At 55.6% G+C, this 283,694-nt stretch overlaps 1 protein-coding gene and 3 long non-coding RNA genes across 6 annotated transcripts; 2 read left to right on the top strand and 2 right to left on the bottom strand.

Moving 5' to 3' along the window:
• Window positions 1-5,294: 5,294 nt before the first annotated feature.
• Window positions 5,295-16,612, top strand: LOC149126663 (uncharacterized). The gene is made up of 3 exons (XR_016233446.1): window positions 5,295-5,404; window positions 9,438-9,623; window positions 16,499-16,612. It is a non-coding gene; the product is annotated as an uncharacterized LOC149126663 (long non-coding RNA).
• A 63,185-nt stretch (window positions 16,613-79,797) lies between these two features.
• On the top strand, window positions 79,798-80,846 carry LOC103349756 (uncharacterized). The gene is made up of 2 exons (XR_517894.5): window positions 79,798-80,107; window positions 80,214-80,846. It is a non-coding gene; the product is annotated as an uncharacterized LOC103349756 (long non-coding RNA).
• Window positions 80,847-91,348: 10,502 nt separating this feature from the next.
• On the bottom strand, window positions 91,349-254,634 carry LRFN2 (leucine rich repeat and fibronectin type III domain containing 2). Of its 3 annotated transcripts, none has more exons than XM_017345105.4 (3): window positions 253,513-254,587; window positions 119,789-121,213; window positions 91,349-92,713 (listed from the first exon to the last, which is right to left on the bottom strand). In XM_017345105.4, the coding sequence occupies exons 2-3, from the start codon at window positions 121,186-121,188 to the stop codon at window positions 91,735-91,737; spliced, it is 2,379 nt and encodes a 792-aa protein (XP_017200594.3). In that variant the 5' UTR covers window positions 121,189-121,213; window positions 253,513-254,587; the 3' UTR covers window positions 91,349-91,734. The 3 variants fall into 3 exon arrangements, with proteins under 3 accessions (XP_017200594.3, XP_089189362.1, XP_089189363.1); XM_089333236.1 differs by lacking the exon at window positions 253,513-254,587 and adding an exon at window positions 145,423-145,732; XM_089333237.1 differs by having other exon boundaries at window positions 92,515-92,713; window positions 119,803-121,213; window positions 253,513-254,634.
• On the bottom strand, window positions 184,238-186,940 carry LOC149126662 (uncharacterized). The gene is made up of 3 exons (XR_016233445.1): window positions 185,696-186,940; window positions 184,792-184,911; window positions 184,238-184,462 (listed from the first exon to the last, which is right to left on the bottom strand). It is a non-coding gene; the product is annotated as an uncharacterized LOC149126662 (long non-coding RNA).
• Window positions 254,635-283,694: the final 29,060 nt, after the last annotated feature.

The following is a 283,694-nucleotide window of genomic DNA, read 5'->3' as shown; positions in this document are numbered from 1 at the left end:
TTTCTGAGCCCAAGCTCCTGCTGAGTGCATCCCAGAAGGCCGTAGTTATGGTTCAGTTAGTTGCATCGCTGCCATCTGGCTGGGAGACCCAGACTGAAATCCAGCCTCCTGGCTTCAACCTGGTTTAGCTCGGACTGTGGCAGGCATTTGAGTAGTGAGCCAGCAGATGGAAGATCTCTCTTGTCTGTCCGTCTGTCTGTGCCTTTCAAACTAATTAATTAATCATTTTGCAAAAGATGCTGACTCAGGCAAGAGCCAGAGAGTTCGAGCCCCGATGTGGTCTCGGCCTGTGTGCAGGAAGGCACAGGGCAGACCCCGTGTCCTGCCCGCCCAGCTCCGCCATTCCACCTGAGGGCCCCGAACTCCTTTCCTAAAGGGCTCCACGGTGGATAGTTTCCATTTTACAGGCCCCAGGATTTCTGTCACGGCAACTCAACTCTGCTGTGGTAGCGGGAAAGCAGCTGCAGATGATACACAGAACACGAGCAAGCTGCGTTCCCATAAAGCTGCACACAGAAACACCTGCTGTGGCCCGAGGGCTGGGGTCCGCTGGCCCCCACGCTGGCACTGCCGGGGGGAAGGAGTTTCCAGGCGCCGAGTGGACGTTCCCTGGTGGCTTTTCCGGTGCACCCTGCCCTCCCAGGAGCACCCGGACTTTTCACGAGTCCCTGTTGCTTCCCCAGTGCCTGCCATGTGGCTTGGGGGTGCTGGACCCTTGGGTGGAGTCTGTGGAGACTGAGAGGGTCAGCGTATCTAATGGCCTGGACCGTTGTGCTTTGCTGGGGGAGAAAAGTGAGGGGAGTGCAGAATCCCAGCCGGGTCAATGAGTTGGGAGATATTTGCTGGGAGACACAGCTACTTCTTCTGTTGGAACATCTCAGAGAGAAGCTGTATGCCTTAAACAGTGCCATATTGGTGGTGGAGCATGGGCGTGGCCAGAAGAGATGACTGACCTGAGAGTACAGCCAGTACCGAGGGACTCACCGAGAAATGGGACCAGGCCGTGATGATTATGGGAACACCTGGATCCAACCATACCTGAAGCCAGGATTACTCTGGACTTTTCACTGATGGAGCCAACAAACTATCATGTCATTTAAGAACAAACTAAGTGGTCCATCCTTTATAATAAACAGGTTCCTAACTGATTTAGGAACTCAGAAAAAAGGGACACCCCCCACCACCCAGAGAAATCAATCTGCTATGGTAGAATTCCAGGTATGTGAATGGGGATGGCGAAGAAGCCTCAGGAGGATGGCTGAGGACGGGTGGTTCCTCTTGAAGCTTGGAATATGCCTCTCTGGCCTAAGGATTATTTTGAGCTGAAGCACTTGAGTAAAGGCAGACATAGGCTGAGTTCTCTGGCCCCCCCACCCCGCTCTGTACCTGGATTAGGGCCGAGGCTCCCCTCCCTCCCCAGCCAGCACGCACTTCCTGTACTTACCACTTCCTCACCAGAGACCAGTGGCACCAGGGGACCGTCTACACACAGGCCGTACCAACCAGTTCTCATCTTCTGATAGTAGCTCGCATATTTGTTTTCACACAACTCATCACCCTGAGAAACATGAAGTTCTTTTCCTTTGTCTGCAAGATCACTGCTCATGCTGACGCTGCCCGAGCCCGGGTTCCAGCCTCCGCTTGGAGGCCCTCGTGTCCTGTGTGTGCGCTCAATGCACATGTGAACAAACTCCTGCTTACTCTTCTCTGGCTTGTCTGCTTTTTGTCAGCCTCAGTTTTGGACCCCAGCCAATGCAATGAAGGCAGCGGTGGAAGATTTCATTTTTCCCCTGCAACCTGGTCCCCCAGCCCCACCCCAGAGCTCTTAACAGTGGAGCCGGGGTTACAAAGGCAGAGTTCCCACCAGCTGGCAAAAGCCCCCTTCCCTCGGCAGTGCCCCTCGCCTGGCACCTCTCCCACACCCAACATGAAAGGAGGGGGCCCGAATGATCCCCTGATCTGATCACGGCGAGGCAAGGGTTAAACAAGTCTTTGCCTATCTCTGCCTTGCCCAGGACCAGGGTCTCCTCACTTTTGTCCTCAGACCCCAACTCACAGGCCCAGCTCCCCCACGCCTTTGCTCAGCCTTGCCTCCTGAAGCATCAGGCGGGTTGTCCCGGAGGCACCAGGCAGCCACGGCAGCCCTGCCAGGAGCACAGATGTCCCCATGGAACGGGACCGGGCCGGGCAGCCAGTTAGGGCCCCTGTGATCTGGCTGAGTGCGATGGATCCCTCGTGGTTCTGAATTACAGGTACAGAGTCAGACACGTGACCGTGGGCACCTTCCCTTTGTGGGAGGGCGCTGTGGGGTGATGGAAACCTGAGAACCCAATCAAAGAGAGCCCAGCTCATCCCTGCAGTGGGCAGGGCGGGGGGAGGGTACTAGGGGAGTCACAGGGAGCTTCCCAGCCTGGTGCTGCCAGCCAGCCGCTCCCTGGCGGGTCTTCAGATTCCCCAGCACGGGCTGCACGTGGTGAAGGTGCTGGAGGTCAAGGCAAGGCCTGGGCTCTGGTGCTAGCTCCGCCCTGATGGACCAGCCCCGCCTGCACCAGGCACTTTATCTGGTTAATGCGAATTGTTTGGAATTAGTGCCTCTCAACGCCAGGGTGCTCCCCAACACAGGGGGGTCTGCACACTGCGGGAGCCACAGCTTGCCCAGGGAAGTGCATTTGCCAGGAAGCCTCCTCCCCTCCCCCTCCCCCTCCCCTCCCCCTCCCCCTCCCCTCCCCCTCCTGTAAAAGCAGTGTGCATCAGCCCTGAAGGAGGTGTGGCTGAGGGACAACTGGCTTATGGGGCTCAGGGGTGACGATGCCCATAGGAAGCAGCCTCGCCATGAAGGGGTCTGTCCCCAGTGGATCACCACTGCCCCCACCCAGGTCAGCCCCGAGCTCACTGAGAAGGCTCACGTGTGTAATCAGCAATGGACTTGCAGCTCTCCCTCCACAGCCACGCCTCCATGCCTGCTCCTCCCCGGGGCGAGACAAATTCTTACCTCCCTCTGCCTGGGGAGAAGAGTGAGTTCAGGCGACTGATCCCTCGGGTTGAAACCCACCCCTCTTCGCAACCCTCTCCTGTTCTTCCTCCCCAACCCCTCCAACCACATCCCCTTTGTAGAATCTCAGGCTATGGCAGTGTACAACCTACACTGCAGTCTGTGAGTAGCCCTCCCTGGAGTTGTGCAGTGCACGACCTGTGTAGCTATGCATAGTTGCTCAGAGACTCAGGGACATTGAATGTCTGGGACGTAGTCCCTCAGCTTAAAGCATGGCGTGGCTTGTGCAGCCTGGGTTTGCTCAACTATAAAAGGGGATGAAAGAGTCCTCACCCCTCACCCTCCACCCTCCACCCTCCACCCTCCAACACAATCAGGATTAAAGAAGGCAATCTATGTCCAGGGCCTGACTTGGTCCCCAGCACAGCTGCACCTACCACCTGAGAAACCTCCCTCCTCGGGCACCTTCTGGGCCAGGGGGTGCTGCGCATACTACGCCTCTCCCCCCGCAAGCCGTTGAAAGGTAAGCACTGTTACTGGAAGACAGAGAAGCGTGGGCACAGCTAAGCCCCGACAAGAGCGGTGAGGGCAGCCCAGCTGGCAGCCCAGGGCCGTCTCTGCTCCTGTGTGCAGTCAGAGGTCTGGGAGCCCCCAGGCTGACCAGCTCCAGGCTGACCCCACTTACCCTGCATGGTGAGACACCCTGCCCTCCATGTCTACCCCCAGGGTATTCCGGAAGGCCCTGGAATGTGAGTGGGACCCTGTGCGTGGCCTCTCCGGAGCCCCCTAGCACACATTAGCTGCTCAATAACAATGTTGCCGGGTTCAGGTCAGACAAGTGTTTCTCCAGAGCCCTCTCTGTCTCCCTCCTCCGCCAGCACACCCTCCCTTCCACCTGCAAGTTTGCCTCTTAGCTCCTGGGAGGTGCTGACGAAGCTACAGAGGCCGAGGCTGGGCTTCTTGGTGAGGGTTTGGCACACCAGTTAAGAAGCCAATATTGAAGCGCCTGGGCTTGAGGCCGGTCCTGGCTCAGGGCTCCAGTGCTCCTGCTCACGTCACTCTGGGAGGCAGCAGGGACAGCTCAAGTGGCTGCGTCCCTGCCTGCCCTGGGGGAGACCCCCAGGTGGAGTTCTGGGCTCTTCTGGCCTGGCCCCACCCCAGCTGTTGGAGGCATTTGGAGGTGAGCCAGCACCAGCAAGTGGGAGATCTCTCTCTCTCTCTCTCTCTCTCTCTCTCTCTCTCTCCCTATTTCAAATAAAGTGGAAATAGATAAATAACCTGTACTAATTATTCAGGTCACATGCAATTGCAAGTATCGTCAATTCCTTACTGCAACACCTGGAGCCCAGGGGGAAAAAAATGGAATGACTGAGTAGAAAAATTGAAGCGTGTATGTATGTGTGCATGGGTGTGTGCATGTGTGTGTGTGTGTGTCGGGGAGGATGGAAGCAATACTACATGGACTATGACACTTTGGGCACCCCATAAGAAAGGACAGTGAAAGGGGGACCCCTTGAGCCACGGCACTGCCAGGCACAGGAGTGGGAGCCCAGGCACCCCCTTCCCCACCACGGCCTCAAGAGGGTGGCTGGGTCCGCCCCGAATGAAACCTGTGTCTGGAGGGTGGCAGAGGGAGCGGTGCATTTTCTCGGTGACCTATAGGCCCAACAGTCTGCTCTCATCTCCTTGGTATTCCTAGAGGGGGACTCTTGCCTGGTGAGGAGGAGGAGTGGGGAGCTGGTGGGGCAGAAAGCCAGGCTCCACGAGTGCCTTGGAGAAAAGGAGACACCAGCTGGAGGGAGTGAATTAATAGAGGAAACGTGGGTGGCCGGCAACATGGCTCACTTGGTTAATCCTCCACCTGTAGCTCTGGCATCCCATATGGGTGCCAGGTTCTAGTCCCGGTTGCTCCTCTTCCAGTCCAGCTCTCTGCTGTGGCCCGGGAAGGCAGTGGAGAATGGCCCAAGTGCTTGGGCGCCTGCACCCACATAGGAGACCAGGAGGAAGCACCTGGCTTAAGATCAGCATAGCACCGGCCGTAGCGGCCATTTCGGGGGTGAACCAACAGAAGGAAGACCTTTCTTTCTCTTTCACTCTCTCCTGTCTATAACTCTACCTGTCAACTTAAAAAAAAAAAAAAAATAGAGGAAGCGCAGCCTGCTGGCCCGGCCTCATTTTCAGAGGTCCAGGTTCGGGGAAGTTTTCTCAACATCTCCACTCTTCTCAGGGGAGCACCTAGAGGCCAGGTGCGGAGGACTGGGGCCGTGTGCACCTGGGGAGGCCGTGTGAACCTGGGGAGGCAGTGGCGCAGTGCACTTGAATTACCTGCTCCCTGTCTTTTCTCAATGTTACTCACTTTCCAGGGGAGATCCTGGCTGGCTCTCAGACCCCTTTTCCTGGAGAGGCCCAGAGGTAAGTTGAGGTTGGTGCGGCCTTTTGGAACTTAGGCACCAGTCCCTAGGAGGCTCCTGGATATTTGCAAGGTTTCTCAACCGCAGGGTCTTAGTCCACCCAAACGAGGATGGACTGGGTCCAAAGAAAGGTAAGTGCGCCGCTCGCCCGTTCCCCAGCCTCCCGATCCCGGAGACAATCAGACGCAGCGGGGAGTCAAGTCAAGCAAGCAAGAACTCCGTTTATTGGCACATGGCAAAGCCTTTTAAAGCACAAGACCACATGATTACTGGGGCAGGGCTTAAGGACCAACCAATTACTTAAAAGGTCATTTTACAGGGCGACTTTTTACAGGACCAGCCATATGTCTGTACACTCGTCATCAGTTGTCGTCACCTCCTTGATGCTGCGCAGCCAATCAGCTTTGGTGGTAAATGACTTTGGGCACCATCTTTGAATTGCCACATGTGCCTAATTTCCCTTCAGCCACCATCTTTGAATTGCCTCCTGTGCCTAATTTCCCCACACTCAACCTTTCCCCAGTCTGAGAATCACCTATACGATTGTATCTTAAATTGTTATGTATTTGAAAGGCAGAGTGAGCTACGGACTGAGCCTGCTCTCCTCGCCTAGTGCACTCCCCAAATGCCCACAACAGCCAAAGCTGCGCCAGGCTGAAGGCAGGAGCCAGGATCTCAATGCAGGTCTCACACATGAGTGGCAGGAACCCAGCGCCTGGAGGCATCAGCTGCTGACGCCCAGGGTGTGCATTAGCAGGAAGCTGGGGTTGGGAGTGGAGCTGGGAACCCAAAACAGGCACTCCAGTATGGTTTGTGGGCATCCCAAGCATCTTAACTGCTACACCAAATGCCTGCTCCTATCATCGGTAAACAGCACCATCTCCGGGCCAGTTGTTCTCTTGCTTAATGGAGAACTAACCCCTTGGAAGGCTAAAAGAAAGTTGGCCCTGTTCCTAGGGGTTCTGGCTCAGTGGGTCTAGCCTGGGCCTGAGTGGGTCTAGCCTGGGCCTGAGAATTTGCATTTACAGCAAAGCCTCCACATCTCTAACTGCTGCTCCCAACTTCAACCTCGACCCCGGTCCTGGCCATTGGCTGGCACTGGGGGAATGAACCAACAGATGGGACTTCTCTCTCTCTCTCTCTCTCTCTCTCTCTCTCTCTCTCTCTCTCTCTCTCCCTGGGCCTCCCAAAAAATAGACCTAATTAGTTAATCAGTTCCCCAGGTGCTGCTAAGCTAATCCCAGTCTGACAGCCACAGCTGTACATAACCCCCTATTTTACAAGGGAGTAGACCGAGGCCTGAGAGGCGAGCTTGCTAGTAGAGGCCTCACTGTTAATAGCCGCAGAATTGAAGCTCAAGTTGCTCTGAGAATCTCAAAGCCAGCCTGGCGGGTTAGCCAACACCTCTGAACCCTGGAGCCCCCTTTTCCTATTCAGGGGCCTCGGGGTACCATGCCCAGGACGGGCTGCCCTCCCTTGCGTGGTGGCAGCTGTGCACACACAGCCTTCTGCCTGCCCTCTCCTCGCCAGGGGGGGGGTCACACCCTGACATGTGCACATCCCTCTGCAAAGCCCCTGAGGTCCCCTGTGGGCAGGTACACCCTCCTCTGGACTCTCACTGACCCGGTCCGTTTGTCCACTTCCATGTTTGCTGCTGTGACAAGGACACTTATCAAAGTGTTCAAGGACGCCAAGGGTGTTGGCGAGGCTTGGTGACTCACCTCTGCTGCACTGGACTTGGGTAGCAGGTGGGGGGAAGATATTGCTACAGGTGGAACCCATGGATGCATTACAGAAGCAGGTGGTGGAGAGCCACATGGCCTGAGTCCTGGATAAAGCAGATACAGCCAGAGACATTTTCCAGAAGGAAGAACATAAAGGGTTTTTTTTAATTTGTTAAAGATTTATTTATTCATTTGAAATTCAGGAGAGAGAGATCTTCCATCTGCTGGTTCACTCCCCAGATGGTTACAACAGCCAGGGCTGGGCCATGTTGAAGCCAGGAGATTCATCTGAGTTTCCCACGTAGGTGCAGGGACCCAAACACTTGGACCATCCTGTGCTGCTTTCCCCAGGCCGTTAGCAGGGAGCTGGAAAGGAAGTGGAGCAGCTGGGACAGGAATTGGTGTCCATATGGGATGCTGGCGTCACAGGTAGTGACTTTACCAGCAATGCCACAATGCTAGCCTGAGCATAAAGTTCTTAAGGCGTTTTGCTCTCTGCTGTGAAATGCAATTCCCACTTCTTTCTCCCCCCTCCAGAGAACCTTTAGCAAAGCAGCCTATCATTTCTGGAAGCTTTGAGAGTTGGGATTCTCCGATTCCCGCTGTGACTGCTGGTCCGTATCCAGGTGGAACCAAGTGGTGTGTTTTCGCTGGGGCCCTGGGACCTTGCTGGGTCACAGAGTTAGGCATCTATCACTGCCTAACAAGTTGCCTTAAAACTTGGTGGCTTGACACAGCAGTACGTATTCTCTCCTGTGGGTTCTGGACTGGGCTTTTGGACTCAGCTTAGCTGAGTGGCTTTAGCTCAGGTCTCCCATGAGGATGCAGCCAAGATGTCGCTCAAGGCTACGGTCAGCTGGAGGCTTGCCCAGGGCTCAAGACATGGACACGGCAGGTGAACTGGACGTTGGCAGTTGGTGGGATGCTACAGTCCTCCCGGCACCACATCTGCTTCTTCCAAGGTAGCTTGAGCATCCGTCCCTACAACGTGCTGGCTGTCTTGCACTGTGGACAAAGACGGGGCCTCTGGAGGGGGGCCCTGTGCCCATGCTCTCCTCTCTGTCCTCCACACCAGTGTGCAGGCTGCAGTAGGAGCCTGGCATGCTGTATGGATAGCCCATCTTACCTGACACCACTCAGGAGCTGAGAGGGCACAGGAGATACAGCGGCCACCTTGGACCCTGGTTCAAAGCCGCCGCCTGCATCACATTTGGGCACCATTCAATTCCCAGCTGATCCACTTCCAATCCAGCTCCCTGCTAATATGCTTGGGAGAACAGTGGAAGATGGCCTGAGTACTCGGTCCCCTGCCACACATGTGGGAGACCAGAAGAAGCGCCTGGCTCCTGGTTTCAGTCTGGCCCAGCCCTAGCTATTGAAGCCATTTGATGAAAGCAGATGGAAACTTCCTTTCTCTGTGTCTCTCCCTCTCCCTCTCTCTCTCTCTTTTAAAGATTTTATTTGAGAGTTAGAATTACAGACAGTGAGAGGTAGAGACAGAGAGAGAGGTCTTCCTTCCATTGGTTCACTTCCCAAATGGCCACAACAGCCGGAGCTGCACCGATCTGAAGCCAGGAGCCAGGAGCTTCTTCTGGTCTCCACATGGGTGCAGGGGTCCAAGGACTTGGGCCATCTTCTACTGCTTTCCCAGGCCACAGCAGAGAGCTGGACAGGAAGAGGCACAGCCAGCACTAGAACTGGTGCCCATATGGGATGCTGGCGCCGCAGGCAGAGGATTAACCTACTACACCATGGCACCGGCCCCATGTGTCCCTTTCCCTCCTCCTCCCTCCCCCCCCATGTCTGTCTGTCTGTCTCTCTCTCTCTCTCTAACTTTGCCTTTCAAATAAATAAAATAAATGTTTAAAAAATAAGTCACATGGGCTGGCACCACGGCTCACTAGGCTAATCCTCCGCCTAGCGGCGCCGGCACACCGGGTTCTAGTCCCGGTCGGGGCGCCGGATTCTGTCCCGGTTGCCCCTCTTCCAGGCCAGCTCTCTGCTGTGGCCAGGGAGTGCAGTGGAGGATGGCCCAAGTGCTTGGGCCCTGACCCCATGGGAGACCAGGAGAAGCACCTGGCTCCTGGCTTCGGATCAGCGCAGTGCACCGGCCGCGGCGGCCATTGGAGGGTGAACCAATGGCAAAGGAAGACCTTTCTCTCTGTCTCTCTCACTGTCCACTCTGCCGGTCAAAAAAAAAAAAAAAGGTCACATGGAATGATTGACCCACATGCCTGTCTAGGTTTGTGTGAGTGGCTCTCTGATGCTCACGCCAGGAAGACCTAAGAACAATGCATTTCTGTGACCCAGGGCTGCACGTCATCTGCAAACGCTTCTGGGAACTGGCCTGAAAGTCACTACTGAGGCTCCCATCGGAAACGAGGAAGGCATTGCAGTTGAGCCCGGCAGCAGCCAGCCCCGCAGGAGGAAATCTGTCTCCCGCCTCTGTGGGCTGCTTCCTGATCACCATCAACACCACCGCCAGCGGAAAACGGGGTTCGTTGTCGGTTTACCTTTTCTTTAACATAGCAAACATCCATTTTTTTGAGGCTTAATTGGATCTATTCTTGAACATGACAAAAAGTGGAAAATGAAAGGGGCATACTAAGGGAGAAAGCATTCCACGTGAATCATTGAAGATCACATCCATAATTAATGGCATTTGGCATGCAGCCCCTGGAAGTCTAATCACGGAGGGGAAGGTGCTAATTAGAGCGGTTTGGTGCAAATCGGCTTGCGCAGGTGTGGGAAAGCAGCCTCTGTTTCCTTTAGCACCTGTGGCGGCGGCAGCAGCAACAGTGGTGGTAGCAGCGTGGGAATCTCTTGGGCTAGGTCAGGGCTTGCGCCAATAATGGGGCTCAGTTCTGAATCAGCTCAAGGTGCAAAAGGAGTTTCTCCTCCTTCAGAAGATATGGGCGTGTACGCGTGTGTTTGATCCTGGGACACAGCAGGCTGGAGCTCGGGTAGCACTGTAGGTGAGTTCTCCCCTGCTGTGGAAGCAGAAGAGAACAGAACAGGGCCAGAGCTTGGAGGAGGAGGAGAGTTGCAGAGGAGCCAGCCACCTCCAGCACCTGCCCCAGCACGCGGTGGGATGGGCAAGATGACCAGAGCCGGGTGCACCTAGGAAAGCTAAGTCAACATTCAGTTGTCCAGGCCCCTGTGCCGCCCTCCTCCACCCTGCCCTCTCTCCCTAGGGGTTGAAGCCATGCACTCAACCCAGGGCTCCCTTGATGTCTCACTTACGGTCGAAATTAGCACATGGGGAGCCCCAGAAGGAGAGAGAGCGGAGCTTAATTTCTTTTCCAGCTTCCTTTGTGAGGACTCGCCGTGGGCTGCCCCCTCCCTAGAGCTAAGACTCCAGTCCCTGTTGGGCGACTCTCCGGGAGTCTTAGTGGCCTGGGCCCTCCCAGCCTGGGCTAGCCTACTCTGCCTTGGGGCTCCCCAGCCTGCCAGCCCCTTTATTTTTTTTTAATATTTTATTTTATTTTAGACAGGCAGAGTGGACAGTGAGAGAGAGACAGAGAGAAAGGTCTTCCTTTGTCGTTAGTTCACCCTCCAATGGCCGCTTTGGCCGGTGCTCCACGCTGATCCGAAGCCAGGAGCCAGGTGCTCCTCCTGGTCTCCCATGGGGTGCAGGGCCCAAGGACTTGGGCCATCCTCCACCTCACTCCCTGGCCACAGCAGAGAGCTGGCCTGGAAGAGGGGCAACCGGGACAGAATCCGGCGCCCCGACCGGGACTAGAACCCGGTGTGCCGGCGCCGCTAGGTGGAGGATTAGCCTAGTGAGCCGTGGCGCCGACCAATGCCAGCCCCTTTAATAAACTGTCTTCCAGTGGGCCCAGTCTGAGGCTCACGTCTCTTAACAGCTCTGTCAGGACCCCGATGGAGACAGCCAAACACAAGACTGACTTTCTATTTCACCGGGGCTCTCTCCCTTAAAAGCCAACATCTTGGCAAATAGTCTCTAGTTCCAAAGGGAGATCTTTATAATAACATGCACGCCTTATTTCCCTACCATCTTAAACATGTAACTACACATGGTATAAAAGCTGCTCTCCATAACCCGTCCTGAGCGTTGAGACCATGGCTGGAGACCGTGGGAGCTGTTGGAGACTGAAGTACATCCCCTTGAAATTCACCTGGGGAAACCCTCGCTTCCAGTGTGGCTATGTTCGCAGAGGGGATATTGAGGGAGGTCATCAAGGCCCAGTGTGGTCACAAGAGCAGGGCCCCAGCCTGAGACCACTCATGTCCTTAGAAGAGCAGGAAGAGAAGCTGGAACTATGCATGTGTGTGTGCCCGCACACGCGTGTGCTCATGCATCCCTGCACCCAGGAAAGGCCATGTGCAGAGGCAGCCAGAGATTCTACCCGCAAAGAGCACCCTCTACAGAAACCAACCTTGCCGGCACTTTGTTCTTTTAATATTTCTGTATTTAGTTGAAAGCCAGAGCTGGGTCATGCCCCAGATGGCCTCAATAGCCAGAGTTGTGCCTGGCTAAAGCCAGAAGCCAGGTCTCCCATGTGGGTGGCAGGGGTCCAAGCACTTGGGCCATCTTCCAGTGCTTTTCCCAGGCCATTAGCAGGGAGCTGGATCAGAAGTGGAGCAGCCAGGACAGGAACCGCTGCCCAGATGGGATGCCGGTATGGTAGGCAGCAGTTCTATCTGCTCTGCCACAGCACTGGCCCTGTTGCTGGCACCTTGATCATGAACTTTCAGCCTTCGCAGCAGTGGGAAAACAGATGTATCTTGTTTAAGCCACCCAGCCTGTGGCAGTTGATGTCAGCCCAAGCAGACTCAAGTGGGGGCTCAAACGTATACAGCTGGTTGCCCCAGCCCCCAAATATGCTCCCCACCCCAGTTTGAGTGCCTTTGTCTTAGCTCCCTGTTCAGTCCTTATCTTTTCCTGCCAACAGGGTTGCTGTCTTTAGCAGAGCCAAATCTTGCTGACTTATACCTTACTGGTTGCTTACTGGTCCTAAATGACACATGAAATCCAAAAAGTCTAGTTTATTAGAATTGTGTACAAAGCAAGAGTGAAAAGGTTTTGAGCAAGTGTCTTGCACTGCTGACCCTCAACCGGTGCACAGAGCTTTGCTTTTTTCCTTTTTTTTTTTTTTTTAAAGATTTCATTTATTGGGGCCGGTGCTGTGGTACAGTGAGTTAATGCCCTGGCCTGAAGTGCCAGCATCCCATATGGGCACCAGTTTGAGCCCCAGCTGCCCCACTTCTGATCCAGCTCTCTGCTGTGGCCTGGGAAAGCAGTAGAAGATGGCCCAAGTCCTTGGGCCCCTGACTCCATGCAGGAGACCTAGAAGAAGCTCCTGGCTCCCAGCTCTGGATCAGCACAGCTCTGGCCATTGCAGCCAATTGGGGAGTGAACCAGCAGATGGAAGACTTTCTCTCTCTCTCTCTCTCTCTCTCTCTCCCTCTCCCTCTCCCTCTCCCTCTCCCTCTCCTCTCTCTATGTAACTCTGAATTTCAAATAAATAAATATTTTTAAAAAAATTTTATTTATTTATTTAAAATGTAGAGTTACAGACAGACAGTGAGCGATAGATCTCCCATCTGCTGGTTCATTCCCTAAATGGCCACAATGGCCAGAGCTGGGCCAATCCAAAGACAGGAGTTTCTTTTGGGTCTCCCACAGGGGTGCAGGGACCCAAGCACTTGGACCATCTTCCACTGCTTTCCCAGGCCATAGCAGAGAGCTGGATCTGAAGAGGAGCAGCTGGGACACGAGCAGATGCCCATATGGGATGCTGGCGCCATAGGTGGAGGGGTTCTCAAGTTGTCAGCGGGGTGGCTGGGTCCAGGTTCTTGTCCCAACACAGGAAGGAATTCCAGGGTGAGATGTAGGGGAAGGTCCACAGAGAGGCAGGATTTATTTGCACTGGAAATGGGAAAGTGCACTCTCCAGAAGGCATGTGAGCAAGCTCAAGAGACAGCTGCACGGAGCAAGGTTCTGGCCATCTCTATATGAGCTGGAGGCATAGGGGTGGTATCTGGGGTGGGACTCAATATTCACAAGGGGTGGTGTCGCTCCCCCTCTTCACGGAGGAACGACACAGGACCCTGCGCTGTTCTTTTGTCTGCTCGGCCCTCCCCGGGTTTGCTGCTGGTTCTTCCCGGGTTGGCTACCGACCCTTCCACCTCCGTGGAAGGGCGGTTCCCCCTAGCCACATTCCCCACTTCCGCGGGGGAGCGGCACACCGCCGGCCGGCTCTCTCGGGGGCTGCTCAGGTGTTCCTTCAGATAGATGTTCCTGGTGCATGTTGTCTCTCTCCTCCTTTATAGTCCTCTTCCACCAATCCCAACTCTGCTACCCACACGCCGAGTACGCTGCTCTACTCCAATCAGGAGCAGCTCCTGCAGCTTGTCAAGTTGGTGAGAGGCAGCTGGGTAGAAGCTGTTTCCTCCTCTCCCAGTGCCATATTGTGGGAGAGCAGATGCATAGAATAAGTCTTAATTTGAGTAACAGTCTAGTCCGAGTTGCTCCCCACAGGGTGGGGCTTGGGGACTTGAATACCACTGGTTTCCTTGCCCATTGTGGGATCAGGTGTATGATGGGAATAGGCATGTCAGCCGTGGTAAATTTATCATAATGACTTGATGCTGAGCTACAGGTCAGCACGGGGATCGCAGCCAGCAGTCCCATGGTTATTTTTGGCTGGTGCCAACACTTTGGAAGCATGGCGGGAGTGGCCTGAGTGGGGCTGCCGCATGGGTGGGGCTGGCAGCCTTGGCTCCTCCTTGCCCACATCAAAGTCCTGGAAGATCAGGCCTCCTTACTTTGTATGCCAGGGGCCTTCTGGCTTGAGATGATTGGAAATGTGGCTCCGAGGTCCCATGTGTTGTGGGCCCTGGTAAGAAGAAGGACTGGGTTCGGTGGGCTCTCAGGGACTTGATTAGCCACCAAGCCCTCATGCACCATCCTTTGTCCTGGCCAGGGTAGCACAGTGGACAGATGCCAGTTTTATCAGGTGCCACTGAGTAACTGTGCACAGGACTCCTCCAGCAACCTCCTTGCCTTTTCATGCTCATTGTCAAGGACAGCTAATCGATGGCCGCTCCTCACCAACCCACAGATATCGACTCGAGGCTCGGGAAGACTTTATAAGGAGTCATCCGGGGGATTCTTCCAGCTCAAATTGAATTGTGGGTCATTAAATCTCTTTAGTAAAAGACTTCGCCTCATATCATATGCCAGAGCTCCTGCTGCATTTTTAACCAGCACTGAGCACATTCTGCCTTGCTGGAGCCATCTCTGCACCCTTTTCCCCCAGGCAGATCTGGTTAATTGTTATGGATTTTCCAGCAGGTAAAAGCACTCAGAGTTTGGAAAGTGAAGGCTTTGTTTTCTTTACAAAAGAACACCCATTCTGGCAGTGCCTGGAGACCAGAGGAAGGAATGGCAGGAAGGAGGAAGGGAGAGAGTCAGAGGCAGAGGAGCCAACAGGGGTGCCTGCCATCCAGGGCATCTCAGAGGAATCTGGATGGTGATCAGAGACCACACGTGTGCAGCCACACAAGTCTCTACACACACAAGCAGGCACACACACCAGCCAACCCTCAGAAACACACGTGCTCATGTGTACTCACACACATGAACACACCACCATGTGCACACACAAGCACAAATGCACCCATACACACATGCTCATGCGCACACACAAAGACACAGCCACACTCATACATGTGCACTCTCACACAAACACACACGTTCACTCTTAGTGACCCCTAGAGTGTGTTTCAGGCAGAGCATGAGAGGTGGGCATTTGGCTCAGTGCTGAAGCTGCCCCTTGGCCGCACACCCATACGTGAGTGCCCTCTTTTAGATCCCAGCTGGGCTCCAGCCACCAGCTCCCTGCTAATCTGCCTCATGGGAGGCAGTGGGCCATGGCTCAAGTATTTGTACCACCCACACGTGAGACCTGGATTGAGTTCTCGGCTCCCAGCTTTGACCTGGCCAAACTCTAGCTCTTCCCAAACTCTTGCAGGCATTTGGGAAGTGAACCAGCAGATGGAAGACCCCTCTCTATCTGTCTCTGCATTTGCTCAGGGAACAGCCAAGGCCCAGGGGGACGGCGTACCTTATCCAGGGTCACTGAGCAGGTTAGCGGCAGGCTGGGACAAGACTCTTGGTCTGGTTCTTTGAATTTTGATTTCTGTTGCACTGCCACCATTAAGGAGAGCCAGGTCCCAGCCCTGACCTCAGCAAGACTGATTGCTTTTATTAACAACTTGCATTCATGTAGCACTTTACTCTTTGCACAGAACAGAGGCCTATTAGAAATTGTGGTCGAAACAGAGGCGGCCTTGGGCCTCTTGTTGGCACCTGCACTCAGGGGAGAGACTAGAAGCCAGGAGAGGCCATCTGTGATATGAAGTGTCACCCCCAGTCTGGCCTCCCTGCCAGACGTGTGCCTTTAGGAGGCAGGGTCCCGGGACCTCTGCATAGCAAGAGGCACTGACGTAAGGAAGGAAGTGGTGCACAGAGGGGCAGCAGCCAGGCCAGGCTGGGAACTGGAAACCAGAAGTACAGACAGCAGCAGCACGTGGAGTCATGCCTGAGCTCAGGGAATATGGCCCCGCTCTGCCCGGGGTGTGGAGGCAGGAAGCACCTGAGCCCAGGGGGTGCCACCTGTTGAGTGACACTGAACTAATCTGCAGAGTAGCTGTGAGGCGGGGCCTGTTGCCACACAGAGAAAACAGGCAGAGAAATCTCAAGTCACCGTCTGAGATGCAAGTGGCTGGAATGGGACTGGCATTGCCATGGCTAACACTGAGACCTCATGTCCAGTCTTTCACAAGCCTGGGTTAGACCGCCGTGTGCAAGCAGCTCGCTTAGGAGGTGATCCCAGGACACAGGACGGGCAGTGTGGAAGTGGGACAGGAAAGAGAAGGAACCAATCCAGTGTGCGCTAAGGAGCAGGTTCAGGGCGGGGAGAGGAGCCAGCCCAGAACATACACCCTGGATGTACGTGCCCCTGGGGGTGAAGGAGCTGCGCTGTTTATACACCCACTCCCTCCGCGGGTTGAGGACTGCTCTTGGCCCAGCCCTTCCAGCCTGCTATGAACAGGCAGCGGAGGCGTTAGAGGCCAAGGAAAGACTCTCCCCCTCCCCCCCGACAAAGCAGGTGCAGCAGACATTTGAAAGCGGCTGGCAGGCACCCGGGGAAACATGGTTAGGGCACTGATTGACCACCCATCCCAGATGAGAGATGAGCACTGGGATCCGTACTTCCAGCTCAGAAATATCAAGAGCAGACCCACAGAGGTGGCGGCTAGACACCTACAGTATCTGGCACGGCCCAGGTGATGCACCGCCTTCCTCCCCAACCCCCCAGCTCACAGACCAACCCCCGCAGCTTCATTCTAGGCACTTTCCACATCCTGACACCCTCTGGCAGGCCTGAACATGAGTGATGCAAGTTCAAGGATGAGACAGCCCTCGCCTGCCTCAGTGGCCCCGACAGACACCTGTGAGTAGAGACACATCCCTACCTTCTCCCTCTTCCCCCGTGACTAGCAGACTTGAGGACAAGGAGCCACCACAAGCACTCTGCCAACAGGTGCTTGCTCCGGGGACTGGGCCCTCCTGGGCTGGGGTGGCATCCCCACCCAAGGAACGCAGAGATGGTGGCCATGGACATGTGTATCCTTGTTTGCTTGAGATTCGTGTCCCTGGGCCATGCTGTTGGCTAAGTATTGGGAAATGAAAGTGGAACATGGAGCTTCCAAGCCCAGCTTCCTGCTAGGGCACGCCCAGGAAGCAGCAGACGGTGACCAAGCAGCTGGGTCACTGGCCCCCAGTTAAGTTCCCAGCTACCAGATTCAGCCCTAGCACCGGCCACTGTGGTCATTCTGGGAATGAATCAGTGGGTAGCAGCTCTATGTCTCTCTCCTTATGTCTCTGCAATCTCAGAAAAAAAATAAAATAAAAAAAAATCGGTAGAAAGCAAAAGGGGCAGAAAGATGGGGAGGCAGGGGTGAGGAGGGAAGAGGCAGGTGAATGCAGAGTGGGGTGGTGTCCTCAGGGCACAACTCCCAGTCCCACATGTGTCTGGTTTCCGGGGTGATGGGAAGGCGGGGTCTTTGGCTTGGACTCAGGGGCTACCGTGCGGCGCTGATCTGCTACAGAGCCTGTGGCTCTGTGAACACTCCCTGTTCCTGCACCCAGCCGGGGCGGCCTCTCCTGCCCCACCTCTGTGTTCTCCCAGGGAAAAGGGCTGTGGCTGTGGATCTCTAACTGTTCATGAACCTGACCTGCAGAGGAATTGCATTTCCACCCTATAAAGGTCATTGCCCTCCTCTGGGCTGCTCTGTCAGCTGCAAAGGGAGCAGGGGGACCAGGCGAATCCTCAGGCCACCCGCCCTGGCCCCCCGAGAAGCCTTGCTGGCTTTGCACGCCTCTGCTGCACTCGGAAATGGCACCGAACATCTCTGTTTGTCCCCTGGAAAGAAGCAGTGCTTCCCTCCTGGTAGTTAGGGTTACTTTGCCTACAGCACGATGTTCCTTGTCATCACCAAAGGGTGAGCTCGCAGTGAGCGAAATGCAGCCTGCTCACATCCTGCGCACGGGTGGGAGGAGCAGGTTCTGAGTCAGCCCTGGCAGGTTCTAGGCAGAGACCAGGAGAACAGACCACAGGAGCTCCTCAGGGAGCCCCAGGTCCGAGGGAGGAGACCCGCCCCATCCTCAGCAAGCTGCGGTCTGAGAAGAGCGCCGCCCCCGGGCCTCTGCACGCCCCTGTGTGGTTTCCGCCCACAGCAGCGCACAGTGTGATGGAGGAGCACCTACTCGGATGCAGGGACACTGTGGGGGTGGCACCCCTAAAGGCGTCTAGGTATGCACGGCCACCCCAGACTTCCAGACACAACCATGGGAGCACAGAAGGCTGGGCCCCACGACTGCCAACTGGGAACCAGGATTTGAACCCAGGTTTGCAGAACTCGGGCCAAGAGTGCCTTGGGCAGTTCCTGTTCCATGAAGGGGAGTGGAACAGAGCGGGCGAGCCCCCTTCCCACCCCCGCACCATCCTGCCCTGTACGCAGGGTCTGTGACTGACGCTGGCCCTTGGTGGCAGTGTGCTTGGGAAGTGGTCCCAGACTGCAGAGGGGCTGCTGCAATTGGCTGACGGAGCTACCCAGGACGACTTGCAGCTCCTCCACCTGCCACAGCCTCCTGTGCCTCTTGGCCTTTGCACAAGCTGTGCCCTCCGCCTGCCATGTTCTCCCCTCTCCCCAGCTGCCCCTCTTCTGTCTTGCTGGATCTTTTCTCCCGGGTTTCTCCCTGGAAACCTCCCCTATGGGTGAGTGATGGCTAGCTCCCCTGCCCCTCCCCCCCCACTCTCACTCATTCTCATGTAATGGGCTCAGCACATGCGTGCCTAGCAACCTCCATGCTGCCTCCCTGCACCTGACTTAGCTTGGAACCTGAGGGCTCGCTCTTTCTTTCTGGCTTGCTGCACTTGGTTATTAGTGCTTTTCTCCTGGCTGTTCTCCCTCCCCCCACGACTGTACCTATGACATGGGACTGGCGCACCTGCACGTGACCCAGGCAAACGTGGGCCCTGCCCTGGGGGAGTCTGCAGTCAGGACCCACTCGCTGACATGGAGAGGCATGAACAGGGCCTGGCGGTGTGCAGGAGGGACCCCAGGAATCATGTGGTCCCCATTGCACAAAGTGGGAGACTGAGTCCTAGAGAGGGCAGGCGGGCTGTCTGGGACCACCCAGTGATCTAAACTGCGGTGCCCTGCGTGCCCCCCAAAGCAATGTCTGAGGCAGGGTCGTGGAAGTGGGTGGTGTATTTTGGGAGGGGACAGGATGGAAACAAGCCTTCGCATGTGGGCTGCACCACGCGGGCCACTGCTGCGGCCACTCAGGCTCTGTCACTCCAGGGGCTGTGAGAGCTTTGGAGGTGTCCTCCCAAGGTGGGGGGAGGGGACGAGTAGCTGTCCCCATGCTGTTGGGTTGTTGCCTTCCTCGTTCTTTGGGGGTTGAGCCTGCATCTGCAGGGCTGGACAGGTTCCTGTGGGCAGCCTGTGCCGAGGTGGTGCAGCCAGTGGGAGGTGCCAGCAAAGGACCCCACGTGCAGCCGCCGACATCGATGCAACGGCTGCGAGCGGACACTGGGCTGGGGAGCAATGATTCGAGGCACGGGAGACGCAGGTGCAGGACTGAGCTGTGGAAAGGCAGAAACCCACGGGCGTGTGGATGTGTTCGGTAGCCACCGTCAGAACCCGCTCCACTGCCCCCAGAGAGAGGCCGATTTTTCTTCCATCATAAGATACGTACTCTGTCTGCTTGAGGCACTTGGAAGCCTGGGAGCCCAGAAGTCCCTACCCTCTGCACCTTTGGCCCAGCCGCCACCCATCCAGAGCTTTGGTTAAGTTCAAGCTCTCGGCAAACTCCAGGCCGGGCTGGGTGGGGATGGGTGCTCATCTCCCCAGCCCCTCTGCATGGCTAGAAAATCTTAAGGTCACCGTCTCAGTTTGGCTCCTTGAAAATCCAGGCCTGAATCAAAGATGCCAGGGAAGGTGCCCGTGGGGTTGCTGGGAAAATGAGACAGGGAACAGCAGGAAGTTTATGGGTGAGAGGATCAGCTGTGGACAACTGAGGCTGAGTCCCAGCAGGGCCTTCGGCGACCAGGTGTCGATCCACCAGCCGAGCGCGGCCCCCGGGGGCTGTTAATTCCCCAGCGTTCTGGCTGCCACCAGGGCAGGCAAAGCCACACAGGCTGCAGAGCAGGACGCAGCTGCCAGAGCGGGGCCTCAGGCCCAGAAATGCAGGTGCTGCCAGCTGAGAGATCCTCTGGAGGTGGCTGAAGTGTCCCACCCAGGGGCATGCAGGAGGGGCAGTGGCAGGAGCCGCTCCAGGCCCATGGACGTCCCTGCTGGAGGAGTGACTTCCGCTCTGCACAGCCATCACCCTCCGCAGGGTGTTGGCATCCCGGCCCCACCCACTCGACGCCCTCTACACTGCTGGGCTGCTGTGTCAGCCAAAGGGGCCTCCCTTCCCCCAGCTCACCTGGCCCTGATCCAGTCCAGCCCCTTTATTGCCTGGCTGAAGGTCAAGGACTTGTGCAGCCACAGACAGCCAGAGCAGACAGCTGGGCCACGCTGGACCTCAGCTTTCCTGGGTCACTACACTTGCTTGTTCCAAAGCAAGACCGGAGCCGTCTGGCACTCGCTCTGTCATTCATTTCTGAAACGTGTCCAAATGTCCCTGTGAGCTCCAGGCCATGGCGTCCCCTCACTAGCGTCTAACCTGGTCCCAGCCTAACCCTGCACCTTCCTGTGCCACGGGCTGCGGGAACAGCTGTGCCCTGTTGCTGCTGGGCTCTGAGTCAGGGCAGGGCTCCCAGCTCAAGCTGGCCTGGTGCAAGCTGTCACTTTCCCCGGTGTCCCTCCCTAAAGCCCACCAAGGCCCGGCAGCCATAGTGATAGGAACAAGGTCCTAAGTCCTGCACAGAAAGCTCCCGGAGACGCAGCCCCGCAGCCCTCTTGCCGCACCCATCTGCGGCCGGTTCCTCTCCAGTCTCCAGGACCCTGGCTTTTCTGTGATTGGCGGCCGGCTCAAGCCTGGCACAGACTCCTGGCACTGGGCACTGTGTCAGAGCTGTGCCAGCTTTGGAAATGAGGGAGCATCCTTGGCCACCACCCGGGGCGGTGGGTGGGGGGCTGGTTACCTGACCCACCTCCAGCCAGAACCCACCTGGCTCCCTGTGTTCTCCGCTAGAAGTGGGGACCAGATGGAGAGTTCAGGGGGCTGACCTACCCAGACAGCCAAGTTGGCAGAGGGCACCGAAGGGGGGGCCTGCAGGGGTCAAGGCTGGGGCATGGCAGGGACAGGTGACCCAAGCACAGGAAGTGGGCGGTGAGCGAAGGGAAAGCCCCGGGCCAGGAGAGGAGAGGGGAGTGGGAGAGTAGCGGCCGGAAGGAGGGAGGAAGGGAGTGTTGCCAGCATTCCCTGAGCCCTTAGCATATGCCAGGCATACAGGTGCCACGGGGCTTGTGCTTTACAGCGTGGCGATGCCCGATAGGGCGGCCGCGTGCAGCACATGACATTCAGGTGACTCACAGTTAGAGCCTCGGGCCCTCAGTCCCACAGCCACGTTTCAGGTCATACATAGCTAAGGCTCCTGCACTGGGTGGCGCAGGCATGGAACCCATCACCCCAGAGAGTGCTCGGAAGGGGCTGAAGAGGGAAGGTGGCTGTGACAAAGCAGCCGCTGATACTTCCTCACTGCTTGCCTCCGTACGACAGGCTTTAAAAAGTGTGTTGGAAATGGAACTGGAAAGCAAGTTTATTTTCATGCAAAAAAATATATATATGAGGGAATGGCACTGTGGTGTCATGGGTAAAGCTGCTACCTGCAGTGCCGGCATCCCATGTGGGTGCTGGTTCAAGTCCCGGCTGCTTCATTTCTGATCCAGCTCTCTGCTATGGCCTGGGAGGGCAGTGGAAGATGGCCCAAGTGCTTGGGCCCCTGCACCCACCTGGGAGACCCAGAGGGAACTTCTGGCTGCTGGCTTCATCCTGGGCTATCTTTGACTATTGCGGCCATTTGGGGAGTGAGCCAGTAGATGGAAGACCTCACTCTTTCTCTCTTTCTCTCTGCCTTTCCAATAAGTAAAATAAATCAAAGTTTTAGAAAACCAGGCAGCAGGCTGGATTTGGTCACAGGGCCATCATTTTCTAACCCCTGCTTCACAACACTCTCACTTCACAGGTGCATAATGTAAGGCACAGAGACCCCACGTGTGTTGTTGGGGTCACGTTTGCCTGGGTGTTGTGACTTGGACCCCGGGAGCTAAGTTGCAGAGCCTGTGCCCTCCACCTGTCTACACTTCAGTGAACCTTGTAGTTTCAGGTCGTGATAGCTGCTATGGAGAAGCTGAGTGTGGGCTAGGGTAGCAATCCAGGGAGAGTCTTCTAGCATAGGTGCACCTGGGAGACCTACTGAGGAGACACCTCTGGCTGCAGACAGGAGTGACGAGAAGGGTCCAGCTGTGGGATACCCGGGGAAGAGTGTCCACAGAGGGGACAGTTAGTGCCACGTGTGGTAGCAAGAGCACAGGCCAGTAGACCTGGAGTGCAGGTTGGGGCAGAGAGCTGGGCATGGCACGGGTGGGTACTGTTGTGGTGCAGGGGTAGCCACTGGGGTACTACTGCAGGAGAATGCCCTACATAAACCCCCCGAGGTGCTTCAGAGAGAAGCAGGAGCCCCGTTAGGATGTTACTGCAGCCCCTTACCCGAGCAATGTGTCTTGGAGCAGAGGAGGACTGGGGAGTCAGCACCAGGACTGATCTGGTGTCTGCTTTGAATTGGAGCTGACCCAAGTTCTTGTTTACGTGGAGGTGAGTGCTAAGGGGCGGAGGGAAACACTAGCTTGGGGACTTGGTTTTAGTCACTTTTTGGTTACTACGATGAAATACCTGAGACCAGTTACTTCTGAGGGAAAGCCAAGTCAGCCTCCTTGGCCCACAGTTTTTGGAGAGTCCACGTGGAAAGGGTATGGCACAGGCTTTGGCTTTGGCCAGGGACACACAGTGGATAACAGAGCATTTGCAGAGAAAGGGCAAGCGGCGAGCCAGAAAGGGGAGAGAGTCTGGGCCAAACCTCTGTGACAGGCTTCCCATTGGTGCACCCCAATGTCCCATGGACCTCCCATCAGGCCCCAAAGATTGCACCACCTCCCATTAGAACCACTGCGGGGAGCCAGCCTTTAACACATACGCCAATGGGGGACCCATATCCCAGCTCACGTCCAACCAGAGCAGGGCTTGCGAAGCCGATGGCAGACAGCGCCATGGAGAGACAAAGGACATGGAGGAGAGACAAAGGACATGGAGAGAACAGGCCTGAGCTGGGAAAATCGAGATTTCTGCTTCAGCTCATGCTAAGCTGGAGGTGCCCTCAGACCCCAGGTGCTTCTACTTTGGGGTCTGGGGCCCAGTGGAAAAGAAAGGCCTGGAGAGACAAGTTTGGGAGGCAGAAGTGTGCAGATGGTGGTAACAGGGCTAGGGTCTTAGAACTGCCCTCCCGCCCCCAGCACAGGGGAGAGAGAGCCAAGGTGGAGGCCACCACAAAGGAGATTGGAAAGGGACAGGCACAGGTGCAGGGGGAGCGCCACAGTAAGCACTGTGCGGTATGAGCAGTAGGTGGGAGAGAGAGGGGGTAGCTGGCTCAGCCCCCTGCAGGCTTGCGGGGGTGGGGGGAGGAGTGTGCCACAGCACCCCCTTGTGGCCTGGTAGCCCTTGCTAGTGTCCAGTCCACGCAGGCTTGAGACCTGATATCTGTGTGGCAGGGCTGCCCTCTGGGTTTCCCGTGGGCAGGAAATGGCCTGAAGCATCTTATAGGGGATCTGTAGCCGTGGACTGTGACTGGGGCTTGGAGGAGCGGTCCCTGCCCTGTGGGAGAAAGGGAGCTGTGAGAACCCCAGGTATGCTCCTCGGGGGCTCTCCAGGGCTGCACGTTCATGGTGGACAGCAGCTTGAGGGTCTAATAAGGCTCACCTGCCAGGACGCTGGGACCTGGGCCCCCACACGCTGGGAAGACTGCCCCAACCGCTGTCACATGGAGCTGAGCTCCACTGCCCCAGGAGGACCTTGGCTAGAGAATAGCATGGAAGGAAAGGCGTGGATGCACCCACATTGGCTGAACACGTGCGTTAGGAATGTCCTGGACACCACACAGCCCTGAGTCAGGGCTGCAGTGTGTTACCGCTGGAGGCTGGGGGCGGGGGGGGGGGTGTACTGAGCATGGTAAAGCTATTATTTTATTTGAGAGACAGACAGGGTTCCCAACCCGATGAGCTCCCGACATTGCTGCAGTAACCCTGGCTGGGGCCAAGGCTGGGAGCGGTGGACGCAATCCGTTCCCCGTGGGAGGCAGGATCCCTGTCACTGAGCCACCACACTGCCTCCCAGGGTAGGCGTCTACAGGGAGCTGGAATAGGAAGCCGAGCCGCGAGCTGGACCCAGGCATTCCGACACCGGTGTCTTGACCAGCATCTTGACCTCTGTATCCGACATCTAACAACCGCCCAGCATTCGTGTTTTACTGCAAATCCTGACGCAGTGCTTGGGTTTGTTATATGTTTCAGATTTTCATCTGAAGATAATATATATGAATTTTTATAAAAGAGTGCACTAAAATAGGGTTGTTAGGTAGAACCAGTCCCATCCTAGATAGGAACAGTTACCAGTCCCTGCCAGGAGAGAAGTGGTTTACTGAGCTGACTAGGTGGCAGGTGTGTGGGCAGCACACACCTCCCTCCAGATTCTGGGGTCACGCCTGCCACCCACAGAAGAGGGCAGGGCGGAACCCCACTGTCACTGTCAGCCCCGCATTTCCAGGCCAGCAAGATCCAAGAGCAATGGGAAGTGGATTTTCTCCTCCCTGGGGACACAGCTCTGTCTGCCCTCCCTGGGACAGGTAGGAGGGCACCTGCAGCATCTGCTCGCTTGCTACTGGGTAGCAAAACGCCAAGAGAACTGGTGGTCTTGCGGCTCAGCCTTGCTGTAGGGGAGGGGTCCGGCTGGGCCCTGTCTGGGGAAGACCCCAGACAAGGGGGTCTCGGGTGTTCTTGCCACAGGGCTTGTCCTGCAGCCCCTGTCCAGGGCCTGATGGGGGCGCCTCTCCCCTGATCCCTTGGCTCATGGCTGCTCTCTCCTCATATTGGAATGAATCAACAGGTGCCACAGTGTAGCAGGAACCCCAGGCAGAGAGGCTGCAAGTCCAGGATTGGCCTGGAGCTGCTCTCCTGGTGGCCGTGCCCACGCCAGCTCAGGGACCCCTGGCTCCTGCTCTGGGGCCATGTCCACCCCTCCCCCACCTGGCTTCCTGGGAGTTCCTCAGGGCTCTCCCTCTCCTCTTCCCACCCCTAAGCCTCTGGGGGTAGGGGAGGGTAGAGAGCCAAGGACCCCCGTCACACACTCAGGTCTTTAACCCAGTTCCACAGGACTCCTGTGGCTGTGGCCAGCCAGAGGTAGGCCGATCCGTGGTCTGGGGAGAGGGTCCGAGTTTAGGATTCAGTTTCCTGGATTCAGCCCCTGGCCCGGGGTTAGAGTTACTACTCCACCCTGTGGCCGTCTTTGGAACTGCACTCTGGGAGAGTAGGTCCTGAGAGGTGTTTTAGCCCAGAGGATGAAGATGGGCCAGAGATGAATATGTTGTTGAGGACGGTGGCCAGGGGCCTGTGAGTTTGCAATCACTCGTCCCATTCACCTCCTCACATCACCTCCTTAAAAGGGCTTCTCTGGACCGAACTGTTTGAAACCCTACTCATCACTGCCTGCCCCTTAACCACACTGGGGTTTCTTTGGTTGTACTTTTCATTTAAAGATTAACCTGTGGTTCTGCTGATAGTGTCTGCTCCACACAGGCTGGGGCTTTGTTTTGCTCATTGGTGTATTCTCAGTGCTCCTCCCCAGATCACAGAAGCCTCCGAGTCTTGCTGGACCCGACTCGAGCCATTTGATGCCCAGAACCTCTTAAGCTTCACAGCCCACTGCCAGGCGGCCGCACCCTCGCATGAGCCCTGCTTTTCAGGCGAGAAATATCCTGGGAGAGAGTAAGCAATCTTACGACACCTCAGTGTCTTCCAGAGAGTGCCCTAAGGATGCTGAGGGGTGAAGCAGAACCAAGAAAAGTGTCCAGGAAACCAAGAGGACCCCGGGTTAACCCTGTAAGCCCCTGTGCACCTCGGAGCCCTGCAGTGGCCGGCAGAACATATCTGAGAAGCACCGCCCCCCAACCATCGCGGGAGGCGGCTTCAGGCAACCCCTCCAGGCTGCAAGATCCGCTCAGTGGCCCTGCCGGGAACCCTCAACAGGTGGGAGCCCCGGGGGTCTCTGCTGCGTCTCCTTCCATCCTCACAGTGGCTCAGCTAAGGAGGAATCCCCATCTTCCTGTTTCCCAGGAGGACCCTGGGGCTCAGAGAACTCCATTCCTTGGCTGGAGACCGTGAGCCATTCTCTGAAGCTAGAGGGAGTGGGAGGCGGCGACCCAGGAAGCTGGGAGGCGGGAGGCAGGCGCAGGGGAGAGGACCCGCACTGCTGGGCCCCGCGCTGACAAGCCAGCGGCTGTCTCCGCAACCCCCCGCCCCCCGCAACCCTGTGCTCTCCAGCGCGTGTTTTTCCTGAGGTTTTAATTAAACGCTGCGTGTGGCGGCTCAGGGCGGGGGAAACTCTCTTCGCGGGTCTAAGCAGCTGCGGGATGCCTCGCTAGTTTTACTGCTCCGACAACACTGCCGAGATTTTCCAGAGTTTGAACTTGGCTGTGGCCTTGGGGCATTGGAGCACCCGTGGGCAGGCCAGGGCTGAGAGACTATTGGCTCTGCGGGCGGGGACACAGTCTCTGCATGCATTGCCAGGGACGGCCACCCAGGGAGGGGCAGGTCCCTGTGGACAGCATGAGCAAGGCCTGGCGCAGGAGGCTGTGTGCTCCAGTCCCACCACTGGCGAGTGATCTTCCTCCTGAGACCTCCCTCCCACCCCCACTATTCCGCTCCCTGGTTCCCTGTTTGGTTCCTGCTCTTTTGTATGAAACAACTGATCGCTGCCGTGAGCTGGCCCTCACTGAGCCCTTTTACCTACACTAATTTGCAGAATCCTCAGGATAGTCATATAAGTCCTATTGTTAGCCCATTTCCTGGATGGGAAAACTGAGGCAAGCAGTGGTGTGATGTCTTGACTGATATTATGAATTACTAGCTGGTAAAGCCTGGTCATAAGGCAGTCATTCTGATTCTAGAATCTCTGTTCTTTTGTTTTTAAAGATTTATTTTATTTAAGTATTTGAAAGGCAGAGTGACACAGAGAGAGAGATCTTGCAACTGCTGGTTCACTACACAAATGCCTGCAACAGCCAGAGTGGGGCCAGGCTGAAGCGGGGAGCCAGCGACTCCATGTGGATCTCCCACGTGGGTGGCAGAGGCCCGAGAGCTTGGGTCACCCTCTGCCGCCTCGCAGGTGCATCAGTAGATCTGAAGCAGAGGCAGGGCCCGATCGCCAGCGCTCCGACAGGGGACGAGTGTGCCCACGGGGCTGCTTAACCAGCTGTGACACAGCACCTGCCCCCAGAGTTGCACTGCTGTCTGCTAACACCCTGACGCCCAGGCCCAGCCTTGCGCCTTCCCAGCCGCCTCTCGAGGACTGGGGCTTTGCCACCGAGTCCCAGCCCAGTGGGATGGACCGGCCAGTGCTTCTCCATCCACCCGTCTCGCTGCAGATAACTGGGCGCTGTTGGCTGGAGCCCGGCTGCCACTCAGCTTCCCCGAGGTACTTGCGGCCGTGGGCCGGTTCCGAGCCATCGTCCGGTTCACAAACGCTTGCTTTGGCAGTGTCTGTGTCGGCTGCACTGGGCCGTCAGGAAGTTCCTGAAAATAAGAACCTGTGGATTTCAAAAAATGTGCATTCAGAGAAACCCAGCTTTCTCCACTTCTCAGGAAGAAGCCTCGTGCTTCCTGATGCTTTCGAGTGTTGCTGCATTTAGGCTTTGCGCGTGTGGAAGTTACACTGATTTCTTCTGTGCTGGCTGCTGTCCAGAGCTGTGCCACGCCTTCAGTCCCCTTTGACTCCTACACCACAGGAGACCTACTCCTCTTTCCTGGGTGTGGGCTCAACTGGGTTGGAGACGCTCCGCCGTGGGTGGGACTCTTCTTCCTGTGTCCAGGGGGCGTTCCAGGAAGAGGTTGGCGTCTGAGTCGGTAGATGGAGTGATGACCACCGTCACCAACGTGGGCAGTGGTAGAGGGGATAAGAAAGTAGAGGACAGGGCCGGCGCTGTGGCGTAGCTGGTAAAGCTACCGCCTGCAGTGCCATCATCCCATATGGGCGCCGGTTCAAGTCCCAGCTGCTCTATTTCTGATCCATCTCTCTGCTATGGCCTGGGAAAGCAGTAGAAGATGGCCCAAGTCCCTGGGCCCCTGCACCCATGTGGAAGACCTGGAAGAAGCTCCTCCTGGCTCCTGGCTTTGGATCAGTGTAGCTCCAGTCATTATGGCTATCTGGGGAGTGAACCAGCAGATGGAAGACCTCTCTCTCTCTTTCTCTTTGCCTCTGCCTCTCTGAAACTCTGCCTTTCAAATAAATAAATCTTTTTAAAAAAGAAAGCAGAGGAGAAGGCAATCTCTCTGTCTCTCTCCCTTTCAAATAAATGAAAAGAAAGGAAGAAAGGAAGGAAGGGAGGGAGGGAGGGAGGGAGGGAGGGAGGGAGGAAGGAAGGAAGGAAGGAAGGATGGATCTGGGACAGGTGTCTGAGTGAGTGGATACCAGGATAGGTGTCTGAGTCTGTGGCTAGGATGGCCCCGGGACGCCCATACCCCACATCAGAGTGCCTGGTTTGAGTCCTGGTCAGCTTCGGATTCCAGCTTCCTGCTAATGTGCAAACTGGGAAGCTCAAGTATTTGGGTCCCCCCCGCCAAGGGATTTCCAGGCCACTGGCTTTGGCCTGGCCCAGCCTGGCTGTTGTAGGCATCTGGGGAGTGAACCAGCAGCTGGACGATCTCTCTCTCTCTCTCTCTCTCTCTCTCTCTCTTTCTCTTTCTCTCTCCTCTCCCCCTCTCTGAGCTGGGACATCATCTTCCCCTGCCCTTGGACACTGGAGCTCCTCGATCTTGGGCCTTTGGCCCTTACAGCAGAGGCTGCACCTCCCCATCCCAGGTCTTCTGCCTCACCCGGATGCACTGAGTCCCCTCGGCTGCTCTCGTGGTCCTGCAGTGTGCAGGCTTCACCTGGGCCCTGTGATCACGGGAGTGGGTTCCCACACTGGACCTCTACAGGTCCACACACACACAGCCTGGGGGACTGCCGATAACACTGCCACCTTTGAAGACCTGATCCTTAGCTTTGCTTCTCATAACTCTTGTGCATTCTGGCTGGTTTCCTTCTGGATCTGGTGTTTTTAGGCTGTGAGCTCACGTTCTTTACTGTGTCACCCATGGGAGTGCTTTGAGATCTGTGTCTAAAGTATGCTTCTCAGAGAAGTTGAGGGTAGGGGCAGCGCTGTGGTGTAGCAGGTAAAGCCACCACGTGCCGTGCTGGTATCCCCTGTGGGCACTGGTTCAAGTCGTGGCTGCTCCTCTTCAGCCTGGGAAAAGCAGTAAATGATGGCCCAAGTGCTTGGGCCCCTGCACCTGCATGGGAGACCCGGAAGAAGCTCCTGGCTCCCGGCATCAGCCTGGCCCAGCCTCAGCCATTGCAGCCATGTGGAGGGTGAACCAGTGGGTGGAAGATTTCTCCCCGATCCCCTTTCTCTCTGTATTCAAATACATAAAAATAATTCTAAATAAAAAGAGTTTTGTGTTTGCTTCTGCAAGGCTCCCGCTGACACCGCTAGTGCAGTCACTGAACCATTTCAGGTGGGTTTACTGGAGTAGAGCGAATCGTGTGTAGGGCGGGTATGTAGTCAGCAGCTGGGACAACTGCAGCCCACAACAGAGTGAGCTCAGTACCCGGCTCTGGCTCCGGCTCCGGCTTCCTGCTAACACAGATCCTGAGAGGCAGTGGTGATGGCTTAAGCACTTGGTCCCTGCTTCCCACGTGGAGGGTCTGGATTGAATTACTGGCTCCCGGCTTCAGACTGGCCAAGCCCTGGGGAGTAAGCCAGAAGACAGGAGCTCTCTCTGACTGTTAGCGTGGGTCCTCAGATGTTCCACTGAGGTTAAGGCTCTTCCCTGGAGCCATGCGGATGGACTCGACTCTCCCTAGTCATGTCAGCATTCTCTCCACCTGGTTGGCCTGCACCTGCAGCAGGGGTATTTGCTCTCAGCTACCTACCAAGCCAGCCCCAAATGCAGAAGCTGGGAGTCCTACACATTTGGGGGGTGGGGCAGAGAAGGAGGCGGGACTCCCCTAGGCGGTTCTTCTGGTCTCCAGAGGCTCGGCTCTGCTCCAGGGGTCAGCCGTCCTGCAAGCTGGCCTCTTCACGGCCTCACAGCAAGGGCGCAGGTTCAAGTGGAGTGTCAGTTAGGTCTTACCCACAAATATCTCACGAGCAAGCCCAGGGTCAAGAGACAAAGCACATCCTCCCCTCCCGCCGCCAGTGAGCGCACACAAGGCTCCATGGCAATGGACACGCACACAGGGAGAGGGGAAGGACTCTGTGGCTGGTGTTCAGACAGCCCTCTCCCAGCGGGCAGGTCCCACAGCTGATTTGGGGGCCACCAGGTGTCCCTCAGGGACAGAGCAGGAACGAACAGAACCCTCCTCCTCCTGTGCCCCGTCCTGTCTGGTGTGAAACTCTCTCTCTCCCCACCCACCTACCCCTGGGCAACCGCGCTGGGCATGTCTTTTAAGAGCTTTCAGAGACCACCTAGGCAGGCAGCAGCCAAGCAGGGCTGATCCCCCTGCAGCCACAAGTCCACGCCATCCACGGGCTGCTGGAGACAAACCGTGGCTGGAGTTGGATCACCTACAGAGCGAATGGAGTGAATGTGTTCTCTTCCCTGTGTTAAACTGAGGACCAGCAGAGAATCTATCAACCTCAACACTGTGCCAAAGAAAGGGGCATACATCCCAGAGCGATGATGAGCCTTCCAGCTCCCCGAAGCCCACACAGAGCTGGGAGCTGCCTCCGTGGTCCCCGGCCTCAGCTGCAGCAGCAGGGAGCATCCTTTGGGAAATTTGGGTGCAAGGGCTGGGTAGATGCAGCCCAGGAGAGGGGAGGGGAAGACCTAGCATGGCTTGGATCGGAACTCAGGACACAGGCCACTTGTCACTCACCTGTGACCTTCATGTCAGAGATCCAGGGCTGGGGACTCTGAACTCCCCTCCACCTGGAACCCTTCCAGAGAGGCAAGAGCCCCTCTCTTCTGGGCTCATAATCCTCGGGAAAGGTTGCACGTGGCCAGGCCTGCGCTGTGCAAGGCATCCTAGGCTGGAGCCGGAGCTGGGTTCGGGGACAGGAATGCGACGCTGGCACAAGCAGCCCCTGCAGAGCAGCACAGCTCACAGGAACGTTTCCAAAGATGGGGAATGCACCACATGCATCTACCGTGGAGGGCCAGCTCTGATGGCAGCGGCTCTCCCCTGGTGCCACGCCAGATTGGGGGCCCTGAGCACTCTCATAGATGTCAGGACACCCTTTCCCCAGAGAGAGGCTGGGCTGAGAGTAGGGAGGCATGGCGGACGGAACTCTGAGTGTCTTGAGTGTTCCTGGGACTTGACAGGTGCTCAGCAAGCACTGTCTTGCCCACTGTCCATGTGAGGGACACAGCCTTAGCCCCATTTCATAGATAAAGAAAACAGACTCAGAGGTGGGGCACGTGGGAAACCCAAGGTCACTAGTGGTGCAACAGACCCTAGAAACATGTCTCTCTGACTTTCTCCCATCCCCCATCCCCACCAAAAAACTGACCACTCTGCAAACCCTCTCCCTCCCAAGTACTCACCAGGCCCGGCCCTGCCCAGCTTCCGAGACCAGAGGAGGTCAGTGCACTCAGGACCCTGCGAAACCCCCGCTAAGCCCCTGCTGCCACTGCTGGGTGTTTACTCTGGAGAAACGAGGGCAGTGCCCACCTAGACGCAGGCTTACGAGGCTTCACAACTACTGGACTTGCAGCAAGCCAAGCTCCTGCATACTGCATGGGTGGGTAACTGGTGGCACAGTCACCCAGACTAAACTGCACACTGCCAGCGCGGCTACATCTCACCAGGCACCTTACCCGCTATTCCATCTTTGCACCAGGCCCAGAGACGCACAGCTCAGGGGAAGGAGAGTGACTCTGGGTGGCTGGAATCGGGACACTGGCTGCTGACCGGGAGGGGCGAGGCTCAAACCCTCCATCCCAACCAGAGAGGTAGTCACACAGGTGTGTGCAAGAGTAAGAATTCCCCCAGCTGGACAATCAAGGTGTGTAAGCTTTCTTCTCTGTACATCATACCTCCACCAGAAAGCACTCATTCACAAATTCACCTAAGAGAAGTTCAAAACCCTTCCCACCCATGCTGTTCTGTAAGGAATCCTTTAATTAATGCAAAGGAGAACCTGAGGACGCCCCACCTAGGCTCGAGGCAGGGTTGCCTACTCATCTCCCAGTGGGCCCCCATACAGGTGCAGGATTGAGACCCCACTTAGGAGACACTCGGGGGCCTCCCCTCCCCCATCCTGCCTCCTAAATTCCAACCAAGTCAACCCCCGGGCTCCAGAGTGGCCTCTGCCACTGTTGTCCGGCCTTGACCCTCAAGGTGAGATGTGCCCAGGGGTGGCTGCTCTCAGCTCCTACGCCAGGGAGCTCCGTGTGGCCAGACAGGACCGGGGCTCCCAGGACTGAGCTGAGAAGTGGGCACTCAGCAGAGCGCCCCAGTGGAAACATTTCACAGAAGGTGATGGAACCAGACACAGGCCCATGCCTACAGCAGCCAGGGCACCGAGGGAACGTGGCTGGAGCTGGGCCTTGCCTCACACATCGCTGGTTCCTTAGCGATGCACTGGATTACCTCGGGACCACCCATCTCGGCTTCCTTGCCAGGCAAGTGGGCCCAGAGCAACCACAGAATTATCTTGCAGGAGAACCTTTAAAGAAGGTTGCCCCTCTTCCAGGCCAGCTCTCTGCCATGGCCAGGGTGTGCAGTGGAGGATGGCTCAAGTGCTTGGGCCCTGCACCCCATGGGAGACCAGGAGAAGCACCTGGCTCCTGCCATCGGATCAGCGTGGTGCGCCGGCTGCGGCGGCCATTGGAGGGTGAACCAACGGCAAAGGAAGACCTTTCTCTCTGTCTCTCTCTCTCACTGTCCACTCTACCTGTTAAAAAAGAAGAAGAAGAAGAAGAAGAAGAAGAAGAAGAAGAAGAAGAAGAAGAAGAAGAAGAAGAAGAAGAAGACGACGACGACTTGGCAGAAGGATTGGTGTAGTGCACATGTTGCCTTGAGGTGGACTAGACAAAGGAACCTTCCCTCAACATGTCCTATTGCGATCTATTCGCTCATTATCCTAATAAGCTAGTTTTCCTAGAACAAGACACAGCATGGCCATCTGACATAAAATGGTCGTGTGAAGCTTGCAGGCCTATAAGGTCTCTGATATGACTGACAACCCAGAGGGTTATGCAGTACACAACCTGAACAACCATACACATGGTGCCCTTTAGAGGATACGAGGCACTTTGCAAACATGTGGTTTGTCTGATTGTTCTGGCCAGGAGCCTCAGGTTAGCAGGGCGTCATTCCCGCTGTGGACTGAATTGTGACCCCACCCTGCCCTGCCAGAAGCCCTGTGTTCCCCCTGGACACCCCCCCCCCCCGCCCTGTGGGATGGCACTGCAGAGGGGGCCTTGGAGAAGGAGGCTCAGACATGAGGTCCCTGGTGATGGGATGGCTGGGCTCACAGGGAGAGCAAGAAGCAAGGGAGGGGGGGTTCTCTGTGTGCTGTGTGAGGTCACAGCAACAAGACTGACTGCAAGGCGGAACCAGAGCACTCCCCAGCCCCCAGGAGCTGCCTGATTCAGACTGCCCAGTCCCTAGCCTCTTGTGATGGCTGCCCGTGCTGACGAAGACACTTATCATCTTCTGTCCTAGTCATTTTCCCTGAAGAAATGTACCAGTAATTACTGAAATTGCTCGCTCGCTCGCTGGCTTGCTCTCAGGGACATTGAAATTCTAGGGTCTCCCAAACCCAAAACCCCAGAGAATGAAGCGCTGATGCTGAGCCTGGGAATGGCATCGCGGCAGTGGGGACAGACGTGGTGCAGGAAGGGGGGCCCCTTGCTCACCGCACCATGCCTCTGCCACCCCGCAGACAGGGGCCCTGCATCCTACAGAACACAGCATCCCCAGAGCAGGAGGGCTCCATCCTGGCAGCCCCACTCCGGCTGTAAAATTAGCCGTGCCTGTGTCTCAGGAGCCAGCTGGTGGGTGGGAGGCGTGGAGAGCGGGCCCTGACCCCTCCAGGGGCGCCGGCTCAGAGACAGCACGGAAAGCTGCCTCCCCCCACGTTGTGTGCCAGCACTGTTGGGGGCGGAGAGGCATTCTGGGGATGAACTGCATCTCGCTAGGACCTAGAGGTGGCCGTCTTTGCGGGGTGCTGGGTCCCCGAGTAGTCCACTCTCCCAAGCCACATGGGTTCCTCGCTCACCTTGTCCACTGTGTGGGCACTGGGCAAAGACGCACGCAGCCACTGTGGGAGCCCAACTCAGGGACAAACCTGTGCCAAGGGCTGTGGGGAGCCCTGTGGGTGGGGCGGGCTCAGCTGCAGCTCATCTCAGTGATTGACTGGCGTCCCGACCACTCAGCTTCCAATCCAGCTCCCTGCATTAACACACCTGGGAGGCAGTGGATGATGGCCCCAGCATGTGGGCCCCCACCACCCACGTGGGAGACCCAGATGGAGTTGCCGGATCCTGGCTTTGGCCTGGTGCAGCCCCAGCTGTTGCAGGCATTTGGGGTGGGTGAATCAGTGGATAGAAGCTCTCTCTCTGTCCCTCCCCCTCTCTCTGTAACTCTGCCTTTCAAATACATCACCTTTAAGAGACATGCTGTAGAAGAAACAGGGACACTAGGATTGCTGCAGGGACCCCTCTGGGTGGTGCTCAGGGAGAAGCCCCGGAGGCCACACGAGCCAAGTCATACAGGATGGCCCCCTGGGGACAACCGGGAGAAGTTCAGGGCCCCTGGCCCCACCTCCCCTCCTGCTGGGGCCCTTTGGGACCATGCTGGTTTAATGGAGGATGGCGTGAAGTGACCTGGACACATGAGAGCCAGGAATGGGAGACCTCTGAAAGCAGCAGCTGTTCCTGCCTGTGGGTGTTGAGAAAGGCTGGAGTGGGGGTGGGGCAGCACTGGATCCTGGGTGGGGCAGGTACAGAAGGCAAGAGGCCCAAGGGTCCCAGCCAGGATCTGGGGGTCTCTGGCTCTGGAACAAGGCATTTGTGTTCTTGTTTCTCTGCTAAAAACGCCTACCCCAAAATACACACACACACACACACACACACACACACACGTGATGAACCCAGGCACATGCACACACAACACACGTTCTTCCCAAGGAGCAGCCTCCTGCTCCCTCCCACACCGCATCCAACAGAGCTGGGCAGAGGGGCCCTGCCTTCCCAAGTTGATCTCGCAGCCACACCCAAGCTGGACTTCAGTGCCAACCCCGGGGCGGACGTGCCCGGGCTCCTGCCTGAGTTGCACAGGAAATGGGCTCATCCATTCTGGCCGGCGCATGTGTCCTTGGGTGAGCAGTTTGCAGGGATGCAGTCCTTAAGCACGGGCAGGGGTTGAGGCACATCTCCTAGGGAAAGGCCAGACTCTTGGGGTCGTGGCGAAACTGAAGCTCAAGCTCACTGTCTCATGAGCAGTGGCACCGGCCTTCGCTCACCCCTGGGCAGGCTCACTCTGTGACCTAAGGCCTTGACCTCCAGTGGGGTGGCACCACCCACAAGATGAAGCTCAAGCAGAGACAGAATCTCATTCACCGCCACCTGACCCACTTTGCTCTAAAGGGGATTGGAGGGGAGTGCTGATCCAGTCCACCACAGCTCGGACTGCCTTGAAATGTCACCTTCAAGGAAATTCGTGCTAGAAACACAACACAGAAACGCTGGCTCCAAGTCTTGGGCTCACCAAAACCCAAAAGAAATAGCCATTCAAGCAGACAAGAGCCTTGGTTGCGGGGGGAGGGGGAGAGGCTCGGTTCTTCTTGCTTTCTTCCCATCACGGGCAGGCCTGCGGCAGCAGGTGTCAAAAGGGAAAGGAAACATACGGCGCGGGTGGCTGACGGTACAAAAGGTGCCATTCATTAACTGCCTTTGCTTTGTGCATTGGGAAAAGAGCTCTGGGATTTGCTTTTTGTGGAGGAACCCCTGGGCCCTGCTCTTAGAAACCCTGGCTCCTTAGCAGTGCAGCGTGGCACTTCTGAACGGAGGCTGCTTTGGGCATCTGTAAGGAGCCCAGCCCCACCCAGCATCACCGAGTCGGCCCTGGGCCCGGCTGGGGAGGCCAGGGGTCTGGCTTCAAGAATTTTGGAAAACCTACCACAGGAGACAGGACTGGGGGCCAGGCACTAGGAAAGCCCCCTGATTCTCCTCTGAGACCCTTGGATTGCCATAATTTTCTGGTCCTCTCCTTCTTCCTGGGCCCCCAGTCCTGGCCAGGTTGATGTGGGATTGAATCACCTGTTCGGAAGCAGAGCCCAGTTCCCCAGGGGCCTGCTTGTTCACCCTGCATGAGGCTGGAGGGTTTATTTATGGCTCCTGATTTTATTTATTTCCCCGCCTCAGAGCTGTTCTGCTGCCTGCACTGCTGGGGCGGCCGGCTGGGCACTGGGCGGGGATGAATGGGCCGAGCGAGGCAGCCGCCGGGGCTGAGGAGCTGGGCGCCTTCCTGGGGGTGATGGATGTGACCCTGCAAGGCCCTGCTGCACCGGAACACATCCCCTGCAGGCATCCCGACATGGGGCTCAGCCACAGAGGGGCCCGCACAGGCCCAGCCTGCAGGAGCCTCCTGGGGATTCTAACTGGGAGGACTTGCCTCCCCTCACTGCCCCAGGACCAGCCTAGAAGGCAGCAGCTAAACCTCATCCCAGTGTGTGCCCAGCCCTCTGGCACTGCCAAGGACCCACTGGGAGGAGCCAGCCCTCAGGAGGGTGAACGTGCGTGTTCGAGACCACAAGGAAGGATCAAGGAAGAACCATGATTCTTCACATTCTCCATGTCAATCAGCACCCACTCCCTGCCCAGGAGCCCCCGCCCTGCAGCAGGTCCATCGGTCAGGGTCTCAACAGCAAAACAGAATCAAGGATGCGAAGGAGGGAAGGCAAGGCACTGGCCTGGTTATACAGGTGTGGGAGGAGTCTAGAGGGGGGGCAAGACTTAGAAATTGGCAAGCCCAGGAAGCCACTGTCAGCTCTAAGGCTGGGGGAGGGGGTGGGTGGAGAGGGAGGAAGAGAGAGAGGGTAGGGCGTTTGCATCGTGTGGAGGCTGGGGCACTGTCAGAGAAGCTGGCCCTGGTCGGGAAGGGGGCAGACCCTACTGCTGCTTCTCTCACCTGCAACCCCCCACCCCCGCAGGAGTCAGGATGGACTGACTCGAAGTGTGCGGTGGGCAGCCTGCAGGGATTGGCACCCCACAGCCCGCAGACGCAGAGCAAGGGAAGGGTGAATGCGTAGCAGAATAAGCACTCCACGTCTACCACCCTCATCCTCTCCCGGAGCAGCAGGCAAAGTTCCGTCTCCCAGCCGCCCCTGTGGTTCCCTGGGGACCATGCGACCCCTTCCGGCCAATGGGATGTGAGCAGACCAACAGGGGTCTTTCCTGGGCCAAGGCTCTCACAGGGAGGGGTACTCCAAGTCCTCCTTTCCCCACCACAGTGGCCTGGAAGCCTGGTGATACAGCACACAAGACAGGGATCCCAAGAGAGAGAAAGTGAGAGAAAGAGAGGAGGGCTGCCCGGGGGAGACACGCAGCCTGCACTGGAATCGTCTGTGCAAGAGAGAAAACTATTGCGTTGAGCTATGAAGATTTGGAAGTTAATTATTTTCAGGCACAGCAAAGCCTGAATTACTGAAACAGTTGCCGTCTGCCATAATGATTTCTCCCAGAGAGCCAGCAAGAGTCCCTCTTATATTCTCCTATGGGTCCCTGGGCAGCCCTCGTCCCATTTCAATTTTCCTAAGACTGAGGTCTTCATGGATCCCAGGGACTGCTCTTTGCATGGCGGCCGGCATGAAGCGCAGCGGACATTCAGCGCGTGATCAAGCAAAGAAACTGTCGCTCCCCCTCTTCGTGGAGGAACGACACAGGACCCTGCCTAGGCTTCATATCCGAGTCACGGCACCATTATGTCGCTCCCCCTCTTCGTGGAGGAGCAACACAGGACCCTGCGCTGTTCTTTTGTCTGCTCGGCCCTCCCCGGGTTTGCTGCTGGTTCTTCCCGGGTTGGCTACTATCCCTTCCACCTCCGTGGAAGGGCAGTTCCCCCTGGCCGCATTCCCCACTTCCGCAGGGGAGCGGCACACCGCCGGCCGGCTCTCTCGGGGGCTGCACGGGTTCCCTTAGATGTTCCCCATAGATGTTCCTGGTGCATGCCGTCTCTCTCCTCCTTTATAGTCCTCCTCCGCCAATCCCAACTCGGCTGAGTACGCTGCTCTCCAATCAGGAGCAAGTCCTACAGTTAATTGGTTGAACTGGAGGCAGCTGTGCGGAAGCTGTTTACTTCTCTCCCAGCGCCATATTGTGGGAGAGCAGATGCATAGAATAAGTCCTAATTCGAGTAACTTAGTCTAGTCCGGATTGCTCCCCACAGATCCCCCTTTCTTTTTATTTTTGGCGTTGATACGCGCCTGTCTTCGGTGTCCCGCGGCACACACTAGAGTTGCCACAGGCTCTTACAAGTCCTATCCATCAGGCAAACCGAATCCGGGTCCTCTCTTCGCCATGTTGTGAGGAGGTTTTTAGGCGCTGATGCGTGCCTGTGTTCGGTGCCCTGCAGCGCATACTCTGCTCTGCTAGAACTGCCTGCAGGTGTTTACAAAACCTATCAGGCAAACCGAATCCAAGCCTTCTCATTGCCGTATTGTGGGGGAGACTTATTAGTGTTGGTTCGTGCCTATCTTCGGTGACCTGCAGCTCATACTCTGGTCGAGCTTTGCTGGCGCTTACCGCCTTAAATCAGGCAGACCGAATCCAAGCCTCCTAATTGTTGCATTGTGGGGAAGCTTTACTGATGTTAATTCGTGCTTGTCTTCGATGACCTGCGGCTAGCCGCCCAGGTGCTCATCGCCTCACTAATCGGGCAGACCGAATCCAAGCCTTCTAATTGGCATGTTGAGGGGAGGCCTTATTTTTCTCTATTTCTCTATCTCCGGGCATTCCTACCTCTCCCATTTCACTTCTATCTTCCAGCATTCCCATTTCTCTTTTACTTCACTTCCAAACTTCTGTTTCTCTTATCCCTGCGGCTTTCCGGCACCTCGCCCGGCCGGCGGGTTCCCGGCTCTGCGCCGCTTCAGCCCGCGCGCCTCTCTCATCTGCGCAGCTTCCCGGCTTTGCGCGGCTCGGGTTCGCGCGCTCCGCGGTCTCCACGCTTAACCCTTTCGCGTCTGAACCACGGCCTACGCCAGCGTTCCCTATCTATTCACGCCCCGTGCTCTCTCTGCACGCGGCGGCTTCCGCGAGTAACACAGCGTAGCTTGCGTCTCCGCCACTAGGATTCAATCTAAGTTCCCCGGGCTAGCCTGGCGAATTCAACCCAGCGTACGTCTCCGCCCCACGGTTTGGCTTCCCGTCCTTTGCTCCCCGGGCTAATCAGACGGATCCCAACCTGGCTTGCGTCTCAGCTTCTAGTTTCAACTTTTCGCCCCCTATTCCCGGGCTAACTTGAGAATCCCAAAGTGGCTTTCGTTTCCGCCTCGGCCTGCCCCCCGCGGCTTCAATTTCCCTAACATTTTTCTCTACCTGGTATGTTTCCCCAAGCTTTCTTCCAACAATACTCCTCCCTCATTTCTCCTGGCCTCTCCCCACAGTCTGCATCCGAGTCTGTTTGTTCTAGCTTTCACTTTCGCTTTCGACCTTAGAGATTTCTCCCAGCTTCCCCCCGTAGTCCGTATCCGAGTCTATGCCTAGGCTTTTGATAGCTTCTTCCGGCACCTTTTTCGTCCGGCTTTTCCCTAGGCTGTTTGCTAGTCTCTCTCTCCGGTATTTTCCCAATTCTTCCCGTTTCTTCCCTCCTAAGTTTGCTATCCGTTCTAGGTTTCCTATCCGAGCTAGGTTTCCTATCCGAGTCACGGCACCATTATGTCGCTCCCCCTCTTCGTGGAGGAACGACACAGGACCCTGCCTAGGCTTCATATCCGAGTCACGGCACCATTATGTCGCTCCCCCTCTTCGTGGAGGAGCAACACAGGACCCTGCGCTGTTCTTTTGTCTGCTCGGCCCTCCCCGGGTTTGCTGCTGGTTCTTCCCGGGTTGGCTACTATCCCTTCCACCTCCGTGGAAGGGCAGTTCCCCCTGGCCGCATTCCCCACTTCCGCAGGGGAGCGGCACACCGCCGGCCGGCTCTCTCGGGGGCTGCACGGGTTCCCTTAGATGTTCCCCATAGATGTTCCTGGTGCATGCCGTCTCTCTCCTCCTTTATAGTCCTCCTCCGCCAATCCCAACTCGGCTGAGTACGCTGCTCTCCAATCAGGAGCAAGTCCTACAGTTAATTGGTTGAACTGGAGGCAGCTGTGCGGAAGCTGTTTACTTCTCTCCCAGCGCCATATTGTGGGAGAGCAGATGCATAGAATAAGTCCTAATTCGAGTAACTTAGTCTAGTCCGGATTGCTCCCCACAAGAAACAAAACACGGAGACCGGTTAAGCACATCTTAGAACCAGACCCTGGCTGACGCTGGGGACCTGGAAGGAAAACTCGCTGGGAGCATGAAGCAGGAGACATTGACAGACCCGAAAAATTCAGGGTGGGGAAAACACCAGGCAAGACACTCATGAAGTTCAACAGGAGCCTCATCCATGCAGGGGGAGGGGAGGACACCCAGGGGCCTAACAAGGTCCTGAGTGGACGGCCAGCCTGCTCCAGGCTGGGATGGGGCCTGGAGAGGAGGAAGCAGCAGGTGCAAGGCAGGGTGTGATCAGCCCACTGCACTTGGCCTTCTCCAGGCGTCTAATTTTAGCTGTCACATTTAAGAAGGATTTGGAGGTTCTGGACAGGAGCCAGAGCCATTGGAGCAATGATGGAAAGTTGAAAAAAATAGAACCTGTAGGAAAAGCCTGGGGGAGTTAGGAGTCCACTGTGGGGGAGCGAGGCAGGGGGCCACTAACAGCAGCTCCCTGGTCCCGGGGAGGGGACATCAGCAGCATGAAAGGTTGAAGCTAGCAGCCAGGAAGTGAGGCTTGGCTGAAGAGTGATAGAGGGGAGGTGGCTGATCTGGCCTTCACAGCCCCTCCTCTTAGCGCCTCGGTGGGTCCCCTCCCCCATCCCACAAAGGGTCAGGTCCAAGGGAGCCTGGGGAATATGAAGCCCTGGAGGGGCCTACAGTGCAGAGGCACCCGAGAGCTTCGCTGGCGTCACTGGCCAGCAAGAAGAGAGGCCTGACCGGGGTCTGGCACTCAGAGACAACAGGAGAAAACTGGTCCCTGGCCCCTAGCTGTAGGGCCTCTTGGCTCTCAGCTCTCTGTCAAAGTCCCCAGCACGGCTGCCACACCTCCACGTGGCTGCTGCTGCTCGCCACTAGAGGGCACCCTCTGGGCTTCCTCCAGCTTTGCCTGTGCTTCCAAGCCAAGCCCCACACTCCCAGGGAGACGCAGGGGAGAAGACCACGCCCGGCTGATCTAGGGAAAACGGCCAGTACAACCCCTCACCTGCTCGTTCCTGGGACCGCCCATCCACCTTACTGCGGTGCTGATTCCCACCTGGCCCTCCCCGCTTCCTCCCACAGAGATGTGGCCGCCGCCTCTGCACCTGGCCGCTAGAGGGCACCAGGCCCTCACCGCCACCCCGGTGGGTGGCTCTCCAGCCCTCTCCCTCTTTGTAGACCAGGAAACCACGAGGACATTTAAGGGCTTCTTGCCAAAAGGTATACCAGAAAAAAAGGCAGCTTCAAAATGCGTGCTCAGCACCGTGCCAGGCGCTGGAGATGGACAGGCGAGTAAAACTCGGATCTGCTCACTTCACACTCTCTGAGGGGAGGTGGACAACCGCTGTGCAGGTGCGCGGAGGAGTCCAGGGATGCTGGAGGGTGCAGCGGGCGGAGCGCCCAGCGGATGGAGCGCCCAGCGGATGGAGCGCCCAGCGGATGGAGCGCCCAGCGGCGGCTCCTGCCCTCGGCTGCGGTGGGGGACGCAGGGTGGGTTTCTGGGGGGTTCCTTCCAGGTGAGTAGGAAGTGGCCGTGTGATGGAGGCGGGAACAGTGTGAGCAGGAGCTCAGAGACCTGCACGTTGGCAGTGTGGCGTGCAGGGTAACCAGGGCTGGGTCTCCACCCGGCAAAGGGCTGCTCCTGTCTTCTGTGGACTGGAGGAGTGTCCGCTGGGGGAGCATTCCGTGTTACCCTCGGCAGCCAGGTAGGGCCCCCAGATCCCTCCCCCCCTCACACTGCCCTCCTTCTCCTCTCTGGGGTAGGGTCACTCAGTCCTCATGGTGCTGTCTGGGTGCTGGCCTCCTGGGTCCTGGGAAACCATTCCCCTTTCACGGATGAGGAACCAGGGGATCAGCGAGCTCTAGGGACTTGCCCATGGTTGCCTCGCTTAGCGAGCAGCCTCTCGTCCAGGCCCGGCCACATCCCGTGTTCTCTGCTGGCCAGGAGGGGCCAGGCCGAAAGCTCTCTCTCCCCAGGCTGGGCACCACATGGTTTTAAAGCAGATTTTTTTGAAATGGAGCTTTTTCTTATTATGCTATTAGTGCCTGCTCATTATTTTTTTAAGTAAAAAAATCTAGAAATTCCCAGTATTGAGTCCTGCTCATCCTCCCTCTCCCCCCAAAATAACTGCTACTAACAATTAATGTCTATTTCTCCACTTGCCCTTGAGTTTGTGACTATATGAAGGTTCTTCATAAAGTTTGCAGAAAATAGAATTAAACATTCAGTTTACTCTGATGCAAAAAGTTTTGAGATCAATGCAAAGTTTCTTCATAACAGTAATTGTCACTCCCCCTCTTCACGGGGGAACGACACAGGACCCTGCGCTGTTCTTTTGTCTGCTCAGCCCTTCCCGGGTTTGCTGCTGGTCCTTCCCGGGTTGGCTGCCGATCCTTCCACCTCCGTGGAAGGGCGGTTCCCCCTGCCACTTTCCCCACTTCCGCGGGGGAGCAGAACACCGCCGGCCGGCTCTCTCGGGGGCTGCTCAGATGTTATCCGGATGTTCCCCTTAGATGTTCCTGGTGCATGTTGTCTCTCTCCTCCTTTATAGTCCTCTTCCACCATCCCAACTCTGCTACCCACACGCCAAGTACACTGCTCTCCTCCAATCAGGAGCAGGATCAGCTCCTGGAGGTCATCACTCAAGCTGGCGAGAGGCAGCTGCGTAAAAGTTGTTTACTCCTCTCCCAGCGCCATATTGTGGGAGAGCAGATGCATAGAATAAGTCTTAATTCCAGTAACTTAGTCTAGTCCGAGTTGCTCCCCACAAGTAATTTCCCATGCACTTAAAGTATTTTAAAATTTACTTTCATTTTATTTGAAAAACAGACAGATGGAGAGAAAACTCTTCCATCCACTGATTCATTCTCCAAATGCCTGCAACAGCCAGGGATGGCCCAGGCTGACGCCAGGAGCCAGGAGCTCCATCTGGGTCTCCCACATGAGTGACATCACCTACTGCTCCCCGGGGTGCACAATGTCAGGAAGCTGGGTTGGAAGCAGAGTACGCGGGATTCGAACCAGGCACTCCAGTAGGGGATGCCTGCATCCCCAGGCGGTGAGTTAACCGCTGCACCAGGTGCCTGCCACTCCCCCGGGCTTTTTCAAGTACCCACATGGGCCAGTACATCTTAGGAAATAGAACCGAGCTTCTGCTCCGTCCACTGTGCACTGCTTTGCAGAGGCCTCTCTGCTGGGCCACGAGCCAGGTTTCTCTGATCCTGCTTACCGCTGAGGAAGACAGGTTCAGGACAGCGAGGCCGCCCCAGGCTACCCGGCCCACAGGGGACAGACTCACCAGGCTGGCAGGCCTGGGGCAGTCAGCAGGGAGCCACGGCCACCCACTCACCCTTTCTCCCAGCGGCCTCCTCCCAGGCAGAACTGCTCGGAATTTTTAGGAATAGATTTCAGTGTCATTTCTAATAGATCAAGAAGACCATGGCCAGACTCCTAGGAGCCTGAGCCTCCTGCATGGCTCTCCGTAAGCTGAGAAGGTCCTGCCTGTTAAAAACCAAGGCTGGTCCCTCTTGGCCGGAGGCTTTGGATAGTGTGGGTGTTGGGAGGAGGCAAGGCCAGAGTGGAGCCGCACAGACCTGCTGACCCAGCAACCTCCGGAAATAGCCAAACATCCGCCTTGGGTGAGGCAGGTGCCATCACATTCAGCCCAAGCATCCTTTCACCTCCTGCTTCTTGACAGGGGGTCCCGGGGCCAGCAGCATCAGCGCACCCTGGGAGCGAGCTGGTTAGACCTGCAGGGTTCCTGCCCGAGGTTGCCACCCACTGAATGGGAATCTGCCTGTGAACAGGGAGGAATCTCCAGGCTTGGGCAATACCCGGGAGCCTGTGACACCAGCCCCTGGGGGTCTGAAACCTCCTGAGAGCTGGCGATTGCAGGCACTTTGCATGTGCCAGGCCAGCATGCACATGTCACCCTTGCGCCTGCTCCTTGTTCCTCATGAGGACATCCAAGGTGGGATGCTATTGCCATGCTGGGCTCACACACAAGAACTGAGGAGCCTGAAAAGTTACCCAGCCTTGCTTGGGTGCTCATGCCAAGCCGCGGCAGGCTGGGACGAGGATGGAGCCCTCCCCGCTCACTGCAGCAACCGCCCTGCAAGAAGACACAGCTGCCTGGCACGGTGCTGTTCCCGCATGGTCTCCGAGTGCCACTTCCGAGGGGGGGACTTGCCCATACATCTCGCTTTTCTCCCCCACTGCCTTCTCCAGTGCTGAAGAGTGATGGCCTCGGAGAAGCCTTGCTTCTGCAGGGAGGCTGAGCCCAGAAAGCAACAGCGACACTTTGCATTTGCCAAACCCTCTGTCATCTGTTCTATCCCTTTACCCTCCCCAGAGCCACGTGAGATGAGGCAGGTGTTGGTCCCCGCCAGGCGACAGGCCAAGGAGCCCAGCGACGCTGGGGGACTTAGCCAAGGTCACACAGAGCTGAGCCGAGCAGCTGGGCCCTTTCCTTCCCCTCTGGGCTGCCTCCTTTTCTAGAAGACTCCATGGCTGTCTCCACACTCTGAACACAGCCCACATCTTCTCCTGGGGCTTCCGCGGCTGTATGGGGAAGGCAGGCTCCTGGCGGGGCCTCCGACTCTCTCCTCGGCTGCCTCCTGCCTAAGCAATTATAAATCACAGCGTTTTCCCTTCATTCAGACCTGATGTTTAATTCATCGCTATTCTGGCTGCCTTAATACAGGGCATTTATTCAGAAGAATAGCTTTGTTTTGCCTCCCAAGCTTTATTCTCCTGTTGGAATCCCGGTCCCATGGCAGAGGGGGCTTGCTATCAGCCGGCTTCCTGGCCCCTGCCCTCCCACTCCACTCTCTGGGGGTGGCGCAGCTCTGTTCTTGGCACAGCTCCTGCTCCAGATGGGAAGGGCCCAAGTTTTCTGTTTTTGGTCTATGCACCTGACGTTGTCCACCAGTGCCTTCTTCAGGGTCCTGGGTCTGGACTAACGAGCTGCCTGGCTTCATGTCCCCTGGCCCCCACACCTCACAGCTGCAAAACGTAGCACCCCTACAGGCTGGGACCTGCCTCAGGCCCCACAGCCCAGGATGCAGGAGGTTGGCAGGGTCTGGGCAGCCAGCGCAGCTGTTGTCTTCACACTTAGCGTCCTTGCCTTATGCCACTTGTGGGGAGCAACTCGGACTAGACTAAGTTACTGGAATTAAGACTTATTCTATGCATCTGCTCTCCCACAATATGGCGCTGAGAAGGGAGAAACAGCTTCTACGCAGCTGCCTCCAGTTCAACCAATAAACTGTAGGACCTGCTCCTGATTGGAGGAGAGCAGCATACTCGGCGTGTGGGTAGCAGAGTTGGGATTGGTGGAAGAGGACTATAAAGGAGGAGAGAGACAACATGCACCAGGAACATCTAAGGGGAACATCCGGATAACATCTGTGCAGCCCCCGAGAGAGCCGGCCGGCAGTGTGCCGCTCCCCCGCGGAAGTGGGGAAAGTGGCAGGGGGAACCGCCCTTCCACGGAGGTGGAAGGGACGGTAGCCAACCCGGGGAAGAACCAGCAGCAAACCCGGGGAGGGCCGAGCAGACAAAAGAACAGCGCAGGGTCCTGTGTCATTCCTCCACGAAGAGGGGGAGCGACACCACTGACGACATCTGCAGCTCACCCCATCTAGACAGGTCCAGCACCCTGGACTCTGACCCCTGAATGCTGAGCCCAGACCCCAGCTTCAGGCACTTGACCTCCTGGAGGATCTATTCCATTGTTCTGGATCTCAGCGTATTTCAAGTCCAGAGAAAATGCTCAGTGTGCACCAAGTATCCATTCTCCCTCATTGATAGCAACAGGAGGCTTAGCCCTGCACAGGGCTTGGGACACAGCAGACACACACACACACACACACACAGACACACACAACTGCACTCTCATGCTCCCTTGTAACTATGCCTGTGACTAGGCTGCGGCCACTGGGAAGTGTTGCGGGTGACGTCTGCGTGCCTTTCTGAAAGGAAGAAGCTAGAACTTTCTTAGTCTCTCTTATCCTGCTAGCTGGAATGTGCGTGCAAAGACTGGAGCTTGGGCCATTTGAGACCAGGAGGTAGAAGGCACATGCAGAGGCGAAGGCGGTATAAGAGAGACAGGGTTCAGGTCCCTGGCACTGAGGGGTCCCCCTTCTGTGTGGCTGGCTCCTGAGTTTCTTCTACAATAAGCTTCTCTCTTGTGTAGCCACTGTTACTTTGTGTCTTTTGGATCAAGGTAGCCAAGCTGACGCCTAACCCAATGAGACACAGTCACTTATCTCTTTCTTGATCATTTTTGCCTGCTAAGGCCACTGCCTGAATCAGTTTCTCATACACACTTGTGGATGCGGCGCCTGATGGGGTGAGGCGGGGGAGACGCGCACCGGAAGGAGAAGGGAGCCTGGAACCCAGAACCAGGAGCGTGCAGATAAAATTCTGTCTGCTCACTCTGCAGGCAAGACCGTTGAGTTTCAGAGCGCGTCACGGAGCTAGTAACACATAGCAAACCCAGGTGTGACCCCTGATTCTTCTGACTCACTCCGTGACACCACTGCTCCTTCTGGGAGCTTGGGAGCGCATCAGAAAACGTGGCGTGCTCTCTCCAATCCTCGAGAGGCCGGACCTCGCTCTGTGGGTGAGCACTGGCCGTCCTCCTCCTGCTGTAAGGAGCTTCCCTTCTCCTGCCGGCCACACAAAGCAAAGGCAGGGGAAGACGTAAGGCCTCGGTGGGGTGGGGTGCCTGGTGGGAGGCGGCTGCTCTGCCGGCCTGTGGCTGCAGGGTAGTGCACACCTGGGTTTGCACACCCGGGCTCCAGGCCGGGACATGGAGGGTCACTCAGCACAGCCTCTGAGCCAGGCTGCTCTAATTCGAATCCTGGCTCTACCTCGGGCTGATGGAGACCTTGGAACATGTGCTCGCTGGTGCCTGCTGGCCACGGCTTCCTCACCTATGGAATTAGCCCGACTTCCTGGGTGGCTGTACAGATCAAATTCGGAAGCACACAGGGTGTCAGCTAATACTATTTTCCATGACGCAGATCAGAGTCCCTTGCGAGGGGGACACTGGCTTGGCTGATAATTGGTTATTTTGCTCATTTCCCAAATTCTCCTATGAGCGTGAGTTCCCAGGGAGGCAGGGAGCAACTGTCTTGTCAGTCTTTGTTCCCTAGGACTGAGAATGGTGCTTGCCCCGTGGGATATGCCCCAACACACGTGCGGAAAAGTCTGGGGAGAACGGACTTTCTCTCTTACTCTTTAGAGGACGATCTCCTCTCTTCTCTCCCCTCCCTCCTCCGCTCCTCCTCTCCCCTCCATGAACTCTCTCTTGCTCTTCCCTTGCTCTTCCCAGCCATTTCTCCAGCTCTGCTCCCCTCCCCCCTGCACCCTTGGCCCTGGCTGCCCAGCCTCTGCCCCACACTCATTCCAGGCCCTTTTCCTCCCAGGAAGCCACCCTCGACTCCATCTTGAGGTGCCTCGAGCCGCAGGGCTGGCTGCCTGCCCTCTCCCTGCCTCCTGGGTTTCACATGAGGCTGCACCCCGAGTGCCGGTGATGGTCTCGCAGTCCCGCAGCCAGTTGTCACACAGCTAGCTAGGACTGGCTCCCGGGGTTCCTCAGCTCTGCCCAGTGTTCTTCTGTCGGCCCTGAGGCAGGATGGCAGAAACATGGGAGCAGACCGTGGGGTGCTTGTTGAATGGACAAACGACTGATGCAGGAATGAATGGGTCAGCTTGGGAGGGGAGACGGGCTCGAACAACACCCCTTCTTTTCCTGGAGCCCCCTTGACCTGCTGTGCCCCTGGCATGCCCTGGTGCCCCCAGAAGAGGTCCACTCCACACCATGCGCATCAGCGCTGTTGGCCATGTCTGTGACCGCTGCCCCGCATGCACCTGGGGAGCCAGGGCTCCCCCTCCCTCCTCTCACCCCTGCATGTGGGAAGGCCACTGTCCTTGTTCTCTGAGCAGTGTTCTTTAGAGACAGAAGCCACCTCCTGGGAGCTGTGCCGTGCAGGCCCCGGCCTTTGAGGCTCTCTGTCAGCTCAGAGCTGCATGCTCTCCCCCAAACAAAGCAACTCCTGTTGCGGCCCTGGAGCTGGTCGCTGGCTCTGCCTGCTTTTTATAGGAAAGGTGGTGCCTGCTCCCGGCCTCCTCTCATCTCAAGCAAAGGGGCAGCTGTCTTGCCCTGACCCATCCGCCACCGCCCCGGCCCCCCCGAAGCCGAGGCTGGGGCTCCCCGTGCAGGCCCCAGGCCCCTCTCTGGCTATCCCTGCTCCCCGCCTCTCCCCATGCGTCCCCTGAATGCTACCTGGTGCTGCAGTTCCTTGTTGGACTTGTCTTAATTCCCTCCCCTGCAATTGGAGCCTGAATAATGAGTTATTTCACAGGAAGATTGATCTGGGTATTAGAGCATCGTTTAGTTTGCCATTACAACAGCCAATGTTGGTTACACGCTCAGCAGTGAGGGGGAAATGGGCCGGGCGGCTGGAACTCGCTAAGCACGGGGCCGGCGGGTGGGAGGGCAGTGTCCTGGCTGAGGGAGTGGAGGTGGCAGGAGGGCGGGCGGAGGGTGCCTGGCCGCCCAGAGACTGACTGCTGCATGTGGGCGCTGGGACACTGGAGCGCCGGCTCTGAAAGTTCGTTTTCTTTGCCTGTTTCGTGGAAACTCTGCATCACCTGCTAGCAGCCATTAGTAGCGTTGCCAGGCAACAACCTGTAACCTGCACAGGTCAACACGAGCCCATGGACACCAAGGGGAAGCCAAGGTGATGCCCCCCTGTCACGGGGCACAGCTCATCATCTTTGAGCGAAAGCTGTCATTTTTGGCTCCAGCCACTCTGGCCATCTTCCTCCCCACCCCTCCTCCTCCTGCCCCTCTGAGGGCTTCAACTGTCCCAAGAATCTATGAGCACAGAGCCTGGCCTGGAAGAGAAGTAACCAGGTGACCCCGGGGAGGATTTGCTGCAGGCATTCGGATGCCAGCAACAAAAGAAGTTGAACAGGCTTTAGCTACATTACCAAAGCCATTAAAGTTAAAAACCACTAAACAACCACAGCTTGCTTCCCATCATCTGCCCCACAGGCATCCAAAACAAAACCAACAAGAATAACACGGCTCGGAGGCCTATTAATACCTTGCGCTTGCCCAGATCTGTAACAGCAGAGCCCTGGGCATTGAAAACACCAGCCAGCGGCACTGCAGGGCTGCGCAGGGCCCCTCCCCGGAACCTCTCCATCCAAGGCTAATTCTCAGGGTCTGCTCTCTGGAGATGTCCAGGCACAGCCATGACACAGGACAGTGGGGGCATGGCCACCTTTGACATGGGGCAGGGCGCAGGCATGGTTCAGAGTGGAAGAGCCTGGGGCAGGCAGACCCAGAGGGGAGCACTGAGTGGCAGGTGGGATATGAGGACAAAGTGGGAGGAGCCCCCTGTGTGTGTTAGCAAAGGCACTGAGTGAGTCTCAGGGCCAGAAGCAGCCAACAGCCTTATTATCGTCTGCAAACAGCCCTGGTCCCGCAGCCACACAGGGAGGCTATGCAAACAGCACCGGTGTGGACAGCAACTTCCTGCTCTCCACACAGCAGCTGAGTGCACACACAGAGCAGTGCGGCCATCAGGGACGCAGTGAGCAGACGGCCGCGGGATTCACGTCCCAGGATTAAAGCCACAGACTAGAAGACCATCTGGCAGTGCACACAGAGGGAGAATGGGTCAGTTTCCTATGCTATGATGTGGCCGGCAGTGGCACCTACCAAGAAAACGTGCAGTACTGACACCTCTCTGGGTAGCTCTCGCTGCCCTCACACCAGCGGACAGGACAGTGGCCGAGCGAGCTCCCCATGCCGCCCCATAGCACAGCACGGCCAGACTGCTCATCAAGAGGCCCTGTGCATCTAGCTGGGGCGAGCCTGGCCCGTGCATTATTTAGAGGGAAACCCAGCTCCTTGGCGAAGGCCAAAGCCAGCGGCCATCTATTCGTGTGGCACTGTTCAGCCTTGGGGTTTACAGTCCGTTTGGACATCCATTATTTATGGCCCTGTGTGGCTGTGAACAAGCTGAGACTCAATTAAGATAATGTTCCCTGCACAGAAGCGGTGGTTAATGCTGAGATGTTACTCCAGTCCCCTCCTTCCTGGCGCAGAGCTGGGGGACAGTATTGAGAGACCAAGAAGTGGGGTCAGACAGAGACACTTGGAGATGGACAGAGAGGCGCAAGCTGTGACTTGAGAACTGGAGAGAGAAAAGAGGAAGACAGGTCTACCCTGAGCACAGAGACGCTCTTCCCACACAGCCTCTCCCACTGTGGGGAGCCCTGGGACCCTGCTCCTGACTCCCTGGGACTCTGAGTTGGCTCTTCCAGGTTCCACTGCTGCCCTCGCATCTTGCATTGTTCCCTGGGGCATGAGAGAGACTGGCTCCTTCCACTGAGGACCCCAGACCATGCCCGTGAGGGGAACGAGGGCCCAGAAGCCACCTGCTCTTCAACTCCAAGTTCAGGGACCAGCGGACAGGAGAGGGAGGTAGGCGGTGTGTCCCGGCAGGGGCTCTCGGGAAAGACCCATTCAGGGAGGAGGTGGAGGCAAGGTCTGGTGGTGGAAGCCATGAGGAAAGCAGGTGGCAGAGAAACAGCCGAGAGGGGAGAAGAGAGAACGCAAGGAGGGAGACGAAAGGCTGAAGACCTTGAGACGGGAGAAGTGTGGGGAGGTGGGAGAGGAAGTAGGAGCCAGAAAAGGGAGGCAGTGGGGGAGAGCCAAGGGCAGAGAAGCAAGAGGGCTTAAGAGCGGAGGGAGTCGGCGCCGGCATTCGTGGTGCCCGTGCAGCAGTGGTGCCCTCCCCCCACCGCAGCCCTTACTGAGTTGAGCACTGCCAGGACAATGGCCACCAAATTTCCAGATGGCCCCAGGCCCTGCGTCCTGGACTCCTGCATGATGCAGTCCATCAGCGCCCACTGCCCTCCCTGCCAGGGGTGGGGGAGCAAGCCTGGGAGGGCAGCCAGCACACTTGGGAATGTACCGTGGTCTATCTCTCGGCTGTCTTTCGTGTCCAGCCCAGCAGCCGCCCAGCTTGCTGGGCTGAGCCCTGCTGAGTCCTTCCTCTGATGGCATTTCGTGCTCCAGCCCTCCTCCTGTGCCAGCTTCTCTTCCTTCCAGGGCACACACAGCCCCGCTGGCCTTACCATTTTCATCGTCAAGCTTATCACCATTACCTCTCAGTAGCTTATAAGCTCCTTGAGGACAAGAGGCACAGCTGGTTCAGTTCTGTGTGTACACACACACACACACACACACACACCCTGACCACTGGCAAAGACCCTGGGCGCACTCCAGCAGAGTGCTGTACCCATCAGGCTGTTTGCAAAGCTGCTCTGGCTAGCTCAAGCAGACAATGAAGCCAGGTTCAGACTCTGAGAGCAGCTGCGCCACCAGGAATGTTGGTCAGACCAGCCCTCGGCCCTCTTCCCACAGGGGAACCACTGCTGCCGGGTTGGTCCACACATCACAGCTTGCACCTGTTGATGGAGTTCCGGGCCCAGTGATTCCACCTCTGCTGCTGCCACAGCCAGTTAGTTACCTCTGCCCCCACTCTTAACAGGACACACACCTGCATGCATGGGGCATGCTCTTGTGTGCCTGTTTCAGGCCAAAGCCTCCTACAGCTGGGTTCCATTCACAGAGCCCATGTCCATGTCTCTGCCCCAGCTACAACATGTGCTGGGGAAGAGATACAGGTCTCTCATTCCAGAGTGGGCTCTTCGCCAACAGTGAAAGGTGTTCAAGAGCAGTGGGCTGCCAGGATGCCTGCTGGACATCCCCGAGGGCCATGAGGGCCACCTGCCTGCAGTCAAGTGCAGGAAGCGACCAGGAGCAGCACCACCATGCTCTCACCCACAAAGCCAGTCCCTGTGTGTATGTGTGTGTGTGTCGGGGGGAGGGGGCATGAAATGACTGTCGCAGACTTGCTTCTCGCACTCAGAACAGGACTGCACTAGGCAGGTGGTGTGGATCAGTGGGAGGTGCTCCCTACAACCAGATAGGCAGGGGTATGCAATGAGGACGAGCCCTTAGGGAAGCCGGTAGGAGATGCCCTTAGCATCCTTCCCTGTGCTGCCCACCGTCTGCCAGGGAGCTGTCCAGGCCTGCTGGAGAACAGGGGGTGGGGCCAGCAGGGCTGCCCCTTCTCAAATGTGACCCATGACTCCCCAGGGACCCAATGGGAGGAAACGGAATCCAGATCTCGAGCCCTGGGTGGTCTGGCTGTGCACGTGTTACTGACTTTCTCCGAGGCCACGTCTGCTCCTCTGGCTCCCTGGGTCCCGCCCCACCTCCCCCCACCCCGCCAAGCCAGGGAGCAAGGCCATAAAGCCCAGGACCCTCCCTGCCAAACTCTCCAAGGGTAGGAGGTGCTCCTACTGGGACCTCAAGCCCCTGATCGGGACTGGGGGTTAGGGATCACCAAGCAGTCGGTCATCCCACCCTGGCATCCTATGAGTGATGTCCCCCTGCCCCCGCGGTAGCCCAAGGCCCGCTCACCACACATCACCAGGTAGCCACCCGCTGTGAAGTACTCTTGATTTCCTTTTCTCTTGGTGCTTTCAGCTGAAGGGCTGTGAGAGCAGCAGGCAGGTGCACGGGCCTAATCGGGCCTGATGCATCTCTAACGAGACAGGGAGCGTGCGTGTGGATTTGTCGCCCGACAGGTACCGATGTCGGAGGCGCTCATCCATGAGACAGAATCACTCTGGGGGATTGAGAGGCTTGGATGGCATCCGTCAGACAGACTGGGGACGCAGGCCGCCAGCACAGCCCCTCTGCCAGACAGGGCCAGCAGGCCCGGCACCTCATAAACCCTATTAGGAGAGCACAGCTGAAGGTTTCGAAGGCACCTGCTTTCTGACACTTTGCAAACACACTGCCTGCTCCCTGATGGCTAACAAATCATTCCCAGGCAGTGAGGGTGACGGGATGAGCAAAGTCTCAGAACCAGAGCACCCAGCTCCATCGTCCACCAGCTGAGAGTCCCTGGGCAAGCCAGGGGCCGATCCCAGGGACCTCATTGTGCCCATGGGCTGTTGTCCACGGACAGTGGGATGCTCTACAAGGCTTTTCCAGCTCATACACTCCAAGAGCTCCTGGCTCCTAACTATCAGGCAAGGCTGTGACTAAGAAGGCCAGCAGGGTCCTGCACTGCTAGCTGTGTGGCGCTGGACAGACTTCCTGGCTTCACTGAGTCCTAAGTTCATGCCAGAGTAAATTGGGGATGGTGACAGTCCCCAGAGCCTGGGGCACGGGGAGCCCCCAGGAATGGGTGGTGGCTGCTTTTGGTGGTGGTGGTGGTAGTGTGGGCATATTCCAGTACCTGACTCTCCTATCAGCCAGGGAACAGGTCCAGGGCCAGGTTTGTATCCAGTCTGGATCCTAGCAAGGAATGAGGCCACCACCATTGCTGTGCAGTGGCTCTGCAGACCAGCCAGGCATCCCCACCCCAGCCTCTTCCCCAATGGGAGATCCTGGCCAAGAGAGGGCTCCTCTCCCAGCTCAGTCTTCCACCTGCTTTCTTGGCACATGGTGCTAAACTCTCGGGATCTCTGAAGTGATCAGTGTTGTCTTGTATGTTAATGAGTTGACCGGTGGCTGGCAGATCCTGGATCATGTCAGGATGGAGACTGGGTGTTAGGGGGGGCCCACCTGTGATCACAGGAATGGAACTCTCAGCCTCAGCCCCCTCCTTCAGTAATGGGATGGGGTAGAAGACTGACCTCATTGCTAGGGGCCAGGGATGCTATCCACCAGGCCTGCGTCCTCCACTCCCAGCCCAACCCCCACCCTATGCCTCTCCAAGGGAGGCTAAGCACCACGGACAGCACCACTGGGGCAGCCTGGGAGACCTGCTGCCTCCAAGCCCAGGATGCCAGCTGAGGCCAATCCTCCCTCTATTTAGGCAGAGTTAGTTGGGGGCTTAAATGTCAATGGATGAGATCAGAGCAGCATGACAGTTGCCAGCTTACTCTGAAAGGAGGATTTAAAACATTTTTTAAAATAAAAAATGCACTCAGCACTCATCCAGCCAGGCCAGAAGAGAGCAAAGCCCTCTATCACCCCTCACTTGCTATGCCCTGGTCTGACGATGGTCGGGGAGGGAGCAGGGAGGGGAGGAGGGTTGGAGGCTACGGTGTGATGGCAGGTGCTGCTGAGGGGACTCCAGACTCTCGAGGTGCAGGGCTCCAGACTAGGCGGCTAGGTTCAGGCACTACCCAGCTTGGGGCAAGTGGCAGACTTCTCAACCTCCCTGAGCCGCCACGTCTTCACCTGTGCACCAGGCTGATGGGGGCTCCTCCTAGGAGGGGAGCAACACTCAGCATCAGAGGCTGTGCCAGTCACAGGCAGTCCGGAGCCAGAAGTGCACATGGCTCATGCCCAGCTCCTCTGCCAGGCTCATTTCTGTATCTGACAGTCACTTATATTTTTGTTTTTCCGTAGATCTGACCAGGAGTTGCCTCCCCTGCCCCTGCCTGCCCTCAGGTGAGCCTGAGCCTCTGGTTCCCCTGGGGTCCTCCTCCTTCCAGGGGAGACTGCTCCAGGGGCCGCAGAGCTAGGACGGTTCCCCCAGGAAATGCCCTTGACCGTCTGCATTTTCCCAGCCAGGCTCAGGGAGGAGACCTTCATCTGCCCACCTGCGAATGGACTAGAACTGTCTCCACAGGCAAGCCCAGCTGGGCCGCGGGCTCTGGGTGAGTTGTGGCCTGCGTCTGCCTTCCATTCCCTTCCATCATCGGCAGGAGAGCAGCCCTGAGCTCCCACATGAGGGCAGCCTAGGGTTCCTTTGAAAGAACCTCCTGGAGTTTCTGCCCTGCCCTTCACCAGCGTCCACACGGGGGCACAGAGGTCCAGCTCAGGGTCCATCCCTGGAAGCCCCAAGAGCCCATGACCCTGGCTCTCCAAACACCTGCTGCTGACAATTCTTCTCCACCACATCCTTGTCTCGTACGCCAGGCTCAGCGTCTTCCTTGGTTACTAATTGAGGCCCAGTCCTGCCCCCACCCTGTTTGGCCCAGGAACCGCCTGTCCCAGCTGCACCCCCTGCATCAACCAGAAATTGTTCCTGTAGAAAACAGAAGCACCTGCGATGCTGCAAATAGAAAGGGACTTAATAAGGGACGTGAGGGCCTGGTGACGTGGCATAGCAGGTTAAGCTGCCGCCTGTGACACAGCATCCCATAGTTGTGCTGGTTCGAGTCCCAGCTGCTATGCTTCTGATCCAGCCCCCTGCTAATGACCTCAGAAAGGTGGCCCAAGTGCCTGAGACCCTGCCACACATAGGAGTCCCAGGCTCTTGGCTTCAGCCTGGCCCAGCCCTGACTATTGTGTCCATTTGCGGACTAAACCAGCACATGGAAGATTCTCCTCTCTCTGTAATGCTCCTTTTCAAATAAATAAATAAATAAGTCTTTTAATAAAATAATGAAGGAAGTAAGGTCTTAAAAAGTGATCACAGGGCCTAGAAAAAGGGTGCGCTTTTAGCTTTTGGCTTGAGTCATTGCCAACAGCTGTGATCCTGAGTCAGACGGTCCTGGCCCAGCCACTCTGCACCCACACAGCAGGAGTCAAGACCACAGATGCGCCAGTGGCACAGATCTTCGTGCCAGCAGAGCCGCTCAGCGCAGAGGGTACGGCCTCTGTCTTTCTGCCACCTCCACATCTCACAGGGACACTCCATGGGCAGAACCCAAACTGTAGCCAGGGCCCAGCTCAGAGTCCCACCCTGGAAGCCCAGGGGACCCAGTCCCCACAGCAAGGGACTCTGGGAAAGGTGTTTCTATCTTTCTAGCCCGTGTGGCAGAGGCAAAGGATGCCAAGTGCTGGCAGACAACACCCAGCACCCCTGGAGCTCATTCAGGCCCCCTGGGCCTGCAGCCCCAGCCTGGGCTGGGCCCAACCCAGGCCTACAGGCACTGCCCAGCCTCCTGTCTCTGCCTTCAGCCAGACTGAGCCCCAAGAACGAGGTCCTCTGAACCCCCAGATAGCTCCTTTCCCCTGCTAGCCTTCCTGGGGCTCCTTTGAGATGGATCCCTAGAGGTCGCGGGCCTGGGACTCAGAAAGCTCAGGAAACCTGGGTGTAAGCTATAAACACGTCGCACACCCTGCCCTGAGCCTCATTCTCAGAGTACATTCACTCCTAGGGCTCGCCCAATCATGAGGTCCTGAAATTTCTAAATATTTTTATTAATAAGCAGAGTGGGTATGGACACATGCATACATACATGTGCACACACATGAACACACATGCACATACCCAAACATGCGCACAAACACATGCACATACATGTCACATACACACACATGCATGGACACATACATGCACACAGCACAAACACACACGCAGACTCCCTTCAGGGCCCTAGGGAGCCTGTACAGCATTGCTGGGTCAACCTGGAGTTGTTAAAAATGGATTCTGGGAGAGGATGGGCCTGGAACTTTCCCCTCCCCTGGACTTGCAGCTCGAGGGCCTTTGGGGCCCGACTGGGCTAAGAAAACCTGCAGAGGGCAGGCTGGGAGAGGACAGAGCAGGTGGGGTGTGGTGGGAGGAGAAGGGGGTGACATGCTAAGACTCCCTGGGAGAGAAGGCCACTGCCCGCGCTCAGCTGGACCTCAGGGTTCTGGCCCAGCCCCTCTGCTGCCCACTCCTTAGCTCCCCTCTCAGCTAGACCCCTCCCACAGCAGTCGATGCCACAGCCACACCAGTGACCTTGAGGCTGCACATCCAGCTTAATCCATATCAGCGTCAGAGCGAAGGCCTTGCTGTCACCGCGGGATATTTATAACCTGCTGCCAGGCCCCACTACCTGGCGGCTGCCTGGAATCTAGGCCAGAGGAGCCACAGCAGAGGCGGGCCCTCCCCCTGCCCAGCCCAGCCCAGCCACCGGCAGCTCTCAATGGCCTGTGGGCCCCTGCTCCAGCTGCGTGTGTCCTCCCCACAGCAATCAAGTCCCACCTGAGCTCCCAGGGCGTGTGGGAACAGTGCCAGGGCCTTCACCGATCACCCTCTCCCCCTCCACGCCGTGTGGGACATGGGATGCTCAGACCAGGCGCTGGCTCCACTGCCCTCTCTCTGACCTTGTGTGACCTCTTTCCAGGCCGTGTGGGACATGGGATGCTCAGACCAGGCGCTGGCCCCACTGCCCTCTCTCTGACCTTGTGTGACCTCTGCATCTCAGTCTCCTGGGTAGACATGGTTGCCCACGATCGGACCTCTCTGGGTCTTAGTTTCTTCCTCTGCCAAAGGAGGAGGAACCCTAGGGCCTAACTAGACTCTTGGAGTTCTTGTGACGATTAGCTGGGTTAATACATCAAGTTCTAAAGATGGTGCGCGTTCAATTAGTCCTGATCCTGAGCGTCTGATCCCTGCCTCCACACTTGAGCTGACTCAGTTTTTCTCCCCCCCAGCTCAGATGCTCCACTGCTCTCAAGCCCTTCCTCCTCCATGCAGCCCTCCCTGACCACTCTGGTGAGCTTTGCACTGCCTCCCTTTCCCGGGTTCCCTTAGGCTCCAGACTTGGAAGGCAAATGTTCTGCGGAACCTGCTCCCCCTTCCTGCCCCCTTCCTGCTCCCCCTTCCTGCCCCATGCTGGAGCTCAAAGGTTTTCTGGATGAAAGCTGCCCTGGCTGAGTGTCTACCCCCTGCTTTGGCACGGTCTGGACTCCTGGGCTGCGGTGCTGTGTCATGTGGCCAGCTGACACACACACACACATTTCTGCCCCATAACGCAGGTCCTAGCGGTTTCCCCAGAAATGGTAGCACCTTCCCACCAAGGGCAACCAAAATGCCTCTTCCCTAAGCCCAGCCATTTTCTGGATTTTCTTGGCTCAAGACAGGACTAGGCCAGAGGGCCTCCTGCCCGCCCTGCAGGAGGTGGGGCTCACCCTGAAGGCCAGGCACAGCTGTGTCCTGGGGTGCACCCAGAGCATCCCCGCCCCTAAGAAAGGGCAAAGAACAGGTGATCCAGGTGAAGCCCAGCAGCCTGACTCCTGAGTACCATCGGCTTCCCTGTGCTGAAGGCCCGACAGACAGCAGACCCCGGGGCTGCTAACACCGAGCCCATCCCCCGCCACACTCAGTCCCCACCCTCTACCCCCACTCCCCAGAGGGCTTTGCCAACACTGCAGCCGCTCCCCTGGCCTCCTCCCCACAGGCCCCCTCGCCCCACCCCCAGGCTGCTACCACCATGGACAGTGCTCCCCTGGCTCCTGGCTGTGCCCTGCATGGGACCCCATCGCTCATCCTGAGGGAGCCCCTTTTCCCTGGCAGCAGGAGCAGGGAAGGAGGGGGCTCGGCGGGGGCCGGGGAGAGAGGGGGCTGTTCCCTTCCTAGCCTCCAAGGGCAGCCAGGCAGAAAGGACCCACTCTCTCCTCTGTCCCAGAGGAGCCCGAGGCCGCACCCTCCTCCCTCCCTGAAAAGGACCCTCACACCAGCCTTGATGATCCCGAAAGTGAACCCCTCTTGGCTCACTTTTCAAACCATCCCAGGGAGTCCACTCGTCTTACGGAGGGAACCCGGGCCTGGAGAGAAAAGTCTTAAAACCCAGCCGGCCGGGGCGCTGGTTTGCGATCCTCCACCCACAGGCAGAGCTGAGTGTGGGCATTTTCCCCACTGCACAGCAGGTGTTTACGTGGTGGGGCTATCGGGGCGCTCTCCAGACTCTCCCTTTGTGACCCTTCTGTACGACTCGGGAGGGGCCAGGTTAACTCGAGGGGGCACCAGAGGCTGCCTGCAGACTTCCACCAGCTGGGCACCTACCCACACTGCCACAGGGTTGACTGTTCCCGGTTCATTACCGCACTCCCCCTCTGCTGGTGCAGGGCCCGCTTTGCTGGGCGGTGCTTACGAAGTGAAGTCCCTGACTCCCCACTGACTGTTGGAGGGACACAAAAGCCAGCCCTTATCCTCAGCCAGGACCCCACTGCCCTGCAAGCTCCAGAGACCCCGTGGGCAGGGCCCAGGCTGGATCCTCCTCCTGCTGCAGCCTGCCCCTCCCTCCTTCCCCCTGTGCCTTCTGCCAGCCCCTCCTCATCCCAGCCCCTGCCGGAAGCCCTGGCTCAGACCCTGCTCCCAGGAAGCTCAAGGCTGGGACACAGGGCTTCAGAGCTCAAATCTGGTGCTCCTTAGATGGTGCCGGGCCATCCTGTGGGTGTCTGTTGTGAGAACCTGGCTTCCTGCCAGGATCTCCTCTCGGCTCCCTGCCTCCCAGGGGAGAAGCCCAACATGAGGGCTGTCGCCGCCGAGCACTGGCACCTCCCACGCCATGCCTCCCACCCCAGGCCGTGGCAGCCGACACGGTGACTCACGTTCCTTCCGCAACCCTCAGTGGGCCTCCGGATCACTAGCAAGCGCCCTGGCTTGTTCAGCAGTGCAGATGGCAATTAACTGCATGATCTGAAAATATCCCAACCCTGATTATTGCAGGGACCAGGCCAGAGACCATTCATAAATGACAGAGAGTCTGCAGAGGCCACTCGCCGGCCCCTGTGCCAGCGTGAGGGAGGATGGGGAGGGAGGAGAAGCTGCCCAGGGCAGAGTTCTGAGGTGTGCACTGGTGCCGGCCAGAGGCTGCTGATTTCCTGGGGGAGGTCAAGCCACCCTCCTGTTAGGGCTGTCACTGCATACTTCAAATAAGCAGAAAGCAAGCGAGGGTGGTCCCTGCACGTTCTCCAATGAGTGCTTCCTTGTGAAGGAATTCCTGGGGATCCCCACTCCTTCCCTTCCACGACCTCACATGGGCCTCCTCCTCCCTGCCTCAACCCAAGCCTCGGGCAGAATTTCCTCTGTGGTGGCCCCTGGGGACAATGACCATGGGCAGCAGCAGCCGTCAGATGCCAGGAAGACCGGGCACCACGCTCAGGTAGAGATTGGGGCCACTTGGGGTCTTCCCTTAGCTTCAACACTGTCTTCTTGGCAGTGCATCCCAGCAAAGCCTGCGGACAAAGGGAAAAGATGCACTCGGGAAGCCTTTGCTGGGCCAAAGGGAATGCAAATGCGTTCTCTCGCTCTCTCTCTCTCTCTTGCTCTCTCTCTTGCTCTCTCTATCTCTCTCTTGCTCTCTCTCTCTCTCTCTCGCTCTCTCTCTCTCGCTCTCTTTCTCTCTCTCTCTTGCTCTCTCTCTCTCTCTTGCTCTCTCTATCTCTCTCTCTCTCACACACACACACACACGCACACACAGGATCCCGCTTTGAATGCCTGAACATGAACACTGATATTTACGGGGGAGAGAGATTTGCTTCACAAAAGGATTTGCAACAGGGCTTCTTTAAACAGCAATAAACCAAAGTGCATTGAAAATAGAATTTGATTTACAGAAATGTGATTTTCCCGTGAATCCTCAGAAGCCACACACTGCAGAGCTATGTGGGTGTCTGGAAAGATGCAGAACTTGTCAGAGGGAAGTCCTGCCCGGCTACACACCAAGGGGCTCTGGTCACAGGGTGGGCCTCTGGCTAGTGAAGACCACAGATGCCCTCTCCCTCTCCATCCCCATGGCTGCTGCAAACCCAGGGCTCCTGGTCCTCAAAGAGGCCCCCAGCTCCAATGCCCTACACTGGACAAGGCAGAGCAGGCTGATTCTGGAACCCAACGTGCCCAATATCAGCATTAATGAGCCGCAATTGATTACAATGTGCCCAGTGATGCCTATGATTAATATACTGGAGATGGTTAGCACTTCCCTGCTGCAGAACCGTGCGTAATGCATTTAATCACTGGGACTTCTCAGTTTGTAAACAGCCAATTCCCTGAGCTAGACCTTTCTGCAGGACCTTCTTACAAATGGAGGAACTGCAGTGGCCAAGCAAAACCCCACAGCCCTCGCTCATGAGGAGAGAGAGGGGCAGCTTCCCCCGACCTGGGAGGCTGAAGGAACTTGAGCTGCCCACTCTCCCTGGCCCACGGCCCTTGAGCCCACTCTGCTAACCCCCAAAGCCCACAGCTGGAGTTGGCTCCCTCCAGCCCGCTCCACCCTGAGAAACAACCAGGAGTCTCCACGGCCACCTGGTGGGACTCAGAGCTCGTCCCCTCCTGCAGGTGCGCGGCTCCAGGTACCAGGGGCTGTGCCAACTGTCAGGGCCACTGCACATGGGGTGAACCCGGCCGCTGCTTCCTGGCTGGGTAGCATGCTTCTCAAGACCCAGGCCTCAGGGAAGAGGTGCAAAAACCCAGAGAAGCCCTCAGCAAGGCCTCTAAGAACTCAGGCGCCCAGGCCTGCATGCTGTCATTTCTCCCTTGGGAAATACATCCGGCACCCTGTGAGTTAGCGAAGGGGAGCCCCTCATGGGCATTATCATCTCCCTCTCATCCCTTCTGAGGTTCCTGCCCTCTGAGGTTCCTGCCCCAGGAGTTAGGATTCATGCCCTTGGGAAAATGAGGCAACCCTCTGGGTTTTCTGCCAATTTCACTGGGACTGGCAGTCACTTTCCTGGGCTGTGGCCTTGGACACGTTGGGCCTCAGCTTGCTCACCAGAAACACGGGTGTCCGCTGTGGGCTACGTGGGGGTTCCCTGGCATACAGCCCACCTGCAGTGCCCAGCGGGAGCTGTGTACAGAGATACCAGCTTCTCCCAAGCCCTTGCTACACTGCTGATCACAGGCTCCCTGGGGGACTGAGACAAAGGAAAGGAAATAGTTGGATGATTCTCCCAAGCTCTGAGTTCGGGGAGCCCCCTTTTCCACTGCCCAAGCCTCTTCTCCATCCCCGTCTATGCCACAGCCACTCACTTCTGGATTTCATGCTTGTGAGAATTCCACCCACAGGACACACAACTTGGAATCCTGGGTTTCCCCAGTCCACTTGCTGGTGCTTGTGGTCAGAGGCTTTGGACAGTTATAGCCCACATTCTGTCCATGGGTCCAGTTTGTGTCTTTCTTTCTGTGCATCTGGAACCACCATTTGCCAAAATCCTTAGTCCCTCTCCTCCCTCTCAGAGGAGGGAGCCCAACCCTGGCTCCTTGTCCTCTACTCCCGCAACAGGAACCAGCCACACATAGTTACTTATTCATGCATCTAACAAATATTTCTCTCTCTCTCTCTCTTTTTAAAAAGATTTGTTTATTTGAAAGGCAGAATATTGGAGAGAGAGGGAATGGTCTTCTATCTTCTGATTCATTCTCCAAATGGCCGCAACAGCCAGAACTGGGCCAGGCCAAAACCAGGAGTCAGGCGCTCCCCCCCGATCTTCCACATGGAGACCCCAGCAGTTGAGCCATCATCCACTGCCTTCCCAGGTACCTCCGCAGGGAGCTGGATTGGAAGCGGATTATGATATGGAATGGCAGCATTCCAAGTAACAGCTTAGCCGGCTGTACCACAACGCCAGCCTCAGTGAACATTTCTTGAGCACTGGCCCTGTGCTAGGCACCTTCTAGACACTGAGTGCAGAAATTAAAAATAAAATAAAATACAAAAGACAAAGGCACAGTCAGGGCAGTCAGAATCTAGACAAACAAAGACTGACTATTAGGAGACTGTGCTATCGAGAAAGCTAAAAGTAAAAAGTAGGAGTGAGTTTTTAGGGGGTGGACAAGCTGAACCTCTCTGACCAGGTAATGGCATCTGAAGAAAAATTTGGAGAAAGGCGCATTCTCCAATGGAGAAGAAGAGGGAGTTGCTGAGGTCATCTGGGGGTGGGGGAGAGGGCACGCCTGGCAGGGCTGAGGGACAGCAGCGAGGGCAGGGCAAGGAGGAAGGGACTTGAGCATGGAGGTGGAGGTGGCAGAGGTAGGGCACGTCACATGTGAGCTTGGAGGCCGCTGTTAGGGCCTGGGCTATCACTCCGTGAGATGGAGCAGCAGCGTGTGGCTCCATCTGACTCACAGCCCGGCTGCACCAATCCTTTTGCCATTGAAAACAGACTTGGACAGGGGAAGCAGAGAAGCCATCTAGAAGGCTACTGAAATAAGCTGGGAGAGAGAAAGCTGTGCAAGGGCCAGGGTATGCAGTGGAGGATGCTGGGAAGGGCTGGGCTCGCGATGTAAGCTAAGGGCAGAGAGGATGGACTTGTTGACAGAGTTTGGTTGGTGGGGGAAGATGGACGGTCAACTTGGCACCGCCAGAGGCCATCTGGCGGTCCCTCCACTGCCCTAGGAGTCTCCTCCACAGCGCCCCTGCCATCCAGACAGCCAGCCACTCGACAGATACTTCCTGGGAGAGAGAGTAGAACTCACCGCCTCCCCCAGCGGCCCCACCCAGTCCTTCTACGTGGGTTCCTATGCTCCCGAAGTCCATGTCCCTGTGTCTTTCCCTCACTGTCCCCACAGCAACACAGGGCTGGTCCCTGCCAGCTCTCCCTGGGACAGTCCTCCAGACTCCCACCAGAGATAGGTCTCTGAGGTTCTGCCTGGGCCTGGCCTCTCCACATGTCCTATGTCTGCCCTTGTGGCTGGCAGTGCCTCTGGACATGGAGACCCCAGGAGGACATGGCCCTGGGGGTTCTTGCAGAAGCACCAGCGACTGACTGCCCTCTGAGCTCCTTCCACGACAGCACTCAGAGCCGGCGGTGCATGATCCCTCTCAGCTCACAAAGCCAAAGGTGCTCACCTCCGTCCTGTTCCCAGGGTGGGACTGCTTGTGCTTCCCTACCGCGGGAAATGCATCTTTCCTAGATGCTCATCCCCTCACCTCTCCAGCTCTCTGCATCCACACCCATTCTGTAAATGGAACAGTGCGCTCCTGTCTCAAAGCTCCTCTGTGGTTAGGCTACATCCCGTCCCTTCTTGCATATTCAAGACATTGCTGTCCCTGAAAAGTAGGAGGAAACATGGAATAGAGCTAATATTTTAAAAATATAGGGGCTGGCAATGTGGCATAGTGGATTGGGCCACCACCTGCAGTGCCAGCATACCATGTGGGCACAGTTCAAGACCTGGCTGTTCTACTTCTGATCCAGCTCTCTGCTGTGGCCTGGGAAAGTAGTAGAAGATGTCCAAGTCCTTGGGCACCTGCACCCACATGGGAGACACGGAAGAAGCTCCTGGCTCCTGGCTTCAGATCGGCACAGCTCCAGCTGTTGTGGCCAGTTGGGGAGTGAACCAACAGATGGAGGACCTCTCTCTCTTTCTCTCTCTCTCTCCCTCTCCTTCTTGCTCTGTGTAATTCTTTCAAATAAATTAATAAATCTTTAAAATATATATATATAACTCAAAAACCCTTTATAGAAATCATAAAAAACCTGAATTTAAATTTATATGAGAGCTAATGTGCCTGGGAAAATTGAGAATAACCAACTCTGAGACACAGCCTATAAAACTATCAGACTTTGAAGACAAAGAAATAGTACTTGAGGCCTCCAGACACAACACCATACTACCTACAAAAATATGGGAATTATATTGGCGTCAGGCTATTCAAGAATCCCGCAAAGCAAGGCAAGAGCAGAGCATTGTCTTCAATAATCAAAGGGAAGGACTTCAGATACAGCAAAGCCATCATTCAATCATCACACCTACAGACACGCCAATGACATACTCCAGGAGTCATAGAGCTCTGTCCATCCAAATGCTTCTCAGATAATTTGCTAGAGAATTACGAATTCTATCCAACCAAGGGATGGCTGGAGGGAGACCTGGTCACAAGAATGATGGTGAACATGGGATGTAAAAATTGAGTGTAGAGCTGAGATTTCAGCAGGCATCAGAGGAAAGCGTGGAAAATGATTTGTAAAAATCCTATGTTCCAGCAAGCTAGAAAGAATGTGACTTAAAATCTGAGGAGAAAGACAAAATGGGGAAAGGAGCATGGGGTTGCAAAGAAACAGGCAGGCACCAGATTAGACCATTGAGAATAAATAATCTGTATGGAACAAGGATAGGTAAGAAAAAAGATAAATAAGGTTATTTCAGAAGGTATCAATGCAAGAAAAATTACTACAGCAAAACATCCACTTTTGTAAGTTTCAAGGGAAAATATTTTTTAAAAGAACAAAGGCAATTCATAAAGAGAAGAAACACACCAAGAGTGATACATAGAATAATTATAAGATACACTGGCAAAAGTAGTTGACAAGTAAACAAAAAAATAAGCTTACGTTGCTTAGTGAAAGAAATGGAATTTTAAAAAATACCTTATAAAAGCAATATACTCTGTTTCATTCCACATACAGGAAAAAATTGTAAAACAAGGTGATTAAAATACTTTTTCTGAAGAAGAGAATGGGAAAATAAAAAGGGTACAAAAAGTTATGCCAACTAAATAGGAACAATTCTAAAGCAAAAATAAGCAATTCCGATATTAATGCAAAATTCAGAACAAAAAGTATGAAATAAGACAAAATTATAAATGCAAAAAGTTTCAATCTACAATGTAACTATATTAGTATGAATACCCCTGCAAAGGACTACACAACTGTTTAAATATAAAATAGAAATTATAGCAGTGTAAGGAGAAACAGAAAAAAATGATAAGAAAGTTTTTCACACATTTCTCTTAGGATGAGAGAGGTCACATGAGCAAAAAATAAGTATGGAAAGAGAAAGTTTAGCCAAGTCAGAGTGATCAAGTAGATGTCTTAAATACGTAGCGAATGCTGTGTTCTTTACTAATGAGTCTGCCTTCTTCTCAGGCACACATGAAACATTCATGAAATTCATTACATCACACACAAAATAAGCAAATTCCATGAGGGGGTTATTAAAGAGGCATCATCTGATCTCAATGCAGTAAACGCAGAAATAAAAAGAAACAATTGTAAAGGTGCTTCTGAAGCTGGAGGAAAAGAGACTGACTCTACTCTCCCGTCTAAAACAATGAAAACATTGGGAAAAAAACGAAAACATTTGTTTTTTCAAGATACTGGAGACTAAGTCCTGAAGGACGGCGAATCTGAAGAAGCGTGGAACAAAGGAGAGAAGTTCCACAATTCCCCCAGCTTGGTGGCTTGAGAAAATGTCCTGGCCTCGCTGCAGCAAAGGGGAACAGGCAGAGCCCAGCGGACTGTGTCATTTGAGAAACAGAGTCTAAGGAGGTCAAAATGGCTAGTTTGTGGACAGAGTGCTGGCGGTAGAGCTATAGAGGGTCTCCCTCCAGGATTCACCACAGTACTGACCTGTACTAAAGGTGGAGAACTACCCACACCCACAAAAACAATAGAGGAAACACTCCCAGGGGCACTGCAGGGCCAAGATCCCCCTTCCAACCGGCTGAACTGAAAAATCTCGTAATTCACGTAGAAAGCACTCAGAAAGTCCTGGACCGAATGCTGCTGTCCTTCCATCGAACAAACCTTAAAAGCAAGACTCGAAAGGATTAACTGTTTCCAAATCACTGCATTCCAGAACAAAGAGCAAGGTATTTATAGGAAAGATATAAATATCCAATACCCATTAAGTTAAAATTCGTAGTGTCTGGCATCCAATGAAAACATTACCAGACATTCAAAGAAGCAGGAAAATAGGACCCATAATGAGGAGAAAATTCAGTCAATTAAAACCAACCATAACTGGACACAGTGCTATAATTAGCAGACAAGGATATCAACATGGATATAATTGTAACACATATGTTCAAAAGAGACACAGATGATGCATGAAAGAGCCAAACTCAACCTCCAGAGATGGAAACTATGATGTTTGACATGAAAACACATTGGACAGGATTAACAGCAGATTAGAAGCTAGAGAAGAAATAATTGGTGAATTTAAAGACAGTGATTGAATCAATCTAAAATGAAATGCAGAAGATTTTATTGTCTAAAATATTCTTTTTAAAAAGATTGAAAGAGTGCCAGTGATCTGGAGGGCAACTTCATGCTGCCTATGATAACTGGAATCCTCAAAGGAGAGAGGAGAAAGCGAGAGTCAGAAAAAACTTAGACAGTGGCCTAAAATATTACAAATTTGATGAAAACTATTGATCCACAGGCCCAAGAAGCTCACAAAATTCCAAGCACAAGATACACAAAGGAAATTAGGAAATTACATTAAGCAAAACTCTAATGAAATTACTCAAAACCAGTAATAAAGAGTTAAAAGCAACAAAGAGAAAGACAATTTATGTAAAAAGAAACAAAGATAAGGATGATAGCAGATTTTGTTTTCAAAACAATGCAAGCAAGAGGACAATAGAATATCTTTGAAGTACTAAAGAAGTTAAATGTTAACCAAGACTTCAAAAATGAAGGCAAATAAAGAATTCATCAGACACACAAAAGCTGAAAGACTTCACACCTCCACAGAAGCACACTACAACATATGTTGAAAGAAGTCCTTCAGACACAGGAGAAAGCAATACCAGCTTGAAACACAAGGCTACAGGAAAGAGTGGGTGTTTAGCCAAGCAATTAAAATGACTGGGTTTGATTCCTGGCTCCATCTCCTGACTCCAGCTTCCTGCTAACGCAGACCCTAGGAGCAAGTGGTGATGGCTCAGGTAACTGCATTCCTGCCACCTGTATGGAAGACCTGGCTTGTACTCAGGGCTCCTGCCTTCAGCCCTGGCCCTACCCCAGCAGTTGTGGGCATCTGGGGAGTGAACCATCAAATGGGCACTCTTTTTTTTTTTTTGACAGGCAGAGTAGACAGTGAGAGAGAGACAGAGACAGAGAGAAAGGTCTTCCTTTGCCGATGGTTCACCCTCCAATGGCTGCTGCGGCCGGCGCACCACGCTGATCCGATGGCAGGAGCTAGGGACTTATCCTGGTCTCCCATGGGGTGCAAGGCCCAAGTACTTGGGCCATCCTCCACTGCACTCCCAGGCCACAGCAGAGAGCTGGACTGGAAGAGGGGCAACCGGGACAGAATCCGGTGCCCCAACCGGGACCAGAACCCGGTGTGCCAGCGCCTCAAGGCAGAGGATTAGCCTAGTGAGCCGTGGCACCAGCCCAAATGGGCACTCTTTATCTGTCTCTCTCCCTTTGCCTTTACACTGCACAACCAAGTGAAAAGCACAGAAAAGGTAACCATATGGATAAATATATTCAAACATGTTTCTTATTATCTGAATTTTTTTAAAAATTACATTTATAATAAAAATTGATAATGTTCTTGATTACTTATAATACCTAATACAAAGTGAATGCTTTTTTTTTTTTTTTTTTTTTTTTTTTTTTGGACAGGCAGAGTGGACAGTGAGAGAGAGAGACAGAGAGAAAGGTCTTCCTTTGCCGTTGGTTCACCCTCCAATGGCTGCCGCGGCCAGCGTGCTGCGGCCGGCGCACCACGCTGATCCAATGGCAGCAGCCAGGTGCTTCTCCTGGTCTCCCATGGGGTGCAGGGCCCAAGCACTTGGGCCATCCTCCACTGTACTCCCTGGCCACAGCAGAGAGCTGGCCTGGAAGAGGGGCAACTGGGACAGAATCCGGCGCCCCGACGGGGACTAGAACCTGGTGTGCCGGCACCGCAAGGCGGAGGATTAGCCTAGTGAGCCATGACGCTGGCCAGTGAATGCCTCTTAAATTGTTGTATTGTATTGTTGAGGAACAAGAATAAAAACACTTCGGTGCATGTTTGGTAGGGATACGACCACCACAAGCCTAACTACATTTTCCACCCATGGCTGTTTGAATATGTGGATACAGAACCCACGGACATGGAAGACCGAATGTAATTTCCAACTTCCTTTGTTTTCTCTTTTTAGATCCATTGCTAATTAGTTTTAAAAACGTGGATCTTTCTGTTATTGATTTCTACTTTAATTTCTTTGTGTTTAAAAAACATTATTCTATGATGTGAATTCCTGGAAATGTTTTGGGGCTCATTTTAGGGCTCAGAAAATCTTGGTTTCACTTGGGATGAATGCATATTCAGTTGTTGCATGCAGTATTCAATAAATGACAATTAGTTGGAGTTGGCTGATTGTGTTGTTTAAATCTGCTGTATCATCACCGATTTTCTGTCTATTTGTTTTTGAGAGAGGAGAGATGGATGCGGAAACTTTCAAGTATAATTATAGATTTGCTGATCTAGTTTTGGCTTCATGTGTTTTGAAACTCTGCTATAGGTACATGGACAGTGAGGATTTATGTCCTCTTAAGTGATTACTTGTCATTGTTCATTTGAAATGTATTATGAAATTATGTGTGGTGGAATTAGAAGGCCATGCCAAGATGGCCACTGGCAAGCAGCATCAGTTACTCAGGAATGGCTTTGAAACCTACCTGGCAACAGAGCCTGCCTGGCAACAGACTGTGATTGGATGGCTTTGGAAACTGCCTGGCAACAGGCTGTGATTGGTAGGGGCATAAACCGCCCCTTGACCAGATTGGCTGGTCTTGACTATATAAGCTGTTGTGCTAACTGAAATAAATGAGTCTGCAGGCTGCTTGCCTCAACCCCGCTTTCACCAGACTCCCGGGGTCTGTGTGGTGACTCCGTGCCTCTTGCCCCCACCACGCTCCTCCTCTCAGAAATGAATCCACTGCAACATTGTTAAGAAATCAACTGCAACAACTATGCCTTTCAAATAAATTAATAAATCTGACATATATATATAAACATATGTATTCTAACTGTATATAATCTATCATTTATTTGAATACTGTTTCATAAAAGGATAAATCCATAAAAAACTGGGGCCGGCACTAAGGCATAGCAGGTAAAGCCACCGTCTGCAGTGCCGGCATCCCATATGGATGCTGGTTTGAGACCCAGGGACTCCACTTCCTATCCAGCTCTCTGCTATGGCCTGGGAAAGCAGTAGAAGATGGATCAAGTCCTTGGGCCCCTGCACCTGCGTGGGAGACGTGGAAGAAGCTCCTGGCTCCTGGCTTTGGATCGGTGCAGCTCCAGCCGTTGCGGCCATTTGGGGAGTGAACCAACATAAGGTAGACCTTTCTCTCTGTCTCTCCCTCTCACTGTTTGTAACTCTACCTTTCAAATAAATAAATAAAATCTTAAAAAAAAAAAACTGTAACTACTATGTGATCAGCAATCCCACTTCTGACCTTAATTGAAATTAGGATCCGTTCATTGCAGTGCCATTCACAACAGCCAAGATGTGGAAGCAGCTTACATGTCCATTGACAGGTGGGTGGATAGAGACATGTAGAAGATGCATACAATAGAATACTTAGCCTTAAAGAAGAAGGACATTTTGCAATATGTGACAATATAGACCAACCTTGGGGAGATTATGATGAATGAAATCAGCCAGTCACAGAATGACAAATACTGCACAATTCCATTCGTATGAAATAATATAAAATAGGCAAAATCATGGTGGAAATGGAAGACCTCTCTCTCTGGACAGCAAAGAGCTGGATTGGAAGTGGAGTAGCCAGGACTAGAACTGGCACCCATTTGGGATGCCAGCGCCACAGGCGGAGGATTAACCTACTGTGCCACGGTGCCGGCCCAGTTCTAGTTTTAAAATATGAATGCTCACAGCAGTTTACCAGTAATGGGGAAAAAATGAAACAGCCTAAATATCCTTCAAGAGGTTAGTGGATAAGCAACTATGGTATACTCACATGGTGTCACTTACTCAGCAATAAAGAAGCACGAATTATTGATGTATATACTACAACATGGAGAAATCTTTTTTTCTTATTTTTATTATTATTTTAATTTTACATGTACAGTGTGATAAGTTGATGCATGTACTTAATTCATGATGATCAAATCAGGTTAGTCAGCATTTCCATCTCAAACATTTTAAACTTTTTTATTTATTTATTTGAAAGGCAGAGTTACAGAGAGTCAGAGGCAGAGAGAGAGAGAGAGAAAGTCTTCCATCTGTTGGTTCACGCCCCATAATGGCCACATCGGTAGGAGCTAGGCTGATCCAAAGCCAGGAACCAGGAGCTTCTTCTGGGTCTCCCATGCGGGTGCAGGGGCCCAAGGATTTGGACATCTTCTACTGCTTTCCCAGGCCATAGCAGAGAGCTGGATCAGAAGAGGAGCAGCTGGGACTTGAACTGTAGCCATATGGGATGCCAGCACTGCAGGCAGTGTCTACCTGCTACGCCACAGCTCCGGCCCCTCAAGGTATTTTATAATTTCCTTTTTGATTTCATCTCTGACTCGATGGCTATTCAAGAATATGATATTTAATTTCTACTTATTTGTGAATTTTCCAGTTTTCCTTCTGCTATTATTGATTTCTAGTTTCATTTTATTCTTATTAGAAAAGTTACTACATATGACTTAAACCTTTTTAAAAATTTAAACACTTTTTGTTACCTAACACATAATGTGTCTTGGAGAAAGATATAGTTTATTGTATGTCAACTACATTTCAATATAGCTGTTAAGAAAAGATTTGCACATCAAAAGTACTTTGAAGATGCCCTTCCAACTGGAATTTTAAAACAACCTATTATCCAGCAACTCTTGAGTGACAATTAAAATACAAAGAGAAATTTGAAAATTATGGAAAAAAAGGATAATCAAACCACTAACTATTCCATCTATAAGATATATTTAAAGCAGTGATCAGAGAATAATTCCTGGCCATCAACATGTATCTCTAAACACCAAATAATGAAAATAATTATTTAAAAAATTGCTTCTCAAAAAGTAAAAGAAAGCAAAAAAATCTAAATACACATATAGTTGAATATATACGAATTGCTAAGGAAGAAATATCCACTGATGTAGAAGGGAAGTTTAAAAAAAAACTGAAAGATTACTTTCCACGCATCTTTACAAATAAATTGAGTGAAAGGAATCAGGGCCTGATGGAATTTTACTAATTATAAATTTGTACATGATTTAGCATTTGGAATCATGTTAATATTTTACACATTCTAAGAATAAAATTGAATTGACCTGAGGGAGAGCATATTTACATCATCTGTAAGTATCTTATTACTTACTAATCACAAAAGAAAAATTATTTTGCAATAGAGACATCTAGCTTAAAATCTCTCAGTAAAATGATCAAAGTCGTCATCATCAATTAAAAGGCCAGGCAATGACACAGCCTCCATTATGTTTCATTGATACAGACAAAGATCACTTAAGTAGTGCTTCTGCCAAGAGCGCACGGGCTGACTCGAACCCACAGGAGACCCCAGGCCAGCTCACATTGTGCAGGAGACTAAAGCTAACCGGTCTGTGGTCTATAAACTGCCAGTGCTATGTAACGCAGAGAAAGAGAGCGGTCGGTGTTCCAGATTCAAAACAGGGCAGATGAATGCTGAGATGTTGCTGAATCGAAACCTGGGCTGCAGGACGGAGCTGCTGTGAAGGCCATTACCGGAGTGCTAGAGGAGTCAGAGCAGACGTTGCTGACGGGAGAGTGCAGTGCGTACCGGGTCTCGTCCCAGACTGACAACTGTCCTGTACTTATGTGAGAAAATGCCTTTGTTCTTAGTAAATAACTATGAAGGAGTGAGCAGGCATAATGCAACTTGCTGTCAAATGAGAGAGACAGAGAGAGAGAGAGAGAGAGATTGATAGATAAAATATGAAGCAAAATTTTAGCCATGAGTAGATCCGAGCAACCATATGTTGAAATTCATATATTTCTGCATCTTTTTTATAATTTGGAAACTATGACAAAACAAATGCTTAAAAAGTTATAATTGCACCGGCGCCGAGGCTCACTAGGCTAATCCTCCGCCTTGCGGTGCCAGCACACCGGGTTCTAGTCCCGGTCGGGGCACCGGATTCTGTCCTGGTTGCCCCTCTTCCAGGCCAGCTCTCTGCTGTGGCCAGGGAGTGCAGTGGAGGATGGCCCAAGTGCTTGGTTCCTGCACCCCATGGGAGACCAGGAGAAGCACCTGGCTCCTGCCTTCGGATCAGTGTGGTGCGCCAGCAGCAGCGCTCCTGCTGTGGCGGCCATTGGAGGGTGAACCAACGGCAACGGAAGACCTTTCTCTCTGTCTCTCTCTCTCACTGTCCACTCTGCCTGTCAAAAAATAAAAAAATAAAGTTATAATTGCACCACTCCCATAACAATCCTGATGCCCAACGTGCATCCCACTCTATTTACTCGGTAGGACCTCTTCAACCCCAGTTATTTATCGGCTGCTTTTATTGTGTCGAGGTGCTCAGGAACAGGAATTCTGGCTGCGTTGTACGAGGTGATCCCGAACGACTAGAACTGTACCTAGAAGCTCGTGGATGGAAGAGAGACCCCTGTGTGAACGGAGCAGTGTTACCGCTGGGGAGAGCAGACTCTAGAGCGAGATTGCCTGTGTGTGGGGTCTTGCTCTTCTGTGCCCCCACACGACGCTTGGGCAAGCTACTCAACTTCTCCAGAACTCGGCTTCCAAAGGACGTGGGGAGGGTGATGTCAGCAGAAGTGGTAAAGTAGGACACCGCCAAAGCCTGTTCTTTCACACACACACACACAGAATAAACTGGCAAATGCTGTGAGAATTGACCTTTTCAGAATTCTGGAATCTAATCAAAAGCTTACAGCAAGCAGAATATTTAATCAAGGGAAAAAAGGCAAATTTTGATAGTACAACTTTGTGACTTTTTTTTTTTTTTTTTTTTTTTTTTACTTATCCTGGCACCATCCCCCATCTCAGCAGGCTGCAGACTGAGCAGGAGCAGAAGAGACCTTATTCTCAACCAGCTGTGGGTTTTGTCTTGACCTTTCTGAGGAAGCCTTCAAGAGCTGTCTCAAACGGTGGCACTAATACACAGCCAGCAACACGCTCAGGGTCAAGATGCCTACCTGCAGAGAATTTGTTGAAAGTGTTTGAAGGCAAGCAGTTAGCTCTTGCAGCCCAAGCAAACAGATCCCATTCAGGGAAAACAACAGACTAACCTAAAAGCAGGGAAGAAGTGTGCAGCAATGAGGTGCGTTAGAAAAAAAAAAAAAAACCCTTTGAAAAGTCCCACACGCTCCTGGCAATCACCAAGACCGTGCACCTGACCAGGGTGAGCATGTGCTTGTGAAATATATGGGAAAGACCTAAGTTCTTACTTCTGGCTGGGCTTGAGGCTCTACACAGCGGGAGATGGAGATAAGGCACAGCCGAGAGCTGAAGGCATGCCCTAATACACATACACACACACATATGCGCATACATACACACATGCACACACACACATGCACACACAGTACATCTGCAACAACTGGGACTTTTTCCCTCTTGAGTCTGAATGTTTAAGGAAGTTTCTTGTTCCCTCACTAGCTGATCACTGTTCTAATGGAACAAAGGCTTCAGTAACCATACCTGACAAAATGCATCAACTCTACAACATTGGTTCAGAAAAAGCAGTAAAGCACACCACCAAACAACCAATGCAACCAGCAGCAACAGCATATCCTGGAAGTGAGTGGGTGGTGGGTGGGTGTGTGCATCTAATTTCCAGAGCTGCCACATTATAACATTCAAAATGTTCAAGATTCAACAAAATACTACGAGGCATGCAAATGAACATGAAAATACGGCCCGTGAATAGGGAAAAGGAAGTTGAGACAAACTATCCTTAAGGAAGTTCAGGCATTGGGGCTTTAAAGCAACAATTTTACCTATGTTCCAAGAAATAGTTTAAAACCTCCCAAATTTTGTGAAAGACACAAATCTACACATCCAAGAAGCTCAATGAACTCCAAATAGGATAAGTTCAAACAGATCCACAGCAAAGCTTATTTTGTCAAGCGGTTGAAAGACAAAGACAAAAAGAGACCCTCAAAATCCAATTAAGAGCTGGTTTTTCACTAGAAACCATGGAGGCAAAAAGGAAATGAACTGATATAGTCAAAGTGCTGAAAGAAACAAACAAACAAAAAAAACCCTGTCAATCAAGGATGATCTATCTGGAAAAATTATCCTTGAAACAGGAGAAATTAAGATATTTCCAGATAAACAGAATTTCAAGAGAGTGTGTGGCTGGTAGATTTGGAAGAAGACCTTGAAGTTGAAATGCTAGGAGACGATACGGCAACAGAAATCCACATGAAAAACATAACTAACACTAGTAAAGGGAAATACAAAAGTCCGTATTACTATATTTCTGGTTTGTGACTCCTCTTTTTTTTTCCTATATGATTTCAAAGGAAACTACACCTCAAGCAAGCAGAAGAAAGAAAATAATAAAGATTAGAGAAGAGGAAAATGAAAGAGTATAGAAAAATAATTGGGATGGCCAGCGCCATGGCTCACTAGGCTAATCCTCCACCTGTGGCACCAGTACTCCAGGTTCTAGTACCGGTTAGGGCGCTGGTTTTGTCCCGGTTGCTCCTCTTCCAGTCCCACTCTGCTGTGGCCTGGGAAGGCAGTAGAGGATGGCCCAAGTGCTTAGGCCCTGCACCCGCATGGGAGACTAGGAGGAAACTCCTGGCTTTGGATCCGTGCAGTGCGCCGGCTGTAGTGGCCATTTGGCGGGTGAACCAACAGAAGGAAGACCTTTCTCTCTGTCTCTCTCTCTCTCACTGTCTAACTCTGCCTGTCAAAAAAAAAAAAAAAAAGAAGAAGAAAGAAAGAAAAAAGAAAAATAATTGGGATAATGAGCAAATCCAAAATTTTGCTATTTGAAAAGAGTGACAAAATTTAAAAAATTTTTTAAATGATCAAGAAAATGAAGAGAATTCAGATGAGCTTAAATTACTAAAATCGGTAATGAAAGAGGGGACTATTACTATTGACCTTACAGAAATAAAAGGATTTTTAAGGGAATATTGTGATCCACTGTGAAGCCGTGCAGTGGGCTTAGGGGTCCATGGGCCTCTCAGACATAGGTAGAGTATCTTCCACAAATAGGCCACCACCTGTGGCTGGAAATCTTGTCTCCAGACCTGCAGGCATCGACTCCAGCATCATGTGCTGCATGTGTGACCAGTGGTTTTAAATCACAACTTCAATTTAGCTACAATCTTCTACCCAGAGCTAGCAGAGGAGGGAGCTGAGCCCCTAAGGAGAATCTGGCTGTCTCCATGAGCCCCAAGCTGATCAACATACCATATGTGAAACACCCTCCCGCCCTGTCCAAGGGGCACCCCCAACAGAATGACCCAATGAACAGACAGGAATGCCTTAAAAACCCTGGGCACGCAAAACCCTGGGCACACGCCTGCTCTCCTCTTGGTCCAGACGCCATTCTGTCACTTGCCAATCAAATAAAAGTTTCTGCTTTGCTAATTGTTTCCCGGCTTTTTGTTTCTATACTAAGCTGAGAGAAAGAACCCACAAAGCTTGCTGGGGCAAGCTTTTCACAATCGGTAACTCATTGTATGCTAACACAATAGATAAATGAAATGGACAAATTCCTAGACTAGAAACTACAGAAACTGACTTATGAAAAAATAAAAGCGTAATAAAAATAAAAGATCAGTGAATTAAAGTATAACGCCCAGAAATAACTCACACACCTATGAGTAACTGAGTTTCTGTAAAGGTTTTAAGACCATTTTGTGGGGAAATAATAGTATTTTCATTAAATGGTGCAGTAGCAACTGGTTATCCACATGCAAGAGAATTAAACTGGTCCCCTTATTCAAATCATATACAGACTATTTTTAAATGCTAAAAGACCAACTATAAATGCAAAAAGCTAACTTTAAAAGAAGGTATAAATCATCATGACCTTGGATTTGGAAATGGACTCTTAGATACCACATGAAAAGCACAAATAGGAGAAAATTTTTTAAAAAGATACATTGGACTTCATCCAAATTAAAAATTTTGTACATCAGAGGACACTATCAAGAAAGTGGGAAAACAACCAACAAACTGGGAAAAAATATATTTAAAGATTTATTTATTTATTTGAAAATCAGAATTACACAGAGAAAAGGAAAGGCAGAGAGAGATAGAGGTCTTCCACCTCTGGTTCACTCCCCAGATGGCCGCAACGGCCAGAGCTGCGCTGATCTGAAGCCAGGAGCTTCTTCCAGGTCTCCTCCGCGGGTGCAGGGGACCAAGGACTTGATCCATCTTCTACTGCTTTCCCAGGCCACAGCAGAGAGCTGGATCAGAAGTGGAGCAGCAGGGACTTGAACTGGCGCCCATATGGGATGCCAGCACGGCAGGCAGCGGCTTTACCCACAACACCACAGCACCAGTCCCAGGAAAAAAAAAATTTGCAAATCATATATCCTGTAAGGAACTTGCTATGGACTGAACATTTTTCTCCCAAAATTCATGTGTTGAAATCCTCCCCCTGTGGTAACAGTGGGAGGCAGGGCCTTGGTGAGCTGATTTACAGGGGCCCTCATAAATGGGATTAGCACCTCTATAAAGAGGCTTGAGACAACTTCAAGAGCTCCCCTTGTTGCCTCATCACGGGGAGACGCAGTGAGAAGATGGCCTTCTATGAAGCAGGCCCTGACCAGACACCAAAGCCGCTGGCACCTCCCTGATCCTGGGCTTCCCAGCCTGGAGAATCATAAGTAGTCCATTTCCACTACTTATCGGCCTCCCCATGCCACGGGGTGATAGCAGCTCACACATACTAAGGTGGGTGTAATATCTACAATATATAAAGAGCTGTCAAGATTCAACAACACAAAGAGAACTGATTTAAGCAGGCAAAGGGATAGGACAGACATTTCTCCAAAGATACAGCAAGATATGGCACGGTGGGTGAAGCCACCATTTGTGATGCTGACATCCCATATCAGAGAGCCAGTCCAAGTCCAGGCTGCCCTGCTTTCAGTCCGACTTCCTGCCAATGCACCTGGGAAAGAGGCAGAAGATGGCTCAACTACTTGAGTCCCTGGCCACCCAAACTGGAGACCAGCATGGAGTTTCTAGCTACTGGCTTTGGCTGGCCAAGTCCTGGTTGTTGCCACCATTTAGGAAGTGAACCATTAGATGGAAGATCTCTTTCTCTTCTGTCTCTCTCTCTCTTTCTCAAATAAGTAAATAAATAAATATTTTTAAAAAGATGTGACCAATAAAGACATTAAAAAGCCTCAAAATCTTCCATGAGTAGGGAAGTACAAATCAAAATCACGAGGCCACTTTATAACTTCTAAGATAGCTATAAATTAAAAAAAGAAAAGAATAAGGCTTGACAAGGATGTGGAAAGATCGGAACCCTTACACAATCCTGGCAGGAATGTAAAATGGTACAGCTGCTGCAGAAAGCATTTTGGCAGTTCATCAAAAATTTAGACATAGAGGGGGCGGCTTTGTGGTGCAGCCGGCTAAGCCCCCACCTCTGATGGCAGCATCCCATATGGGCACTGCTTCAAGTCCCCACTGCTTCATTTCAATCCAGGTCGCTACGAACACACCTGGAAAAGCAGCTGAACATGGCCTAAGTACTTGGGCCCCTGATTCCATGCAGAGGACTCAGATGAGGCTCCTGGCTCCTGTTTTTGGCCAGACCCAGCCCTGGCCATTGCTGTCGTTTGGAGAATGGACCAGTGGATGGAAGATCTCTCTCTCTCTCTCTCTCTCTCTCTCTCTCTCTCTCTCTTTCTCTCTCTCTCTCTCTCTGTGTGTGTGTGTGTGTGTAAACTCTGCCTTTCAAATAAACAAATCTTTTTTTAAAAAATAAGTATGGGGATTACCATATGAACCAGCAATTTCAATCCTAGATACATATCCATGAAAATTGAAAACATGTCCAAATAAAACCATGGTACACAAGGTCCATAGGATTATTCCTAACCGACAAAAAGTGGAAGCAAGCCAAATGTCCAGTAAGTGATAAATGCACAGATAGTACACGTCACACCCATGCAGCGGAATATTTTGTCTTGAAAATAAAGTACTGTTAGATGCACCCACATAGAGGAACTTTGCAAACCTGGTAAGTCAGAGAAGACAGCCACAAAAGGTTCCCCACTGCGTGAGTCCATGTACAGGAACTGTCCACAACAGGCACATGCCTCGAAACAGAAAGTGGACTAGTAGTTGCCTCAGGTGGAGGGGATGGCCCAATGAGGAGTAGCTGACTGCTTAATGTTTATAGGATTTTGGAATTAGAACTAATGACTACACAATAGGAGTGTGAAAAATGTCACTACATTGTACACTTTCAAAGTAAATTTCATGTTATGTGAGTTTCAGCCAATCGAAAATTTTCATTTATGTGAAAGGTGAGAAAACACACACACACAGAGAGAGAAGGGAGGAGAGGGGGAGGGGAGGAGGAGGGGAGAGGAGAGCAGGGGAGGGGAGGGGAGGGGAGGGGAGGGGAGAGGAGAGGAGAGGAGAGGAGAGGAGAGGAGAGGAGAGGAGAGGAGAGGAGAGGAGAGGAGAGGAGAGGAGAGGAGAGGAGAGGAGAGGAGAGATCTTCCATAGGCTGGTCCACGCCCCGGAGCTGCTCCCAGGCCCCCACCAGTTTCCGCAATGGGCAGCTGTTCCCCGACAAGCCCTCGGGGAGAATTTTCCTGCCAGGTTCCTGCCCAAGGAGGCTGGCCTAGGACCAATCAGAGGCTGTGGAACTTTCTAGAAGCCCGGGGTGCCGCCCCTCCCAGCCGAGCCTCTGGCTGGAGGAGGCCCGTGGTGCTGGGCGTGGCTAACGGTCGGAGGCTTGGCCGTTGGCGGTTATTTTCAGTCTGGCAGCGCTGGCTGGCGAGAGGCGAGCTCAGTGACTTCCCCGCTGCTGGGCGGGGAATGTTGGCGCTGCTCCAAGGATGCAAGAAGACCCCTAACGCCCGCGATGGGGGCGGCCACTTACCGCACGCGGGCTCCTGAAGATGCGCCCCCGTCTATCTATCGATGGTCGCCACTGCCCCGCTGTCCGGGTTGGGGGCCGCACTCCTGCTCGGTGCGCTGCGGTGACCTCGCTGGTTTCTGGCTTGTGGAAGCTGAAGTCAGTTTTGGAGTGCAAGGCCCGGCGCCCCGGCCTCAGGGCCCCGCCGTGTGAGTGTGTGGGCGCTGACCCAGTGGCCGGTTCTCGGAGGCCGAGGAGGGGCAGTCACCCTGGGCGGCTGGGCAGGGTCTGATTGATGCGTTCTCCCTTTCACAGGCACTGGCCCGCGGTGCGCAGGCCGGCTGTGGTGGAAGCCCGGGAGCGCAGGCCTGGAACTGGAAGCGGCCCCCGGCGGCGGCGGGAAGAGGACCTACCTATTCTAGCGGGACCTTAGCAGGGCTGAGCGTTAGCTATCTGGAAAAGGATCTGCTTGTAGGACTGGCTCTTGGGCGCCTGCACGCACGCCCCGCCTCTTGTTCCCACCTCAGAATAGCCCGTGCTCCACTGTGGGCGACAGCGAAGTCCAGGTTTCCATGTCGTGGTTCCCTTGGAGGCCAAGGTTGCCGGCCCGCGCATAATAAAGAGGGCTGGCTGTGGACCCGGTGGGAGCTCTCGGAGCAGAGCGGAGCAGCCAGGAGAGCGAGCCGAGCCCTCCCTTCATCGCTCTTCTTCCCCTTTGCGTCCCAGGGCGCACCCAAAGGCCCTCCCACTTACCATCAACATGGAAACTCAGCCCCTTCCCTCAGGGGTAGACCCCTCTTTTGTGCATTATCTTATTCCTCCTAACTTCCCTTGTCTGGAGCAGGGGCTCAGAGAGCCTGGCCAGTCACCCAGGCCTCAGTGAAGCCCCCTCACAACTCAGTATGAAGTGGAAAAGCTTAATAAAGGCCCCGAGTCGCCTTGACTGCATGAATGTGAGGTCGGCGTCCTGATTCAGAACTGAAGACTTGGATCCTGTGTGTGTGTGTGTGTATGTGTGTGTGTGCTTGCGCACGCGCGCGTGCTTGTCCCAACACATGTGCACACAGGCACGTTCAAGGGCACTGGCTGGGCAATGAGGGGGTGCAATAGAAGGGGCATTGTGGCCCTCCCACCGTGTTGAGTAGGGACCTGACCACACTGGGGCTAGTGGACACGTGGGGGAGCCTTCCCTGAGCATTTACCTTGTGATAGAGTGAGATCTAAAGGGACGCGTCCACCCACCAGCTCGCCGGGTCATGCAGACGGTTGTGGGAGCCCATGAACAGTGATTCCTCTCTGGGGCCCTGGGGTGCGATTACTATTTTTAAATGACTGTTCTAGGCCTCCAGTGAGAGTCAAGGGAGAGCAAAGGATCCATCCCTTGTGGGAGGGAGGCGCTGTCTTCAGTGTGCGGACAGAGTTGCTGCTGCCCCAACACTGGCCCGTGCTGTGCGCTTGGAAGGAGGTAGGCGATGTTCCTAAGGCCATTGGCTGGTAACGAAAGCATCTAAACAGACACCCACTGTGCCTCAGAGTTGCCCAGGGCCCCTACCCCCTTTTATTTCCTTTCCTCCATGACCTGGGGCCCACAGCTGACCTGGTGCATGAACTCAAGAATCGCTGAGATTCCTTGGCAGGGGCCCTGGCTGGCCACCGTGGAAGAATCTGGGGTGTCTTCTGTCGTGGCTCTGGGGTCTTTTAAGGAACGAGAATGGTGGAGTCTGCACAACCTGGGAGTCAGAAGCCCTGAGCTCTTTGGAGCGTCTGCCTTCTCTTCCTTGGACAACTGAATGATTTAGAACTTCAGAGCCGTTTGTAACCACCTGGCAGGGATATTGATGAACAGAGGCGGGCTTATTTGGGGACTTCTGATCTTTTCCGGCCCCCAGACTCTGGGCCTAATATGCATATAATGATCATTAATGTCTTGTAATTTATCACAGTGTTATCATCGATCCGTTACATTAATCATTGTGAGCTGGTGACTTCTCAAATCCTAGGCTTATTTGTATAACTCTACAGAGCCCTGTAATTTACAACACAGAAATCTTCGCAGGTGAATACCACGGCCCTGTTACATTTGGAGATACTGAGGCCAGGACACAGCTTCCCTTGGAGGGGGTGGGTTCAGTGCAGTCCCCTGGGTGGGGCGGGTTCATCTGTTCTCTGCAGCTGTGTCTGCTCAGGGCGGGCCATCCTACCCTTCCCCCCACCCAACCCCCACACTTTAGAAGCAAAATATCTACAATGCCCCTGGAATTAATGCATTGATTGTCCTTGCAGATTTTAAGGACCTTACAGGGAGCCTTTTCTTACAGAATGCAGCAGGATAGACACAGAGAAGTCACTAGATATTTGCTCAGTGTGTTTCTCCATGGCCGTCTTAATATTGGGCTCGTTCTTTGAACTTCACTACTCACATGATTTGCTTCCAGAAAAGTTGCTAAAATGCTCATGTCCTTTTGCTGTTCCTTAGGCGACACAGGAGCAGCTCTGGTTACTGAGTGAATATCCAGCCCTTCCCTTACCAGTGTGTGGCCTTCAGTAGGCTGTTTAAGCTCTGTGCCTCAGGCTTCTTAGCTGTAACATGGGGGACCTAACCACCATGTCACAGAGTTGGGAGAGGCTCATGAGGAACAGAGACAAACAGGAGAGACAGATCACAGCGTTCAGCAGCTCATGTAAATCCTTCTCTTCTGTTGGGGGAGGTGTTTGTGTTGAGAGCTTTCCCATTCGAGTGGCCGCAGGATGAAACGGGGATGAGTCCTGGGTCCTGTGTGGGCGGCTCCCCCTTCCCTGGCTGTTTCAAGGCCACTCCAGATTCCATGGCAAAGTCTGACAGCCTCCAGCCTCCTGGCAACAGCTTGGACTCCGTATGACGGGCACAGTCTGGAAGGCCTGGGGCTGTCACCCCTCCCTGTGCTCCACCCAGCCAGTCTCAAGCCACCCCCACATGAAGACTTAGACAAGTGGATCTGGTGAGTGGGCCTGGGCCCTGGAACCTCCAGTGTTCATGGAGAAGCAAACTCTTTCTTCTCCATGAGGCCTGGAGACACAGTAGTAGGCACAGCCTGGATTTCCCAGCGGGTCTCTGGTTCTCCAGGAATAGATCAGGAGTCTTTGCCTCCTCATGGGGAGAAGCTAGTGTCTTGAAGCACACAGAACAAACACTGGAATCTCAAGTGACCCCAAGTCCTAGACGGGCCCTACGTGTCTCCTGCCTTCTTAGGTAGAGGGCCCATGAGAATATTCCAGCTGCACCCACTCCCGCACTCTGCTCCTTTCCCCTTCCTCTAAATGCAGATGGCAGGGGAGCTGGGCCCACACCCTGCAGCTGGACACCTGTGTCCTCCCAGGGAGCATCTCCTGATTCTGTCCCCTCCTCCCCCCCTACTGCCTTCACCTGCCCCCTCACCCTTTCTTCCTGCTTAGCCCACAGTGGATGCTATGATGTGTCTCACCCCTGTCCAGCTAGAGAAAGTGGCCCTGGACAGCTGAGAGGGCCTCAGGTCCATGCAGGATTCTGGCAAGATTGCCAAGTGAAAAGTCCCAAGAAATGTTCTTGCCTCTGCTTCCCTATAGGTCGAGGCTGCTTGCACGATTCCTCAGAAGGTGGAATCAAACCAGGAGGCTTAGAACGGGCTGAAGACCAAGGAGGAGCTGAGCTCCTCTGCTTCGTCGCTGTTGAGGTCTCCGTACCTCCTCGGAGAGCTTCGGGTTGTCCCCCAGTCTTCTCCAACTGCCCTCAGTATGGAAGCCGGGCCTTCCATGTGTGTCAGTCACCCCATCCCAGCATCATGTCCTGTCGTACCCCAGCTCTCCTTAAAGCAAGCTGGGAAGTGTCAGCTCTACCAGGCAGACTTCAGCCAACCCCCTCTGACCTTGAGGTCGGATGAAATCACTTCTCCAGTGTTCTTGGGATTGGTATGATGTTTGCAAAGTAAAGAACAAATTGGGAACCAATTTTAATCTTCCCACAAGAAGCCCATGACTAGCGCTTGAGCTGGAGGGGCTTTGGGTATTAAGTGGAGGCTGAAGGGGTTGGTCAGTGGCCTCCCAGGTGTCAAGTCGTATCACCCCGTGGCAGATGCTCGACTCCTATCTCGAGTGAGGAACCTCTGGCCTACTTTCAACTCTGAACAGAAGCAGGCTCTTACTGGGTGACTTCTCATCCCAGAAGGGGAAAACTGCTAACCCAAAGGATGGAGGAACACCAGTAGGAGGTTTTAGGTGGCAGTGTTTGTGTCATTCCAGGGCCCTGGTGAGTAGATTTTGGGGGTTATGCTGGTTCCTGAGAATACAGATAAAGGCTGAGTAAGATGTGTGGGTGGGGGAAGGCAGAATGGCCATCTTCTACCCAGGAGTGAGGTCTGGAATTTTCTAGATCCTTCTAGATGCTACTGAGATCATGGCTGAAAAGAGGGCAATCTTGCCAGAATCCTGCATAGACCTGAGGCCCTCTCAGCTGTCCAGGGCCACTTTCTCTAGCTGGACAGGGGTCAGACACAATAGCATCCACTGTGAGCTAAGCAGGAAGAAGGGGTGAGGGGGCGGGTGAGGGTAGTAGTGGGGGATGCGGGGGCAGGGTCAGGAGACGCTCCCTGGGAGCACACAGGTGTCCAGTGGCAGGGTGAGGGCCCAGCTCACTTGCTGTCTGCATTTAGAGGAAGGAGCTGCAGAGGCTACACGCCCTCACTCTGTCCTGCCTCTCTCAGTGTCACAGACACTGTGCTTTTTCATCAGGCCTTGGTGTGTCTGGTGAACAGAGGGCCACTCCCTGCCCCAGGAGAATTCTGAAATTCATCTTGCATGATTTTTCTTGTGAGAAGATTAATAAGCATTTTCATAGATACTGAAATTATTAGACATAATAATGAGGTTCTCACAGCCATCAGAGGAGGCTGGAGTGGATGGCCTCTGACAGCATTTGTCTGCCCTGAGATTCTGTGAGCCTGACATACCTAATACCTTCATTAATATGCTACATTTATGATAATGTTTTCAGTGATGCATATCATTAATAATAATGACTGTTACACTCTGCCTTTTCCAATCCGATCTGTAAGCTACATAACCACAGATGTACTTACTCAAGTCCATACTTACCATTGACACTTTACCAAAAAGGACACAGAGGCCAAGAAACAAGCCCTCAGCTAGCTCCGCCCACTAAACAGCATCCACCACCACAACCGTGTCTGCCTTGGGTTACGAGGACTTCCAGTTCTCTGCACCCGCCTCTCCTCCGGGCCTGCTTTGCTCCCTCCACCCCTTCCCTGTCCCCTTCAAAAACTCCTGGGATAGCTACAGTTACTCCTTCAGCCCCTGTTTGTCTGCTACAGGCATCCAGTCTGGAATGGGTCCCTGTTTCACTCAAAGCCAATAACTTCCTGAAGCCAGGCTTAATTGCCTCCTTTGAGTCAAGATGGCAGAACTTAAAAATCTAGCAAATTCCTCCAGGACAGGGATGCTCTCTTGGGCTGTGTGGCCCTATCCAATCTGTCCACCTCTTGGAGAGTCGCTTCCCCAGAGCTGGAGGTTACCTGGAGATGAGTGAGAGCAGACACATCTGTGTATAACCAGGGATCTAGACGCCAACTGCTGTCCTCCCTCTCAGGGAAACTGAAGCCCTCAAGGGATGCACAGTGCCCTCCACTTTTATTTCTCTCTGGACCAGGCGCTGTGCCGGGCAGGCTGAGTGAGTGCAGGCCAAGTTCTCCCCATCTCTTTTTTATGCTGGGCTCTGCTGCAAGTTAAAGTTCACATGCCAAGATTCACATAAAACCCAGATAGTTCTGCCTTTTGAATCTCCCCGGCAAATCTGCAGGTAACTGCAGGTCAAATGCATTGTTCACCCAGCTCTGCAATCGAATGCATTGTTCATCCCTTCACTAGCTGCATGACCTTGGGCAAGCTGTTCAACCCTTCTCCACCTTGGCTTCCCCAATGGGGGCGATGACAATAATAACAACCCTGACTTCATTGTGGTGTTCTGATGATAAAGTGAGAAAATCCATACACGACTCTCAGAAGAATGAAACCCTAAATAAATGTCAGCTATGATGATCCATTGCATGAGCAGTCCAATAGCCACCTGAAAAATGCCAGCCTCACAACTCACTAATGCGGGGATGAGAAATTCCCGTCATTTGTCTGCACAGGGAAGACATCCAGCCATCTTTGGTAGACAGGCAGAACCTTGTCCTCAAGACAGCACCACAGGACTGATGGATGTAACCAGAGACAAATCCCTTCTTGATCGTCTCTCTTCTCAAGTGGAGAGCATCACACTTGCTTGTTGCTGTGTGTGCTGACTCTCATGGGGAACCAGGTGAAGGGTTCTGAAGTTTTGCTTTCATGAGAAGGTGGAAAGAGTGGCAGGCAGGCCAGCCAACAGAGGAAACCATGGTTTGGGGAACAGGGGACATCTTGGACATAGCCCAGGGCAGTAAAGGGAAAGAAATCACCCTTACATTACAATGTACGTAAATGTTAGGGTCACTGCTGGGTGTTCCCAGGGAGTACCGATGAACACCTGCTACAGAGGACGTGCAGTAGAAGGGATGCGTTCATCACCAACTGGCCAGTGGACGGCCTGGACGGAGGCACCCAGGCTCTGGGGGGCTGGGCAGTGAGCTGCTGGCGGTGTGGGCCAGATGGGCTTGGGGAATCCATGGAGATGGGGGAAATCCCAGCCCCGCCCCCTCATGGAGAGGGAAGCATGCCGCTGCGTCTCAGAACGGACTCCGTCGGAGATCTCCTTTACCCCTCACCCTGCAGAGTGAGATGGTAGAGAAAAAGGCTGGCTCTGTATTGCCAAGCGCGCCCGCAGCTATTGGCTAAAGGGACCAGGACATGCACTGTCCCAACAAGAACAGCAAAGAACCTTCAGTCTGGGCTTGCGTGTCTAGAATTGATGAGCAGAAGGAAGATGAGCACGCTGACCTGTCAGAAGGCCCTGAATGGCTAAGATGGGGCCCCCAGTATGGCTTTTTGGGTAAGCACCAGCTCCTCTCTCTGGTCTGGAGGAAGCCTGTGGACTTCCCTCTACTAAAAGCTCCAAGGAAGGGGCACCTGCTGGCCTTATGGTAATCACTGACTGGCTGGCTGTGAGATGGCAGAAGCTGACAAACTAGAATCTTTGCCATCAAGGCTGAAAGCACAAATAGGTGTTGTTAAACAGGGTGTTCCTGTTAGATGTTGGGAGAACAAGCCAGTTGGGGCTGATTTTATTATGCAAAAGTAGACCCCTCGGGTATTCACCTGTGAGAAGCCATCGTGTCACAACCCGCGTCCCTCACCACCAAGCACGTCACATGCGATGGCTGGGCTTGGGAACTGAGGTGCGATATTCCAAAGTGCGCGCTCAGGTTCCGCCCACTGCCTGCAAGCAGGCTTCCCTGTGAATCAGTGTGTCTCTTTTCTCTGACGCGCTTCGCGGAAATCCCCAAAGCGGCAAGAACAGAGGACGCTCCACCCAGACGGCTGCAGCCCTCAGACCTTCGCTGCTGACACGGAGGTCGGGGGACAGGAAAGCGCACGGGCTGTGCTTAGGAGAAATCAATGCCTGCGGCTTTTCAGGAGAAAGGGGAAATGGGACAGTGACCTCCCTCTTACTTGCCTGAAAATTATCTCCCTTAAAAAAAAAAAAAAAAAAGAGTGTGTGCCTAACGTCTTTTCGGTTTTCAACACTGTAATGATGGAAAAACAGTAGCTGTTTCCTTAGAGGGGAACCCAACAGATGTGTCATTATCAAGACTATGGGGAAAGAGGTAGACATTTGCCAAAAACTTAATAATCAAGCAGGCTCCCGAAAACCCATGGGAAATGGAACTGAAATTGTTTTGGTCAAAAAAAAAAATTTGGAATCCGTGCGTAGTTTTGTCATAATATGCATTTCTGATAAATTCTTTTGAAGACCCCTCGTATTGTGTCAGCCATCTCTTCTGCCAAAGATCAGAGAGCTGAGTGCTGCCCTCTCTCAGGACCTGGAGCGGGGGGTGGTGGGCAGGGACTAGGAAAAGGCGAGGAGCAGGGCTGGGTCGTAGCAACACGCGTCTGTGAGGCCTCTTACCTAAGAGGAAGAAGTCGGGGCTCGTAAATGGCACTGAGCAGGGAAGGAGCTCAGTAAACAAGGGCCCTCCTGGCGGTCACAAGAGGGGAGAGGGACAGCAGAGCACAGGCTGGGCAAGGCCATCTGAATCCTGAAGGGGTCTTCGTGGCCAGGACAGAGAAGGGCCAGAAAGGCCCGGGTGAGATTGGAAGGGGCCACAGAATTGGGGGGGCTCCTACCTGCACTCAGCACTCGGGGGATTCTACCAGGCCTTGAGGTCAGAGCAAGGGTTTCCAAACTGTAAGTCTGAGAAGTTCACTCAGTGCAAAATACAATCTATTGCAAACTGAAGAAGGCAGCAAGGAGAAGGGGACAGTGTGATGGCAGGGAGTAGGCGCTGGCTGTGCAGCCAGACCGGCTGTGTGACTGTGGGCAAGTTACTGAAGCCTCTGCGCCTCGGTCTTTTCATCTGTCCAGGCGGCATCATAATAACATCCACCTTGAAAGTCTGGGGTGAGGATTCAGAGGGGAACGCACGTGCAGCACCAGACACAGGGCCTGGAGGCCGCAGGCCCCTGCGAGGGCTGGCTCCTCTCCCCTTCCAAACACCGCGCCTTGACATCAGTCACTGGCCATGCCAGAGCCCTGCTGCCCACTGCCGTGGCCAGCACCTGCCACACACACATGGCTCTTAAGCCCTTTCAAGCTGGCCAGGTTGCATTGGTGTGGCCCTAAGTGTGGCATGTGCACCAGGTTTCCAAACCTTGGTACAGGGAAAAAAAAAAAGATCATAAAATGTCTTACTACTGATTTTATAAGGATTACATGTTGGACCAATGTTTGGGATATGTTGGGTTAAGTGTTATTAAAATGAATTTCACCTGTTTCCTAGTGAGTGCTTTCATGTGACTACCTGAGCACTGAAAAGGGCGGTGCGGCTCATCTTCTCTTCCATCCCACCGGCAGCGCTGGTCTGGGCATCAGCAAGACTTGGGAAGCTGTGTTCCAGAAGCTCATTTATTTCTATGCCTTGGTTTGGGGTTTGTTCTCTCGCTGTTGCCCAGTAAAAGACACTTTTGAAAAAAAACTGCCTCCTGCACATAACCAACATGGATGGAAGATAGGCATACGCCCCTAGTGGCCAGGTGCAGTGGTAGCCACAGCCCAGGAGACAGCAGGTTCCGGCTGGTATACCAGAGACCAGAGAGGTCACTTGGGACAGTGTGGGCAGCTGGCCTCTCCCCTTCTCAGTCCAGAGTTTCCCTCCAGCCTCCTGCCCCTCTCTGTACCTTGAATGGATGTCCCCACCCACTCCTGTTTCAGACTCCCCAGCTTATTCATGAACTTGGCAGGGGCAGGCTCCCACCTGGCAGAAACAAACACAGGTGCAACAGAAAATACCGCTTCCAAGTCATCTTCAGAAAGCCCCAGTTTCCAGGGAAATGAAGCAGATATTCACAGACTTGGTACAGTGGTCTCCCTCCCAAGAAGCGTTGGTGGTGGTGGGTTTTGAAACCGTACGTTGTACTGTAGTTTCTTCTTCTTGGCAAAGGAGAAGATCGGCACCGATCATCTGACCACAGGGATGCTACTTCCCAAAACTCCAAGTCAGGAACATGACAAATACCAGGGCAGGGACCTATAGTGTCACAGCAAGAGCTCAGAGCCGCTGATGAGAACAGGGAGTCGACCCCAGCCCCTTCCTCTGTGTGTTGGAACCCAAAGGGGAAAAGGAATGTGGTGTTGGAGACCTTGTCCACAACAGCTGCATCCTGAAAGGTGACGGGAGAAACGCAGAGTGAAAAAGAGGGGGCGCGGGGAGGGGCCGGGGGAGGCCTCCTTCCAAGTGGCCTGGTTCTGGGGGAGCCGCTCCGACTCGGGAAGGAATGTGCTCCAGCCCTGGCACTGGCCTGGCAAATCGATTTGCTTCTCAGGAGAGGCTGACCTGGTGTGTTAATGACCTTGGCGGGAGCAGACAATGACCGGGGAAGACAGAGAGTAACAAGGAAGAATGACGTGGAGAGAGTGGCAGGAAGGTGAGATGGGAAAAGGGGTCAAGAGGAAAGGGAGGAGAGCGAGGATGGGCTCAGGCCTGGCGCGGGAGGCTGCAGGGCGGGGCTGGAAGGCAGTCCTGAGCCTACAGACAGTCCCCGAGCTCCGCCCTCCCCCCCTCCCCGTGCTGGGGTTGGGGGGTGCAGCTCACCTCCAGGCCTGAGCCCATCAGGACTTTCAGGCCCAGAATGATCTCACCAACATGCTGGGTGGGCTGTGTGGCTGGCCAGTGGGAGAAGGAAGGAGAGGAATGAGAGAGAGAGAGAGAGAGAGAGAGAGGGCATAGCAGTTTAAAGAGGAGCCTTGGGAAAGGGAAGAATGAGGTGGGGACAGAGGGAAAGGAGGGGGAGGCAGTGAGTCAGCAAGGAGGGGAGACCTAGATGTGAACAGAGGCCGGGGGGCACAGGTGCGGGGGCCAGTGCTGACATTTGTCCGAGGTCACTTCTCCCTGGCCATCTGGGAGTGCGGAGCTAGCCTCCCAGCAGATAGGAGTCCACGCGAGCCTCTCATTCCCCACCTGTCATTTCTGTGGGTGACCCCTCCCTCCTCCGGGAACCCAGAGGAGGCACCTGCCATGTGCCACGCTGAGCCGCCTCCTTCAGAAACAAACACGGGGCTGACTCGGGGCACACAACGGCATTAAGCCAGGGCCACGGGTACCACACCGCATCCTGGGAGGCGGGTCCGACCCTCCTGCTGATTAACATCAGGGACTTGGGCAAGTCCCTCTGCTCTGGGGGAGGAGGAGAGAGCATTAAGGGCAGGATGACCACAGACACCTCTGCTATTCTGAAAAGCCCGGGCTTTCTTGCAGCACTTCTAGAATTTTCCCTCTGAGAGCCTGTGCACACAATCCCTGCATCTGGCCACTTAGGAAACGGGGGTCCAAAGCCAGCTAGGTTCTTCAGCGGATTAGTCAGTGGCTCTGGAGCCCTGTCCCAAAGGGCCCTCCTTAAGAGAAGCCCCCTGACCTCATGCACGCTCCTGGGGGCTTCCTGCTCTGGCTGCACAGGAAGGAGACAAAAACTCCCAAGTGGGTCCAGAGACTCCCATCTGCCCTGCAGCCCACAGCCCTTCTCCTTGTCACCCTGCAATGTTGGAAGTGGCCCTTTGTGTGTAAGCCGCTGTGATGGCTCTGGGGTGTCATGTTTGCAAAGCTCTGGTGACAGTCAGGCCTCGGGGTTGCCCAGGCCTCCCAGTGCGGGGTGGGAGGGTGGCTGGGACCCATGAGGGCTCTGGAAAGTGGCCTCCAGTCTCCCCCCAAGCAAGTGTGGAAGCAGGGTCCTTCCCGTCTTGTGTCCTCTGGCGACGCCTGCCCACCCCCGAGGCTGCTGGGAACACATAGCAAATGAAGAGAAGGAGTCTGGGAAATGGAAAACATAAATTCAGAAATTAAAAAAAAAAAAAAACCACACTGGGACCCACAGCAATCCGAAGCCACTTGCTGGCACGCTACATCTGTGATGAGAAAGGCGGAGTCTCGCCTTTCCAGCCACTCGGCGCTCAGCGTCCACGCGAGTCCGCATTCCCTGAGCACCCCGGCTGGCTCGGGGACGGGCCTGGGGCAGTGAGGCGGGACGTGGTGGTTGGGGAGGGAGGGACGAGAGGCCCTGGATGTAAACATCACCATGGAAACCCCACAAAGACTTGCCAGTAAGGATTCTTCCCCTTTCTTCTCCCACCCTGTAGGGGCTGTGACGGGGAGGGAGCACCCCCCCACGCACCCCTGGTCTACACTGTGCTCTCCATCACCCACTCGGAGCTGCCAAAAGTGCCCCGGGCCCCCAGGAGGTCACTCTCCTCAAAGGGCAGCAGCATGCCATTGACGGAGAGGCTGCGCTTGGTCCAGATGTTCGAGACCCTCCGAGGGGGACTGTAGCCACCGGGGGCGCCCCCTCCCGCAGCCACGGCGGCAGCTGCAAAGTCCCCCATGTCAAAGGAGTGGCTGCGCTTGGTCTTGCCCTCCAGGGGCAGAGGCAGCAGGCTCCTGGCGCGGGCTGCCGGTGGCCCCAGCAGTGGCTCTCGGTCTGAGTGGTGGCCCCTGGCCGGTGTCCCAGACCCTCTCCCGGCTGGAGTCCTAGAGTCAAGCAGCTCCTCCTTTCTCTGACTCTTGAGGTCCAGGGAGGCAAAAGCTCCCATCAGCCGATCAATGTTGGGCTTGGGGCGGGTGGCAGGAGGAGGGAGCCTCCAGGGGCCCCGGCCCAGCCCCGCCGCCTCCCCGCTGCCCAGGGAGCTGGAGGAAGAAGAGTCCGTGCCTCGAACCAGGCTGGCGGTGAAGTCGGCGAGCTCATTCCGCACCACCACCTTGGGCGGCCCCTGGAGCAGCTGCGCAGCAGGTGCACCGGACAGAGGTGGCGGCTGCGACCCATTGGTCTGTGAGTATGTGTTGCTCACGGCGGCAGCAGCCATCTTGCCGGGGACATCCTGGTTGCAGACCTTGTAGCGCACCATGAGGATGACGATGAAGACGAGCAGTGTGGCCACAATGATGCCCCCGATGACCAGGATCATGGTGCCTCCCAGGATCTGGCTGTGCATAGACTGGCACTGTGTGTAGTCGGCCTTGGTGAAGAACTGGGCGCATCCCACGATGTTGGTGGCTGTGAGCGTTGTGGCCGTGTCGTCCCACATGGCCAGCACGCACAAGTCATAGCCAGTCCCCGACACCAGGTTGTTGACCAAGAAGGCCTTGTTGGAGGCTGGGATCATCCTGGGGTGGGGCCAGGGGTACACAGAGGGTGAGCAGTGGTAGGGAGAGGAGAGGGGCAGGCAACGAGGATGGAACACAGGGAACAGTGAGGAGGAGAGAGATGAACCATTCCGACCCAGGTAAGGGAACAAGCAGGCAGGTGGAGGTAACAAGGGAGCCACGTGGACAGACGGGTGCCAGATGGAGGTAGGGGGAGTGGCGGGGGGGGGGACCCAGAGACAAAAAGGTGGCAGGTGTGATGAGCAGGGCAGGAGAGGGGGCACAGTGGATAGAGAGACAGGGGAGGCGTTTAGAGGAAGGGGGCAAGAGGGGGAGGAGGGGGAGACTCATGCAGAGTTGGGAGAGGACACACAGGGAGGGGAGGGGGGAGGGACAGAGGCAGAGAGATTAAGGAGTGAAGAGCAGCGACCCCTGCCCCTCCCCTCAGCAGCTGCAACTCTTCCCTGGGTCTGTGGGAAGCCGGTGGTGAGTGCCAGGCAGCCCCAGCCCCTTAGCCCACCCCAGTGCCCCAAGGTGCATCAGGACCACCTGTGACACGGAGCCCGCTCCCAGGGCCGGGCACTGTGCCAGGCACAAGGCCCAGCCCCGAGCATTCAACACCACCTCCTCTCCAAAGAGGGCTCCCCCTTGGCGCAGGGGGGTCCAAGCAGACAGGACCTGGAGGCAGGGGAGAAGGGACGAACCCTCTGCCACAGGCATGGCAGTCAGGAAGAGGTGGGCCGGCCCCTTCACCTTAGCTCTGTCTCCCCACACTGGGGCCCATCCATGGCAGCCGGGGGTTCCTGTTCGGACAGAAGCCCCATCGCCACCGTCCTTACCATGCCTTCTGCCGTCTGGTCGCTCTCAAAGACACATGTGCAGAAACACGGCCCCGGGGCCTGGAGCCCCTCCCTCCGCTCGCTTCCCCTGCTCCCATCAGCTCCCATCAACCCCTCAAACCTGAGCCAGACAATGTAATTAAGACCTCAAATAGGAAATCCGAAGCCTGAAGCCTGGAGACTTCCGTCTGGGAGGACCCTAGAGTGCAGGATGAGACCTGACAGACAGATATCGACAGCCATCACAACGGAGCCCGGGAGGCCACCCGCTGTGCTGCGGGGGAGGCCAGACCGGAGCAGACCCTGCCCCCATGCTCCCTGCCCCGCTGCCCCTAGCACCCGCTGGCAGCAGGCCAGGCCACAAGGAGGACCCAGAAAGGACCCCGCAGGCAGGACCTCCCCGTTTGTTGGCGGCCTCCCCAGCCACGTTTGCCACGGGCTTCGTGGAAGTCCTCGGCGCTCCCGGCTCACAGAGGAGAAACGGCTGTGGCTCAGAGATGCCAACTTGTCTGAAGTCACACAGCTGGGACTGCTAGGACCAGGCAGCAGGGACTTAACACTAGTTTCTGGGTCCACAGTCTGGGCCTGGTACTCCCTGCGTGACAGGTATGGGGGTAGTTTTCCTCAGTTCACTGATGGGTCTGCCTTGGCCCATCCTGTGGCACAGCACCACAGCTTGTGCTCCTCTGTGCGTGGGCCACCGGCTGGACAGGGCCCCAGGAGCCCTGTATGGCTGGATCTTCAGGGACACACGTGTTCTCCAAAGCCTGGCTCCTGCCCCCTCAGGGCTAAGAAGGAACTGGAGAGGCAGAAGCCCAGCACGCCGAGAGCAGTGACTGTCGCAAGAGCAAACCCCAAAAGGCCACCATGTGCCGCTCAACCCACTCAGTCCCCAGCAATTCCCTGAGGTCCGGCATTTTGCAAGTGAGACAAAGAGGAACCAGCAGAGTGGCCTCAGTCTGCAGGGGGCGCTGCAGCCCCTTCCCCGGGCGTGGACAGAGAAGAGCACAGGCAGCCATGGTGTGAGGCACCCTGGGGCTCCACAGTCTTGTACTTCGCCCTCTCAACGACCCCATGACATGGGGAATGGACCCTGAGCCCTGTCAACTCAGTGGTTAGCCACCTTCTCCTGGGAAGCAGACCCCACTGCTAACAAAGAAAGAAGAAGAGCAGTTACAGGGCTGGCGCTGCGGAGTAGCGGGTAAAGCTGCAACCTGCGACACCAACAACCCATACAGGCACCGGTTCATGTCCTATCAGCCCCACTTCTAATCCAGCTCCCTGCTGATGCACCTGAGAAAGCAGTGGGAGATGGCCCAAGTGCTTGGGCCCCTGCACCTATGTGGGAGACCTGGATGAAGCTCCTGGCTTCAGCCTGCTCCATCCCTGGTTGTTGCAGCCATCTGGGGATTGAACCAGCAGATGGAAGATTTCTCTCTCACTCTCACTCACCCTCTCTCTCTCTGTAACTCTACCTTTAGATAAATAATTTTTTTAAAAAAAGTGCAGTTAACCTGAGGCTTTACCCTGTGCTGGGCACCATCCTGAGATCCTTAGAGGGATCAATTCTCATTTAATCCTCTGTAATTAGGATTATTACCTTCTCCACTTTACAGTTAGGAAACTAAGGTACAGAAAGGTCAAGCCACCTTCCCAAGGATGCCCAGCTAGTAGGTGACAGAGATGGGACCCAAACCCAGAAAGGTGGCTCCAGGGCCATGCTGCTTCTCAGACGCGCCTCATCTTCCTGCCTTCCCTGGGCCACTTTGTGGGGATCCTGCTTCCCTCCCTCTTGCCTCCTGGGTTGAAAAAAGTCATAATGTGATGGAGCTGCATGTGGGCTGTGCTGCTAACAGGGACGTCCTAGGATCAGGAAGAAGAGGGGGAAGGCAGCTCCTGGGTCCCCCGTCCCAGGGCTGTGAGTGTGTGCATGCATGTGTGTGTGCATGCGTGCATGTGTGTGCATGTGTGTGTGTGTGTTGGGGCAGCAGGCACTGGGGAGACTTGAGGGCAGGCAGAGCCCACCGCCCCCAAGCAGCCCCTGACACTCAGAGCAGAGCACTGACCTTGTGCCAGGAGGCTCACAGGCAATATCTCATTCAACCTCCCGACAAGCCCCCAAGCAAGTTCCTATTCCTGTTTACGGAGGGAGGAAGAGAAACCGACTGCGTGTCCCCTGGCGGGATGACAGGGCTGAGAGCAGATTGGATTCATTGGGATCCAGAGCCCTCACTGGCTCATCAAAAGCAAGACCACAGGAAAGCAAGATCGCCACTCAAGCTGCTGGGCTGGAGCCCCAGCTGCACCCCCAATTCCAGCTTCCTGCTGATGTGCACGCACCCTGGGAGGCAGGAGCAGATGGCTCAAGTACTTGGGTCCCTGCCACCCACATGGGTGGCCCAGAAGAAGCTCCTGGCTCCTGGCTTTGGTCTGGTCCTACCCTGGTTATCATGGACATTTGAAGAGTGAACCAGGGGATTACAGATCTCTCTCCCCACCCTACTTTCTCTCTCTTGCTCACACTCTTCTTTTCCAAAAAATAAAATAAAAAATAAAAGACAGCCCTTTAAATATTTTTTATAAAAAAGCAAGACCACACCCACCTCCGAGCGGCCAACAGACAAACTGCATTAAACTCACGTGCAAAGAGCACTATGCAAACACCAGCGACTGAAATGGAACTCCAGTCCCATCGGTGTGCCCCTGTGCACACACCACCCATCAATCCCCCAGGCTGGATCCTGGGAGCCCGCCCTGGCCCTTCGCTCCTGCCCACAGCCCAGTTCTCCCGCTGGGAGCTTCTGCCTCCCCAACCCCTCCCTGCCCTCAGCTCCACTCATGGGCTTTTGCGGGCACCTGCCCATTGCTGACCCTGATGGAAGTAGCAGCCTCCAAACAGGCTCTCTGTCTCTGCCTATGCTTCCCTACAAGTCCGTTCTCAGCAGCGCCCCCTGCCGTGTTCCACTAACACACAGCCCCACCCAAGCCCCTTGTGCACTGGACAGCCTTCAAGGGCTGGCCATAATCTCTCCTGAGCTGGGCTCCCAAACCAGGCTGCCCACCCTGTTCTTGTGCTCCCAGTTCCTCTCCCTTGAACTTTTCTCACATTTTTAAACCTTGCTCTCATAGGAGAATTCTTGGAATCAGTGTGGTCCTCCAGGGGCAGAAGATGTGTTCACAACAATAAAGATGGTATTTATCAGGCTGGCACTGTGGTGTAGTGGGAAAAGCCTCCACCTGCAATGCCGGCATCCCATTTGGGCACCAGTTCGAGTCCTGGCTACTCCACTTCCCATCCAGCTCTGCTATGGCCTGGGAAAGCAGTAGAAGATGTCCCAAGTACTTGGGCCCTGCACCCACGTGGGAGACCCAAAAGAAGCTCCTGGCTCCTGCCCTCAGATCAGCTCAGCTCCAGCCATTGTGGCCATCTGGGGAGTGAACCAGCAGATGGAAGACCTCTCTCTCTCTCTGCCTCTCCTTCTCTTCTGAGTAACTCTTTCAAATAAATAAATCTTTTTTAAAAAAGACGGTATTTATTAATGGACAAATCGAAAAGAGATGGATAGGGTATGGGAGACCTCGAGAGGATATGCAGTAACCCAGGGCTGGAAGCTGCTAAGCTGTCCCCACCCTCTTGACTCAGGAAGGGGAGAGCATCACCTAGGTCACTCTGACTCAAGGTGGCCTCCGATGGATGCTGGCACATGGACTGTTTGTTTGCCCCTTCTCCCAGATCCACGGAACAAAAATTCAGAGTACATATTAAAGTGTGGTAGCTACTTGACATTGGTTGTCATTTCCAAGTACACAGTGATTTTCTTCTGATAATTTATTTCTATTCTATTCTTTTAAAAAATGATTTATTTATGTGAAAGGCAGAGAAAGACAGAGAGATCTTCCACACACTGATTCACTCCCCAAATGACTGCAATTGTCAGGGTGGGGCTATGCCAAAGCCAGGAACCCGAGGCTCCATCCAGATCTCCCCTGTGAGTGCAGGGGCCCAGATACTTGGACCATCTCCCACTGTCTTCCCAGGTGCATTAGCAGGGAGCTGGGTGGGAAGCAGAGGCTGGGACAAAAAATCTTGAACCAGCATTCTAGTATAGGATGCTGGCACTGCAGGCAGTGACTTAACTCACTGCGCCTCGTGTTCCTTCTGTTACATTCTTACAAAAGCATCCCTTTGCAACAGACTAGGGGAAAAAAAGAAGTTGCTCCTCCACCATGTATAGCTTGAGAAGCACCTGTCAAGAGCAGCATTTCCCGGCCTCGGCTCTGTGGACTCATGCGCCTGGCTAAGTCGCGGACGTGAGGGACATTGCAGGGTGTTTAGCAGCATCCTGGCTCTCCCCCTCAATTCCAGAACATACCCAGACACTGCTGAATGTCCACTGGGGACAAAACCCGCCCCCCTCGAGAGCCACTGTGGAGAAGCAGAAGCTGCTAGGGGCAACCTCACAGGGTCGGCACCAGGCAAATATCACCGTCTTCCTTGCCCCGAGCTTCTGCGGCTACTTTCCATGGCTGAACCCAACCACAAGCCCAAGTTCACAGGTGCACACAGGTCCTGGGCAGAGGGCAGGGTGGAGGAGGGGAGACTGCATCAGAAGGGTCAAAAGAAGGCGACCAGCAGTCACAGCCCTCTGTGAAAAACATTCCCCAAAGCCCGAGACATTGCTTTCCATGATATAAACCAGCGACATCTCTGTTAGCAGAAAACACGAATTGCTATTTTAAGTGAAGTTGCTCCAACGCGTTAAATTTAATTAAACGCACACGCTCCAAAACACATTGTGAAACTGCAACCCCGAGTCCCTACCCAGGAAAAACCAGCACAAGCATCCTTTTGCGTGCTTGCTGCTTCTGCGTGCTTCTCCTTGCTCCCTTTGTTAATATTCATTAGGCATTTTTCTCCTTCATTTCAACAAATCTGCTGCGGAGAGCAGAGAGGGGGACGAAGTCGTAGGAGCATCCCTGTCATCTCACGGTTGCTTCCAGACTGCTTTCCACTTGTCACCCGCCCTGTTCTGCGGGGCTGGAAACCACACTTCCCAGGCTCCCGTGCCTGTCCGCAGGCTCCCTGCCTCGGGCCACCAGGTACAGATGGCCAGTGGAAGCATCGGGAGCCGGGAATGTGGGAAGAGGGCAGAAGCCAGATCCCGTATTTCTTCCTCCTTCCTTCTCCAAGTTTCTCCTTGTCAACCTGCAAGTCTCTTCCGATTCCAGTTCCCAGTGTTCTAGCCCCGGCCACACATCTCTGGCCACGCCCTGCCCGGCGTCCTTCCAACCCCAGCGGGCACAGGTGACTGGTGGCAGTTCCCTACTGTTGCTAATCCCCACGATGCCCTCTGGTTGACCCGACAGCAGCTCCAGCCTCCACAGAACCCAATCCTTCCCTCTGACTCAAGCCCTGAGTGACACAAGGAGCTAACCTCTGCACTGATGAGAGTATGCTCTCTCTGAACTCGTCATGCTTGCTTTGCACCGGGGCAAAGACGATTCTGCCTTCACATCAGGACTGAGCAGGGCTCCAGCTTCAGGATGTGCTTAGCTCGCTCCCTGCACCACCCATGGCCCCCCACTGAGCCCACGGCACATAGGGGTTCCTCTTGCCCACATCATGGCTGCCTGAGATGGGTGCATCCCTCGCTCCGCCTGCACAGCCTCCCTAGTCTCCTCTGTCAGACTGTGTCCGCCTCTCCCTGGAGAACAGGGCTGTGCTACCCCCATCTACACAGTGCACTTTCCAGGCCTGGGATCTGGCCTAGGGTCAATGCTGAGTAGCCATTAGGGGCCTTCAAAAAGTTCATGGAAAAGTGGAATCCAACAGTAAATTTATTTGCGTGCAAAAAAAATGTTTTGAAGTCCACGCGTGATTTTTTTCACACTACGCCTTTCCCGTGAAGATTCCTCCCAGCACCCCAATGGTTGAGAAGGGAGAGTAAAAGTGCTCTGTGAAACGTGGAGGCCCCCCAAATGTGAGGGGTTTTTACTGAAACGCATCGCTGGGTGCCGGTGGCCTGGGGCCCTGGCTGGTCCCTAGCCCTCTCCACGGAGATGTGCGCCGTCTTCCTGAGCTACCGAAGCCCCGCCCTGGATGTGCATGTAGCTGCGTATATATGGGGAGAGTGAGGGAACGGGTGCGTGTGCAAGATGTGTGGGGTATGCCTCGGTGTTCAACAGGTGTCATCGGGGAGCTGAATGGGGCTATTTGTGAGTATGTGTGTGTGTGCGACAGAGTGTGTTCAACATGCAGCTTGCTCCTGCCTAACGCAAGCAGTGTGCCACTCGCTCAGGATGCCGGGCCTCGGGGAGCAGGTGTGGGCTTTGCTTTCTCAGGGAGCCTGTGGCAAAGTCCACAGACTGACCAGCACCTCCTCGCACCTTGTCCCCAGCCTCTGGGCCAGGCCCCTTCCCCAGCCCCCTGGCGGGTGGGCGTGTCCACACAGTAACACCTGGCAAATGGAGGAGGAAGAAGTATCTCCCCTACTCTCCCAGCTGGACCCTGACTGGTGACCTGGCCTTGACCAAGCGATGACAGCAGGGCTGAGGGGGCGGGCACAGGTGCCCAGCTGACACGTGATACACTACCCGGGACCACTGGCAGAGTGAAACACAGTCCTGTCGTGTTGGAGCCTGGACGTTCCTGGGCCACTGTGTCTACATGCTTGTGTTCCTGCTCAAGGTGGAGGAGACCAGGGCTGGTGTGACACTAGCAATAAAACCCTCGCCCTCCTGGAGTCAACAGAACCCCCTCTTTGGGGCTTGGCTTTGTGGCGTAGCAGCTAAAGCTGCTGCCTGCAGCACCGGGCATCCCATATCCAGACCATGAGTTTGAGTCCCGGCTGCTCTACATCCCACCCAGCTCCCTGCAAATGCGCCTGGGAAAGCAGTAGAAGATGGCCCAAGTGCTTGGGCCCCTGTCCCGACGTGGGAGACCTGGAAGAAGCTCCTGGCTCCTGGCTTTGGCCTGGCCCAGTACTGGCCATTGTGGCCATGTAGGGATGAACCAGCATATGGAAGACCTCTCTCTCTCTAACTCTTTCAAAATGAATAAAGATTAAAATAAAAGAACTCCTCACCTTGATTTCACAGTACCTGCAGGTGCTGCGCTCACCTCATATCCATCAGATGCACACGGGTGCCTGCTGAGACCCGGTGCTAACCTGGAGACGCCACACCAAGCCCACCCGCCTGGCTTCCCAGCCCTGCACCCTCATTACCAGCTCTCCAGAGAAGCCCCACCCGTGCCCCTCTCCCACTGGCCAGGGGATCGCAGACTCTATGGAATGCCCTCATTACGCCTAACAGGGGCCTGCCTTCCCGCCCTGCCTCACCCTGCAGGTCCTGAAGGGGCTTGTGGCTGCTTCTCTGCACTCTGCAGGGGTGCAGGGGAGCCACAGCCGGTTCTATCGCATGTGCGGTTTAGGGAGCACTGGCGACCTTCCAGGTCTCTGACTGCACACTCACTCCACTGAGATCATAATCACCCCCCATATCACAGATGGAGGAACCGAGGCTCGGGCAGGTAGGCACCTGGCTGAGCTGGCATCGCTGGGAAGTGTCTGAGTGCTGACAGCAGGGCCGGCCAGGCCACGAAGCACAGTGTCCCCACCCCGGGTGACCTCGTGCTGAGCAGAATCGTGTTGGATCAGGAAGCAAGTCTTAGAGTCACACCCGCTGTTTGACAGCAATTGAAAAAGAAACAAAAGGAATGCATCACTTTTACACGGGCAGGTAATATTCCCCAAGCACTTACTGTGTACACAGTTCTGTCCTGAGTGCTGGACAGGGTGAGCTAACGCAACCCTTGGAGCAACCTCATGAAGGAGGAGCTGGTATGACTCCCATTGTACAGATGGGGAGACTGAGGCTAGACGGTAAGTGCCCTGCCCAAGGACTCACTGAGAAGAGGTTTGATTTGAACACGGTACCTTCACCTCTCCTCAGTGAAAGCTCGCGATAACCCTGGGCAGCACACTGAATACCTGTGCTCCTGCTCCCATGTTGGGGGCAATGGTTAATGGAGGCCACCAGCCAACCAGGGACAAAGGCAGTTTCCTTAGCCAGGAACGCATACTCTGGGAGGTCTGAAGGAAGTGTTGACAGCACGTGGACATCATAATTTCTAGGCAAAAGGAGCTGCCAGTGCAAAGGCCCTGAGGCAGGAACAGTGAGCAGGCAAAGTATGGCTGGAACAGAGCTAGAGAGGAGTAGGTTCTGAATGCCCTGCAGATACGCTCACTGTTGCATTTGCTGGGAGCCAGTGTTGAGAAGGATTCTGAGGCTGTGCCCTGAGTCTGGAAGGACCAGGGCTCGTGTTTGCCGTCTCTGGTCCGGAGGCCAGTGTAGTGAGGATCATCAGAATCATAAGCTGCAGACTCCTCTGGCATCGGCATCCGGGGCCAAACGTGGGCCTTTCCTAAACACGTGGCCCCGAGAGGCACCAGGGCAGGGGCGTGGCTGCTCTTCAGGACGGGGTCAACATGGCACTGCCGTGACCCAGCGGGGGCTGCAAGGATCAGAGGCCTCTTAAAGGCCCGGGCGGTGCCTCCCCTCCCCGCTGTCTGCACAGGGCTGACCCTTGTTTAGCTCCAGGCCCTGCTTCCCATCTGCAAGCTGCCCCCTACGCCTCAGTTGCCTAAGTCTCATCAAGAAAAGCCTCTCGGGCTGGTGCCGCGGCTCACTAGGCTAATCCTCCACCTGCAGCGCCGGCACACCAGGTTCTAGTCCCGGTCGGGGCGCCGGATTCTGTCCTGGTTGCCCCTCTTCCAGGCCAGCTCTCTGCTGTGGCCCAGGAGTGCAGTGGAGGATGGCCCAAGTCCTTGGGCCCTACACCCACATGGGAGACCAGGAGAAGCACCTGGCTTTGGATCAGTGCAGCGCTGGCTGTAGTGGCCATTTGGGGGGTGAACCAATGGAAGATCTTTCTGTCTCTCTTTCTCACTGTCTATAACTCTACCTGTCAAATAAAAAAAAGAAAAGAAAAGAAAAGCCCCCGATCAACCAATGACAAGGCCCCCAGGAACACCACCGACCATTAGATAAGGAAGTTGCAGCTGCACAGTGCAGTGGTTATAGCCGGACGTGGGTTCAAATCCCGGCTCTGCCACTCACCAGCCACGGGACCTACGCTTGGGCCATGTCTTAACCTCCTGATGCCTTACTCTGCCAGAGCCCTGCTCACTCTGTCACATGGAGCATTCAGGCTCTCGGCCCGCCTGGGTCGCTCCAGCAGCCAACACGTGGTCCACGGAGGGTCTGGCTCAGTGCCTGGCAGCAGCTGTCACTCGACCCACATAAACACAAAGCAAACGTGTCTCCGATGCTAGGAATCCAGGCCTTGCGTGTACTGGGAGCTGGAGGAGGGCTCAGGCAGGGAGAGGCCTGAGCTCCACACTCACGGCAGGATGCACCCCCACCCCACCTGACTCGTTCTGCAAAGCTTTGGCTGAGCCACCGGAGATTCATGAAAATGATGCCCAAGTGAGCCGAGCCCCATGGACAGCCTCAGTGCTCGTCCCCCCGAGGAAGGGGCTTAACTGGGCTGGGGACCCTACTTCTGCTCCCTGATGGGAGGCATGAGAGATCTGACGGCATGGCAGACTTTTTATTTATTTATTTATTTGAGAGACAGAGTTACAGACAATGAGAGAGGTCTTCCATCTGCTGATGCACTCTCTAGCTGGCTGCAACGGCCAGAGCTAGGCCGATCCAAAGCCAGGAGCCAGGAGCTTCTTCCGGGTCTCCCACGTGGGTGCAGGGGCCCGAGGACTTGGGCCATCTTCCACTGCCTTCCCAGGCCATTAGTAGAGAGCTGGATCAGAAGAGGAGCAGCCTGGACTCGAACCGGTGCCCATATGGGATGCCGGCACTGCAGGCGGAGTCTGTGAGTGTCTCTGTGACAGGTGAGCATTTGAGACAACATCCCGACAGGGGCCTCCAGGGCCCTGGCCCGGCTCCGTGCCCTCTGCCCCATCTCCTGCCCTCTGCCCATCGCTCCCGCACTCTGGCTGCTCCACTGTGCTGAGCTCCCCGTTACCCCGCAGAGGCACCGCAGCCTTGGAGCTTTGCCCTGCGCGTCCCCTCCACTGGGCGTGTCCTTCCTGCACACCTCTGCTCAGCTCAGCTCCTTTGAGCTTCTCCTCTCACATATGCTTCTTCTCCTGCTTCTCAGGGAGGCCTGGCTGGGCCACGCTACAAACACCACCATCCGACCTGCTGCACTGCCCCCATGAGCCCCAGGACTCTGCTTGCACCTGTGTCGCCCAAATCCCCAGGGTGGCAGCCATCATCTCGTGGTGCCTTTGCTCCAGGTTTGTCATTTGTAGCAGGGTGGTGTTCCGAGAAGCATCCACTTCGCAGCATGGCTGGGGAGATGGCAGGAGCCCCTACGAGCAGCGAGCTCAGTGCTTGGCACATGGTCCCGTGGGCGTGCGCTAGTGCTCCACATCCCACTGCAGCGTGCACGGGTTGGGCGCACCACCCACAGCAAGGATCCAGCACACGGTGGGCATTGCAGCAGGGGATAAAGGAGCTAAATAAACCTGACTCGCCCCTGCCCAGCAATCCTCAGGAAGGAAAGCCCCCCAGCGTGCCCCATCCGGGAAGCCACACTTGGGGGCCCTCTTGGATTAAAGAGTCTCTTTTACTTTAACCAAGGGAGGAAGCAAGCCAGCCCCTGTCCCTGCCAGGTCCCAGCCCTGTGAGTGGTTCATGGATTGGCCAACATGCACATCTCCCAGCGGAGCCCAGAGCAGCTCAGACACTGCGGGACCCGGAGCCCTGGCCCAGGACGGGAGCCCCGATTCTTCTCCCAGCTCTGCAACCCCCACCAGGCCAGGGGCAGGGCCGGTCCCAGTCTCTCGCTGGGTTGGGATTAGACGGTGTCTGTGTCGTGGGTAGTTTCCAGACTCGTCCGTGGGATGCTCACAGAGCACCTTCTCTGCATCAGGCACTGGGGGTGCAGTGGTGACCACCAGGGGCACGAGGCCCTGCCCCCCACAGGTGACATACTGGGCGGGGCAGGGGTAGGCAGTAAACCTAACTGGTAATGTATTTATATGTCAGAAAGTGAACGCGCTATGAAAAGAAGAAAAAGCTAAGGCAGGTGAGGAGAGGAGGATGCGGTGGGTGAAGGGAGGGGACAGCCTCCCTGGGAAGGCAGCATCTGAGGGGCGGGAGACCCTACACCACAGGAACCCATGAGCCTTACTGGTTCTTGGTGCTGCCATAGCAGGGATCTTTGCAAAATTCGTGGATCGTTCCTATCACGCAAAAAACCGCACCTGGATTTCAAAAATGTTTTGGTATCGAAATAAACATACCTTTTAATTACACCTCCCTGGGAGCTTCTGGAAGCCCCCTTGCATTGCAGGGTGAGCACCCGGCCTCTGCTGCTCCTGCTGGGCACACAGCACTGCCCAGCTGCCCCTGGGGGCAGGGCCGGGGGCCACCACTCCCAAGGGTGCTGAATGATCCAGCACCACCTTTGTTCACACGTGGCTCCCACAGAGGAAAGGCGACCTTCTCGCCCTCACTGTGTTGAAGGCACAAGGTCAGCAGCTCAGCTGGGATCTAGGCACTGCCCCCTCCGCCAGGCAGTCCCGGGTCCATCAGAGATCCACGGAGCTGTCCTCCAGCCTGTGGCTCCAGGGGCTGATGGCACAGACCAGGCCATAAATCTGCCTGCCTCCCCTAAGCCCACCCTGTCATTAGGGTTGACCTTGGCCTGGGTTTCACATCCACCCGGGAGGAGACAGTGACAGGGAGGCAGAGGTGTCAGGGTTCAGCCATGACCATGGCCATCATGTGAAGGAGCGGGAGACCTGCCCCAGCTTGCCTGCCTGGGGTGGGGGGGTCAGGGTCGGGAGACTCTCCAGCCCCTTCAGTGAACAAAGCCTCCTGCTGCCTTCAAAGAAGCCACGGCTTTGTTAGGCACTGGGCACCAGCACTGCCCGGAAGTTCTTCCACTTGTCTAACTCACAGCCTTCCTGAAGCGTCTACCTGTTTCCCCCTTAGGTGCTGGTCCTGTTTCCGCCTGGAGGCTCTGAGTGAGCTGGGCTCGCTGTTCTGGAGTTGAAGGGTTGGGAGACTGGAAGGAGATGGTGGAGAAGGGAACAGTGTCCCCGGTCTCTGTTTAAAACCATTCCCTGTGACCCCTCAACACCTGTCCCACTCCTCTCCGCCTGAACTCACGGGGGAAGAGGAGAGGCCAGGAGCTTCAGCTGGGGGTTTGAATCCTGCCTGGCTTGCCCAAGCCTGGCGGGGAGGCCTCGTGCAGCTGGCTCATCCTCTCTGACTACAAAGCGGGCTGACCAGGGTCCCTGCCTCCCTGTGCTGCCGGCCGGGAGGGAGCACACGGCAGGCAGGAGGGAGCACACAGGGCAGGCAGGGAGCACACGGCCTGCCCCCGTGCTGCCGGCCGGGCATGGTCAGGGCCTCATTTGCAGACCCTGGAGCCAGCCTGCCAGGGTTCCAGTCCCCGCTCTGAGACCTCAGGCGAGCTTCATCACCAGTTGGTGCCTCGGTTTTCTCATCTGAAATCCAGATGCACAGTGCCTTGTGTCGGGATGTTGGAGGAACTACACGAGCAAGTACACAGAAGCCACGGACTGTGGTCCCTGGTATGTGCTCCTGTCTCTGGCTGTCCCCCCTGCCCCACCGTGATTGCGGGGGAGCCACCTGCCTGTCCTGGGCACTCTGACCTCATTCCTACCTCCCGTCCGTGATAGTAATCCCAGTCCTTCCAACCAGGCACGGGCAATGGCTACCACATAGAAACAGAAGATGATACAAGTAAACCGTTTTGCTGTTTCGTTGCCAAGAGAGCCAGCACGAAGACATGGTCACCCAGCTGCCACACTGCCCCCAGCCACTCTGTCTCGGGGAGCAGGTGAGACAAACTCCATGACTGGAGGGGACCGCCCTTCCTAGGGGCCCCCTGTCTATGTGGGACTTGGTGCAGTGGACCGAGGCTGCCTCCAGGCTGGGGGGTGCCCCTAGCCAGGGAGAGCTGTTGCAGTCCGCTGTGCTCTGGCCAGCCCACATCCAGTGTACCATCCACTGTTGGACCACACACGTGCACAGGGACACCACACACCTGCTCACCTGAGGCCCCGTCGTGCTCCACAGACAAATGGAGCAGCCTTTACCTGCACTGCCTCCTGTGCTCCTCACTCAGTGAGTTCCAATTTGACCTTCTGAGTCACCTCCTCCAGGAAGCTTCCCTGACCTCTCTGGGCTAGGTAGTTCCCCCACGACTTGATCTCACCCAGACCTGACATTAAATAACTCCTCTCAGATGACTAAAGGGGAAGACCAAGAACGGAGGAAGGTGGAGGATGGTGCATATGGAAAACTAGCATTGGGGGAGCCATGGGGATTCTCTGCAGGAGCTGAATGGAGCCACCGTGGAAGGCTTTGTTTGCTTTGATGAAGACGAAGATGGAATCCCAGGGTAGGAGGTGGATGGAGAGGGGTGAAGGACCCAGCAGGGGAGGGCATGTCTGAGAAGTGGCCAGGAACAACCAGGACCCCTGTCTCCCGCCCTGCCTGGGTACGCTCTGCACCGCACCTGCACCTGGGCGGTGGGAACAGGGGCAATGAGTGGGGCGAGTGGCAAGGGCCACAAGGGTTCATGGAGAAAGGAGAGGGCCGCCTGCGTGGCCTTGAATCATGCCTTTCTCACGTCGGGTTTTGTTTGTTTGTTTTTCAGTCTATGCAAGAACTCAGGCTTGTTTTAAAGAAGGACGAAGCTGTCCCAAGATCATTGTGAAGAAGAAGCAGCCGACAGGTCGCGAGGAGCGCAGCTGTCCCTTTCCTCTCCCTGAACTGGCTCCAGCCCTTGGGAAGATGCCCACACAGGGCAAAGGGGCTTCGAGGAGGCCTTGCGGTCCTTGGGGACCCCGCCCTCTTCTTGCTGCCCGGGCTTCCACTGTGCCCTCCACGAAGGTCAGTATCCCTGTTGGCTGGGCCCAGAGGAAACCATTTCTGCATCTCCATCATAGATCCAGAGAGATGCATCTCTAAGGGTGGACTCTCCGGCTTTCTGATCTGTGAAGGAAGTGTCTGGGGATAGGGTCCCATCCCTAAGCCCGTTCTAAACACAGTGGCCAAGAGCAGGGCTCGAGTCTGAACCTGGGTGCCGGGGGAGGCAGCCCACCTCCCCGCTTCAGCAGCAAGACTCAAGTTTCCCTCCATCACCTGCCCTCGAGGGGACAGGCCCGCTGAGGACCAGCAAGCTGCCCTGGGCATTTTTAGAGCCTCCCTGTTCCACTCAGACCTCCCTGGAGAGAGAAATCCAAGCTGGGGGGAGGAGCGCCAAGCCGTCTTGGGAAGCAGCCCCTGGCGCTGGCTCTCTGCGGCGGCATTCTGATGGGCGGTAAAAATATCCCTCTGGTGTGCAGAGCCAGCTGCCACCACCACCACCACCAGCCTAGCTTCCAAGAGCCCATGGCCAGGCCTGGTGCCATGGCAGAAGCCCCGCCTGGCCACCCAGGCCTCAGGACAAAGAGCTCGGGTAGCCCAGCCCCAGCCCCTGCACCGCCAGCACAAGCTGTGGCTGCAGCCTTCGTCACCACAGCCGGGCACCAGCAAAAATGCACACTCAGGCGCCACGGGAGGAGGTGAGCGGCGGCCAGTAGTCCTGTGGCATGTGCCACATGAGCTCACTGAACCGAACCCAAACGTAAATGCTCATGGCCGGGGGTGGGGGTGGAGGGGAAGGATGGGGGCTGGGTACGGCCGGAGGAGCTGGGGCAGGGACCTGGTGGGGTGCTCTGCCCTGCGCACAAAGACCAGAAGCTTCTCTCTGCACAAGGCTGGGAGCTGGGCGCCAGCGAGATGCCTGGGCCAGGCAGACTCCGGCTCGACAGTTCTCCCAGAAGCCTGCATGGTGCTGCTTTGCTCCCTGTAGGCGTAGCTTCTGCTCAGTCACGCCTCCAGGCCCGGACCCCCTCCACCTGGGGTGTGGCTGCATCATGTGCTTTGGCCATGGGCTACAGCAGAGAGGACAGCCAGGGGCCTCGACATTTGCCCCTGCAGCTGGGCCCGCCTCTTGAGCTTCTGCCATCACCGTGAGAAGCGCCGGCCCGGGCTCCAGAAAGAGACGCACGGGGAAGATCCAAAGCTGACCCAGAGCTCGGGCCCCGCACAGCCCAGGCCAACTCCAGCCCCCTGCATGCCCATGACCAAGGGGATCAGAGCCACCCATTGCGGGGTCTGCAGCTGACTCAGATCCCAGGGCTCCTCCCACCCCTCAGCCAGGCCTGATGCTTCTGTCTCCGCCCCTTTCTTCATCAGTCCACCTATACAGTCTCGTTCTAGAGTCCCAGCCCCAAAGAAACAGCCGCCAGCCCCCCAGAGTGCACCCACCCCAGCCCAGGTAGCTCACAGGAAAGCTCGGGCAGACACATTTTGCTGAGACACATTCATGGTTTAACCTGATCTGGGGCTCATTACCAAGCTGACGAGCCCCTTAACTTAAGACCACTGCTCATTGCCCGGTTAAAAGGCTCTGGGTCAGCCAGAGCTCTCCGGTGTTGCATTTCCTGCCCAAATCTTCTCTACAGAGCAAGGCCTGTCACCCCACCTCGGTCAGTTCTTCCACCCCGGGTGTCAGCCGCACAGCTACAGCCCAAGCCCGGAGCCCACGTCTGGAGCCCCCTGCACCCCGCCAGCTATAGCGGCTCCCTTACACATGGCTAGTGAGCCCAGTCACCCTTACTGCACATCTCCAAGGCTGTGCCTTCACCCAGGGCTGGCATGGCTCATTTTGTAGTTCTGAGCGACTCTTCCGGCTCCCCCCACCTCTGAGACTCTGAAGATGATGGGCATTAATTTGACTGCTCGTCCCAAGCCTGCCTGCTGCCCACGGGGTGTCCACTCCTGCGAGGCACGCACAAGCCAGACCATCAGCCTAATTGGCAGCAACTGAGACATTCCCCTCTGCTGCTCTCTGCACTCCATGTCTCCGGAGCAGAGGAGAGAGCAGGCGCAGGGGACAGAACAGCTGCCATGCTCAGTGGCTCTCCCCGGCTGGCTCCCAGTTCTGGGACCATGTGGGCGGCTGCCTTCGCCCGTGCCACTCTGCCTTCTGTCCCCTTGGCTGACTTGTTCAGAGATGGGGGCCTCAGCCCCGAGTGTGGCCCCGGGGACATGCAGGGAGCCATCCACAGAAGCCAGTGGGGGCTGGGGAGGATTTCTGGGTGGGCAGCTCTTTCAAAAGGAAGAAACATCCGGAAGGCGGGTGCCCGTCGTGGCTTGGGCCACCCGGATGCAGACTCTGGGATGACCACTGCAGCGGCAGGTATTTAAGTGGGAGGTGGGCCCGGGAGGCGGGAAGGATGTCCATGTGGGGTATTCGGCTAAGCAGGCGACCACCATGGGCACCTGGAGCGCCATCCTACTGCCTCTCTGGGAGAGAGCACAGGTCGTGCCTCTTGGTCCTCCTCCTCCTTCCCCAAGGGTGAGGGAGCTGGGATATGAATCCCCCTGGCCACCCAGCTACAGGCTGACGGCTTCTCCTGGGGATGCCAACACCCCCTGAACTGGGCCATGCCTGACAAAGCCCCCAGGTGGAGAGCGCCAGACAGTGCAGGAGCACTGAGCAAATGACCTGCTCGGCCCCCAGAGTCCACTGAACTCCCGTCCCTGCACAGGACCACCCCCTTCTGGGATGCTCGTCCATGACAGAGACAAGCCCCAAATCTGGACAAGCTGGGCCAGCCGCTCCTCTGCTCCGCCTCCATGCCCATCATTGCCTGCTAGATCCACACTTGCCTCACAGAGGAGAGGCCTGAGGCTCACGCGCGGGAAGAGAGGGGCAGCCCCATTCCCGTGTTCCTGGTTGCAATCACTCAGCTGTGGGTTATCAAAGGGGCTTCAGCGATTATGTCTCACAACACGCTGTGTTCCCCAGGTGTTTTCCTGGATGGCTGCTCTTGAGAGATACGGCCCAATGGCAGGGAATTTTATTCCCATGTTAAAAATCCATCAGAGGGCCAGCGCTGTGGTTTAGCGGGTAAAGCCGCAGCCTGCAGTGCTGGCATCCCATATGGGCACTGGTTCGAGTCCCGACTGCTCCACTTCCGATTCAGCTATCTGCTATGGCCTGGGAAAGCAGTAGAAGATGGCCCAAGTCCCAGGGCCCCTGCACCCACGTGGGAGACCCGGAAGAAGCTCCTGGCTCCTGGCTTCAGATCAGCGCAGCTCCGACCATTGCAGCCATCTGGGGAGTGAACCAGAGGATAGAAGACCTCTCTCTCTCTCTGTCTCTGCCTCTCTGTAACTCTGCCTTCCAAATAAATAAATAAATATTTAAAATTTAAAAAAAATCCAGCAGAGGCTCAGGTGAGGTGAGAAGGGTATGGCTGAACTGGGATAGGAACCCGAGGCTCCTGGCTTCCTCCCTCGCTGGAGGTTTAGAGACACAGGGCTCAGCTGTGGATGCACAGAAGCTCCGCCTACCCGTGCCAGCCCAGCACTGGCGTTCAGGCCCAGCCCAGGCTGACCCCGATGCTCTCGGGGGAGGAGGCAACTCCTCCAGGGATTCCGAAGCATGTCCAGGGCTGGTGGGAAAACGGGGCCTGAGCCCCACACTGTCCCCACCGCCACCCTGCCCAGGACCTGGTCCTGTGAGCACACCTGGGAAGGCTGCTGGCCAGAGGGGCATTTGCTGGTGTTCCGATGGTCACCCTGACACCAACACCATCCCCCAAGCTCCAGACACTCCTCCCTACCCCCCCCCACTCGGGAAACCCTCCTCCATGTTTCCTCCTGGTATGAAATAAAGATTTCTGTCCCCACCTCCGAGCCAACCAAACATATGCTGTAGAAAATTAACAGAGGGTGGGGTTGGGTGCAATGGCTACATCCCATATCCGGGTCTTCGGGTTGCAACCTCAACTCTGCTCTCCATGCCAGCTTCCAGCTTACGTGCAGCCTGGGAGGCGGCGGATGATGGCGCAACAACTCAGGTCTCTGCCACCCGAGTGGGACACCTGGCGTGCAGTCCTGGCTCCAGACTTTGGCCTGGCCCAGCCCCGGCCTTTGAAAGCATCTGGAGAGTGAGCAGTGGATGGAAGAGCTCTCTCCCTCCCTCCCTCCCTCCCTCCGTCTCTCTCTCTCTCTTTCTCTCTCTCTCTCTCTCTCTCTCTCTGTCTCTCTCTCTCTCTGTCTCTCTGTCTCTCTGTCTTTCAAGTAAAGAAGTAACTTGAAGATGGCAACAGACAGCTGGTTCTCTGGTTTTCTTACTGGAGGGAAGGGACCAGCCACAGTCTGCAGCCCCTTTCCCCCTGCTAAGTATTTCGCGCTTCAGACAAGCCTGCAGCCGGAGCGCTGGGAGAGCGCTCAGAGTCTCAGAGTGACGGGGAGAAATGAGTCTCCTGGGAAAAGGAGCCCCGAAGGGCTCTGCATCTGCCTGGGAGCCCCTTTCCCGAGCAGGGCGAGGAGACACAGACAGGATCTCTGACACTCTTGGAAGGCACCCGAGAAATGTGCAGGCCTGCCGTGGGCTTTGAAATTCCACCCTTACACATTCACTCCTTTGGGTCTTCCAGAGTTGCAGGCAGTCCCTAAATACCGCGGTCCCTTAAAACCTCAGCAGACTGATCTCCGGGTTTATTGCTCTCCTGGTTTTAAAAACACGGAGACGGGGGAGGCAGGCTGGGGAGCAGGGAGAAGAGGAGACCAGAAGCCTGCCAGGCGCAGGGCTGCCTGGTCTCTTAACACACTCCCACTGCCTGTACGGGTACTCTTTCATGTACACCATCTCAGGCAGCCCTGCGACACCCGGAAGGGAACTTCTGATCCCATTCCACAGAGGACAAAACAGACTGAAAGCACGGACATGGTTGCCCGTGGCCCCAGGACTAGTCAACTATTGAGTAGGGGAACAAACAAGAGGCTGTGAAAGTGCTAGCGGCCTCCCCACCTTTATAACACTGGGGGAGCATTGCACCTAGCTTTAAAAAAACTACATTTCCCAGACTCCCTTGGGTCACTGAACTACAATGGGAAGTAGTTGGGTGGGGCCTCTCCCACACACTTTGCCCTCTTTGCATGTCTCCTGTCCAGCTTCTTGACAAAGGAAACATGATAGCCAGAGTTCCAGAAGCTATTTTGTACCATGAGGTGACCTTAAAGACACATGGGCTGAGGCTAGCAGGGCAGAAAGCTAGAAGCGGCTGGGCTCCTAGTGACCCTGCTGCCCAGAAAACCAGACCGGAACACTTTCTCCAAGAGTTTCTTTTACTTAATAAGGGGCACACAGCTGGTACGAGTTTAGGTCACGTTAGGCTGGGGTTTCTGCTCATCCATTTTTCTCTCTGATGCCACCAGTAATTTTGTCACTTCACAATGGCTCATCGGGCATGATATGGCACCCAGAAATCCTCCTCTCGCCCGTGTTTTCTGCTTGCTGTCCCACGTGGCTGCTTCTGGGCGGAGTCAGGGTTCTCCCTGCACCCGTGGTACGGTACGGTACGCACGCCTTTGCTCCAACCCTTCTAGGACTTTTTAGGAATGGAGGGCACTAGATGTCAGCAACTAGAGCTGACCGAGAAAACCCCACGGACGCCCAGAGTGTGTCCCCGTTCCTCCCAGAAAGAGACACTCCTGTGCGTGTGCCCACCCCAGGCCTCCAGCCTTAAGGAGAAGTGTTTGGGGACATTAGTGTGATAGGCCCCACAGCACACGGCACATGGGGGAGACTACACTGCTCAGTCTCTGCTTCACACAACTCCGTTCACTTGAGTCTTGGTTTTACCATCTATGAAATGGGCATGATAATATTTGTCCTGACTGTCCCCATTCACAGATGTCAGGTTTCAAGACTTGAACGAAGGCCGGCACCATGGCTCACTTGGCTAATCTTCCGCCTGCAGTGTTGGCACCCCGGGTTCTACTCCCTGTTGGGGCACTGGATACTAGTCCCGTTTGCGCCTCTTCCAGTCCAGCTCTCTGCTGTGGCCCAGGAGGGCAGAGGAGGATGGCCCAAGTCCTTGGGCCCTGCACCTGAATGGGACCAGGAGGAAGCACCTGGCTCCTGGCTTTGGATTGGCACAGCACGCCAGCCGTAGTAGCCATTAGGGGAGTGAACCAATGGAAGGAAGACTTTTCTTTCTGTCTCTCTCTGTCTATAACTCTCTCTCTGTCTTTCTCTCATTGTCTAACTGCCTGGCAAAAAAAATAAATAAATAAAATAAAAAGACTTGAACCAAGTGACAGAAATGCAGAACAATATAAAAATCCAGGGCTGGCTGATTTTGATTTGGGCTCCGGCCAAGGAGCTGCCTTTCCTTCTAACTTCCTCTCTGCTAAGGGGGCTCCGGCTGTCTGGGTAAATGGGCACGTCAAGGAACCTTCCCTTGGCACAGAGGGCAGGGCTTGCCCCTCCCCCTTGAGGGAATACCGGCCTCTGCCGACTCCCCGCCAATCCCCAGAACCTGGGGCACCGAGCTGAGCCGCAGATTTCTGTCGGCTGCTGGTGCAGGGTGCTGTGTAGCTGTCCCTTCCTGGGGAGGGGGATGAGCTCCACAGCGGTGCTGACTGGTAAGAGCCTGATGGGGTGGAACCCGGCTGAATTTGCCCCCTGGTCCTTTCCCCTTGGCAGGCAGAGCCGCAGTGAAAGGTGTTCCCCTCGCCCCCAGTCTGCAGACTGGGCAGGGTGGTCCCCTCTCCCCAGGGTGCACGGGGTTGGGGGAGGCATGTCTGACACCCACAGCAGCCTAGGGCATGGGAAGGGGGCCTGTCAGGGCCCCCCTCCTTGCAGTTCCCCGTGTTCCTTGCATGGAGGCGACAGCAGCTGCATCAGCACCATGCAGGCAAGGCCACATCCCGACCAATTTGGCCCTGTGCGCGGGAAGCATACTGGCTGTTCCCCTGGCGCTCCCAGGGACCTTTGCTGTGTCTCACCCGTGACAGATGTTCTGACGACTCTCAGAGACAAGTGTTTACGATGTCACTTAGGCCGATAATGACATGTGGGGCACTTAACTTTCCATGTCGTGGCAGGGAAGAGGCCAGGCTGAGATGGGTTGCTGCTCTCTCCAGAGGGACAGGGCAGGCCAGCCCTTTTCTCTAATTCGCTCCCTATTAGCACTGTCCCCTTGCTGAAAGGCCTCGGCTTTGCGAGATGCACCTGTCGCATGGGAAGCAGGCCAGGCCCTACTTGTGGACTCCTGAGCCCAGGGTGACCCTGCAAGGCTGAGCTGTGCATGCGGGTGTCTCAGGAGGCCAGCCAGAACCTTGAGATAATGAGGGAGCTTATTATCCCAGCAAAGAGCAAGATGCCATTCCACAGCCAAATGCAAATCCTGTCTGAGCGTCCACGCCTTGGGGTCACCGCCGCCGCCACTCTGCCTTCCTGCCATGCAGACAAGAACCCGAGGTTTTCCTCCGCTGCTCCCCAGGTCTGCAGTGCACCTTGGGGTAGGGCCCTGGCGACTTGTCACTGACCTGTGTCCTGGGCTGATTGGACTCTGAGTTTCTACCAAAGTTCCCATCTCTGCCCTCACATGCCTATGGGACAGGGCACTCTAACCCTGGGAGGTGGAGGACATGGTGGACCCAACAGGCCAAAACAAGTGGATCTAGACCAGTGGAAGCCACACTGTCTTGATCATTGGATTATGAGAATCTTAAATGGATTAGACCATGAAGACTGTGATCCCTTAAGTTAAAATCTTTCCACCTTTGCCTGCCAGTCAGGCCGCCTGTCCAGTGTCCCTGGAGAGGACTTAACCAGAGGCCTGGGTTCAAATCACGATCCTGCCTCTTTCTGGCTGGGTGATCTTGGGAGTGTTTTTGTAGAGCTCCCTTGGTCTTTCATACTTCTCAGGCTGTCCAGGAGGGTTCAGTGAGGGACTGCCCACAAGGCTCAGGACCAAACACACAGGAAGCTTGCAAGGATGTGAAGGAGGGGGTTCTGTTACCGTGCGTGACCCAGAGACCCGCACTCACCGTCTCCTCCAACACTCGGACAGCTGTTAGAGAGAAGACTGGATGGTGCATCTGCTCTGCCTCTCCCATTTCCCACCCCGCCCCCGCAGTCAGGCGAGCGATCCCCCTTGCACCGTGTCACTCTCACAGGGATGACTCCTCCCGCTAATAATGATATGTGTTTCTGGAGTGCTTCTGTGAGTTCGTACCATCTGCTGGGTCACTTCTCATTGTTGTGGGCACCCTGGGAGGAAGTCCTCTTTGCTACCTGCATCTGTGTATCCCAACATTTCTGATGCTTCTGTTTCATATCTACTATAAAGTCTTTATAACCTAGTGTCTCCAGGTTCTCAATCCCAAAATGCAAGCGACTCGCATTCCCTCCCAAGTGACTGCAGGAGCACAGCCCTAAGCCCACCCCTGCCCCTCCTGCTGGGTTTTTATTAATTTTTTTTAAGTGCACACAGTCTCTGGGGCCTTCATTTAGGAAGCTCCCCTTTAATGGTGTTTCTATTAGTTTATTTTATCTATTTTGGAAGGCAGACACAGAGAGAGAGAGAGAGAGAGTAAGATCGTCCATCCTCTAGTTCACTCCCCAAATGCCTGCCACAGCCAGCAGCTCAGAACTTCATCCGGGTCTCACCCATGGGTGGCAGGGTCCTCCCACCAGGATGCACATAAGAAAGCTAGAATCGGGAGCAGAGCTGGGAACACAGGCATTGCAGCATGGGATGTGGATGTCCCGAGGGGCCTCCTAACTACTGTGCCAAGGGCATGCCCCACCCCAGCATTTCTGGGACCCCATGGAGCAGGGCCAGTCTGTTGCCCACCTCTTCTCTGGCCTGTTGGATGCTGCGTGTGCCCTCCCCTTGTACCCAAGCAAGACTCTGTGCTGGTAGTTCCTCACCTTTACACTTTTTATCAAAGCCAAGACCACATGATAAATTCAAAAGTGAAGAAACATACTGATTTTCAAAAGGTCAACCTCACCAGTTATCAAAGAAATGCAAATTAAAACAAGTTCCATTTTTCACCTCTAGAATTGGCAAAGATAAAAGTTATTATACATTCAATATTGGGGAAGTCGTGGCCAAAATGAGTACTGTCACCTTCCCCTGGTGAGAGGGTAGATAAATATTTCTAGGGAATGTGTAAAGATTATAATGCATTTGTTAAACTAATAATTCATGTCCTCGGAAAATATGTTTAGGGAATCAGTGAAGCTGCACAAATGTATTTCTGCACAAAAATATCCATCACTGTTTTAATATTGAAAAATGGACAACAATCTGAATGTCCAACAGTAGAATACCGGTAAAATAAATTACAGAACTCAAATGTATTTTAACAGCAGGGGAACTGAGCAAGCTATAACGCTGAGAGCGAGGGATGAAGGTGCAATAGAGTACCCGAGATTGATCATAAATATCATGTGGTGTTGATAGAAAACTGACAGGCACTTCTTTCCGAGTCTCTCTGGTTAGCTTCAGAGGGCAGGAATACAGGTCTTTTCCATGTCCCTCTTTATAATCTTTCTCTACTTTCTAAAGTTTCTACAAAGATTACCACTCAGATAATTGGAAAACCACAGCTCTAAGTTGCACCGTACCCCTCTGGCATGTCTCTCTGAATGCTGTATGCGCGCACACCCGCGGCACGTCTCTCTGTATGCTGTATGTGCACACGCCCGCGGCACGTCTCTCCGAATGCTGTATGCGCACACGCCCACGGCACGTCTCTCCGTATGCTGTATGTGCGCACGCCCGCAGCACGTCTCCCTGTATGCTGTATGTGCACACGCCCGCGGCACGCCTCTCCGTATGCTGTATGCGCACACGCCCGCGGCACGTCTCCCTGTATGCTGTATGTGCACACGCCCGCGGCACGCCTCTCCGTATGCTGTATGTGTGCACGCCCGCAGCACGTCTCTCTGTATGCTGTATGCGCACATGCCCGCGGCACGTCTCTCTGTATGCTGTATGCGTGCACGCCCGCGGCATGTCTCCGTATGCTGTATGTGCGCACGCCCGCGGCACGTCTCTCTGTATGCTGTAAGTGTGCACGCCCGCGGCATGTCTCTCTGTTTGCTGTATGTGCACACGCCCGCGGCACGTCTCTCTGTATGCTGTATGTGCACACGCCCGCGGCACGTCTCTTTGTATGCTGTATGCGTGCACGCCCGCGGCATGTCTCTCTGTATGCTGTAAGTGCGCACGCCCGTGGCACGTCTCTCTGTTTGCTGTATGTGCGCACGCCCTCAGCACATCTCTCTGTATGCTGTATGTGCGCACGCCCGCGGCACGTCTCCCTGTATGCTGTATATGCACATGCCCGCGGCACGTCTCTCCATATGCTGTATGCGCACACACCTGCGGCACGTCTCCCTGTATGCTGTATGTGCGCACGCCCGCGGCACGTCTCCCTGTATGCTGTATGTGCGCACGCCCGCGGCACGTCTCCCTGTATGTTGTATGTGCGCACGCCCACGGCACGTCTCTCTGTATGCTGTATGTGCACACGCCCGCGGCACGTCTCTCTGTATGCTGTATGTGCACACGCCCGTGGCACGTCTCTCTGTATGCTGTATGTGCGCATGCCCGTGGCACGTCTCTCTGTTTGCTGTATGTGCACACGCCCGCGGCACGTCTCTCTGTATGCTGTATGTGCACACGCCCGTGGCACGTCTCTCTGTATGCTGTATGTGCGCATGCCCGTGGCACGTCTCTCTGTTTGCTGTATGTGCACACGCCCGCGGCACGTCTCTCTGTATGCTGTATGTGCACACGCCCGTGGCACGTCTCTCTGTATGCTGTATGTGCACATGCCCGCGGCACGCCTCTCTGTATGCTGTATGTGCACACGCCCGTGTGCTGCGGTTACATTCTCACACTGCCTTCTCTCCACCCTGAGACACGCATCCGCCCTCTGGACAAGCCGAGCAGGTGCACACTAGAGGCTCCCTAGCTCCACTAGGGCATCCATGGCGCCCCCCACTCAGTCCCAGGTCTCTGTTCCTCCCCCCATGTACTCTCTGCCCAGAGACCCACCCGCTAAGGAAGACCGGGCTGGAGGAAAGCCCAATGGTGGACCAGGGGTTTATGACCTCTCTTGCACCGTGAGCCCTTCGGCTGTCTGGTGAGGCCCACGGGCCCCGTCCTCAGCACGGTCATTTCAAGTGCATGAAGCCAAACGTTGCAGCTTCAAAGGACACCTCACAGTCCCTGAGAGGAAGACCACAGGCCAGGTCCCTCACGTTCCACAGGAACCGAGGCTGGCGCGGACAGGTGGGCGTCTGCAGGCAGCAGTCCCAGCCGTGGGGCCTCTGTCGCCACCCTGCGACTTCTTCCCTCCCTCTGAACGGCTTAAGCAAGTCTCCTGCAGCTTCCTCACAACCTCCCTCCCTCTCCCCCACCCCGGCCCAGGAAATGCCCCCTTGACCCTCACAGCGGTGACATGATTGTCACCCACCAGTGGCAAGGAGACCAAGGCCGGGGATCAGCACAGGTGGCCAGGATGACGCCCTCCCCACTCACAGGAGCTGCCCTGACCCCTTCCGAGCGCACTGGGAAAGCGAAGCTCCTCCCCTCACCTCCCCGGGGCCGCTGGAGGACAGACCCAGGGTGAATCCAACACAGAGGAAAACGGGACTTAAGGGACCCAAGAAACCACGAATGCAGCACGTCCGTGGGGGCCTTTGATCCAGCTGGGCCTGAAGCAAGCTCCTGACTTCTCAATTACATGAGCCAACACTGGCTCCTCCCTTTTTCTTTTCCTGCCTGTCTTTTAAAACCCAGTTTGATATAACTCCCTGTAACCAGATGTCCACGCTAAGGCTGGCGGATTACCCCCATTTGCCCAAATGAGGCAGCTGAGGCAGGAGAATTAAATGACTAGCCAATGGCAGAGCCATGATAGGAAACTCACTCTCCTTGACCTCCCTGTGACTGCATAGGAGCGCAGGGGAAGGCCAAGGGCGCTCGCCTTTGGAGAAGTCAGATCCCTTGGCCAAGAGATCTAACTGTTCTTGCATAGCCCCCAGCTGGGCTCCAGACAGGAAGTTCAGAGGCTCACAGCCCAGGGGCCACCTACCCCAGCCACCCACGGGGAGAGCGGCCCTCCCACGTACACACCCTGCCGCCGCCCCCCCCCCTCGAAATGGTAGGTGATGTCTTTCTATGCCTCCTTACCTGGCACCACGGGCACCGTTTGCCCCGGGACCCCTACAGGCTCCACTGGGAGGAGGGACACGGATGGGGCAGCTCGGACAGCCCCGGGCCCTCCCCCTGCCGCCCCCGCCGCAGCCCCCGCTCACCTGTAGATCAGTACCTCGTCGTCCGAGCAGTTGTACTGCAGCTGGTACATCTTCACCCGCGGTGCCGACTTGCTGACCGACCACTTGACCAGGGCCGAGGTGGTGGTCACGTCAGACACGAGCACAGCTCGTTCAGGGGGGCTTTTGGGAGGCTCCCCGCCCCCGCTGCCTCCGCCTCCCCGGCCCGTCTTGCTGGAGCCGGTGATGTCCGAAAGGCGGGACTTAGGGGGTGCGGAGCGGCTGGTGCTGTTGCTGAGGTGCGGTAGCTGGACCACCGAGACCTCCACCGTGGCGGTGGCCTCCCCGGCGGCGTTGGCCGCGATGCAGGTGAAGGCGCCGCTGTCCTGAGACGTGGTGATGAGGATGTCCAGCGTGCCGTTGTCATACACGGCGGTCCTGGACGAGTTCCCCACCAGGCGGTCATCGGGGGCCACCCAGTGGATGAGGGGGCTGGGGTCCCCGATGGCCTTGCACTTGAGCGTGGCCGCCTGGCCCTCCAGAACCAGCAGCTTGTGCGTGTGCTGGGTGACGAGGGGCGGCTCGCACACGAACTCCTCCTCCCGCACGTGCCAGAAGTAGCGCCCCTTGAGGCCCCCCGGTGAGCCGCAGGTCTCCAGGTCGTCCTCACGCTCCAGTCTCCGCAGCCAGAGAAGCTCGCAGTTGCAATGCAGCGGGTTCCCACCGAAGCTAAAGGACAGGGGCGGGGCGAAGGGCGTGGCGGTCAGGGCGGAGGCCTGGGAGCGGGCGAAGATGGCGTCCGGGGGCAGCTTGTGCAGCCTGTTGGAGGTGAGATCCAGGCGAGCCAGTTTCTGCAGGTCGGCGAAGGTGCCCTCGGCGATGTGGTCCAGCAGGTTGTGGTCCAGGCTGAGCTGGTGGAGGTTGAGCATGCGCCGCACGGAGCCCCAGGGCAGGCCATGCAGGTTGTTGTAGGACAGGTCCAGGTCCTCCAGCGTGAGCAGGAAGTCCTCGAAGGCGTCGTCGGCGATGGCGCCCAGCTGGTTGTTGTTGACGATGAGGTGCTGCAGGTTGACGAGCCCGCGCAGCGTGTCCTCGCCGAGGCCCGGCAGCCGGTTGCTGTCGAGGTGCAGGGAGCGCAGGCTCTCGAGGTCCAGGAAGGAGAAGGGCTGGATGTGGCTGATGGTGTTCCTGGACAGGGTCAGGTCCACCAGCCCGGTCATGTTGGCGAAGTCCTGGCGGCCGATGTGGATGATGAAGTTGCCGCCCAGGCGCAGCTCCACCGTCCGCCGGTCGATGTCGGGGGGCACGAAGAGGAGCCCCTTAGAGGGGCACAGGGTCCCCAGTGACTCAGACAGGTTCTGGCAGACGCAATACTTGGGGCAGGCGTCGACCACGGCAAACGCCATGCCAAACGCCAGCAGGCCACCAAGCAGGGTCTCCATGGTCTGGTCACTCAGGCCACGGCGCCTGCAAGGCAGGGACACAAGGCAGGGGTCAGAAGGCAACCCGCCCCCCCCACCCAGTTCCTTCCCTCCATCCCTCCAGCCCTGCCCCTGCCCAGGGGAGCAGCCCACGCTCCTCCCTCACGCCAGTCCCTCGGATGCAGCTCCTCTTTTCCTTCCTTCCTGAGTTCTTAGCAGCTAATATACGATTTCATTTACTCGCTTATTACCTTTATCGATCGTTTCCCACCTCCCTTGCTACCATACGAGCCTGGAGAGCAGACACTTGTCTGATCTAGTAAGTGCTCTCTTCCAAGCACACGGCACGATGCCAAGCACACAGTAGGTGCTCAATACATGTGTGCTGGATAGAGGAGGGGATGGGTGAGAGCCTGCAGGTGGGACATCCCGTACTCACTGGGTTTGGGAAGTCTGGGATGGCTATCTTTTGAAGTGGATGTTCCCTTCTTATACGGTGTAGACTCAGCTGTGAATGAAGCTGAAGCGGCACTCCTTGAGCACAGGAGGCGAGGGTGGGCGTGGCGGAGCAGTGGGTTAAGCTGCAGTGTGGGACACCCACAGCGCATGTCAGGACACGGGTTCAAGTCCCAGCTTTGTTGCTTCTGACCCTGCTCCCTGCTAGTGTACTGGGAAGCAGCAAATGATGGCCCAAGTACTTGAGTTTCTGTCACCCATGTGGAAGACCCAGATGGAGTTCCTGGCTCCTGGCTTTAGCCTGGCCCAGCTCTGGGCTGAGGTCTTCATGTGGGGATAAACCAGTGGATAGAAGACACCTCTCTCTCTCTCTCTCTCTCCCTCTCTCCCTTTCTCGGAGAACAGGAATGTGTGCCAGACAAGGCTCATCCCTGAGAGATGCCAGGAAGGCTAAGTGGAAATGGCTTTGGATAAGTTCTACACCAAGGACAATCCACCTAGTTCATAAACGTTTGAGAGTTTGAGGAAGTGAAGAAGCCGGTGAACAGGAAGTCGGGAACAGAGCTTCTGAGCTCTTCAGAGGTGCAGGGTGCTCTCTGTACACCCCTACATGTGCCACCCCTGTCAGGCCTCAGGAGCACCTGTGTATAGAGATCAGGGCTGGCCCAGGGCTTCACAACTCAAAAGTCACCTTCGCATCAAAGCCTTCCCCGAAACCCCTCTCCAACCACCCCCTACTCTGCAGCCCCCACCCCCTCCTCCACTTCCTATTTTCTCTCCAGAGCTCACCCTTCTCCACCTAACTTGCTATTTTATCTTCTTGTCTTATCATTTGTCTTCTGCTCTGACAACACAACATGAGAAGCAGGACTGGCTTTCACTCCCCACCATGTGCCCATGAATGGCTAGCGTTGGAAGGAACAGGAATTTGGCAGAAGGTTGACACCAACTCTGAGTTTTCTCCGGTCCACGCTGTGCTAAGCGTGACTTATTCACCTGGTGCTATGCACCACCCATTGAGCTGGACTCAGGAGCAGTGAGCACGCTGGCCGTGGAGCCTCATGCAGACCACACTTCTCAGACCACATCCTAGCGCCATCCAGGGTCCTGCCCAGAGGGCTTCTGAGGCTGATCAGCAGGGGCAGTGCTGGGTACCCCATCGCCACCGCAGGGAACATGCCAGACTAGAGCTTGGCATCACTCACATTTTCCCCTAACCATAGAGTGCCCATTTTTTGTTATTAAGATACAGGAAGTAGAGTTCCAACAGTCCCAGTCTGAAGGACACAGACACACACAAAACAATTTACAGGCTGTGGTGAATTTAAAAACCCATTCCAATCACATACTCCATTCTGCAGACTTGAATTGCATGATTGCATCCCTTTAAGGGTAAATCCCCTACCTGAGACCCTGCGAGGGCCTGGGACTTATCCTACATTTCACCTGGAGTGACTGTGGTCTGGTAGAAATATCCTGTGAGCCGTAACCGTCATCAAATATTCACGTGGCCATATTAAAAAGGAATAATAAAAAGGAGATGGTGGAGTTGGGAGGGAGCTTGCTGCCCGAGTCTAGGAGAAGATAGTTTTTAAAAAAGTGGAAAGAGTACAGTCTCAGGGAAGAGTTAGGGAGAAAACAGAGGAAACGCTACACAAATTGGAGGAACACAGTGGACCTAGGTGGAGGGCAAGGATGTGTACAACTTAGGACCCCAGCAGCCGGGAGCCTCACACCAGCTTGGAGAGGGAGGTGAGACCAGACTGCAGCAGCCCAAGCCACTGGCAGAAAAGCAGCAGAAAGAACCTAGAGGGGATCCAGCTTGGAGCCCAGCAGGGGATAGTAAACCTGCCAAACTAGAGGAGAAAAAACAAAGGGGAGAGGAAGGTTTCTTGTCTCCAATCATCCTGCAAAGGCGCCCTGTAACAAGCTGACAGATAGCAGGCACCGTTTTGGACATACGTAACAGCTGTGCCAGCCTGTGTCTGCACCCAGCAACAAGCCAAGCAGAGACTCCTGACTCTGGTAGGGAGAACAGACGGGGCTGGGAGCTCAGGACTGCAGGAGGCTGGTGTGCTGGGACTGTGAAAACACTGAGGCTGCATGGGACGACTCAGGGTGTGGCTGGGACACTGGGCAGTCACTGTGGGAGCCTCCATGCACTCAGGACTGCGGGGGGCTTGTGTGCTGGGACTGTGAAAACACTGAGGCTGCATGGGACGACTCAGGGTGTGGCTGGGACACTGGGCAGTCACTGTGGGAGCCTCCATGCACTCAGGGCTCCTGGTTACCTGGTGAGGGACTTTGCGGGGGAATCTGAGCTTACATTGAGGACTTCACAGAACCTTTGTGTAGTCCTTGTAGCAGAGCGGATGGATAATATACTCACTAGGGCTAGTGCCCAGGCACTGGACTCCCTCGAGGAGAGAAAATCAGCTGAGTCTATGCCATCAAACAAGAAAATACCTACACTTTGGTTAAAACAACAACAACAAAAAAAGAATTACTACGCCAAGCCTGGGTGTGTCACCTCAGATACACCTTCCACCCTGCAACACTGAGCAGAGCTCCATGGCCACACCCACCACACAGCTCTAGTTATTCTCTGAAAGCAGACATTCCACTAATTCACTCATAATTCAAAGATAAAAACCGCCACAGCGAAAAAACATAGAAACCAATGAGTATCCCCACAAATGCCAAATAACAAATGCACCAATTCAAGAAACAACAATTAGGAAGATAACATGACATCCCCAAAAGAACACAACACTTCAATACTAGATTGTGAAGATAATGAGATTGAAGAATTGGCAGAAATGGCATTCAAAGAAATGATCATAGGATTACTTAGAAGTAACCAGAAGCAACTGCACGAACTAATGAAATCCATATATGAAATGATAGAAAATTTGTCAGGAATTGAGATCTTAAAGAGAAAGCAAAATGAAATCTTAGAAATTAAGAATTCAATAGAACAAATGAAAAATGCAGTGGAAAACCTTACCAAAAGAATCGGTAAAGAAAGAATATCTGACTTAGAAGACAAAACACAGGAAATTATAGTCAGACCAAACACAAGAAGAAGAAATTAGAAAACCAAAAAAACACTGTTGCGAATCTACAGGATGCTATCAAACAACCCAGCATGCAGGTTCTAAGAGTACCTGTAGGTGTGGAAAAAGAGAAAGGATTAAGAAGACCTTTTTAGTGAAATAATAAGAGAAAATTCCCCCAATTTGGAGAAAGAAATGGGCATCCAAGTATGGGAAACACATAGACCTCCTAATAGACATGACCAGAAAAGATTTTCACCATGACACATTATAATGAAATGCTCCGCAGTAAAACATAAAGAAAATATTCTAAAGTATGTGCAAGAGAAACGCCAGATTACTTTCAGAGGATCTCCAATTAAACTCACAGTGGCCTTCTCATCAGAAACCCTACAGGCTAGGAGAGAATGGCGAGACATATTCCCGGTATTAAGAAAAAAAAACTGACCAGCGCCGCAGCTCACTTGGCTAATCCTCTACCTGCGGTGCTGGCACCCCGGGTTCTAGTCCCTGTTGGGGCACCGGATTCTGTCCTGGTTGCCCTTCTTCCAGGCCAGCTCTCTGTTGTGGCCCAGGAGTGCAGTGGAGGATGGCCCAAGTGCTTGGGCCCTGCACCCACATGGGAGACCAGGAGAAGCACCTGGCTCCTGGCTTCGCATTAGCGTGGTGCACCAGCCGCAGTGCGCCGCCGACTGCAGCAGCCATTGGAGGTTGAACCAACGGCAAAGGAAGACCTTTCTCTCTCTCTCTCTCTCTCTCTCTCTCTCTCTCTCCCTGTCCACTCTGCCTGTCAAAAAAAAAAAATCAGCAAAACGAAGAGCTGTTTTTTTGAAAAAATGAACAAAATTGACACACCATGGGCCCAACTAACCAAAAAAAGGAGACAGAAGACCCAAATCAATAAAATTAGAGATAAAAAAGAAAATGTAACAACAGACATACTAAAAATAAATAAGAATCCTATCAATCAAAATAAAATCAATCAAAATAAAAAAGAATCATCATAAATTACTACAAAGAACTGTATGCCAACAAACTTGGAAACCTAGAAGAAATGGATAGATTCCTGGACACATACAATCTACCTAAATTGAGCCATGAAGACATAGAAAACCTAAACAGACCAACAACCAAGACGGATATTGAATCAGTAATAAAGGCCTTCCCAATAAAGAAAATCCCAGGACCAGGTGGCTTCACTGTTGAATTCTACCAGATGTTTAAAGAAGAACTTACTCCAATTCTTATCAAGCTTTTCTAAACAATTGAAAGAGGGAATCCTCCCAAATTCTTTCTATGAAGCCAGCATCACCTTTATTCCTAAACTCCGAAAAGATGCAACAAATAGAACTACAAACCAATTTCTCTGATGAACATAGATGCAAAAATCCTCAACAAAATCCTGGCCAATCGAATCCAACAACACATCAGGAAGATCATTCATCCAGACCAAGTGGGATTTATCCCTTGTATGCATAGATGGTTCAACATTCACAAATCAATTAATGTGATACATCACATTAACAAACTGCAGAACAAAAACCATATAATTATCTCAATAGATGCGGAGAAAGGATTTAATAAAATAATGAAACTCTAAGCAAATTGGGTATAGAAGGAACATTCTTGAACACAATCAAGGCAATCTATGACAAACAAATGGCAGGCATCCTATTGAATGGGGAAAAGTTGGAAGCATTTCTGAGACCCAATATAAGACATGGATGCCCACTCTCACCATTGCTATTCAATACAGTCCTGGAAATTTTAGCCAGAGCCATTAGGCAAGAAAAAGAAATCAAGGGGATTCAAATTGGGAAGAGGAAGTCAAACCATCCCTATATACAGATGACATGATTCTATATATAGACAATCTAAAAGACTCCACCAAGAGACTATTGGAACTCCTAGAAGAGCTCAGTAAAGCAGCAGGATATAAAATCAACACACACACACACACACACACAGAACAACCTTTGTATACTTAGCCAATGCCATGACTGAGAAAGAACTAAAATCAATCCCATTCACAATAGCTGCAAAAAAAAAAAAATCAAATACCTTGGAATAAATTTAATCAAGGACGTCAGATACCCTTATGATGAGAATTACAAAACATAAAAAGAAAGAAATAGAAGAAGATACAAAAAAATAAAAAAAAAAAAACTTCCATGTTCATGGGGTGGAGGAATCAATATCATCAAAATGTCCATTCTTCTGAAAGCAACTTATAGATTCAATGAGATACCAATCAAAATAACAAAGACATCCTTCTTAGATATAGAAAAAATAATTCTGAAATTCAGATGGAGGTACAGGATACCTCGAATAGCTAAAGCTATCTTATACAACAAAAACAAAGCCAGGGGCCAGTACTGTGATGTAGCAGGAAAAGCTGCCACCTGCAGTGCCGGCATCCCATATGAGCGCAGGTTTTAGTCCTGACTGCTCCATTTCCAATACTGCTCTGTGCTATGGCCTAGGAAAGCAGTAGACGATTTCCCAAGTCCTTGGGCCCCTGAACCCACGTGGGAGACCTGGAAGAAGCTCCTGGCTCCTGGTTTCGGATCGGCGCAGCTCCAGCCATTGCGGCCAATTGGGGGGGATAAACTAGCAGATGGAAGACCTCTCTCTCTCTCTCTCTCTCTCTCTGTCTCTCCTTCTATTTCTGTGTAACTCTGTCTTTCAAATAAATAAATCTTAAAAAAAAAAAGTTAGAGGCAGCACAATACCAGATTTCCAGACACACTACAGGGCAGTTATAATCAAAACATCCTGGTACTCATACAATAACAGATGGGTAGACCAATGGGACAGAATAGAAATGCCAGAAATCAATCTAAGCATCTACAACCAACTTATATTTGACCAAGGAGCTAAAACCAATCCCTGGAGCAAGAACAATCTCTTCAACAAATGGTGCTAGGAAAACAGGACTTCCACATGCAAAAGTATGCAGTAGGACCCCTACCTTACATCTTACACTAAAATCCTTTCAAAATGGATTGAGGACCTAAATCTATGACCTGATACCATCAAATTACTAGAAAACATTTGGGAAACCCTGCAAGACATTGACACAGGCAGAGAGTTCTTAGAAAATACCCCAGAGGCACAGGCAATCAAAGTCAAAACTCACAAATGGGATTACATCAAATTGAGAAGCTTCTGCACTGCAAAAGAAACAGGAAAGTGAAGAGGAAACTGACAGAATGGGAGAAATTATTTGCAAGCATCACAACTGATAAAAGATTAATAACCAAAATATATAAAGTGATCAAGAAACTCCACAACAACAAAGCAAACAATCCAGTTACAAAACGTGCAAAGGAACAGACATTTTTCAAAAGAGGAAATCCAAATGACCAACAGACACATGAAAAAATGTTCAGGATCACTAGCCATCAGGGAAATGCTAATCAAAACCACAATGAGGTTCTACCTCACCCCAGTTAGAATGGCTTTCATACAGAAATCAACAAATAACAAATGCTGGTGAGGATGTGGGCAAAAAGAAACACTAATCCACTGTTGGTAGGAATGTAAACTGGTAAAACCACTATGGAAGGGAGTTGGAGATACTTCAGAAATCTGAATATAGCCCTAACTTATGACCCAGCCATCTCACTAATAAGAATTTACCCAGGGAAATTAAATCAGCAAATAAAAGAATTATCTGCACCCCATGTTTATTGCAGCTCAATTCACAATGGAATGGCTAATACATGGAATCAACCTAAATGCCTATCCACCGAAGATTGGATAAAGAAATTATGGGATATGTACTCTATGGAATACTACACAGTGGTAAAAATAATAAATGAAATGTGATCATTTGCAACAAAATGATGAATCTGGAAAACATCATACTTAGTGAAATAAGACAGTCACAAAGGGACAAATACCATATGCTCTCCCTGATCTGTGATAATTAACAGAGCACATAAAAGGAAATCTGTAGAAGTGAAATTGACACTTCGAGAAACAATGACTTGAACAGCGCTTGTGTTGACTGTCAAGGAACTGTTTTTGTTTTTTTTTTTTCTTAATGGAGAATGGGACTGAGAGTGGGGGAGGAAGGAGGAGGAGTGGGAGTGCAGGTGGGAGGGTGGGTATGGTGGAAGAATCACTATATTCCTAAAGTTATAGTTATGAAATTTGTACTCATTAAATAAAAGGTTTCTTTGGGGGAAAAAAGACATAGGTGAAATAATTTTGATTATCTATTTTATTTAACTACTACATACAAAATATGGTTTCAATGTCATCAATTCAATTATTAACAAGATGTTTAGCATTCTTTTATTGGTAAAGAGTCTTCAAGATTTGGTGTGTGTTTTACACTCAGAGCACATTTCCAATGCTCAATAGCCCATGTAGCTTTTGGCTACCATACTGGACAGTACTACAAACTATAGCTCACAGCCCAGACCTAACCTGCTGTCTGTTTTTGTCAATAAAGTTTTATTAGAACATGGACAGGTTTCTTTACCTATTACCTACAGTTTCTTCCCTGCTACAGTGGCAGAGGTGAGTCACTCCAGTAGGTAACATGTGGCCAGAAAAGCCCAAAGTATTTACCGTTTGTCCTTTATGGAATATTCTAGAGGGATTTTTTTTCCTTTTTCTCCTTTACCTTTTTTATTGTGGGCACCCAAATGGTGCCTGGGACCAAATGCCCAGGTCCGCACAGCTCTGCTTCAGGCTCCCCACGGCACCTGCTCACCCTGCCTCTGCCTCTTCTCCGGAAGCTGCCTGAGCTGCACCAGGCGCAGCAGATACACCCATCCCCCGGGGCTTGCGCTACGGAAGCTCTCCACCTTTCCTTCAAGTGGGTCCTGGCCTTTTGGGTCCCTGCTTAGCTGGGGCCAGAGCAAGCGTGGATCTTCTCCATCCCTTCCCAGCCCTCTTGGGCTCGCTAGCCCTACCTCCCCGTGTCTCCTGGTGGCTGCATGGCAGAGAGGGCAACACTTTCTTAGACATGGCTTCCACTTCCGTGGAAGTGAGAGGCACCCTTGGCACCCACTGAGGGCATAGGGCAGCCACACTCACGGATGTCCCTTGAGGCTGCGTGTGTGGCTGAGGCCATGGTACAGTAAGTTAAGCTGCTACTTGCATTGCTGGCATCCTCTAGCCCATTGCCAGCTGGCCTCCTGCCTACTCTGTGACCAATCCAGCTCCTGCTAACGCTCCTGGGAAGGCAGTGCATGATGGTCTAAGTGCTTGGGCCCTGCCATCCACATGGGAATCCTGGATGGAGTTCTGCACACCTGGCTTTGGACTGGCCCAGCCCCAACTGTTGCAGCCATTTGGGGAGTGAACCAGCAGATGGAAGATATCTCTCTCTCTCTCTCTCTCTCTCTCTCTCTGTCTCTCTCTCTCTCTGTTGCTCTGATTTTCAAATAAATAAATAATTTTTATAAATAAAATTAAAAAAGAAATGTTTTGAAGGCTGTGGGAGGAGGGCGGGGGGTTAGTGTCCCAGCACACTGTGAGAAAGGCCGTCTTCCGCTGTGCCCTGGCCCAGGAAGCACTGCAGTGCTCCAAGGCTGAGGTGCATTGCCCAGTGTGCATGAGAAATGAAGGTATCTGTCAGGTGCACCTGGGGCCAAGGCCAAGGCTATTCATGACCTAATCTCATCCATTTGCCCTTCCTGATCCCACCCTGAGTCTCGGGAGGCTGGCCATGTGGACCATGTTGACAATACACAGAGGGTCACCTCTGGCATCCCCCAGGCCTCCCTGCAGAGAGGGGCAGCCTGAATCTTGGAGATGCCACAGCCTCACTGGCGGGCGCAGGGTCTGTGGTTTCCCATCACTCTGTCCTTATCAATTATGCTAAACAAACCACATTGGAAAAAAAAAGTTTGTTGAGGATTAACAAATGTCTAATGAATTCAAATCTGTGACATAATAGCACTGGGTAAATATATTTTAAGTGATCAGCATGGAAGCTTGCTGACTGAGAAGTGACTATTGAATCTTAATTAAAATTGTATTCTGAGAGCTGTCACTTCATATATGATGCTAACAGCCAAACCAAAGGCTGCTTAGCCTCCAGGTTGGGAGGGGATGGGCGCAGGACCACCCAGGGTATTTAGTGCATATCCGGGATATGGCTCACTCTTTCCGGCAGGATTTGGATAAAGGTGGGGAGGAGGGAGCCAGGACCTAGGTCCCTGGCAGCATCCCCAAGTGATGCAGGCAGTGGAGGGTTACACAGAGCTGGTGATTAGGAGGACAGGGCTGGGGCCAGGAGTGGAAAGGAAGTGAAAGCGGGTGGGAGAGGACGCAGGATTATTTGTGGGCAAAGCTGAGCGCTGCGCAGGGATCAAAGAGAGGCTGTGAAATGCATGCTGGTATCAAACGTCAGAATCAGGCTGCAGAGCAGGGAGCCATCTGCAGAGCCCGCTGCTCTGCTTGGAATGTCTATGAGCCAGCGCTGGGGAGAGGGCTCTCAGGGAGAGGAGACAGAGGCAGAAACCAGAGCTGGGGACAGGGTGGGGGAGGGGTGGGGTAACCACTGCCGCCCCTCCCCCCAAGGCCACACCCCTGGGAGCTGAACCTGGGAGGGCCAGGAGCAGAGTCTCCTCCTGCACTTGGTGGAATCCAGACTTGACAACTCCACCAGGTGGCTGTGTCTCTAAGACACAAGACGCCCTTGTGCAGTTGCAAAGAGGCATCCCCCCGAGGCCAGCTTTGTGGTGCAGCAGGTACTGCTGAGGCTTGAAACACCCACATCCCAGAGGAGTGCTGGTTCAAGTCCTGGCTGACCCACTCCCTGCCAATGCGCCTGGGAAAGTTGTGGAAGATGGCCTAAGTACTTGGGTCCCTGCTACCCTTGTCAGAGACTCAGATGGGGTTCCAGGCTCATGGTTTTGGCCTGGCTCAGCCCTGGCTGTTGTGGTCATTTGGGTAGTGAATCAGCAGATGGAAGATCTCTCTCTCTCTCTGCCCCTGCCCCCATCATTCTGCCTTTCAAACAAATAAATCTTTAAGAGAAAGAAAGAGGTGTCCCCACCAGTATTTCCAGCACCCTTTAACTAAGAAACCTTGTGCAGTGAGCAACCTGCCCCACCATACCTTGTCACCCAGAGTACTGCCATCCCCATTTTAACCCTTAGGAAGCAAGGTTCGAAATGATTTGGGCCCCAACTTCCCTTCTGCCCTGGGAAGACCCACAAGTTAAATCGAGGATTGTCTGGCTCCTGTCCCTGCTCAGAGTAGAGGAGGCACCTCCCGAAGCTTCCATGCACCGGCTGTACAGTGAAACCGGGCTACTAGCACTAGAGGGCGGCTTAGTCACTGGTGACAGCCCAGCTGCTCCGCTACATAGGAGCATTTGTGCTTCCTGCTTAGGGATGGGCCTGGAAGGAACGCTGATGTGTTCAGAAGCAGAGGCCTAATTGGCTCCGAAAGACGGCCTGTCAGGCCCTGATGGTGGTGAGTCACACACGCACGCACGCACGCACGCACAGCGACAGATGCACACTGGCAACAAACACAGAGTTGTGGAACTAGGCTGCCGGTTTGTAATCCGAGCTTCCAGATGGGATTTTATGTTCAAAGCAGAAGAAAAGCGAGAGATGAGGATAGGGAGTGGGAAAATAACGGACAAGGAGGCAGGCAAGAAAAGGACCTGGAGACCCCCCCAGACCGTCTGCCCTCCAGCCCCAGGCCCCCCGCCCCTCTCGGCTGCCTCTGGGTCCTGGTCAGAGGCATCTCGAGCTGTTCCCAAGTGCAGGCAACACTTAGCAGATGGCTGGCACGATATATGTGATATCTTGCCACCCTGATTTCCATTTAAAAGACACCCTGGCAACCAGCAGAGGAGCCGCCCGCCCCTCCAGCCTGTAAATCAAGCAAGATGCCTGTCGCCAGCTTCAGGAGGAAGGAAGAGGCTCCTCCGGGGTGCTGGGGCCGGGGAAGTGTGAATTAATGAGAGTGGGAGGAGCAGGCTCTGCCACCTCGCCTTCTTGCCCAACTGCCTCGCCCCATAAATCACAGCGCACAAGACAAGCCCTGTAGGCACCCCCTCGGGGAGGAAGAGCAGGCCCTGGGCATGCTGGGGCCCCTTCTAGGGGGAGCCCATGTAGGGACCCTTCTAGAGCCCCGAGAAGGGGGCAATGCAAGCTCTGTGAGTGAGCGCTGAGGAAGGAAGGAGGCTGAGCTCCCAGGGAGCTCCCAGTCCGACAGGGGAGGCATACCCTTTGACCCCAGGGGGCCTCCTATTTTGACGTGGAAGCCCCAGCTTCCCACACAAAAAGAAGAGAGAGAGAGGGACCTGTAAGAGCGAGAGAGAGAGCCCCTGCCCCTGCAGTCCCAGCTTGGTGGCTGCAGGACACCCAGACAAGACCCTGGGGCAGGAGCCACACCCAGAACCCCCAGACTGCCTTCATAAACCAGGAGAAAGAGCAGTCTCGGGTATCCCAGACAGCGAGCGGTGGGGGATGGACAGCCCTAAAGCAGCAGAAGGGCAGCAGGAGCCCTTTCAGGCTCTGTTTAAACTTCTCCCGTGCGAGATAAGCAGTTGTTATCGTAAGTGAGTTATTAAGCTCAAAACTGCTTCCTCTCTGTCCTCAATGACAGCACTATACCTCCGTGTTAGTCCGCGATAGCTTTTATTGTGTTGGAGGTAATGATGTGTTTGCCTGTCTTCACCTGGGAACCCCTTCTTGGCAGGGACTGTGTATTGTTCAGCTCTGAATCCACAGTAGCAAACCCAGAACCTGGCACCGAGTAGTCACCGGGGATACGTTTGATAAGCAAATGAATGAGTGAATGGATGAATGAATGAGTTGGGGCGACTCGCATGGAACAGGCATTTCCCCTGGCACCTCTGGCACTCTGACTCACTGCCCGAAGCCTGCCTGCTCCTCCGGGGAAAAGAGGGCCCCCAGGGAGTGATCCTCAATCAGCGTTAGGGAGACGATGGAGGATCAGTACCTCAGCTCCCTCCTGCCTGGGGCAGCTCCACTCTGAGACATGCTCCCGTGGACGTCTCCCAGAGGACCAGAGTAGGGCTGAGCCTCAGCTGCCCACATCTATTCCCTGCTCCTCACCACACTGGCCCCCCTCCCTTCCCTGCCTCGTCTCCCCACTTCGCCTCCTGTTTCTTGCTATCACGACCCAAATAAACCACTTCCGCTCAAACCCTTGTTCCCAACGATCGCTCCACTTCTGGGGAATCCAGCCCCGGGCAGACTTCTTAATTATAACTGTCATTTTATAAGCGATCGACTGTGCCTGAGCTACTGGGGAATGCAAGATGCAGGGAAACAGAAACTGATATGAAAACCACGCATGCTCTCGTCCATGGCGAGCCCAAATTGGCAGCCCCGGCTGGCACAGCAGCGATCGGTAGCAATAGTTTAATAGAAAAATTCCTACCGGGGGTAGGCCCGGCCCAAGCCGTGGGCTGGGGAGGCTGTGTCTACCGTCTGGAGACACACACGAGCCAATGTGTGAATGAGGGTGGGGTGGAGGGCGGCCCAGGCATGGGGGCGGGGAGAGTTCAGCCTGTGGACAGGGGACACCGCCTGTGGCTCAGGGAGGGGGTGACCTATGAACGCGGGCCACTGAGAGGGAAGCAGGTCGTGCAGGCCCCCACGTGCGGGAGGAAGCGTGCTGGCTCAGCTCTGATGGAAGCCAAGGCCGTCATGCTGCCGTGCTCAGCCCCCTGGTTGCCTGTGGTCTGCCCCGTGTCCGGGATGCACAGCCCTTGGGCAGGCAGCTGTGGGCATCCATCCAGGCCTTGGAGCTCCCCTGCTGGTGCCCAGCAGCCCCGGGGAGCCCTCCACCGTGCTTGGATGCGGCCAGGACTCAGCCTCTTGAACCACCCGTCGCTATTTCAGGCATCTCCATCTCACACGAGGCTTTGCTCTGGGCCCTGGTTGGCCATTTCCTCCTCACCTGGGAGGGTGCAGTGGACAATACTGATCCTCTGGGACACCCTGGGGCCTCTCTAGGCCTCTCTCCAATGCCCAGCCCATGCAGTCTCCACCCACCTCTAAACAAAGATACCCCGGCTCGCTGACACCTGCGCCCCTGGCCCCCGGCACCCTCTGGATCTCCCCAGGACCAGGGGCCCTGCTCTCTCCAGGCCTGGGCTGAAGCAGGGAGCAGGGAGCAGTGGGGTGGATAATTCAAAGAAGCAGAGCATCCAAAACTCACTTCCATTTGGCAATGTCACGCCCACTCCACGATTTACTCTCTTCCTTATGTTTGGTTCAGGCTAAGATTGACATTCACTTTCTTTTTTTCAAGCCACCTAGGCTAGAGGCCACCCATAGGCTAACAGCGTTCAAGTTCACTTTGGCTGCACGAGAGAATCATACGGGATGGTGTCAGACAGGACAGCAGATGCGCGCCTCGGTAGGCGGGAGCTGTATCTACCTCAGCAGCCTGGGGATGGGGCTGTGTCTCCTCCCTCAGATTAGGGCTCCCTAAGGATGATGTTGTGCCCCCCCAGACTGGGGCTCCCTGAGGACAGGGGTGTGCCTCCCCCCTCAGACTGGGGCTCCCTGAGGACGGGACTGTGTCTCCCTCCTCAGAATGGGGCTCCTTGAGGACAGGGCTGTGTCTCCCTTCTCAGACTGAGGCTCCCTGGGGAATGGGGGTTATGCCTCCCCCCTTAGACTGGGACTCCCTGGGGGCAGGGCTGTGTCTTTACACTCTGAGCATTAGCCCAAATGTCCACCTTCTAGGCCCGATTCTGATTCTAGCAATGTCTTCCTGTTCACCTTGCAGCCCTCTCTTCTCCCTGCATGGGGCTTTGAAAAGGGCCAGGGTCTCCCTGCTCACATCCCCCTGTGAGGGCAGAGCTGGGCCTCAGCGGGGCCAGGCCAGTAAAGGGGCAAGATGGGGTCTGCAGAGGATGCCCAGGGCCCTGGAGGGAGAAAGGGAGAAAGGGCTGCCTCCACCTGCCGTGCACCTGCTCCAAATCCGTCCCCAAAAAGCAGACGCAGCTTGGCCACTGGAGCCCTCCAGCCAGGAGACCTTGGCTGGCTCCCTCCCTGCCCGCTCACCTCTTGTGATGCTTCCCCTGGCTGCCAAAACCCAGGCAGAAGCCAGAGGCCAGGACCCCCTGCGGCTCTCTCTGCCCCACAGCCCACCCAGGCACACAGGTGGGCCATGACAGGTGGAGGAGTTATTTGGAGGAACACGTGGCAAACAACCAGGGTCAGAGTCAGGGAAAGAGAGAGGACAAGCGGGCCCTGCTCTCTGGCCAACTGTCCCCTTGACTTGCTGGCTAAGGAAGCCCTGGGGAGCACAAGGGGAAGAAGAAGCGGTGGGAGGAGGAGCAGGAGGAAGAGGGGAAGTGGGAGATGAACGCTTTGGAGACAATCAGCCCCGCAGACTCCGGGGCAGTAAATATGAATTCAATTTGGTGTCGCCGTTTACGGAGCCAGCCCTCCGGAGCGCTGACAGGCCGATCAGATAAAAGCCGCCTTTGCCACCAGGACGGCACATTTAAATTTTTATTGCAAACACCAGGCTCCATTACCCTGGGATGCGCTCTCTGCATCCCTAAACACTGCCTGTCTGCACGTGGCCGTGGCCATGGCTGTGGCCGTGGGGGGGCGCCCTGCCTCCCTGCCCCACTCTGCCACAGCAGGAGCAGCCCTGAGAGCTGGGTCCCTGAGCCATCCGTTGGCCTCTCCTCCCTCTTGTACCTCAGTTTCCCCCCACCTGCACAGTTGGGCTGACTGGGGGTGGCCATCAGGTTCAGCCCACTTCCAGCCCTGGTTTCATGAGATATGAGCAAGGAGCAATGGAGCCTCAGACCAGCTCAGCCCCGTCACCCTCCCCTTTCTTCCTGCCCAGCCTCAAGCCTGCACATGGCTGCTTCTGCCCTTTTTTTCAATGTGCCGCCTCTCTGTGTCCCTCTGCTTCTGTCGGCTTTTTTTTCTCCTGCCTGGAGGCTACATCTGGAGTCAAATCTGGGGCACTGCATCCAGCCGCCCCCCCTGCACCCCTCCCCTACAGACACGGGAGCCGCCGTGCCTAGCACCAATGGTGCCACCCTCCCGCCCTCCGGCTCCTATCAACTGCTTCTCCACAGGTGTGCAGGACATGGGGAAGGCGGGCTGAGATGGCCACCTCCCCCTCTTCTCTGGATAACTGGGAAACTGTGCATGTTGGCTCAGCTGCAGCCCAGGGGAGGGGACAGCGTGCACGGTATGGCTGGCACTTCCCACGTGCCCCTGCATTTAAAGCATCCAGTTACACCCTGTGGTCGGCCCACGTGACAGGTGGAGAAACTGAGGCCCGGGAAGTTTACAAAACTCGCTCCATGACCCAGGCCCTACCCCATCGTGGATGATATTATCAGGGTTGCAGGGAAAGAAGGTGATGGAATGGTACAGAAACTCTGCAGAAGTTCCCCCAGCCACGGCAAAGAAACACTTGTTGGAAAAGGTGGCACTGCTGGTGGCCTTGGATGGCAGACCTCAGCCTGGCCCCTGGCTGTGTGACCTTGGGCAAGCTGCTGGAGCTCTCAGAACCTTGTCTTCCCTGTCGGTGAAGTTGCCAGCTTTGATCGGTGAGAGCTTTGATCGGGTCAGCCACTCCCAACACACTAGCAGGACCCTGCACACCGCGCAAGCGCACAACGGCATCGCCCGCTGCCATCCTCATCCTGTGCGTGTTTTCTAAGTCCCCACTGGCTCTTCTCGGAGAGCAGCTTGGGTAACCAGCGGCGTTCGGATTGTCACTCCAGTGAAAAAGCTAACGTGAGAAACGTAGCCACAGAACTCAGCACCCAGGGGCCCTTGGCCGCTGGTGCAGGGTTGGGAGGGAGACAATGCAAGCTGTGACTGGGGGTGCTAACCGAGTCCTCCCCGCACCCGGACGCTCTGGATCCCAGGGCTAGCTGGGGCGTAGTGTGTGTAGAATGCCTCTGGGCCCAGGAGCAAGGCAGCCACGAGGGGACTTGGATTTTTTTTTTAAATGAAGGAGACTTCCAAGGTAAAAGCGCCTCAGGCCCTTGAAACTCTTGTTGCAGGTAGTTCAGGGGCACTCTGTCTCTGCGGGCTTCTTGGTAACTCCCCCTCCAGCCGGTACCTAACCCCAGGGGCCCTGCCCTCAGGGCTGCTGTGTGCTGTGAGTCACCCAGGTTACCCGTGCCGGTTATGGTTATGCTGAGTCATGAGCGCTGGTTGTGCTGAGTCATGAGGGGCTGTGAATACCGATGGCGCACCTGCTGTGCTGGGTGCCACCCTGAGGCTGAGTGAGCACTTCCTGGGTGGATTCTAGGGGACTGCCATCGATGAAAGGGGATGCAGAGAGGGGTTGCACAGGGGTAGGGGTGAGGGGGAAGATGTGCAATTCTCTTCTTGTCTTCTTTCCAAGGGAACAAGAGGTCTGCAGGGCAGGGGGCAGACCACAGAATCTGCCCTGTGTCTCCTTTATAAAAGGACTCTCAGAGAATGGGGGCTGTGTCCCCCTGGGGGACTGGGGCTCCCTACATGCCCTGTACTCCCTCACCAAGAAAAAAGTTATCGAAGATAGTGCATTGCTACAGCCTTCATGCAAGGCAAAACAACAAAACAAAACAAAACAACTTTCTCATTAACCTCAGGCAAAGCATGTCCTCACCTCCTGCCTCAGCTTCTCTTATATAAAAAAAGATTTATTTATTTGTGTGTGTGTGTGTGTTTATTTATTTGAAAGTCAGAGCTAGAGAGAGAGAGAGAAAATCTTCCATCCTCTCATTCATTCCTCGGTGACTCCAATGACCAAGGCTGGGTTGACCACAACCAGGAGCCAGAAGCTTCATCCTGGTCTCCAGCATGGGTGTAGGGGCCCAAGCACTTGGGCCATCTTTTGCTGCTTTCCCAGGAGCATTAGCAGGGAGCTGGATCTGAAGAGGAGCAGCCAGGAGGTGAACTGGCACCCCCATGGGATGCCAGAGTCACTGGCAGTGGCTTTACCCACTCTGTCACAGCATCGGCTCCTAGACACTATCTTTAAAGTTGCCATGACATTATGCCCTTAGCCAGGGCCTGGGTCTCTCTCCATTTCTGTCTGTCAATTTGGTTGCCTTTGGCATCCCCATAGACAGAGCTGTCACCATCCGGTGACACCTTCTTCTGCTTAAACTACCTGGGGATCTGAGATTAGAATCTTTCAAGTTTGTCCCCAAACCTTCATTTTTTTTCCATGAACATCTCAAGGTTCAGGAAGTCTCGCTCTTCCCCACTTCAAATGCCAGTGACTCAGCAGCGGCAGCCTCCTTGTCATCTACCCTGAGCCCTTCATGAGTGTCAGTCACAGGATACACGTTCTATGTGGAATGCGGCTCATTTACCGTCTGCCCTAGGAAGTGGCGCTGGTACTTATCCCCACCCGACACGTGAAGGAAGGGAGGCCCAGAGGGGCCTTTGGGTGGCTTTCCCAGGTGGCCCAGGGGCCTCTGGTCCCTCTGGGCTGTCACAGAGCCCTGTAGGCGACATCAGGGTCCCCCGGGACTCCCCTACATTCTCCTCCACTGGAAATAGCCCACAAAATGGGCACAAGGCTCTAGCCCAGCAGGAAGCACTCTGTTCCCACATACTGATGATACCTGAGAACTGATGGACGGAGAATGGGGAGTGGGCCCCTGAGTTTCCAGGTGGGTGGTGTCAAAGGCCACCATGCGTGCTCCCAGCCTTACAGAACACGCCACCAGGGATCAGAAGGTCAGTGCCACTGAGCAGAGCGGGGCGCAGTCAGTCCACAGGCCCCTAACGGGGAGCAAGCGCCACTCTGGCCTGCACTCCGCCTCCCCCCCCCCCCGATGTTGGCCTGAGGATTGGGGTGGGCGGTGCCTGCTGATTTGGAGAAGAGTTGATACCTTCCCTCTTCCAAGCAACCAGAGAAGAAGATCAAGGCTCAGGTGGGGCTGCGAGCTTCGTGCGCTCCCCGGCAGAGCCCACAGCATAGGGTGAAGATTCAGGGCTCTGAGAAGCAGCAGGGCGGAGAAAGCTTGAAGCCCTGAGAGCCCCACCCCTGCTGGGTCTGACCACAGCCTGGTTCCCTGGGTTGCTTCCAGTGCACAACTGGCGACCGCAGGATCCTGGAATCTCTTCCAGCCCTTTCGGATCCTTACCTTACTGCGGTTATTTGATTGCAAAGATCACCTAGGCAGATGGCTGAAACACGAGGGGTTGATTGCGTTCAGTGAGAACACACCGCGTCGCTGGAGAATTCTGACGCACTGCTCTCTGACTTGGGCACTCTGCACGGCTGGACAGAGTCTCCTCATTTCTCCCACTCCTCTCCCCCTTTGACGTACAGCAGAGCTAAGGAAGCCAACGCCTCTGGCTTGAGCTCTCTGTGGAGCCGAGGAGACTGGCTGGAGGCTGTGCAGACCCAGGCAAGAGGAGAGGGGCTCTTTGGCAAAGATGGGAGCCAAGGCCACTTCCTGCTGGAGCTGGGCAGGGCAGAGGGGCAAGTCAGGATGGAGGGCTGGAGGCAAAGGAAGTAGCCAGCAATTCCTTCATGCCAGGGCTGTGTGCTTCCCCCAGGGGGTGACTGCGCAGAGCCCCTGCTCATCCCCTGATACCCATTCCCCCTTCTCCCGCAGTAAGAATCCCCCAGTGGCCTCGGCCGGAAGTCCATCCCATATAAACAACATTGGCCGGTGGCTCCTGCCCCTAGCTCTGGTCAGGTGACTAAGGTCTGTCCAGGGGTCCCACGTAATCACGCAGGACGGTGCCCTCACTCGAGGCATCCTTAAAGGAAAGGTACAGCCTTCATGGTCCTCCCCACTTCCTACCGACTGAACTGTTGATGGCTGGGTAGGATTCAGCAGTCATCTTAGACCATGAGGTGGGGTGGCTGGGCACTGAGGATATGCAACAATGAGACAGAGGGGACCTGAGTACCACCCTAGGATAGCCCTGGACCCACTGAAGTTTTCCTTATTACAACTTTTTTTTTAAGTAATTTAAGACTCCTTAGGAGTTGGAAATAGTACGGAGCTTGCGTATAGCATTTAACCTACTTTCCTACGATAACATCTTACATAACCATCGCACAACTGACATTGGCACAATGTCCTTTACTTAAATATAGACCTCCCTCTCTGTATGTGTTGCATGAAGAGAAATAAAATCCTATCTCATTTAGGCTCCTGTGCATTGTTTTGGTTTGCGCTATTTTTATCACTCACAATGAAACATATTTCTAACCGACATAATTTCTAAAAAAGCCCAAGGGGACATCCCGGCTCCATCCCCGAGAAGCGTGCACAGCAGGCAGAAAGAGCTACAGCAGACCCACGAGCCAAGGAGACCTTCGGGCAGCGTGGAAAAGTCCTTCAGCACAGTGGGAGGTGTGGACTCTGCCGTCATCCCTCCCTCCGACGGAGCTGACAGGAGAACCGCCCCCTCCTGCCCCCTTACCCTCACTGTGACCCCAGCATCTCTAGCTCAGGCTCACCTTTCTCCTGCTGGAACCACCTGCATGCCCACACCTTGCCCCCCGAGAGCCCCGCATCTCCCTGCTAATTCCCGGAGACCTGAGATGCTTATTAGTCTTGGCGGCTCTCGGCCCATCTTGGAGAGAATAGTGAAGGCGGGTGACATTTGTTGGTATTTTCAACTTGGGCAAAAACAAACAAATTGCACTGGAGCGAAATGTCAAAGGCCCCTGAGCATATTACCAAGGAGGGAGTCGGGGGGAGAGGCACCCTTTCTCGGGGACGGCCTTCTCTGCGTCCCTGAAGTGGGTGCGCACGGGGACTGTGGCCATGCTGCACGCCTTCGAGGAAGGTCAAGTGCAGGATGTTTGCCGCCCCCAGCTTCGTCTCCTTGTGGGGAGACTGGGTGTCGGAGGGGACCTCAGCAAGTTCATGGGAGAATGCAATTAAATGATACCATTATTTTAGCTCAAAATCCATGCCTGCTTTTTTTAATAATATGCATTTCCTATGAAGTGTTTGAAGTCCATTTATATGCATGGTTTCAAAAATATTTTGCACTAAAATAAACTTATCTTTTAATTCCATTTTCCATAAACTTTTGGAAGTCCCCTCAGGTGTGGGCAGCCTAGGTGAAACCAGTCACGCACTCCCCACCCATTTGTCCAGAGAACATTGACTGTGTACTACAAGCTACATGCAAAGGATTCTGTAATCTTAAGGGAAACCTATGGTGAAACACACGTGGCTGGTCCCCTGGGATGGCTCTCCTTTAGAAAGGGCGCGAAGGGTACCAGGAGAGATTGTATGAAGGAAAGGAACCTCATCACTAAGGATGCGCAGTTCTGGGAATGTGCAGCGGAGGGCGGAGGAGAAGGCAAGAATCCTAGAGGCTTCGCCCTAGGGCCTGCGGGTAGCAGCGTTCAGACTTGCACAGGTATGAGCCATCTCAAAGACAGCTGACATGCACGCTACTGCTAGCTCCTCCCACATGGAAGAGCTGTGCCCTAAGGGCGCTAGGCATGGGTGACATCCTCTAGCGACAAGTTCTGGTTGGTTTGTGTGACTCCTTAGCTCACGTCGGGCTACCTGGGGCCCCTGAACTTACGGATCAGGCATTCTTCCAGGAAGAGTTCCCAGAACCTTTATCAGAGTCTCTGTGGTGGGAAGTGATTGCTCCCAAAGTTCAACTGCTCTCCCAGAGGCTGGCCAGCACAGTCTCAGTGGATCTTGTGCCATTACTTATCTGACACAATCCAGTCCCTGAAGCGGGGTTAGTTCCAGGCGGGGTCCTTCCCATGCATGCTCTAACCCCCTAAACCTTGGTTGCTTGCACAATATGAGGAGAAGCTAAGTCAGCCCCAGCTCAAAGGGCTGGGGCAGGAGGTAACAAAACGGGGAAGGAGAAGGCGAGCTCTTCCCCTGGGGGAAGCACCTGCTTAGTCCTGGGCCTGCAGGGGTTGGATTCTCAGCCCTTGCACTTACTGAGCATCTCTATGGAGTGGCCATGCACCTGTGTTGGGGCAAGCAGCCATTTCATCAGCAGGATTCAGAGATGCCGTGTTGGTCCTGGTCTCCCGACAATTAGGAGTGGGAGCCGGAGGGCCACACTGCATTCCTGTGTGAGCTTTACTGCATTACAGATAAGGCATGCTCTCGTTCACTCCCTAGTCACGCACGTCATCCATCCTGTGAGACCAGGGAAGGCAAGGAGCCCCTTGTAAAGTATCCCAAAGGGATGCAAGAGGGGTGCCTGGCTGCAGTGAGGTGATGGGAGGTGATGGGAGGGCACAGCCTGGCTCCCATCCACATTAGGAATGGAAGGCACTCTGCAGGCTTCTGGGGCACAGCCTGGCAGATCCCCTGCATCTTGTCACTCCCCAGGGAAACTCCCCCAGCTAAAACAACATCCATGGTCACCATGGAGACCACTGCTAGCTCCCCTCCTGCGCAAGAGAAGCAAAGGCAGAGACCAAGGGCCAGGGGCATCAGTCGAGGACTCTCGGAGGAGTTCCTAAGTGTCCAATCATCTCCCCAGTGAAAGTCACCCAAGAATGAAGGCCAAGGCCAGACCAGAATTGCTGTGTGACGTGACAACACACAGCCAAGGCTCTCTGGGATGCCCCAACCAATATCCGTGGTGCCAGCTGGCCTCAAGGCTGGTCATGACCAAGCAACCCCCAAAATCAACTGCACCCTCGGTTTGCTCCTTTGACACTGTTGACATTCTAAGGGGGGACAATGGCCCAGAACGGACCACCTCAGCTGGCAAAATCACGATAGGCAATATTGTCACTGGTCAGGGTGACAGTCCCACCACTTGCACTGGTGTGTCCTGAGCTTGGTGGTGTTCCTATCCCAGGGCCTCCTGATGTGTAGGAGAGAGAAATGCATTCCAGTCTGTGAGGTGTGAGTGACACTGCCTAAGCTCGCCACTAGGCTGCAAGGCAGAACTGAGGATGGGAGACCCACCTGATTCATCCAGGAAGTCCAGAAAAATCTTGCTGATGGTCCTGTTGCTCTGAGAAGAGCTGCACAGACCACGGATGGGAGAGACATGATTGACAACGTGGGGAGGAGGTGGTTACCATGAAGCTAATACTTGAGCATTATTGAATTATCTTGTCCCTAACACATCCTTAGCATGTGGGGTGGGGTGGTGTGGGAAACAGAGAGGATAAAGGAAGTAGCCGTGGGCTTACTTGTGCCAGGTGCGAAGGCTCTCTTGACCGATGGAGGACAGGGGCCCCCGGCGGGCCACACCGAGAGAGCAGGTGCAGGTGACTCTGCCTCTTTGGGAAGGTTCCAGAGAAGGGTCTTGACCACCACTGCAGGAAGAGACCCCAGCCCTCTCCAGGCAGCAACAAAAGTAAGTCCTACAAGGAATGGTCACCCTGCAAGTGTCGTTGGTCTTGTCAACAGGGAAAGAAGAGGAAGAGGAGAGTTGGAGAGTGATGAGGCTGCAATGGAGTAGGAGGGAGAGGGGAGCTCACTGTGGCTTTGCTAGGGGATGGGTACCACCTCCGAGGTCTCCTGGGGCTCTCTAAGACCTGAGCGTCCCTCGACCCAGTGTCACCCCCACACACACACCTACCACTGTCACCACCCTCAGCTGTGCGACTCCCATTGCAGCTCTGCAAACAGTGGCAGCGCCATCTTCATTCCCGCCCTCCACCCTCACACACACATATGTGTATGTGCGTGCACACACTCTGAGTTGGCTGTAAGTATCCACACATTTCTTTCCTCTCAGTTAAAAAGTCACGCTGCCTTCACCAAAGGCGTTTTCCCAGAGGGAAGCGTGGCCCGGATGGGTGGCGTGCAGCGTGTGGAGCGCGACCCCATCACCCACCCGACTCTCATTTGCTGGGTGCACATTCCGTGCCCAGGCTCAGGAAGGCACTGAGACCGCCCACCCTATCCTCTTCAGCAAACCAATTTCAAGGTTCTCTCAGATGTGCCGAAGCTCAAAGCAAAATGTTCCCATAAATGTCCAGCCCCTGTCCATCATGTCCTCAGATTCAGAGCACCTACCGGCCTCTCCCCGGCTCTTATTGCCTCTGCTTAACCCTTCAGTCCCTGTATGGCTTGTGCTGCTGGACTGTCTCTCTTCCCCACAACATCCTGCTAGGAGCTCCTCCAGGTAGGGGCCCCTGCCACCCTGGGACACGCCAGAGCAGGGGGACAGACTGACACATGCTGTAATGCATTGCAAACTCCCACGTCTAAGCTGCTCAACCTGATGCATAATGAAGGAGATTCACAGGAAAAAAAGCATTTACTTTTTTTTTTTTACTAAAAGTTTGGTAAAGAATTGCTTGATAATAGCCAGTGCTGGTGAGACTGCAGACAAACACACACACACAACTGGACGCTGTCAGGGTTGAGGGAAGAGGGCCGATTCGGACAGACTTGCTGGGAGACAATTTGGGAATGAGGACCTATAGAATGGTCAAGAATGTGCATAGCGATCCCAATGCCGCCCTCTCTGAGAGACAGCAAGTCCATGTTCAGGAATAGGTTCTACACCAGCACTGAACTCTCACACAAACACGGAGACACGGGGACTCCATTACAGCACGATTCATACTAGCCAAGGATTTTCTGGGAGGGCTTCAACAAGTTCATGGAAAATGCATTTCATGAAAAAAACTCCGCATTATATTTCGACATTCTTTAGCACCGAAATGAGCTTTTCTTTTATTTCCGTTTTCCATAAACGTTTTGGAGTCCCTTCATATAAGGAGATCACCTTGGTGTAGGGCTCCCGGGCATCCCTCTCCCAAACACATCCCAATCTCTAGGCCTCCCCTGCCTCCCAGCCCATCAGCCACTCACCCAGCCTCAGCGGAACACTGCGTACATGGAGAGGCGTCTCATATCGGGGGTGGGAGTGAGCCCTCACACCCCAGGGCACGGGCTCCTACCCCTGGAAGTGCAGGGCACTAAACTCCCTGGGGGACAATGGCCAATGGAAACAGGAAGCTGGAGGAGAGTGTCAGCCAGTCGACTTCCACCAGCTCTCTCCCCAAGGCGGGGACCCGCACTCTGCCTGTCAGGATAGGGTTTGCTTGGCAGAACAGGTGCATCTCCTAAGGGATCAGCTCCGCCTCCTCATTGAGAAGCAGAAGCCAGCACAGCAGCCCTTCTCCTTGCATCCCTTCCCACTGCCCTGGGTCACGCCTCCCAGGTGAGAGTCAGCGCTAAACCCCGCCCCCAGGCTCTGCTGCAGGGACCTCAGGCTGAGCCCACCACTCAGGCAATTACTTCTAGTGTCAGGGATGGTTAGAGTTGCTTGTCAGTTTGCCTGGGTTAAGCATACCTCTGGGTGAGCTGGTGAGGGTGCGTTCTGATGAGATCAGCCTTAGGGCCGATGCCCTCAGTACAGAACCTGACCCTCCCCAATGCCGGTGGGCGCCGGTCAGTCCTTTAAGGGGCTGAATAGGAAAAAGGGCGAAAGGCAGAGGAAAGAGCTGTGTGTGTGCGTGTGTGCGTGTGTGTGTGTGTTTGCCTGCCTGCCTGCTTGAGCTGGGACTTCATCTCCTCTTTCCTGCCCCAGGGCTGGGATTTACATCACTAGCTTCCCTGGGTCTCTGTCTTTGGACCCAGACTGAACCACAGCGCTGGCCTTCCCAGGTCTCCAGCTGGCAGATGGCAGATTGAGGGACTGCTCATCAGCCACCATAACTACATGAGCCAACTCCCCATAATGAACCCGTCTCTGTGTGTGTGTGTGTGTGTGTGTGTGTGTGTAATCTTTGTATCTCTAAGCTCTCTCCTGATACATCTATCTCCCAAATTGAGAGTAGCAGAGGACGCGTCCACCCTGATCTGAGAGAAGAGTTAAGATCCAGAGCTCTGGAGGACAGGTCTCTCGGAGGCCACGGCAGACAGAATGGCAAGGGCCCCCCAGCCCAGCCCCAGCTTCCCATCCTGTGTATCATCCCCTCGCCCTGAGGTTAAGGGGGTGAGGCTTGCAAATCTGATGGGAAGGCGCTGCTGGGATCACAAAGCGCGACCTAGCCATAGCGGGAGGGAATTGGCGGGTGCTGTTACTGACCAGTGACCCCGGGCTCATCAGGAGGGAGAGTGTCCTGACGGGCCTGGCCCAATCAGATGAGCTCTTGGAGAGGGCTCAGCGCTCCTGAAATCACAGAGATTCCAGGCATGAGGGAGGTTTCGCCTGCTGCACCTGAATCTACAAACCCCCCCGAACACACACTGTTGAGGGGGCGGGGCCGCTGGTGACAATGAGCCAGGGAAAGGGGACCTCAGTCCTACAGCACCCCCCACCCCACCCCCCCCCGCCACCGGGAACCGAATCCTGCCGGCAATCCGACCGACAGAGCTGCAGGGCTGCAGCTTCCTTAGCTGAGCCTCCAAACCCGGAAGCCTGGATTCCAGCCACGTGAGCCGAGACGGCGGGGTAGTAAATCTGCAGGCTGGAAGCGACTAAGTTTGTGGTCATTTGTTAGAAGCAGTAAAAAGCAAACCCAGCTGTCCAGAAGCATGAATTCATTACGGGCTAAAACGGGGAGACAGCCAGCAGCTCAGAAAGCCACCGAACTCCGAGACCGGGAGAAACTAGACCCGGGGCTCTCTGTGAGATTTGCTTCCTAAGCCTGGCTCTGTGGCTGCTCTGGGCACTCACCACTGCTGATGTCTTTGTGTCCAGACTCCCACGTACGGTCAAGACCACAGAATAGCAATGAATACGGTCGTGACATGAGTACAATGGTAATGCACTGGTCAGTCCCTTACAGTTAACAAAACCGCCCTATTTGTTGACTTGCTGGATTCGCCCAGAGAGCCTCGAGGGAGTATTTAGTATGTTTATCTCTACTTTGCAAGTAAGGACCATGAAGACAGGTCATTGGGAGCTCTCCATGGCCACACTGTTACTAAAGGCTATGAAGACCCGGACCTCAGCCTCACGGTCCCCTCCAAGGGGGACGGCAATGAAAAGGAGCTGTGCCTTCCGGTCAAGACCACCAGCACAGGCATCAAAGGCAACCAACTCACACTTAGTTATGGTCATTGTGGCACCTGGGGGAATCGGCATTGCCCCAGCCACCTGTCCACGCTTCTCTCCAACCAGCAACAGGTCCCCCAATAGCAATTCAGCTCCTTGCTCAGTGAGGGGTTAGCTCAGCCACCACCCAGTCTCCTCCAGTCATCTCCACTGCACTGCCTCCCTCCACCTGTCCCTCTTCATCCTCCCTTCCCCCATCAGAACACACCTGTTCTCTCCACTCTCAGCTCACCACCGTAGGGAGCATGGATGGGACGGCGGTGCTACACCCATCTCCAAACAAAGAGAGAGCTGTGCATTATCTCAGTTTCGGTCTGATGGAGGGATCCTAATTATGCGGATTTGGGGATGTAAAATACCGGTAAGCTGCCTGTTCTGGAAAAAACACCAGCATCCCACAAGGCGGGTTCAGTCCTTTTGTCCCCCAAAATAACTACCTTACCAGTCCCGCGGGTTGATAGTGCTGTGTTCCTGTCTCATCTGATTCTACGTCAGCTCCAGGAGGCGTTATTATGATCTCTACTCCACAAAGAACACAGAGAGGTTAAGTCACTTTCTCAGGGCCATTCAGTAACAACTGGCAGAGAAGGGATTGAGACCCTGGACGCTACAGTCAGGAGCCAACGTTTATAACCACTGGGCAACTCTGTCCCCGCTCGTGAGAGAGACAAGGGGGCGCCAGGAGGCTGAGTCCAAGGGAAGGGTCCAGGCCAGGGAAGATGGACATGAAGAGGGGGTGGTCGCAAGCCTTGCAGCCCCTGCAGGTGCGCGTGGGCGGAGTCTCCGCCGGGGCTCCTTTGCCAAGCCTCCCACCAACAGCAGGCCTGAGCTTTGAGCTGCTCAGCCGAGACACTGGGACGATTCTGTCAATTAAGTCAAACATCTGCTCAATGTAGCGAAAAATCAGTCACCAGGGGTCTGGCCACAGACTCCGGACTCCTTTCCAGACAGCACACACTCCCCCCAGGCCCCTGGTGAGGGAGGAGAAGCTTCCGGAATTCCCGGGCCCTAATTTGCATGCTGCCCTCTGATTGGCTGGGGAGACTCACACCTTAGCCTGTCCTAAGGATGGGGGGGGGGCAGGGGAGGGCAAGTCGTGTGGGCTGTGCAGTGTGCACGGTTGCATCAGAATGCGAGTCCCCATCGGCCATGATCATCGGAAAAGCGCATTCCCAAGCTGGGTAGTGAATTCCATGCAGCCTGCTGTACAAATGGAAATTACCATAATAAATGCCGATTATCCCAATTACCTCTAATTGTCTGGCTTCTGGAGCAAGAGCATTACCATAGGCGAGGCTGGTAACAGAGAGGGTGTCTTCAGCAGCATATTCTATCCAGGGGGCTGGATGACAGGTAAGCAGGTGAGCTGGCCCAGGGTGCCCACCGCCCCAGGCCCCTGGGATGGATCACTGTGGAACGACGAGGGGGCTTCACGCCTTCCCAGCCGCTGAGACACTGACATCTTCATGCAATGGTCATTAAATGTGATTTTTCAAATGGGCCATGTGCTGGAGAGATAAGAGAGTATGTGTGTGGGTGTGTGGGGGGGGGAGACAGGCTCATTCTCCCTGCCTGCCTCCGCCCTCTGGCCAGCTGGGTTTGTGGGAGAGCTGAGGCAGAGAGGCAGAGGAGAGACGGTTGAAGGAAACATTATTTTCCATTATTGGAATGTAACATTGGATTCGTCCCCTTATTTAATTAACAAGCCAAGCATTCAGGAAGCAAACAGTATCAACCAAGCCCCTGGAAACACAGAAACTTAGAGCGGAGCAGTGCTGCTGAACATGATATGCCATGGAACAGGCCATTGCATTCTCTCCCATAGCAATAATCCACGGAGTTTTTAGCGTGCATCGGGCACTAAGAATACAGGTTACAGCAGTGAAGAAAGCTTTAAAAACAACCCCTGCCTACACGACAGCCGCTATCCTAGTCTGGCGACACTGAGAATAAAGAGAGAAGCACACAGCGTGCGAAGGGGCCAAGTGCCGAAGAGAGAAATGAGAGTGCAGAGGGGTTGGCAAGTGCCAGACCTGACGCGGAATGTCAGCATTGTTCGCATGACATGACAAGACCCTCCATCTGGGGCAAGGGGGGCATTGTGGTGCTGCGGGTTGAGCGTCGCCTGTGATGCCAGCATTCCATATGAGCACGAGTTCTTGTCCCTGCCACCTTGCTGCTGTCCCAGTTCCCTGCTAATGCGCCTGGGAAAGCAGCGGAAGATGGCCGAAGTGTGTGGGTCCCTGCACCCATGTGGGAGAGCTGGAGGGAGCTCTAGGCTCGTGGTTTCAGCCTGGCCCGGCCCTGGCCATTGCAGCCATTTGGGGAGTGAACCAGTGGACGGAAGATCTCTCCTCTCTCTCCTCTCTCTCTCTCCCTCTCCCTCTCTCACTGTAACTCTGCCTTTCAAATAAATGAGCACATCTGAAAACAAAGTCTTCATCTGTAATAGCAGTGAAAGATTATGCTCCCCTCAGAAAAAGTACCCACTCTCTTAGTCGCTACCTGAATGAACTGGAGAAACTTGATCCAAGGCCAAAACATGTGGTCATCCGCTCCTTACAAACGCGTTAGGGAGGTCCTGTTGGCAGTTACGCAGGCTCGTTTTTTATTAGCTTAGGGAAAATCTCAAGTCTTATTGGGACCTCTTAATTCTGTTACAGTATTGATTAAAGCTGAACAAATGCAAAGTGTGCAATTTGCACATACCCTTGTGAAATTAAAAACTTTCCATTTACCGAGAGCAGTAATTACTCTCAGGAACCCAGGGCACCTCGGTGAAATCCGAGAAATGCTCTCCTTTGCCAACGAAGAGGAAAAGAGCACCCAATCCCTGGGCCTGGGGACGGCCGCTCTGTGCTGGGGTTTCCAGACCTGGCTACGTCTGAAGGCAGGAGCAGGGGCAGCCCCGGGAGGGAGGCAGGGGAGCAAGTGCGCAACCAAGGAAGCTGGGAGACTTCCCGGCAGGTTCCCCTGCAGGATTTCAGGCACCCGCTCCTGGCTTGCGCTAGGATGCTCCCCCAGAGGCACACGGACGTTCCGGGGGAGCCCCAATGGTCTGCTCAGTAGCTGATTTCCAGACTCCCTCCCCTAAGCGCAGCCACTGTCGACCCTTTGCTCAGCCCCCTGACCCGCCGGCATTCCAGGTGTGCAGCTGGCATCCCGTCCTGGCCAAGATGTCCTGGCTCCTTGTGGGGCCACGGTGAGCATGACCACCACAAGGATGGCTCACAAGAGACAGTGCTTTGCAGGCTGCCCAGCGCTTCCATGCCCGCTGGCTCCCAGAACCCTCACACCTGTCCTGAATTCCCATCTGCAGATGAGGGGACCAAAGCTCAGAGGAGGGGCAAGGTAACAAGGAGCGGAGGCAGATTGGCCTGGCTGCAAGGCACATGTCCACCACGGCATCACCACGACCATTCGTCTCAGGTCCTTATGGCCCTGTGACTAAGTTCTGGCCAATGAGCTGTAAGTGGCAAAGGTACGGAACGACTTCCAGGAAGTGCCTCAGAGGAGAAGTGCCCTCCCCTCTTCTTCCACCTGACTAGAAGGTGGATGTGATGGATGGAGCTTCAGTGGCCATCTTGAACTGTGAGTCGAGTTTGGGAATGGAGGATGTACCAATTAGGGCAATAAATAGAACCACCTGGGGTTGGAAATACTCAAAGCCTAAGTGACATCATAGCATTTTCTCTACAAGCAGAGCTGGCATCAGAGAACCGACAGAGGCCTCTCGGCCTCGGCACCGAGCATCCTAATTTGGAGGTAGGTTCTTCCTCTCTCCCCTGCACCACTGCACAGCAGCTCCCGATACTGCAGCCCCCTCCCCACCGCTACTGCACATCCATTTCCACACTGTGGACGGAACCTAGGCTACCAACCTTACTAATCCCGCTCTGCCCCTTCTCGGCTCTCACTCCCAGTGGCTTCCCATTGGCTGTAAGATGGTGACTGACCTTCCTCCCACAGGCGCCCATATCGCACCAGCACAGCTCTGTAGCTCCACCCTCCCCCACCCCGGCAGTGTTTAAAGTGGGGCTCCTTGCTACACACTGTGCCTGCTGCCTGCACCTCCTCATTTCTGACCCCCGTGTCTCTGCTCACACCACCCCTCCACCAGGAGGTTCTTTTTTTTATTTAAAGATTTTTATTTATTTATTTATTTGAGAGTTAGAGTTACAGACAGTGAGAAGGAGAGACAGAGAGAAAGGTCTTCCTTCCGTTGGTTCACTCCCCAAATGGTTGCAACAGCCGGAGCTGCGCCGATCCAAAGCCAGGAGCCAGGTGCTTCTCCTGGTCTCCCATGCGGGTACAGGGCCCAAGCACTTGGGCCATCCTCCACTGCCTTCCCGGGCCACAGCAGAGAGCTGGACTGGAAGAGGAGCAACCGGGACTAGAACCAGGCGCCCATATGGGGTACCGGCGCTGCAGGTGGAGGATTAACCAAGTGAGCCACGGCGCCGCCCCCACCCCGGGGAGGTTCTTCTCTGCAGCATGCCCCATGCCCGCTCTAGACTGTGCGCCTAGGGCTCCCAGCTCCGGCGTCCACTGCTGCACCTGCCACACAGCGGTCTAACGATCCCAGATCCCTATCCAGCAGCCTGTGGAATCCTCCAGGGCAAGGGCGGGCAGTGCCCTTGTCATCACTCTCTCACCAGGACCTGGAGAGACCCCGGCCTAACCACTCATTCCAGCAGAGATGAGTTGGCCGCAGCGGACCCCGTGGGCGCCCTGCCCGTGCCCCCTCAGTCCCCTCCTGCTCTGCCCACAGGCTTCCTTTGGCCACAGGAGCTCCGTGGGTTGGGGCAGGCAGGCAGGTTGGACATGCTGAGGATCGACCCACACCAAGTCCACCCTGGATGAGAGCCAGTGAAAAAAAAAACCCAGCTCTCTCGCGCTTTGGGGGGACAACTCCAAGGTGCGCTCAGTACAATTTCCTGAGTGGGCAGAATAACGGCCCCTCAAAGATGGCCACTCCTGATGCCCAGAGCCTACCGGGATGTTGGGTTACACAGCAGGGGGCATTAGAGGTGGGAGTAACGAAGGGTGCCAGGGAGCTGCCCTGGAGCTGGGTCCTGTGCTGGGTGGACCCTGCCTGCGGACAAGGCGGGAAGGAGAGGAGGCCAGGGTGAGGCAGTGTGGGAACCCGATCCGCGTAGCTGGCTTGGGCGATGAAGCCCTAAGCCGAGGGCTGTGGCAGCCGAGAGCAGCTGGAAAGGGAGAGAGCCTCCAGGAGGAAGTGCAGCTCTGCCCGGACCATGATTTCAGCGGAGAAACTCATCCTGGACTCCTGACTTAGAGTAAATAAATTCGTTTTTTTCTTTTTTCTTTGAAGCCACTGAGGTTGTGCTAATTTGCTACAGAAGTACTAGGGAAGTGACACCCTCCTGGGAGCCTCCAGGGGGACGGAGGCCTCGCTGTTCCAATCAGGGATTTCCTCCGCCCTTCCTGCTCCCCCTCTCCCCCCTTTCTCTACTCACGCATCCAGAGATCAGCCCCAAACAAGCCACTCACGTCCAGATCCCTGGCCACGCTTACTCCCCGGGGACCTGACTGAAAGCGCTCACGGGATGGAGAGTGAGGGAGGTGTTAGGCCGCAAGGACCTGGGCTCGCTGCCCCGTAGAGGGTCTGAGCCACACAGGGACCCTGAGGTCTCCAGTTCCCGGTAAGCAAATTCACGGGAATTTAGAGACCTGAGGGCTACCCACCAGTCACCAAGGGTGAGGGCGGGAAAGCCTGGTAGCCCAGGGGCTGAGAGGGACCAGGGAGGACGGGGGTCAGACAGAGCGGCCGTGACCTCCACCCAGCCCCGCCCCCGCTGTCCCCAGCAGGTGCACCCCGGGGGCCAGGAGGCCATCATCTGGAGAACGCTTCGGGAGGGACAGCGGCGTGGAGGACAGGGCGGCGGTGGTGAGGCCAGGCTCCTCCTGGGCTGGGGGCTGCGGGGGGCAGTCAGAGGATGCCAGGGAAGGGAAAGTACAGCAAGAGGAGAGCGGGTGCTGCCTCTCTCTTCAGCCGCCAAGCGCTCCCCGTGGGGCTGGGAGAGTGGGGCGTTCTCCGCCCAGAAGCCAGGCGCTTGCTTTCAGATCTGAGGCTTCCAGCACTCTGGACCCTGAGCCCAGATCACCAGAGCAGCCACAGCAGCAGAAGGCTGGGCAAAGTCTTCCCAGCGCCCCCTAGCGGGCGGGCCCGTCCTCTGCATCTGCCCCTTGCAGGGACAAGCTTCAACCCTGTCTTAAAGAAGCCCCTAAGGACACCCACCTGAAAGTCGTTCACCATCTATGCAGCCTGAGCCCGGTGTAAGCAGGTGTCTCCACCAGGAGGTGATATGGGCAGAGAGCGCCCCGCCTCAGACTCCCCCAGGGAGCAGGCAACCGGCAGAACTGTTGAGATGCCCTCCTCCCATATCGGAGCACCTGGGTTCAAATCTTGCCCCTGCTCCTGATTCCAGTTTCCTGTTGATGCAGACCAAGCACACGGGAGACTTGGATGGACTTAAAGGGCTGCTGGCTTTGGCCTGGTTCGGCCCTGGCTGCCTCAGGCATTTGGCATATTTCTATTTCCCTCTCTCTCGAGTAATAAAATGAAAAATAAATAGCTTATAAGAGAAAGAGTCTACCAGGATAGTTCCTCCTAGAGGACAAAGCCACAGGTGTCGGGCTGGAGGCGGCACGAGAGTCACAGGTAGAATAAATGCCCTCTGACCTCTCTGCTTCCCCACCCCCACACGTGCCACTGCCTCTTCCTGCCCGTGTTCCCAGCTGGAAAATGAAGACAGCGTGTTTCCCAAGTTGCCATAGGGCCACAGATGGCCAAAGTCCTAAGTTGAAGCCATCATCCCCAGTGCCTCAGAATGCAATGGTTATTTGGAGATGGGGCCTTTAAAGAAATCGTTAGGGGGCCAGCACTATGCCTTAGTAGGTTCATCCTCTGCCTGCAGTGCCCGCATCCCATATGGGCGCCGGTTCATGTCCCAGCTGCTCCTCTTCCGATCCAGCTCTCTGCTATGGCCTGGGAAAGCAGTAGAAGATGGCCCAAGTCCTTGGGCCCCTGCACCCGTGTGGGAGACCTGGAAGAAGCTCCTGGCTCCTAGCTTCAGATAGGCGCAGCTCTGGCCATTGCGGCCAATTGAAGAGTGAACCAGTGGATGGAAGACCCCTCTCTGTCTCTCTCCTTCTCTCTGTAACTCTTCCTCTCAAATAAATAAATAAAATCTTTTAGAAAATTATTTTTAAAAAGTATCAAATCTCAAAACAATGAAGAAGAAGAAATCATTAGGGCAAAAAAAAGTCATATGGGTGAGGACACTTGGTGTCCTTAGAGAACAGGTGGACGCTGAGAGAAGAGCGTGAAGAGACAGGGGAAGCCAGCCGCAAGCCAAGGAGAGCCCCCTGGATCCAGGCTTGGAGCCCCTCGAACAGGGAAGAAGCTTCTACTGTTTCAGCCGCCATGCTTGCTTTGGCGGCCCTAGCAAACTGCTCTGCTTTGGGACGTCAAACGAGAAGGCGGGGATGACAGTGAGGATATGTGTGTGTCTGAGTGAGGTCCTCTCTCCTTCCCTTTGTCCCCGTTCCTAGGGCCCTGAGCAGAAGAGCTTTGTCCAGCCCAGCCTGGGGCAGGCACGATTCAGCCTGCAGCTCCTCCTGAGACCTGGATTACAGGACAGGACCCCAGGCCTGGGCCATGGCCCCTGCAGCCAGGCCTCCGGCACGTCTTGCTGCTTGGACAAGAAGACTCCCTGTCTGGGCACCCGGTCAGTGACGCTGGCAAATTCTAGAGCGCTAATGTGGCAGAGGTGGCCCAGGAAGACACCCCCAGGCTGGATGATAAGCAGAGAAAACCGAGATGTCCCAGGAAGGTCAGGCGCTGACCAAGGACATCCCTTGCGCAGACACAGCGCTGAGTCTGACGGGAGAAAAAGCACGCTGGCCTCATGCATTTTCCCGTCTTTAGGGGATGCTTGGGCCAGGGAGGGAAGCAGCGGCTGACTTCAGCAAGATCCATCTCACCAAGGACATGTGGGCCGTAGGCAGCCACGGCGGGACAGGAGAGGCAGGTATGACTTCTGGTGTCTCCCACGAGGATGGGAGGGACCTGGCCCCTGTGGCTGGCAGCCCCAGCTTAAAGGGCCAGTCGGCCTGTGAGGCGGGGCTGTCAAAATCTGACAGCAGATCCTGAGACCCCCACCCCCAGACCCTGGTCTCGGGGAACTCCCCGTGCGAGGGGGAGAGAACGCCTTCCAGAGCATCTGTCACAGCAGTCTGTCGTCATGCGCCCTCTGCGAGACGCCCACGGCCAGAGGACAGCGGGCGGGAGCAGAAGCAGGCGGCCCGGGAGAGAGCCCTTGTTGTGTGGACCCCGTGCCCCAGGGACCCAGGCCCCAGCCACGTGTGTGCAGAAGACAGAGGCGATCCGGTTGTGGTTACAACCTTGAATGCTTTCCCAGCAGCCCCTGCGGCCCCCTCCCTCGGGGTCTGCTCCCCGCCGGCGCCCTGCCTGCGCTCCAGCCCCGGTGCTACGGCTTGTGCGTGATTCCCTCCCCCGCGCTGGACGTGTGTCTCCAGGTCAGAACAACTGGTCGATTCCATCAGCTCAGGGCCACAGCAGGCAGGCTTTGGTGAAAACCAGGGATCTGGAGCCAGAGCCTTGCCCCCCGAGAACAAACCACAGCTGACCTGAACTTCCGTGCCTGCTGCTGTTGGGGGCTGCTGCCCACAGCGGCAACGCCACGGGGGGAACCGGCAGATGAGAGGGGCAGGGGCAGAGAGCCTAGTGAGGGTGTTCAGGGGGCGTCCGGAACAGGGGCAGCACACCCACGCCGCCTGCGCCTGGCCTGGCCCTGGTGGGCTACACGCCACTCAGATGCAGGCGGCTGGAGTCGCAGGAGGGGACTGGCATTGTGGCACAGGTTAAACTGCCGTTGCAACCTCAGCATCCCATGTCAAAGCACCAGTTCGGGTCCCGGCTGCTTCACTTCCAGCCGGCTGCCTGCTAATGCACCCGGGGAACGCAGCAGAAGAGGGCCAAGTGCCGCCCAGGTGGGCAACACGGATGGAGTCCCCAGCTCCCAGCTCTGGCCTGGTGCAGCCCCAGCTGTGTGGCCATCTGGGGAGTGAACCAGCAGATGGAAGATTCTCTCTCTCTCTCTCTCTCTCCTCTCTCTCTCTTTCTCTCTCTCTCTCTGACTCTTTCAAATAAACATATAAATGTAAAAAAAAAAAAAAGACAAAAGCTCACCCAGGGATCTAAGGGCAGCCCTGGCATATTAACAGCGCTGCGTTGCCCCTCCCCTCTCTCCTGCTGTGGCTGCTGCTCCCACCCCCCAGGCACCTGGGCAGCACGTCATTCCCCAAGCCTCATTTCCTTGGGCTCTAAAGTTTCCCTGGCTGGGACTCGCCTCTCCCGCCTTGCCTTTCACACCCTCCATTCACGGCAGGCTGCTTCCGCCTGCAGCTCCTTCACGCACCTGTTTCTCTGGCTGTTGCGGAAATGGGTCGCCCTGGGTGAGACACTGGGGCAGAAGCCCTCCCCGTGCTGCCAGAGGACGTCCACGCACTGCCCCTGCCACTCCAGCTCACGTCCTGTCTGCTCAGGCCACCTGCCTCTGGGTCCCCTCTTTGCCACCTTCTTTCTCCCCAGGCAAGGTGACCCTGTGTGCCCCTGCCAAGCTCCAGAGCCCACTCTCCTGCTGCAGGGGCGGCCAGGAGTGATGTTACAAACTGACACGCGGTCCCCAGCCGCCCTGCCTGGAAGGCGTTGCAGGTAGCGTGATGCTGCCGCTCAGCTTAAATGCCGCGTCCCCAGGAAGCTCCTGAACAGGAGCCAGTGCGCGTCACCCAGGAAGCGCCTCTGCTGCCAGCTCAGGGAAACCTGCGCTTCCACTCCACCCCGCCCTCTGGGAGTTGCCCGGGAAAGTGACACAGCTCCCCTGTCCTGTCTGTTCTCTTCCGGCTGATCTGTACAGAACACCGGGCCTGGCTCCCAGGATGTCCCCTCTCAACCCAGAAGCAGGCGATTGTATGGTCGCCCCCACTTACCAAGGAGGAAACGAGGTGCAGAACAGCCAGATCCTCTGCCCTGTGCCAAGACCTGCCTTGCCCCACGGCTACTGCACACGGCCACTCACACACACTCACACTCGCACACACGCACACGCACACTCACACACCCATACACGCACTCGCACATACTCACACACATACTCACACACACACTCACACATGCACACACACATTCACACACTCACACACGTGCACACTCACACGCACACTCGCACATTCACACACACGCACCCGCTCCTTGCTCTCCAGGAGCAAGCACCCAGATGTCCCCGCTCTCCACGGCAAATGCAGGCTGGTTTTGGCAGCGCAGCTCAGGACGTGGGCTTCCAGGCAGCCACAGGAGCAAAGAGCTAGGATGGGCAAAACCATGAGCCCGAGCCTTCTGTGGTCTCCCGGGGCTGCCGGCCACCCTGAGACAGCAGACACTTCTCTCCCAGAGCCCTGGAGGCCACGAGCACGAGCTCCACACGCCTGTATGGCCATGCATCCCCTGAGCGCCTCACTCAGTGGCCCTCGTCTGGGCCAGCGGGTGGCTCCCACCTTCCCCCTCCGCACGGCCAGCTTCTCTGGGCCTCTCCGCCTTCTCTCTTTCTGTCTCCTCCATCATCATTGAGTTCAGGGCTCACTTTTACCCAGGGTGACCTCATTCCAGTCTGAGGTTGTGGGCGGGCCCATCATCTGGAGTCAGCGTTCAACCACCACACAGCCTCAGACCCGTCTTCTGGTCCAGGACCCCTTGTGGCTCCCTTGTGGCTCTGCAGGCTTCGAAGCACTGTCCCAAGGCTGCACAGCCCCCAGGGCCTGCAGGCACAGCCCAGCTGCACGCACTCTCATGAGCTTCGTGAGTGCACAGCCGCCTCGTGCACACAGGCCTGGACGAGGAGCCGCCTGCGGGCCACAGGGTCCCCAGAGGGACCCACCCTCTGCAAGCAGACAGCTGCGGGCCGGTGCTGGCTGGGAGACTCCGCCTCTGATGGACTTGAGCACCACAGGGGCCGCTGCTGCAGCCCTCCTCCTGGAGATGGCAGCCGGGGGCCCCAGAGCATCATGGGAAACAGAGACAAGGATGTGGGCGCAGGGACGCTGGAGGGGAAGTGGAAGAAAAAGGACTCGGAGCCACCGACCAGGCCTGCACCACACACTGGCTGCTGTATGAGGCCGAGCCCTGTGTGCGGGGAGGTGCAGGGCGGGTGAGGGTCACACGCTCAGAGCTCCTGTAGGCAGGCGTCAGCCCTGGAAACCACGTTCCACGCCTGACCCCCTCCCCAGGTACTGAAATCAGCTCTCTCCTCGCCCTTGCTCTTAAAGCAGCCTGGCGTGACGGCTCGCACCTGCAAGCCCATCCATCCATCGCATTGCACGGTTCCAGAGGGCAGCACGCTTGGTGAATCCACACTGACAGTGAGATGGCCGTGAGATGGCTCTGCTACCCCCAGGTCACAGAAGGGCCGACTGAGCCTCCGAGAGAAGTGATCTGCCCAAGGACACACAGCCGATCGCAGGGAGGACCTGGAGGAGCGACCGGGGATTTGGACTCTGAGCCAAGGGTTCTGTCCTGGGCCCTGAGCACTTGCCTCCCTGACAGCAGGGCCCAGAGCAGGCCTGGGGAGGGTGGACCCCAGCCCCAGCAGGCCCAGGGGGAGGCGGGGTCAGCAGCAGCATGTTCTCTCCAGCTGTGCTGCGCTGGACCCCAGGGGACATGTCAGGCCTGATGCAATGGCCTAGATGCACACTTCCCCCAGTCTGCCTTAGGACAATCTCCTTCCTCTCCCAGGGGTCCTCGGTGGCCCACAGCCCCGCCCCGGCCACGCATCAGGTGGACCAGAAGTTTTACAAAATCCCACCAATAGTTTGGGTGGGGTTCCTGGAATGGGATTCCCCTCGGAACTGGGGGCAAAGTTGAGGATGCTGGGTGGGTTTTCTGGTCACAGAGTGTCTCTGCTTCAGCCCATCTCATGAGAAAGGGTGGCCTGGGCAGAGACTTGGCCAGGAGGCCTCTCAAGGGACACAGTGGCCCAATGCCTTCAACAATGGCATCTCCAGGTCTGTGTTTCTACAAGAAAGCTGCAGCCCAGAGAGGTTAGGCGTCTAAGCCAAGGTCACACAGTCAGAGGACAGCCAAGATGAGTTCTTTCTTTTCTTTTTTTAAAGATCTATGTATTTATTTGAACGGCAGAGTTACAGAGAGAGAGAGATCAGACATAGAGAGGTCTTCCATCCACTAGTTCAATCCCCAAGTGACCTCTACTGCCAGGACTGGGCCAGACTGAAGCCAGGAGCTGGGAATTTCTTCTGGGTCTCCCACACGGGAGCAGGGGCCCAAGCACTCGGGCCACCTTCCACTGCTTTCCCAGTTGCATCGGCAGGGAGCTGGATTGGAAGCAGAGCAGCCGGGACATGAACGGGCACCCGCATGGCACATGTTCTTCCAGCTCTGTCAGCCTTCCCTGGGGGAGCTGTACACATGGGCGGCAGACAGCTCCATCTCCCGCAGTTACAAGTGTGCAGCCTCCCCTGGCAGCCGCTCGGGGCACAGGCTGTGCTGCCCTCCCAGAGAGGGCCCAGCTGGAGCCATGCACCCAGCACCCCTGCTCCTCCCGAGCCATCTGCTCTAGGTGCTCCCCTTGCAAAGCTCTTCCGTGGCCCCTCTTCAGAGACCTGGCGAAAGAAGGGTTTCATTTTTCAGCCGGTGCCACAAGATATCACATAGACACAGCAAAGCACCCATGGGGTAAACCTGTTGGTGGCGCCTCCCTCTTTATGGGTTAATTACAGGCTGGGTCCCTCATGCAAAGTGGCATCATCGGGCCAGGAAGCCATGGGGACAAGCTGGTACCAGGGGGCATCTTGCCCTGTCTGCCACTGTGCCAGTACCCACCCTGCCCACCAACCTCATCCTCCTGGAGGGAAAGCAGGCTGTCCCCTGCACACACCCCCTTCCCCTGTCTCCGACCCCGGAGCTGGGGTCTGAGCCCTTATTCTGCACTGTTATCTGGTCCTATGAGATAAACGCTAGTACTGGCCCATTTCACAGACAGAAAGCAATACTACTTTGTAGCTGCCACCCTTATCACCTCCATTGGCTTGATCTTGACCCTGCCACAGGTTCTATGCCCGTGGCGCATGCCGATGCGTTTCCTCCTCACGCAGGTACGGCGAGCAGCCTTATTCTACATCTGGGGGAAACTGAGCAACAGAGAGGGTGAGTCACTTGTTATGGTCACACAGGTACAAAGCAGCAGTGAGGACAGAAGCCATTTATCTGCAGGCTGATAACAACTGAGGAGTCGAGGTGAACAGTGTAGACACAGTCCCAGTCCCTTATAGCACAGGTGTGTTGGGCTGCTGGGCCTGCCATGGCTGCCCTGGCATTCTGAACTCAGTCTGCTTCTTGACTGACCACGCCCTGGAGCCCCTGTCACAGGTGCATGTGTGTGTGTGCGTGTGCACCTGCACAAATACACACCGTGTGTGAGAGGCCACATTCTGAACTTTGGTATTGAGGTGTCGGATTTGGAAGAAGCCACTGTTCCAGCTGTCCTGCTGGTCACACAGTAGGTCCCCACAAACACCCGAGACGTGTTAGCCTGAATCCGTGCCAGCCCCTGCCCTGGAAACACGGAAATGCTATAGTCCAATGGGTCAATACAGACAGCTAGTCAATGGAAAGAAGGCTCTGAAGTCCAAGTGCGGATTGAGAAGCAGCCCCTGCTTCCGACTCTCAGGCATGCAGACAGGTCCTCCCTGGAGGACTGGGTCCAGTTTGCTTTGCATTGGCTTATCTTTCTGCCCAAGATGGAAAACGCACCTGAGAAACAGGCCCAGTGAGTCTGGGGCGCATCCAGTCCCCCGAGACAACCCTGGAAAACAGACCTGAGAGGGGTGGCCCCCGGCCCTGCCTCCCCAGGGACTCAGTGAGTATGCTGGAGGTTCCCTGGACAGGGCCCGAGTCTGGGAGGCTCCAAGGCCCGGGGGCAGGAGACACCCCACCCTCCCAGTCTCCACTCCATAGCCCTAAAGCTGGGGACTGCAGCAACCCTGTATGCGTGGCACAGACATGAGCTCGTTTACCCCCTCCAACAACAACCCACGGCCCCCCTTCTCACCGGGGAAACTGAGGCACAGAGCTGCTCTCCAGCTTGCCCAGGCGGCTGGGTGCAGTGCTGGGGTTGTGGAGCCCGGCAGGTGGCTGGAGTCTGCACCCCTGGCCTGAGAGACAAGTGCCCCTGCAGAGAAGGGGACACGTTCAGGCGGGCCTGGGGAGATGGGCCAAGGAGCTTCTTCCTGGCCTCCAGGTGGCCCACCTGTGGCGAGGCATTCCCTGCAGGTCATGTGGCAGGGCCTGCGCAGCCCCTGCCCTGGATGGCAAGGCCCTGGCCTCACGAGGCCAGTTTCTGAAGCCGGGTGTGGAAGGCCACGTGTGGATGGACAGGTATCCTCAGGGAACGCTCAGGCCCGGAGGTGCAGACCACACCTGCGTTCAGGGCACCTGGCTGTCCAGCCTTGGCCGTCGCGCCCCAAGATCCTCGCTCCTCCTCCAGCCAAAGGGTGCAAGGACAGTCAATAAAAATCCCCAAACTGTCCTTCCTCTTTTCAAAGATGTTGCTCTCTGGGTTGTCATGACAACTCCTTCCCACCAGTGGCCCCCGCAGCCTCCCCCTGCCACACCCTCCTCTTGCCCACCCCGGCCCCCGCCCTGCCTTCTCGGCTGCACCCCAGGCCCAGCCTCCCGTTCTGCCTGACCAGGCTGGCTCAGATGCCACCATGCGGGTGGGGGGAGGGATGGTGCAGGCCAAGGCGGACAGGGACCTCAGAGGACCCCGGAGTGCAGGCCGCTGAGTGACAGTAATGAGCTCCCGAGTGGCACAGGCCTGCCAGGGACGCCCAGACACGACCAGGCCACCTCAGAGGCTGTGCCCGCCCCACCCCCTGCCAGCTCCCTGTCCCTGCTGTTCGTTGGAGTTCTCTCTTCTTCCACCAAAGCCCAAGGGGGCACCAGCGTGGCTGAGAAGAAAGAACCTGATGCGGGCCACTTGCCACCGCCTGACCCTGGGTCCTCAGCTTTCCCCACCACAAAATGGGTAGCATAGCTCTGCCTTAAAGGTCGCCGTGGGGCATAAACAGGAGAACCCTAAGCCGCAGGTGCAGCTGCAGCGGAGACGCCACCGCCACGCCCCTCCCCCCTCTCTGCATCCCCTGCTGTCCGTCCTCTCTCTCCCCAGGCCCACTAGGCTCCAAGCCCTTCCCAAGTCTCCTACCTGCCCCTTCCTGCCTGGACTCCAGGGCTCATGTCTCGGACATGGCACGGCCTCTGTCACGGAGCTCTTGACCTCTGATGGGAAGCTCTCTACAGAGCATGCTAGAACAAGGGGTGTGGACACCCGCCGCTTACCAAGCGCTTCCGGTGCACCCAACTCTGTTGGAGGAGTTTGTCAGAAATGGGTTCGCTCACTGGTACACCGCCCCCTCCATGCAGGCCCCATGATTGCCATCCCCGTGAGATCTTACCTCTGTAACACGGGGAGGAAGGGAGCACCTGGCAGCTCGGCCGCCCTCCCCGGTGCCCTCCTCAGAGACAGACCCTGCTAGTGGATGCCAGATGCCCCGAGGAGTGGCACTGAAGCCCTGACAGAGTCCTCCGCTCCAAGTTCAAGGTCAGCCCCAAGGGCTTCCAGCCACCCTCCTCCTGTATCCTCTCGGCTGCCTCAGGATTCAAACCAGTCCCCAAGGGAAGAGCCGGGGGCTCCCTGCCGCCTGTGAGAGGGCTGGCTTGCCCCTTCCCACCTCGGCCCAACGCCCACCACCTCCGCTCTGCAAAGGAAACCATTTCTTTCCTGGTGCAAGGCTTTGCGCTAGGGCAGCCTTGATGGAGACAGAGTGTGCTGCAGGCCCTGGGCTGGCCCGGAGTCCCAGGGCCTTCTGCCCGGTTACTGCTCCTCTTGGTTTTTCTCCTGGGCCTGCTGATTGGCTACTCTGCTGCTCCCTGGGGCGCTGGCCCCCACCTTCTGGAAGCTGCTCTCCAAGGCTTGGCTGGTGCCTACCCGGCACACGTTTCCCTGGGAGACCCCGGCTCAGGAGGTCCGGGTGGACCTGTGCCGCCGGGACTCCGTCCACACCTGCAGTAGTGAGGGCCTGGCTGGCCCAGGACCACGTCCAAAGGGCATATGTGGATGGGGCGAGGGTCCACACACACTCCTGCGCTCCCACTCCCCAGCCAGGAGCACATTCATGCCTAGAGCCATGACACGCACCAGTGGGCCCTCCCTCGGGGGAGCACAGCCCGAGGGGAGCGGTCTGCCCACACACACTGACAAGTACGTCCAGGCGAGTAATACCGGGGCAGGCTCTGCCGGCCACACTCACGCCTCAGCCCGCTCTGACAGAAGCCGGCAGAGGCCCAGGAGAGGTGAGAGAGCTGAGGCAGGACCAGGGGAGGACAGGGTAGCACTGGCTCCTACAGAAGCCCCCAGAAGAGGATCGGAGGGTCACATGCACCACCACGCGTTCCCTCTCTTGCATGGAAAGAAAGGCCATCAGGGGCCTCTCTGTCCACAGCAGGGGCACTTCTCAGCCGAGTCACGTCCGTCAAGGGTCTGCACCACCAGGCCAAGAGTCCACGTGCCCCCAGGCGCAGCCCGGTGGACCAGATGTCCTCACAAGGGCACCCCTGCTTCAGGAAAGCCTGCGAGCTCCCTGCCCCCTCCCAGGCATCAGAGAGAGGGAAAAGCCCCTTCCCTCCCACGGTCCGTGGGCTTGACTTTGATTGCACGTGAAGATTAATTTTTTCCCAGGGACGGGGGCCAGCCTGGAAGCCATAATCCCTGCAGCAGTCCCACAGTGTTTATGAGGGCGAGAGGACACTTAATGCTGCAGTTAAAACGCTAAGCTGAGTAATCAGTTCATTAGGAATTGACTCAATATGTGTGCTGCCTGCAGCTGGGCCCTCTCCCCTGGACAGAGATAAATCAGCAGACAATGCAGCCAGCGACAAGATAAACTCCGGCCTGGACAGAAGGCCTGGACAGGCCCTGACACATCACACTGCTTGCTGGCCCCGTGCCCCCAAGGCCCTGGGCAAGGCCAGGCTGCTGGCCAGAGCCGGGCAGAACTCTCCATGCAGATGATGCCTAAGACCTTGACGGAGCTCCTGGCTGAATCTTGGGGAGCTGTAGGCCAAGGCCAAGGTTATTTGGTTACCACGGGCCGACCAGCTGAGGTTTCAGGAGGCATGTTTTTGTATCTAGGAGGGGGAACACAAAGCCACTGGGAAGGGATAGAAGAGAGGGATAGAAGAGAGTCAGCCCATGAGGCTGGGCAGCTCTGGGAGCCGGCACAGAGCACCCACATCCGGGCTACCCCTGCCTCCTGCAGCCCAGCCTGGTGCCCTGGGAGGGTGAGCAGGACCCAGGAGGAGCACAAGCCCCCAGGCGAGACCCGGGGAGTTCACTCTCCCATTGTGCAAGAAGGGTGGGAGGCCTCTGTGAGAGAGGGCAGGGCCCTTGAGTCCTGGAGCACGGGGACTCTGTGGGGACTTCCGCCAAGCATGGGCACAGTCCCTGGACTAGGAACAGGCAGCAAGCTGGAGGACTTGCTGGGCAGAGAGGGGCCAGCGGAGGTGCCTTGTGGTGAGGATGTGAGCGTTGTGCCGCAAGTCTCCGTACATCCTCTGGAAGGGAGGACAGCTGGAGCTGGGCAAACGGCACTGGATTTTCTGGGGAACGAAATGTCAAGCCAATGGGCTCCGTTCCCGATTCCCACAAGGGTGTGTGCGAGTGGGCGGGACAGTGGCAGATGCGGCTGGGCGTGGGCAAGTGCAAGATCGTGTATTTAAAGACACGGCGCGCGCTGCAGGACGTCCTCCTGAGATGATGCATGCCACGGCGGATTTATTTTAGGCAGAGCCGGGAGAGAGGAGGAACTGACATTTACGGGGTGGCTGCTAGGCGCCAGGTGTTCCCTGGGCTGCTGCGGTGAACTTTCTGGATGCCCGGGGAGGCAGTGGGGCTCTGGGGGCACAGCACGCTGAGAAGGACTGGGACCAGGGCACTAATGCCCTCTGTGTTCTTTCTGGTCTGCTCCCTGGGGACAGGAACCCGACGGCCCAGCCACATCAGGGATGCACGGGAAACAGCACACAGAGACATCAACGAGTTCACGGGAAAGGCTTATTACGGCAAAACCGTGCATCGCACCAAAATCAGCGAAACTTCCCGTTTTTCTGAGGGGCCCTTGTCGACGCCACGGGCTCCCGGCTCCCCTTCCCCTCTGATCTGTCCTGCTGGGGCAGTGTCCTGGGCACTTCCACTGGCTTCCCCAGCAAATGGCCCCAGGCCCCTCTTGGCCCTTGCTCTGCCTTCTCTACTCTGTTTCATGGCAGAGGGGCAGGGGAAGTGAGACGGGACAGAAACCAGAGCCAATGCAAGGTACGCTATGGAGCAAGTTATCAGACTGGGCACCCAGAGCTCGCCCTCCCCCCCGGGGAGGGGATTGGGGAGCCAGTGCAGAAGACCCAGGGGAGGAGCCAGGCAGCTCTCTGGCTGCAACACTGCCCTATGCTGATGAGCCCCAAGTCCACATCCTCAGCCCTGGCCATGCCCTCAGCTCTGGACCCACAGCAGGGACCCTCCGTGGCATGGCCGCCGGCAGGGCCAACAGGTACCCCAGGCCTCCCAGGGCCGTGAACAACCTCTCGTCCGTTCCACCCGCACCCTCCACACGTCCTTGGGTGCCTGCAGAATGAATGTGTCCCGAGAAAGTCCACGGGCCGGGAGAGGGTGCGTGACCTCTCACTCTTGGAGAGATGCCTGAGGGAAGGATGATTGGAAGCCCAAGGGACCGTGAAATGGACAAGGAGAAGCCGGTGGGTTTCATCAGCAAACCCCAGGGGGGTAGGACTCGGTAACTGTCGGGACTGGGGTCACCCTCGCACCCCTGTAGAGAACAAACCAAAGCAAGGCCCCAGGCCCATGGTGCACAGCCCCAGGGGAGCCCACACGCAGCCCCCCCCCTCCCCACTCTCTCCTCTCTACCACAGGGCCTGCCCCTGCGGGTGTCCCACACCCCGCCACCTCCTGGCGCCCCTGGGCCAGGGCAGTGGGAAGAAGCGGCCAGGTCCACCAGTCCCGTCTGGCTGGTACACAGATCAGCAGGCCCCAGCCCCCCAGACCCCAGCAGCAGCCCCCGCCAGCACTTCCCAGGCTAGAGGTCGAGCAGGAAAGGGAAGGGTTCCGGTGGTTGGGAAGGCGAAGGCAAACGAAGAAAAGCCATAAAGCCACTGGACTGGAAAATGAGAAAGTAGAACAAATAGGCTCTGGGGAGGGAAATCGGTCTTCCCCGCTCTTTGAACAGGAATAAACAGGCGAGCGCCCTCCGGGCAGGAGGGGCTGCACCGGCAAGAGGCAGCTGCATGCTCAAGGGGCTGCCAGGAGGGGGCGCCATGGAGCACTTTGCTTCTGCCACTCCACGGGCCGCCTGCCTGCCTCCTCCGGTCCACGCTCTGTCTCTGTCCCCTCTTCCCTGCTCTTTCTTGATGCCAGAGCCCCTCTGTGAAGCTGTGCTCTGCCCCCCCCAAAACAAACCCACCTCTCCTCTCAGCCTCACCTCCTATGGGGAGCCCTCCTGGATCTCTGTCTTCTCAGACGCCCACTGGGTGCCAGCTGTGCAAGAGATCAAGTCTGCACCTGTCTCATCCACCCTGGGGAGCTCCCTCCCACTCTGTCTGGAGAAGGAACCCAGGCTTCTGTAGCCCAGAGTGTAATCGGTCTTACTCTGCAAAGTCAATGTCTCCTCCTCCAGGAAGCCCTCCATGAACCCTCAGAATGACAGAATGCCTCCTCCCTGTACCCCTCGTGGATTAGGGGTAATTCCAGCCCTCATCAGGAAGCAAACAGTCTCCGCATCCTCTGTGCCCCTTAGGGCAGGTGCACTTCTGTACTGGTGGGGTTAGGGGAAGCCTAGGATCAGGGATCATTCCAGGGGAGGAGGCGGTGCTAGGAGCAAACTCAAGGAGGGGAAGGTCCCAGGCCTGCTGGCTGAGGGCTGAACCGATTATGTCCGGTTTGTTTTGATCCCAAAATGTGGAAGTAAAGATTTCCCACAGCACTCAGCACACAGCCCAGTGTCAAACTCATTGCTTCTACAGCCATCAGTCAAGGCTAGAGCCCCACACGTGCACACACACGTGTTCACTGTAGGCTCACAGCGCTTCCGAGCCAGGCAGGCAGGCCCCCGGGCCACACCTCCATCTTGCAGTCCTGCTGTCCCTTTGTCCACTCCACTGTACTGAAAACCAAGGACAAGTGCACTCCAGGAAACCCAGCACCCAGCAACAAAACAAACAGAGGGCCGGTGCCGCGGCTCACTAGGCTAATCCTCCGCCTGCGGCACGGGCACACTGGGTTCTAGTCCCGGTCGGGGCGCCAGATTCTGTCCCGGTTGCCCCTCTTCCAGGCCAGCTCTCTGCTGTGGCCCTGGAAGGCAGTGGAGGATGGTCCAAGTCCTTGGGCCCTGCACCCCATGGGAGACCAGGATAAGTACCTGGCTCCTGCCTTCGGATAGGCGCGGTGTGCCGGCTGCAGCGCGCCGGCCGCGGCGGCCATTGGAGGGTGAACCAATGGCAAAGGAAGACTTTTCTCTCTGTCTCTGTCTCTCACTGTCCACTCTGCCTGTCAAAAAAAAAAAAAAAAAAAAAAAAAAAAAAAAAAAAAAAAACCAAACCAGAAGTGCTCATGCCTCATGCCCTGAAGCTCCAAACCATCCTCACGCTTTAGGGCTGGAAGGGAACTGCAGCGATGGGGAAACTGAGGCCCCAGGCCGGGGGCGGGGCCTGGCGGAGGCTCTGCTCAGCCTCCCAGAGCTGGGCCAGGTGGCAGGAGGCAGTCCCCGGAGGAGGAGGGCCAGGGCAGCCCAGTCCAGGGAGCAGGCTGGCGGACAGAACAGGTGAGGGCTGCCACATTGGGGGCAGGGGTATGTGTGTCGGCAGGGGGAGCTCTAGGGCGCCCTCTGAGCCAGGAAACACTCTGCCCCCACCTTCCCGGCCTCCTGTCCCTGCAAAACGCCTCCCTCCTTAAGCCACGGCGCCTCCCTCCCGTCTGTGTGTCTGCCTCCATTCACTGCCACTGTGGGACTCACCCACATCTGGCCCTCTGCACCTAGATCCCGGGTGGCCCCCACCACACCTCCTCACATCCACTTCCCCATCACCTTTCCCACCTCCTCGCCCCTGCTCCACCTGCCCCTGCACCTGCCAACAGTTTCTGGCCCGGAGAACGAGCCTCATGCCACCCTCTCCGTCCAGGAGTGTGTGTGCAGCAGGGAGCTGGCAGGAGCCTGGGCCCCTGGGAGAAGAGGGGCTGGACACCTGCTGCTTCCCACCGGCCTGGAAGAGAAGTGAGGCCCCGGAGGAAGCAAACCCCTCATTGCGGGGGTCCCTGGAAGCTGAGGAGGAAATGGGCCCAATTAATCCACATTTGCTTCTCCGGGTTGGAGTACAAGCGGGGAGATGGGAGAATTAACCTTTTCAAAAATGTAATTTCACAAAATCGTCTCTCTTGGAACAGACTCTCTCGTTATTACTATTATTTATGGCGCCGTCCGTGCCTCGGGCCACCAACGGCGTGGAGTGTTGGGGGAGGAGCGGGCGGGCGGCTCTCATGTGGGGAAGCGGGGCTAGCGCTCAACACCCTCATCTCAGGGTCACCCCAGGCACCCCCACAGGACACCAGTGCCTGCAAGCCAACCTCTAGGTTGTCACGTGGCAGGTCACTGGCCCTCTTCAGCTCCCCCTGCCCCCCAACCCCATCTAGCACTCACCATGGCTGGCACAGGCCACAGCATGCAAAGCCGGCCCTCACATCCAGCCTGGGGCTGCTCACCATGCCTGACCCTGCCGGATCTGGAAGATCCGAGGGGCGCTCCTGCCCCTGGGCGCATCGGGCTGCCTCTGCTCCTGGCCCACCCCAGCCTGGTTCCTGCCTCATTTCCCAGCTTGCCCGGCTTCTGGCCAGCTGCCTTCTCTTGGAGTCTTGAGTGAGGCCTCACATCTCCAGTGCTTTAGGCCTGGGATCTTCCCCCATGAAATGGGGGTGGCCGGTGTGCACGCGTGCGGGAGCAAGCTCAATGTGGCTGCAGCCTGGTGCACAGGGAGGGGGCGTGCGGAGGTCGGGGCGGTAGGCCTGGCAGGCCTTGGGAGAACTTTGGCTTTTCTTTGGCATGCACCTGGGAGCCACCGCAGGCGGTGGAGCAAAGGAGGGGCATGATGCACCTTACTTGTTTCCAAGATCCAAGATGGGTGCTCGCCTCTTCTCTGGGGTCTTGTCTGCTCGGGCTGCGCCACCCTCCTGCAATCCCTCCTCCCGCTGGTACCCCTCTCTGCACTCATTTAATAAGGTTCACCTGGCACCTGCCCATCCCAGATGTGTGTAGTGGGGGCGGGAGGAAGGACCCTGACCCCAGGAAGGGTGGCAGGTATGCCTCGAGTCTCCTGGGCCGGTTCCGCTGTGTACTGTCTCACTGTGTGACCTTGGGCAAGCAGGGCATGCTCTCTGGGTCTCCGTTTCCCTCTCTGGAGGCTCCAGGCTCTGTCCCCGGGGTCTGAGGTCCTGCCCCCTCAAGATACTGATGCTTGCTCAAGGCAGGAAGAGGAGGGTTTAGGGCTGTGGCAACAGGCGGGCAGGGTGTCCCACAAGGAGAGGCACCCTCCCCTGAACCCCCAGGGTGGTGAGGAGCAGGCAGGGAGCTGAGGTTCCCTCCTCCCTTTCCTGTTCAGCTCCCCTGCACCCCCTCCCTGGCACTGAGCAGGAAGCACATTGAACCTGCCAGGTTAAATCAGATCAGCCTGTGCAACAATTTAACAAAAGATGGATCTGCGTATGTGTGTGGTTTTTAAATAGAGGTTCCTTGGAGCCGGGTGTTTCACTCAGAATGAAAAACAATTGATTATCTTTAGAGCCACTTACCAAGGCTTATCGGCCTCCGTGCGCGCCACCTGTTTCTGGGGCTCCGCACGGAGCCGTCCTCCTGCCTGCAGTGGCCCTGTCCTCAGGGGAGGGGGAGCTCATGCACTGGGTGGGGAGGGGGTGGTGTCCCAGGGAGCACAGGGCGGGGCAGGGCCAGGGTCAGCCCCTGAGTGGTCAGAGCAGGCCTGGTGAAGGCACTGGGGGGAGGAACAGGGCCGGGGCATCCCTCTCAGCACCAGGGCTCGCAGGGCCCCCGTGCCCGGGACGTGTCCGCTCGAGCGCCGTGCAGCAGGTGGGCGTTTCTATCCTGAGACAGAAACAGCAAGTGAGGAGACAAGATGCAGGTTAAAGCCATGCAGAGGATTGAGGGGCAAGGGGTTCACTCACAGCACAGCCCTGGAGGGCCTCTCAGGGGAGGCGCCCTGCAAACAGTGGGGCACTGGCGCCTCCTGGGGGAAGGACATTCCCAGCACGGTCCTCCTCCATGTGCTGGGCCCCGAGCCGAGGCCGGGTGTCAGGGATGGACACCCCTGCCCCATCAGCCCATCCTCACCTCCTGCCTCAGTTTCCCTGCATGACTGTGGCACTCCAGTTCCTTGCCAGGCACCCCTGTACCTGGAGCCCTACCTGGAACCCAGACTTCAGTTGGGGGAGCCAACGACACCTGTTGAGTGTCATCAGCCCCTTACTCAGGGCCGAGGACCCACACTCCACACAGGCCAGGTGGCTGGCTCAGGGTCCTGCAGGCGTCCCCTGCTGGCTGCTCTCTGCCTCCACACCCAGCATCACTGGGCTTCACCTGCTGGACTGGACACACCCCACCCCCCAGAGTCCTGCCCAACCGCCCAGCCCACACAAACCTTCTGCACCTGTGGAAGCCCCACAGCTGTCTCCGCACCCCACTCCTGGCCACCATCTCTCCGAAGCTGACTTCTGCCCCCTGCCTTGCGCTGGCTTCCTCTTGTCAGCAAGAATGATGATGTCCTTTGGCTGGGAGCTGGCCTCACCCCTTAGAAACCAGGCGAGGACCCCAGGGGAAGTTTGTCTCTGTCCCCATCTCCTACCTCCGCCCTGATCTGGCCAGGGGCAAAGACAGCACCAGGCAGAGGGAAGCCCAGCTTCCCAAGGCTGCTGGGGCAGAGCAAGTGTCCTGCTAATGCTGCCGTCCGTCCTGGGCCGCCAACGCAAAGCAAACACTGGAAGGGAAGCAGCTTGCAGTAGTTACACACACTGGGTCCACTGGCAGACGGGACCCCTGGGCCCCAGACCTGGCTCAGCTCCCTCGGGGGACCTTGGAGAGACGCAGCTCTTGTTCCTCAGGGCTGAAATGAGGGACATGGGAACCGAGCAGGGATTTCTAATGGCGTGCCATGGTGGGTGGGTTCCAGGGAGCCCTCACACAGGCCCCTGAGGGTGGAGGGGAGGGCATCTGGCTCGGGCCCCTCTACGCCGTTTCCAGGTCTGGCTTCACCTCCGCTACGTGTTTAAGTTGCCTCCCGAAGCCTCCTTTGCATCAGAGTTGAGAGTCTTGCACACACATGTGAGGCCACTTTCCTAGATGACGTTGAAACTCCAGGAATGACAGATTAGTCGCTAAGTGATGACCTCAGCTCGCTCTCGCTCTCTCTCTCTCTCTCTCTCGTTCTCTTTCTCCTCCACACACAGCCATCCCTGCCACCATTCTGACAATGTTGCATCCTTGCTGACCCTCACCGCCCCGCCCCGCTCCGGCCAGCACCCCTGCCCAGCTGTCCCTCCCTGCTTCTTCACCTCCCCCTGCCCATGGCCACGCCTCGGGCCCCCACCAGCACCAGGGATGGCAGCAGCTTTGGAACCTATTTCCAGCTCCCCCCGTGTCCCACAGCCACCCTGCCGTACTCCACGCTCCTATACCAACAGTTCTCCTCCAAGAGCAGACTCCAAGTGCCTTCATCTTGTTCCCTGCTGGTGGAACCAGGCTCCCGTTTTCCTCCATTCCTCCCCCCAGATCACAGGGATCAGCCCCAAGCATCCTATTGCAAGCACTCTTGATGCCCTTGGCCCCTCCCCCTCTGCAGAGTTGCCTGACAACAAGCCCCAGCCCCGCTTATACCCAGCCGTCCTCTTACCTGGCACCTGCACCCGCCAGCTCTCTGCTGTCCATGACCCTCCATCACACCCGTTTCAGCACAGGCACCCTCCCGGGGAATGTTTCTTTAACTTTTTTAGTAAATTCGCTTTCCAAACTTCTCTGCCATTCCTCACAATTCATCATTCTCTCTGCCCCGGATGACAGCAATGAAATGGGAGAGCTGTGTCTTGCTGCAGTCCTACTGCGCCGTCCATGTGCCTCTATCTTCCTGGGACCACGTGTGGCCAGCACCGTCTCCGGCCTCATCTCAAAGCTGCTCCCCGCACCACGGTTGCCTCATTCTTCGCAGCATCCAGAGACCCACAGATGCCGCTGCTCCATGTCTTTTGGGAGAAGACCCCGCCTTGAGCCCATGCTGCCTTCCAGCCCCCTGTTACCCTGCCAGTCCACTCGGAGAAGAAGGCTGGCTTGTGCGTGCAGTCCCCGCTGCTTCTCCCCACCCCCGACTCCAGCTTTCACGCCTTCCTCCATGTGGAAAAGGCCTTGATCCAGGTCACCACTGACCTCCCAGCGTCTTCTCAACATGAGAGCCAAGGCCCCATTTCCCACGTCCCTGGTTCCCTCTTGGCACGCGACACAGGTGGCCCAGTCTCCTTCCGGAAACACCTGCTGCTCTCAGGGTACCTCACTGACCCCCAGCAGCCGGGGGTGGGTGGCTCCTTAGCAGCCTCCTCCTCTCCTGTGTCCACACGCCCTGTCTCGGATGCTCACGCGCAGTGGGACCGCGTCCAGCATCTACTCTCTGATTCAGACTCTTCCCATGTCACCCCCATAGATCCTGCCCCCCAATTCCATCAGTCTTGCACATGCCACTCCCAACTTGCCACCTCCACTTGAGAATCCAGGGGCCAGAAAGCAACTTCCGTGCTCTCACTCTAAGCTTTGCCCGCTTCGGCGCCATGCCTGCCCCATCAATGCCTGCCCTCCCACCATCCAGGTGCTCAGACGAACGGCAGAGGCCTCCTCAGTGCCCCTGTCTCTCTCACACTAAATACCCCACCCGTCACTAAGCCTCACTGCTCCATCTCCAGAATGCATCCCCAGTCCATTCCCGTCTGAGCCCTCTGCTGTCTCCATCGCCACCACTGCCGCCAGTCACCATCATCCCTCACCTGGACCGGGACATGGTCTCCTCCCGGCCCTCTGCAGAGCAGCCGGCAGGATCTACCCAGCATGCACTTGGGCGGGTCACACAACCGCTCCAGACCTCCCTGTGTGTGGCTCTCACTGTGCTGACCATGACAGCACAGACGTGTGGCAGCCCACGGGGCCCTGCAGGATTCAGCTCCCGCCTGCTCTCCCCAACCCCGCCCAGCCCTGCCCTTGCTCATGCCTGTCTTGGGTTCTGCACATACCACTCAAGCCTCCCCTCCCCTCCTTTCCTCTCCCCTCCTCTCCTCTCCCCTCCCCTCCCCTCCCCTCCCCTCCCCTCCCCTCTCTAAGTTCACTTCCAGTGTCACCTCCCTGGACATGCGTCCCCGCCACCTGCCGCCATACTAACAGATTCTGTCTTCTTTATCAGTACTTAGAAGCGTCGTGCTGATGGGCACATGTGTCCTTCTCTGCTTCCTCCTGGTGGAAGATACAACCCTTGAGGGCAAGGAGCTGTGAGGTTCTTCTCATTCCAGCATCTCAGGAGTGTCTGGCACATAGTAGGCGCTTGCTAAAGAGGTCTACAACGGCATCTCCCCCGTTCCTTGCCGACTGGCCTTGAAAAGCCGGTTCATCACTCTGCACCTTCCCAATCTCGAACGCGGGGTCCCAGCCCCTGGCCTGAGTCCAGGGCCTGGTGTGAGGTCACGGGCTGTACCACAGCGGCAGTCTGGGAAGCACCATGCAAAGGCGCTGGCCTCCAGCCTGCCGGTGCAGAGCGGCCAGGAATCTGAGCGCACCCAAGGGACACGCTTCTGCTGCTGTTCCCACCTGCTTGTCTCGCTCATGGCTGTCTGCCTGCCATTTCCACCTTGGCCTCTGCCCCTGGCCCAGTCTCAGAGGTCCCCTTGGTAGCTCCTCCCCTGTCCTGCACTCCCATGTCCCCAGCAGGCCATTCTCCAGTTCTCGCCCACCGAGGACCCCAGCCACCCTCTCTCCTGGCATGTCCTCCAGGACACATGGGCCTAACTTGTCACCCTCACCAACCCCTGCTCATCCAGACTCTTCCTTCTGTCCTGCTCAGCCCTCAGTTCCAGCCCTCGGGGCTTCCCCTGGGCCCCGCCTCTGCCCAGCACCCGCCCCACGCCTCTGTTCACCTGCAGGAGTCACCACACATTCTGTTTTCTCAGAGTCACCATGACCCATCAGCGTCCAGGACGTCTCGAGGGCTACACAGACTGCATGGTGACAACAGCTGTGGGGAGCAGCAGAGGATGCACCCCCAACAGGACAGGGCTGGGCAGAGAAGACGAAGCGGAGGGCCTGCCGGTGCCTCGGTTTCCCCGCCCGCCTAGAGGAGGCGGCGCGGTGCAGACGCCCTCGCTTTTCCATAACACCACCTCCCTACACGTTTCGTGTCTTCTCCGGGATTGATGCTTGGCCTTTGCAGAGAGGGCCGTGGGCTCCCCCAGGAAGCAGGGATGATCACAAAACACAAGACCGGGACATCAACAGCTGGCACACTGGGGATTCTCAGAAGGCTGGAGAAATGTCACCTCCCCAGTCTCGGGCCACACAGCCATTTATCATCCTTGCTGCTGGGGAGCCATCCTGAGACACAGATGACCTTGAGGAAGGAGAGAATCATTGATGAGGAGGTGCTCACTGGGGGCTCGAGGGGGCCCAGTGGAGACCTGGGGGAGCCAGGCCAAGGGGACAAGGGGATAAGGTCTAGTCTGTCCTGAAGGGCATGTGGCCCTGATGACCTTGGGCCCATGCACCTGTGTCCACACCAAAGGCTCTGTCCCCCATCGGGGCGCCTGGGAGAGACTTAGCAGGGTGAAAATGCCATTGAAAGAGTAAGTAGGAGATGAGGAATAGCTGGGAGGCCGTGTCACAGTTAGGGACATAAATAACAAGTCCCTGTGCCGAAAACTCCTGTCTTCTGCCGTCAAGTCCTTCCTCACAATGGAAGCCAAGCTGGATTCATGACTGAAGGGATCTATAATTAAGTCCCACATTCACATACGCCAGGGCCATCGGCAGAGAGGCCAGAGCCCACTGCAAAAGAACCTGATGTATTTATGAAGGTATTTCTAGATAGTTCTCTGATGTTTCTGCTTCTGGTCATCTGCCCTACGGCTGACTGCACACACGTCTTTTCCCACACCTTAACAAACAAGCAGGTGTGCCTGCTCCCCCAAGGCACACACCAGCTGGTGCACCACGTATACACTCTCACTCACACGCAGCCTGCTGGGCAGCACCCACACCGGTCTGTAGCTGTACACAATCACCACATTAAGAGATTGGGTGGCACGGTGAACAAGGACAAGCCACATCACGGCCCTCGCGTGCCATGCACCAAGAGGCACAGGCTCTTGCCTCTGACCCCCCTGCACACAGACTTGGTGCACTTGTGCCGGGGCTCCACAGGAGAACCCTAAACAAATGCTCCAGGGACTGCAGGCCTGTACCAGGCCCCCACTGCATGCCAGGAAGCATACTGGGTACTGGAGACACAGAAGTAAGCAGGACCCACATGGTGCCCAGCCTCCCATCACACTCACAGATAGAGCCCGGCAACTCCACACACACACACACCATGCACACACATTGTGCACACCCGCACACGATCTTAAATACACACCCAAGTCAAGGCACGTGTATGAGGTCCCTAGGAAGCAGCTCACTTAAAATGAGCAAGGAGGCCCTTCCAAGTTCAGAGTCAGACCTGTAAACTCTACCCTCTACCTGGCGGTGCACACCTCTCCTTTCAACATCAGGTCACCTGCGCCCCTCCCTCTCACGCCTCTCCAAGCTTCCCTGGAATAATTAAAGTGCCAGGGGCTGCCGGAAGCCTTGAGCCCCCTCCCCAGCTGCTGGGAGCCCCCCAGGCTCCCCGCTGTCAGGACAGGAGTGAGCAGGCAGGGGTTTTGCTGAGACATTGCATTACAACAGAGCCTGCTCCAGCCAGACATTTTTTTTTTTTTGCTTCTGCTTTTGCTTTTAAAGAATCAGAAATAACTTGGCTGTAAAAATGTGCTTTGGGTGGAAATCTGACTCCCAGGGTCAGAGCCCAGGAGAAGATTTCTGCTACAGAGTTTCAGGGAAAATAGCAGGCGCTCAGCAATTTTTATTTTCCAAAGGATGGAGAGAAAAGTACAATCGGAGTGGATTGAGGGCTTCGCCGGCTCCTCGTCAGGTCACAGTGTGTGCATGGCTTCTCTTTTGTCCCCTGTTGGACGGCGCACAGGGGGGTTGTTGGGATGCCTAGCTTGCCAGGAGGCTGGTGCCCCTCCAACCCTGGGAAGTCAGGGGGTCCCCTGGCCCAGGACTGGACCCCAGCTCTGCCTCATACTGGCTTAAATCCCTCCCTGTGCCACAGTTTTCTCATCTGGAAAATGGGCCCAACAGTAGCACCTGCTTCACAGGGCTATTGTGGGGTTTAAGGAAGTCTGCCTTTTAGGTATTGCACTCAGAAGAGGCCCCGGTTAGCTGTCAGGAAGCGTTGGCCATCATCAGCATCTAAACCTTACCTACAGCAGGGCTCTCTGAGCCGTGGTCTCCAGCTCCCTGTGCATGGGATGAGTTCTGGTAGCCCCTGAGGGTCCCCTTAGCTGTCCCTGTTGCAGAGGGTCCTGGTCCCTCAGTGCAACCCATCATCAGCCTCATGTTCAGGTAAGTGGCCCTGCCCTCTGAATAGTGCATCTATCTCAGCAGAAAGCCAGGGGACAAGGATGTGGCTGTGAGCGATGCGCAGAGCTGCGGTGAGGATTCAGCAGGACAAGAGCGGTGCTGGGAGAGCAGGAGAGACGGTGTGCATGAATCCAGCAGGTAATCCAGGGGCCTGGGAGGCGGTGCTGACCTGCTGCTCTGATGGACTGCCTGCGCACAGTGGGGGCGGGGTTGGGGGACTGCCTACCATGACCCTCTGCTTCTGGCAGGTGCACTGGCTGGGGGGTGGGGCATTCACCATCTCAGACAGCACTAGAAGAAGACCATGACTGTCGGAGAGAGTCCGCGTTCTGTTGTGGGCAGGCACAGTTTGGGCTACTTTGGGGATGTCCCAGAGGGGATGCTGAGCAGACAGGTGCATGAACAGCTGGGGAGCTCCACAGGGAAGCCTCAGCAGGAGCTACGCCCTTGCAGATAAATCCCCGCGTGGGTAGAAAGTGAGGACAAACATGGCTGAGCCTGGGCTCTGTGGGGGCCTCACCCGGGGCAGCTGTGGGACGTGGCTGATGTGGACAGGGCACATCACTGGGGGTAGGGACAGAGGAGCAGGAAGGAGGAAATAGGCAGCCGGAGCCACTGCTGCTGGGGGCTCAGGTAAGGGGACCCCACAGTGCCCCTTGGGATCAAAGACCATGGGGGTGGGGCACCGGGGGCCCTAGGAGAAGCTGTATTGGAAAGGTGGGCGAAAACCAATCCAAAGGGAGCCCAGGAGGGGAGGGGCGGGGCCGGTTCTAGAAGGCCTGTACAAGGGTGGGAAAAAGCAAGAAGGTCACAGCAGGTGGGGGGGTGTGGGGTTAAGGGAGCTGAGTTCCAAGGTGAATGCGCTTAGAGCTGCGGTCCTGGCTTCCCTCTGAAACCACTGGGTGCACACAGCATGAGAGACCTGCAGAGAGCCACCCGCCAAGGCTGGCTGTTGCATCGGACCATGAGAGAGCACCCAGGCCTGGAGATTGGTGCTGGGCCCTGGGTTTAGCCTCTCAGCAGCTGGCAGCTTTGGGAAAGTTCCTGAACTTCTCTGAGTTCCGGTTACTTCACTTTCAGCTGCAATCCTCACAGGGCTATTGTAGATGCCACAGGGGATACAATACACAGCCGGGGCTCCATCCCGTGTCTCCAGCCACAGCCAAGACACCACAGCACGAAGAGGGTGGAGACTTAGTGCAGCTGTGCTATTTAGAAGGGTCCTGGTGGGAGGTCTTGAGGCCCCCTGGGCACGTGCTTTTAGAAGACAGGTCCCTTGTAACCTCTCCCATGAGAGGGTTGCTACAAAACCCTGCATAGGGCCCAGCCACTCTCAATGCTCCCCGGCTGGTCACGTGACCTTCTCCTGTACCTGCTCTGTCACTGCCATCAATGCCCTCCCCATCAGAGGTCAAAACAATGAGGCCACCCAACCTTGGACTTCAACCCCGAAAACTATGGGTTGCGCAAAACTTTTCTCTCAATTAAGTTAGTTTGGGGTATTTCATTGCAGTCACAAAATGTTGACTCACATCAGATGCCATACAGAGGGGCTGAACTTGGAGCCTAACCAGAAAGCCCTTGCTTTCGCCAAGAGTAAGAAACAGGTATGGAGGAATCATGACCGGCCTCACTCTCCAGCCTTGCACAGTTGTCACAGCTTTTTGGTAGCTACAGCGCCTCTGTTGCACACACACACACACATGTGTGAATCTCAATGACCAAAGGCACACCAGAGCATTTTCGGTTCCCCACTGGCTGGGTCTGAAACACCAGCCTCCCTCCAGGAGGCAGAAGCCCCTGTCCCTGCAAACGGCCCTCCCTCCCTGGGTGGGGGAACCCTCCCGTGTTGTTACAAGGACTCACACTGAACCACCGCCAGGGTGTGCGATGTGATGATAGCACAGGGCAGGTGCAGGAGACGGGCCTGGGGTCTCTGCTTACCTAAAGCTAAAGCTTCAGAAAGATGGCCTGAGTGGCTTGGGCAAAGCCGCCAGCCGGCTCTGTCTGCCTTGAGCCTGCCTGGCAGGTCTCTGCCGGTTCAGGTGGGCTGGCCTCTGTGTTTATGACCTGTCAGGGGGGCTTCCTGGGGTTCTGCGGAGGCGGGGGTGCTGGGGCAGTCAGTGAGATCCCTAACAGGAGAAAATAACCTCACAATGAACCTAATCGCCACTTTCCACAAGGAATTTTACTGCACCTGCTCCTTTGCTTCTTAATCATCCTCTAAATATGCATTTTCACGTTATACCCTGGTGGCACCTCGAGAATCCCTGGGATCTGCTGGGGCCGTAATCCGTGGTTTCGGAAGTCGTTAAGTATGTAATTTCGCTCCATGACGCAGGTTGCTAAAAGTCCACAAATAACCATTTGCATGATAAAGTCACAACTCCAAAGTCAATTACAGCTAAGGCTGCAGAGAATTTATTTCCTTTTTGGAAATTAAGAGGTGAAACCCAGGAAGTTGCCACACAAAAGCCTCCCCTTGACTGGGTGGGAAGAGGGAGGAGACTCTGGCTCTGCAGCCCCCAGGGCCAGAGCGACAGGGAGCCTAGGCAAGTGGCATCCAGGGTGGCTCTCCGTGGGGGTGGCCGTGGGCCTTCCTCACGCAGGGACGGGCCGTCTCCCCCTGTGTCTTGAGACCATGCCTCCTGGGGATGGGAGAGACTAGGGGATCCGGCTGTGCCCCCCACCCCAGGTTGGGCCCTGCCAGCTGCCAGTGAGGGACCCGTGCAGCGCTGTGAGCCCAGCTGACTCCGACCTGAGGGAGTGTGGCCACCGGGGCACATGGACTCAAGCCATTCTCATCTCGACATCCAGGACCCTGCAGGCTGGACCCGAGCTCTGAGCCCAGAGCACTAGCATTTCCAAGGCAGGCACCTTACACAGCATCACCCTCCAGTGGCACGGAATGCAGCGGCTGCCTGGCCCTCCGCCCCTTGGAGCAAGCTCTCTTCTGAGGAACCAGGGGGCCCCAGCTCCCTCTCACCCAGTGGCTTGGCAGATGGGATAAAAACCATGGAGAGAGATTTTCGCTCTCTTTTTGTGCAGGAGCCTGCACTGAAAGCAGAGCTCTGTCCAGAGTGGACCCGCTGGCTGGCTTCAGCGTAAATGAAACTGCTTTTAAAAAGAAACAATGTGTACCGGAGCCAAACCACATCCTCCGTCCTGTATATTCTAGAATTAGGACGCTGGAGGAGTGGAGCCCTGAACTATGTGGGATCCCGAATGAGGAGCACCTGATCTCATGGGAACCTCCAGCGTAGTAGGGAGCACCGTGCACCCGCACACCCAACGACGCACACTTGCCCAGCTGTGGAACCTGCCTGTTCCAAACCAACTCTCGTTGGCCTCTTCCAAGATGTCACTCATGCCAGAGTTGGGATCAGCCATGCCTCCCCTGATGGAGGAGGCCAGGGTGGGGGCCTTGGGAACTCCTCCTGGGTAGAGGGAGGGCAGTTTGCCATCGCAACCCCTGCACTTCCTATAACTAGCCGTGAGAAGCTGGGCACGCACTTCTGCTCCCAGAGCCGGAGGTCTTGCAAATGCATTTACCCCACTGGGAAAGCTAAAGCTGAACGGAAAAGCCCGCGGGATGTTTATGCTTTAGCCCGGAGCACCGTTTCCAAACTGTCAAGGACCAGAGGGATCCAGGACCGCTGTTAAGGCAGAATGTGCAGCGATGATGTCAGGAAACCGTGCAGCCGTGGTATCGATTCGGCTTCCGCTGCCCGAGTGCAGTGACGTCCTCATGCTGGCTTTGGCGGCAGGAGCCTGGGATTGGACGCAACCCAGCCTCTCCGCCAGACCCTAGGAGCCCTGACTCATCCAGCACTCCCAGCTTCTTAACAGACGTCTGCCGACACGTCAAGCTCTCCCCCGAGCCAGGCTAACATTGCCTCGCTTTAGTCCCTGATCTAAAAAGGGATTTTTCCCCCCTCGTCTTCTGTACCTTAACAAAGCACAGAAGGGATTTTGATTACTACCGTTTACTAAGTGTTTGTTCCGTGTCAGACACGCTGCTAAACCCTGAACACACAGCATCTCGTTTTGCCTTCGCAAGGGCTTGCTGAGACAGGCTCACGTTCGCACACTGAGATGCAAAGAAGCGAAGGAACATGGGCTGGGAGAGTGGGCAGCCGGGCTGGGGCGGGGGGGCGAGGCAGCGGGACCCCAAAGCTTCCCACCCTTGACCTCACTGCTGAACCGCCTTCTCTTCTCTTGGGACCGTCTCTCATCTGAAAATTGGAAAGAAGGTTGCTTCTAACCTGTGCAAAGCGGATAGGAGGTGGTAAAGGAGGGAACATGTGGGATATAGTGTAATCGCCGGACAGAGATGCTGGTCATGTGGCGTTTGTTCTGGAGTTCTGGGAGCACTTCTCCAGCGGGTCCTTTATCACCTACTCAGAAAGCGCTCAGGCCCTGCAAGGTCTCGCTTCTCTGTGAATCTGATTAAACCTCAAGCCAAAACTCAGAGGCAGGCATTCAGATGACAGGGAGATGAATAATGACTAACAAATATGTGCCTTTTCATGAGCCAGACGCCACATGCATGTCACAACAGACCTCAAAGTGGGAGCCGCTCTCCCATTGCAAAGGTGAGAAAACTGAGGCGCAGGGGGGCCAGTAGCTTGCAGTGGAGCACACGGCTGAATGCAGAGACTCAGGAGGCAGAGCAAGATGACCCTTCCCCTGCTGTCACCTTGGACCAGCTACCTGCTTCTAAGCCCCGGCGTCCACCTAGACTTGACCTGATAATTGACACAGAATGACAGGTGCAGTGGCCAGCACCTCGGACCACTCTTTGAATCTGAATAGCTCTTGATTCTCCCTCCCAAGCAAATGTCAAGGGTCAAGGGCAGAGAAACTTCTGCCACACCCTTTATGCTGAGCCCTTGGGGAGGGATACTCAGTGCCACTTTCTAAGGAGGAAGGAACCAGCTCCAGCAAGCATTCCCATGTGGTGGGACACCTGCCAGCATGGGAGATGAGTGGGAAATAGCAAGAGTCCTCTGGGCTGGGCAGAGTCAGGGGCTCACAAGGTTCAGTCTCCCCGCTCCCAGCTTGGCCAAGATGAGCGGTGGCTTTTCCACCTATAAAACAAATCAAAATGGTTGCTGGTAGCCAGCATTTGTTTAGCATATCCTTAGCGGCTGGGTCACAGAGGTGGGGTCTGGAGCAAGGGCCCAGGGGACCAGCAAGCTGGGAGGCAGAGGCAGGTGCTCAGGGATCACTCATCTCAGCTAGCACAGCAGAGCAGCTGCGGAAGTCATGAGCCATCTTTCTCATTAAACCAATAGTTCTGAGCACTTCTTGAGGGCGAGGTGCACGGACCACTGAGTAGAATGGACAAAGATGCCTGCCCTTATGGTGCCAACAATCACCAACCAAGAACAGAACCAGCAGCCAGTTTCTGTAGTCTGTGCAGGGAGGTCAACAAGGCCGGAGAGGGAGCAGGGAGCCCTGGGGGCAGGCATGGGGATTTTGAGAGGGGTCAGGGTGGGGGTGGGGTCTACCCAAGACAGGGTAGACATGAGTTCAAGGGAAGTGTCCCAAGGCTGAGTCTTGAAAAGCAAACAAGTTCACGGAAGCAGACAGGGATCCAAGGGACACACTTTTGTCAGGAGGGCAGCATATGCAAAGGCCCGGCGGCCTGGCTGACTCTGAGGAGCCACGGGCAGCAGAGGCCTGGCCATAGGGGCCATGGGAGAGGTGGGCGGCAGCCAGGTCACCAGGACCCCGCATGCCAGGTAAAGTCTGAGCAGTCCCAACAGGCCTGGGGGCCCCTGGAGGATTGAAGCTGAGAAGTGACACAGCACAGTAGTCCTAAGAGACGCAGGTGTGAGACAGCTCTGGGAGGATCTGAGCAGCCCCACGGGGCTGGACAGGAAAGGGTTCCACGAACCAAAGAGTTTGGACAGGAAAAAAAATATGGACAGACAGACACAAGCCACACACAGATACATGCACTTATGTACACATGCGTCTGTACTCAAGTATATATTACATACACATCCACATATGATTGCACTATATATGCAGTCTTCAAAAAGGCCACAGAATTGGGTATTAAAAATGAATGAATGGGAAAACTTTTTGTACTTAAAGAAACTTGTCTTTTCACCACATTCTGCTGAGACACGTTTGAGTATCCTTGTCTCACTGTGTAAATCAACATTGGGATTTGCCTCCAAAAGAGTACGGATATTTTTATATATAGGTATGTTATATATATATATATATAAACTAAAGGAGATCAAAATTCTGGGAAAAACTGAAGTAAATAAGCCTTTGACGTTGGGTTCTTCAATTTTTAAAAATGTCTGAATTTGCCAACCCCATCTTTCTCAAACCCCTTCTGTCTCTCCCTCTCCCTCCCCCTCCCCCCAACACCTGTAACTTCCCGGAGAAGTGGCCAGCCAGGGAATCCTGGCAGAGAGTCCCGCATTCCCACAGTGGCTCTCATTTTACCTAGGCAGCATCTGTGCCCCCCCACCCCGCCACCGCCCCCTGGCTAGAGGTCCCATTTCGAGAACTCACCAGCAGAAGCCCCTGCCCCCAACTTCCCTCCCCGGGGCGGGGGGGGGGGGGCAACTCCCTGAGAAGTCGCGGTCACTCCTCACGGGATGAGCATAATCCCAAGCAACAGATTATCCAAAAGCCATTTATTTTTGGCGCGCTTAAGTGAGTGTATTTTTACTGCAGCCGTACTTTCCCAGTTTGGCCTCTGTCAGACGCACCCTGAAAGGATTTCACTCTTTTCTGAACACACTCATTTGAGTGAAGAGGGCTGGGGCCCAGAGAGACGCCGGAGGAAGCCGGCTGGGGAGCTGCACACGCGCTGCGGCCACGGTCTCCTTTCTCCAGCAGGAGTTTTGCAAAGTTGGAAGCTGTGTGCTGATCCGGCCCCTGAAAGCAACAGCCCCGGAAGAAAATGGGAGGAAGACAAGGGACAGGGTGTCCTGCCCATCTCTCTCCGCCTCTTCCGTGGCCGCGCCCGACTCTCAGCTGCCAGCACTTGGGTCTTCTCCCCAAAGCCACTTCACCTGCCCGCACAGGGAGCCCAAGGCACCAGGGAATTCACGGTCCCCATTCCCAGCCGACAGCTGCTCCCGTGCCCGCCGGGAGGCGCAGTTCTGAGGTTCTTTTCCTTCCCAGCTCGCAGGGTCCCCCCAGCAGTGAGCCCCAGCTGATGCCAAGTGGGGCGGGTCGGGGGAGAAGGAGGCTTGGAAACTCACCCTTCACCGATGCAGTCCCTGTTCGTCCCATCATCTACCAGTATCCTCGGGGACAGTCTGCCACATCAAATACTCACACGTAAATCCTCATCTCAGGGGCTGCTTCTGGAGGAGCCTGGGCTAAGAAACCGCATGTAGCCACTTACAGGCTGGGGGCCTGAGAATCTGGTGTGGCTGGAGCCTCAGTCTTCCCAGCCATTAAGGAAGGTGCAGGGCCCCGCTCCACAGGGTGCTTCCAGGGTTACAGGCGTCCTAGCAGAAGCTGAGCCAACCTTGAGCCATTGTGATTAGATCTGCACCCAAGTCAGGCCGGAGGTTCACCAAGTCGACTTCACGGGGACACACGAACAGGATGGAGACCACTCCGAGAGAGAAAAGCTGCCATTTGCAGCCGCTGGAGGTAACCAGCACCACGCAGCCCACGTGCCGCCACGGGAGGGCAGGAAGGGGGGGGGGCCTTGGTGAATCCGCAGGAGTAGCCTGTGTGTGGCTCTATCTGCTGTCAATCAAAGCACTTTCCAGTCCATTGAGAAGAGCCCTTAGGCTAACTCAGAAGTCGCTGGCCACAGGTGTTCCCCTCCCGGCACCTGCACACCATCCTGCCGCGGCGCCAGCCTGGCCTCCCTCACACCATCACCCTCCCATACCTTCCCCACTCAGCTCTCGGAGTTTCTGGAATAACACGGAGCAGCCCTGAGTGGCTGGGAAGAGTGGACCCCCCACCCCAACCTGAGCCTCTGTCGCCTGGGGCAAACCCCTCCCCCTCCCTGGAGCTCCAGAAAAGAGCAGGGAGAGGCTGGCAATGTCTCATTCTCATCGGGGATGAGCTCTCCGTCCCTGCCACAGCCGTTCCCCATGCACGGCCGCTGTGTCCCCTGACAGCCTCCGCGTGCCTGTGGGGTACCTGGGTGAAGAAGCAGGGGAGGAAGCTCCGTCCACATAGAAATGACGTGGCTGCTGCTGGGAAGGGCAGCCCTGTTGTGGCCAAAGGACTTGGTAGGCCCAGTGTTCTGACGGAAGAACTGGCGGAATCCCTCATTAAAGACTACAAGTGCCTGAAATCCCAGCCTCGACCCATTCAATTGAATCAACACATGGTCTCGGGGGGGGGGGGGAGGCATTGGTAGGGAACGAGAACTACCCGCCCTGCCTTGTAACGTAGGGGTATGGTTCCCAGGTGCAAGACCCAGGTGTGCAAGACATGGAACTCTCGGGAGAGTGAGGCAAAGCACTGGGAAGATGCACACCTGTCTTTCAATGCACCCTCAGCACAACCACCCTGCTCTCCGGGAGCTGGACTCGGGGCAGGGCACAGGGGCCTGCTCCCTGCCATGGGCTCTGGACAAGGGCAGGCAGGTTCCTCAGCTTCCTCTCCCTGCACAGCCAGCTCTCCCTGTGGATTAGCCATCCCTCTGCGTCTCTCAGGCACCTGCACTGCAGGAGGCAGGCTCCTGGATCAGCAGCCCCGCCCAGCACACACTTGCCAGGGGCATGCGTGTGTGTATGTGCGTGTGCGTGCGTGTGTGGCAGAGCCAGGGAGACGGTCTTATGGGATTAGCAGCACTTTGGGATTATCTCTGCTCAATTAATGCAGACAAATGGTGATGACAACAGAAACTGACTCCCTCCATCAAAGTTCACAGGAGCTGAGTCTGTCTTCGTCTGCCCACCGCCTGCTTCAGCTCAGCTTTCATCTCCCAGTCGACGCCTTTCTTAGCAGAAGTAGACGGTGAAGACTTAAGAGCTTTGTGCCTTGCCTGTACATCAATACATCCAACCAGCTCCCAACATGCTGTGTGACCACACACAACTGTCTAACTCTCTCTGAGCCTCACTTCCTTCCTCTAACGACAGGAGTGGACCAGAGGACAACAAGAGCCATTGTGAACATTTATGAACTGTACTGAGAACTGTTCATGGAGCATCTTGTTCCATCCAATGCCGACATTATTTTGTTTCCTGCTTTCTCTCCAGTACCTAGCACACAGTCAGGGGCCAAATGCCCCTAAGGAGTAAATACTGCTGTAATCCACTGTCCATGGGGGAAACTGAGGCAGCGAGGGTCAAGCAGGTTGCCAAGCTCACCCAGCCTAGTGAAGGGAATCTTGGGGGCTGGCCCCAGACCTGCACGCTTGCCCCTCGTGCTGCCCCCTTGCTAGACGATCAAGGGAGGGTTCATTTCAAAGAGGGCAGGGTCTCATCCCCACCCACCCCAAAACCCAGTCCAGGGTGGGCGCCCAGTAAATGCTCAGGGAGCGCCGCCGGCAGGGGTTTCTAAAGTCCTTGTCCCCTCGGGGAGCCTGCGATGGTAAGACCACTCCAGAGCCAGCCGGTCACTCATCCGTTGTCCTTCACCCAGTGTGCATCTCGAGTGCCCACTGTCTTCCAGGTACTGAAGCCCAAAGATGAACAGGATGCAGCTGCTGTCCCCACAAGTCCCCTACATCTCAGCACAAGGCCTTGAGTGGCCCCCAGGGCAGCAGGAGGGCTCAGGCAGGGAGCGAGGATGGGGGTAGCAGGGAGCCCAGCACCCGCAGGGCTGGGGAAAGGGAGAGGACCCACCATGTAAGTCAGATCGCGCTAGCCAGGATCAGCGGCATTCATTGCCACCTTTTGGGTCCTTGGAACAGCGTCTCACACAGTGGGCGCTCAGAGATGATGAGCCAAGAGAATGAATGAAGATTTGACTCCTCATTAGCCAATGTGTGTAAGAGGGGCTGTGGGAAATGGCACTGTTTTGTGCAGCGGAGGGAGAGAAAATGTAAAAGAAAGCCCAGAAGCAGACCCCCAGTGGCCCGTGTTTGATGACCTTGTCCTAACTCTCCCAGACTTTGCCCCACCTGCAGTCGGTAGCTTAGGGGGATCTCCCCACCCTGCACCAGGGGGCGCCAAGGTCCAATAGTACTGCTGATAAAGCCCCAGGGGGATAAAGCCCTAGGGGGAAATTTCAGGAAACCCCATACCCAGAAAGCCCCCCACCCACCACATCCCAGGGCAGGGGAAGGGAAATAACAGAGGGCCCACAGTCACAGCCAGAAAAACTCCGGTCTGAACCCAGGCTGGGTGCCTGCCTGGTCTCTCTCTGCTGCCTCACTTGCCAATGGAGGGGGCGGCCATCTCCCCACCCCTTGACTTGGGTCATGGCCACCTGACTTGCTTTGGCCAAAAAGAATACAATGGAAGTGGTGCTGTCCCAGTCCCAAACCGAGGCCCCAGGGGTTGCACGGGCTTCCTCTTGCCTCTCAGCCATTACCCAGACAAGAAGATACCTGGGCAAGCCAACTGGGCTCCGGAATACGACAGAAATGATGGGGGCAGAGCTCCTGTCACCCAGCCTCCCTGGCCTGGGCCAGTGTGGCCTTGCTGCCATCCACCACTGAGTTCTGCTGTGGGTCCTACCAGGCCCTGGCTGGCAAGCACAGCAGGTGCACTTGCATTTCAGAGTGGATAAGATGATGCGACCAAGGCACGCCTACCACTCACAGGACACGGGCAGATCCAGGGCAGGGGGGTGGAAAAGGAGAGGAGACACTTGACCTGGGGCTGGACTGCTGAGTGAAAGTCACCATTCAGGGGTGGGCCTGCAGTGCTGCACCACCTGGGCACCCGTATCCCCTCCAAGGAGGAGGGGCACTCCAGGCAGAGGGGACAGCGTATACAAGGGCAGTGTGGTCCCTGTGAAGGCTGTGCGGACAGAGCAGGAAACCAGGCTGCAGCCCCGGAGGCCTTACTCTGAGGTCATAGAGACCCCATAAAGGATTTTAGCTGTGCTGTGCAGTGATGAGCCCAGCATTGACTTTGATGGAGCTCTTGGGCAGTTGTGAAAACTAGCTAACAGGAAGCAGAGAGCCAGGCCATCACAGTGCAGGGTGGGGGCAGGAAGCAGAGGGGCTCAGCCTGGCCAGTGGCAGCCTAAGGGGGTGGAGGTGTCAGGTGCCACGCCCTGGCCTCACCTGCACAACTTAGGGGTGGGGGAGGTGGTGGGAAAACAGCAGGCTCAGTTCTGGGGTCGGGGTGGGGGTGAGCAGAGGCAACATGGGGTTTACGCTCCCTGTGTCGCAGGGGGGCCCACGCCCTGCAGACTTGGGTCTGGCCCCAACACCCAGACATCTGCCCTATGCCCTACCCCCATCCAGAGGCACCTTGATTCCTGTTCGGTCCCCTCCTACCCTCCCCAGCCAGAAAGGCCCCTCTGATGGCCCCAGTATCCATGCACTCCCAGGGGGACAGGCAGCTGGCGCTGTGCCGATGCAGCAGCGGTGCTATCAAGGACAAAGGCCTCTATGGGCAGGGCTGGGGGCACAGCAGAGGGACTGAGGGGCAGGTGATGGCCACACCTGAGCCATCCCTCTTCTGCCCTGGCCTGAGGCCAGCTGGCCTCTTGTGATCTTCACGACAGATGTTTGGCCGTGAGTGGGGCCAGGGCAGGGATATTCTCAGCGCTGGTCCAGGCAGGCAGGGAGTTAGGGAACGGCAGACACAAAGACCCCAGGAGGGAGAAGCAATTAGAGAGAGGAGGGCGGCAATACTGAGCCCTTCAAAGACTCTGAGCCTGTGTCATTGGAGAGACAACTGGGGAGGCCGAAGTGGAGGAGAGGAGGAGCCAGCCAAGGGTGGCTGTTGTGTCTGGAGCCTGCTGCTGGTGTGGGGCAGGGGGCGGTAAAGGGGGGGAGACAGAGGACCAGGAATATGCCACCAGCCAAGGAGAGCTGGATTGAGGCACCAGGGCCCCCTCCCAGGTCTCAATCCCAAAGCACAGGCCATCAGCCATCATTGTTATCAAGGTTGGGCAGCCCGGCCAGAGGAAGGGGGCTTCTTTGACAGTTGGCAGTGAAATGGGCACGGTGTTCTAATACTAACAGCCTGTTATTAAAATCAAGTGCTATTTTGCAAAATGCATTTGCCAGGGAATCGCTAATTACAGGCAAAGCGTATTTCTGTGTGTTGGTGCCGATTAATCCTGAACGGTTTAAGCAGCCGAATTTTATACATATAATTATCACTGAAGATTCACAAAACAGCAACAAGATGCTCCAAGGCTCTGCCCTGGAGGGATTGGGAGAAGGGAGGTGGGGGGAGCTTCTGGCCAGGTCGGGGTGAGCTGGACCCCTCCTCTTAGCCGCCTCTCACATCCTGGAACAGAATGAATAAAGGCACTGATGAGGATGGAGGGGTGGGGCGCCGCGCACAGCCCACAGGAGAGCTGCTGTAAGGCTATGCCCCTTCCCCCACCCGGCCAGGTTGGCAGGGGAGAGTTCTGACTGCTGTCACAGGGTCTTTGCAGCTGCAGAGGCCCAGGGGGCTGTGGGAAGCTCAGAAGCAGCAAAGGCTGTGTGATCCCCCGCCAGCCCAAAGTGGTCGTAACTGCAAAGGTACCCAGCACACAGGAGGCGCTCACTAAATGGGCAACACATATGCACTTCAAAAGGCCATGCACGGAGATGGAAATGAACTTCTCTTTTATTTTACTGGGGGGGGGGGGGGATGGCCTTGGGCAAGGGATGGACGGCGCTGTGACAGAGTAGGTAAAGTCGTCACCTGCAACACCAGCATCCCATTTGGACACCTTTCAAATCCCGGCTGCTCCACTTCCCATCCAGCTCCCTGCTAATGCACCTGGGAGAGCAGTGGAGGATGGCCCAAGTTCTTGGGTCCCTCCACCCACGTGAGAGACTGGGAAGAAGCTCCTGGCTCCTGGTTTCAGCCTGGCCCAGCCCCAGCTTCCATCCAGCAGATGGAAGATCTCTCCCTGTATCTGTCTCTCCCTCTTTCTCTCTTTGACTTTCAAAATAAATAAATAAGTCTCTTAAAAATATTTTTTGGAAATGCACGCATAGTTTTCTCAAAGTGCACCTTTTCCATGAACTTTTTGAAAAGCCCTCATGCATCTGATTTTCAAACTGTTTTGCCCCAAAACAAACTTATCAGGGCTGGCATTGTGGGGCAGTGGGTTAAACCAATGCTTGGGATGTCCACAACCTCTATCAGAGTGGCTGTTCAAGTCCTGGCTGCTCTGCTTCCAATCCAGCTTCTTGCTAATGTGCCTGGGAAGCAGCACAGGATGGCCCAAGTTGGTCCCAGCTGTTGCAGCCACATGGAGAGTGAACCAGCAGATGGAAGCTCTGTCTCTCTCTCTCCCTCTCCTTGTCACTCTGCCTTTCAAAGAAATCAATCTTTAAAAAAAAAAAAAAAAGAAATTTCCTGTAACTCCTGTTTCCCCATGAGTGTTCCAAGGAGCCCTCATGAATGGTGAGTTTCCCCTCTCCCATTTTCCCTCCTACTGCCCATGGAGAACTCTGACCTTCGGCTCGACCCCCGCAGCCACCGAGTGGTTTCAAAAGCACCCGGCCCGCAACCTGACCTGCAGCCTCGGCGCCCTGGCTCCAGGTGGCAAAGGAGGAGAGACTTGTGTTCTGCATCGTCAGGCGCCTTAGTGCCACTTGCCCTCGGAAGTGGGCATGACAAGACTTGATGCTAGCAGAGACATCCGGAAAACCAGCTTCAGCCCCCACGAAACACCCACGTATGTCAGCCCCAGCCCCGGCCCCATGAGCCAAGGGGCTCATGTGAAAGGTTCAGCCAGACACCTGGCCCACCGGGTAGTCCCATGAGGGCGCTGAGCCCCCCTCAGCAGGGCCCCAGGGTCTGATGTGTGCTGTGGGAGCCCTGTCTTCTGTGGCAGCACAGAGAGCTGCCCTAACCAGCCCAAGACCACAGAGAGATGGTGAGACACTGGCAGGGCTCAGACCTGGGTCTTCCCAAGCTGAGTGTGTGCTGGCAGGGCAGGGAGGGGCGAGGCCAGCCAGCCGTGCGAACAGCGTTCCCCTCCCAGCAGCTCCGGGAAAATCACACGCTGCTTTCCTTCTAATTGTGAACCACGGGGGTGCAGGAAGCCTGGGGCATGATGTCCCCACCAGCTTGTTTCCTAGCACACAGGAGGGGGAAAGATTTAAAACTGAAATAAAATAAAGCCACATCTAACGTTTGATGATCCTAACCTGAGCAAAACACTTGCAAGTTACAAACACAGAAAACTCCCACGGGGGTCAACTCAGCTATTCCCCGGCCTCCAATAGCTGACCTGGAACCAGAACAGTTCAATGGAGGCCTGCTCTGTCCACCCATGCCTTGGTAACCCATCTTGTGGGCCAGCCACCTCCCTCCACTCTCTCTCTCTCTCTCTCTCTCTCTCACACACACACACACACACACACACGCACACGCTTGCAGGCCTCCTCTCTGTTTGCGTGGGAAGTAGATGAAGATGAAGCTGGCCCCCTGCACCTTCTCCATCTCACTCAGTGGCCTGGCTCACTCAGGCTCGGGGGTCTCCTGCTCTCTCTCCCTCCCCAGCCCAAGCAGCCTTGAAACTGTCTTTTCCCAGCAATGAGAAACCCCCGCTGGCCTTCAAGGAGCTCGGGGGCTCGGAGAGGTGGTGGCACAGGTACCTCCCAGGGCCGAGGGGTCGGCCCTCCACGTGCCCTGGAACCAGCCATGACATGGTTCTGGAAAAGCCGGATGTCGGGAAGAGCAGCTCCTTGCTCTGCTATACCTCCGATGCCTGCCCTGGGAAACCAAGCCAGGGGTCGGGGGTTCTAGGAGCTCCAGCCTCTGCACCCTCCTTTTCTGTTAGAAAGGATCACAACAACATCATGGAAGAAGTACTGAACTCTGGTCAGCAGAACTGGGTTCTAATCCTAGCCTTGTGCGCGTCTTGCTGTGTGACCCTCAGCCAGTCACTTCCCCTCTCTGGGCTGTGGATCCTCCTCCACGGAAGGTAGCATTAGTAGGGGCCGGACTTCTGGTTTCCCTCCAGTTCTGGCCACCTGGATTCTGGGGCCCCCTGGCCCTGGCTGGACTCTCCTCTTCCGGGGCCAGGCACGTGCTTCACTGGGGGAGGGGAGGAGAAGCCTGGAGCGTCCCACGGGCAGCCCCGTGGCGGCCCTGCCTGGAGCTGCACTCAGAAATCAGCCCCAGAGAGCACAGGGCGGCCCTGCTGCAGGCTGCCGCCTAGCTAGGCAAATTACAGCCTCTCAAGGGTGCCTATGACAAATGATGGCTAAATGGTTTGCTTTCCGTATGCAAATGAAGCCACCAATTTACATTCATTTGCACCTGATGGGTGTCTAAAATGGATGGATTTGATTTATGCCTGATCTGTAAATGTCTAATTTATTAATCAATAAAACGTCATGTACAGGCGCGAGGATCCCCAGTTCCAGCCAGCCTCCATATATATGTAAATAACGCAATCTCTCAATCTACTTGTTATGTAAATGTTAATATAAAACTGACAGAAATACGCGTCTGCAGAACTTTATGAGCAGAGGGAGCTGAGATGCACACGTGCTGGGTGCCCACCCTTGCCCTGGGCTCCCTCTGCGTGCCTCCTTCCTCTTGCCACACCTTCCTCATCTCACCTCCTCCAGGAAGCCCACCCACTCCTCCAGCCTCCCACACTGCCAGACTGCCTCCCAAGGGCCCCAGACTGCTTCTTTACGGCCCTTGAACTTCGCCCCCAGGCCCTCCCCTGCCACTCCGGACATCTCTCTAGGGACTAGGTAAACATCGCCACCTGTAACCAACACCCACTGAGCATGCCAGCGTGGGAGCGGTGCTGGGCAGAGGGGAGATCATGGGCCCTGGGCTCCTGGTTTCGGTCACAGCGCTGCCTCTCCGACGGTGCAGGGCAAGGTTCCGAGCACCACTGCCGGGCTGCCCGCTTCATCCTCAGAGCCAGCTGTCCGTGACGATGCTGCTCTTAGCCCCATTTCGCAGAAAGCGAGGCTGCTGTAGGGCGAACCGCGGCAGGCAGACAGAGGTGGGGTTGGAATCCAGCTGCTGCAGCGACAGAGCTGGTGTCAGCACCCCAGGGTGGCTTCCCCAGGGAGCACAGAGGCTGTTCCCACCACCGAGCGCATTATTGTTTACGGCGCTGACTCAAGTCTCCTCGAAGGGACCACAGAACAAACCTCAGCGAGGACCAGAAGTGACAGCCACCTCCCCCTGGAGCAATGTCTTCCAGGAAGGCATGATAGGGCCTGGGTCTGTCGCACATTGTGCACACTGGCTGAGCTCTCGGGGGCCCCCCATGAGCACAGCACTTCCTTTGCTCCACGTCTGACCCCTGCTGTCCACGCTGAGGGTGAGGTCAGCTCTGCCCGGGTCAGCAGTCCGCAGCAAGCCCGGTGGTCAGTTTCCCCCCACCCCGGATGTGGCCAGCAGCCCCTCCTCTCCCTGCACACTGCCCACCTCAAGGACCCAAGCTCCAGGAAGAAAACCCAAGGAGGTGAACCAGCGCTTAGCACCACAAGCACGGGACAGGGTGCAGCCAAGTTCAGGGCCAAGTACGGTTGGCACCAGGGACCAGGTGACGCCTGAACTGGCCAACCAGAACGAGGATGAGAGGGGCCACTCCCAAGTATCCCCCTGCCCATCAGCGTGAAGGGACACTGCATTCCCTCCTGCCAGTACAGATGTGAGCACCTGTCCCAGAGGGGCCCCCTGCGGGGCCCACACACCCCTAGAATGGTGACCAAAGGTGAGACCCCAGCCCAGGCACCTGTGGATCACTGTGGTCCCTTGTCTAGGAACACCAGCGCTAATTCACATGTTTGCCGCCTGTGCTGGGGACTTGGGGAAGGTAGGGAAAATAGGGTTTTGATGAAGTATGCTACATCCCCCATCCATGGAGAAAACAAAATCTTCATTCAACATCCTTGTCCCCTTAGGGCTGGCGTTGTGGCACAGCAGGTTAAAGCCCTGGCCTGAAGCGCTGGCATCCCATATGGGCACCAGTTCTAGTCCCAGCTGCTCCTCTTCTGATCCAGCTCTCTGCTATGGCCTGGGAGAGCAGTAGAAGATGGTCCAAGTGCTTGGGCTCCTGCACCCACGTAGGAGACCTGGAAGAAGCTCCTGGCTCCTGGCTTCGGATCGGTGCATCTCCAGCCATTGTAGCCATCTGGGGAGTGAACCGGCGGATGGAAGACCTCTCTCTCTGTCTCTACCTCTCTCTGTAACTCTCCCTTTCAAATAAATAATCTTTAAAAAAAATTGTTGTCTCCAAAGGTTGCCCTGGGGGAGTGAACCCGGATTTGTCAGTGGCAGCTCCATGGGACAGCGCTGGGACACAGAACAGTGGCTGAGGGAAAGAGCCCTCACTGTGGCCCCAGCTATACATAGCTTGCAACATTTCTGGAAGTTTCTTCAGAAGACAAGCACGTCATACACCCTTAAAAGTGAGCGAAAAGCAAGACAGACGGCACGGATGTCCTCTGCCCTGTTCCTGTCCCCCAGGAAGGCCAAGGGGTGGGGCCAAGGTGAGGTTCTTCTTCCGGAACCTTCTCCATCAAATTTCAGAACAGCCAAAGGAGTGAAGCCGCAAGAAGAAGGAAAATAGACGAGGGAGAGAGCAGGGTCAGTGACGTGTGCTCTACGCCAGAGCGCACTAGGTTTCATTTTGTTCATTGGTCCTGTTAGATCCACACAGCGAGGCAGAGGCTCAGAGATGTGCCTGCAGCCACGCAGGTAGCAAGTGGTAATGAGAATGAGAACCCAGGCGGCCTCAACACAAAGCCTGGACCCTGTCCAGTTCCCCAAGTCTCCCGTGGTGGAAGGGAGAGGCCTAAAGACAACAGCAATGCCAGTGTGGCTGCCAAAAGTGTAGCTACCAGGTTCTAGATCATTCCAAACTGTAGCAGTCTGGCCAAAGCCACAAGGAGGGTGGGCGAAGGAGAAAGGCGCCAAACTGTACTCGCCCAGGCTTCGAAAAACATGTTAACTTCTCTGACTCATTAATGACGCTTACTTAATGATGCTGTTTTAAAAATAGAGCAAGAGGGCCGGCGCCACGGCTCACTAGGCTAATCCTCCGCCTTGCGGCGCCGGCACACCAGGTTCTAGTCCCGGTCTGGGCACCGGATTCCGTCCCGGTTGCCCCTCTTCCAGGCCAGCTCTCTGCTGTGGCCAGGGAGTGCAGTGGAGGATGGCCCAAGTCCTTGGGCCCTGCACCCCATGGGAGACCAGGAGAAGCACCTGGCTCCTGCCATTGGATCAGCGCGGTGCGCCGGCTGCAGCACGCCGGCCGTGGTGGCCATTGGAGGGTGAACCAACGGCAAAGGAAGACCTTTCTCTCTGTCTCTCTCTCACTGTCCACTCTGCCTGTCAAAAAAAAAAAAAAAATAGAGCAAGAGCACCTTAAGGCATTTGCAAGGACACAGTTACGTTTGGGGCCAAGTTTGGGTTGGATAAAGGATCCCGAGGAAGCCCAGGCAGCAGCCACCACGGTCCTGGGTATCCCAGGGACACCACGTGCACTTCCTGCATGCCAGTGCTTCACCAGAAAGGACTGCCCAGGTCTGCAGCGCAGCCCGCGTTGCTCCCACCTACAGGCGAGGCCACCTGCCCAAGGCGGTGCCACAGCCAGAGCTGGGACGCACACCCAGGCACCTTTGGTGGCAGAGCTCACATACTTCTAAGCCCTAGGCACACCCTACTTTGTCAGAGGTATCGTCAAGGAAACCATTTCCAACCCTTGAGCTCCAACATGGTACAACTCTTAGTCCCAGTCCCGGGCCCTCCTCCCTGCAGGTGGCCTGCCTAGGCAGGGTGGCCCAGCTGAGGCCGGGCTGGACACAGGGACACCTGGATGCCTGTCTGACAAGAGGAAGAGGCTGGGCCAGCTCCCCACAACGCCCTCGGATGCTCTGCCTCCTGTCTGCCCCGCCCAGCCACAGCAGGCCCTCCCCGTCCCCAGACCCCAGCCTCAGACCAATCCTCCTTCTTCCTCCCTGCCAAGGGGCCCAGGGCCCTCTGCACCGTCTGACTCTTTCCCCAGGTCGCCCCACCCTCCCGGAAGCTTCGGAGATGGCTCACTGTCCGCAGCCACACCCCTGGCCTGTTGCTGCAGCCCCCGGAGCCCTGGGATCGGTTCCTGTGGCCAAACTGGGAGAAGGCACTGCCTGGCTATATCAGGGTCTCTGTGAATGTGTGCCCCTTCTCCCCATCCTCCTTTTCCTCATCCCAGACCTCAGGGATATTCTGCAAGTAGGAAAAGATGGACACCTGGGGTCGCTGCCCTTCCTGCCTCCTAGGCAAGACCAAACTCAGTGAGGGGACTGGAGCAGCGAGAACAGAGACACTCTGAAGTCACTGAGAAGAGGGATGGGGGTGGCAGGTGGCACCTTCAAGGGCCCCAGGACCTTTGCATCACCCGGAACCAAGTGGGAACAGAAAGTCCCAGTCCAGGGAGATGCCAATTTTCCAATCAGCTCAGTAGGAGGTGGGGGGTTCAGGGTCAGTTTTATGGCAGTGTAAATAAAATAAAGAAAACGTGATGTTTATTACCCACCGAAATTTATGGACTGAACAGCCTCCATGCCATCCACAGCGGATCCCGGCAGCTGGTCACTGTGGGCCTAAGGGAAGCGTAACTCAGCTCAGTATTTGCTTGGACCAAATGGAACCAGGAAAGGAAATAAATAGGCTGCCAAGCCATCGAGTGGGGCGTTTTAAGCCCAGAAGATAGGACCTCGGGGTGCCTGTGGATTTGGGTTATACACAGCACAGAAAAAGCAATATTTCATGAAACATGGCAGAGAGTGTGAGCTCTGTGCGTTCAAATCCCAGCTCCGCCGCCTGCCAGGGGAGACTCTGAGCAAGCAGCTGAGCCTGGCGGGGCCTCAGTTTCCCCATCTATAAGGTGGGAGTCAGGGAAGACGTGACGATCGCAGATCACAGGAGTGCAGGCTCAGCCCAGCGCCTAGCACACAGGCACGCACCTGTGGGGAGCAACTGGGAGCAACTCGGACTAGACTAAGTTACTGGAATTAAGACTTATTTTATGCATCTGCTCTCCCACAATATGGCGCTGGGAGAGGAGGAAACAGCTTCTATACAGCTGCCTCCAGTTCAACCAATAAACAGCAGGACCTGCTCCTGATTGGAGGAGAGCAGTGTACTCGGCGTGTGGGCAGCAGAGTTGGGATTGGTGGAAGAGGACTATAAAGGAGGAGAGAGACAACATGCACCAGGAACATCTATCTGAAGGAACACCTGTGCAGCCCCCGAGAGAGCCGGCCGGCGGTGTGCCGCTCCCCCGCAGAAGTGGGGAAAGTGGCAGGGGGAACCGCCCTTCCACGGAGGTGGAAGGGACGGTAGCCAACCCGGGAAGAACCAGCAGCAAACCCGGGAAGGGCCGAGCAGACAAAAGAACAACGCAGGATCCTGTGTCGTTCCTCCACGAAGACGGGGAGCGACACGCACCACTCACTGTTACTCTGTCACTCTGATGCGAAGACGGTGGTGTGTATGAACTTCCTCCTGGCTAGGGCAGACACCCAGCTACAAGCACACAGGCGCTTTTGCTTGGGAACGTGCTTTCCCGTGGCTAGAAGTTACAGGATGGGGGGGGGGGCATGGCCCAGCAGGTTAAGCTGCTACTAGGGATGCCCACTACCTGTGTCTGCATGGTGGTTCAAGTTTCAGGACCTCTGCTTCCCACCGAGCTTCTGGCTAATGCACACCCTGGGAGGCAGCAGGTGAGGGCTCAAGTGCTTGGGTCCTTGCCTCCCATGTGGGAGACTCAGGCTGAGTTCCAAGCTCCTGGCTTTCGCCTGGCCCGGCCTTGGCTGTTGTGGGCATGTGGGGGAGTGAACCAGCAGATGGAAGATGGATCTCTCTCTTTGTCTCTCCCTCTGTCTGCCACTCTGCCATTTAAATACACACACACATACATGCATACATAGATAGATAAATCTTTAAGAAGAACAAGTTCCAGGTACCCCTATGGGTGACTATGTTAGGGACCACGACAGGCCCAGGGTGGCAGAGAGGAGGAGTTGGAGCCGGGACAGGCCCTCCCGCTGCAATCCCACACTGCCCAGGGCCTGGCTCACCAGCCTCAGGGGTCCACACACGTGGCAGGTGATCAAATGGGGTGAAGGCAAAGTTCTGCAGCCAGGTTAAGATAGTCCCCTGCAGGGCCAGGTGGTGGTGGGAGGCAGCAGTGACACTTGGGATGTAGAGTGACTATGAGATGGTGATGGTCAAAATGACGGGGTTTGGCGTCTGCTAATCCCCCGGCCCTGCTGGCCACCGTCTCCACTCCGAGCCCATCCCCTGCTTCCTTAGGGAATCACCGCTCCCTGCTTGCTGGTCTCCTCGCTCTGCACACTCCACCCGGGTGATCTGTCCCCCACTCTGGAGCACCCCCTTCCCACCTGGCCTGGCCTGCACTCCCCACACACACTTCCAAGTGCCCAGTCCGCAGCTGCCCTGACCGACACAGGAACTCTCTCCGTCCTCAGCGAGCACTGAGCGCCACACCTTGCTGCCACCTTGGTGTGCCTGCCTGGGTGACTGCTGACACTGTCGCCTGGCTGCTTCCCACCACAGTCCTGCAGCCAATGTGGGGGAGGGGAAGAGGGAAACTTTATTTTTTTTTAAGATTTTTTTATTTATTTCAAAGTCAGAGTTACACAGAGAGAGAAAGAGATGGGGGCAGGGGGAGAGAGAGAGAAAGAGGTATCTACCATCCACTGGTTCACTTTCCAAATGGCTGCAACAGCCATGGCTGGGCCAAGCCAAAGCCCGGAGTCAGGAACTTCTTCTGGGTCTCCCACATGGGTGCAGGAGCCCAGGCACTTGGGCCATCTTCGACTGCTTTCCCAGCCCATACCAGAGAGCTGGATGGGAAGTGGAATGGCCAGGTCTGTAACCAGTGCCCATATGGGATGCTGGCTTTGTAGGTGGTAGCTCTACCTGCTAGGCCATAACATTAGCCCTGGAAACTTCTTTATAAAAACATTTTTTTTAAATTTTATTTACTTGAGAGGTAGAGTTACAGACAGAGAGAGGGAGAGAGAGAGGTCTCCCATGCGCTGGTTCACTCCCCAAATGGCCACAACAGCAGGAGCCAGGGGCTTCTTCTGAGTCTCCCATGTGGGTGCAGGAGCCCAAGCACTTGGGTCATCTTCTACTGCTTTCCCAGGCCATAGCACAGAGCTGGATCAGAGGTGGAGCAGAACCAGTGCCCACGTGCAATGCCTGCACCACAGACAGAGGCTTAGCCCACTACGCTACAGCGCCGGCCCCAAAATGTTCATTATGTTCATTTATTTGAAAGACATATTTGTATACTTCCCGCCATCTGCTGGTTCACTCCCCAAATGCCCGCAACAGACAGGGCTGGGTCGGCTGAAGCTTGGAGCCAGGAACTCCATCTTGGTCTCCCAAGCAGGTTGGTTGGCAGGAACCCAAGGACTTGGGCCATCGTCCAGTGCCTCCCAGGCACATTAGCAGGGAGCTGGATCAGAAGCAGAGGTAAGACCTGATCCCAGGTACTCCCATATGAGATGCTGGGATCCCCAGTGGTGGCTTAACCTGCTATGTCACACAGCTGCCCCAGAGGGAAGCATTTTAAAGAATGTATTTGTGTTTTCACAAATTATTTTTAAGTACACCTGGCATAAGCTCGGTGGATCTGCACAAGAAACAGAGGTCGAACAACAGAGAGGGAGCAGCTGTCAGATGCCAGTCCATCCGCTCCCTGCGTGGGGGACGGCTCCTCTGACTTCCCCAGCCAATGCCAAGTCCTCTACTTTTGCCAATGTAAAAGCTTCCCGGCTGTTTTCAGAGGCCTGGGAGAGCCTCACTGGCCACCCCGTGTCACTGCAAAGCGTCCCTGCATGCAGCCAACAGCGCTGGCTCGCCAGGACAGAGCTCTCTGTCCACCACTCTCGGCTCACTGCTGCTCGAACCCGCAGCCCGCAGCTGGCCGGGTTGCACATGCGCGCTGCCTCTGGCAGGGAGCTTTGGGCCACAGAGCAGGCACAGCCAGCTACCGCCGCTGCACCGCAGTCCTGCCAGTGTGCATCCCACAGACCCCGCCTCCAGCACGGAAGGCACCCTCTGCCAGGGCCACCTCCTGCTCCTGCAGCTGAAACCATGTCTCCACCCAGGAGTTTGTGAACAGCTTGCTGACAGGTGCCTGCACCTGCGTACAGCACCTGCACGCCCCGCACCTACTGATGCTCAGTTTGCATCCAGCACCACCTGCCACCTGCCTTTCCAGTCTCACCCCGCCCCGCCCCAAGCCTGCCTGGTGAAACTGCTGCAGGGTGCATGGCTGCAGGGCGCCCTGTGTGCCAGGCACGTGGTGGGCCCCCCCCTCTGCCGGGAATTCTTTCCCTGCCCCACCTGGTGGGAAGTTTTAGGCAGGTGGCAGTCCGGTCCCTCAGGTCCCAGAGATGGCTGGGCTGGACTTCCAGGTCATTCCAGCTCACATCCTCAGACGGCGTGGGACGTGCACAGCGGGTTAGGCTGTCACCTGCAGTGCCAGCATCCCATATGGGCACCGGTTCAAGTCCTGGCTGCTCCACTTCCAAGCCAGCCCCCTACTTACGCTCCTGGGAAGGCAGCAGACAATGGCCCAAGTCCTTGGGCCCCTGCCACCTATGTGGGAGACCCAGATAAAGCTTCTGGGTCTCCAGCTTCAGGCTGGCTCAGCTCTGACCATAGTGGCCATTTGGGGGAGTGAACAGCAGATGGAAGATCTTTCTCTCCCTCTCTCTGTCACTCTGCCTTTCAAATAAAGAAAATAAATCTTTAAAAAGCATAAGTGTAATATGTCCAAGGGTCACAGTTACCATATGACAACCATGACCCACTGCTATTTTTTTACATTTGTTCAACAATTTATATTTTTGCAAGACTGTGTCACGTGTTTTTCTTAATGCAATAGCCTGATGAGCTATGTAACAGAATACTGTTAGTCTCACTTCACAGACCAAGAAACCAGCTCAGAGAGGTCAAGTCACCTGCACAAAGACACACAGCTAGGAAGTGGCCCAGTTAGATTAAATCCAACTTGTCGGATGCAAAAGCCAAGCCTCCAGTCCCACCTCGGAAATCCTGCACCTGTTCCAACATGCCTCCTCGCTTATTCCCCACAAAGCAGTAGCGGATTTCCCCGTCAGCATTAATTAATCTCTCCTCCGTGCACTTTATCTGAACTTTTATTATAGTAATTATAGCAGCCTGACTTTTATTAGAATCATTATTTACGCGTCTGCCTCTCCCACTGGGATGAGAGCTCGGTAAGGGCGGAGCCCTGTCAGTCCTGGGCCTCGAGCCCCAGGCGCGGTGCTGACACCAGCAAGGCCCCCTCGAGGGTCCCCAGCCTCGGCTTGCTCCTTCCGTGCTCAGCTTAGATGCCCGGCCTGCGGGTCCAGGACCGAGAGCAAGGCTGCGGAGGCTGTGACAATGTGGCGAGGGGGTGGCCCTGGCCTCCCCGGGCATCTTCCTGCACCCTCCGAGTCTCTATTTTATGTTGTTTGTTTCCCTGTTTCCCTCTCCTCTTTTCTCCACCTCCTTCCTTTTTCTTTCCCTTAACTGGATGAAATACAGAACGAAAATACATTTTCTATTACTTGTTGTACCAATGGCATTTTTTTTAAAAAAAATCTGTTCCCTGCTCTAAAAAGTATCTGAGTGGGATGTTTTCTACTTTACCCCTCTGTCACTCAAAACACACACACACACAGAGAGAGAGAGAGCGAGAGCGAGATTGAGAGTGTTCTGGGAATGGGCATTTGGCTCAGTGGTTAAGATGCCAGCATCTCATATCAGGGTGCCTGGGTTGGAGTCCCTGCACTGCTCTGATTCCAGCTTCCTGCTATTGCACACCCTGGGTGGCAGCAAGCAATGGCTCAAGGACTTGGACCTCTGCCACCTGTGTGAGAGACCTACATGGAGATCCCGGCTCCAGCTTCCGTCCTGGGTACTGTGGGCATCTGAGGAGAGGACCAGCAGAGGCAAGACCTCTGGTACCCTGCAGCTGTCTTAGAAACAGGTGTGTTCCCCAGGCAGGAAGCACAGCCGGGCCTCCATACCTGCTCCGTCTGCCTCTGGGGCTTCCACGGCTCCCATACGGGAGCGACTGGGGAAAAATGCATCTGTATGTATCACCTACAGAGGTTTTGCTTGTAATTATTCGCTGAGGGGTACAGTGTAACAAGTTCCGTTTAAAGTGTTGTAAGTGATCTAGAGATGACTTAAAGTAAACAGGAGGAGCATAAAGTACACGGGGCATGGCGGCCCAGTGGGTTAAGCCGGCATCCCATAGCAGAGTACCAGTTTGAATCCCGGCTGTGCCACGTGCCATCCGGCTTCCTGCTAATGCCTCTGGGAAAGCATCGGAGGATGACTCAAGTGCTTGGGCCCCTGCATCCACGTGGGAGACCTGATGGAGTTCCTGGCTCCTGGCTCGGCTTAGCCCAGTCCTGGCTGTTGTAGCCATTTGGAAAGTGAACCAGGGAATGGAAGAGCTCTCTTTATGTCTCTTCCATGCTCCATCTCACTCTTTCTCTCCCTTTCTCTTTCTGTAACTCTGCTTTTGGAATAAATAAATCTTAAGAAATAATAAAATATATGAGACAGTGGGTGTCAGTTACACGTGAACTGCATGGCATTTTATATAAGGGACAAGAACACCCAGGGGTTTTAGTGGGTCCTGGAGCCAACCCTCGTGGGAACCAGCGAATGGCTGCACCACTCTCCCATTTCACAGACGGGGTGCCTGAGGCCCAGAGTGAGGGCAGCAGAGCTGTGATGGGACTGGCAGCTGCCTGACTGCGGGAAGCCCTCGGGAGGCTGCGGGACTCTCAGCGTCAAGGTCACAAAGCTCAGGACTGCTCCCCCCGGGCAGCAGGCAAGCAGCTGCATCCTGAACACCTAGGGAGAGCGAGCGCTCAGCCGGCTGTGACCCGGACCCGAAGCTCCATAGCAGAGGCAGCAGCAGGGCTGGGACCACCCCCATGCTGCCCTGGTGGCCCCTGGGTGGACAAGAAGTGCCTGGGGTCGGGACAGGCAGGCCTGTCCTCCCCCGTCGCGGTCAGCTCCTCCGGCTCTGCGGGTCGGGACCCTACTGCAGGGCGGGTGTGGGCGGGCACCATCTCCTCACCCGCTGGTCTCTGAGAAGCCCCGTCTGTGGCCGCTGCCGTGCACTATGCAGAGGAAAATAATTCAATTAGGGAAAGGGGCCGAGGAGAAAGACAAGGAGAGGGAGGTGACCTGGTTTTGCCGCTGGCTCAGCGATGCGGGAGCAGCAGATGGGCTGGCCTAACTGGGGCTCTCAGGAAGACACCGCAGGCCCTGGGGGGAGTCGCAGGGAGGGTGGGAGCACAGGAGGCTCAGGTCAGTGGCTGGCCGCTGTGGCCACTCTCGGGGTGGCGCAGGAGCCTATGTGGCAGGGCCTGGGCCAGAGTCTGGGAGACGGGCAGGGCCTCGCCAGCTTCTGGTCTGAGGGAGGAGGCTCAGCCCCATCCTCGGGGAACTGCAGTCTGAGAGCAGAGGCACAGCCCCATCCTCGGGGAGCCCCAGTCTGAGGGTGGAAGCACAGCCCCGTCCTCGGGGAGCCCCAGTCTGAGGGTGGAAGCACAGCCCCGTCCTCGGGGAGCCCCAGTCTGAGGGGGGAGGCACAGCCCCGTCCTCGGGGAGCCACAGAAGGAAGGCAGCAGTTTCCTAAGAGGAGTCGAGTTAGGTAATGGAAGGAATCCGTGATGAGGCTGAGGGCCTGGGACACCCGCAGAGAAGGTGGAGGATGAGGAAGAAGAGAGGGGCCTGTTCCCGGGGAGGACTCACAAGGGGCTGTGGCTGGGCACTGGAGCCCCGGCCCTGGGAGCCACAGGAGGGCTGCCCTGGAGCAGCTTCGTCCAGGGGACCTAGAGACCCGACGGAGGGCAGCCACAAACCTCCAGGCAGACTGGGTGGGACCTGCAGGGCCTGGACTGACCCTGAGGCAGGAGCCCCCAGGGAGAAGGGCACAGGCAGGGCCCCGGTGATGTCAACAGTACTATTTGCTGAGTGCCACCCCGTGCCGGCCTCTGTCTCCGGGGTTCGTGTGCCGACTTCTGCAAACCTCACAATAGCACTGCGAGGTGGGTGCTATTACAATGCCGTATCCCAGACGTCTCGCAGAGATGGGGACTGCACTACCTCAGAACACTGCTATGGCTATCGCAGCGGCTGGCAAGGTCCTCCTCCCTAAGGGCAGCCATGGGACACTGAGAACAGTGCCTGGCCCTCAGGAGTATTTGTGGAGGGGCCGGTGCTGTGGCACATCAGGTTAACGCCCTGGCCTGAAGTGCCGGCATCCCATACGGGTGCTGGTTCGAGACCCGGCTGCTCCACTTCCCATCCAGCTCTCTGCTATGGCCTGGGAAAGCAGTATAAGATGGCCCAAGTCCTTGGGCCCCTGCACCCACGTGGGAGACCCAGAAGAAGCTCCTGGCTCCCGGCTTTGGATAGGCGCGGCTCCGGCCGTTGTGGCCATCTGGGGAGTGAACCAGTGGATGGAAGAACTCTCTCTCTCTTTCTTTCTCTCACTCTCTCTCTGCCTCTCCTCTCTCTGTATAACTCTGCCTTTCAAATAAGTAAAAAAATCTTTAAAAAAAAACGAATATTTGTGAAAGAATGTTCTCCCAGGAGAGCGGTCCCTGTGCACACAGCCCCTCACTCATGGGCCCACAACAGAGCATAGCCACATGGCCATAACAGGATCTGGGTATGCCCCCACCATGTCACACCAACCATGGTCAGAACCAGGCCCAACTGCAGAAACCCGGGCCAGAAAGTGCGTCAAGGGCACGTGTCAGACGGCCCAACTCCAGTGCGCCTTCCTCCAGGAAACACTCCTGACCACTTCTACCATCTCTGCCTGACTCCAATCAGGAGCCACCCCAGATGGCTCGTTCCCTGTGTGTGGGTGGCTCCCCACTGCGGGGGCCAAGAGCTGGCCTGGCACCACCCCCACCCCCAAGGCCTTGGCAGAGTAGGAACCAAGGGCCTCCCTTGGTGTTGGGGATGGTGGAGAGCAGAGGTCACTGGGGAGGGGCTGGGCCACTGCCCACCCCCACCCCTTCATCTCCCTGACCAGTCACAGCTACGAGGCCCGAGGAGCCGGCAGAGACGGGAGGTGGGGTGCACTGGGCCCAGGGAGCTCCTGCACTTCTCCTGGTCTCCAGCCCAGCCTGCTCAGGTCTGAGGACCCTCCCCCCACCGCCCCTCTCGGCCCTGCCGCAGGATGCCGAGGGGACTGCCTCTTCCAGTCCCTTCTTTGCTATTCCTGGGAAGGGTACCCGGAGACACATGGCTTGTTCAGCATCCTTAGGACGCAGTGGGCCCTGGACATTAAATGCTCTGAGGAAGGGCAGGAAGTGAGGGGCTCCCGGGGAGACAGCAGGGAGGAGGGGGGCTGGGGCTGGGTGGGTGACAGGAAGCCCCAGGCCTCCCACTCTGCTGCACCCCCTACTGCAGGGCCCCGGCCACCCACCCATGCCTACGACAGCTCCCTCCAAGGGAGGAGGCCGCCCCACCCAGCTTGGGATTCCCGTACCCCAATGTGAATTATCACAAGCTCACTGGGTGCAATCAGAGGCAGAGACGGCCGATTTAAACAGAGGAAAAAAAACCTCACTGCTCAGCCTCAGTCCCCCTTCCCACAGCAACGAGCAAATGGCCTCTGAGTTCTCGCACGCACAGCCACCCCCAACTACAGCAAAGCCCAATCCCAGCGCTCCACTGGCACCTCCCAAGGGGCGTCTTGTCTGTTCCTGGGCCCCTGTGTCTGCCCCATCTGTGTCAGGACTGGGACAAGGGTGAGGGGAGAGGCTGTCTGCTGCAGGCCAGCAGACACGCTCACACCGCCTTACTGGTCACAACATCGCAGGAAGAAATCTCCTCGGCCTGTGACTTCTGTGGCGCTCCCTTAGTGCTGGGGCTTGGGGCTGACCCTGTTCACACCCCCCGCCCTGGGCCTGGAAGCCTGCGGCTCAGTGCAGGCTCCTCCGTCTCTCAGGACACACTTCGTTCACACCCCAACTCCTACCCTCCCCGGCCCGTGCCCACTCCCCCGGGGCCAGACATCAGAGGGGGCGCAGCCGTGGCTACTTCTCGCTTGCCTTCCCTTTTTGGGGTCACCGCCCCCCATCCTGCCGACACTGCCCCAGAGGCACTGTTTCCCCAGCTTCATCATCTTCCTGTCTCTTCCCTGACAGCCACTGACAAGGGCACAGGGAAAGCCGGCACGAAGTGTTTGGAGAATACAGAATAAATACAGACAGGGCATTCTCGGTGGCGGAGAAAACCGCCACCCAGCAGCCTTGGGAAGCCTCTGGTTCAGACTCATCCCTTTCTTCTCAACAAACAGCCTCTGGAGCACCCAGTGTGGGCCAGGTGCAGCCCCCAGAGCTGTGGACACAGCAGAGAGCAGAACCCCATCCATCTGGTTTCAGGGTGGGAGGAAGACCTAAGACACACACACACACACGCAGGATTCAGGGGCCCCCGGCCCTGGGTAGCCCAGTAGCAACGGCGGGTACCTCTCTATGTAGTGAGCAAAGGGCAAACAGAGATTCCCGACATCCATGTGGGTGCAGCGGCTTCAGGTGGGTGGGAGCAGCCAGGGTTTCAGTTCAAGGTCAGTCTTGGGCCTCACTGCGGGACCGTGGGCGAGTCATGGATGGAGCAATTCCTGACTTGGTTTCTCTGGCTCCTCGCCCTTGTCCAGCACCTCTGTGGGCTGCTCTCACAGCAGCCAGGAGGGAACAGGGGCTGCAATGCTTGAAATGTGGCCAAGCTTGGCCGGCGCCACGCCTCAATAGGCTAATCCTCCGCCTGTGGCACTGGCACCCCAGGTTCTAGTCCCGGTCGGGGCACCGAATTCTGTCCCGGTTGCTCCTCTTCCAGGCCAGCTCTCTGCTGTGGCCTGGGAGTGCAGTGGAGGATGGCCCAAGTCCTTGGGCCCTGCACCCGCATGGGAGACCAGGAGAAGCACCTGGCTCCTGGCTTCGGATCAGTGTGGTACGCGGGCCGCAGCGGCCATTGTGGGGTGAACCAACAGAAAAAGGAAGACTTTTCTCTCTGTCTCTCTCTCTCTCTCACTGTCCACTCTGCCTGTCAAAAAGAAAAAGAAAAAAGAAAAGAAATGTGGCCAAGCTCATTCAGTGGAGAAAGTGCAGGTCAGGGGACAGGTCGTGTCCTGGCGTGGCCACAGGTCACAGAGAGACCAGGAGCTGGGTCTGGTGTGGGTCTGGACACCAACTACCACTCACCAGCCGTGTGAGCTTGGGCAAGACTCCCAAGGGCCCGGTGCCTCAGTTTCCTCATTGGGTATATGAGGGGAATGCATGTCCTGCACGCATCTGATGGGGCCCCTACAAGCGAAGTGCATGGAATAGTCCCAGGTGCTTTCCCAGTGTTACATAAACATTGCCCACTAGGGCCTGCCAGGTGTATCAGGGTCAGCCCGGGCCTCTGGGGGTCTCCCCAAGTGCCTTCTGTAAGATGAGCAGTGGCACCTAAGCTCCCCTCAGATCCCAGGCTGTCATAGAGCATCCAGTGCCTTCCCTCTGTACCCCTAGCCCCAGACCCTCAGGATCTGCCCATCCTTTCCCCCTCACACAGGGACCTGGAGCCTGGCTGGCCAGGAGGAGGTAGCCGGAGAGCTTTGGGGTTGTGTGGCTTTCTTTGTGGATCTGCTACAAGCAGTAGCATGGGGAAGGGAGGTGTCAGCTCTAGGGGCCGCCGGATGTGTGTGCCGCGGGCTTGTTTGGAGAGAAACACGCTGGTGTTCTCACCATGAGAGGGGAGCACAGGGCAGTACCTTCTGCAGAATGTCAGGTTTCCTTTCCTTTCTGGTGGGAGGGCAGCTCACCGGTGACTGAGCCAGTCCTGGGGACACAGGTGCATACACACTGCCCAGAGGCCGGAGCCCAGCAGGATGCCCAGGGAGGAAAACTTCTTTAAAAAAAAATAACATATTTGCTTATTTGAAAGGCAGAGTGGTAGAGAGATCAATCTTCCATCTACTGGGTCACTCCCCAGATGGCTACAATGACCAGAGCTGAGCCAGTCTGAAGCCAGGAGCCTGGAGCTTCGTTTAAGTCTCCCACATGGGTGCAGGGGCCCAAGGACTTGGGCCATCTTCCACTGCTTTCCCAGGCCATAGCAGAGAGCTGGATGGGAAGTGGAGCAGCCGGGACTCAAAACCGGCTCCCTGATAGAGGATGCTGGCATCTACGCTGTGGTTTAGCCCAATGCACCACAACGCCAGCCCACAGGAGACAAGCTTCTGGGCCACAGGAGGCCACTGGGGTCAGGAGGGAATGGGGTTTCTCCCCAGGAAAGGAAGCCAGGGGCTTGTGGGCCCTGGCTGTGCTGTGCCCTGCAGGCCACCGTCTTTCCGAGTCTGCAACAGCAGACACGGGGTGGGCCCTCACTCTGCCAGGCATCCCACATCACCAGTGCAACCACAGGCCCCAGCCCCCTGTCCCAGGCTAGACAGCCACAGACTGCAGGCTCACTGGGGTAAGTGGCCCCATTGGGCCTGGCCCAGACCCCCCTGAGTGATGCTGCCGCACAGACTGCACCCCGAATACTCTCCCCGACAGGCTGTGTGTTGTGACATCTCCCTGGCCATCGCAGGGGTATGCCTGGACACCTGGCCATTTATGCACTCACCTCCTGGCCCACAAGAGGCAGAGGCGGAGCAGGCTAACCCAGGGCCCTGTTGCCAGGATCTCACAGCTGTGCCAGGCAGAATGTGTCCCCTCGGGCACAGCTGCGAGCTCCCTGATGCCTTTGCTCCCCCTAATCTCAGGGGTCAGGGATGATGGGGCCGAGGGTAAGTGTGCACAAGATCCAAAACAGAAAGTGGCTGGGGCTGGGGGAATGCCGGAGGCAGACACTGGGATGCTGATGGCACTGAAGGGACCCCAGGAACCTCCTCTGCCTGCCCCGAGAATGAAGAAGCCAGAGGGAAGGCCTGTGGTGTGGGGCAGGGCCCGGGGGACACAGAGGCCACTGGCAAGGTCCCAGAAGGGCCAAGCACAGGTGTGAATGACAGGTCCCACCTGCTGCAAGTGTGCCTGTCCTCACTCTCAGAAGAGGCTGGGAAGTTTGGCTCTGTCAGAGCAGCCACCCCCACTCCCAGTCCTGCAACAGCCCCTCCCCCAGAGACACATGCCCACACTTGGCTTCCGGGTCAGAGCTTCTGACAACGTCATTCAAACCATGCATCCATCAGACCCTGCAGTAGCAGCATGCCGAGCGGCAGACAGGCACCCAACTGTGCCTGGAGCCCAGAGGGGCCCGAGGGCATACACATAACGACAAATGATGCAAATGTGCAGCTGAGGCCATGCACGGACCCGCACACACACACACACACACACACCAATGCCACGGACAGGTGCACACCCCCATGCTTGGCCCCTGTGCCTATCCTCTCAGCCACACTCAGGGCTTCCACCACACACACACACACACATACACACACACACCTTGGCACACACAGCATATGCACACACACTCCATGTCTGGGTGGGCTGCTGCCTGGGGCTGGGTGCACACTGCAGGTGCACTTGCGTCGCTTCTAACACGAACCGAGAGGACAGCCAAGGCCCTGGGGCTGGGGGTGCCTTTCCCCGGGATGCAGGCTGTGAGTTTTCCAATTAGGAGACCTGCGCCCTGAGAAGTGCTGGCTGCAGGAGGTCATTAAGGATGCAGCCCAGGCAGTGCTGGGCGAGGAGGTGGAGGAAGGAGCTGGGGGTGGCCAGCATATGGGTGGGTGGGAGGCGCTGCGGTGAAACATGGGAGAGGCTTCCCGAGTGAGCTGGAGAACATCTGCAGACCACCGAGCCCTCGGGGGCCCGGCATCCCCACCAGCAGCCCAAGGGGACTGGGCTTCCTTGCTGCTGTCCCTGGAGAGGGCGCACCAGCAGGGACCCTGCCACCCGGCCTCTGAGCCGGGCTGGGTGACACAGGAAGATTCTGCATCTCCCTCTCTGCGCCCAGACCTGCTTCCTCTCTCAACAGGTAGAGCTGGATCTTGGACTGGTCTTGGCTCTGCCCAAAGGGGGCGTCTCCCTCGGGGGCCTTTTCCCTAGCTGCTCTCAGCTGGGTGGAGGCCCTGGGAGCCTGCACACGCAGCAGGAGCAGCTACTCCCCGGAGCCACGTATCCAAGGGCATCTAACACCAAAGCACCTCCGGTTAGATGCAGGGTTGCAAAATGATCAGGTGCTCAGGATCAGCCACCCGATCGCCAGTCCCTCGTCTCACCACGTAGATGTTTTTCATCTGTAAACCAGTCCCAAAGCAAGAGCCTGATCTGCCGACTTCCGGAGCCCCGGCCAGCCGTGGAAGCTGCAGCGTACTGGTACTGGATTCATCTTGTCGGCAGTCCTTCTGACAGGACCAGGCACGTTGCAAAGCCGCACATCTGTTCTCGCCCCAAGGCAAGGACCCCTCCCCTGCGCCTTTGGTCCCGGATTCACCAGTGCAGAAGCCACGGGGACCGTCGCTTCTCACTCTGGCTTCTCGGCTGACACCAGTCCCATAAACCCTTTCCGAAGGCAGCCTGGGACACACGAAAATGATGTCTGCACACCTATGCATATGTCCCCGGCTCACTGTCACCAGATGCTTTTTGGCAGCTGAGTCATTCTTGGCTTATATCCAGCTGGCTCCAGGTCCATACACACCCCAGGTGTCCTGCACATCTGTATCCTCCCCACCCCCAATCTGACTCCCACCACCCTCCTTCCGCCGTCCTCCCCTCCCTCCTCCCTCCACGCACCTAGGGAAGCAAGCTGTCGGAAAGCAAGCCAGTGATTTTTCACCGTGTTTATAAATCTCTTAAGCTTGGCATGGTGCTCCTATTCAGCTCCAAGTCTAGCTGGAGTGCTGCTGCTTTTTGCAGAGAGAATCAAAGGAAAGGGATTAGAATTATGGGTCACGTCCCAGGCGGGAAGCAGCTGCAGGCGACAAGGAGCTTCCTTTGCTCTGAGACCAGCGTCCCCGCAGCAGGCCGGAAAGGGTCTCCCCCTGGGTCCTTGCCTCCTCTCGGGCTCTCCATTCCCTGCCCTCCTGAAACACAGGGCCCCTGTTGAGGGTCTCCTGACCTTGACCTTGGTGTGGCCAGTGCCTGCAGCCAGGTTCTCAAAGACCTGGCAAGGCACAAGGAACTTGGGCCTGGCACGCTCCTCACCCGGTCCTTGTCACATCCTAGGGAAGCACCCTGCTGGCCTCCAGCTTCCTTCGAGGGACTGGCACAGATCGGTGCTAGCCACTCTGGGATGCTGGCCTGGCCAGGGACTTGCAGCCAGGACACACTCAGCCAGCCCTCCCCAAGCCTGCAAAGGCCTATTCAACCTGCACAGCTGAGAGGAAAAGAGAAGAGGGGGAGGGGAGGCAGAGCACATGTGTGCACAGCAGCCCTAGCTCGGGGCTCAGATCCACATTCCCTGAGCACAGGGACCGCCCTGACCCCCTACATCAGTCAGCAGAGGGCCTTGTCCACCCCAAGAGGGCGCCGCTTAGACCCTCCCTCGTTTCTAGATTTCGCACGGCCTCTCAGCATCAGTGTGAAGCTGTGATAAAAGCCTGCCTGGCGCCCCGAGCCCCAGGCCTGGAGTTTCCTGTGGCTGAACCTTTACCAGGGGATTTGAGGTGACAGCCATGTGTGTTCCTGCCTTCCCCAGCAGGGCCCGGACTGGGCACCTGTGTGGCTACACACCCTTGTCCCCAGAGGTTGGTAAGTTCACACTTCCCCTCCTGGGCCCCAGATTCAGAACATGGGAGCCAGAAAGAGCCTGGAAGGCATTAATTCAGAGCCGCCAATGAAAGGAGAGGACGGAAACCAGCCCAAGCGTGCTCCACGGAGGATCGGCAGCAAGCAGCCTGCCCCCTCCCCCCGCCCTCCTCCAAGCCTGCTGGTTTAGGGGGCAGGCTCAGCCCCCCAGGCCAGCACAGCCGGAGGAACCCGCATTTTCAGGGTGCAGAGTGAGAGGCCAGCTCCATGCAGGATGTCAAGTTGCTTCCCTCAGTGGACTCCAAACCTGCATCTCTGCAAAGCGGGGGTGGCAGCAAACAGGGGCAGTGGTGATGAGGACAAGGCCAGGTGCACAATGCTGCCAGCGGGGCAGGGTGGGGTAACGGGCAGAGGCACAGCTCCTGCGTTCAGATCCTGCTCTTCCATCTTCTCTGTAACACCCCGGGGAACCTGCCCCACCCCCGCCAAGCCAGTCTGTACTGTTTAAGGTCAGAAGGCAGCTAGCATACCCTTGAGAGAGCACGGGAGCTGCTTCACGCGTGCAAAGCAGAGTCACAGAGGCCCTTAGCACTTCCTTCCTTTGGAAGCTGACCAGGCAACACGGGTCCTGGTCCTCTCATGCTGGAGAAGCGAGTAGTGAGAGAGGCCCTGGGGGTCTGGAGGGCCGTACCCTACCGGCCCCTGACACAGGATGCAGGCAGAGTGGCGGACAGGGCAGGGCCCTGCAGTGCTGTGGCTCCCCTTGCAAGATCGCTCGCTCGCTCACAATGCAAGGCAGGCAGCCGCAGGCTCGCTGAGCCACAACGACAACATGTCATTGGCAAATAAGGGTGAGCGCACAAGCTCCCGTTATTGAAAATGAATTGATTGAATGATCTGTATTCCCCCAACTCCTGCTCGCAGCATTGGAGCAGCCCCAGGAGCATGTTAAGTGGGTTCCTGTCTGTGGCAGGGGCATGGCAGGCTTGGGGGGGATGGGAGGGGCTGGGAGAGGGAGGGACACACAGGGATGGGCCGAGGAGGAGGAGGCGGCAGGTGGAGGGGGTCGGGTGGGTGATGGGAAGGTGGGAGAGAGGCGGAAGGGAGAAGAAGGCAGGGATGCACAGCTGTGCAGCTGGGGAGAGGAAAAGAGAGGAAGAAGGGAGGCAGAGGGCAGGCGCCGAAGACGAGGCCCAGGGTCGGCCGTGGGGAGCCAGGCAGAGTTCAAGGGTGCTGCCTGCCCGCCGTGACCCATGAGCAGAGCAGTGTCTTAAAATCTAGGGCCGCTGAGGAAGGAACTCTTGTCCACTGTTTCCTTTTTCTTTGCTTTTTTGCTTCCCCAGGTTGTACCTTCAGCCCCAAGAATCGTGCCTGCCCAGGGAAGCAGCCAATAACTCTTTGTTGAACGAAAATAGTTCAGCCCAGGCAACCAAGGAACATACTCAGCTGAGCAGCGTCTGCACAGCAGGGTGCTCCGGAGAGAGGAACTGGCCCCGTGGCTGTCTCTGAGGCTCACAGCTCCGCTAGGGGACGAGGGAGGAGAGAGGGAAGGGAGAGGGGGTCGATCTGAGGGTCGGGGGCGATGCCGTGGCCTTGACTCCCAGCAGCACAGGGGGCACGGCACAAACAGGCGGGGGCAGCTCTGACATGTCCACTCGTTCTTAAAGGTCCATGCAAAGCCTCTGTGCTGTAACTAAGGGCTCCGTCTTCCTTGGCAACAAGGAGGAAGAGTAATCCCAGTGACCCCTGGTACCCTTACAGCCTCGTAAGCTCTGCTGAGCCCTGCTCTGAGCAGCCCAGCGAGGCGCCAACGCCGGTGAGGAGCCCGAGAGAAGCCCTGATGGTGTGACACAGCCTGATGAGAAGGAGACAGCCACCGAGCCAGGTGACGAGGATGCAACCGCAGCTCTGCAGCTTCCACACCTGGTGACCTGGAGCCACTAAGCGGCTGACCTCACCGCCGCTCCATCTGTGCACGGCAGACACAAGGGTCACCCCACTCTTGGGCTGGAAACTGGGGCCAGGCCTGCAGCCCCAGAGCGCGTGGCAGAGTCAGCGGTTGAACTGGAGCAGCCCCGACTCTGCAACCTGGGCCACCCCTCCCACGACACCTGCTTCCCCGCCCTGGGTCTGCGTTTCTTCATTTGTCAAATGAGCTTCGCACCAGTTCTGCCTTTCTGCGGTTACAAAGGACAGGTAAATCTAGAAGCTACTTGGTAAAGCGGTGACCCAATGGGCTACCATAGTTTTCTGATTTAAGAAATGGCAATAAACCAAGTCTTGATTAATGTCAGTAAGTGGCCGAAAACAACATCGATGCTCCTACCTCCTAGCACCTCCTCCACATACCACACCTTCCAGACCCACCACCCACCCTTCCCCACCCTGACCACAGCCAACGAGGCCGGTCAGTGAGGCCGACGGGGAAGACCAGCAAGAGATGGGAGGAGGAAGGGAGAATGAGTGTGGGCTATGTCTTTCTCCCAGGCTCCAAGCAAAGGTGGCCTTCCTGTTGGCCTTCCTGTTTGGCTACTGCCCGAATGCTCTCATGCTGGTCCCTCCATCCCTACAAGTCAAGGGAGATAACAGCTCCCCAGTGCCACTGCCCCGGGGTATCCCACTGCCCACCCTGTGGCTTCCCTATGCCATGCCCACACCTTCATAATTTGTTCTTTTTATTTTTTTAAAGATTTATTTGTTTATTTTGAAAGTCAGAATTACACACAGAGAGAAGGAGAGGCAGCAAGAGAGAGAGAGGAGTCCTCCATCTGCTGGTTCACTCCCCAACTGGCCGCAATGGCTGGGGCTGCGCCAATCCGAAGTCAGGAACCAGAAGCTTCCTCCAGGTCTCCCACGCGGGTGCAGGGGCCCAAGGATTTGGGTCATCTTCTACTGCTATCCCAGGCCATAGCAGAGAGATGGATCGGAAGTGCAGCAGCCAGGACTTGAACTGGTGCCCATATGGGATGGTGGCACTGCAGGCTGCAGTTTTACCTGCTATGCCACAGCACCGGCCCTAATTTGTTCTTTTTAAAAATAACTCATCTGTGAGGCAGACTTTCGGCACAGTGACTTCAGTCACCCCATGGGACGCCTGCATTCCATAAAGGAGGGCCTGGGTTTCACTCCCAGGTACTGCACTTCTGAGCCAGATTCCTGCAGATGTGCATGAGGGGTCACGGACTTGGCCCTCTGCCATTCACGGGGGAGACTTGGATGGAATTCCACATGTGCATTTTTGGTCTAGCCCAGCCCTGGTTGTTGCGGGCATTTGAGGAGTAAACAAGCAGATCAAAGATTTTTCCAAATAAAATGGAAATTAAAATAATGATAATAATAATAATGAAATGACTCAGCAGAGCATGCCATCTGCTTCCTGACACGACCCTCACCACTACACAGGTTCCACGAGAGGAAGCCAGAAAGCAGTGCTCTTGCTAAGGGCTGGCAGACACTGGGCCCAGTCTTGTACTAAGGATTCCCAGCCATGTGGCTTAGGTAAGAACCTCAGTTTTCTCACCTATTTTTACATGGGTGCAACATGAGGGCTGAAGCCAATACCTACATATAGGCTATTGTGCGGAGTCAGTGCACACAGCGGGCCTTAACCAACGGCAACCATCAGTGTGCTAGCTCATGAGGACACGGGGCTATCTCCCCAAACACTCTGGTTTCATTGTGGCAAGTTCAGTACTTCCGGGAAGTTGACTCCACCTTGGCTAGATCTAACCAGTGCATTTAACACCGCAGGCCACAGTGCCTGGCTAACAGAGGAGCCCCTGACCCAAGCAGGTGCAATCAGAATGAAACTCAGGACTCCTTCCAAGACTGCTGGGAGAAGGCTTCCCTCTCCCGTGGAACGCCTGCCCTAGACACACAGCCTGCCCCTGCTGCAGCATCTCACTCCCATGACGCAGGCCGGCCCAGGGAGAGCCAGCTTGCAGCGAGCAGGGAAACAGAGCCACGCCACTTTGTCACACAAGCCAGTAGCACGCATTGAAAAAAATCAGAACAAATTAGATTTTCATCAATTTGTAATCAATTGCATCCCGTGGATTGGGAATCTGGTACCAGCAGTGGGATGCTGATATAACTGCTCCTACGGTGGCAGGCAGGGGTCCATACAACCAAGCCAAAGGGTTAGGCAGCAAACCACACAGCGGCCGCTCCTCGGGGCCGCCGGGCCATCACTGACATGCACAGTCATTACAGATTTGTATATTTATAAGACGATTTTCTAGCAAATGGCAGGAAAGTGACTTGCAAATTAGGCTTCTCCTTATTTGTACAAAAATGTCGACCAGACTAGCAGCAAGGCTGTCACTCCCACAATCTGGCAAATTGGCCACACTCATGCCACAATAGCGAGGCAGGCGGCTCAGCCGCAGCCTTGCTCTCCTGAGGTCTCAGGCCACGCGCCCAACGGATGAGTGGATGGCAGGCACGAAAACTTGGCACAGTCAAGTAAGTTGATTGCTTCTATGGTCTTCTATAAAATGGAAGGTCTCACCATAAAAAGACAGCCTTGGGTTAAAAGTGGCCCATTGAGAGCAGACAGATAAGGAAATACGGCTGTGCTGAGAGGGGCTATTACTGCCTCCCAGCGCCTGTGATCCAAATTCCCTGAGATTATGTTAACGCGGTGCCTGGGAGGGATGGAAAAGTGACGCTGCTTCCTGCACGCAAAAAGGTCGTGGTGGGAACCACAGTGGAACACAAGCTTGGGAATAGCGGGAGGTGTGAATCCCAGACCACGCAAACATCTGTTGAGATAGACTTCCTTCCCACAAGGAGGGCAAGGCCTTCTGTTGGGAGGATAGCGCTGGGGGCAGCCAGGGAGCAAAGGGCGGATGGGTGGTGCCTCTCTGCCCCCAAGCAGAGGCCGCTAGTACAGCCCCACATGGGGGCAGATGCTCTGACGCTCGGCTGGGGATGGGGAATGAGCAGAGGTCTGTTGCTAGGATACGAGCCCGTGACTTAAGACTGACTCAGCAATATGTCTTGGCTGCAGTTATTGGCACATGGTATTGACTGAGAAGTAAACAGACAGGAAATCTAAGGTCTTTACAGAGAGTTACATTGTCAAGCCTGGCTGACAATGGCCTTTGATTGCTCAAACCTTGAGGCAGTCCCCAACTGGATGAGATAACTGCATGGGGTTCCCAGCCCCGTCCAACAAGAGGGCTCTGCCAACACAGCACGGAGGAGAGGTCCTCTCCAACATCCATCTCGGAGGCGTGCAGGAAGGATGATGGACAAGGGAAAGCCTCCTATGGCCAGAAAAAAAAATGCTACGGACCCCAGACCAGCAGCCACCACACAGCTGTCCTGTACCACCATTTTCCAAGGGGGAAGGGTCTGGTTTTATTTGTTTTTGTTGTTTGTTTGTTTTGCTTTGGTTTTGCAATTCTCATATTCCATCTCCACTAATGCATGCTGGGTATATTGAGGTGTCAAACACTTAGCATTTAATACATCAGTGTCTGAAACATACGGAGTTGTATCTGGACAGGATGACGAGGACTCACGGAACTGACACATGCGGGGCTGGGAACTTCATGCAGCGACCACGTGAAACTCCACGAGGTCTCCCTTAGGCGTAGGTGAGTGCCTCGCAGGCTGGTGAGGCACTTCTGAGAGTGCCTATGGGGTGTAAGAGTGTGCCCGATTTACAAAGGCCGCCCACAGGCCAGGGTCTATCCTAGGCCATGGCGGGCACCGCACTGAACAATAGAACCCATGTTCCGAGAACTCACGACGTTCTTCGTGAAAGCAGGGTAGGTGGACACGAGGCCAGAAAGGAAGTCCCCCAGAGAAGGACAAAGCCATCGTACAGGGCACGGGGCACAGCCAGCCAAGGAGGAAAGGAGCCCCAGGCCTGCTCACTCAACACCCAAAGTCTACATTACTGCCAGGCTCTTCAAACGCACGGGCCAGGGGACACTCTCAATTGCTCGAGCTGGTTTGAGTTGATGACCCCATTATTTTCTGTGTCGTTTATCTCCCGCGAGCAGAGACAGTGACTAATAAATGTGTTGAGAGAAGCAAGCACAAGATCCCCTTGGATGGATGAGCAGGCGTGGCCACTGAGGACTGATTCCAGGACTCAGCTGCAAAGGCCGTGATGCTAACACGCCACACGGTAGTGAACCTGGTCCAGCAGTGCAGTGACTGGAGAACTCACAGAACATTCTCTAGACTACCTTAGACACACAATCACTCTGATCCCCGGGAGGGGGGGGTACAAACACAACAGAACCGACTGTTAAGAAAGATCACAGGTGGAAGGAAAGGGATTCACCTCTATCAAGATCAACAGACCCATTTTATTGATGAGGAAGTTGAAGCCCAAAGAAAATAAAGAGCCCCGTGAGGGGGCTGGTGCTGTGGCGCAAGAGATTAAAGCCCGATCTGCAGTGCCGGCATCCCTTATGGGTGCCGGTTCGAGTCCCGGCTGCTCCACTTCCGATCCAGCTCTCTGCTATGGCCTAGGAAAGCAGTAGAAGATGGCTTAAAGCCTTGGGCCCCTGCACCTGCATGGGAGACCTGGGAAAATCTCCTGGCTCCTGGCTTCAAATCAGCGCAGCCCCGACCATTGAGGCCATCTGGGGAGTGAACCAGCGGATGGAAGACCTCTCTCTCTCTCTCTCTCTCGCCTCTGCCTTTCAAATAAATAAGTCAGTCTTAAAAAAAAAAAAAAGCCACATGAGCCACTCATATGCAATAATCCGATTCCTCAAGGAGGGCACACACGACTCCCACACTGTTCCCGCACGGGAGCCCAGGGCTTTTTGCTCCAATTTCCAGTGCAGTGGTTCTCCAAGCATGGTCTCCAACCTGCGGCCTGGAAACCTGTTAGGGTTGCCACTTCCCAGGTCCCACCCAGGACCGCTGAATTAGAAACACTGAAGGACACCCGGCAGACCTTGCTTTCCGAAGTCTGCCAGGTGGTTCTGACACAGTCTCGAGCTGGAAGACTCCGGTTCTAGAACAGTGGTTTTGGAATCCTGGGGTGCGTACAGATGGCCTGGGGATCTGGTTAAAATGCCAGGATAGACCTAGTAGGCCTGGGGCAGGGCCCTGGGATTTCTCCTTCTAAGAAGCTCCTGGGTGATGCCAGTGCTGCTGGCCCAAGGACGCTCCCCCCGGCCCATATTAAAACCTGTTTTCATGTCTGCTCCCTGTGACCTGTGACCTGTGGCCTGTGGAAACCAGGACTTCTTACACAGGTAGCTGAGCAGAGAGCCACGGGGGACTTCATGCAGGGAAAAAGAGGAAAGTCCCAGGGAACGAGCAGACTATGAACAAAAGGGGTAGACTGGTGCCAAATCATGTCCAGGGCTAAAAAGATCTGATCATTCCAACCCGAAACCCAGGTGACTGACGACTCAAACTCATGTCTCTTTCCTTTCCCACTTTTTAAAAAAAAATCCAAAGCAAAATATCATTCAAAGGGTTCTAAAAAGGAAGAAAGGAAAAACACTCACACTCTAATCACCCACTATTTTTTATATTTGCATATTCTTTCCAATCTTTGTAAGTAGCCTTTAAAAAAAAAAAAAACAGTTCCCATCATGTGCTATGAGTTGTCTTGACTAGCATAATTCTAGGCTGGAGTGCTCTCACCCTATTCTCATCTATCTTAATCAGTAAAAATCGCACGCTTAATCACGGCGTTAATACACTCAGCTATTCACTGAGTCGTTGAGAACTACACTTTCTGGAGTCTGTCTGATGGTTTCCTGTTCTCGGTGCAGGTGTGTGCCTCGACACCAGGAACCATCATGGCCCTTCTCATCGGCTCTCCCTCACCCGTTGCTTACGCAGCCATTTCTAGCTTCTAATTAACTCACATCCCTAAGAGACAGAAACCTCTAGATGGCTTGGCCCATCTCTGCTTCCTGACTATTTAAAGAGATTTGCCTATGGTAAATATCAACCAGTGTATGCTGAATTATTAAACAAGGTGGTGATGAGATCAACACAATTGTGATTTGAAAAAAAAATAGTCAACAAAACCTACACAGGCCAAAAAAAAAGAGAGAGAGAGAGAGAGAGAGCAACAGTCGAGGGACCCAAAGCAGCAGTGGAAACAGAGTCACATCAGAAGTGACCGATGCTCTCCACGGGGAGGAGCCACGTCCCACACTGCACAGCCGAGGGAGCCGGGAAACGCCATGCTCAGAGGACAAGGGACAGACTTCTCACACTCTGTGCACCTCCAGGAGAGGATTCGCTCCCCGTGTCCTGCTTGGGGAGGCCTAAGAGAACAAGGTCATCCTGCATCCTGCTCTCCGATCAGAGCCAGCACATTGCAAATGCTCAGTAATCATACACAAGTGAGCGACAGGTGAGACCGGTCAGCTCGTGTGACGTGCCGAAGATGGAGCACGCTCGTGCAGCACCTCCGTAAGTAGCCTGACAGGTGGCAACATGGGTCTCATTCCAGCAGCATAGGTGGAGGGCACGTTTCTGGTCAGGAGCTAGAGGCTCGGGCATGCTAGGACCACAGCCTGTGCTGCTCACCCAGGGTCACTGATGTCCTCTGGCCCTGTGGCTCACGGATACAGAACGGCCTCTGGGTCTCCCGTGGCTGCCGGCAGCCCTCTCTTCTCATCAACTCTCACAGACTTCAGAGAGAGGCCTCACTCCACCCCCAGCATCCCCCTCCCCGACTGGCCGTCCATGACCCCCGCCTGGGGAGAAGCTCCTGCTCCTGCTCCTGCTCCTGCAAGGGGAGAGGAACGGTCTGTGGGCTGCACGGCAGCAACAGAGTGTGCCCGAGCCCGGGCTGCCGGCGTTCTGAGTACAGCAGTGCTAACTGGACCCATAGGCAGCCAGTGGAGACCCGCTCAACCCTGGAGGCCTCTGCCCATAGACCTCACACCCTGCTGGGGGCTGCCTTGCCCTGCACCTCCCAAAAAAGCCGCCTTCTGCAGCTTTGGTTCTACCCAGGAGCGAGTGGGAAGCCAACTGGACTGGGGCATGGATAGAGGGGTGGGTGGGTGAACGGAGGGATGGCTGCACGGCTGGGGGGCAGGGGTGGTGGATGGGCCGAGAGATACGCGGACGCACGGGCACAGGAGGAGGCCAAGAAGAAAGCTGCTTTCATCCTTTGCTTGCTTGTTTCCCAAGAGCAACCAGGAATCAAGGTCAAGGGGGGGCCCAGAGCCACTCAGCCCTGCACACCATCCCTCTGCAGAACTCTGTTCCTCGAACCACTGACGGCCCCAGCTAAACCGCCACCCCTTACCCAGGTCAGCCCGCCAAGGCCCAAGGAGACAAAGGGAGGGCCGCTCTCTAATCCCCCCTCTCTCTCTGCTCTCCCACTCCAAAAGAGCACTCTGGTCCCGGTTTTGCCTACACAGCTCCCATCTGAGTTGCGTCTGTGCCCCGACCGGTGGAAAAGTCAACCCACGGCGAAACAAGCTACGAGCACATTGGTTTCCAGAGCCAAAGCGGGCGGTACGGGCGGCTTCGGTTTCTAACAAAGCCTTTCCACGATGTATAATTCATTATAATGTACTTTCTTAAAAGGCCTATGCCATGCACGCGGCCGCTGGTGGAAACTTCCTCCTGGCATCGAACACAGCTCCATCCTTCCCTCTACAGTGGATTCCGTCAGCTCGCTGGACCCCCTTGCCCAGGTTCAGAAAGGCCAGTGTAAGGAAAAGCACTCTCAGGGCTCCATGGGGGGCCCCTATGCTGCCTGCGCCCTGGCAATCAGCAAGGGCAGGCTGCGGAGCCAGGGGGAGGCACTGCAACTTCTTCCCGCCCCCCACCCAGAAGCAGCCACAGCAATGAGGTCACCCTGGTGAGGACTGAAGGCTTGGTCCCCAGGGTGCGGCCAAGGGCTGGGGTGAGGGCAGGGCTGGGCCGGAGATGAGCTCAGCTCCCTGGGGAGTGGGAGTGGGAGTGGGAGGTGGGGAGACCCTCCTCCTCCTCCTCCTCCTCTTCTGCTGGCCACATGTGAACCTGAGCCGGCAGCAGGCAGGAAACCTTTCTCAGAAGTATCGATCATGAGGGCTGGGGGCGGGGGCGGGCATTGGTGGGCCGTCTGAGCCCCATCCGGGAGGTCAGAGCCAGAGCAGTGGCCAGTCACAGCCCCTTGCTGTGCGCTGAGAGGAGCCTCCATTCTCACCGCGCATCCTCGCCTTCTGCAGCTGTCTGAACTGAGCCCAGCTCCCAGCCTCTGCTTTCCCATCCTCCCAAAGAGCCCAAGAACCTCCCGTGCCCCACCCCAGGAAACCCTCCTGCACAGGGGAGAGGTGAGCCAACCATGGGGCTGGTGCATAGCCCCTCCACCCACCCATGACCCTGACAAGCCCATGCTCCGTCCGTACAGTTCCTTCTCCGATGATGCTTGCTGAGATTCACCAACCTTCCTCTCTCTCTCTCCTTTTTTCCTTAAGATTTATTTACTCATTTGAAAGGCAAAGTTACAGAGAGAGGGAGACACACACACATACAGAGAGAGAGAGAGAGAGACCTTCCATCTGCTGTTTAACTCCCCAAATGGCCCCAACAGCCAGGCTGGGCCAGGCTGAAGCCAGGAGGCTGGAACTCCATCCAGGTCTCCCCCGAGGGTGGCAGGGGCACCTGGGCCATCTTCGGCTGCTTTCTCACGTGCAGCAGCAGGGAGCTGGATCTGAAGTGGAGCAGCCGGGACGCAAACTAGTGCTCGTATGGGATGCCGGCACTGCAGGTGGAGGCTTTACCTGCCATGCCACAGCACTGGCTCTACATCTGTCTTTTTGCTAACATCTAAGTCCGTTTCCGACTGGAAGCTCCCAATCAGAGACATAATAAGATCAGGATAACCTCAATGATAACAATAACGCACCCAGCATGCACTCTGCTCCAGGCACGTTCTGGCCACCTTGGCCCTCACTGTCAGCACACCTGCTCCCCTCAAACCCCAGTCACCCCACCTGAGCCACCTGGAAGGGCCCCTCCGGCTGGTGGGTCTGGAATGGGCCTTTGTGGTTCTGAATTGGGGTCTGGAGCAGCCGGGAGGTACCGTGGGCATCAGGAGGCCTCCCAGGTTCCCTCGCGTACCACAGGGAAATTTTTCCACCTGGCACTTGCGCGGCCCACCAGGACCCAGCTGTGTCTAAGGGAAGGCCCTGGCACCCTGGCTGTGCTGAGGGTGGGTGTGGGCCCCACCTCTGTGAATAGTAGAGGAAGGGACGCTGGTGCCGCCACTGTGAGATCAGCCACAGAAGGATCCACCCACAGCTGGTTCTGCAGGTGACGCCACCATTGGAGCACTATTCTGAGCAGGCGACACTTCTGGTCCCCGGGGTGGTGAGTGAGTACAGAAGAGGGTGCAGGTGGTGGGCACCAGGTCACACAGCTAGTTAGTGTGCAGGGAACTAGAACCAGGCCCCTCCCGCCCTCTCTCTCTTTCTCTCTCTTACACACACACACTCACACACATGTACTCCTGCACCTGCGGATGCCCTGGACCGTCTTTTGAATGGGTGATTTCTTCCACACCTGTTTCCCTGCACGAGTGACCCCCCCCACCCAGTTCTCCCCACCCCTACGGCCACCAATGCTTGGCTCCCCCAAGACACAAATCCAGCCCAAAGCATCCTTTGATTTTGCCTAATCCATGCCTCTTCAGACTATGAGCTTTGTAAGAGCAAGAGACCAAATAGTAACCAAGATCATAATCCACACTCCACGGCCAGGTGCCTGCCTGGGCTCCCAGCCACCCCCACCTGCAGGCCTCATCACTCTGTGAAGGCCCCAGCCTGGCACCCTGAGGGCTCTGTGAGCTCAGGACAGAGGTGCTGCAGGGGAGATGACTCCGTCACCTACCAAGGCTCAGGAGGCTTCCATGGGTCTAGCACATGTCCTGCTTTGGAGGCTCCAAGGAAACACAGGGCACGAATTAGCCTGTCCCCAAGGGCCTGGCATTTGAGCAGCAGAGATGCTGTCCCAGCCTGCTCAGAGATCATGCGTGCAGGGCAGCAGAGCAAGGTGAGTTGAGGAGGCAGAGCGGCAGGGGGTCCGAGAGGGGCCAAAGTGGCCGCCGCCTGTCTTCAGCCTGGACAGCGCGGGAAGAGAGAAGACGCAAGGCATTGGGGATCTGAGGATGGACCCACTGGGTGAGCGTCAGGGAGGCTCCAGAGGCCCCGGCTGAGAGATGGGCCTTGACCTTGAGGCCAGAGGGCCATCAACAAAGAAAGATGTCAGTGAGCAATTCAGCACATGATCGGAAATACTCGGAAAACCTGACAACTGCAGAGTCTGGGCTTCTTCCAAGTTAAGATCTCCTGGGATGGGGCCTATGCATCTATATTTTTTAAAGCCTTTCCATTGATTGATATTGATACTGCACATCTAATTTTAGAAAGCCTGTTGCTGTATGTTCTTTAGTCAAGATTACCTAATGGGGTACAGTGGGTTAAACCATCACTTGCAGTGCCGGCAGCCCATATGGGCACCAGTTCAAGTCCTGGCTGCTCCACTTCTCATCCAGCTCCTTGCTAATAACCTGGGAAATCAGCAGAAGATGGCCCAAGTGCTTGGGCCCCTACACCCACATGGGAGACCTGGATGAAGCTCTGGGCTCCTGGCTTCGGATTGGCCCAGCTCCAGCCATTGCAGCCATTTGGAGAGTGAACCAGAAGATGGAAGACCTCTCTCTCTCTCTCTCTGTAACTCTTCCTTTCAAATAAATTAATCTTTTTTTAATAAAATGACTCCCAATGATAGGGACTATGTAAACAGAAGGGGCTATGTGGGCACTCGGAGCACTGGGTATGTGCCAAAAGCTAAACTTGATAAATATACGATTTCCTGGGATTCTTGCAATGATTCTAGCAGGTGCATGTCGGTGTTCAGCAAAGAGGCGGGGAGACAAGGATGCGGGAAGACACACAGACATCCTTGACGGCAGTCAGTTAAGAAGTAGAAAAGTGACTAAGATCTGGGTGCATATGCTCCCAACGCCCACTTCATGATGATGTTGATAAAAATGCTCTCATTTTTCCCCCAGTATTGGAGCTATTGGAGCTTAGTTCCTACATTTCCAGATACTTCTTTGAGAAAATTCCTTTCACTGCATTTCAAACTTGGAATGAAAGAAGCAGAAACAAACGAAGGCAGTGAACTAGAGGCACCGAATTTTCTTCTCCTACTCACTTCGTCTCATGACGTCTCTGCGTCCCTCTCAGAGGACAGTCTTCCCTGAGCCCCCCACCCCCCGCCCCGGTCCACACAGGTTGCCTTGGGGGGTCTTTGATACACTCACAAATTCCTTTCCATAGCTAGGAAGGCACTGTTTGTCCATTGGCTCATTAAGCCGACTGCATCTCCATCACACTAATCTTCCCAAGTGCAAGGATCTCGCCTGTGCACCTGACCTCAGCACCTGGGTCTGTGCTTCCCGAGTTCCCGAGGCCTCGCTGTGAACCAATGCCTTCACAAGCTTCCCCCAGAGAGGACTGGCCTCTGCACACACTGAAGCCTCGGTAGACATGTCAGCTATTTTTCTTTGTAACGGGACTATTTAATTGCACAGATTTTTAAAATAATTGTATTTTTAAAACTTCTCTATTTGCTAATTGCACAATTCTTTGAACATCTAAAATAGTACGCTCCTAACTCGATTTTGGACAATACATCCTGAAAAGAACAAGAAGATGGAAGTGAGACCCACCTAGGGAAGGAAGTGAGGCAGCAGGGGTACCACGCACGGGACCCACGCCATCGCATGCAAAGGCTCAGAGACGCTCCTACAGACCTGAGATTACTGAGTGTGCAGGTTTTGGCCCTGCTGTGTGACCCCAGGCAGGTTTCTCAGCCTTTCTGTGCCTCGTGTGTTAAGCAGCGCCTCTAATACCTACCTCCTCGGCACTGTGGAGGGGTTGACATTAGGGAGCCGGGGAGCAGGAAGTTCTGTGTAACGGACAGCGATTGCTGACAACGTTGCTTCATGGAAGCCTTTTTCTATAGGCTGCTCCGGGAGTGTGTACTGTCCAGTGCTTCCTCCTTCAGCCCAGCCCCTCCAGTGAGCACCAGACCAGGAGTCCAGAGGCCACGGCAGGGGCCGGAGCAGCCAGATGTCCTGGCTGTATCCGGGAAGTTCTGGGTCCCTGTGCCCTGATAAGGGCCTGTGCCCCACTCCTGACCACTGCCATGTCTGGCAAAGAGGAGCTGCCCCTGGCCGAGGCATGTGGGGTGGGGAGGGGGCATGGACACCGTGCCCTGGGGCTTTAAGGTCAGGGACCTCGAGCGGGCATTTGGCACAGCAGTTAAGTCACCTCTTTGGACACCCACATCCCATTCAGGTGTAGCCGGGTTCGAGTGCCAGCTCTGCTTCCAGTCCAGCTTCCTGCTAATGCACACCCCTGGGAGGCAGCAGATGGTGGCCCAGGCACTCCAGAGCATACCCCCGGCATGGGAGACCCGGACTGAGTTCCCAGCTCCTGGCTTTGGCGTGCATTTGGGAAGCGAACTGCTGGGTGGGACATCTCGCACTGGGTTTGTCTCAGGTGAAAATAAACAAGTAAAACTGAGAAGTCAGTGAGCTGAGAGGGAGAGGGACCCGCAAGTGTCACAGGAAGGCAGGGCGGGCAGCGAGGACCGGGAGGAGGCGTCCTGACCACGTGAGGTGAGGGTTGTCCTGAGGTCACATCAGCTGTCACACTTGGTGGCATTCTGTCACTCAAGTGCCCCCAAAACCACTGTGGGCTGGGTAGCATGGTTGGCACCTCCATCCTAAGAAGGGGAAACAGCAGCACAGAGATGTAGCTGCCCAAGGTGTCACAGTCGGCAGAGGCAGCTCGGGACCCACAGCGCCATGCGCCCGCCTGCCGCACTGTGCAGGGAGCAAGGGATGCTGGCGTCCTACTTGCAGGAGGATCAGGCTGTAGGATGGAAGGGAGGGGAGCCCACAGGGGAGGCTGCCCAGGCGGCCTGGGGCGTGAGCTGTGAACACAGCGAGACCCACACCCACGCCCCTGGATCAAAGGGAGGCATGAAAGGGAGTGTATGTTGGGGCGTGGAGGGTCAGGTCCGCGAGAGATGAAGCCCCTGATGATGCCGGGGGCAAGTGGAATGGGTGGGGGTGGGGGTGGGAGGCTGCCATCCTGGGTGTCTGCATTTGTCAGGAGGGCTTGGAGGGGAGGGTCCTCCTCTATGTTCGAGGAGCAGGCTGTGAGGCTGCCTACAGAAAGCCGTTACCGTGCCACGGCGCTCAGCCTACCATCTGATGACTCCGTGGCCACCATGAATCCTCCCTGGATTGGACCCCTGCCCCTGGAAATCCGCAGTGCCCCAGGACTGTCCCAGGCCTCAGCATGGCCTGGCCCAGGTTGGGAGTTGGGCGGAGGTGGGGGTGGGGAGGCCCTGGGACCCCAGTGCTAATACCCGGCTAATCCCCGGACTTTCAACCCTGAGGGTCTGTCCAGTTTCTGAGATCAGCGAGGGATCAGAGCTCCTTAGGAGAACCAGGGCAGGACGTGGCTCCTCCTCCGGCCCTTCCTGCACGCCTCCCCATGCTCACGGCTCTGAGTCTGCCCCTGGCGCTCCCCAGCCTGGAGGGGCTCCCCGAGGCCTATCGACAAATCTCCTGCTCTGCTCTGCTAGCTAATCCCGCTGGAGGGGAGCAGCTGGCGTGCAGCGGCCGCCTCCCCCTCCCACGTTTTCCCTGAGTGGGCCTGCCCATGGCAAGGAGCGCTTTAACCATCTGTCCGTACCCTCACTCCTTCGCCCCAGATCCCCAGCTCCTGGAGAGCAGGGCTTGCTCAGGGAGCATTGGTTTTCAGGAATATTCACTCCTGGGGCCTTCACGTCTCACCCAGTACGAGAGGTGCTAAACAGGTGTCTGTGGACTCCACAGGACCCAGGCTGAGAGGCGCGCGCTGGCCCAGCCTGTACACCATGATGCCTGCAGGTGTCCAGGACAGCGCCCTGGCCACCAGGATGGGCCACCATTCACATCCCCCACACACACCAGAAACCACACTCCTGGCTCCAGGAGCCCCACCTGTGGCCAGGCACAGGGTGCTACAACACGTGAGACATCATCCCTGGCCCAGCTGGGGGCCTGGGAAGCCAGGGAGCCTCAGGGAAGTCCTCGGGCAGGGGAGGCAGGGGGAGAGCGTGACCCCTTGGCAGGCAGTGCCGGCCCGCTGCCCTGGGAAAGGCTCTGCCTGCACAGCTCATACCGAAGCTGCTCCGGCAGGCGTCGCTTCCCTAACTAACCTGCACTGGAACACACGTGCTCTGCGCAGCCGTCAAACCGCACCTGCCACGCGTCCGGATGGTGCCGATCAAACCGCAGCTCACCACCCACGAGTGGGTCAAGACCAGCACGCTTCACAGAACAGAACAGTGCCAACGAGACTAGGGAGAGGCCACGGCGCTGAGCAAGGCTGCGGGGCCCGCCACTCACGCCTTGCACCCGCCTGCGTGTGTACCTGGCGGTCTGGTGAAAATCTACTTCTGGTGAAAAAGTCTGACAACAAGGAATGTGGGAGCTCCAGATCACCTCGAAGCTACCGTACCCCGACTGCCTCATGCTCACTCCCACTCTAATGATGCAGCCGAGACGTGGGTGCCCACACAGGCTAAGGGACGCTTGGCCTCGGGGTGGCACCATCCTCCACTCAGCACCACAGGCAGTGGAAGAATGGAAAGGACAGACCTGGACCTAGCCCTCACACGGAAGGTCAAGGCCAGAGGGGACCCTGTGGGCTTTCTGCAGTGGCCTTCATTTTGCCGATGGCTGGTGTGGGACTGACCCAGAGACAGCTGATGCTCCTCCGCCTGGGACTGGCCGCAGGAGGCCCCGCCAGTTCTCGGAGTACTAGGAAGCCGTGGGCTTCCCCAGTGACTTCCTTGGGCTTCCAGCTCTGCGGGGGAGGGGTGGTGAGGACGCCACTCAGAAGGAGAGGCTGACAGACGGCGAGGGACGCTGCTTTTCAAATGGCAGAGAAACAAGAGCTCCGGCTCAACGCGCGTGGAACCGTGGCGGGAGAGGAAGGAACAGAGCGGGAGTTCCCGCAGGGATGTGCTACTGAGGGGCTGCAGGAGACGGACGGGGGGCAGCAGGCCCAGCTCCAGCTCAGACTTCCACGCCCAGGGGCCCCAGGAACCTGCCCTCCACCATGGGCACCTAGAAGCCAGGAGCCCCGCGGCGGGAAACCATGCATCTTGCTCACCTGCATGGCCCTGGGGACCTAACAGCTATTCAAGAAGCATCTGAAGAATGAATGAATGAGCCAATGAACACAGCTGGGACCAGAGAGGATACATCTGTTCCCTTGAAGGTGACAGTCCAGCTACGGCCTCAGGAAAGTGATACAGAATGATTATTTTAAAATCAGTAGATAAGAGGCCGCTGTCCTGGTATAGCAGCTAAAACCGCCGCCTGAGATGCCGGCATCCCAGACAGGCTCCTGTTTGTGTCCTGGCTGCTCCACCTCCTATCCAGCTCCCTGCTAATGGCCTGGGAAAAGCAGCAGAGGATGGCCCAAGTGCCTGGGCCCCCACATTCACGTGGGAGGCCCAGATGAAGCTCCCGGCTCCAGCTTGGTTCAGCCCTGGCTGTTGCAGCCATCTAGGGAGTGAACCAGCAGATGGAAAATCTCATTTCTGTTTCTCTCTATATAACTCTTTCAAATAAATAAATATTTTCCAATAACCAGTGAAAAGAGATAGATGAGGGGTACAGCTCATGGGTACATGGGAAGCTATGGGCAAGGCTGAGCTGGAATAATCACAGAAGACTTCCTGGAGGTGGTGGTGAGGGGCAGGCCAGTTTGCATAGTGGAGGGCTCTGGGCAGTACAAGTACACCTCAAGGGCCCCAGGAAGCCTTCTGGGGTTGGAGGAGCAGGAGCTGAGGAACCGGCCAGGTGAATGCAAGTGGGTGGGGGGACAGGGATGAGAAGAGACAAGAGTCCTACTTTCATGGGGCCGGCACTGTGGCACAGCAGGTTAAAGCTCTGGTCTGAAGCGCCGGCATCCCATATGGATGCCGGTTTGAGTCCTGGCTGCTCCTCTTCTGATCCAGCTCTCTGCTGTGGCCTGGGAAAGCAGTAGAAGATGGCCCAAGTGCTTGGGCCCCTATACCTGCTTGGGGGTCCCAAAAGAAGCTCCTGGCTCCTGGCTTCAGATTGGCACAGCTCTGGCCTTTGCAGCCATCTGGGGAGTGAACCAGTGGATGGAAGACCTCTCTCTCTGTCTCTACCTCTCTCTGTCTTCTAAATAAATAACTGTAACTGTAACTCTGTATTCCAAATAAATAAAATAAATCTTTATGAAAAAAAGAGAGAGTCCTACTTTCACATCCCCAAAAGGAGATGGGGTCTGCCTGGAGAGAGGGCCAGGGCCCTGTGATTGCAGCCAGAGCAGGTGCACACAGGAGCGCCCCTCCGCTTGCCCCCGAAGCTGGAAGGACCCCGAGCCACAGGAGACACAGCAGGAATAGAGCCTCCTGGCGCAGCCAGCACACACACACACACACACATATTGCACGTGTTAACCAGCACGAGAGAGCCCTGAAAAGAAACCTGGTCTATTTCCGTCACCGCCTGGAAGTGAAGACATTCCTCGAAATTGACTGGTAAGCTTCCATTGTACACACAAAGGCACACGCAGCCAAGCACACGAGCCCCAGTCGGGGCTGGCCCCTGGCTGTTGCAGGTGAGCATGCGCCCCAGCGTGCAGGGCGGGAGAGTCAGCGTGTGCATGTGTGTGTGTGTGTGTGCAAGCGTGTCCTGGGCCTTCTCCCTGAGAGCTACATCTGGGTTTCGCTGACGAGCTGGCTGCCCACTCCCTGGCTTCAGCCCCGCCTTTGTCTTCCTGAAGGTTGCCTCTGAGCTGAAGGGCGGTGTTGAGAGCCTGGCTGTGTGTGCAGCCTGCACACCTGCGTGCTATCCACAGACGTCCCCTGTCCCTGGGCTGCTCTGGGAAGATCCGCCTCTCTGCACGCGGGCAACTGCTCCAGGCCTGCGGCTTACGCGGCTCACTCCAGGCCGGCCACATCCAGATGGCAGCAGGGAGACAGCGGCTGGGCCCACAGGCTCCCTCGCCTCTTCCTCCGAGCCGCCTTGGGGCGCTTAGCTTGCCGAGTCTTCACTTTCAGTCACAGGTAGGAAAGGCACAGGGAGCAGCCGCCGCCGCCGCCGGGGCTTCCTGTCACTCATCTCGGTGCAAAGCCCACTAGGGGAGCGGTGGCGTTCAGGGGGTTCCATATGGATGCTCCTCACCTGTTGCTATTTTTAAAACACATTTCTTTGTGACTAAGCTGAGACGGAGCCAAGGAGAAGGTAGATCGGGAGACAGCCGCATCCCCAGTCATCCACCTCTCCCTCGGTGCCCAGGAGCCTGAGGCCGTGTCACAAGCGGCCTCATCTCCTGGACGACCAAGAAACAAGAAGAGAGATCAGGATGTGCAAGGAGGGCCAGTCTCCCGGCAGTCTCCAGCCCTGTCCCCAAAGACTTCAATAGCGTCTCTGCCTGGAGAGCACCACGGTTGCCATGGACACCAGCCCCTTTACTCTCGTCCTCGCCCACCCAGCACTCCTAGGACCACCCTCAGGGTGCCCCGGGTGCTGGCATTCCACATACAAGTGATGCATTGTTTTAAGCGACCACTGCTGGGCGCACCCACCCAGTGTGCTCAGACCCCGGGTTGGGTGCTCTACGGCATTCTCTCATTGACTCGGCATAGCGCCCCTGTAAGGGAACCATTCTTTTTATCCCCATTTTAGAGGTAAACATATTGAGGCTCAGGGAAGTTCAGTCACTTCCCCCGAATTGTGCAGCCAGGAAAGGAAAGCCTTGGGATTCAAACTGAGGTTGTCTGGGTCTGAGTCCAAGCCCCCAGCCCTGAGCCACCTGTGGACTGGTCCCAACCACGTTGAGCGTCCGGCAGAGGAGTCCAACGCTTGTCATAGGCAGCTTCTGCCATGCTTGCAACCAACAGCCAGCCATCAGACAGCCAAGGTTTACTGAGGACCTACTGTGTGTTCAGGTGCTGCTTGGGGAGCGGTGCCGGCCCTCGCGGAGCTCGTACTTGAACCCTCCAACCAGCTGCCCAAGACAGAAACCGGAGGCTCACCGTGGATGATTTATCTCATTCACAGCTCCCCCAGCAGGATGCAGGCTTCATCCAGCCTGTCCATCTGACCACCTAAGTAGCTCCGGCACCAGCCCACACCTCTCCATTTCCACCATGGCCACAATCCAAGCCAGGGTTGCTTCTTTCCGGAACTAGTCCAGACTAGTCTCAACCAGTCTCTGTCTACCTGCTCTTGCATCATCCAATCCATTTTCCACAGTGCGAGTCACGTGAGTGTTCAGAAATGTGGAAAGCACAAATCTCCTGCGCTGTCTCATTGCCCCAGCCCTAACCCCACCATCGGGCGCCCCAGCCTCCCCCGCGGCTGCAGTCCTCACCGTCCCCGGGGCACAAGTGCACAAAGCATCCCCATGCACACACGACCCGCTGGTGGAGTCAGACAGGACCAGACCGCCGGCTGTTGGAGACCCAGCCTCAGAGCACACGGTCAGGACACAGAGTGCAAACAGAAGCCTCACCAAGACGGACCTGGAGTTCCTCGGCTCCCCCCAGCTCGGAGTGTTCGACCCAGGGTCAGGGGATGCACTGCTCTTCCAGCCCTGAAGGCAGCCAGGACCACTGAGAGAGGCACCTGTGAGCCAGGGAAGAATCACTGTAGGCCTCCCCCCACCTCCCCCACTCTGAGAGTGCCCCAAAAGAGAAACACACAGAGGGTGTCTGCAGTAGGAAGAGGTGCCCGCTTCCTTAGAGCCCTTGGGATATTATGTCTGAGGCTCCCATGTCTTCTGATTTTTTTTTAAGATTTATTTTTTTATTTATTTGAAAGAGTTACAGAGAGAGGTAGAGACAGAAAGAGAGGTCTTCCATCCACTGGTTCACTCCCCAGTTGGCCGCAATGGCTGGAACTGCGCCAATCCGAAGCCAGGAGCCAGGAGCTTCTTCTGGGTCTCTCACATGGGTGCAGGAGCCCAAACACTTGGGCCATCTCTTACTGTTTTCCCAGGCCATAGCAGAGAGCTGGATTGGAAGTGGAGCAGCCGGATCTCAAACCGGCGCCCAAATGGGATGCTGGCGCTTCAGGCCAGGGTGTTAACCCGCTGTACCACAGTGCCAGCCCCTGTCTTCTGATTTTTCAAGTGAGCAAACAGAAGAGTAGACAGACGCTCGATCAAGGTCACAGTGTGAGACCCTGGGACAGCCAGGATCCCAGGTCAGGCTCTGAGGCTCCTCCCTGAGCTCACCCAGCTTCCTGGAGAAAAGGGGGGTGGGGGGAAGCCCCCTGAGGTAGGTAGCGTCCTGCACAGGTGCTCCTCCCTGAGGTCCAGCGGGGAGGGACAAAGGGTGCCCTTGCTCTTGCACGGAGGCAAAACTAAGAAAGCAAAATTGGGGGGCACAGCCGGCCCGCAGCCAATGGGATGAAATACCTGGGGAAGAGGGGCTTCGAACTGTTGCTGCAGGCAGAAGATGAAGCACAAAGAAGCCCCTCAACTCCAGCCCTTCAGGGGCACAAAAGGAGCAGCCTGACCACTTCACTTCATCCACCCCAGCATGCGGAAGCCCTCCTGATTCCTGGCTTCCCCTCCACATCCCCATCCCCCTCCTGCCCCTTAGGAATCTCAGCTCCGGGAGACACGCAGGACTCCAGGCGATGGGGCGGGGCCATGGGATGGGGAGAGTGGTGGCAGCCGGAACATGCACTGAGCACTGACCGGGAACACATCTGCACTCGGGCATGTCACTGCTGATCTGCACCGTGCATGTCTGTAGTCACTCTGTCCCACGGCGGCCCCACCTTCAGCAACTCCAAGGGGGAAGGGGCGGGCTTGGCTTCCTGAAGTGGAGGGGCCAGGGAGGTGGCCGGCCGGGGCAGGCACCTTGCAGGGACATCCCCTGCCCCCACCTCGGGTGAGCTGCGGAGGCTTCTCTGGAAAACCCAGTGCTGGTGCTATGTCCTGGGAGGCCCCCGACAGCGGGCTCAAGAACCGCCAGGTCCAGACCCACCGCCTTGCCAGCCGCCCGATGCCCCGTTTAGCCCAAATGGGGAAATGAGATCCACTCTTTGCACGTGGTCTGCGGTTTCTCCCTCCTCTCCCCCCTCTCTTGTGAATCGGTTCCTGCCTTTGTTAGGTGACAGCAGTCTACTGAATGCGCTCCTGCTAGAGAAATGTGTACAGGCAGCAGCCCAAGCCCAGGCCTCCCTAGAAAATGCCCCCGCCGTCCTTCGACACCGCACACAACACTCACAGCCGCAGATGGGGGCGTTTGCTCTGCATACTGGGACCCCCTGCCCTGCCAGTGTGCATCTCTCCCAGGAGACAGAGCAGCCAAGAATGAGGCTGCATCCTCTCTGTACCAGGAGACACCCACACATCTCTGCTGCTGTCCACAGCAGCCCACACGCCCCACGTGGCTCGGGCAGGGAGCTCTGGGCCTCCCCACAAGATGAAGACGAAGATGAAGATGCTGCGTGAGCTTGTGTCCTGGCTCTCTCACGTCCTCCTCTAACGCTAAGAAGCAGCGTTAAATCAAAGCCTATTGTGTCCGCTCAACTGGACAGCCAACTCAACCTGTTGTCACTGCTGGTGTCGCTGGTCTAGAATTGTCTTGCAGCCTGCACTGTGGCATGGTAGGCTAAGTCTCTGCCTGCAACACCAGCATCCCATAAGGGCACCAGTTCGAGTCCTGGCTGCTTCACTTCCAATCCAGCTCCCTGCTATGGCCTGGGAAAGCAGCAGAAGATGCCCCAAGTCCTTGGGCCCCTGCACCCATGTGGGAGACCCAGAAGAAGCTCCAGGCTCCTGTCTTCAGATTGGCTCAACTCCAGCCATTGTGGCCATCTGGGGAGTGAACCAGCAGATAGAAGACCTCTCTCTGCCTCTCCCTATCTCTGTCTCTAAATGTACTTCTCAAATAAATAAATAAAATATTTAAAAAAAAAAAAAGAAATACAGAAAGAATTGTCTCTGTGGTGCCACCCCCATGCTCACTGACAAGGAGACTAAGACAGAGGACTTGCGCAAGACCTCCCTGCCGGGGGCAGCAGACCCAGCTTGGAGCACCCCTGCATATTCTCTCAGAGGGACAGCACACACACCGTGGGGTGCAGCAGGAAGGACACGGGTCACTTGTCAAGAGCCCCGCCACATGAAGGCAGCTGGGAGACCCACACACACGTGGGAGGGCAAGGGAACAATCAGAGGGAAAAGGATTGGTGGCAGGGGACTAATGGGGGGAGCACCAGGAAGCACGGGTCTCCCCTGGGATCCGGGAGGAGATGGAGCAAATGCCTCAGCTGCTACTGCTGGAACAGCAGCCCCGGAGGGAGGAGCAGCCTGCACCCAGGAGCGGTGGGTACAATCGAGGCACTGGGGTGCAGGGTGCAATTTCTAGGTTGAAACCACCAGCTGGGGGCAGAAGACCATGGACTGGAGCGTGCTCCCCAAGTCCCAGGCTGGCAGAGGTCAGGCCGCGATGGGGTTGTGTCAGCCCAGGGCCCCGCGGGCTGGTGCCGCACTGCTCGGGTTGCTCTGTTCAGACGCCGTGGGGCGGATTGTGCTGCTCAGCTGCAGACCTGCTAGGGGCCTTGCACGTACAAGCCAGGCCCTGCTCTGCCCTCGCTGTGCAGAGGCCTCTGCACTCTGAGCTCCTCGCCTGCAATTTCACTCACAGGAATCCATCTCCACTCAGCCGCCACAGCCAATTTCCTTAAAGGCAAATCGCTGGACCGTGTCATTCCCGGCTTAAGCACCTTCCAGGTTCCCCACTGGCTTCCCCCCCAAGCCTAAGCTCCCTGACAGGGCGCGCAGGCTCCACCCTGGCCTGCACCTGCCTCCCTGCGCTGCCCTTCAACTCCTCTGCCCCAGCCCCACCCTCCACTCCCTCCACTCAGAACCACTTCATCCAGGAGGGTATTCCCAGCCACACGGTGTTCTCCTGACTGGCAATGGCTGCCCTCCCCACACCTGTGCTTCTTGACCCTGGAAGCAGAATCCAGCGGGAGCTTGAAAACTGATCTGGAGGCCAGTGCTGTGGCTTGGTGGGTTAAGCCACTGCTTGCACCGCCACGTTCTCATATTGGAGTGCTGGTTTGATTCCCGGCTGCTCTACATCTGATCCAGCTTCCTGCTAATGCACCTGGGAAGTCAGTGGAAGAGGGCCAGAGGACTGGGGCCCTGCCACCCATGTGGGAGACCTGGATGGAATTTTGGGCTCCTGGCTGCAGCCTGGCCCAGCCCTGGCTGTTGTAGCCATTTGGGGAATGAATCAGCGGATGGAAAACATCTCTCTCTCTCTCTCTCTCTCTCTCTCTCCCTTTTAAAAAAAACACACTCCAATAACAGGCGACCCCAATCCATTAAGTCAGACTCTGTTGGGGTGAGGCTCAGAGACTGGCATCGCTAAAGCCCCCCCCACCCCCGCCACCGGGGACTCTGTGGGGAAGCCAGGGCTGACAGCCACTGTTTTCTCTTTAACCAGCCCTGTCCCTCTATCTTGAAGTTTCCACCGGGTGTCTTTGTCAATCATCAAATATTGATGGAGTCAGGCACCTTTCTAAGCACTGGATATAAAAATAATAATGATAGCTGATATTGACTGAATACCTGTCATAAACCAGACGCTGTTTTAATACACACAAGTAAGGGCCGGCCCTGTGGCGTAGCGGGCGAAGCTGCCTCCTGCGGTGTCAGCATCCCATATGGGCACTGGCTCCTGTCCTGGCTGTCCTGCTTCTGATCCAGCTCCCTGCTAATGGCCTGGGAAAGCATTGGAAGATAGCCCAAGTGCTTGAGCCCCTGCACCCACGTGGGAGACCCAGAGGAAGCGCCTGGCTCCTGGCTTCAGCCTAACCAAGCCCCGGCTGTTGCCATTTGGGGAGTGAACCAGCAAATGGAAGATTCTCTCTCGCTCTCTCTCTCCCTCTCCCCCCCCCAACTCTGTAACTCTGCCTTTCAAATAAATAAATATTTACAAAAAAATAGATGTGAGTATTAGCTCAAGTGACCAAGCCACACTTCTAGGGGGCAGGCACCGGAAAGAGGGACACAGAGAGGCAAAGCCACCTCCACAGAGACACACAGCTGGTGAGTGGTACCAGGAGACCTGCATGCAGGCAATGCAAGCAACAGAGTCTGCGCCTTCACCTGCTGCCCCCCACCCCGCCCCTTCCCCAGCACAGCCTGCACACTGCTCACTGACTGCCAGAGAGGAACAGCCAACGGACAAGCAAGCACAGAGTCCCAAAAGCGACCTGCGGCGGGGCGAGCCGCCCTGAGAGCAGCAGGGAGGCCGACCTTAGCCTGGGTGTCACTCAGAGGCTGAGAAGGAGCCAGGCCAGGGTCCAGAAAATGCAAAGGCCAGGTGATGGGGAAGAGCGTGGTGTGTTCTAGAACGTCCAAAGCCCCAGGAGCGGGCACAGAGGAGGGACAGAAGCAGACAAGCAGAGGGGTGGGGCCAGCGTGGTGCAGGCTACCCGAAGAGTTCGGAGTTCATGCTGAGCGCATCTCCAGCAAAGTGTCTGCGTAAGAGGGGGCACAGAACCCCAAGAGGCCCTGCAGGAGGCTGCCGCCAATATTTAACCAGAGGCATGGAGGCGGGGAGAAACTGCCTCCCCCGGAAGCTCTCCATGTCACTCACCTCCAGCTGTGCACCACCTCCACGGCACACTGCAGTCACCTGCCTACCTCGCTGCCTCTCCATCATGCAGGAATCCCGTTAAGGGCAAGAACCCAGTCTAACAGGTCCTTGTCAGTCAAGCAATGATCCCCGACACTCGGCAAACCTCCACTCACTGCAAGGGAGCTGAATGGAGGCAGGCGAGGCTGGCCAGGCCGGGAGCACCCAGGGCTTCACAGACCTGGGTTCCTCACAGACTTGGTCAGAAAAGGGAGACTTGGCACCCAGCCCCACCCCAATGGGAAAGCAGCACTGAGCTGCAAATAATTCATGACAGCCAGGCCCCGTGCCTGCCTTCCACCACAGCAAACCTCATCAGGCCGACACACAGGGAGCGGGGAGCCGTGGCGGGAACCCTGGATTCCCACTGGTGCTGGCTGTTGTAGGTGGCAACAGTATTTAGAGGGCAGTACAGCACTGGCCGCTGCTCTGGACTTCTGACAGTGAAGATAGGGCCAGGTCTGGCACTGAAGCCACGTGGTGCCCACGGATGCCACGTGGTGCCCACCTCCCGCCAAACCAGGGGAAGGCAGAGGCCAAGCGGGGTGTGGGGGACACCGTAAAGGGCACCAGGTCACCTGGCTCTGGGTGGTGGAGCTGGGCAGGGCATCTGGGTTTCCAGACCCTCAGGCCAGGGCTCTCTCCACCCATGGCACCACTCAGCCGGCCTTCACAGCCCCTGGGCTGCCTCTCCGGATGGACTGCAGCTGCCCAGAGCACAGAGCGCCTGCAACCGAGGAGCCCTCAGTCCCCTGGGAAGAGACGCACCACGGGCTCCCCTCAGCCAGTGGGTGTTTCACCTGTAGCACCAGGCTGCAGATCCCTGCCCTGCCACTTGCCAGCTGTGTGCTCCTGAGCAAGCCGCCAAGACCCTCAGCGTCCTCACTGCAAAAGGGCTGCAGAGGTGAGAACACGCATCGATACGCATCAAAGCACAGGACAGCGAGACATCAGTGAGCGCTGTCAGGCCAGCATCAGGGCAGCTGGCTCACTATCCAATTCACAAACCCATCCTGTGCCTCCATTTTCCCATCTGTTCAATGGGAAAGTGACTCCTCCCTAGGAGTGGCCCGAAGACAACCCTGCTATGCTAAGGACTGTGGAAGTGGGAATTAAAGAGAAAAAGAACCTTCTGGATGGGGGCTTGATGGACAGGAGACCCCGCAGCAGAGGAGGGGCCCGTAAATCGCCCCGACCCAGCAGGCAGCCTGGGTTTTATAGGCCCTGGAGCCCAGGCCACTTTCCTGAACATTGTTCAGAATTTATAGACTCTTGTCCGTGTCCTTTCCAATTCTTTTATTTAGTTGCTTTAGAAGCAAGCCTGGCATTAATAGCGTCTGGGCTGCCTGGCCAGGAAAATGCAGCCTGTTCAGCATTTAGTCTCCAGCCGCTGGGAGGAGGGAGCCCTGGATGGCCACAGACAGCGCTAGTGTGGAGCTGGGGTCCCTGTTGGGAGCAGGCGGGACCCGGTCAGGACAGCTGATATGGCCTGAGCACGGGGAGGGCCACGCCCCCTCCCCCCATACCTGCCTGCTGCAGAGCTGACCCAGGGAAGGTGGACTGAGACCTCACGCCTGCACAGGAACTGGGACAGGATCGGGGGAGAGGCGCTGCCCATTTGTCAAACAAGGACACCCAGAGAACTCCGGCTGAGAGTCCCTGAGGAGCCGCCATCCTGTTCTTGTCACTCGCAAGCTGCGTGGCGTTAGCAGAGGAAGCCAGACTCTCTGATCTTCAGGGATAACGGGGCGGGCGTGTGGCTGCCCGGGACACCCACATCCCATATCCCAGTGCCTGGTTCAAGCTCTGACTCCACTTCCCACTCCAGCCCCCTGCTCCTGTGCACCCTGCAGGCAGCAGTAATGGCTCAAGTGCCTTGGTCCCTGCCACCCACACGCGAAGCCTGGATTGTGATTGTGTTCCCGTCTCCCAGCCCTGGCTACTGCAGGCAACAGGGGAGTGAACCTGTAGATGGGAGTTCTCTCTCTCCTCTTTCTGTATGTCTCTCTAATAAGTTTTTTAATGTTCATTATTCATTTTTGTTTGCTTGAAAGACGAGTGACAGAGAGATAGAAAGAGAGAGGGGTCAGCGCTGTGGCGCAGGGGGTTAACACCCTGGCCTGAAGTTCCGGCATCCCATATGGGTGCTGGTTCAAGACCCGGCTGCTCCACTTCCAATCCAGCTCTCTGCTATGGCCTGGGATAGCAGTAGAAGATGACCCAAGTCCTTGGGCCCCTGCACCCCCATGGGAGACCTGGAAGAAGCTCCTGGCTTCTGGCTCCTGGCTGTTGCGGCCATCTGGGAAATGAACCAGTGGATGGAAGACCTCTCTCTCGCTCTCTCTCTCTCTCTCTCTGTGTGTGTGTGTGTGTGTAACTCTTTCAAATAAATAAATAAATCTTCAAAAATAAGTAAATAAATAAAAAGAAAGAGAGAGAGAGCTTCCTCTGCTGGTTCACTCTCCAAAAGCCCATGCCCACAACAGCCAGGGCTGGGCAAGGCCACAACCAGGAACTGGAAGCTCCATCTGGGTCTCCCATATGAGTGGCAGGAGCCCAAGCACTTGAGCCGTCATCTGCTGCCTCCCAGGGTGCATTAGCAGGAAGCTGGGTCAGAAGTGGAGCAGCCGGCACTTGAACCAGCACTTCCATATGGGCGGGGGCGTCCGAGCTGCAGTTTAACCCACTGAGCCACAACACCTGACCCCTTAAAATCTTTTTTAATTAAAAAAATAAAACTTTTTAAAACCAGGATACAATACCTGCCCTGACTACTCCACGGGCCAAGGAGCTGAAGATATGAGACCACGCCTGTGTAAGGAGATCTGGAAGCCAGGGCTGGGGGTCCTGTAGCAGAGGGGACAGGGGTGTGGGACGCTGATGTCAGGTGGCCTGGGCAGTGACCCTGAGTTACTTTTCCTCTGTGTCTCAGTTTCTTGCTGGGCATAATGTGAACAAGAGTGCCTGATGGACCAGTGAGATAAGACAGAAACCTGCTCCCAAAGTGTGGGCGCCCAGGAGCAGCACCACCCCGGAGGAGTGTCCCGAGAGGGCAGGGCCACGGCCCGGACACCAGAGGGCTCAGATCCTGGCTCAGCCACGCCTTTGCTGGGTGACCTGGGTAGAGTGAACAGTTTATCCAGTTGGCCTGGAATCTTCCTAACATGACAAGTCTTGCACCCCAGAAACCCCCTCGGTGCCAGGACAGGTGGTCACTGCAGACCTGGGACAGAGTGCATGGCTGTTTCGAGCTCAGGTTCACATCTCCATAAAGGGAGGGAGCACCTACTTTGCAAAGAGACAAAATGAGGGATTGCACATAAATTACGGCACCAGGAAACACTCGCGTAATATACACCATATGCTGGCCCAGGCAGCATGTTATGAATGTTGGCTCCCTTGATACAAACAACAACCCTATCCATTAGGTACTGACATAAGCCCTGCTTTACAGAAGGGGAAACTGAGGCTCAGAAAGGCAAACACCTTGCCCAGGGTCACACAACTCCTCAGTGGAATGGCCGATATTTGAGCCCAGGCTGTCTGGGTCCTGGGTTTCATTTATTGTGCTAGGCTTCTGCCAACATACAAGCGCTGACTGTCCCCTAGACTGTCCACCTCCCCTTCCCCATGAGTTAGCCCTGGGGACAGGGCCATGAGCACCTAGGCCATGGCAAGCTGCACAATATGGCTGGGACTGAAGCCACAGCAGCGCGTTCTTAGAATGGGGGGCGGGGGGCAGGTGAGCCAGGAGAGGCAGGGTGCCTTACGCCCATGCAGCCTGCACCAGTGTCCCCCGCAAACATCTGCTCGGGCTCAGGAGCCTCAGGTGGGGCCACAGAGGGCAGCACTCAGCAGGGATTCCTCACCACCGGCCGCCAGGGAGGACAGGGCTGCACCCCACAAAGCGTGCAGAGGCCCTGGGAGCCAGGCCAGCTGAGAGAGGGGCCTGAACCCCAAGCAACTTTGCTTCTGACCAAAGGGCATGGGTAATACACAAAGGCAGAGCTGAGGGAGACTCGCAGGAGCTGGGACAGCAGCTTCCTTCCATAGACACGGGAAAGGAGGGCAGCCAGCACCTGAACCCCCCAGCCAGGGCTCCCACCACAACCCTGCACCTGCCCTTCAGCCTCACTCCGGGGACACAACAGAGGCTGTTGGGCCCAGAGGAGCACCGCTGCCTGCTCTGGGGGACTTCCTACTGCCACAGCGTCCCTTGAGTGCAATGGAATTATACAGAGATCCAGGAAGCCACCCCATCCCGCCCCAGCTCAGGGGTCACAGCGTGTGACAGCATGGACGTGGTTAAGGGTGCGGGCTCAAAACTGGCTGCTCAGGCCTGAGCCCAAGCTAGTGACCATGGACAAGCACCACTCGGGCCTCCATTTCCTCAAATGTAAAGGAACCACTGGCCGGCGCTGCGGCTCACTAGGCTAATCCTCCACCTGCAGCACCGGCACACCGGGTTCTAGTCTCGGTTAGGGCGCCGGATTCTGTCCCGGTTGCCCCTCATCCAGGCCAGCTTTCTGCTGTGGCCAGGGAGTGCAGTGGAGGATGGCCCAAGTGCTTGGGCCCTGCACCCCATGGGAGACCAGGAGAAGCACCTGGCTCCTGGCTTCGGATCAGCGTGGTGCGCCGGCCACAGCGCGCCAGCTGCAGCAGCCATTGGGGGGTGAACCAATGGCAAAAAGGAAGGTTTTTCTCTCTGTCTCTCTCTCTCACTGTCCACTCTGCCTGTCCAAAAAAAAAAAAAAAAAAAGGAACCACTAAGAGCATCCACCACCCAGGATCACAAGTGAGCACCAGCTAGCTGCTTATGAAAGAACAGAAGCTGGGAGCAGTCACTCCCGCAGTCAGAAACGGTGTCACCCAAGCACCACCTGGTCACTACCTGGGCTTCTGCAGCTGTAGCTCCCTCACTTGGAACAGAGACAAGTCCTCGCTGCCCTGGGCGCACAGATGAGGGTGGTGACAAGCAGGGCCATCAAGTACATGAAATGCCACGGATGGGGAAGGGGTGCAATGTAAACATAACACCATAGGGACCACGATATGGGTAACAGCTTGCCTCAAAAGCCAACGGAGAGTGAGCGACAAGACAAACAGACGAGAGAGACAGGACAGAGAGGGGTACGCTCAAGTGAAGGAGCAGGGAATCAATGCTGTGCTGTGCTTTAAAAGCCAATATACAGGAACCATCAGCCCAGCGCCGGGGAGCAGCAGGGCGGCCGGGCCGCAGATCACTCACCTCGCCAGCCTTCCCTGTAACGCATGATCCTCGGCTCGCTCTTCCTGCCTGGGCTTTCGCCTAGAGCCGCAGGTACCTGCAGTGCCTCCAAATTATGCGCTGTATTTACATGGCCTGAGATTTACAGAATGGATTCTGCAATGAGCTTGGGGCCTTGACTTCTCCCGCTGGAGAGAGGGATTCTGGGCTGGGCTGGCTCTGTCCCGGGAACAACCAGGGGGCCTGGGCACCCGTCCAGTCCCTCCCCAGCTCTCCTCCTGGGGCTCCTCCTGCTTCCTCCTTCCAGCCTTCACTGCCTCCCTGACTCCTGTCTCCTTCCCAGGGTCACATAGCTGCCTCCCTTCATCACTGCACGTCCTGTGCCAGACACCGGCCCAGGATCCACGCCTGCACCCCAGCTCCTGAGTGGAAGCTCCAACTTCACACGCATGCCTCCTTTGCATCTGAGTTCTCCCTGCTGGGGGTCCTCATCCCTCTCCTGGGTCCTGGACCAAATGCTTTTCCAGCTCCTTCAAACCCAAACCTTGGAGAGCAGCCCTGGGACAAGGCTGTTAGGGCTGCTGGGGGCAGGACTCAAGCCCCTGGGGAGGTTTCCGGCCTTCTCCCTGCACCCCGTTCCTGGACAGAAGGCTCCCGTCCGGGCTGCCTATCTCTTTGTCCCCTCCTGAGTGGCCCCTGTGGCACCCTTGCCTCCCAGGGCGCACTACCAGCCCCCCTCACCCAGGAGCATCCTGACAACGTCTCAAAGCTCTAGGTGAGCCAGGCCCTGCGGCCCGGCCGCTGTATGCACACAGCCCGCCTTCTGAGGAGGCCCCGCCTCGGCCTGCGGGCCTGGAACACAACGTAGATTCTCCCCCAATGCCCCAATGCGTGGCTTGTTTCCTCAGCAATCTGACCCCCACATATCTAGGGCCCAGGAGGGAAGCCCAGTCCCCAGTCCATCGTCAGCCGCGGTCGCTCAAAACCCTGTGCTCCAGCGCCCCTGTAAGCTCACGGCGTGGCTGGGAGGCATGACGCAAACAGATGAACAAATCAATAAAAGCAACCCTCTGTGTGCCCATGCTCACCCTCAGGCAAAAAGGCTACTGTCCCACGGGCCACCCTGCCTGCCTAAGAGGACGGCTGGAAAGGTCAAATGCAACCCCAAGGGAATCACGACGTCCCCACAGATGGGGGGGGGGGGCACTTGAAGAGGTCGTTGTTTGAAAGGCGCATTGGGAAGGCAGGTCCCTGGCCATCCCTCACTGGGGTTAGGAAAATTCTGCAGTTCCCTCCACTACTACTAACAGACCACACTTACCTCATGTTCACTGTGCTTCGGGTTCTGCTCCAAGCACATTTAGAGGCTAATTCATTTAATTCCGCCAACAACCATCACTATTCCCATTTTACAGATGAGGAAACTGAGGCTCAAAGAGCGTAACCTACTCAGGTTCTCCACTCCAGGAAAACAGAGCACAGTGTAGGCCTGACATCGGGGGCCCAGGCACACCCGCTCCCTGTCCATCCATCCACGCGTGTGAGTGCCTCACTGTTCCCTAAGACTGTGCCCTGTGTGCCTGCTCCATCCTGCTCCTCAGACGCAGGCTCCCCAGGGACAAGGGCAGGCCATCCCTCATCAGACAATGGCTTCTCAAGCATAGGAGACGACCCTGTCCACTGTCAGCTGCTCTGTCCTGCCATCACAGTCCCCTGCCAGCAGTGTCATCCCAGGCTGTCACTCCTGTGGGCCTCAGGAATTGTGCTCTCTGCAAAGGGCCTCATTCATCAAGGGCTTAGCGGCTGTGGCTCTGGGCAGAGGCTCCAGGACTTATGTCTATTCTAGGGTCTCTCCCCTCCACGCCCCTTCCCCCCCAGATCAGCCTTGTGACGCAAGTACCCAAGCCAGGAGGAAGATTAAATGGTCCCTTGAGGGCCAGCTGCCCTTAAGTTGGGGCCATGACCTCAATCTCTTCATCCCATCAGTTTCCATTTGGGTGAGAGGGTAAAATATCAGCTTAGCAGGGGGAGGATAGGCGAAGGGATCAGAGGAGACAACTTCTGAGTCTGTCTCAAGTGAGCTTCACCACCATCACCACTGTCACCATCACCATCACCACCACCATCACCACCATCATCATCATCACCACCATCACCATCACCATCGCCACCACCACCATCACCATTGCTACCACCATCGCCACCACCACCACTATCACCACCATCATCATCATCGCCACCACAATCATCACCATCTCCACCACCACCATCACCATCGCCACCATCACCACCATCATCATCATCACCACCATCACCATCGCCACCACCACCATCACCACCGTCACCATCAGCACCATCACCACCATCACCATTACCACCATCACCACCACCATCACTACCATCACCATCGCCACCACCACCATCATCACCACCATCATCATCACCACCACAACCATCACCATCGCCACCACCACCATCACCATCACCACCACCACCACCATCACCACCATCATCACCACCACAACCATCACCATCGCCACCACCACCATCACCACTGTCACCACCATCACCACTGTCACCACCATCATCACCACCACCACCACCATCATCACCATCACCACCACCATCACCACCACCATCACCATCACCACCATCATCACTATCATCAGCATCATCACCACTACTGCCCCACCATCACCACCACTATCATCATTGTCACCACCTCCACCATCACCATCACCACTGTCATCAGCATCGTCACCACCACTGCCATGATCACCACTACCACCACCATCACCACCACCACTGTCATGATACATCATCACAACACAACCATCACTATCATGATACATCATCACCATCACTGCCACTGCCATCACCACCATCACCATCACCACTACCATCAGCATTGTCACCACCACCCCCATTACCATCACCACTGTCAGTTTTACTTTAAGGTTTAATCATATGTGACCTGCTGAACCTGAGTGCACACACACACACATACACACACACACACACACACCAACCACCCCCTGACCCCACCAAGTCCTAGAGTCCACAGAAGGGGTTCCAAAAATGCAGGAGAATAAATCCAATGACCAGTACATCCGAAGGCTGTGTGTACACATGGACTGGAGACACAATGCCTCCTCACAGCACTGGCACGCAGTAGGTGTTCAGTAGGGGGACTCCAGCCAAGTCACTCCCAAGCCTAGATGACTCAGCAGAAGCATCTCTGAGGCTGGTCTGTGAACTGGCAAATCCAAGGGTCAACTCTCCGAGCTGGGAAAGGCCCTGCTCCACAGGTGAGAGCAGGGAGGGGCAGGGGCTGCTCAGAGTCACTGAGCAGATCCTGGCAGGGCTGCAAGGAGGGTGCACCCCAGCTTCCTCTGCACCCCAGCCAGGGGGCCTTGTGCGGTAGCAGGCTCTCTAATCTTCGATCTCCATGACCCGGGGGCCCCATCCGTCTTCCCTCTCCTCTGCCCAGGTCCTTTCTGGGTATTTGAGTGGCATCACGACAGGGGTATGGAGTCAAGGGATCAGCTTTGTCCATCCAGGATTCCTCAATACCTTTTCGGAATAACGGGGCCTCATCTTGAGATCCTTGGTGGTCCTCTCTAGGGGCTTCCAAGAGTTTATTCTCACTGCCGTCATCCTTTTGGGGTCGCTACATATCTCTCTCTCTCTCTCTCTCTCTCTCATCAGATACCAAGCCCTAAGGCCTAGCTTGAGCCTGGCTCACTCCCCAACCTTCTCCAAGGCCTGCAGGCTGAATGACCAAATGACACATCTGGGGGACCAGACAGAGTTGTGTAACAGCAGCGTCTCATTCATCCTGAAGCCACAGCCTCCCTGATCATCCCCGACTGAATGCAGTGAGCTCCTCTCCTCACCTTGCCTAAGCAGAGTGGCCTTGCTAGGGAAGCGGACTCGGACAGACCGGCTGGGAAGCAGAGAACCAGGACTGGAGATAAGGGGTGGGAAGTGAGGCCCGGGGAAGGAGAAAAGGGAGACCAAGTAGGTTTCAATTCCCAAGGAGGCGTCTTAGAGACCATGGTTGAAGCACGAGGGAGAGACTGCACCTCCCTCCAGCTGGCTGGAGGAAGAGACATGTGAGGGAAGAGGACCTGGGAGCGACACAGAGAGGGGAGAGGTTGACAGCAAGGCTCGGCTCTCCGCTGTGACATGTGTGGGCCCAAGGACCGCACCTTAGCTCCTGCCAGCCCAGAGTAAGTGCACTAAGCTCCGAACAGCCAGGCTGGGGGGCTTCGTCATCTCCTAGGTTTCACAGCTGCCCCATTAATACTGGCCAGCCACCAGGGAGACCTGGGAGGCACTGAAGACCATCCCAGGAAGGCTGATGAATTACAGGTGTACGGTTTGGTTGGTTCATGTGGCTAGACACAGCCTAACACCATGTCTTATCTCTACAGCTGTGGCTGGCCCAGTCCCCTTTACCCTTGACCCTTGGGGATGTTCAAGCAAGTACAGGCCCAGCCCTTCCAGATCTAGGTGTCCCGCTTTCTGTTGTCACAGCCTTGGGTGTCCTCTGCAGGACCCCCACGCCTCCTATACAACCTCCAGTTGCAATGCACAGAAATAGCATAGAGAGAATGCAAACTGATAAATTAGGATGCGGGGGGACTGTGTTGTGATTTTAACTTGCCTGCTGTATTTGAACTTGACAGTTTCACACGCCAGGTGAGCCAGAACACGGTTATCTCCAGTCCTTGGCTCCTTATCTCCTCTTCTTTGACCTTCCATGCAGAGACGGGCCTTGTGTCCAACCTACCCCCCGCCCAGCTTGATGAAACAGAGATTCCTATCCAGCAGGCCCGGGAGTAACCTGCTCCCAAGTGATGCCGAGCCTGCTGGTCCACGGACAGCTCTGGGGTAGCAGGTGCGAGCGAATCTGCCTTCCTCACCTTCTCCCTGATTCTCCCTCTTCACTCCTCCTCTCCTAACCCGAGTAGGTTACCCCCAAGGCACTCATTCCCAACGGGGGCCATACTGACCCCAATAGGGGCTCAAAGTTGTTCGTGGAGACCACACACACACACACATACACACACCCCTTCGTTTTGGTATAAAATGCAGATATACATTCAGTATATAGAGAGATAGTGGTTCTCTGTGGTATTAAAATTTCAGGCTGTGATTAGGGGGGAAAAAATTCTCCAACAAGCCTCAACCAAAGGAGCAACAGAGAAGAAAAGGCGGGAAGCACTGGCCTAAGGACAGCGCCCTCTCCCTCCCCTACACCCTTTCCTTCCGTGACAGCCACCTGCTTACAACAGCAAAGTCCACCTGTGCCGGTGTGCCCCTTCCTACCCAGCCAGTTGGAAGGCGTGCCCCTCTCCTGCAAGTTTTTTGTTGTTGTTGTTAATATAATGAAACACTCTTTTTTCCATATGAAAGACAGGGAGAGATAGAGAGAGATCTCCCAGCTGCTGGTTCACTCCCCAAACACAAAGGCAGGAGCCAGGAACTCCCTCTGGGTCTCCCACATATGCCAGGAGCCCCATGTCAATCTGGAGTCCCACATGGGCAGCAGAGACCCCCACGTCTGAGCCATCACCTGCTGCCTCCCAGGGTGTGCGTTAGCCGGAAGCTGGAACAGGGAGCCAGAGCTCCCGGACGGGGTGTGGGCATCCCAAGCAGCCGCTGAACCAGCACGCTTCACACCCACAGCCCTGAAGGTTCTTCAGCACCCAGGCAGGCTGTCAGGCCTGTTCCCTGTTCACTGCAGTCCCATACAAAACTGACACACGGAAGCCCCCACCTGGGGACTATCCCCCGTGACGTTTTAGTGACTTGGTCTTAAGTGAGGAAAGGGTCACACTTGTCACCCTGAGTGCTAAAAGGCCTCTCCCTCTAGGAGGCACCTGCCCAGAGGATGCCACCCTGGGAGAAACACTGGCGTCCTGCTCCATTAAAGAAACCAAGCACTGGCCAGCTGGCTCCAGCTCCCATCACACAGGGGGCAGGGCTGGCTCCCCTGACTCGAAGTCCAGTGCTCACTCCATCATCCCACTCTCAGGCTGGTTTGGAGAGGGCGTGTGACCACTCAACAGGGCTTTGAAGCTCGTGGTCATGAGTAGCAGGGCGGGTGGGGCTGCCCAAAGAAAGGATTGTTGGGCAAGGTACCTCTGGTAGAAGCTCTGCTGTGGCCTCCCCAGCCAGGCCCAGGGTCCAGAAGGGGCTGAGAGAGGTGCCCATCTCAGACACCTGCCAGTGAGCCCCTCGGGGCCAGCAGCAGTCCACAAGTGTGAGCTTTGAAGGGAGACAGCCACGAGGGTCAGTGACACATTGGCCATGTGGGAGCTACTGGCAAGTACCCAGCTGCCCTGAACCCCAGTTTCCTTGTCTGTAAGTGAAGAGAGGCCCTGGCCAGTTTACAACAGTGGGAGAACTCACGGATATATTCCTGTGGATCTCTTAGCAGTATGCCTACACACAATCAGAATCAAGAAACTGCTTGAAGGAGTGGCCCTGAAAACATGCCTTAGACTCTCCGGTCTGGGGCTGGTGCTATGGCTTAGCAGATAAAGCTGCTGCCGGCAATGCCGGCATCCCATATGGACATCAGTTCAAGTCCCGGCTGCTCTACTTCCAATACAGCTCCCTGCTAACGTGCCTGGGAAAGCAGTGGAAGATGGTGCAAGTGCCTGAGCCCCTGCGCCCACATGAGACCTATAAGAAGCTCCTGGCTCCTGGCTTTAGCCTGGCCCAGTCCCAGCGGTTTGGGCCATTTGGGGAGTGAACCAGTGGATGGAAGACCTTTCTCTCTGTCCTTTTTCTCTCTGTAATTCTGCCTTTCAAATAAATAAATAGACAGATAAATCTTTTTAAAAAAAATGAAAACAATATCCAGCCTACCTCTTAAATTCCCCTAATCCCCATGGTCCTCTGAAAATTTATGAGAAAATAAGACTCACTTTTAATTGGTTTCAGTGGGCTTTTACTGATCCTAAAATCACCACTTCCTCCAAGAAGCCCTGCTGACTACCCTCACCCTGAGCAGGCTGGACGAGGCTACCCTCCCTGTTTATCCTCAGACCTGAATCCCTGCTCCCTAAGAAACACCTTGTGGTAGGCCTGTCCATCATGATGCAGTTAGTTCCCTGGTTACAGCACCTGTTAAACACCCAGGGAGGGGGTCTGAGCCCCTCTCCAGCTCCACTGACAGGCCCAGGTTCAGGCCCCAGGCGGGGCTGTACACAGTCACTCCATTCTCAGAAGAGGAAGGGGAAGAGTGAGAAAGAGGGCCGGCTGGATTTTGGGGGAGATTTCACACTCGAGCCCTAGGCTGGAAAGGGTGACAAGTGACACCTGTGACACAGAACCGACCTGAGCAAATGTACAAGGCTGTAAAAAGTCAGAGCAAACAAGGGGGGAGGAGCAGGTGCCAGGGCCCAGAGGTGAAGTTTGCTTCTTGACTGTCGATTCTCAAAACTTCCTGGAGGGCTTCCTGGGGTCTTTTCATGGTCAGCTTACACACACCATGGCATCGCACCCTCCCAGCAGCTCCCTGGGCCGGGGGAGCTGGGCGTACCGTTCCCCCTGTCTCCAGAGGCCTCTCCCACTCCCCCAAGGGGCTTGGAGACAGAGAAAGGCCAGGTCACATCACTGCTGTGGGGCACACACTGTTATTTCATTCCACCAGAAAAGAACGTGAAGCTGTGAGCAGATAACCCACAAAGATGTGGAAGACTGCATTTGAACCCAGACCCTCCAAGTTCAAGTTTTACTCCGTTATATGACAACACCAGCCCTTCAAATGCACCAGCCCCTGAAACGCCAGCCCTGCCCAAAGACACATTGTGAAACACACAAATCCCTGTTGCTCTTGTTCACGGTCCAATTCCACTTGGCCATCACAGGCGGTGTTTTGCTCCGTATCTCTGCTTTCAGTCTAGCAACCTTCCCCGTCAGGCTGTGAAATCTCCAGTTGCCAACAATTGTACTCAGGACTGGAGACTTTCCGAAAACAACCGTATTTCCAACTCTTTTCTCCAGTGTCTCCGAGTAAGCCAGGCGCATGGAAGCTTCTGTACCCTGCTGGCCACCACCAGCAATGAGGAGAGAGAACCTGCTCCAGCCCGCGGGCAGGAGGACCTTGGCAAGCTGGCAGATGGAAGCCAGAGTGCCTGGGTCCTTGATTTTACTTTGGAACTGCAGTGGAGCCAAACCAGGGTTTGGGTGGCCAGAGGCTGCAGGGTTCTCTGTGGCCCCACCCACAGGTCTGCATTTCTCACCCCATCCAGCCTCCCCCATCCTCCTCCCTCACCCCCCCCACCCCCTTAGCCTGGCCTCCCAGGAGCTCCCTGCCCAGCTGCCTCCCCAGTGTCTCACATTTCTGGGCCTGCGAGGCTGAGTCTGAGCCTGCGACCAACCAGCAGGCACCTGCCGCTGCCGCTGGACAGAGACAGAGCTGGGAGCCGACCTCCTCCTGAGCCGCTCTGCCCAAGGCTGCTCACGGAAATGCCGAGTTTGCCGTTTGCGTTCCCCAGGGGGAGGCCAGGACACTAAGAAATTACATTCCTGGGTGGGAATTAGACCAGAAACTCCAAAGGAGCAAAAAGAAGCAAGTGAGGAGGCCGGGAGGTGGAACTGTGCACTCCTAGCCTCAGTCGTTAGGGAGGGACGACAGGCCAGCGTCAGCAGGAGAGCCCAGGGCAGCTGGCCTGGTCTGCAGAGGCAGAGGGCTCCCCGTGTAGGCCTCCGGGGGCTCCTCGTCCTCCCGGCACCACCCTTTGGCCTCCGATCACACCCCACAAGCAAGACCCACGCCCTGGGGTCCGGAGGCAGCATGGTTCTTCACCCAGGGCGGCGGCCAGCCAAGGGCACACCCCCAGCGCCCCGTTTCCTCTTCTCTCCTTTCACCACCATCCCGACCTCAGCACCCCACTAGGAATTCCAAGACGGCCCCCACTCTGTGCAGCCGCCCACCTAAAACCCAGCCCACTGTTCCCAGGAACTTCACATCCCAGGGAATGGCATTTTCCTCCCTAGCTCAGCTCCTCCCCAGCCGTGAGGGTCAATTTTCTAAAGCCGCCCCCTCCCCAGGCCCGGCAAAGCCAATCAGGCCATGGAAACCACAGCTGCCTCCTCCCTGGGAAACACACGCGTGCTCACGCACGCACACACACACACACACACACTCTGCTGTGGCCAGGGCAGAGGGTCAGCATCTACAGCCATGCCGGTAACTCCAGCTCAGAATGCAGGCTGGGACTAGCTTCCTCTCCCTGCAGGTGGCTGTCTGTCTGTCTGTGTGAGGCTGTCTGGGTGCACTTGGCATCCGACTGGCTCACTCCCTCTGCGGTCTGTGCGCAGGCTCCCTCCTCTCTCTCTAGCCTCACTGTCTCTCTCTAGGCTCTGCCCCTGCTCCTCAAACTCACTGGCTGTGTCCTTTGTACGGAGCTGCCGGCTAGGTGGGCAGGGTACTGCCTGGGAAGGTCCATGCCAGGCGGGCGGGCACTGCCTGCCTTTGCCTCTCTCCCTCCTCCCTGCCCAGGCCAACCTGAGAACCAGGGCAGGGATGGGTAGCAGACGGAGACCTATCAACTCGGGCATGCCTGATGCCAGTTTCCATATTGCTTCATCATGCCATTCTGATGCCCCACGCTGCACACACAACCCACCCTCCTCGCCATGTCCCTGCGATCTGCCTGAGGCCAGGATCGGCTCCCTGAGCCTGCCTTGCCCGCCGCCCCAAACTGCAACCCTGCCGGCCTGCCCTCCCTCGGTGCCGAGTGGGCCCCGCCGCACTTGGCGCTAGCGCACCCCACCCAGCGCGCAGAGCTCGCAGGGAGCCCCCAGCCATGGCTCCAGCAGGCCTCGCGGGTGCAACAGAGTGGTCTGGCAGCAAAGTTCTCCATCCGCCCGTGGCTCGCGCCTCTCCCGCCGGCTCCCCGGCCTCGCGCGGACCCACTCGTCCCGCGCTCCCCGCCAGATTTTTCACCCCCGCTATCAAAAATCAGAAAGCAAGAGGAAACCTCTCGTGATACGAATGGCCAGAAGACAAGCGGGTGTCGGCAGGAGCCCCCAAAGACGAGGGGAGTCGTCAAGTGAAAAAGAAAGGGGATGCAAAGTTCCCCGTTCCCTCGGGCGCGTCCAGCCCCGCGCCCAGCTCGCGCGGTTGCCCGGGATCGCGGAGCCGCGGCGGCGGCCACTCACCTGGGCGAGGCAGCATCTACCCCCGGCTGCGGGGCTCCGAGGCCGGCTCGGCGGGGCGCCCGGGCTCCCCGGCTCGGCCGCGCATCCTTCCGCGCCCGCCACAGTCTGGAGCTAAGCCCTCCGGCTCCGGCGAAGGCAGGCAGATGGTGGCCACGGACGTCCACGCGGGGAGAGCCCTGAGCGGCTTATTCAGTTATATCCATGGCATTTAGCGAGGAGCAGGGGGAAGCACAACTTGTTCTCTTCGCGTCCAGATTTTTAAAAAAGGAAAGAAAAGATCATCTCTCCCCGAGGAAGACGCCGAGAGGATCTACCAGATCGAAGACCCACGGGCATTCCCGGGAACCTCCGGCATCGTAGAATGTGGGGCGCCTTCAAGTTCAGACGAGCCTGGCGGGGTGTGTGTGTGTGTGTGTGTGTGTGTGTAGAGGGAGAGGGAGTGAGAAGGAGCCAGGCACTCACACCCACATGCACACACACAAACACACTCCCCCGCACTCGCTGCATGCACGCTGCCCCCCGCGCGCGCACACACGCGCGCGCGCTCTCCCGCTCTCTCTCCCCTCTCTCACACGCACACACACACACGCACACGCAGAGCGATCACACGCCAGGATCCTGGAGGGAGCCGCACCGGCTGCAAGAGGCAGCGCAGGGCCAGCGGTGGAGAAAGCCCCCGGCCGGAGGCGCCCAGGAGCCCGGTGGCCGTGCGCGCCGTCCCCGCCGAGCTCCCCGGCGCGGCAGCCCCCAGCGGCGGCCCGCGGAGCTGCAGGACCCCTGAGCCAGCCGCGCGCCCGCCACCCGGCCCGCCGCCGAGCGCACCCGCTTCCGCGCCGACCGACACCCACACCGCGGCCGCCGGCGCCCGAGGGATCCGCGGTGCTGGCAGCAGTGGCGCGGGGCCGGCGGGGTGGGGGCGGGGATGGGTGGAGGCTGCGGGCAGGGAGGGCGGCAGACGGGTCGTGAGCCCCGGGAACCGGGAGGGCCGGGCTCTGCGGCCCGGTGACACGGGCAGCCCTGCGCCAGGCGAGCCGGGCGGCCTGGGCTGCGCCGCCGCAGCCCGCGCGGGTGCTGCTGCCTCACGTGCGGAGCGCGCCGCGCATCCGTCAGTCCGCCGCCTGCCGGAGGAAAAGCCGACCGCGCCCGCCCCAGGCTGCGCGTGGGGGCTGGGAGGATGGCGCCCACCCAGCCCTGGAGCCCAGCTCCGGATCCTGCCCTCTAGCCGGGGCCCCCACGAAAGGGTGCGCCGGCGGGAGGCGCCCGTACTTTCACTCGTCCTGAATATTCCAAGAGCCCAGGAGATGTGCAGTGGCGCCGAGTGTTTGCACAGCGCCCTCAGGACTCGCGCTGTCTGCTCTTCGCGGAGCTCCCATTTGACACGGAAGGAAACTACAGCCCAGCAAAGTGACTTGTCCAAAGCACGTGGTAGGCAGTGGAGCCTCTCCTGGAAGCAGACTGTGGCCTTAGAATCGGGAGTCCTGGGTCTGCACCAGGGCGCGCCTGTCTGGCTTATCCCCTCTGCCCCCTGGGGTCATCTCCAGCTCCGGGAAAAGGTGGACCGGAGCTTTGCCTTCCTGTGCTCGGAGAAGCGCTTTCCCCTCTCCGGCTGCAGGAACCGAATGTTCAAGACTGCTGCTGGCAGTGCAGCTGGAAAATCCAGGGCCAGGGAGCCTGGCTCAGACCCCCTCTGGTCCCCTCTGCTACTGCATCCCAAGCACCTGCCCCGGTCACCCACAGGGAGGCACAGGCAGCATGTGCAGTCCAGGCTCCACTGGACACATCCTTAGCACCAGACCCTGTGTCCTCTCCGTTCACACGGGTGCTGCCTCTGTGTAGAAGTCCAGGCAGCTGGTCCCCCTGTGCTGGCGCCCTCTCCAGGAAAACTGCAGATCCTTGAAGACAGGCCCTCCTGAACCCCTGAGGGGAAGAAAGATGCCTCCAGGAAGGAGTTCCAGGTGTCCTGGTGTGGGCTTCCCTGGGAAGAAGGGAGCCTACTCAAGCAAAGAGAGGCAGATGCCAAATGCGAGCTGAAAGAAGGGAAGAGAAACAAGAAGACTGAGAGACGAGGGGGGTGTGAAAAGATGGGAAGGGAAGGGGGAGGGGAGGGGGGACATAGGCATCCGCGTGGGGTATGTGTTTCCCCTGGCCAGGAAGTTTTCCCAAATTGCAGTGAGGAGCCAGCACCTGGATCATGGGCACTTCTGAAAACCACTGGTCTATTTTTCTAATTACACTTGCCTCAATGCAAGCAGCCTCAGCCCCAGGCTGGGTATCAGGTGGCCTGAATGCTCACCTGGCGTTGTGCTGGAGAGCAATGCAACAAGCCCCTTCCCCTCTAGGGGGCCAGACTGGGTGCTTTCTCCCTGAGGAACCACAGCAGGTGGAAAAGGGTGAAGACCCAAATGCATCTTGGGAGGCCAAGAGAAAACCAGTTTGCTGTCACCGTTTACCACGGAAAACTGCCCAGAAGATAGTCTGCACCTGGATCCCGGATCGTGGGAGTTTGGGCTCCTTGAGCAAGCCCAGAGGGCCCACACTGGTGTGGTACTGGCTGCTGGCACCACAGAGGAGAGCCAGGACTCCAGGAAGAAGTGACCCCATCACTCTATATGAGAGAAAGCATTTGCACCCACACCATTGTAATGGTGGGCATGGAGGTCTTCTCCAGTTTCATTTATCTAAGGACCCTGTGCTGAACTTCCTGAATCTTTGCCCGTGCCTCTCTCGCCTCTCTCAGTGCCCAGGCTGGACTCCCCCATGCTCTGGGCATGGACTTCTTTGTTTCCATTTTAGAGCTGAGGCATTCAAGTGCAGAGCAGAAAAATGATTCCCAGAGAGCTCCCAGCAGGTGCTTAGGGATATTTTCACATGCCCTCCCGGGTCTCTGCTGCCTCGTGCTTCAGGCTGAACATGAAGGGCACTCGCCATACTCCATTGTGAATCCAGGAATTCAATGTGAAGAATGTCCAAGGTCTCCCCATCCCCCACTCCAAGCCCACACCTGCTCTCCCGGACCCTCCTCATCACCCCTCCTCCCATTCCCCCTTCCGTATCCCTTGGCTTTCTGCTGGGAATACAGCAGAGAGGAATTAGATCGCAGCATCTGAGTATCCAAAAAGAGTTCCCAGGAGGGTTTGGAGGGAGACAGGGTCTCAGCCGAGGGACAAGAGGCAGACTTGGCCTGGGCCTTGATAACTGATGGGCAACCACTTTCGTCCGAGTCCACTGAGTGTAGAAAAGAGAGGAGATTCGTTGAAAAGCGCTGGTGGGGAAAGTGGTGACACAGCATGCTCAGTGGCTCCCCTTTTGGAATGCTTGGGGTTAGGGGTCGCCTCCACTTCCAGGAAGGCAGCACTTGACATGGCAGCTCTGACCTGGGAGATATGGGCGGGCTTCCTGGTTCAGGACAGCTTGTGACTTTGGCCTGCCCCAGCCCCAGAAGTCGAGGGCATTCGGGGAGTGAACTAGCAGATGGAAGATCTCTCTCTCTCTCTCTCTCTCTCCCCCTGTGTGTGTGCACAGGCACACACACACACTGCTCTGCCTTTAAAATAAAAATATAAGTAAATAAATAAATAAACAAATCAGTGAGGGGTCCAGGACTGCAGAAAGTGCTCATGAAAGAAGGGGTGCTCTCTGTGACCCCGCGATGTGCGAGTGGCTTCTCGGAGCCCCCTTGGCCCCAAGACTGGCTTCATGCACCAGGAGAACAAGACAAACCCTGGAGCACAGGCACTTAGCCTGGCAGTTAAGACGCTGCTGGGGAGGTCTGCGTCCATGTCAGGGTGCCTGGGTTTGAGCCACAGTTTGGTTTCTTGATTCCAGCTTCCTGAGACAGGCAGTGATGGCTCGAATGCTAGGGTCTTTGCCACACACATGGGAGACCTGGATGGAGTTCCTGGCTTCTGGCCTGGCCTGGTCCAGCCCTGGACATTGCAGGCATTTGGGAAGTGAACCAATGAATGAAATATCATTCTCTCTCTCTCTCTCTCTCCTCCCTCTCTCTCTCTCCCTTCCTCCCTCCCTCCCTTTCCACACACACACACAAACCGAACCATCTCTCTTTCCTTTTGTCTTTTGGTCTCTCAACTAAATGAATTAAAGCCTATGAAAAACAAGAGACCCTAGGACACAGTCTTGTAGGCCTCAGGGTCTCCCGCTGATTCTGTCCCCTGGATTGGGAGCTGGGAGTCCTAAATTCTTAGCGCTGCAGTCACTCAACTTCCCCAGGGACACAAGGCCATCCTACTCCCAGGTTGTCCCATAGGCCTTGCCAACTTTGGACAGCTGTGTCATGGGAGCACAGGCTAGCCCTGGGGTGCCCTTTCTGGAGGTGCAAGGTGAGATCTTATCATTCTGCCAGGTCCTCTTCCCCTCCTCCCTCCCTGAATGCTAGGGTAACAAGCAGCCAAAATAAATTCCTATTAGTATGCACATGTATTCCCAGATTCCTCAACCCAGGAGTAACACCACCTACAGCCATTAGCCCGGCTTTGTTTTCTAAATGCACTTTGCTTTCACCCCAAGCCCTCTGTTACCTCATCCCCTCCCCCAAGCCCAATGGGCTCCCTTCCCAGCCTCATTCTCTTGGCCCAGACCCCAGTCCGGGGTGGGTTCCTTATGTGTCCAGGCACCCGCTAATCCTGGGATATCATGATCCGTCAATGGAGCAGTCTTCACTGAGTCTCTCTGTGTACCACCTAGTGCTTTTTTTTTTTTTTTTTTTTTTTTTGACAGGCAGAGTGGACAGTGAGAGAGAGACAGAGAGAAAGGTCTTCCTTTGCCACACCCTCCAATGGCTGCTGTGGCCGGTGCACTGCAGCCAGCACACTGCGCTGATCCGATGGCAGGAGCCAGGTACTTATCCTGGTCTCCCATGGGGTGCAGGGCCCAAGCACTTGGGCCATCCTCCACTGCACTCCCTGGCCACAGCAGAGGGCTGGACTGGAAGAGGGGCAACCGGGACAGAATCCGGCGCTCCGACCGGGACTAGAACCCGGTGTGTCGGTGCCGCAGGTGGAGGATTAGCCTAGTGAGCCGCGGCGCCAGCCAACCACCTAGTGCTTTGTTAAGGACCGGAAGGGAGAAGAGGAGGCAGAGGGCAGTGCCTCCTCCTGGAGAGAAAGGCTCACCAGCCTTGGTGCTGTGCCTCCCCTGACCTTGACCTTGTTCATTACAATTCGTTACAGTTAAAGATGCTGAGTCCAAAGCAGGCACCGTGATTTCAAGCCAGATCTCTGAGTCCACGTCCCAGGACCCTTCCTGTGCACAAACAAGGCATCCTTCCCAGCATGAGCCTCGAGGCCAGTGAGTGCAAAATGACCTGGTGCAGCCTGGAGTGCCGCGAACCCCCGGGGAAAGAGAAGGCCAAGGCCATTAAGACTGGCTTTGTGGAGACCGTCCACACCGACCACTGCACAGACCTGGGAGTTGGCATCACTGTGATAGCAACACTGCAAGAGGGGAGAGCGCTGTGGTATAGTGGGTGAGGCCGCTGCCTGCAGTGCCAGCATCCCATATGGGCCCCAGTTCTAGTCCCCGCTGCTCCACTCCGACCCAGCTCTCTGCTGTAGCCTGGGAAAGCAGTGGAAGATGGCCCAAGTCCTTGGGCCCCTGCACCCACATGAGAAAACCCGGAGGAAGCTCCTGGCTCCTGGCAGTACCAGCTGTTGCAGCCAATTGGGGAGTGAACCAAAGGATGGAAGACACCCCCCCTCTATCTCTCTCTCTGGCTCTCCTTCTCTCTATGTAACCCTGACTTTCAAATAAATAAATAAATCTAGAAAGCAAGCAAACAAGCAGTTTGGGGTTCTTTAGTGTGGCTGTGGGCAGCTCTTCTTCCTGGGCCTCAGTTTCTCCAGCTCTAAGATAGGACAATTGGAGCCAAATGGTCTCTGAGATCCGATGAAAAACAGTACAGAGAAGAGTTTGAAGCAGGACTTAAGACAACAGGGTCCATCGGCTTCCCCGGCTTGCTGCCTCCTGTGGTTACTCTCAAGTTTTAAGGGTGACTTTGAAGCAGAGAACACAGAGGGCAATGACCAGGGCCCATGCAAATGTGGGAAGGAGCCCAGCTCTCAGCTCTGCGGGGCGCTCCCCACAGGCCTCCCAGGGCTTGCCCAGTCCAGCGGCTCCTCCAGCAGCCGTGTCACAGGGAGAGCAGAGCCCCGGGACTCTGTGCCAGCCCCTCCTCTCCGCCCTGAAGCGGGATCATCGCCCTGGATGCTCACGGAAACCCTATGAGGTGAGTACTGCTCTTCTCCACGCTGGCCAGATCTGGGAATCAAGACCTAGGGAACCCAGGAGGTCTGTGGGTGGCAGGTAGCACAGCCTTAGTTCTAATCCTGATGCTCCAGCCCCGGAGCCTGGCTAGAACGGACTGCTTGGGGAGGAAATGTATTCAAGGAGAATCAATACAGGGAAAATTACTGTCTCCGTCTCCGAAATGGGCAGAGCGAACGCCTCCCCTTTCGTCGCAGCTCTCAGTCTCTTCCTTCCCCCATCTCGGCCTCCTTTTATGTATTGTTTGGAACATACAGTCATAAGTGTGCGGTTTGTTTTATAATCCAGTCAACTGTGGAGGCACAGCTCGCGTCATTTATGTCCCTGCCTTAGCACCCTTCACCCAAGAGATTTATTGCAGCAAGAATTGACTGACTCCAGAGTCCTTTCCGTTCCTTAATCAAGTCCTTGGCTTTTCTTTCAAAGGGACTTGGAGAGCCGAGCAGAAACCAACCCAAAGCCTGGTCCCAAGCAGGATGATAATTCAATTTCATCTAATAAAAGTGCCTTTGTGAGAAGGATTAAGGGAAAGATCAGCTGTGATCCCATCCTACGCTCTGCTAGAGCTGACCGGTCATGTATCCAAATGGCTAAAGTCCAGGAGAGCAAGGGAAAAATAAGAAGTCAGGGGAAATTTCCAGAACAGAGAGATCACCTATGAGCAGAGAAATCAGAGAAGACTTCAAGGAGGCCTTGATTGATGACCAACACATGATGGATGGGTAACCATTCTTTTCTTAAAAAGAATATACATATATATCTTTTTAAAGGATATATATGTGTATATATATACTTGAAAGGCAGAGTGACATACAGAGAAAGAGAGAACGAGAGCGAGATCTTCCATCTGCTGGTTAACTCCCCAAATGGCCACAACAGCCAGGGGCCAGGAACTCCATCCCAGTCTCCCACCTGGATGGCAGAGACCTAAGTACCTCGGCTGTCTTCCACTGCACTCCCAGGTGCATTAGCAGGGAGCTGGACTGGAGGCAGAGAGACAGGACTCAAACTCACACTCCAACATGGAATGCTGGTTCACAGACAGTGGCTTAACCCACTATGCCACAGCATAGGCCCAAGGTTGGATAGCATTCTGGCAAGTAGTGAGACAGGAGAGCTGGCAGTCCAGGGGGAGGTGAGCGCACAGGTAAAGACAAGGAGGCAGGATAGCAAAGCAGTGTGGGGACAAGGGAGCTTTCTGGTGTGACCAATACACAGCACTGAAAACACAGTGGTTAGAAACAGGGGCTCTGACTCTGGGCCGTCGGGGTTGACATCCAAGTCGCTCACCTGTAAGGTGCCTGCAGGTGCACTACATAGGGAAGGGGGGAGGTTTCAATGACATAACTGACTTCAGAACGTGGGTTGTTGTTTCTAGATGATTAGAGGAGTGGAAAATAAGAAGGCAGAGGAGGTAGATAACGTGCAGATCCCTTTCTGCGGGTGACTGGGCAGCACTGCAGAGCTCTGGACAGATCTGCGTGGGGGGTTGCTGCTTGAACTGCTGTGAGAAGGAACTGAAGAGCCGGCAAGCCGTCCTGAGCTTCTTGGAGAGTCTGTGTAAGAGGAGAGCAGTGGCCAGGTAACAGTGGACGGAGGTGGATGTGAGAGCAGAAGGGAGGGGACCCCAGAGGTGGCTCGAAGAGGGGGTTGAAGATGAGGAGGGTGGTTGCTGTCTTTGGGGGAGACAAGGAAGACAAGAAGAAGTCGGAGGGGAAGTGGGGAATGATGAGCTTCACGCTGAGTGTGTACAGCTTGAGAGCCTAGGAGCACCCAGGGCCTCTTGACCAGGACATACTTCGAGCAATGAGTCTGGAGAGGTGGTCAGGAGCAGGATGGAGAGGAAAGTTGTTGTGTTTTTTTTTTTTTTTGGAAGATTTACTTATTTATTTGAGAGGCAGAGCTACAAGCAGAGAGAGGAAGACAGAGAGGTCTTCCATCTGCTGGTTCACTAGGAGCCAGGAGCTTCTTCCGGGTCTGCCATGTGAGTGCAGGGGCCCAAGGACTTAGGCCATCTTCCACCTCTTTCCCAAGTGCATCAGCAGGAAGCTGGATTGGAAGTGGAGCAACTGGGACTTGAACCGGCACCCATGTGAGATGTCAGTGCCAGAGGCAGAGGCTTAGCCTACTACACCACAGTGCTAGTCCCAAGAGAGAAAAGTTTTAGAGGAAGTCCCCAGTGGAGAAAGTGTAGGTTGAGAGGGAGGTGTGGATTAGGAACATCCGTTTGCCTTCTCTCCATGCATAGCCCTGCCCTAACCCTTTCACACATCTTGCCTGCACTCCTTCCTGCAAAGCAGAAACTGGTTAGCTCCATGGTGCAGACAGGGAGAATTGTGGCTCGGCTGGGTTCAGGCACTCTGTTAGTTAAAGACGATACATAAGAGGTAAAGAAGAACACACAGGGGAGTTGAAGGAGAGAGTGCTTGCCACTTTGCTTTCCAGGTGTTGCATGGCAAGGCTCACATAGAGAATGGTAGTGGGGGGTGAATAGAGAGGCGGATCTTCACCAGGCTCCTGTGACTCCGTGTGGCTGTTCCAAGTACTAAAGGGATCACCACTTCAGCACAGCAAGAAGCAGCGGTGACAGTGAACATACTAACTGGCACAGGTGCCGACCATTGCAGCAGAAATCGCTGCCACACCACACATGTTTCTGTCTCGTTGTCACAAAATGAGGCAGCCCCATCTTGGGGCTCGACGGTGGGGGTTTGGGACACACGGGGGCTGGAGAAGTGGCACAGAGTATTTCTGTATTTTGATCGCCCATGTGTCTGAATGGTGCAGCCCAGCCCAGCTTGTGACCAATCCACAGCCCACACGTGAGCCGCGGCACACCAGCTGGGCCCCTGGCTCAGAATGTGCTTACGTAGTGTGCTTGACCTGCCAGGGGAGCAGGTCTGGGGGGATGATGATGACTGGTAGACAGAGCTGCCGGGTTTGGCAATTTGCAGGTCATCGGTGGCCTTTAAGAGAGCAATTTCTGCAGCGCTATGGGCGTGGGAACCAGATTGCTCGTGGTTGGGGCTGAGTGGGAGGCGCGGAAGTAGAGGCGGAGAGTGTATAATACTTTTTTGAGAAGTTTAGCTGTGAAAGGAGGGTGGAAGGTGGGATGGAAACTCAGAAGAAATCAGAGTGAAGGGAACACTTTCTTGGGGGTGGGAAATACTGGGAGTACACCAGAGTAAGACAGCCAGTGGAGAGAGGGAGAGGGAGAGGGAGAGGGAGAGGGAGAGGGAGAGGGAGAGGGAGAGGGAGAGGGAGAGGGAGAGGGAGAGGGGGAAGCAGTTCTTTAAAGAGGTGGGCAGGGAAGCTCAGGCATGAGCCCTGGAGGAGAAAAAGATCTTTCTCAGAGACTAGAAGAAAGGAAGAAAAGGAAAGGAGAGGACAGAGGTACTTGGTGGTGGCCTGGATCTCGTAAGCTGAGACACAGGGGGCGAGGAAGTGGGATTGGAGGACAGAGGGGGGGTGCAGCAGCCGCTGGGGTGAGACGGGCAGTCTGCAAGGCTGAGCACAGATGCTCCAGGTGGAGGGAGGCCTGTTGTTCTCGGCATGTTGTGGTGGGAACTCAAGGCCCTCACGGGACTTTGTCTTGCTGTCTGTAACAGAAATGACCAAGTGTCTGTGCTCCAGGACTTAGGGCTCGTGCGGAGGGAGTGGGGATGCACTCAGTATGCAGTGACCTGAGAGACGGCCTGTGGGTCCTGGGTCAGCAGGTGAGTGAGGATTGGCAGAGGTCACTGGACAGGAAGCCAGTGGTCTTGTTCATAAGGGGACAAGGGGTACCAGTAGATACAGAATAAAATATGGGAGGATAAGAATTAGTGGCCCTGGGGGGTTGGCATTGATTGTGGAGAGCAGATGAAGCCTCTGCCTGCAATGCTGGCATCCCAAGTTCAACCAACAGTTCAAGTCCAACTGCTCTCCTGCTCCAGCTCCCTGCTGATGCACCTGGGAAAGCAGCAGAAGATGGCCAAGTGCTTGGGACCCTGCTACCCATGTGGGAGACCAAGATGGAATTCCAGGCTCCTGGCTTTGGTCTGGCCCAGCCCTGTCTGTTGTGTCCACTTGGGGAGTGAACCAGTAGCTGTAAGATCTCTTTCTCTCTCTATCACTCTGCCTTCCAAATAAATACTCTTTTAAAAAAAGAATTGCGTGGCCAGAGCAAATGAGAACTTGAGGCCAGGTTTTGTGGAATGCTGGCTGCTGGCAGGAGACTCCCACCTGCCTGTTCCCCCTCTCCCTGGTACCACATCGGTTTGAATGCCCAAGAACTCTTCTGAAACTCCCATGCCGGCTGGATTCTTCACAGGATCTACTTACAGGAAGCACTTACACGAGACTGGAAAGCACAAAGAAGGTGACCGTAATTCTCTGCTTCTGAGAGTGGCACCTGCAGGGGCTCAGGGTCCTGGACTTCTGTTTAGTTTCAACAGTGAATCTGCCTGGGGCAGCAGGTGCTGGATTCTGAGATGTGGAGTACAGTGCTTTCTGCTTACTGCTCCTTCAGCGCTAGGGTCAGCGGCAACTTTTTAAAGTCACCCGTCTTTTCCTTATAGATTTTTTTTTAAATCCAACCAACACCTTCGATACAAATGCCTTGTACTGAACATCTCTGTCTGAAATATCTAAAGTTGCTTCTGTGTTCCAGATAAGACATCATCACGTGAGAGCAAAGCATGAGATGTGATTGGACGTGGGAACGCCTGAAGCAGAGGTGCCGATGAAAGTCTTGCAGCTGGTGGGCACTGGGTGAAAAGGAGGAGGGGGAGCAAGGGTTCAGAGCACGAGTGTATGGCTGGGGCCAAAGAGGGACTCCACACTCTGAGCCAGGTCTGGAGCATCCTGGGGCGTGAGGGTTGTCAGGCAGAGCAAATGCTCTTACTCACCCTCATGTCACGCGGGTCCATCCTCTGCCTCCCACTGCTTCTGCTGACCCTGCTCAGCCTGTGACATGTTTGTCGCCCCCTCTCCCTGCTGCTTGTTCCTGAGCCCTCTCCCTTTCATGGTTTTCCTACTCTTCCCCAAACCCCAGAAATGGGTACCAACCTCTGTTTCTGAAATTCTTATTCCTTCTTAAAAGCCTTTCCTGATCTGGACCCCATGGGTGACTCTAAGAGGGGTTTGCACCACCTGAAAGCATGCAGCCAGTCTCACGTGCGAGTGTGTCAGTGCACTGCTTCCCAAGAGAGAGACGGGCTGTCATAGTTAGCACCCTTTCAAAGGGTCCTTGTTTCCTTCACCGTGGGAGTGGCTCAGGGGAGAGGAAGAGAACAATTACTGATAGAATCTCAGGAACGTAATTTGTTCGAGGGCTCTAACTTTTCCTGTGAGCTGGACTGTTGCAAAGATTAGAAATAGAGTAAAAATGAGCTCAGTCCTTGTCATGGTTGACTCGTAGTAAACAGTGGCTTTTGGTAGTGAGCTGGTTTGGGTTCCTCCAGCAGCATATGTTTAGACAAGGATCCGAGTAGCAGTGTTTTTTGGGAGGTGACCCAGGATGGGGTGTGTTACCAGGAGGGGGGCATCCCACAGTGGCTTCAGTGAGAGCTGCTCCCCAGGTTGTCCCCCACGGTCGCCTTCCTCAAGGCATTTATCTGCCTATTTGCCATCTGTCACTGGTTGAGGGCTTCTGGGGACATTAACTCTCCAGCACAATTGGCTCCTTTGGCCAAGAAAAACCCTCGGGTGTCAAGTCTCAAGCATTCGGGGTAACAATTCAGGCGGAAAAGCGTGGATGCTGAAGAGACAGCAGCCATGCAATGCCAGCGACTGTCACCATGACTAATACAAAGCCTTGCTCTACCCTCACAAGCGGCTCTAATAAATTCCCTGACCTGTGCCCCGTGAGCCCTTAGCTTGTTCTCTTGTCTTTGTCCTGTGCTGGACTAGCATCCTGGTATTGTGTGCATACATACTTGTCTCCCTAAGAAGATGGAAAGCTTTATGAAGGCAGAAGTTGTGTCTCACCCAGTTCTGACACCAGGATCTGACATAACGGTTGATACACAATGAAAACATCCCAACCGTGTTTATAATGGGTGAACTGCCTTCCAAGTGGCAGTTTGAGAGGTTTCCAATGACCCCACTCTGCACAAGGGTGTGGAGGCACTGTTAGGCTTTCTGCACACAAGCCGGAGCTCTATGTCCCCTCTTGTTTCTGTGGCAGGTGCCTTTATCACACAGCGTATATGGTTCCTGAATCATTTGCCAGGGGATTCATGTCTCAGTATTATAATCCCCAAAGCAATGATATTAGAAATTCAGTGTTTAAAAGGAACTGTTTAAGGTGTCAGCACGTTATGATAATTGTCTGAGAGGACACCCTCCTCCCCACCTTTCTTCTTGAATTGCATTAGTAAGCTCTTTTCACCTCAATACAAAGGCTGGGAAGATTAGGGACTATTTATATGTGTGTCGCCCACCTCCACCAGTATCCTCCATCTCCCATCCCCACTTTGCCAGCGTATGGGGAGCCTACTCTGCTTTGTGGAGCACATGCCTGAATAAGCCTGATTGCTTTCCTGTATGTCTTTATACAACTTTAAATATTCATTGCGCCATCAAATTAAATAGGATTCGTTGGCTGTCATTCTTTTCAAGGCACTGAGTTCTTTTCCCGGGTACCTGTCCCACCACCATTGCAAGCCTCTGGATTTATGTCACATTATCCCCTACCAGCTGGGCTCCTTGTCAAGCCACAGGGACGCTGGAGACAACAGAGGAGTGGGCGGGGTTTGTTGCTGAGACCCGAAAATCTGCGGGGTGGGGGTGGGGTAGAGTCGAGGGCAGCAGAGAGAGAGCCTGAAGAACACAAGACAGAAAAATGCAAGCCACACCACAGGTCTTCATCAGCCTGCTTCCTATACCCTACACCAAGTTCAAGGGTGGAAGAATTAGCCCCTCAGGATTTCCTTGTTCTTGGGAGCTGGATTAGATGACATGAGGAAGGTCCTTCTAGCCTCTCAATCATTAAGTTTCTTTGTCCGGCAGATAGACGCTTAACAATGAGAGAGGCCCGGTGGGAACTTCTGGGAGAAATTAAAAGGCGGGGTGTGTGGATATGCAGATTTGGCTGAATATTATGTATGGCTTCGTGTTACATTTCAGGGCAATACATTATATTTTAATCCACTTCCTCTGCCTGTGCGGTCCCTCAACAAGGGAATCGATCACCGAGCAGCGAACTAATGTGCCAGGGACAGGGTCACCATCTCCACGCTGTAGTCATTTATAACCAGCCTCAAGTTGGGTAAGGCGCCGCCGCGGGAGATGGCCCTGCGCGGCAGCGGCTGCAGGATCCGCCAGCTGCGGTGCAGAGGGCGGGGCGGGGGGCACTGCAGGCGAGCACTGCCGCAGTCCGCACTGCGGGCCGCCCACCATCGCCCAAGTTACCGCCGCGCGGCGCCACGCGGGGGCTGGCCCTGCTGCAGGCAGGCGAGCTTCAGGGGCGCGAGGTGCTGGACAGCGCCCGGCGCTCCCCCGGAAGCCTTATTATATCTCCGGGGAATATTGAGACAGGGCCACCCAGGTTGCTAATGGGAAAAGCCTGAATGATAACCCCCAAGCTGCGGATCCTGCTCTCATTGGGCTTGGTCTTGGGGAAGGCCAGTTTCCCCTCTGGACCTCTGCTTTTTTCCATTGCAAAGCCAAAACTTGTTCCAGATGTACCCAAACCCCTAGACAGTGGTTCTCAGACCCACTAAACTAGCAGAGCCACCTGTGCAGGGCCAGAACATGTGTATTCCCAGGTCTATTTGCGGAGTTCTAGATCTATAGGCCTGGGACACACATGCATTTTGACATGCATTGCACTGGCTATTTTGCAGTAGTCACAGGAGTCTGACATAAATCTAACACCTCTCTCTCTTTCTGGATTTTCTCTTCTTTCTACCAGGACCTCTCTGCCCTTACAGCACCACTCCCCTCACATCTGTGCAATACATACATCCAGCATCTTTGCACACAAATCATTTTTTAAAATTTATTTGACAGGTAGAGTTGTAGACAGTGAGAGAGAGAGACAGAGAGAAAGGTCTTCCTTCCGTTGGTTCATTCCCTAAATGGCCGCTACAACCAGCGCTGCACCGATTTGAAGCCAGGAGCCAGGTGCTTCTTCCTGGTCTCCCATGCAGGTGCAGGGGCACAAGCACTTGGGCCATCCTCCACTGCCCTCCCAGGACACAGCAGAGAGCTGGACTGGAAGAGGAAAAATCGGGACTAGAACCTGGCATTTTAAAGATTTATTTACTTGAAAGGTACAGTGACAGAGAGGAAGGAGGAGGAGAATGAGGTATGGGGTAGGAGAAGGGGAGAGAAAGAGAGAGAGAAAAGAGTGAGATCTTCCATCAATGTTCACTATCCAAATGGTCACAACAGCCAAGTCTGGGCCAGGCCAAAGCCAGGAACCTGGAACTCTATCCTGCTCTCCCACATGGATGGCGGTGGTACAAGCATTTGGTCCATCATCTGCTGCCTTCCCAGGTACCTTAGCAGGAAGCTGGATTAGAAGCAGAGCATCCTGAACTCAGACCTGGTTTTTGATAGGGGATACCAGCAATGCAAGCAGAGACTTAGCCCAACGTACCACACCACCTGCCCCACAAAGAATTTGTTTACTCCTAAACTTTCAAAGAATTCATTGCATTCCAAGGAGATCTTAGTTTTCTCAAAGATAAACAATACATAGGATAAATCAGCTGCCTTCAAGGCAGTTCTAGTTTCACTGGGAAGACTGACAGGTAGGCAGCTAACTATACTATGGTGGTAAGTGCCCCAATAAAGGTGTGTGGCTGAATGTGGGAGAAGGACAGATGAGAGGGCTCATTTTGTGTTCTCATACAGTGGGGCAGATGGATGCCAACCTTGGGCAGGTGTCAGTCTCCTGGGCCAGCTACGTGGGTTTTCATGCACAGTTTTCTTGGTATTGTGGTCAGTCCTCTGTCTGTGTGCTACATAGCACATCACCAAGTAGAGCAACAATCTCTCTGCTCATCCATCATGGGACCACAGGAGGCACTTGACTGGCAAAGCTTCCCCCTCCTATTCTGCATCATAACCCTTCTTTTTATGCCCCTTTCATCCTTGACTTCCTTCTTTCCCAAAATATTCCCTCTCTCCCCGCTTCTCGGCATCTCTCCACTTTGGTGGCCTCCCCCAAACCTCACCCCCCTCAACACAGAATCTCTCTTCTTAACTTCATTCTTTGTCCCCAGCTGCCATCTGTGGTGAGGGTGGCTGCTTAGTGACAGAGATCCTGGAAGAGATGAAGTTGGATTGTTCATCACAACACATTATGGTGAGAGTGGGATAAAGTCTGACTCCAGCACAGAGACACTTGGGCTAGCTTGCTGCTGGGGTGGCAGGACCAACAAAGCATGCCCTGGGTTGCAAACAGAATCATTTTCAGTAATTGCAACAAAACTGGCTCAACGCTGGTCACTGCTCCCTCCTGACCAGAGGTCTACACACAAGACTCCTTCATTTCTTGTTCAATACTAAAATTCTTCATTTTCCACTCCTAGTTCTTTGTTTCACTCTTTCTCCTCTGCCAACTCACCACTTGGCATCCCATTACTCCTCTTCTGTTGTCTGTTCTTGTGGATCTGAAGCTTTGGGCATTCATTCCCAATACTGTACACCCTGAAAACAGATCTATTTGTGAATCCCCAAATGCTTCCCTTTCATCCAAGAGATCACCCTGATAGAGGATCTCTTCTAGGTCTTTCCATCAAGTCCCCAATTTCTTAGGGTTTCTGCAAGTCTATACATGTGATTGAAAGGCATGGAATCCCTTCTCCCTATCTTGACATTATTTTCTAATGAAAGAGGTGATTATGAGTGATTATGAATCATCTTCCTGCATGAATCTGATTCCCAAGCAATGACAGTTTTCACCAAGGATAGCCTTAGTTTACATACCACAGAGCTGCTTCCATCAAGTATGCCTTGGAATGAATATTGCTGCGAGGGCTGCTGCTGCAGACTGAGTCAAGTTTCTAAAATGGATCCTACACACGTGACCATTAGATTTCCATTTTTTTCACCATAGGTCATGACATATTTTTTGTTTTCCTGCTGGTACTCTCATGGAGCGTGCTATACAAATTTCTTGATTCCTTTTCTGTGGATCTGTCTGCTTACCTTCCCTGATCACCTTCTAGTTTAATGTCTGATTTTTCAAGCCAGGGGCCTCACCTAGAGCCAGGAGTTTGCCCTCCCCAAGGACGCAGTGTCCTCTCAGCATCACAAACTTCCTCTAGTGTGTCCCTCAGTCACATTGGTCACCTCACTAGAAGCTGATCCAGATCCAGTTCCAGTGTCTTATTCCTCTTTCTATACTGTAACATGGGCCAGGGCCAACCTACAGGAGAAATCAGACTGTTCCCATACTTCCAGCCCCTGCTTCCTTCGTTTTCACACTTGTCCACTACACTTAGCTATTACAACACCTCTTCCAGGTGCTACTAGTATTCACTCTTTGCAGTATGGAAAGCAAAGTTCACAGAGGTTGAATCATTTGTCCTTAGTAATAAGGGAACTGAGACAATAATACAAGTTTTCTGCCTTTTTAGTCTAGGAAACATCTTCAGAATGTGTAGGTTTTCGGCTTCAGAATAAGATTGGTCTTTCCCCACACGCCTTTCCAAAGCAGATGATTCTCCTTACCTTCTTTGGACTATAGCAAACCATAGAATTTTCGAGAATGTTAAATATGCATGGCGGATGCTCTCAGTGCCCTGCCTGTATCCCCTTAGCACTCACCAGTTCTGTGCCTGCTCAGAGTCTGTTATTGCGAGCACCTGCATCTCCCTGCCTGAGGGCTTTCTCTGGTGGTAAGGACTTGCTTGGCTCACATGTAGAAAATGCTGCAAGTGCTGGAGAAGTTGCCAGCCCATGATGAATGGGAGTTTGGTGATTAGTGATCTCAGCATCCTTCACGTGTGATCACTCTGGAACACAATACCGCATGGTCTCCTGGAAGCTCCCAGTGGGAAGGAACACTATTTGTTCACCGTGGTGCACTGGTCATCTGCCCACCAGTGTTGGCTTCTGCTCCCACCTTGCTTCTCTAGTCCCCTGCTGGTGCTTGCTGGACCCACCTCCCAAATTAACTACTTGCTCGTGAATCCTAATCTCAAGTCCGGCTTTAGGAAGGAACTCTACCTGGAACATTAGAACTCACATGGCTCAGTCATCTCCTGAATAAATTATGTCCCATGGAAAGAGGTCACCTGCACAGCATCCCATCTGGCAGAGCTGGGCTGGAGCCACACATGTCTCTCTACTCTTAGTTCAGCTGCCATTCCCTCCTGAGACAGGCAGCCACATATCACTGGAAATAAACCACCAGGAATTGGTGGAACTGGTTGAGGAGTGGAATAAGCAGGGCAGGGAGGGAAAACCCAGTCCATAAATCTCATTATGATTCTCCTCTTTCCCTGGGCTGTCAACAATTTCACACCACTCTGCCTATCTGGCCAGCTATGGGCAGCAAGAATCTGCAGGCCTGACCCAGGTTAATTACACAGTTCTCCTGAGACTTTGGGTCCAGAGAGGTTAAAACAAGTTTTGCATCCACGTCCTGGAAGGCTGCCCTAGCGTATGCCCTTTTCTAGCGGCTGCTCAGTCAGCTGTGTGCTGGCCTTGGTGCTGAACCTGACTTGGGTGGGCTGCTAGGCTGGACTTGGTTGAGCCACAGCAGTTGCTGGAACTTGAAGGCTCAGAACATCATCAGAGTTGGACACGAACTTTAGAATCACTTACTTCACCACCACCCCTTATGTTAATGTGAGGGATGCGAGAGCAAATGGTTTTGCTCAGTTGATGTGATTATACCTGCTATTTAAGATCAAATATAACTTGGGTTTGATTGCCTCTGTCAATGGGAGAGAAGAGGAAGCTTGTAGAATTCCAAATAGCATGTAATACAAAATAATTTCTATTCTGAGTGTAGATTGAATTTGAAGCCACTTGGGGGGAGGAAAGGGGTTGCAGGTGTACTTGGGCAATCACATTGGGCCCTGCTAAAAAGGACAACTAAGAGGAAGATGGAGGAGTGTGCAGAAAAGACAGGAAGTGGCCAGTCTAGAATTAAAGCTGCTCTGTGGACTATATCCACGGAGCAGATTACAAAGCCACTCTACTAATCTAAGCAAATATTATGTCCTTCACTCCATTTTCAGTGTTCTCTCCCCTCTTGTTTTGAGATCGAGCTCCCAAGGAATGGCATACCCACTATACTTTATGTAACCTCCAATGTCCTTACCTCCTGTCCATCCGGCACACACATCCTGGAACCCTCCACCTTGGTCCATGCATCTTTTTTCCAGTGCTCTCTCCTCTACAGCTGAGCCCAAGGCAGAAAAGCCAAATACTGAACTAGAGCTGGAGTTGGGGGTCTCACATCTCCTCCTGCTCTTTACCAGCTTGGGGACTGGGACTTGGGAATCTCCTCTTCTTGCTCTCCACAGTGTTTGTGCTAACCCCTCACCCAACTTCTCTCAATACCATTGCATCACCCCAGCTTCCTCCCTGTAGATGCCAAAGCTTCTCTTTACTGCTGAGGACTCCACTTACCAGACATAGATCCCCTCAACCCCATCAAAAGTCAAACTTGTGGGGAGCAACCCGGACTAGACTAAGTTACTGGAATTAAGACTTATTCTATGCATCTGCTCTCCCACAATATGGCGCTGAGAAGGGAAACAGCTTCTATACAGCTGCCTCCAGTTCAACCAATAAACTGTAGGACCTGCTCCTGATTGGAGGAGAGCAGCGTACTCGGCGTGTGGGTAGCAGAGTTGGGATTGGCGGAAGAGGACTATAAAGGAGGAGAGAGACAACATGCACCAGGAACATCTAAGGGGAACATCTATCTGAAGGAACACCTGTGCAGCCCCCGAGAGAGCCGGCCGGCGGTGTGCCGCTCCCCCGCGGAAGTGGGGAAAGTGGCTAGGGGGAACCGCCCTTCCACAGAGGTGGAAGGGACAGTAGCCAACCCGGGAAGAACCAGCAGCAAACCCGGGGAGGGCCGAGCAGACAAAAGAACAGTGCAGGGTCCTGTGTCATTCCTCCACGAAGAGGGGGAGCGACATAATGGTGCCGTGACTCGGATATGAAGCCTAGGCAGGGTTTAGTGTCGTTCCTCCACGAAGAGGGGGAGCGACAAAACTGCTCTCACAATCATCCGTTCCTCATTCTTTCCTAAAGGAGGAAGTGTCTTTTATCCCACCAAGGAGAACTCACCCATCCATTAAAGGAGGGATGGAGAACCTTTCTCCCATCTCTGTGGGGAATGTGTCCCATCAACAATCCACAGGCCCCCTCACTGGCCCCTCCCGCCCACCAACCCTCATCCAGCTGCCTTGTGAGTCTTCCTCCTGACTCCTTCCATTTCCTCTCTCAGCCTTGTCCCATCCTCAGGTCTCTTTCTCCACCCCTGTGCATTGCTCCCTGGGTCCTGGCCCAGTCCCTCCAGTGATACTGATGGTTTCTAGTTGCCACACTCAGGGTCCTCCTGCCCCCCACAGAAATCTTTCCTTACTTAGTCTTTTCTACCACTTCACACTTCTGGGGGCTTCAATAAGTTCTTCCAGGGTTTTTGTAAAAGCTTTGGTTTTGCTCCTGCTGCTTGGGTCATAGCTTCTTAGCCTCCTCCTCGCACTTCTGGTGTTCCCAGGATCCTGCCCTTGACCATCTGCTCTCTCTCTCTGATTCCACCTGGGTTTCATTCTTGGCCCTCTTCTCTGACCCAGGCAATATCTTCCCATTGGTTGTCCACAAGCACCTCACACTCCTCCTGTCCTCCACAGAAATCATCACCCTGCCCTCCAAAGCCAGCTCTCTCCACTTATTGTCCAAAGCTAAGAACTACACCCCACCTTTCCCCTACCTGCAGCAGGCCCTCCTACACAAATGTTGTATGGATAATGGACCTGTAGTTGCCTGAATGTCTTGTCTTCTGGTTGTCCCATAAACCTGCATTTATTTACTGGTGAAGCTTTTCCACTTGATGTTGATGGCCTGGTGTGTGTGTGTGTGTGTGTGTGTGTGTCTTTGTTTTTTTTTTTTTTCAATAGTTTAAATTCCTTCCTTCCTTCCTTCCTTCCTTCCTTCCTTCCTTCCTTCCTTCCTTCCTTCCTTCCTCTCTTTCTTTATTTCTTTTCCTTAAGTCAGAGTTACACAGAGAGAAGGAGAGGCGGGGCAGGGGGGTCTTCCATCCTCTGGTTCACTTCCCAAATGACTGCAACGGCTGGAGCTGCATCGATCCAAAGCCAGGAGCCAGGAGCTTCTTTCTGGTCTCCCACATGGGTGCAGGGGCCAAACACTTGGCCCATTTTCTACTGCTTTCCCAGGCCATAGCAGAGAGCTGGATCGGAAGTGGAGCAGCTGTGTCTCGAACCAGCGCCCATATGGGATGCTGGCACTTCAGGCCAGGGTGTTAACCCACTGTGCTACAGCGCCGGCCCCATGTCTTTGTTTTATTCTTAGTAAAATGCCATTCTAGGCATGGGTGGAGCACATTATTGCCAGTCATTCACGTGTTAGTGTGACGGAGTTTCCCTGACAGACACAGGGGTAGGATAGGGGATGCCGGGAGAAAGCCTGAGTGCAATAGACGGTGTAGAAATGGAGAACAAAGGTGGCGTTCCCAGGCTCTGAACTAGGCAGCTGGAGCACTCGGAACCAAACTCTGCCAATTTCCCAATGTTCCTGTAGCCTTGGCACACAGTGCTCACTAGCTTCAACTTACAAGAAACTTGCTGTTGTCTCCCATCTATCTCAGGCTGACCCATCTGTGTCTGGCTCACTTTGACTATTACTCTGGGGAAGATATGGAGATTTGAGATAGAGCTGTCTGGTCTATAAACATATGCTACATTTTTCTTTTATCTCTCTCTCCCTATCTGTCCCTTCCCCCCTCCCACCCCCTTTTCCCTTTGCTTTCTTTCTCGCTCTCACTTAGCTGGAATGTAATTAAATTTGAATTGCGGCCAAAACCGATTTGTGAGACAAGCATTTGGTTAGTGATATCGAGCCAACCAGGTGAAAAAAAACCTCAGCAGAACTTCAAAAAGGCCAATAATCACATGGTGATTGAAATTCAGCCCCTCTCGTCTCATCCTTTCTCCTATTAACTCGGACAAGAGCTGGAATCCCTCTTGGGACCTGGGCTCATCGCATTTCGCAGATGGGTCTAGGTATGTACGTGCATGTAGCAGAGGAGGGAGCTCGAGCTGGAATCACAGATTCCAAGGGATTGGAAAGGGGCTCCAATTAGCAGAAGGGGATGGGGACAGAGACAATGACGGAGTGGAGTGGACATAGAGGGATCAGATGGTTGGGGCAGCAAATCCTGGAACCTGAGATTAGAACATGAGAAGAAGAATTAGAGAGTCAGAGAGAAGCTCTTTGGGTGGGTGTCACTCTTTCATGAAACTGCAGATTCTGAAGCTTGGAAATGACCTCCACTAGGATCTGCTGTAAAGTGCCTCCATTCCACAGGACAGGGAACTGAGGTCCAAGAAGGAAATGACATACCCAAGTCATAGTAATAGTCAACTGACCTTGACAAATAGTTATGTGCCCCATGCTGTGCTGTACCTGAATCCCTAGGGGTTTCCAAGGAATCTTGAGGTTCAGTCCCATTCTGCAGAGAAGCTACACCTGAGTGATAATGGACAGGCTGCTCCCTGAGACCATACCCTTGGCTTTCTGTGATCTACAGTGCACCTGCAGTCAGTTAGCTCTGACCCTGGACTTTCCTTTCTCAACTCTTCCTATGATCACTCTTGGGGAGACCAATGGGGGGAGCATGGACAGGCAGGAGTGTGCAGTGAGGGAGTGGGGGTCAGCATAATTATGGGTGTGTGCTGGGTTGGAAGAAGTCCACTGACCATCTCTCATTATCTTCCAATGCCAGAGAGAAGGGGTCTATAGGTGTTTGTTGTTTGGGGTCCTCCGTGCCTCTGCTGCAGATCTTCATGGATCTCCTCCACGGATGTGTCAGGTAATTTTTCAGGATCTACCAGGGGGCTTTGTGTAGACTCTGAAGGGTAGAAATGAGGCTGGTGCATCTCTCAGCTCCCTGGCATCCTCAACTGAACATACAGACTTTCCATGCACTGTAGTCAGATGGATGGATGGGTGGATGATAGATGGATGAATGGGTGGGTGGATGGATGGATGGATGATGGATGGGTGGATGGATGGATGAATGAATGATGGATGGGTGGGTGGATGGATGGATGGATGGGTGGATGGATGGATAGATCAGTGTGTGGATGGACGGATGGGTAAGAAATGGACAGGCAAATAAAGAAACTGAAGCCCAGAGAAGTAAATCAGCTTACACAATGTTACAGGGGTAGTTTTGGGCTCCAGCTCAGTGCTCCATGTGACCTCCAGAGCACAGGAAGAAGGCCTGCAGAGGCAGCAGCAGGGAGGGACCAGCTTCTTCATGACAGACCACCTAAGTCCCTTAGAACTTAACAAAGAGCACTAAATGGAGAATGCCAGCACCTGGGCTCTAGCCTTAGTGCTAGTACTGAGTACTTAGTACTGATAGTGAGTGCACAAGTCCCCTCTCTCCTGACCTCTATTTCCTGACTTGCAGGACAGGTCATGCTTGATTGTATGGCATGCAAGAGCTGTTGAACTCTGGTGTTTTAAAATGCCATCATTCTAGATGTGGGTGGGTGCTCCCAAGTGCCATTAATTCACTTAGCCAATAAATAATCATATTGATAATAAAAATAATAATTACGCTTGTATTTTTCCAGCTGGATGGGAGATGTTTGACTGGAAGGCTCTTCCTCTCTAATGCTATTTGGGGAATTCAGAGCTAAATATAACCAGTGACAGGCATTCCAAACACCATCATTTCAAATGAGGAAACACATTTGCACCTCCCATCAGCAGTCCTGCGGCAGACACTTTGATGATGCTGGCAAAGATGCAGGAACACTGCTTCCTTCCATGGAAAAATCCATGTCTGCCTCCTTCTGGAAAAAGAGTAGTCCAAGGAGTCTATGGAAGCAGCTTACAGTGGGGTTAGGGTGTTCTGGAGCTGTGTGAAGGGATTGAACCTAGCACTCAGGAGCTCTGGCCAATACAAGCACCACTATTGAGCACTGTCTCTGTGCAGGTTGTGGGCTCTCTTACATGAATTCCACTCCTCACCGCCAGCTCAGAAAGTAATCCCTAAGGCCATGCAGCTTTCAGAAACAGAACAGGCACTTGTGTCTATGCCCATTTCCACCCAAGCTTTAGGCCTCACCTGCTCACTGTCCCGCCTCCTTGCACCTGGCTCCTCCCCTCCTTCCGTGGCCACTCGTGGGTGCTTACATCATCTGAGTCTGCACAGACCAATAGGACCTGGTCCTTGCCCTCAAAGATCTCCCTGTCAGTGCCTAACTGGCACCATCAACTATAATCAAAATATAGTGTGCCACAAACAACCATAAAGATGAAGGTGAGGTGATGTGGGAGGGAACACAGACTAGGGGTGGCTTGGGAAACTTCAGCAAGGAACCAGAGTTTTAGTCAGAATGTAGGGTGATGAGCTCCCGATAGGCCATGGAGGCATGAGCTGGCAGGCTGCAGACTGGAGCAGGACAGGCAGAGGTTTGGTGCCTGGAGGGCAGAGTGTGGGGAGCAGCCCTTGGTGGAGCTGAGCATGCCCTGTGCGTCATTCGCCTCCCTCCCAGGCGGTGAGTGGCACCGGGGGCTGTGGAGCAGAGCCCAGGGTGCCAAGTCCAGGAACTCTCTCCTCCCCCCACCCACAAGATGACGCACGGCCTGGGTCCTTTCGGGTGTGAGAAACCATGCCTCCCTCAGCACCCCCTGGCATATGAGCGGGACGGCGTCTCCAGGGAGTTGAGACCAGCCGCTGCCCTTGGCTCTCCACGCCTTCCCATTGGGTGGGGCCCCAGGGGAGGTGAAGCCCGAATTCTTGTGCGCAGCCTCAATTCCTAGTTCCTCTCTCCTTCTCCTCCGCCGCCATCTTCCTCTGCTGCCCTCTTCCTCCGCCGCCATCTTCCTCCGCCGCCATCTTCCTCCGCCGCCATCTTCCTGCGCCGCCATCTTCCTGCGCCGCCATCTTCCTCCGCCGCCATCTTCCTGCGCCGCCATCTTCCTGCGCCGCCATCTTCCTGCGCCGCTATCTTCCTCCGCCGTCTTCCTCCGCCCTTCTCCCCAGCTCCCTGTTGAACCTCTCAGGCCCCTTGGCACAGAAGCCCCTTCCTCTCTTCCTTTTTCTGCCTGCTTCCCCTGCACCCCTCACCCCCGCCTCTCCTCCCACTTTTTTTTTTTTTCCTGAATCTTCCCTCCTTCCTCCCTGGCACATTTCTCTCCAGTCTTAGCTTCACGATGTCGGAAAAATAAAAACAAGTCACTTTTTATGTTTTATTTCTAAAACCCAAGCTGATAAAATGCTCCTTTCATTTGAGAAGAAAGGGAAAGCAATAACCCAGGCCTTGGCAGGGAGCACTAAACACACATTTGCAGTCTCAGAGGTGCACTGTGGGGTGGCCCCCGTCACACGATGAGGTCGGCTCCCACGGCAGCAGCTGGGAGTATAAGACCCAGGAGACAACCCTGAGCAGAGCGGGAGCAGCAAGGCATTCTGATGGGGCTGTGGCCTGACATTCACACCTGTGCCCGCCCAGCCGGCCGGATGGGGCTGTGCGTCCATCATCCCTGCTCGAACGCCTGATCCTGTAGCAGCTGCGATGAGTGGAAACTTCTTGGTCAGAGGGGTCATCCCAGTTCCCGGCCTGAGGACCTCCCCAATCCGATGGGGTAGGTGATGTTTCCACCCTCAGACAGCTTCCAGTCTCAAGGTTCCCAAGTTAACAGGTGGCACACATTCACCCTAATACTTGCAGAATGCCAGAGTAATGTAAAGGAGAAGGGGAGGGGGGAGGAAGACGTGGGAGAGGGAGAGCACACAGCCTCTAGAACTAGGGGTCCCACTGATGATAAATAAGTCCAGCTACAACTATAACTGACATCTTCATCTACCAGCTGGAACTTCCATTTCTAGCAGCCTGCACCCCAGGTGAGGGCCCTGGGAAGCTTTATCACCTGTCACCCCCTTTCACAGGTCAGTTAACAGCACTGGAATTTTTCTTGTGTGGTGCCGCCTCTTCCCACCCCTGCTCCAGCAGTCCCATGTCCATCTCAGCTTCTCAGACTCTAGAACTGCAACGGCACCCATTTATAGAGGGTCAGCTTCCGGCCAAGCGCCATGCTGGTAGATTGACAAAATCTCCATCTCCAACTTTTTGCTTTAGAGCCATGCTCCTGGGAAGTCCTGTGTCCCTGCCAAAGAGAAGTTCCAGGCCCCTGTCATTCTCATGCCCAGTGCAGAGTGGCTGTGTGCCTTAGGTGCCCCATCTTGCAGTGTCATCAACAATCCAATGTTGGGATCCACAAACCTGCCCAGAACAATCTGCCAACAACCACTCTTGGCAGCTTAACATCCCAGTTCCATTACCCAAAGTTCTCTTCCATTAATTCATGTTTTGAGCTTCCTATTATTAGGTTACAGATCCATTTTCCAGATGGTGATGTTGGCTCAGGAAACACCTAGGAAGCTGGTTCAAGGTCATCCACTGCCCTTCACCAGGCAGGAAGTACCTGGGGGTGGGTAGAAGAGGTGATAGAAGCCATGACATCAAGGGCTGAGGGCCCCAGCCAGCCAGCTGGCCAAGTGGATTGGCACCTGGGAGCCATGGCTCTCCATGAGGGTCCACCTCTTTCCTCTGCCCTCACTACCAGGTCAGCCACCCGTGCCTTGAAACAATGACCCAGGCCACTGCAGTGGTCAGGGTGGAAGCCAGGGAGGCGGGCCCAATACAGAGCTAACATGACTGTTGTACTCCTGCCAGGCACCCCGAGGAGCCATGAGGCTGGCTGCCAAGCAATTAGGGTTCAATCTTTGAGGATGGCCAGAGCAGAAGCCTCCCTCCCCAGCCTGCTTGCTCAGAATGCAGAGTGGTCCAGGCTTGGAAGGAACTGACTCTTCTGAGAGTCCTGTGTGGCAGGGCCAGCAGAGCAGGCACAGTGACAGGATGTGCCTGCCACCATGTCTTCCTCGGGGGTTGGGAAAGGATGGGACAGCTCTCAGCTGGCTTTTTATGAAGACACCCCGACCCCACCGAGCAGCAGAGCAACCCCTGCCTCTTCTGGGGTCTCCCAGCGCTGCCTTGTCCCAGAGGCAGGGGATCAATAATGTTCTCAAACCCTGTAGGGACCACAGGGCTGTGCGGTGACCAGCTAATCAAGTTTTCCTGGGACTCAGGTTGGGAGGCAGGTTCCTGGGAGGTGGAACCTTCAATGCTGAAGCTGGCAAAGTCAAGGGCAATCAAGGACAAGTTGGTCACCATAGAGAACTGCTTTGTCCCACCCGGTGGGAGTCCTGGGCTACTGATTCCCATCTGCCATTCTGCTCTTTAAAAATCTTTCTGGATTGAAAATTCCCTGTCAGCCAGCACCGCAGCTCACTAGGCTAATCCTCTGCCTGCGGCGCCAGTATCCCGGGTTCTAGTCCCAGTTGGGACGCCGGATTCTGTCCCAGTTGCTCCTCTTCCAGTCCAGCTCTCTGCTGTGGCCTGGGAAGGAAGTGGAGGATGGCCCAGGTGCTTGGGCTCTGCACCCACATGGGAGACCAGGAGGAAGCACTTGGCTCCTGGCTTTGGATCGGCTCAGCACACCGGCCGTGGTGGCCATTTGGGGGGGTGAACCAATGGAAGGAAGACCTTTCTCTCTCTCTCTCTCTCTCTCTCTCTCTCTCTAACTCTGCCTGTCAAAAAAAAAAAAAAAAAAAAAAAAAGGCCGGCACCGCGGCTCACTAGGCTAATCCTCCACCTTGTGGCGCCGGCACACCGGGTTCTAGTCCCGGTCGGGACGCCGGATTCTGTCCCGGTTGCCCCTCTTCCAGGCCAGCTCTCTGTGGCCAGGGAGTGCAGTGGAGGATGGCCCAAGTGCTTGGGCTCTGCACCCCATGGGAGACCAGGATAAGTACCTGGCTCCTGCCATTGGATCAGTGTGGTGCGCCGGCCGCAGCGCGCCGGCCGCAGCGGCCATTGGAGGGTGAACCAACGGCAAAGGAAGACCTTTCTCTCTGTCTCTCTCTCTCTCACTCTCTCTCACTGTCCACTCTGCCTGTCAAAAAAAAAAAAAAAAAGAAAAGAAAATTCCCTGTTTAGCACCTGTCCCAGAATAAAGGACAAAGGGATGTATTAGAGAAGTAGGTGAATGGCCACAACCCACGTACACTAAAACCGAGCCATACTGGGCTGCAGAGCTCCTATGAGATGGCTGTGTTAGGGGGGCGGGGAGGACGGCCTCTTCTTGAGAAGGAAGCAGGTGCTCTGACCATGGGACTGGGATGTGTGGCCCTCACTCACAGCCTCAGCAAAGCTGCCCATTGTTCGTTACAGAGGATCTCCAAGAGAAGACCACCAGGAGGGGTGGATGTCCCGGGACTGGGAGCTTCCAAGGGGCCGGGGAGTGGGGTGATGAGTGCCTCCTCAGGTGCACAGTGGTCGGTGTGTGTGGGTGTGGGTGTGTGTCCTTCCCTCTACTCTCCCATTCAAGCCTCCGGGAACAATCTGTTCTCTCTCTGTAGGTTCTCATGCATTCCAAGCTGCTTTTGGAGCTCACCTCTTCCAGGAAGCCTCCCCAGAGAAGTGTTGATGAGTCTTTGTATTCCATTCAAGCTAGTCACACAGGCACCCTGCATTAAGGGATCTCATCTCTGCTCAAAGGAGGGAAAATATGTATGTCTTCTAACCTAGGTCTTTCCCGGGGAGGGAGAAGTTTCTTAGGCTTAGGACAGGGCTTGCACACAGCCAAATGGGTGTGCCAGAGCTTCAGGTGCAATTGGGCATCCTCTTCCCACCTGGCACAGCTGTAGCCTGATTATTGTGATTTTTATTATAATGTGCTTGTAAGCACTTTGCAGAGTAATTTCAACGTAAGATTTGCACTGAAATGCGATGCCTCTCCTCTTCCTGCTCTTGTGTGCCTGTGTGTGTGTGTGTGTGTGTGTGTGTGTGTGTGTGTGTGAAATGTCCACTTTGGATTTATTTCAAATGAGCATTTGCAAACCGTGTGGGGAGTAGAAGAAATTTTCCCAGACCAGTCTTCCTGGAAAGAGAAGGAAAAGTAGCTCAGAGATTCTATGCGTTTGGTGAGAAAAACAGAATAATTGGCTAATGTTCACAAGAACTAAGAATTAACAAATTACAACTCAAGGTATTTCTTCCCCAAGGAGTAATCATTTGTTTGTTTTTAATGAGCAAATGGGTTGATTACGATTGTCAGCACGTGGAAGTGTTGACTGAGCCTGACCAGCAGCTGGGAAATGCAAACAGACGTGTGGAGACATAATCACATTCTCATTCCCTCTAATGACTTTGATGAAGGCACAGCATCACACTGCTAAGCGCAAAGATGAGCCTCCAGGTTCCAACAGTATCTGAACGCTCTTTAATTAATGCATGTCATCTCTGTCCTTTGGGGCAGCCTTTTGCTGCAAATCTGTTGCTTAGGAGCCAAGTGTGCTGGTATTTGTCCCTGCAGGGGGCTTTGGTTTGGATATGAGTTTGGATGTTGACTGTGTCCCCAAAGGCCTGCGTGTCAAAGGCCTGGTCCCCATGGTAGTGCTGTTGGCAGGAGATGGAAGCTTCCGGAGGTGGGACCCTGTGGTAGGTCCTTAGTCAATGTAAACGCGTCCTCGGAAGATTGTTCTTGCGAGAGGGCTGTTATAGGCTCTAGAGTAGGGCTCAACCTCTCTCTGCTTCCTGGCTCCCCGTGGAATCCTTCCTCCACCCACACTCTGCCACTGCCATCCACAACTCTCACTAGATGCCAAACCAATGGGACCACCCAATCTTGGACTTGAACCTACAAAACCAGGAGTTAAATACAAATTGTCCTTTATGAAGTGAGCTGACTCTGATATTTTGTTGTAATGACAGGAACCAGACTAAAATAAACCTGACTAGTTTGTTTTCCACAAATTGTGCAGTGTATACAAAATTTTTCCCATCATATTTTCTACAACATTTTCTGATGAAAGATGTCAGACATACTAAAAAGACAAAAAGAGAAATTCAGTGAACACCCATCTACTTATCACTTGTATTCTACACATGGAATAGGTCTTCTTTATCAAATACCCAGGCTTCCATCTACCCACCATCCAATGCATCTTATTTGTTGATTTATTTCAAAATGCATTACTGATAACAGTGCAATTCACCTTTAAATACTCCAACACACACATCGCTAACTAGACTTAAATATTTGCTTATGGCTCCCCTTCAGATGAAATTTACATTTAGTGCCTACCCCAATCCTAAATACACACATCTGTCTGTCCTAGCCCCTGGAGCACTCCCATAACTCCAGAAAGTTCCCTCAAATGTCTTCCCTGCCATTCCCTCCCCACCACCACTCTCCCCAAAAGTAACCATTATTCTGATGTTTTTTTTTTCCACCCCAGAATACTTTGCTGGTTCCTAGAGTTTTACATAAATAGAAGTGTACAACATATTCTCTTTTGCATAAGACTGCGTTCACTGAGCATAATGTTTCCAAGACTCGTGTGAACGGAAAATTCATCTCTTCTGAGGACTGGGTAGTGACTGCTCACTGAAAGACCACATCACAGTGTGGTTGTCCATTGTCCTGCCAGTGGGCATTGGGCTGCTTTCAGTTCTGGGCAATCAGGAATGAAACTCAATATGAACGTTGTAGAAAGCACTTCTCATGGATGTATGCTTTCATTCCCTTTGGATAAATACATAGGAATGAAATGACTAGGTCATGGATTAGATGTATGCTAATTCTATAAAATTCTTCCAGAACTTTCCAAAGCAGGTGTT

This window comes from Oryctolagus cuniculus, chromosome 5 (assembly GCF_051225735.1).
Source record: "Oryctolagus cuniculus isolate XC-2025 breed Fujian yellow rabbit chromosome 5, ASM5122573v1, whole genome shotgun sequence".
Taxonomy (NCBI): domain Eukaryota; kingdom Metazoa; phylum Chordata; class Mammalia; order Lagomorpha; family Leporidae; genus Oryctolagus; species Oryctolagus cuniculus.
Note: the sequence above shows the minus strand (reverse complement) of the source record. Positions and strands in the feature narration are given on the sequence as shown.

Bases quoted from the DNA above. Each gene is read 5' to 3' on its own strand.
- LRFN2 (XM_017345105.4), bottom strand. From the start codon at position 121,188: ATGGAGACCCTGCTTGGTGGCCTGCTGGCGTTTGGCATGGCGTTTGCC. The intron at 92,714-119,788 runs GTGAGCGGGGGC...GCCCCACCCCAG, and splicing joins GACGAGGTACTGATCTACAG to GATGATCCCAGCCTCCAACA.